The 288358-nt window shown below is 38.0% G+C and overlaps 2 protein-coding genes across 5 annotated transcripts; both read left to right on the forward strand.

The window, feature by feature from the left end:
• Nucleotides 1-863: 863 nt before the first annotated feature.
• On the forward strand, nucleotides 864-54125 carry LOC122688507 (WAS/WASL-interacting protein family member 1-like). Its single transcript, XM_043894528.1, has 5 exons — nucleotides 864-959; nucleotides 7262-7486; nucleotides 51904-52067; nucleotides 53406-53919; nucleotides 54025-54125. The coding sequence occupies exons 3-5, from the start codon at nucleotides 52062-52064 to the stop codon at nucleotides 54123-54125; spliced, it is 621 nt and encodes a 206-aa protein (XP_043750463.1). The 5' UTR covers nucleotides 864-959; nucleotides 7262-7486; nucleotides 51904-52061.
• On the forward strand, nucleotides 53618-177185 carry GRB14 (growth factor receptor bound protein 14). Of its 4 annotated transcripts, XM_043894103.1 has the most exons (14): nucleotides 53618-54341; nucleotides 55591-55723; nucleotides 127974-128130; nucleotides 147245-147366; nucleotides 149188-149262; nucleotides 153556-153693; nucleotides 158741-158851; nucleotides 159043-159138; nucleotides 165568-165648; nucleotides 172022-172138; nucleotides 172230-172302; nucleotides 172445-172532; nucleotides 174816-174909; nucleotides 176209-177185. In XM_043894103.1, exons 1-14 carry the CDS (start codon nucleotides 54151-54153, stop codon nucleotides 176353-176355), a joined length of 1623 nt encoding a protein of 540 aa, XP_043750038.1. In that variant the 5' UTR covers nucleotides 53618-54150; the 3' UTR covers nucleotides 176356-177185. The 4 variants fall into 4 exon arrangements, with proteins under 4 accessions (XP_043750038.1, XP_043750039.1, XP_043750040.1 ...); XM_043894104.1 differs by lacking the exons at nucleotides 174816-174909; nucleotides 176209-177185 and adding an exon at nucleotides 174422-174784 and having other exon boundaries at nucleotides 53990-54341; XM_043894106.1 differs by lacking the exons at nucleotides 53618-54341; nucleotides 55591-55723 and adding an exon at nucleotides 107931-108108 and having other exon boundaries at nucleotides 176209-176974.
• Nucleotides 177186-288358: the final 111173 nt, after the last annotated feature.

A 288358-nucleotide genomic window follows, 5' to 3' on the forward strand; every position in this document is an offset into this window, starting at 1 on the left:
GTGACATACCTACACATTTATGTTAATCTGCTGGATGCAGACAACCATAGAAATTCAGAAGTTAGCAATGGCATTCTGGTCCTGGAATCACAGCAGGAGCATCAGAAGGAACAAGAAACAGGGCTAAGTGTTGCTAGCATTCTTGGTGGAAACACAGAAGGCCAAAACAAAGGAAGACTGAAGGAGGAGGCCAAGAGTTAATTTCCCAGGATAGGTTTTTCGTCACAGAATTTGTGAAGCCAGAATTTTCAATGTCATCTTTTAAGGAGATGTGAAGAATTTTAACTTTCTGATGCTGTCTCTATAAGTGGCTAAATTTATGCTAAATAAACTGAATGGCCTTATTTCTTGGGCTCTTCCTAGTCCTACTGAATGGGAATTGAATTCAAAGGTAAAGTGACACCATAAATCACCAGTGAGTTTTAGCTACATCTGCTAGATCAGTTATATCTAGCTAGCTGATGCTATTATCCAAATTTGGGTGTTTTTTTGCATTTTTGTTTCTAAGTGAGAAGAGTACCATTAAAAGATATAAAGGGACTTCCCAGCTGAAAAACTGAAAGAAATCCTATTTCAAATAAGTTGTCGTTGCTTGAATGTCAATCGTCCTTAAATTTTGAACATACTTTCATAACCAAGATTTCTCTTAAATATTTAAATGGTATCCTATTTGCTACATTCAACAAAAAATAATATATCTTATTAATGAATCCAATCCTGTGGGTTGAGTTGTTAATCCCAGTACTCTATTTATACAACTTTTTTCAACTTTATTTCCTATTTTTATCTCGTCCTTCAACTGCAGTAATAGTTCAGGGTTGCCTATTTTTAGTCCACTCAAGTACCGCAGGGCAGAAATGCTTTAACACTTCACCGTATAACCTCAGCAGTCCTAGGCTGCACCTTCCCTCGTAGCAGGCGGCCTGTGCTTATGTCATCTGTGTCTTCCAACTTAAAGGGTGAGTCTAAATTTTCTTATTTGCCCAAAGAATACCTGTGTTGTGGCAAGAAGAAAAAAGAGCAAATAAAATATTTTGATGACCCTGTATTTGAGAGGAGACCTCAAAAATCTTGTCTAAAAATAAGACATTTAATAAAAGTGCCAAAGGTCAAGTAAATCATTTTTAGTAAACCTAGGACTTCTGATTGTGTCCAGGATTGATTTGGAGAATCCTTGTATAAGAATTGTTTTATTCTTTAGGGGAAAAAAAAATCAGAAAAAAAAGCCTGACTTCTTGCAGAATCTGACCATTTTCTTTTTTTAAACCCTTATGAGCAAGTCTGTGGAACAAGCTGACCTTCACTTAAACGAGTTTACATCTGCCTCAAATGTCTGGGTAGGGCCAAAATGCCAAGCGTACTTAGGGGTATCTGGTTAATATTAGTGCAGATTATCCAAATCAGCTCCCTCCTAGAAGGCTGAGACTTGATAGAGAAATGTGACTGTGTTGTGACATGGAGCTTTTGAGTGAGACGAGGACAGTTGGGTGATGGGGTTGTGTGTTTCCTCCTTGGCACTCAGGCTGTCCATGCCATTCCCTGCAGAAGAGAAGCAGCAGCTGGGCTCCTCCTCAACAAATTTTGCTGATGGGCTCTTCATTTTCTCTCAGAAGAACCTGTCTTTATTAGGACAAAGGTCTCTGGAGTATCACAGAGATTTATGCCTTAAGAAATGTAGCAAACCATTGGGAATTAGGATTGCTTTCTTGAAATTGTGTGCGTGTGTGTGTGTGTACATGCTAGTCTCTCAGTTGTGTCTGACTCTGTGACTCCATGGACTGTAGCTCCCCAGGCCCCTCTGTCCGTGGGATTCTGTAGCAACAATACCGCAGTGGGTAGCTATTCCCTTCTCCAGGCAATCTTCCTGACCCAGGGATTGAACCCAGGTTTCTCGAATTGCAGGCAGATTCTTTACTGTCTGAGCAACCCTTTTGAAACTTTAAATGGTCATAAAGCAATGAGAAGTGGGAAAATAAATTATTCTGAGGATGCCTGCCCAACACAATGGTCCTGATGTGAAATTTCATTTGCTACTCACTTGAAAGCATATGATTAATCCTAAAAATATCAAAGATTTTGAGACTCGGTCACCATGGAGGGTGTGGAACAGCAAAATGAAGTGTGGTTCTCTTGGTTGCAAACAAGACAATGACACATGAGCATTTGGAGAGATGTTATTTCCATATGATATTATTCATGTTGTACTTCCCTTAGCACTTAACAATTGTAGCTTAAAGTTATTTATCCAATTGCTTACTATTTTTCAATTACTAACTTGTTCTCCATGAGGGAAAAAAAAAATCATACCTGGTTTATCTTCCATCCATAGTCCATAACACATAATAAGAGCAGCAGTTAACATTTTGCCCTTATCATATGCTCTTCTAGATGCTTTGACATTAATCCTTTAATCTAACAATAGATATTTTTTACCTCCAATCTTACAAACAAGGACACTAAGGAACAAATTACCAAAAGACCACATCTAAACATTAAACCAGGTACTCTGACTTCAGAGTCCCCATTCTCCTATATTACCTGTCATATTATGCAAGCAATAAGTATTGGTTAAAAGCATGAATGAACAATTCAGTAAATGGCTTTTTAAAATCTTGGCTAAGTGAGAAATGGATCATTTGAATTTTTCTTCTTTTCTCTCATTAGAAATATTGATCCACGTCTCTACAAAGAAAACAATGTAAGAAAACAATGTAAGAAGAAACAAAGAAAATAATGTAAGAAAACAATGATAGCCAATTGTATTGATAGCTTAATAATGACAGAACCTAACTTCAATCTTGATACAACTATTGTAGAATTCCCTCAAATTCTAAAGAGACAGAAAATTTGGGTAATTTAGGTTAAATTTATTCAAAGCTGTCTTGATTGCCATTAAACTTTCTGCCAGAAATATATACAAATACCTTAGGAAGCACAGAAACCTTTCATAGTATTTGTAAAAGTGGCTTACAAACAGAATTTCTATAAATGAGTTTGTTTATTGATTTTTAAAATCCTCATCCCTACTCTCTAAAATATTGTAGCTCTAATCAAGTCACCACCTCTTTCAGGGCCTTTGATTATTCCCTCTATAGAGGACTCCAAATGGTCACTTTCTCCAGACTCCAATTCACTATGTATTTTACACTTGGCTTGATTACTACTTGACCCATTTTAAAAGGTTTTCCAGGGAAATGGATGAATTTCATTGTTTCAAAAAATTCTTCAAGTATAAGAAATAACTCAGTTGGTAAAGAATTTGCCTGCAATGTAGGAGACTCAGGTTTGGCCCCTGGATCAGGAAGAATCCCCTGGAGAAGGATATGGCAACCTAGTCTAGTATTCTTGCCTGGGAAATTCCATGGACAGAGGAGCCTGGCAGGCTACTGTTTATTGGGTTGCAAGAGCTGGATACAACTTAGCAACTAAATCACCACTGATGAATACATTTGAGAGTTTCAAAATTCTACTTAATGATAAGTATAGTAACATTTTACTGAGGAGAGATCTTACTGCTTTTGTTAAAATCAGTTTCATTCAGGAGTATGTAGGGCCTCAGGCCCTGGAGAAGGAAATGGCAACCCAGTCCAGTATTCTTGCCTGGAGAATCCCATGGAAAGAGCTTGATGGACTACAGTCCATGGGGTCGCATACCGTCGGACATGACTGAGCGACTAAATAGCAAATGGGGCCTCAGAAGGAAAGGAGGCTTGCATTCTGGACTGGGACACCAGAGAGCTGGACTCTAGGCCTGTAATGCTACTGACTTACCAGGAGACCTTACCCAGGTCATTTAATTTCTCAGAACCTCAGTTTCTTCATTAGTAAAACTAAAATTCTATGACACGACCCTTATCGCTTCCAGAGAACATATACTTTTAAAGTAAATTACAGAAGTACTATGAATACTAGAATGAATACTGTTACTAGAATAGTAACATTCTAAAGGAGTCATTTTTAAGGGGAAATAAAACACCATCCTTTTTTGAAATCTAGAGTCCACCTAAGTGATACTGTTTCTCTATGAAGAAACAGAATGAGCTATGGTGAGGTGACTTTTGCAAATGATCTCATTCAGGAGGTATCGAGGGGACAGAGACTTGTCATTGCCAAGTAAGTCACATTTAAATTCCCTCAAGCCTTGAGAAATAATGTGAGGGAAAGTGCAAAAATAGCACAGTCATTCCTCTGGACCAAGTCGACTCCGAGGCCTCCTGAGAGTGCCGCAGCTGTGTATTCATCTATATGCAAAGAGAAATGATAAGAATCCTCTATATTTGGCATATGGTGCTCCTCTATACACCAGTGTGCTTGTCTATCAGTGTATTTTATGCTGAGCCTTTCGGTAAGGGAAGATCCACCAGGCACCCTGCCTCACACATAGCCACATATATTGAAGATGCTTTATTTTTCCCTTGCAATACGGAAAGTTGCAAGAGCACACAGCCACACTGAACCAACCACAGTGAAACTAGAGGCCGCTGTATCTGATTGAAACTGCGGAGAGAATTGAGATTGACAGAGTTGCAGGGCTAGAAGGTTAATGAGTCCATAGTCCTGCCTCCAGGCAGAACTGTCCTGAACCATTCCAGGCAAATGACAGCTCAGCCTCTCAGAAAAAAAAAAAAAACAACTTCATAAGGCGCTTCGGTAACATATTCCATTGTCTAAAATGTCCTTATCCTCATAAAGTTCTGAAAGCAATATAGGTCCACACCTGTTTAAGCTCCCTGTTGACAGATATATAGAATAATAAAACTGACAGAAACATTGATGATGAGAGCCTTCGCGATGGGTCACAGAACTGGTTATATCTTCTCGGAGACCCCAGAAAAGGGAATAATTAGCACATCTGTGGACTCTGGTTCTAGTTACAGTAACATTATGGTTCCAACTATTTGTTTTCTATATATCAGATCTAGGATTTATCATACAAAAATAAATGAAATTTTGCCTTGCAATTCATACCAAGAATCATAAGGTTAGCAAACACTATCTAACCTGAAACATGTAACTGAGAAATAAGCTCTTACATAAAAAGGCAAAGGAAGTACAGACTGGTAGGCAAATAAACCCATATTTATTTACTAATGTTGTTATAGTATTCCAATTTATGGATCTGCTGTTATATATAATGCTTCTTATAGATTACTGCCTCGTATGTCTCTGGGCACTAGGAATGATGAACGTGATGGTGGCACTATATAAAGATTAGTGTAGGCCATTGGCAGATCAGCGTTCAAATCTCTAGTCTGCTGCCTGTCATCTGGGTGATTGAGTAAGCTTCTGAACCTGATCCTTACGGCCCCTACCTGTAAGAGGAATAATACCTATTTCACACTGGTCTTGGATGATAAAATTGGAAAACGCTGGTAAAAGCACATAGGACCTAACAGGCAGTAGAGTAAGTGTTAGTTGACACTAACCACAAATCTGATGTGCCACACACTGCCTTTCTTACCTCTTCTCCATTCGTTAAAAGTTCTGGGAGAGAAGTGATGGTGTGTGGGACACATCTGCCTCCTCTGAGTGTCACCAGGCTGTGTTTCTGCTTTGATTTGGCCTCTCTTCTGTTGCTGAGCTCCATGCAAATTCATCAGGGGATTTCCCTTAGGGACATTAGGGGTAAGAGCAAGGAGGCTTTACGATGCCAAGCTCAAGACTATGCTGGATGTTAACTGGATTTTAATAAAATCTGTGTATGTGATGTTTGCGCTAAGACCAAGTAGATGGAATTCAGATTCTAAAACACTATACTCATTTTTAGAAAGCTGTAACAGAACTGCTTTGTGTAAAAGATAAAAAGACTGATTCAAAGATAGACTTCCTTTTGGTTCACAGGAGTGAGCAATAAGAGGAACTATTATTCATTATGAAACAGAAATGCTAATATATACAGAATTTGAAATAGATTTAAATATGCAAAGTCTCATTATCAGAGAAATATGCTCTTACTACATAAAACAGAGAAATAGAGGCATTTTAAATCATCACTCCAACTTTATGATCCAGAAACCACTGATATTTGAGTACATTTTCTCTTTTTTCTGCACATAGTCTGACAGGCAGGACTGCTTTTAAGTTCTGCCACTTCCTAGCTAGCTGGTGTTGGGCATACCACTTAGTTTCTTTAAGCTTCTGTCACTGCATCTGAAAACTGGTATCCACTTCATAGTTATTGTGATGACTCATAAAATAAAGCATATGAAGCACTTAGCACTGTGTATGGTACATAATAAGCATACAGTCATGACAGCTATTGTAATTATTCTCTTTGTTGTGTATTATTTTAAATGAAAAAAATGACAATTGGAGAGGAAATGAAGGTCACTAGGAAGCTACTGTCTTGAGCTTGGAGCCAGCACAGTACAGAAAGATTTCTCGTGTAACAACATCAGAGACAATTTATTCAATGTTTCATTATGTACTTCTAGACACTAGGATATCATTAATATAACTGATTCAATCCTTGTATCAGTCCTGAGACAAGTGGTATCACTATTTTCATTTTACAAATGAGCAAAATGAATCAAAGACAGGTTAAGTAATATGCAAAATCTCATAGCTAAGTGACAAAGCTAGGGTTTGAATGTAACCCATCTAGTTCCAGAGTCCATTCTTATAAACTGCTGGGTGGCAAGCCTTGTGCTTGCCCAGCCTTAAGACTAAAGAAAAAGCCCAGAGTAAGTGACAGAGACATCAGTGGTTTAAGGGATAGAGGGATCTTATCCAAGGTTGTATACCCTACTGTGCAGAGACAGTGGGAGGGACAAGACAACAGTCTTCACTGCTCAGGGAAAAAGAGGCTACCATCAACAGGGGGAATTGAGGTCAGATTGGCTCCGTTACCAGAGAGGCCAGCACCTGGGGCAAGGGGCAAGCACACGGGCTGTTAATTGGGCCCTATAATAAGAGAAGTAGATAGTCACGTGAGAGAAGCAGGGCCTGGTTATGCAGAAAGCAAGAGAACAGCCATCTTGAGCGGCCTGACTATACACTCCATTCCGACACCCATGCATAACTCTTACAGTCTGTGTCCACCCATCTTCCCGGATACCCCTGGAGTCAGGCATGTAGAGGTACATGGAAACCATACACCACACATACAGAACTGACGAACTGTAGCTAAAGAGTATTGAGAGGCCAAGAGATGGACAATTTGGGGGTCACAAGCTTATCAAGTCAATTTTTCATGGAAGTCCAGAAGAGGACGACACAGTCATCTCACTTCAGCAACTCAGCAATCATACTTGTTTTGCAGTGAAGCCACCTGTTCATGAACAGATTCCCTCCGCTCAGACTAAGGATGAAATGCAAGATGTTTAACAGGCACAATACAGGGGAGATCACGACCACTGAGCAAAATGCAAGCAGTAACAGCCTTCTGAGACAACGTCACCCTGGCCTGCAGGACCATCTCGCCTGTCCACCCACAGTGCTGACAGCTGGTGCTGAATACTGGAGAAGCGATGTGACAGGCCCCATGGTAACGTAAGGGTGCCTTTCTCCGGTAGAGCGCCTGGAGTAGTTACTTTACTAGGTGGGGCCCGGCAGGAGACAGGTGAGATCTGTAGGCAGCAAACTGAAACCACCAAGTCCTTACCTGCCAGTCCCAGGGCCATTTTACAATGTGTTCCTCTGGGGCTAGAGCTTGTGGAAAGGGCAAGAGCAAGTGCAAGTTAGTGTCCTGATCAATAACCAGCAGTCATCCTTTGGTGGTCAGTAGTTGAACTCGGATTGCATGGACTCCCTGCTTCTGGGTTAACACGGCATCAGAACTGGGATGGGACCAACACATGGGGAGAGTGGGTTTCCCGTCTCAATAAATGTTTAAGTAGCCTGGCAGAAGTGGGGTTGTAAGGAAGGTGGAAATGCCAGTGTAGGTCATTTTTATTGGCCCATTCCTAAACTCATGGTCAAGAAAAGTGGATCCCTTTGTTCTTATCAATGTTTACAGTGGCAGGGGGAGGGAGTCTATCATGCATAGTTATTCTAGATCCCAAATAATCCTTTTTGGGTTGCTAGATAACTAGGATAGGCCTCCTTAATGTCTTCCACCTGTTATATGGTAGGCTACACTTAGCTGTTGTTTCATCACACTGCATCTCGCTCTGCCCTTTTGCATAGCTGGGACCTGAAGCCCAAGAACACTCTAATTATTTTGCTATTGTCACAGGCCCCTAACAAACCCTTCCAAGTAACCAGCCATTCCAATTTACAAACCTGTCCCTGAGTTAACACCCCAAAAGCCTGTGTCTGTAATTGCTTAAGGGTGGTGCGTTAGGGGTATGCTCAACATAGTTGGTAAAGAATCCACCAGTAATGCAGAACACCAGAGTTTGATCCCTGGGTCAGTAAGATCCCTTGGAGCAGGAAGTGGCAACTCCAGTATTCTTGCCTGGCAAATCCCATGGACAGAGAGCCTGGCGGGCTACAATCCATGGGGTCACAAGAGTCAGACATGACTTAGTGACTAAACCACCCCCTCCACCCAACTAGAAAACAGCCAGGTATATGATAACCCAGGTCCTGCATTTTGTCTGTATTCATCAGCCATTCCTGTGCACAAGCATGGGGCTGCTACTTTTCAACTAGCAAGAGCCTCTGAGGTTAACAGGATTTCATCGACATAATGGAATAAAAAGACACCTTTCATGGTAAACAGTGGCCACAGGGCTCCACATGCTGGGGGTGGGGGGACACCTTGCAATTTTCATTCCCAGTCCTTACTTCCCAACATCTTGACATTTACGGGAGTTTTCTCGGCCACCCGGCTGGCTCACCAATTGTTGGGCTGCAAGTGCTGTTCAGTTCAGTTCAGTCGCTCAGTCATGTCCGATTCTTTGCGATCCCATGGACTGCAGCATGCCAGGCTTCCCTGCTCATCACCAACTCCTGGAGTTTACTCAAACCCATGTCCATTGAGTCGGTGATGGCATCCAACCATCTCATCCTCTGTCATCCCCTTCTCCTCCCACCGTCAATCTTTCCCAGCATCAGGGTCTTTTCAAATAAGTCAGTTCTTCGCATCAGGTGGCCAAAGTATTGGAGTTTCAGCTTCAACATCAGTCCTTCCAATGAATATCCAGGACTGATTTCCTTTGGGATGGACTGGTTGGATCTCCTTGCAGTCCAAGGGACTCTCAAGAGTCTCCTCCAACACCACAGTTCAAAAGCATCAATTCTTCAGCGCTCAGCTTTCTTTATGGTCCAACTCTCACATCCATACATGACTACTGGAAAAACCATAGCTTTGACTAAGACGGACCTTTGTTGTACTTGCCCAGTTTTAAGACTGAAGAAATAGTCTGTAGTTATGACAGACACACCAATGGCTTAAGGGACAGATCTTGTCTGAAGCGAAGTCCCGGAGCAGCATCCCCCTGTGTGCTGTGTGAGGCAGCCAGCGAGCAGGAGATACCAGCAACCTTTGCTACCTGGGGGTGGGGCAGCAGGGCTGGAAGCCTCCGTTTATAGGAGAATTGATGTCAGGTTGGCCAGTTACCAGGGAGACCAACAGCTGAGGCAAGGGGCAAGCACGCAGGCAGTTAATTAGGTTCCATGATTAAGAGGATTAGATATTCATGTGAGAGAAGCAGAGCCTGGTTGAGCAGGGGGGCATCCAGAGAATAAGAGAAGAGCCATCTTGAATGGCCTGACCATACATAAACGGATATAGAAGAGTTTAATATTGAGCAGATATTTTTTGTTAATGTTGCAGTTTAAGTCAAACGTTCTAAAAAGACCATAAATTTTTTACAATTTAATTGCAATTAATTAGAAAAGGACCAGATAGATAACTACCAGGAAAAGAATTAGATAGATGCCCTATTCTTCATGAAAGAATGTTTTGCAATGTTCCCAAGTGACTTATTACACCCATCCAGAGAAGTTACAGGACCTCAGAGTTGATCCATCTCTTCTGAACTTTGTAGGTAGCTAGAAATGGTTAGGCAGCAAGCAGTGTTCTTGGAAAAATAGATTTGTATTACCCTTGGAAACAGACTGTGTTGCAAGAAAGTTTTTGGCATGAAAGGAGGCTGAGTATACACAGTTGTCTCTCAGATGGTGTGCGTTTGGAAACATAAGTGGACAAGCCAAACCCTTTTAAGTCTTCCTTTTCCTTTGAATTGAATTCCAGAATGTGGTTTTTATGTTACTATGTAGCATTTGTGTTTATCCTTATTTATTCCTGCATAATATTTCATTGAGTGGATGTAACAACAGCTATTGAATGAAAACAAGAACCCTCAGTCATTCCAAACTGACTAAGTTAAAAGTTCCATTCTTTTCAAGTTCATTTACTTATCCCTTTTGGACAGTGAGGAAAACATCCCAAAGCATGTGAGTGGTCAAATGATAAAGCAAAATTGCTGTCAACTTTTGGGGAAAACTGATATGTTCAGATACTGCTGATGAAAGTATAAATTGGTATATTCCTTTTAGAAAACAATTTGGCAACATTTACAAAGTGCACTATAAATGTTCATAATATTTGGCACAGTTCCTCCTATTCCCGGGAGTTTATCCTAAGGCAATAATTAAAAAAGAAAAAAACCATAAACAGAGAAAGAATTCAAATATAGTGTCAATTATAAATAAAACCTAAGGAGCATACTGATTGTTCAACAATAGATAAATAGAGAAGTAAACAACATGGAATACTTCATTCCCTCAAATAATGATAAATATAAACTGCATAATAACATAGAAAAACAAGATGTTAAAAATCAGGGCACTAAATGATCCGTTTACTTTGATTATACCATGTGATGTGAATAAACTAGAAAGTTTATTCTAGTTTATTCTGTTTCAATAACATTGAATAATGGAAGCAATCGTGTTAAAATAGGAATAAGGATTAGGTGATTTTTTTTTTCTTCTTCTTAAATTTCTTAAAATGTTGCTTGAGATATGCAAGAGAATTAACAAATAAATAAATGATGGAGTGTTTTCTTTGCCATTAGAAGAATAGATAGAGCTTTCTCTTCCCACCCCCAGTGACAGAAACCAACCAACCAAACACACCAAAACTGGAAAGAAAAAAACAAACATTTAAAAAACTTCTTGCCATTCACCTCTAAGGAAAGCTATTATGTTTAGAGCTTACACTTCTGAAATAGCCACTCTGGTGAGAAAAGAGACTGAGAACAATCTTCTGGAGCAGGGTCTTCAATTTGGAGTGAACTTTGAGATATCTTACTCTGGACTTCCCCGGTGGTCCAGTGGTTGAGAATCTGCCTGCCAGTGCAAGGGACATGGATTCAGTCTCTGGTCTAGGAAGTTCCCACAGGCCTTGGGGCAACTAACCCCATGCTCCACAACTACTGAGACCATGCTATAGGGTCTGTGTTCCCCAAGAGAAGACACCTCAACGAGAAGCCCGGGCTCTGCGGCTAGAGAGTGGCCCCCACTCAGAGGAACTAAAGAAAGCCGGTGAACGGCGACAAAGACCCAGCAGAGCCGGAAATAAATACATATACGGATACATACACAAATAAATAAAAAGAGATCATACTCTTCTTGCCTCCCCCTTTCCCTCCCTCCCTTTCTTCCTTCAACTACAGCAGATGTTTATATTGCTCCTTTCTTCTTTCCTCTTACAAATTTCTTTTCAACATGGCTTTAAGGCTCCCTTTTCAATACTTTTTAGTAAATTTTTTTTCTTTACCTTCCACCTTGATATAATTATTTTATCTTTTATTTCTATATGTTATTTTACAGTTAATTCACTAATGCACTTTTATTCTCACTCTATTTTGTGTGTGTGTGTGTGTGTGTGTTAAAGATATCCTGGCTGACTAGCTATAATTTCATTTTTAGTAATGGACATAAATAAAGGTAAATTCAACTCTAGCCCTTAAACAGTACTTCATGGTTAAGTGGTTATGGCTAAGTTTATGGTTATGGTTAACTTTCTCAGAAGAACTAAATGACAATGGCTTTGGGTCATTAAGAACATCTTCTAATTATTCCTGTCTTCTATTCAAATTCTGTTACAAACAGAGTAAACGCTATTAGGTTGGTGCAAAAGTAATTGCTGTTTTGCATTGCTGAACTTTGTTGTTTGACATGGGAATACATTCTTAAATAACTGTGGTTATGTTATACATCATTTTAATGCACATTTCTCACTTTATGTTTTTCTTCTAATGACATTACTTGCTGTGTATTTTATATTTATCTTAGACAAAAGAACTGATGTTAGGCAAAAAACAAATTTGAGTGATTTTTTTTTTTTAATTCGAGTTCAAAATGGGATGTAAAGCAGCAGAGACAACTCGCAACATCAACACATTTGGCCCAGGAACTGCTAATGAATGTACACTGCAGTGGTGGGTCAAGAAGTTTTGCCAAGGAGATGAGAGCCTTGAAGATGAGGAGTGCAGTGGCCAGCCATTGCAAGTTGACAGTGACTGATAGAGAGGATCACTGCAGCCAATCCTCTTACAACTACACAAGAAGTTGCCGAAGAACTCAGTGTTGACCATTCTTCAGTTGCTCAGCATTTGAAGCAAATTGGAGTGAAAAACCTCAATAAATGGGTGCCTCATGAGCTGCCCCCCAAAAAAAATCATTGTTTTGAAGTGTTGTCTTCTCTTCTTTTATGCAAAAACAATGAACCATTTCTCGATAGGATTGTTATATGCGAGGAAAAGTGGATTTTACAAGACAACCTGAGATGATCAGCTCAGTTGCTGGATCGAGAAGAAGCTCCAAAGCATGTCCCAAAGCCAAAGTGCACCAAAAAAAGGCCATGGTCACTGATTGGTGGTCTACTGCCGGCCTGATCCACTATAGTTTTCTGATCCCGGCAAAACCATGACATCTGAGAAGTATGCTCAGCAAATCGTTGAGATGCACCAGAAACTGCAACGCCTGTAGCTGGCTTTGGTCAACAGAATGGGCCCAATTCTTCTCTGCAACAACGCCTGACCACACATCCCACAACCAATGCTTCAAAAGTTGAATGAATTTGGCTACGAAGTTTTGCCTCATCTGCCACATTCACCTGATCTCTTGCCAACCAACTAACACTTCTTCAAGCATCTCAACAACTTTTTGCAGGGAAAATGCCTCCACAACCAGCAGGAGGCAGAAAATACTTTCCAAGAGTTCTTCAAATCCTAAAGCACAGATTTTTACGCTACAAGAATAAACAAATTTATTTCTCGTTGGCAAAAATGTGTTGATTGTAACGGTTCCTATTTTGATTATTAAAGATGTGCTTGAACCTAGTTATAATGATTTAAAATTCATGGTCTGAAACCACAATTGCTTTTGTATCAACCTAATATTTACATAGTAAAAATAAATGCTTTGTGGGAAAATTAAGTGTACTTTCCCACTTCTTTTTAAAATAGCTTTTGTCACTTAATGTACACAGTTTGTCATACAGTTGAATAGTATTTCTGGTCTTCATTGGTGTTGGAATAAGCTAGACAGGTATCTGTTGCTTGATCTGCAATATTGTATTTTCATTAGGTGTTGCTAATGATTTATTTTCTGACTTATTCATATTGAAACAGTTTCAGTCTAAGTGGATCAACTGCCCTAAAATACTCTTCAACTTACTAAATATAAGTAAAAATTAGACTTTTCATTTTGTTATGAAATCTTGATTATAAGCAAAGACTCTAATTTGACTGTTTTCTTTGACTTAGTTCTTTTAGCATTTGCAAATACCAGACAGTATTACAAAAACTTATGCTTCTCTAAATGAGAATGTAACACTGTTACATTTTCTGTTTCATTGCTTTTATAGATGACATATAAGTCATATTTCTCTGTTTTCATAAGAGTACCTCTGAAGCTTAATTATCATAGGTGAACACTTAAGCAATGTCATCATGAAATAATATTCAACTACCTCACCTTCATTAAACAAGCATCTGCCTGCAATGTGGAAGACCCAAGTTCAATCCCTGGGTCGGGGAAGATCCCCTGGAGAAGGAAGTGGCACCCCACTCCAGTACTCTTGCCTGGAAAATCCCATGGACAGAGAAGCCTGGTGGGCTACAATCCATGGAGTCACAAAGAGACGGACACAACTGAGTGACTTCACTTTCTTTCTTTCATTAAACATACTCACCAAGAACCTACTATGCATTAGCTTAGCGTGATGCCTAATGGAGAAGGAAATGGCAACCCACTCCAGTGTTCTTGCCTGGAGAATCCCAGGGACAGAGGAGCCTGGTGGGCTGCCGTCTATGGGGTCGCACAGAGTCGGACACGACTGAAGTGACTTAGCAGCAGCAGCAGCAGCGTGGTGCCTTGGAATACAACAGGAAGGAAAACATTCTTGGTACCCTGTGCTTCTCTCTTGCAAAATAGGAAACTGATAACTTCATAAAGCTCCCTTTAGGTGTAAACTAATTCATCTGATTGTTTTTATTTCAAGGATCATAAAAGATTACCCATTTTAGTAAATGCAAAGCTTTAAAAAAAAAAGGAAGATTTTTTTTTTTTTTTTTTATCAAACAAAATTTTTATTGCAGATTCTGTTGACAAAGAGTAAAACAAATCCCTTTGGTTTTACTCAAATTTCTTTCTTTTTTTTTTTTTTTTTTAATTTTTTTATTAGTTGGAGGCTAATTACTTCACAACATTTCAGTGGGTTTTGTCATACATTGATATGAATCAGCCATAGATTTACACTTATTCCCCATCCCGATCCCCCCTCCCATCTCCCTCTCCACCCGATTCCTCTGGGTCTTCCCAGTGCACCAGGCCCAAGCACTTGTCTCATGCATCCCACCTGGGCTGGTGATCTGTTTCACCATAGATAGTATACATGCTGTTCTTTTGAAACATCCCACCCTCACCTTCTCCCACAGAGTTCAAAAGTCTGTTCTGTATTTCTGACACATATATATGGAATTTAGAAAGATGGTAACGATAACCCTATATGCAAAACAGAAAAAGAGACACAGAAATAAAAAAAAAAGGAAGATATTTTAAGTGATACCTGGTTCAATATCTAGAGTTTACCATGGTAGGCTATAACTGGTGAATGTTAGAGTTATCTTTGAATACGACTAAAGATTTGTATTTTTCTATTTTCAAACATTGGATAATACATGTGTATTGTACAAAAGAATTTAAATTGTAGGTTGCCCTATGCACTCAGGAAATTGAACAAAAGCAATGAAACATGATAAATACAGCTGAACAAATACAAGTTAAAGGATTTTACATAGTCTAAACCTACTCCCGTCGGTGCATACATTAAATATTTCTACTACCATGATATTGAGATGAGAGGATGGCCTTTTGTTACATATCGACTCTTTGGAAAATCTAATATGAAAAATTCTAAGCACATGAGAGAAGTATGTATATTAGTTCCATGTTACACAAGGAGTCATTTTTTTGGTTTTCTTTAAAGGGATCATTTATGATCCTTCCATGAGTATATTTATAACATTATTTCATGTACAAAATTTTTGTTTCTGCACAGTTTATCAGTAATGATCTATTGTGTAAAGCATGGTTCACTTGTAATCTTCTTATACTGCACTAAGCTAGGCTGAGTAGCCTCAAGGTCATTCAGACCAGTTTTTGCTTCTGTGTAAAGACAGCCTCAAGCTATTTAAGGAATATCTGGCTGCTGGAGAGCTTGGAGCCAAATTTGCAGTTCAGTAGCAAGTGTAGGCTTTTTAGATATTAACCTTACTCCTGGCTCCATCTAACTTTTCCATTCTTATTTTTCCTTGTTTAAAAACACTTATTTAAAAGTTCAAAAAAATTTTTACATGTGAAATAAACTCTCAATCATCTACCCTAAATTGTTCTGGATGCTTATCTAGATATAAATAAAGATGGGCTAAATAATTTGTATGATTATTAGGAAACCCAAAGATCAGAATTATGAAATAGCCTACTGCTTTAATTATGTTTATGCTAGAATATCCAGAATGAACAGCCATAAAAAAGAATCACTTTTTAGCAGATAATAAGTCATGTATTGGGGTGTCCCAGGTGGCTCAGTGGTAAAGAATCTGCCTGCCAAAGTAAGAGATGCAAGAGACGGGGGTTCAATCCCAGATCTGGGAAGATCCCCTGGAGTAGGAAATGGCAACCCACTCTAGCATTCTTGCCTGGAAAACTCCATGGACAGAGGAGCCTGGCAGGCTACAGCCCATGGTGTCTCAAAGAGTCTGACACAAGTGAGCGACTGAGCACACACAAGTCATGTATTAGTAAACATGAAGAAATACTCACGGGTAAATGACTTATTTAAATACATAGTTTTACTTGAAGTAATCCTAATACCACTTATTTGTAAGTTCTAAACAGTATAAGAACCTGCATAAATGGACTATGACATTTTGAAAACTGCTTCAATCCTTAAAATGGTACATTAAAGTTGATTTACTGAAAATCTCGTGAAAATACCTATGACCTCTACATTAATACATGGTGAAAGGATAGTAATCAGTGAAACGTCTGTGATTTCCACATGAATCAACAGTGGTACATTGCTAACGTAACACTCAATTACATCATGTTTAATTTATGGGAAAATGTTTGGATATGCTTAAAATGTCTGTGGTAAATCATTTTGGGATCTTAATTGAACATTTTTCTGTGATAAATTACTCTGTAAACACTGAAATAATATTCTTACATAACTACTAATTTATTTTGAAAGACTCCAACAACCCCAAATCATTACGTTATTTTCTTTGTATGATCCAAAGCAGTACCCTGCAGGACTTAATTTTCTTTTCTGGTAGCAAATAATCTTAATATTTATGAAATTCTTATTTCCATTCCACAGCCTAGTTATCAGTTCTTAAACTCAAAATATCTATGTGAGTTTAATGTACTAAATATCATGGTATACTATGGTTTCTTCAATAATGAAAAATGCTTAGAATTAAAAATTTGACACTCTTTTCCCCAATAATAAGCTACTTAATTTAGTATACTAATGTAGTAATGCTCTATTTCCATACTCTATTACTTTATTATCAAGAATATTTAAGAAAAGCGTTCATTTTTATGGTGGAGACTAGTTGAAATGTCATTATTACAGAAAAGATTATTATTAAAATGTATTAATACATTATTAATACAGAAAAGATTTTATGTAAAGTTGAGAAATAAGTATTTTTAATCATAAAATACTATGACACTAAAAATTAATAATTTTCCATGTCACTACCATTCACTACTTGATGAAATGTTTAAGTCAAATAAATATTTAAATCAAATAAATCCTATTTTGAAAATGTATATGTCTGTCACTTGAAATACAATAATTCTTCCTAAATTATAATTAATTTAGATAATATAATTTAAAATTGATGCAAATTTATATTATTCCAATAGCTATAAACTTAAACTGGACTGTGATTTTTCTATCACTTTCCAGAAAAATGAGTTAAGAACAAATCTGGAGACTATACCAGTCCAAGTTCTTGGCTGCAAAAAGTAACACAAACAAAGCAAAGTGACATAGCAAAAGTAACCACAGCTTCTTCGGCTGAGGCCTTAATTGGATTCTGTGACTCCCTTTGTGCATTATACTTTCCTTTGCCTTTAGTTTGAATCTCAGTGGGTCATGACTTTTTACCCAACATGGTGAGGGAGCTGAGCCCCCAGGAACCTTGTTTAAGTCAGCTTGCAGTATACTGACATTTTCTTCCACCCACCACTGTGACAGTAAGTCTATTTTCCCTTAAGGGGAACAGACAAACATAGCAAGACAGCAACAGTCATCATCTTCTCTCTGCAGCGTTTTTGGTGGTTTTTCAAAGTATTTATTTACTCGGCTGCGTCGGGTCTTAGTTGTAGCACATGGGATCTTCATTGTGGTGCATGGGCTTCTCTAGTTAAAGCACAGGCTCTCTAGTTGCGGTACTCGAGCCTAGCTGCCCCACGGCATGTGGGATCTTAGTTTCCTGACCAGGGATGGAACACGCGTCCCCTGCACTGGAAGCTGAGTTTCCAACCACTGGACCACCAGGAAAGTCCTTCTCTGTAGGTTTCTGTTTTTTTCTCCAGTGGCTCAGTGGTAAAGAATCTGCCTGCAATGCAGGAGATATAGGACACATGGGTTCCATCCCTGGGTCGGGAAGATCCCCTGGAGAAGGAAATGGCAACTCACTCCAGTATTCTTGCCTGGGAAATCCTATGGGCAGAGGAGCCTGGCAGGCTACAGCCTATGGGGTTACAAAGAGGTGGACGTGACTGAGCATACACACACAAACACACATAGGGCATGAAGAACCCAATTTGATTAGGTGCAGCCTTACTTTTCAATTCAGTGGAATTCCAATCCTCATGTAACTATGCCATCAGAATCTAAAATCAAAAGGATAGAAAGAAAACAATTGGCATGAGAGTCAGTAAAATATAATCCCGAGAACCTCCATCCCAATTTCAAACCCTAGGGTTTCCGACTTGAATATTCTAAGTGGAAAAGGAACTCCATGGGGTAATCATTTATTCAAAGTGTATAACATGTCCTGCAGGACAACACATCAAACTGCCACACTGTTGACTCTCAGGTGAATTTACCTGAGTGACTAGGAATGGGGTATGCAAAAGGAACAGTGAATCCCTTGAACATTAACTCGTTGACTTCCTGTTTCTTTAAAAAATGACTTCCTTTAAACTGAAACTATTTAGTGTGGGGTACCAAAATCACTGCAGATGGTGATTGCAGCCATGAAATCAAAAGACACTTACTCCTTGGAAGGAAAGTTATGACCAACATAGATAGCATATTAAAAAGCAGAGACATTACTTTGCCAACAAAGATCCGTCTAGTCAAGGCTATGGTTTTTCCAGTGGTCATGTATGGATGTGAGAGTTGGACTGTGAAGAAAGCTGTGTGCCTAAAAATTGATGCTTTTGAACTATGGTGTTGGAGAAGACTCTTGAGAGTCCCTGGGACTGCAAGGAGATCCAACTAGTCCATCCTAAAGGAGATCAGTCCTGGGTGTTCATTGGAAGGACTGATGCTGAAGCTGAAACTCCATCCAATACTTTGGCCACCTCATGCAAAGAGTTGCCTCATTGGAAAAGACCCTGATGCTGGGAGGGATGGGGGGCAGGAGGAGAAGGGGATGACAGAGGATGAGATGGCTGGATGGCATCAAAGACTCGATGGACATGAGTTTGGGTAAACTCTGGGAGTTTGTGATGGACAGGGAGGCCTGGCGTGCTGCAATTCATGGGGTCGCAGAGTTGGACACAACTGAGTGACTGAACTGAACTGAACTGAACCATGTCTTTGCATAAGGCAACCGGTTAACCTACAGGTGGCATAATGACAGAGAAAAATGATAAGGGAAAGCAAAAGTAAATTCAGAATATCTGCTGCAATTTGGAAAAATTGCTGCTGTCTGCTCCCCATACCATAAAGATGACTGGTATTCTGTGTAAACAGTGAAAGTTGCTCAGTTGTGTCTGACTCTGCGACCCCATGGAATTCTCCAGGTCAGAATACTGGAGTGGGTAGCTGTTCTCTTCTCCAGGGGAATCTACACAACCCAGGGCTCAAACCCAGGTCTCCCGCATTGCAGGCGGATTCTTTACCAGCTGAGCCACCAGGGAAGTCCAAGAATCCTGGGGTGGGTAGCCTAACCCTTCTCCAGGGGATCTTCCCAACCCAGGAATCAAAGCCTGGATTGCAGGCAGATTCTTTACCAGCTGAGCTGTTTGACATTAAATTGTTCTTTGGTCTCTCCAGGTATAATGCTTTTTAGAAGCCTGTGATTAGTTACTGATACTAGGAAAAGGAGTGTTCCCTGTAGCTGGATGGCCACTGATGAGAACTCCATGTTGCTGAAACCAGGGATAATCTTCATTCCCTCTATGATAAATGTTTGGTTCATGAACCCACTGGCATTGCCAAGAAAGGAGATTAACCTATATTTATGGAGTGGGTCACATATGCACACTAGAGGCTTTGTGGTGAACATATAACCTCCCAAGAAAGGTACTCACATTATGAGAGCACAGATTTGTTCAACATACCCTTTCCCCAAACTCCTCCATCATCCTCCAATCCTACTCTTCCCAACTACCTGGCCATCTGACTAGTTTCATTAGCCACTGGATTGGTATAGGTTCTTGTTCTGATTATCTTTGCTGTTTATAAAACTAACCTAAAATTTATTGGCTTAGGGCTTCTCTGGTGGCTCAGACAGTAAGAATCTGCCTGCAATGCAGGAGACCAGGGTTCGATCCTTGAGTCGGGAAGATCCCTAGAGGAGGAAATGGCAACCCACTCCAGTATTCTTTTTTTTTTCCTTGCTTACTTTTTTTTTATTAATTGGAGGCTAATTACTTCACAACATTTCAGTGGGTTTTGTCATACATTGACATGAATCAGCCATCCACTCCAGTATTCTTGCCTGGAGAATTCCATGGACGGAGGAACCTTGTGGGTTACAGTCCATGGGTCACAAAGAACTGGACACCACTGAGTGACTAACACTTTCACTTTATTTTTTAGTGGCCTGAAGTAATCATTCTAATAGGATCATGAATTCTGTAGGTAAGGAATTCATGTGGAACCCTGGGGAAGGTTTTCCCCTGTCCTGTGATGTCTACAGCCTTAGTTAGGATATCCCGAGCTTGGGGATGACTCATTAACTATGGGCTGGAGCCATCTGAAGTCTCCTTCGCACATATCTGGTACCTAGATTGGACTGACTCAAGGACAAAGACTGATGACTGAAGTAATTACATAAGGCCTCTCTTGGCAACCGCAGACCATGATGGTCAGAGAGTGGTAGGATTTCATTCCCAGGGACCACAAGAAACAAGTTAATTAGCTGTTTCAGTTCTTCATACTAGAATCAGGCAGATCTATATTCTATCTCTAAAATGACTAGAATTTTCTATTCCTTCACCCTCAACAAAGCCAGATAAAAGCCCTGGATCCTGCCCAATTTCACTGAGGTTCTTTGCTGCACCTCACTTACTAGTAACAGTTTCTGTTTAAACTGGGGTCTTGCTTGCATAGCAGAAGCCTACTCCGATTCTACAAAGCAGACAAGGACTTCAGTGGAAGAAAAAAATGTTGGCTCAGACAGTCCATAAGAGAGCTAGAGAATCAAGCTGGGGAAAGGGGCCTGGGTTAGAGACTGGGAAGCAGAGAAGGTAGCTAAGTGTCTCGCTCGGGATCAGCCTGGACAGAATATCCCCATTAGCAGTGCTGCCACTGGATCCTGGCTGCTGCTGCTAGCATGAAGGCCTCGAACTGTGGTGACTTAACTGCTCAGTTGCCTCCAGAACAACCCTCATCTACCGCTGATTTTGTCACTTCCTAAAGATCCAACATTCTCGTAAAGAGCTTCCTGCTGACCAAACCTAAGAGACATGTCTGCATCTTAGCTCTCGGGGTGAGGGAATGAATGTTCCTTCTGGTTCCCCAAAGGTATTTCCATAACAAGATTCCTATCAGATAAAAAGGGGTCTTAGATTCTGAGCAGACAAAAATGAGGGACATACCCATTGAGCATGCCTAATCTATTATTTAATAATTAAAACAAATGAATGGGTGAAATAACAGTAAGATTTAATTAGTTTATGCAACTACTTTAATAAAAAGATCCCGAAGCTGCTAGCCTTAGTGTTGAAGTGTGACTGGGTAAATCATTTAACCTCTTGAGTTCTCTTGTCTTACATGTATAAAATGAGAGTTCGGCCTCTGATCTCGGATTTTCATTATGACTAACTCCTTTTTAAAAAATTATTGTCAGTGTAACTTGCAGAGGCTCATCCACATGGTGGAGCCATGTGCCTGGGACTTGGCAGTACCCACTGCCTCAGTTTTATAATATTAAAAAAACTCTTAGTAAACCAAGTTGGCTAATTTCTTTGAAGTTACAATGGATTGTTTTAACATGTGTATATTAGTGAAAGGTTATTGAACAAAGCTTGGTTAAACTTAATGGTTATCCATCCAATTTTCCATTGTGTGTGCAGAAATTGGGGAAATTTTTTTCCCCACAGAGCTTCGTTTTCTCAACTCCAACACAGTCTGGAGATAGCCAACAGATTTGAAAATGGCAAATTCAAGAAGTATCTTTCCCCAAAGAGTGTGGGTTCTTGGTACAGAAATCTTTTCATGAGAGACTTGGTTCCAAGGTTCTCCATAAGGAAATTTAGGGACTTTCCATCTAATTTGCCTCATGTCTCATCTGAGTCATTCCTTCAGTGGCCTAGATGTCACTTCTGAGGGATGATCCAACCTTTTCAAGATAACACGGAATCTTTACCCTCCCCTTTGGGAAAGATCACAAATATGCTTTGAAGGAAAAGATGATGACCCTCCAGACTGTCTGGCTTCCCCTTTCACAGTAATTCTATTAGGGAGTCTCTCAACCTTACAGGGAATCCCCCTTGGATCCATCTTTTGGCAGGCAATACTGAACCAAGACCAAATCTTCAAAGAAGACTTTACTTACAGTGACTCCCACAGTCCATCCCTCACAACAGAGCAATGTTTTGTAAATTCTGGGAAGTATGTTTGCATTTTAGACAAAAATATACTTGGTCAAAATTTTGCACAGTGTACTATAACATAGGATGGGTCCAAATTTCCCAACAGGGTTATGACAGGAAAATAAAACAATCAGAATAGGCATTCAGAAATGTCTGCTCATCCTAGCAACATGAAGTTCTCATACTTGGGGACTTTGGGTTTTATTTAGCTGACTTGAGTCATGTCTGTGTAGGGGAAATTCCTAGTGAGGTCCTGGATGTGACCGCTGGGTGTGCTCCAGTCTCCTCAAGCCAACACCAGCTCAAAACAGGACCTCATTCAAGGGAAGCTTAAAGTCAGACTGGCTTCCACAATCTTTCTGTGAGACTAGCTCCATGATTACAGGGATGTTCACACAGTGGGATTATGCATTCAGAAACTACTTTCTGACCAGCTATATTAAATGCCCATATTATGGCAGACAATGGCTATTATATTTTATTATATAGATGTAACTAAAGATCACTGGTTGGGTGAAGATTTAATATGAACAGACAATGGGTAGATTTCACAAGTGACACAGTGCTGTTTGGAACATTTTCATTTTCTCATTAACATTACAAAAAAAACAAAAACAAAAACAAAAACATGCAGCTGAAGGGGCCAGTAATAATGATCTACTTCATGAGCTGATGGCTTTCCCTGGTGGCTCAGATGGTAAAGAATCTGCCTGCAATGCAGGAGACCAGGGTTCAATCCTTGGGTTGTGAAGATCCCTTGGAGAAGTGGGTGGCAACCCACTCCAGTATTCTCGCCTAGAGAATCCCTATTGAGAGGAGCCTGGCAGGCTACAGTCCATGGGGTCACAAAGAGTTGGACATGACTAAATAACTAACACTTTCACTTTCATAAGCAGATAGAAAAATCAAGAAGATAGTAGATGTTCACACTTATACTATGCTAAAACTCTTCACATAGGGCCTGGCATAAAATAACCATAACAATGAACTAATATTTATGTTAACTTTACAACATGAACATATTATTACATCTAATTTTAGGGAGAAAAACTAAGGTACAAAAAAAAGTTAGTCACATTGCCTAAGTACATCCCGTTAGTTACAGATGGGTTAAGGTTTGAAGTCAGGTCTTTTCCTACCACAGCCCATGGACTTAGCCACACCACTTTGCCTGTGATGGATGCAAACTGAATAGATAAATTTTTTAAATAAATAAATACATTAAACACTGAAATTATGGAGGACAAAACTCCTCCTTGGATTATGAGTTTTTAGAACTCCTCTTCATTCCTACATAATTGTGTTAATTTATCTTATTATTGTCTCAAATTCAGTTTAGCAAAAATATTACTCCTAAACTTTAATAAAATCTGTTGGCTAATATTAACATAAACACCTTGCTTTGCATGGAATTGTGCTGACCTTTGATGTATATGCTGTATAGTTGTCTTAATTCCAAATTTAAGAATATGTAAACAAAAACAAAAGCTCTTGCATTTTTAAAAAGATTAAGTGAAGTTGTAGAGCACATTGATGACCTATGTAAATACAATGGATTTGCTCAAGGGACTGCTTCAGTGGCCTTTACATACCAAGGTCAAGTTCAATCTGACATGGCAAACTTGTTCCAAAAATACAAGTCATTTTTAGAGGCCACATTTATTTCCCAAAAGACATTTCTATATGCTATAAAAATGACAGTCATTTTATGTAGACCCCTTTATTCATTTGCCACTATTCTCTGTTTCTTTTTGGGATTTCTGAGGATTTTCATTTCCTATCGTATATTCAAACCAACCTCACTCTATCCCTTAGAACTTTCCAGAAAAATATCCAAGAGTTAATAAGCAAGCAAAAGAATATTTTAGAGAAGTTTTATAGACTGTTCAACTGTCACATATGCCAAAAAAATCATTGTTTTTATATAGTCTGGTAAATGACCTGATGATCTGTGTAGGAAATTAGTTGTTTTATTCACTTATATACTTATGCATTACGCCATTATATAGGCATCCACTGCTTTGGGGAATGAATACTTACAAAATATTTGAGTTCAAAGGCCTTTGTCAAATAAGATGAAACTTAGTTGCAAAATCAGGGGCTGGCAAACTTTTTTGTAAAGGATCAGATAATAAGTATTTCAGGCTTTCCTGGCCATACAGTCTTTGTTGAAGCTCCTCAACTCTGCCATTGTAATGCAAAAGCAGTCATACATGAACCAACAGTGTGACTTCATTCCCATAAAACTTTATGGACACTGAATTTTGAATTTAATTTTTATGCATCACAAACTATTATTCTTTGATTTTGTTCAACCATTTAAAAATGTGAAAATCATTCTTAGCTAGTGGGTCCTCTGGCTGTAGTTTACTAACCCCTGCAAAAAACAGTGAAGTCAGGTGTAAATAAAAATAACAAAAATCTGCCAATGAACTGATTTTTTTAAATGTCAATGATAAAGATGTAGAGATAGTGGCATTTTAATTAGTATATTTGTTTTTGCTTTTAATCTCTGCTGGGAATTTTCTTTTGTTACCTCTTTCAAATTTGCAGTGTTTTCCAAATCCACTATCTTTTTTTCTTTTTTTACTGTCCATCAACCATTTTACCCTTGATATCGTGTTCTTCAAAATGTGCACTGATTTTCTCTATTGTTATTATTTATAATAATTGATAAAAACTGAGATAATTGATAGCAAAGAATATATTGGCTTCTTTATCCTTGCTCTGATAAATGGTTGTTATTTTATGCTTTTAAGTTTCCATAAATGTAGTAAGTATTCCTCTGTCTTCTTAATAATATAAAATTCTCTTCTCTCACCTTTCTCTTTATGATAGATTATCTTTAAAATACGGCGATGTACTCTGATTTTGGCTATTCTAATAATGATGTAATCTAAAATGGGGATTAATAGCTATTAATAACATTGGGACTGAACTTTGGCCCTTGTGGAACTAGTAAGCATATGGAAGAGAAGAACCAAGTACAGGCAAGATTAAAAGTTGGGTGGAGACCTGAAATAGAAACACACAGGATAATTGCTTTAATGATAAGGAAGTGAAGATGTGATATTAAAGGGAGTTCAAGGCTTGGCCCTACATCCAATTAAAAAAAAAAAAGGATAGTTATATTATGAGAAAAAGTGACAAAAGTCCTAAAAGTTCAAAACTGTCTTTTTAGGTCAAAACTAAAGAATACTAATTAGTTGGCATTTTAATACAGATTGTGAATAAGATTAATAAACAACACAGTGCCTGAAAAAATTAGTTTTATCATATCATTATCAATATTACAAAAAAAAAAAAAACCTCAGAGGAGAACAGAAAAGATCACTATGTATGAACTGATGAGCTGATATACTGGTTTGGCAGCTGGTAATATGGATCCTGAACTAGAGAGGCCAGGGTTCAAGTGTATGTGAATGGCAGGCACTGCATGGTGAAAAACCCAAGCATAGAAATTGGCATATAAAAGTAGGGTAACTAGAGACAAGGCAGAAAGATGAATGGGATCAAGAAAGATATTCACAACCTGGAATCTGAGTCATCTACCAAGGATAGTTCAAAACTTGCAGGGAACAACCTGAATTTTGAGTTCCTGCCAGCATTGGGAGAATAGTCACAGATGAGGCTCTACTGCTGAGAAATTAAAACTGGCAGGAAAAAGAGAGAATGAGCGAGAGCTGTACTATAAACAACATAAGAATGATGTGACACCATAGTCAGATTACATTATTTATTATAAAATGAAACTAGGTCTTCCAATTAGTCATTTAAATTATGTCACTATTCAAATTAATTTACGTGTCATCAATTAGAGATTAGCTGATATTTATTTTAGTCATTCTAATGAAAAATGTGGTCATGGAAAATGCATATTTGACTGTTTACGCCCTAAAATCTGGAACTTACGCCTGTTTGGAGGAGTGCAGCTGGTCACATAGCTGGCCCCACACCTCACTGACCCATCACTATGTCGGTCCGAGTCCCCTGAACATCTCTCGAGGCCTCTACTTCTTTCCTCCTGGTTGCGTCAGTTTAGTTCAACTCTTTGGCTTATTTCACCTGGATTACTGAAATGTCTTCTTAAAGTCGCTCTTCACTCTTGAGTCAGAATGATCTTTACAAAACAAAAATTAATCATCCCCCTTCCCATCACCTTTAAAAGCCTAGCACCATTAACACCCAGCTGAACAACTTTGCTAAAGACTTTTAACTCTCTTTGCCTCAGTTTCATTATCTATAAAAGTAGGAGTAATAACAGCACCTAAAGCATATACCAGTTATGAAGACAAAATGAGATACATTTAGAACAATGTGGAGCCCATAATAAGCACTAGAAGTGCATTAGTTGTCACTCTTACTTTTTAGCATGACATCCAAAGTGCTTTGTAGGGCATCCAGCACCCCTCATAATGTTGCCATTACTTTCCTGTCTGGCATTAACCCTTTTCACTCTCTGTGATCTTTCCCTCCTTCACACCAGCAAAGCTCTGCTCTCACTATACTGAACTGCTTGCATCTATTTTGAACATTCCACTCTTCCTCTTGGACTTCCATGGTGGCTTAGCAGTAAAGAATCTGCCTGCAGTGCAGGAGACGCAGGAGACGTGGGTTCAATCCCTGTGTTGGGAAGACCCCCTGGAGGAGGGCATGGCAACAGACTCCAGTATCCTTGCCTGGAGAATCCCATGGATAGAAGACCTTGGAGGACTGAAGTTCATAGGGTCTCAAAGAGTCGGATATGACTGAAGCGACTCAGCACACACATTCTTTCTCTTGCATGTGTAGCTGTTATATCTGGCAAATCCCATTTCACATAATTTGCCTAATTAAATTCTATTCTTTTTTAGGACATAGCTTCATGGCCATCTTTTTTTTTTTAAGTTAATTATTTTAATTGGAGGCTAATTACTTTACAATATTGTAGTGGTTTTTGCCATACATTGACATGAATCAACCATGAGTGTACATGTGTTCCCCATCCTGAACCCCCCTCCCATCTCCCTCCCCATCCCATTCCTCAGGGTCATCCCAGTGCACCAGCCCTGAGCACCCTGTCTCATGCATCGAACCTGGACTGGCAATCTATTTCACATATGATAATATACAAGTTTCAATGCTATTCTCTCAAATCAACCCACCCTTGCCTTCTCCCACAGAGTCCAAAAGTCTTTACATGTGTGTCTCTTTTGCTGTCTCACACATAGGGTCATCGTTACCATCTTTCTAAATTCCATATATATCCGTTAATATACTATATTGGTGTTTTTCTTTCTGACTTACTTCACTCTGTATGATAGGCTCCAGTTTCATCCACCTCTTTGCAAAGACTTTTCTGGTCTCCCATGCCAGGACCATGTGCTCTTTCTGCCTAGATGCCCTGTAGGACTTGTGTTTTCACCTGCCTTCATGAAACTGCTTGCTTCTTTGGCTCTCTCCCCCATTAATCCATGACTCTTGGAGGCAGAATTTTCTGAGGCCAGAGCCTATGACAGTGCCTGAAATATAGTGCACATATAATAAATATTTGCTGCCCTCATGAATGAACAGGATGGCATAATACGATTATTATTTCAAAAGTGAAACAAAACAAAGCTTATTGGTGGCAATTATATAAATGTCCTATTTGTTCCCTTCCCAAAATATTTAAGCATGCTGGAAATACATAAGTAAATCTGGAATATAAACATGTCTTAAATGAAAGTTTGTAACCATTCTATATCAAACATTTTATAAATGTACTATAAAAATATACTTAATGTTACAAGCTAGAAATTATTGAACCACACAGGAAAAAAAATCAAACTGACAAACTGAGTGAGTAATTATGTTTCTATTTATTTCTTTATGTTTCAATTCGGGCTTTTCCTTTAACTTTGAAATAAACATGTTCAGGGAGCTTAGCTTACTGGACTGTAACCCAGGACTGACTGAATTGAAGCACACTGGGGGAATACAAATATATTTTTATCCATCATGGCAGATGCTCTTTGAAACTTGAATTGTGAGCACAGAAGTTCAATGAATGTGTTTTTCACTTGGTCTTCTGACAGATAGAGGCCAAATGACACAGTGGGAAGATCCTCAACCAAGTGTTAAGATAAAAACTTGTATTCTAGGGTCCTCATTGCCACTTAAAATAGCCTTGTGACTATAAGTGCATCATTCAACATCTCTAAGGCTTGGAAATGTAAAAGAAAGACATTTTGTAAGTGGCACAGCATGGGTGGTAGAAACGCTCTGATATGTACGTGCCTGAGGAGTCCTGTTTTTGCCACTGACACTCGGGTGACCACTGAACCATCTGTTTTCTATTTCTCTTTCACTCATTTACATACTGTAAGTGCTCGGCATACACTGACACTTTGTTAGGCATTCAGAAATAAAATATATGGTTCTTATCTAGAGGAGCTCAGAGTTCAGGGTAAAAGATAGAGATCCAAATCTCTGATAATATCATTTCTATTCACACATCCCAAACATTTATGTGCGTTAAGAATGACCTGCAGATTTCCTTAAAATGCAGATTGTGATTCAGCAGGTCTGGGGAAGAACCTGAGATTCTACATTTTTCACAAGTTCCCAGGCTGTGGAGACTGTGGACCAATGGACCAAAGTTTAGGAGCAAGTTCATTGGAATATAAACAGGGTGATGGTAAGAGAGCACAGAAGAAAGGAAACTAACTCAACATGGAGGGTTCCATAGAGGGAGATGGAGTTGAGGGATAAGCAATAGAAAGTGGAAAGGATTTGAGTGGGCTTCCCCAGTGGCTCAGCAGTAAAGAATCTGCTTGCAATGCAGGAGACCCAGGAGATGCAGGTTCAGTCCTGGGTTGGGACGACCCCCGAGGAGGACATAGCAACCCACTCCAGTCTTCTTGCTGGGAAAATCTCATGGACAGAGGACAGTCTCCTGGGCTACAGTCCATAGGCTCACAAAGAGTTGGACAGGACTGAGGTGGCTGAGCACGCGCGCAGGTATATGCATTTGAGTAGAGGCAGTATTTTATACAGGACACAGGATGTGCAAATGGCCATAGTCTGGGTGTAAAATAAAAGAACATTGGAGGAGGCAAGTGACAGGGACACCAATTTCCAGGAAGTGCAATAGTCCACAGGAGGGATGATGAGGACCTGCTTTGATGCATTCATCTGATTATTTATAGTTCCATTTTGCAGAGTGGGTACAGTGGAGGGGGCCTCATGAAGGTGGGGATAGTGAGGATGAAAAGGAAATAGATGTCTCCCTATATATTTATGAGGTAAAAAACGACAAGACCAGATTCATGACTGAATATGACTCAGAGTAAAGGGTGAGGCTGGGATGCTTGTGTCTCAGACAACTGGAAAACAGGGTTAGTTTTTAACTCAGGGAATTCAGCAGAGAGACACACTTGGATCAGGTTTGATATCAATAATTTAATGATTAGAGGATGGTGGTTCATGTCTATTTAGGTCTAACGATCTATTGTTGTTCTCTTTTGTTAAATCCACTGCCCATGAACGCTGCATAGAGTTATTTTTTCTATTTGAAAGAAAGTGTTAATTGCTTAGTCGTGTCCGACTCTTTGTGACCCCATGGAGTAGCTTGCCAGGCTCTCCTGTCCATGAAATTCTCTAGGCAAGAATACTTGAAAAAAAAAAAAAAAAGAATACTTGAGTAGGTAGCCATTCACTTCTCCAGGGTATCTTCCTGAACCAGGGATTGAACTGGGTCTCCTGCATTGCAGGCAGATTCTTTACCGTTTGGGCCAGGGAAGCCCACTTTCTATTTAGCAATACATAAAACAACTTTAAGAGACAATTAACATTTTACCCTCATCTCATGAGTCCCTTTAGGGATTTTCTTTTCTTACTTATAAATTCTCTTTGTGTATCCTTAAAAGTTGACTATTATGATTTTAAATAATGTTTTTTCCTGAATACATTTTTTTATCTTGCCCATGCATGCTTAATCACTCAGTCATGTCCAACTCTATACAATCCCATGGACTGTAGTCCGCCAGGCTCCTCTGTCCATGGGATTTCCCAGGCAAGGATACTGGAGTGGGTTGCCATTTCCTTCTCCAGGGGATCTTCCCAATTCAGTGATCAAACCCAGGTCTCCTGCATTGCAGGTGGACTCTACCATCTAAGACGTCAGGGAAGCCCTTATCTTGCCCATGGGTGGGTCATATGATACAATTCATTTTCCTGTGTCTCTTCCTTTTAATTATTGCTGCACTGTTTCAGCTGTTTTAGTGAAAAAGTGATTACTGACCTTATTTTCTCCTTTGACACTACCTTCTCATTTCTCATGGGCTCTACCTTATTATATTTCAGGCTTTTAAAATAAGTCATTCATTCTGAAATAACTTGTCCTGAATAAATTCATTTTGGTAGTCCTATATCTTAAAGCTTATACACTAAAGTTGGACTTTATTACTTAATATTTCTCCAATATATCATACATCTTGCCCCTTTACCTTTGCTGATATTGTGTTGCTGCACAACCTTGAAAACCCAGTTCTCTCTTTTAAGATCTTTTGAGTTTTCAAGAGAATTAGAGATCTAGATTTTTATTTGCAGTCTAATGATCTTACTGTTGACTCACATATTTAAAACAATGCTGTTCATAGTTGTTGCAGTTTGATCTGGCCTCTAAAAAGATGTGTTGAAGTCTACACTCTAGTGCCTGTGGATGTGACCTTATTTAACTTGTTCTTATCTTACTTGGCTGGGTAGGGTCTGAGTTGCAGCACTTGGGATCTTTGGCACGACATTTGGGATCTTTTCAGTGTGTCACATAGACGCTCTAGTTGTGGCACCTGGGCTTAATCTTAGGTCCCCGACCAAGGATTGAACTCGTGTCCCTTGCATTGCAAGGCAAATTCTTTACCACTAGGCCACCAGGGAAGTCCCGGACCTTATTTCAAAATAGGGTCTTTGTAAATGTAATCAAGTAAAGATAAGGTCACTAGGGTGGACCCTAATCTGACATGACTGGCGTCCTTATAAGAAAAGAAGCGAGAAGAAACACACACAAGGAAAAGGTCACGTGAGGAAGGCAGATGTTGTAATGATGCATCTACAAAAAGAATTGCTGGCTGTCACCAGAAGCCAGGAAGGGAGGCACGGGACAGATTTTCCCTCACAGCCCTCAGAAGGAACTGATCGTGTTGGCTTCTAGACTCCAGAACCATGAGACTGTAAAATTCTCTTGTTTTAAGCCACATAATTTGTGTTGCTCTGTTACTACAGCCCTAGGAAACTGATACAATTGTAAAAAAAAAGTTCACCTGTCAGTTTCATATATGGTTTACCACTCAGTAATATTAAGTAATTTTGTTAAATTTATTTTATTTTTTAGATAAAAACCCTAGGAATTTGTAAAAATAGGTATTTTTGGCTATGTTTTTCTGGAATATGGCAAGTTACTTCATACCATTACCAACATCTCCATTTTCATCTGATATTTCAGCTTAATTGTTTTTCAGTAGCTCAGTCATGTCTGACTCTTTGTGACCCCATGAACTGCAGCACGCCAGGTCTCCCTGTCCTTCACTATCTCCCAGGATTTACTCAAACTCATGTCCATTGAGTTGATGATGCCATCCAGCCATCTCATCCTCTGCTGACCCCTTCTCCTCTTGCTCTCAATCTTTCCCAGCATCAGGGTCTTTTCCAATGAGTCAGCTCTTTGCATCAGGTGGCCAAAGTATTGTAGCTTCAGCATCAGTCCTTCCAATGAATATTCAGGGTTGATTTCCTTTAGGATTGACTGGTTTGATTAAGGGACTTGCTGACCAAGGGACTCTCAAGAGTCTTCTCCAGCACCACAGTTCAAAAGCATCAATTCTCAGTGCTCAGCCTTCTTTATGGTCCAACTCTGACATCCATACATGACTACTGGAAAAGCCATAGCTTCGGCTATATGGACCTTTGTCAGCAAATAGATGACTAGAAAGTTAAGTTTTTGAATTTATTCCCTCAATAAATATCAGTATTAAACACCAGGTACCAGAAACTGAACTAGATACAATGGATACAACTATGAATAACCATTTTATTAAGAAATTGATCATTATCACAGTAGTTATACTACAATAATGGTGATGATGGAAAAGTAGTACAGATTACTATGGGAAGGCAGAGGAGGCACCTAATATGACCAAGAGATCAGGAAAATCATCCTACTGTGATATATATAATTTAATTCTACAGAAGTGACATATCAGCTGAACTGTCTAACAACTAAATATATAACAGAACTGAGATCCCGATCCAAGACCTCTGACCCAAATCTCTTTCTACAGCACTGCACCACTTTGCTTTTTGCATTTGCAAAATTGAGGATAATATTACTCCTTAAAGCTTTTGTAAAGATTCAATAAAACTTATGAAGCACTTTGGCCAGATGCATGGTCTTGACAGACCTTACTAGTGCCCACCAGAATCTGGTTCTTTTACCTGTCCTGCATCTTACTCTATCCTGACTAATACAATGATCCATAATACATGCTCCACAAATTTTCTTCTTTCCTTTGACAATAATTTAGTGCACGAGATGATAGGAATAAGCTTTAAATTAAAAAAATTAAAAATTAGGGCATGTATTGTCCACTTGGATATGATATATTCTTATTCCAGATTCTGAGACAAACCAAAAGCAGCTTAAGATAGTTGAGAAAGTCACCGTGTCCTAAGACCAGCTGAAATGAAAAATCTATTTGCTGTCAGGAAAAAAGTCACCTCTCATTAAGGATCATTTCTTTCATTCTTCCAAACCAAATTATTTAGGGTTAAAAATAGCAAAAAGAACCTTATGAAAAAACATATAAATGCTAAAAATCCCAGCTTGAGGTTTCGGCAACTATTCTTAACATACCTTCAGAGGGTTTTGACTGTCATTACTACAAATAGAAGACTTCCAGGAAGGAATTATTCAACAAAAAGAAGTCTTTTATTTTGTCCACAAATTTGGGACACGGAGAGAAAAATGAGAATAAATATAATTCCAAGTTTTCCGCTCAAACAAATCTAAATGCTTCTGCCTAACATTCAACGTCTTGATGATGTGTTCTCATTTGCTATCTAACCGCATTTCCCACTTTTTTTTTTTTAACATAGACACCATTTTAATCAAGTCTCCTCAAAGTCCACAAATAAGCCATTTCTTTATGCCTTTATCCATTTGCCTGAAATGCCTTCTCGCTTACTTGGGGAATGGGCTCTTGGTCCGCATCCTGTAACTGTATTTTGTCCTCAAAGATTCAATGCTTTTTAAAAAAAAATAATTTATTTGCTTTTAACGTTTAAAAAACTGAGATATAATTGAAATATAACATTAGTCTCAGGAGTACAATATATGTTTATTGCAAAATGATCAGAACAATAAGTTTAGTTAATATTCATTGATACTTTTTTATTCCTAGTAATTTTGTCTCTGGCTTCCCAAGTGGCTCAATGTAAAAGAATCCACCTGCCAATGTAGGAGATGTGAGTTTGATCCCTGGGTTGGGAAGATCCCCTGGAGAAGGAAATGGCAACCCACTCCAGTATTCTTGCCTGGAGAATCTCATGGACACAGAAGCCTGGTGGGGCTACAGTCCATGGGATTGCAAAAGAGTTGGACGTGATTTAGGGACTAAAGAACAACATTGTCTCTAATTCGGTCTATAAGTTCTCAAGAACAGGAATGCTTTTTACAACTCACCTCCGTCTCCTCAAAGCTCTGGCACAGTACTGAGCAAACCAGCAGTAAGCAAGTACTTCTGGGTTCATCGCTTTGTGAGTGCTTGTGGGGATGGCTGCATAACAGAGTATGAGGAAGAAGAACAGAACGTTGAAGATGTTCCAGCAGAAGAACTTGTGACTGAAGTCAAAATCAGTGTCTGGGAGTATGAGGGGGCCTTAAACATCACCCTCTGCAGTTTTTTAGAGCTATGTATTCACAATTAGTGAGCATTGGACAGTAGGCAGTAGTATGACTGCCTCACAGAAAATGAAACGGGTCATAAAGCACTTCAAAAACTTTCCTGCTTGGGAATAGATCTGGTGGCTAGAGAAAAGAGGCCCTGAAAACAACACTGTTGACCTTTTAAATATTAGACATTGCATTCTCTGCTATCGTCTTCACTTCTGTGAGGCAGCTACATGATCAGGAGGTATACTGCAAGTGCCATGTCATTTTACCCAGACTGTCATCCAAGTTATAGACGGAGCACAAAGATGTTTTATGTAACAACAGAGTGCCAGTTAGTTAATGATGTTGTGATACATACTCATGTGAAGTGTATTAACACCAGTGAACACTAACAAACATTTAAGATGTTTGGGTAGGTTTTTCTCAGCTGTCTAGCCGTACTGCACCACCCTGTATCCTCTTACTAAAGCACTTTTCAGATCAGTACGTTAAACTAGGTGTTGAACTACATTTGACATGCCTAAAAGGAAAGACCCCATGGTAGACAGAGCCATGGACTTCAGCAGAAGCAGAGGAAGGAAAGACTGAGGTAGCGGTTGCCTTGAGTTCAGGTTTTTCATTTATCACTTGAATGCCAGGCACGGCTACAGACTTTGAGAAGCTACCCGTGAACAAGACAGACATCCTCTGTAACCACGGTGCAGGTGTTCCATTTGGTGAGCTAGACAATCGATCAATGAATTAGTGATCAAGATTCAGACAGTGATCAATGCTATAAAGAAAAGGAATCAGGGTGTTCTAACAGAGTAGTGAGGGAAGCGGTGGCCAGGAAAGACTGTCTGGGGAGGTGACATGTAAGCAGAGGCCAAAATGACACACGGGAGCAGAGCTGCCCCAACGCAGGGAAAGAATGACCCAGCTAAGGCCTCTAGGCTGCAGGGAGCTCAACACATTCGTGAGGAATGGCAGGCAGGCCATTGTGATGGGGACCTGATGAAGGACACAGGAGTGAAGAGGGTGGGTCAGATGTGCGGGCCCACGGGAGGAGCTGGGCTTCAGTTTCATTAACGATTGGACCCTCACTGTGGTACTGATGCTGGTAGTACTGATGCTGCTCCTAGGCTGTAGTTTCAGGTCCAATTCTCTCCTCTCTCCTGTGCTCACTGCTGGTCTGGGACTCCATTATCTTTCAAAGAGAAGGACTTAATGTCTTTGCTGGATCATTTAGAGAAAACATATACCTTGTGTTTTGCATTAGTCCTTCCTTACTAAGTATACTTGGTCCTCATGTGTGGTCATTTTGTAACAAATGGTGTACTAGTTGTGGCACTGAAATCTGAACATGAGAAGCTGTATTTCATCTCTTATGGTGTTGGTGCCAAGGCCAACTTGTCCATGTGCTATGGTGCCTATGGCCCACAATATTTAAAATATGCAGATCAATTTATTTTAAAAATCAGAAGGAAAAAAATGAACTTTTAGGTTAGAGAATACAGGTAATATTGATATATTTATTTTCAGCCAATGCAGTTATAAAATATAACTTAATATAGTTTTATTAAAGAAAAGGGCCGTGAACGCTGTGTCTAGGGTCCTTGAAAGTCATAATAAAAGCAGCATGTGTTTATGCGATAACAGACACCAAGGGGCTGTATACTCTTCAGTATAGTTATTATTCTCACAGAAAAACATGTTATCATGTTCATTCTAGTTTAATGATTGAATAGACTCTAAACTATTTGAATGTGTGTATGCATGCATGTGTGCTAGGTCACTTTAGTTGGGTCCAACTCTTTGTGACTCCATGGACCGTAGCCCACCAGGCTCCTCTGTCCATGGGATTCTCCAGGCAAGAATACTGGAGTGGGTTGCCATGCCCTCCTCTAGGCAAATTCCTGACACAGGGATCAAACTCACATCTCTTGTGTCTCCAGCATTGGCAGGCAGGTTCTTCATCACTAGCACTACCTGGGAAGCCTGTGTGTACCCTGGAAGCTATAAATAAATAAATAATTATAATATATATATCTACCACTGTTCTATGATAGAGTATGAAATACAATATATACATAGTTATAAGTATATAAATGGAAGACTTTAAAGTTTAGACTAAAGATGAAATAATGTTTAAATAATTCTTAAGTTATTAATGACAAAGTCTTTGCTGTTAAAATTACTGATAATTATTTTTAGAGAAAACAATATAACCTCACATGTGAATTTCTATGAAAGTTTTATTTTAACATTTCGTGATCTGAAAGTGAAGTTAAAGGTTCAACTTTTTAAACTTGGTTTCAATGGCTAACATATCTGAAGAAGATACTTTACAAAAAATGTTATATTCTAATGAAATGAATACATAAAGGAAAATATTTAGGAAATCATGATACTACTCGTTTTGCAATTCCATCTACCAATTACCCAAATATTTTTTGAAATTCAGCAACTTGGCATTTTCTAGATTTTGACACCTAATCAGAAGTTGTTGCATTGTTATATTTTTAGCAATGAGTTCAAGATCCACTTAAATTTTCAGTTACAGGACTTTAAAACAGATTAAATAATGTTAGTTTATTTTTTAAAATAAGGAAGAGATATTTATAGATGTCATATTTACATCTGTTATTAAAATGCAGTAAAATCATATATTTTCAAAAATGCCTTGTCTAATTAATGAGTTGCAAAAGCAATTTGTGAATCACTCCTTGTTAAGCCACCTACTTTATCTTGATGGGTTGGAGGAAAACATATCTTTTTTCAAAAAATATCTATAAGGTGGCATTTTGTTGAGACCCACCTACCAGTGCAGAAAAGTCCAGCAAATGTGAAACCCTTATTTAATATATAAAATAAAAATGTATAACTCAATTTTTATTTCAACAATCACTTTAAGTACTTCAATGAAATAACTAGTGAATGTCTTTGTAAGACAAAACTTTTTAGATATTGTCTTTCTCATTACAAACTATTTAATGGTTATAATACTGAAATGATAAATTTAAAAATTCACTTAATGGGACAAGGAAATTGCAACACATGGCAAATGCTGAAAGGGAACCCAAGAGCGATGGAGCAGCGTTGGATGTCACAGCGGACCCTTGGTGCGCCTTGCCCTCACTGTGTGGTCCATGACCTCCTGACACACACAGCGAGCAAGGTGTCACTGTAAACATCTACATTAATGACTGGTACAACTGAATTTCTTTTCTATTTTTTAGGCACGGAATGAATATAAATAGGAGACTTGATGTTTTTGTCTTGCATGAAAGTGGATTATTTACTTTTAGAGAACATTCTGTTAAATTCCCATTGGGTATTTCTCATCTTTAAAAATTTTTTAATTCTAGCTATCTTTTGCTAATATATTTACTATGACATCAATTCCTTTTTAAAATTTTAGCCAATCAAAGTGTTCTTTTAAAAATAACCATAACAAATAAGTATAGAGATTATTGACACTTTCTAAACAGTCTGTGCATTTATTAACATTCTTTTTGGGGTTTCTCATATCAGTTGAAATTAATCATAGAGATCAACTGAAGAAAAAACTTTCTGCAATTAAAAAGCAATTTTCCAAAGTCTCCATTCATTATTCAAAGAGAACAAATCTACATTAGCAAAAAATATTCAGGCTATGAAATATGCATATTTTTATTAAGAGTGAACAAACCCAGGGAATATAGTCAATACTTTATAAAAACTATGCATAATCTATAAAAATACAGTCATATGTTGTACCTATGAAACTAGTATAATATTGTAAATGAAGTATACTTCAAAAGCAAAAAAAAGACTACACAAACAACTTTTGATGTTGAGCAATAGCTATTTTTTCACCTTTTTTTGTGTGTTTTATAAAATTATCACATAATCATATAATAGAAATATGCTGTGTGTTTATCAACCCCCACCAAAAATCCAAATATAGAATAGCATTTCTGTGACTTAAGCATTATTAAAGGTCAGAGAAGCAAATGTTACTTATGTCAAATTGGAATTTTTAAAAAGTAAAATGACATTATCTAACTTACCAGATTGGAAACCAGAGGGCAAAGAGGGATTAGCATTTCAGAGACAAAATATAGAAAAAGAAAAGAGTACATTAATAGCTAAGATAGTCGTTCAATTAATAGACTATTTTCAATTCAAAGTCAATTTATAACATCAGTCACTAGTAATTCAATTCATATTTGAATCAAGTTTAAAATTCAGCTTCAAGTCATATTCCTGAATGTTTTAAGAATTTACCAGGAATTGTTTATGCATTACTGCCTATTGCTTTTGTTCAAAATAGGGTGGGGAATGCTTGGGAAAATGAGCCAGTTTCGAAGTTGCATTGTAAAAAAAAAGTTTTAAAAGTAAATGGCTGCCAAAAAAAAATTCTATTCAGCTCATCAAATTTGCCTTGGCCTAATCCATATTTACCAACTTACTTCCTCCTAGCTATTTCCATCATTTTCTATCATTAAACTAAGACAGTAGTTCTCAGTCTTGAAACTAGCTGAAATAACCCCTGAGGGAAGTAATAACTACCTACCTCTTTGACCGCGCCTTCTGTGTCTACTTTGAGGCTTCTTCTTCCTCCTTCTGTCCCCTAAATGTTCCTGCCTGAGATTCGTTCAAGTCTTTACTTTCTGCTCTTCAGACTCTTGCCTCTGATAATCTCATTTAGCCTGTGATTTCAATGTTGCCTTCCTACAGAAGAATCCCAAATAGATGAGTCTAGTAGAAATTTCTCAAGCTATAGTCTCACATCCCAACCTCCTGCTGGTCTTCTTTGCTATGCTCTGTGATCAGCTGCATCCAACTCTTTGTGACCCCGTGGACTGTAGCCCGCTAGGCTCCTCTGTCCATGGGATTTTCCAGGCAAGAATACTGGAGTGGGTTGCCATTTCCTTCTCCAGGGATCTTCCTGGGCCTGGTATCGAACCCCCATCTCCTGCATTGGCAGGCAGATTCTATACTACTGAGCCACCTGGGAAGCGCTAGTTTTCTACATTTGGATAAAATAATTCCTCTTTTCTGTCAGTACTTCATTCTCCTATCTATGTTGCCTTGAGGCTCAGAGCTGTTTGAATTATATGCTTCCTTCCTTACTGTTCCACCTTTCCTATCATTACTTCCACTACTTTCAGTAACATCTTAACTAGTCTCCTTGCTTCCAACTGAGGAACATGTCAAGTTGAATCATCATTCTAAAGCAAGGCTTTAACCATGTTTCATATCGTCTTTAAAAATCTTCATTTGCTTCTGATTTATTTAGTTGGCCGCTCAGTCTTGTCCAACTCTTTGCGACCCCATGGGCTGTAAAGCCCACCAGGCTCCTCTATGCATGGGATTCTCCAGGCAAGAATACTGGAGTAGGCTGCCATTCCTTCTCCAGGGATCTTCCCAACCAGGGATCAAACCAGGGTCCCCTGCAATAGCGAATGGCTCCTGCATTTCAGGCAGATTCTTTACTGCCTGGGCCACCAGGGAAGCCCGATAAACATTTACTGCTATCTTTTTTAGTCTTTTTGTTGTATTCAATTGTGTCCAACTCTTTGTAACCCCATGGACTATAGGCTGCCAGGCTCCTCTGTCCATGGGATTTCCCAGGCAAGAAAATTAGTGTTGTGTTAGTTGCTTAGTTGTGTCCGACTCTTTGTGAACCCATGGACTGTAGCCCATCAGGCTCCTCTGTCCATGGGATTCTCCAGGCAGGAATACTGGAGTGGGTTGCTATTCCCTTCTCCAGGGGATCTTCCTGACCAGGAATCAAACCCAGATCTCCTGCATTGTAGACAGATTCTTTACCAAGAGAGCTATCAGGGAAGTCTAAGAATATTTATAAAGAATGTTCAAATTCCTCAGTCTGCTATTCAAGAATTTAATTATCTGTCATACTTTTCTTGATTCATTGTCTATCAACCTATAACTTATTTCTTATACACTGAATCTGAATTTTATTACCTAATATTTCCTCAATGTAACATGCAGTATCTTATCACTTCACCTTGGCTGATATCATGTTGCTGATATCATGAACACCTAGTTCAAATTAAACCTTTTCCAAGATGCCTTACCTGATAACTCTAGCTAGCTGAGATCTCCTGTTGATTTATTCCTAAAGACAACGTGAAGCAATGGAAAGGGCATGGGCTTTGGAATTCTTTACATCTAGGTTCCAAAGTCATTCTGTTAGTTTTGTGACAATAGGAAAGTCATTTAACTAAGTCTTTGTTTTTAAATATATAAAATGAGAATAATACAGCTTATCAAGAAGTTCAAAAGAAATCTTGTGTGGCATAATTGATGTCACCAGGAGAGAGTCCAATTCAGTAGCTAGAAGCGTCTCAATAAACCTGAGATGGTAAAATTTTTATTCATTAACATATATCAAACATCAACGGAGGACCAGGCACTTTAAATTACAGGGTGATTAGCAAGATAAACATAGTCCCTGCTTTCATGGAGCCAACAATCTGAATTCACCTCAGCCCAGAGTACATCCTTCACTTTAAAGACTCAGAAATGACCTGGGGAATTGATTAGGTTAATGCATATTATACTTGCTAACAGCACTCTTAACACAAATGTATAAAACCAGAATAAACAATTTCTTATTTATGCTGAAAGTCTTAACTGTCAAACACGCTGACCCCTCATCGTGATCTAACCAGGTAGCTGTATGGAATTAGGAGAAGGGGAAAAGATTCAGATATTTGACAAACTTAGGTTCTCACAGCCAGGTGGGCCAATCTCTAAAACGGGAAGAGAGGCTTCCTTTCTTAAGACAGGTGTGTATTAGGAGATGACACCTGGAAGGAATTCCCTGGTGGTCTAGTGGTGAGGACTCTGCACATCCACTGCACAGGGGCAAGACTTCGGTCCCTGATCAGGGAACTAAGATCCCGTCCCACAGCAGCCAAAAAACAGAAAAACAACAACAACAACAAAACCCCACAAGAGATGATACCTCAAATCCAAGAGATGCTACAGAATGATACACCTCTCCTATCTTCCTCATTTTCTAAAGAATTTACAGAAGAGGTTCACGAATATTCTTATGGATCTTAATGTTAGGGATGGAAATGCTTGCCACAGATCTGTGCAATTAAGTATTATCTTATAGCAAGGCTGGAGGCTATGCTGAGAGAAGTGGCTAGAACTCTCAACCAAATTCTGAGAACTTATGAATCCTCACAAGGCAAAGAGAAATTACTCAATTAAAAAAGGATGAACTCAACTGAGTATCTGATATTAGGCAAAACAGCAGCTCAGAATCAAAGATGAGATTCAAGCCAAAAGAAAATCATTATGGTAGTCCTATAAAATTATGTGTCTGGTAATATATTACCTGGGCTTCACCGGTGGCTCAGCAGCAAAGAATCTACCTGCCAACTCAGGAGATGGGGGTTTGATCCCTGGGTCAAGAAGATCCCCTGCAGAACGAAATGGCAACTCACTCCAATATTCTTGCCTGGAAAATCTCACAGACAGAGGAATCTCACAGGCTGCAAACCATGGGGTTGCAAAAAGTTGGACACCGCTTAGCAACTAAACCACCACAATATATTATCTAAATTTCTTGAAGGCTGATACAAGGCCTGGTTTGGCTTTCTATTAGAATACCATACCCAATAAATAATATGCTTTGCATCAATATTTAAGAAAGGGATAAATGATCCATCTTTATCTACACCTCAGGTAAACTGCTTATGAGAGACATCTTTGGTGACTGGAAGAGGACACTGAAGTAGGCTTTAGGTGGCATGAGACTTAAGTAGTATGACGCTGGCACCAGCAGGGAGGTTTAAATCTTATCCCTAACATCCTCCTATCCCTTTGATATTCAAGTGTCCATTAAAAGAGAGATTCCCCAAGACATATTGGCTGGGTGGACAGTAAACTGCCAGTCTCCTCTGTCCATAGGATTCTCCAGGCAAGAACACTGGAGTGGGTAGCCGTTCGCTTCTCCAGGGGATCTTCCTGACCCAAGGATCAAACCAGGGTCTCCCGCATTGCAGGCAGATTCTTTACTGTCTGAGTCAGCAGGGAAGCCCACTAAAATGGAAAATTAGTCAAAACAGCTTTAACAAAGAACACTTCTCTGAGCTTTGTCCATACCCACTCTGCAGGCCTTTTGGCCCCTCACAACACTGTGGAGTGCACAGTAACCATAATAAACTGTTACTTATTATTTATCTACTCATCACTAGGTTCATTCCAAAAACTATATGAGGTGGCCAGAACACACACAGCAAGACAACAATAAAAAGAACAGCAAAAACCAAAATATACAGAAGGAAGTCAAAGTCAATGCTGAACATAAGGAAAGGGAAATAAGCTCCAACCACAGGTAGTATTCATATAGAGAACGCAGGCTTTTGGAATCTCTACACTTGCTATAAATGGATAAGAGTGACACTGACCTTTCTTACATAGCATTTGAACTTTACAGGTAGAGCCTGATTTTCTTGGGAAATTTTAAGTTTCTTAGAATGTGAGCAAAAAGCATCTTTAGGGAAAGAAGCCTTTCTTTAGGGTATACTGTCAGATTTCCTTAGGCCTAAGCCCACAATACTTGGCTGGTTTAAAAACTGCTACCTGAGATTTCAATTTCTTTAGAATGCTCCTTAAGTGAATTTTCATTTTTACTTTATCTTTACACTATCTCAATCTTTTTTGCCCTTTCTTCCTTCCCTCTCTCCCTTCTACCTTCCTCCTTCAACAATCTAATCTTGATGCTCACTTAAGACAGTCGTTCAAAGGCTAGTCTTTGGCTTTTCTGGTATTGTTACTTAAATAGGATATACCCAATGTGCTTATAAGTGGCTCAGATGGTAAAGAATCTGCCTGCAATGCAGGAGAGCTGGATTCAATACCTGGGTCGGGAAGATCCCCTAGAGAAGGGCATGGCAACCCACTCCAGTATTCTTGCCTGGAGAATTTCATCGACAGAGGAGCCTGGTGGGCCACAGTCCATGGGTCACAAAGAGTTTGACGTGACTGAGCGACTAACACACACACACTGATTTGTTTATATTTTTAAAAAAATTAACATGAAAGGCCCAGGGCTGATTCATGTTGATGTATGGCAAAAACCATTACAATATTGTAAAGTAACTATCCTCCAGTTAAAATAAATTAGTTATTAAAAAAAAATTAACAAGAAGGGAACCCTACCAAAACACTGAAAGTAATAAAACTTGAAATATAAAATGTTTTACACAACTTTCATAGAAAAAGTTCGTGGCAGAATCTCTGTGAGCCATCTGGAGTCCAGGAGTTCGAGAGCATGCATATTTTGAGCTAATGAAGGCAGGCATGCACAGGTGCACTGGTAGGCACTCACTAAACGTCATGCTTCTAGGACTGGAGAATAAAGTACGCTCCCTGGAATACTGTAGTGGTTTTCTTTTTCACTTAAAAAATGATATCATATAGAATGTAGTTCATCAAAGTATCAGACTGGTAGCTCTGCAGCCCCATGTTTCTTCCTGCAAAGCAACAGCAACAGAGGCAGGGATATTACAAATGTGCTGAAACATTTTTAGTAATGGGACTTAATTGGGGCATTATAGGAACTTATAAGCATGTCAAAATTTTTACATATATCAGGTTGTTGTTGCATCTGAAGGCAGTGGTAGGAGATAAATGAATAAATTCACAAGAAGTGCAGGTAGTTTGGTATGTCAATTATGGCTCCTGGAAATTTCATTTTTAATAAGGCACAAAGATTACTTAAAATGGTTGTTCATGGCAGGGGCCTCCCCAGTAGCTCAGCTAGTAAAGAAACCAATGCAAGAGACCCGAGTTGGATTCCTGGGTCAGGAAGATCCCCTGGAGAAGGGACAGGCTGCCCACTCCAGTATTCTTGGACTTCCCTGGTAGCTCAGATGGTAAAGAATTTGCCTGCAATGCAGGAGACCTGGGTTCGATCCTAGGGCTGAGAAGATCCCCTGGAGGAGAGCATGGCAACCCACTCTAGTATTCTTGTCTGGAGAATCCCTATGGATAGAAGAGCCTGGAGGGCTACAGTCCATGGGCTTGCAAAGAGTTGGACATGACTGAGTCATTAAGCACAGCACACTCACGGGAGAGGGCCACATAACGGAAGATGACGGGATCTCCAACCGATGCGCTCCTGCAAAACAGGTTTCTGCACTGGCTGGTCATGGCACCACCCTTCTATCTTAGAAGAACTTAAATTGTTACTATTATTCTCCTATATTTTCTATTATTCAGGGGTAGACTTTATTTTCTAAAAGTCATGAATAAATGTATGTCTCCTAGATCACAGAGAAGATGCTTAAGCTTTTCCCACAATTATTAACTGCTTTGTTAGCACAGCTGGCTATAAGTGGGGGTGAAGGGTGGGGGTGGTCTACAATATTCCTGTTTTAAAGGAGTAAGATATATCATAGGTTAAGATTTGATGATGAAATTTCATTTGTCAGTTCTAGAGGATGGCTGAAAGGCTGAGCAATTTTTTTTTTTTAATAGTCTTGTGAGGGTTATGACAATAGAGCACTATTAAAGTAGAAAAAGGAATCCTGGAAACACCCCTTGATTTGGGATGGGTCACCAAAAGGATGTACTCTAGCAGTAATGGCAAATCAGAAGTAGTAAATCTTTAAAGGACTGGGAGCTCAACTTTGAGTCATCACCAGATGAGATAATTTCAGAGTGCTAGTGCTTTCAGAAGCAGGGAGAAGCAATTACAACCCTTTGGGAAGGAAGGCAGTGTCATCCTAGGCCTCCACTTATTTCTAAAAGTTATTTTGCAAATCAACGTCAGGTAAACAAAAATAAATAACCAAGAGTTTAAAGAGACAAAAAGACAGGAATCAAATATAATAATAGCAAATAGACACATGATGGGTTCAAAGACTGGCATTATCAGACACATTTAAATAACACCTACTACTTTCAAGGAGATAAGCAAGAAGACTGAATTTTAACAGGTATTTAGATACTAAAAATAGGATACTTTCACATGAATTTATGTATGAATGAATGGATTTATTAATATCTTGGACTCAGCTGAAGAAAGATATGTCAGGAAAAAAATACCTAGCAGAAAGTATGAAAAAATAAAAATTTGGTAATACATGAGAAACGTCAATAGGCAAGGAGGGCACAGTGATAAGGTCTAAGATATACATAATTAGAATACAAGAAAGGAGAGAAAGGGGAAGGAGCACTATTTGAAGAGATAATGGCTAAAAACATTTCTAAGATGATAAAAAATATTATGTAGCAGATTCAAGAGCACTTATAAACTGCAAGAAGAATAAAAAGAAATTCTCACCTAGGTGCAACACAATAAGATTGCTGCATATTAAAGGAAAGGGAAACCTTAAGAATAAGGGGGGTAAATAGGATTCAAATTACTTTCAAAATAAATGACAATTAGACTGAGTTGATTTCTCAATATAAACAATTAAGTCAGAGCAATGGAAGAATATATTCAAAGTGTTGAAAGAAAGTAGTGCCAAGTAGGAATTCTCTATGCAACAAAAAATTCTTCAAATAGCAAGCTGAGCAGAAAAGATCATTTAACAAAATCCTATACTTCTTCACAGTGAAACATTCGAAACTAGGAATATAAGTTTACTTTTTTAACTTGATAAAAGTCATCTATGAAAAAACATGGCTAACAGCATACTTAAGGCTGAAAGATTGAATTGTTCCCCCTATGATTAGAATCCAGACAAGGATATCTGTTCTTACCACTTCTATTCAATACTGTACTATAGGCTCTAGTCAGGGCAATTAGACAAAAAGAAAAAAAAGAATAAAGAAGGCAAAATAAAATAAAAGGTATCCAAATTAGAAATGAAGAACTAAGATTGTCTCTATTTGCAAATGACCTGATCTTGCATATGAAAAATCCTGAGGGGCGGAAAAAATGCATCCTCAAATCTATTAGAACTAATAAGTCAGTTCGACAAGGTTGCAGGATACAGAATCAATATACAATTTATCTAAACTAAAAATGAATAATCCAAAAATGAATTTAAGAAAATAATTCCATTTGCATTAGCACCAAAAAAGATAAAGTACTTAGTAATACATTTTTTAAAAGTAGTACAATGTTTATAATCTGAAAACCACAAAACATTAATGAAAGAAACTAAAGAAGACCTAAATAAAGGGAAAGATATCCCATGTTCATAGATTGGAAGACTTAATATTCTTAAGAGGACAATATTCTCCTCTTAACTGAACCAAAGTTTAAGTGGAATCCCTATCAAAATCTCAGTTGGTTCTTTGGCAGAAACTGACAAACTGACCTTAAAATTCAAGAGGAAATTAAGGGGCTACAGAAGAACTTAAACAAACTTTAAAGAAAGGACAAAGCTGGAGGATTCACAATTTCCAATTTCAAAACTCACTAAAAATTTACAATAATAAAAAGAGTATAACAGGCATAAGAAACATAGAGTTCAATGGAACAGAATTGGAAGTCAAGAAGTAAATCTTCATATTAGTGGTCAACTGATTTTTCACAATGATGCCAAAATAATGCAATGGAAACAAAAGTCTTTTCAATAAATATGCTAGGACAATTGAATATATACATGTAAAAAAATGAAGCTGAACTCTCTTTTCACATGATATATAAAAATGTATTATGGACTTAAACGTTAAGAGCTAAAACGCTAAAACTGATAGAAGAAAATATAGGAGTATATATTTATGACCTCAGCCTTCTTAGATATGATACCAATAGCATGTGCCAAAAAAATTGGACTTTATCTAAGCTTAAAACATTGTGATTTAAAAAATCATCGGAAGTGAAAAGAAAACCCATAATGGGACAAATGAACCAACTGAAAAAAAAAAAAAGACAAATGAACCAAGTGAAAAATGGGGAGGGGATCTGAACAGACATATCTCCAAAGAAGATATAAAAATGGTCAGTTGGTGCATGAAAAGATGTTCAACACTGTCAGCCATTTGCGAAGTGCAAATCAAAACCATAATGAGATACCACATGGCACCCACTGGAATGGTTATGCTCAAAAGACAGAAAATAACAAGTGTTAGTCAAAATGAGGAGAAACTGGAACCTTTGTATACTGCTGGTGTAGACACTTTGGAAAATATTCTGGCAGTTCCTTAAATGATTAAACATAGAGTTACCAAATAGCCTTGCAACTTCAAAGAGAATTGAAAACATATGTCCACACAAAAACTTGTAGGCAAATGTTCACTGTGGCACTATATGCAATAGCCAAAAAGTGGAAAAAAACCCAAATATCCATCAAGTGATGAATGGATAAACAAAATATATATATATACATGTATAAATGTATTTACACAATAGAACATTATTCCTCAATAAAAAGGAATGAAGCACTTATAAATGCTACAACATGTATGAACCTTGAAAATGTATGCTAAGTGAATGAAGCCAGTCATAAAAGACCATATACAACAACTATGTTGGGACTGCTGAATCCTTGCCACTAGACCACCAGGGACTGTCCAACTATGTTGCGATACAGGCCACATACCACACAATTCACCACTTAAAATGTACAGTTCAATAGCTATTAATATATGCACAGATTTGTACAACCAACATTACAATTAATTTTAAAACATTTTTATCACCCCCTGAAGAATCTCACACCCATTAGCAATTATTTTCCATTTTACTCCAACCCAAGCGGTCCTATGTAACCACTAATCTACCGTCTATCTCTACAGATTTGCTTATTCTGGACATTTCATATAAAAGTGTTTGATATCCTTGCATTGTTTGGAAAGATGGTTAAAATTAAATTATTATTTATTTATGCTGTAATCTCTGATACAACCACTAAAAGAATACTAAAAATGTGCATTATTCTCAAGTTAATAAAGCAGAAAACAGATGGCACATTCAAGCTGGGTAATTTGAAGAGAGTTTAATAAAGGAGCTCCTTATAAAGATGTGACCAAGTTTAAACAAGAGAAAACAAAATATAACAAAAGGAGCTAGTGCAGAACTCCACTGTGTCAAGATCTATCTGAGTTTTTACTCAGCTTGCAAGCTGACAAATTATCCTGCTATAGATTCAAGGATGCTGGCAGAAGACACAAAACTCCTGGGTCAGAGACAAAGGACAGTTTGTCACTCACAGCAATAGCAGTAGCCAAAGTATCAGCATTTGTGCAGTTTTCTGAGCTTGAAATTCCCATAGGATTACATAAAGAGGTCAGGTAACACTTATACATGCAGTGGATTGCATTGCAAGAGAGGAACCATGCCACCTGACAGGAGAAAATGGGAATAAACACCCCAATTTCATATTCTTCCCACTGTTCAATTTCTTACTGGTTTCTTCCACTGAACAAAACCAACCAGAAGTCAGAAAGTAAGGAAGCTCTTTGATGTCATCCATAAACGTGACCTTCCTTGGGACCCAGGGCAGGGTGGGGAAAGATAGAAAATGAATCAATCAGGTAGGACAAATGGATAAGCAGAAGGAAAAACATGAAGTAATACAAAATAATTCAAGAGAAGAAAGAAGGGGAAAAGAAACACAGAAATGGTTAGATAAGAAGACAGCTCTTATTAGGATAGACATTTAACAAAAAATATTCTTCAATTAAAAGCAATGATCATCTACTTGGATAAAAACAAATTAGCTAAGAGACCTAATCTATGACATAAAAGACACACAAAACATGGAGATAAAAAATGCTGACACAAAGTATGGAAAACAGATGTACCATAAAACATCAGCCAAACTGTATGAATATCAAAAGAAAGTTTGAAGGCAGAAAAGTTAATAGAAGTAAAGGAGAACAGCTCAAAATGTTCAATGTTTCAATTTATCAAAAAGACCTACTAATTCTAAATTTGTAAAATAATATACTAAAACTAACTTCTAAAAATTTAGCCTTAAAATGTATAAAGTAAAATAAAATAGAGTTTAAAAAAAATCCACAATCATAGTGGGAGATTTTAATATAACATCTCTCAGAATACGGTAGAATAAACAAATAAAAAATCACTATGAATACAGAGAATTTAAACAACATGGTTGACACCATGAAATGAAAATACCTTCTTTTCAATCATACACATACTATTATAAATGTTGACCATATGCTTGGCCAAAAAGCAACTTTCAAAGGACTGAAATCACATAGAGTATTGTCCGTGACAACAAAGAAATTCAATTATATTTTAAAAAAAAGAACAAAAGAAAAAGACAGCTAGAAAAAACTCTATCACAATGGAAAATACATTGAAATGAATAATAATCAAAATATAACTCATTGAAACTTGAGAGATACAGCTATGGTCATACTTGAGAGGAAACATATGTCTTTAAATGTGAATATTAGAAAATATGAAAAGCTAAATGTCAATGAGCTATAAGCATCCACATAAAAAATTTAGGGGAAACAAAGGAGGGCAAATAAACCCAAAGAAAGAAGAAGGGGGAAGAAAGAAAAGATTAGAATAGAAACAAACAAGACAACACAGACAATAAAGTAATTCCTGAAAAGCTTTAAAATTCATAAATTCTGGTGAATATCATCAAAAAGAAAAGTGAGAAAGCACAAATAGCTAATGTTAGGACTAAGGAATAGGCCAATACAATACACCCTTTAGGTATTAAAAAGTTAAGTAGAAAATATGAATAATTTTCTGCTAAAACATTTCCCTGATGGCTCAAGCAATAAAGAATTCACCTGCAATGAAGGAGAAGCAGGAGACGTGGGTTGGACCCTTGGGTCAGGAAGATCCCCTGGAGGACAAAATGGCAACCAATTCCAGTAATCTTACCTGGAAAATACCATGGACAGAGGACCCTGGAGCATGGGGTCACAAAGAGTCGGACATGACTGAGCAACTGAACATGCCAAACATTTAAAAATTTGGATGAAAGAGAAAAATTCTTATAAAATGCTACTTGTCAAAATTGACACTAGAAGAAATAAGAATATTAGATTAAGAATATTAGAGTAGTCCTGTAACTATTAAGAACAGTTTCTCAAAAAATATCAATGAGGTCTAAGATATAAGACAGAATGGGAGAATGGATTTACAAGACATTAAAAAAGAGCCCATAACTAGAATATAACTAGAATAAGAAAAAGACAGACAACTCATCATAAAACAGGCAGGAGAACTGGTACTTAGCAAAAGAGAATGTCCAAATAGCAAATAATCACGTGAACAAGTGTTCAACCTCATCAGTCATCAAGAGTTAAATTCCACCATGAGGTATTTCTGTACGTACACCAGAATGTCTATTGTACAAATTCTAATAATATTCCAAAGGTCAAGGACGTGAAGAACTGGGGAAACATGCATTGCTGGCCTGGTGAAAATTGGTAGAGTTAATTTGAGAAACTGGCAGTATCTACAGGAGATGAGCATAGACACACACGACCTCACAATGCCAGTTCTGTATACACGCTCTGCAGAAATGCATGCACACCACCAAGAGAAGGGTGTAAAATGTTCACTGCAACAGTACTAAGACAGTCCAAAGCTGGAAATAACCCAGATGCTTCTCAGTAGTAGATGAATACATATATTGTGGTATTTACATACAATAGAAGAGTTAGAAAAACTAGAGAAACGTGTAAAAGCAAGGAAGAATAAACAACATAAACAAAAGCATGGAAGCATATTGTAAACAATGGGTAAAGGGAACCATCTAGTCAAGCACAAAAGGGTCCTACTGCCTGATTTCATTTACATAAAGGTCCAAACCAGACAACCTACTCTGTTGTGAGTAGGGATGGATACTTACGGTTAAACTATGAATTTACTATGATTACGCGGAAAATCTGGATTGGAGGGCGGGGCTTTGGGATGACTGACAGTAGTGCATTTCATCATCTGACATCAGTGTTTGCCTTATGATAAATCATCACACAGTTCTATTTGTGACCTTCTTTTCCGTACATGGGCTATCTTTCCCAGTATAAAGGGTTAAGCAGTTTGATTGGCTGAGAAAGGGAGAGAAGAAAGCAGAGGCCACATTTTCCCTAGGGGTAGGAAGCCTAGGATCCCCGGAGAGAGAGACCCGGGGCAGAAAACGCTTACACTGGGGGAGGGGCCAGGAGACAGACTGCTTCCTTTGCCATTTTACAGGCTCAAGTCAAAAAAGAACAGCCGCTAGGGGAGGACTGACTCTGGTGACAAGGTATCTGCTTTACTGCTTCAGCTATCTTCATTAGTTATGGGAAGGAAAATCTCTTTTGAACTTCCCTTTTCACAGAAAAATGCCTCTGTATTCTCTTAGGCTGTACTAGGTCTCATAGTATTCTGCACCTTTTATATTGCATAGTTCTTTATTCAGAAACTTTTTTTTTTTTTGTAAATCTCTTGGATACAAAAGCTAGTTCTTTTGTTGGCTTGCTTCAAAAATGTGAATGAGGGAACTGTATCATTCTTGATATAGATCCTCAAGGTGTCTGGGAGTAAATTCAATATTTAACGTCAATCTACAAGACAAAACTATTTAAGTTCTCATTCCTCAGAGATTTGTTCTTTTCCTTTTTGCCCCCCATTACTACAGGTATAACAAGTTTTCCTCATGGGGGTTAGAGGAGGAATATAAAGTCTGCAAATGGATACTCCCTGGATTTCCACTAAATGAGAAAATGCCCAGAGAGGGGAGACACAATTGAGATCTCATTCCAACCAATGAATATTCTTTCCTGAGGTTAAAAATTTATGCTGGTAAGTGGAGCAATATACACTACTGGGAAATAGTATTTCCAGTGATTCCAAAGATATAGTTTCCACCTACTCTTTTCTCTGGCAAAAAAAGACAGCCTGCTTTCTTTCTCTGTATGAGACAGAGAGACAGAGAGTTGTTGAGTAGAGAGGGGACAAACCTCAGCCATTGATTCACTCTGTTAGAATGTTCAAACTATATCATTTTCAGATAGGAGCAATGGCTGCCTGCAGGACTTTTGGATGAAAATAGGAATGATTGGTGATGATGATGAAGAAAATATATTTATGTCTTTAGCTCAAGTTATCTGCAAATACATGCTTCTTTTTTATTTTCCTGGAAAGACTTCAACATATCGGTACGTTTTTACATTAAACTCTCTTGAAATCCACATAGAATCCAAACCATCCTTCAGGGAATAGGATGTGAATGAGGGCTTTGCCTGGCACACAGCACCAATGTGTTAGCTATCATCATGATTAGTATCACTAATCTTATCCCTCAGGGGAACTACCATTTGGTCTGGGCTTAGCCATTGCATTGCATAAAGTGTCCTGGAGACCACTCTTGATGTGTGACCCAGGTCAATATCGCTATTTATTGGGTTTTAATTTTGACGTGAGCAAAACTTGGATTCTGTAAGCTCTTTGACTCAAAATTTTGTGCCTCTATGAAGTACCACAGATTTCTCACAGGCTGGGGATTAGCAAACCCTGGGTGTGGCAGTGGATGGTGCCATGGTGTGTGTGTGTGTGTGTGTGTGTGTTGGGGTGAGGGGGGACACGCAGATATGGAGCAGGGGGCTTTGCCAGTTGCCTTAGGAGGCAGTGTTTGCCTTTCCCTGGGCAGAGGTTGTGAAGGTTAAGAAAACCTGGTTACCAGAAGTCAGGGACAGATGTTACCTAATTTGGTCAAAGAACAAAGTGTATAAAACATTTGGAAATCCCAAACAGTGCACTGGGATGGTGTACTTATTGGAAGAGCAGAAACAGATTTACCACCCAGAATTCAGAGTAGGGCGACTGCATCTCAGGTTGAGCGTAATGTAATTACCACCTCAAACAGTCTGGATTTGGGGCATGGAATCTTTCGGGTTGGAAGCTTCACTGCACTACTTCACTAGCCCTGTCTTGTACCAGGTACTCCATGACTTTGAGCCTCAATTCCCTTATTCTGGGTAAACATCTAATTTATGAGGCCGTTGTGAGGTAGAACGGGGCTAGGCAGAGTGGGGACTCATTAGATGAGAGCTGCTCTTATCAGAAGAAAATGAATAATCTTCCTAATTCCTAAGACGTCAGGTTCACTCATACCTTACTCAGAATTCTCAAACATCTCAGGAGTTTTCGGCACCGACTGTACTGCCTGTTCCCCGTCCACCCTTCTCCCTCGCCGGTGTCCTCAGCTGCGGAGTGGAAGCAAGAAGAGGCACGTGGGGGACAGACTGGGACAAACCTGGTCCCCCGCTCTCCTGGCCCGGTGGGCCTGTCATGGCGGCCCGGCGACAGCTCTCCGCTAGCAGAGCAAGAAGAATGAAAAGGTCTCGGGGGTCAGGGCTGCCCAGACCCCCGCCCCGCCTGCGCCCTGCCAGGCTCGCCCCGAGGGAGCGCCGGATCACATGGATCCCGCCTCCCGCGACGTGGATCCGCCCCGACCTCCGGCTCAGCCTCGCGCTCCGGCGCCCACCTGGGAAGCCGGCGGCCGGAGCCTCGGGAGCCGGCAGCCAGGCCCCCGCGCGGGCGGCGCGGGCCCCCAGCCAGCGCCCCCCGGCCCCCGGGCCGCGAGCGGGGCCCGCCCGGCGCCCTCCCCGCCCCCTCCGCGCCTCGCCCCGCCGCCCGCGGCCCCCACCCACCCGCCGCTCCTCCCTTCTCCCCACCCTCCTCCTCCGCCCCCTCCCCTCCCCCGCCGCCTCGCCTACCGCTCGGCCGAGCGTCTGAGCCGCCCGGGTCCAGAGCGCAGGCGGCGAGGCCACCGCACCTGCAGCGCGCTCGGGCTGCCGAACCGGCACCTCGCCTCCCGCCGCCCGGTCTCCTTCTCCCCCCGCGCCGGGTCTCCCATGACGCCCGAGCCCCACGGCCGGCGACAATGACCACTTCCCTGCAAGATGGGCAGAGCGCCGCGGGTCGGGCGGCTGCCCGGGACTCGCCGCTGGCCGCCCAGGTGTGCGGCGCTGCCCAGGGGAGGGGCGACGCCCGCGACCTGGCGCCGGCCCCCTGGCTGCACGCGCGGGCGCTCCTGCCCCCTCCGGACGCGACCCGCGGCTGTGCGGCAGACAGGTAGGCAGCCCTCGGAGGGCGCGGGGGAGTGTCCTGGGTTGGCAGCCGGCGAGGGGTGAGGAGGCGGTCCTAGGGGGTGAGCCATGTGCCCGGAGCTGGGCCAAGTTTGAGAAAGTCTCTGAAGACAATTCCCTTTGAGCTGGCTCCTACCGGATGGGCAGGACATTGCGATCTCCCAGCGCCTTATAAATAGCATCACCGTTTCATTGAGAGCTCCGGGTCGCTCTCGCCTCTGCCCATCGGTGTGAACTAGGAGGCCGAGCTCCAGGCTGACCACCCTCCTTCCTTCGTTACTGCGTTAAAAAACAAAAAACAAATCCCTTTTATGTATTATAAAAAATCAGAATAAATCAGTTCGCCTCCCACGTGGAGTCTTAGAGCGACCCTGGAGAGGCAAAGTACGGATTGACATTTGAGCATCTAGCTGATCAGCAGGAAAGAATAGAGGCTTTAAAGTGTTTCCCAATCTCCATAGCATTCAGCCCTAAGTGCCTGTAGAATTCTCAATTTCACACATACTTTAGGAAAGAGAAAGGCTGCAACAATACAAAAATCTATAGTCCTTTATATTCATACATTTAAATGGTGTCCTTTTTTTTCCCTTCAGATTTTCAAAGTGCTTCAACTTCACTGAAGTTAAAATTACTCTGCAGTGGACCAAAGTACATTAATACTAGCAAGTTCTATTCACTTACCTCCTCAAAACCACTGCCTTGCAGTTTAGTATCTATAAGCACTTGAAAAATCAACAGACTGTGTGTGGGCCACATTGTGAATGAAATTTGAAGTGAGATGAACCACAGCTATAATTAATAAACCATAACTTGCAAAAGTGATTAGTAGACTAGAATAGGGATGAATTCACTAAATGTTTATAGACTGTCAATTTAGTGGATGCAAAACAATGTCTAACTCCTCAGGATGATTTTTACTTCAATAATTCTGTAGTCTGTATGTCAGTTGCAGGAAAATTATCAGAAGTCCTGGAAATGGGGCTTCCAGGCCTGGTGATTTTTTTTTTTTTAGAGGCCAAAAGAAAAGGAAGAAAGGAATGCAAAAGGAGATCGATTTATATCAATTAACATGTTTTATTCTGACCCACAGATAGTACACCACAGACCTTTCCTGTATACTTTATATTAGTATTGTCACAGAGTGGGACATTCTGGCCTTAACTTTTTAATCCTGACAGCAATTATATTTTACATTCCGTTTTATGTAAATTACATCCTATGTTCTCTCGGTGTAGGAGAAAAAAGAAAGATCTTGATGTTCTGGAAATGCCGTCTATTCCAAACCCTTTTCCTGAGCTATGCTGCTCTCCATTTACATCTGTGTTGTCAGCAGGCCTGTTTCCCAAAGCAAATTCAAGGAAAAAACAGGTATGCATTTTAAAATGTTCTAATTAAAAAATCTTAGAAGTTCTATATCATATAATCTTAAAGGTATTCAATAACTTACAATATTAGCAAAAGATTAGCTTGGCCTATTTTAAATAACTGTTAACTGACATAATTCTTTGCCATTAGTTTCCTTTAGGGTCTCACTTTTCACATCTGTATAATGGGGACTTTAAAACATACCCGTCAGGCTTTTGGAATGGATTAAATTAAAGAATATAGGTGAAGTACAGAGCCTAGGAGCTATTATTATTCACATTGTAAGTGGAGAGGTATATATGATAACAACTGATCAATTTTAACTCAGAAATTGGGAGAGCGGGTAATGATTTAGAGTGAGAAGGGAATTGACTGGTTCCTTTAATACCTTCTTTAATCTTTCATATTTTCAACCCAAGCCAACCTTATTTACTAAAGGAAATTGATAATGGTGAATCTGTGGTGAAAGGTAAATGGAATTTTGGACTCTACAGGTTTTCTTTCATTTCAGTGAATTCCTCAGTTTGGAAGCTTCTGAGTGCAGAAGGCAGATGACTTGTAAGTGATGATTAGCGTATGAACTTAGTTTTTATGATTTTCTTTCAAGTTTCTAGTTTGGAGCTGACTTGAGCAATTAAACTTCAAGAACCAAGCAACTGTGGGGAGATGCATCACAATTATATATATATATTTTTTGGAAAAAAAAAGTGTTTCCTAGATTAATCCCATCTCTTCTGAATATACTTCATTCCAGTCTTGAATCAGCAGACAGAGAGAAGCTTCACTAGGTAAAATGTACCTTGTTCTTGCAAGGGTTGTTGTTTGTAGTCGCTAAGTCGTGTCCAACTCTTTGTGACCCCATGTACTACAAACAGCACACCAGGCTACCCTGTCTTTTACTATTTCCCAGGATTTGCTCAAACTCATGTCCACCGGGTGCTTCCCTGATGGCTCAGTTGGTAAAGAATCCATTAGCAATGCAAGAGACCCCAGTTCAATTCCTGGGTTGGGGAGATCCCCTGGAGAAGGGAACGGCTAGCCACTCCAGTATTCTGGTCTGGAGAATTTCACGGACCGTATAGTCCATGAGGTAGCAAAGACTCGGACACAACTGAGCGACTTTCACATAAATACACATACATGTCCATTGAATTGGTGATGCCATCCAACCATCTCATCCTCTGCTGCCCCCTTTTGCCTTCAATCTTTCCCAGCAACAGGGTGTTGTCCGGTGAGTCTGTTCTTTGCATCAGATGGCCAAAGTATTGGAGCTTCAGCTTCTGCATCAGTCCTTCCAATGAATATTCAGGGTTGATTTCCTTTAGGATCGACTAGTTTGATCTCCTTGCCATTCAAGTTACTCTCAAGAGCCTTCTCCAGCACCACAGTTTGAAAGTATCAATTCTTTGGCGTCTAGCCTTCTTTATGGTCCACCTCTCACATCCTGACATGATTACTGGAAGAACCATAGCTTTGACTATACAGACCTGTGTCAGCAAAGTGATGTCTCTGCTTTTTAATATGCTATCTAGGTTTGTCATAGCTTTTCTTCCAAGGGTAGAAGCAACAAATTTAAACAGTCAGGTGCTTGCCATAAGGAAAGGGTTAATGAAAAGAGAGAAGATGGTTGATTATTTTCCCCCAGCTATTGTTCTCTTTGCTTTTTCCTGCACTTTTACTATCTGTGATGGGTTCAATAATGTGTGTTTGGGTTAAGATGTAAGATGGGAATATGGATGATAGATTCTTTTGTGCATCATGGTGATGGAAAAATTGATTTTGAACTATCCCTGTGATCCAGGATGGGGAAAGGAAATGTCTGATGATGGCATAATAGTCCTTTGGGGAATTTAATACATCGTTTTCCCTATTTATGGATGGTCTGCTATGTTTCTTGCATCATCCTAGGCTCTGAGGCACAGAGCTAAGCAAAAATGCCATCCAAAGGGTGTTTATCAGGACTTCCCTGATGGTCCAGTGGTCAAAACTCCATTTTTCCAATGCAGGGGACACGAGTTCTATCTGACTGGGGAACTAAGATCCCACATACTGTGTAGTACTGCCACAAAGCAAAAGAAACAAATAATTAAAGAGGGTGTTTATCAAAAGGTAGGGCTAGGTTAAGCATTAGGAGATGAACAGAGGAAGGGAAGAAGAGGGAGAAAGGCCTGGGTTTACTCCAGCTTTAGATTCGTGAATGAACACTGGGAGAAAGTCTGTGTCTACCAGGTGAGTCGAAGGGGCAGGGTTTCTTTTGAATAAAGAGAGAATAAACATCTTATGATTAGGTTAATAGAGGAAGAAAAAAGAGAGAGTGGGTGTATGTGTCAGGGTCAAGTCAGAGTGTGGCCCAAGTGTGGGTAGTCACCGTCTAGAGTAGGACATCTGATTCTGAATGACAGTGTTTCTTCAGATCGGTTCAGCAGATTGGCAGAGTGGGAGAAGGGTGCTGCTGCGCTGTGCTTTCCTCCGGCCAGTCCCCTACTTGGGCCTTTGTGCCCTGTCCCACAGTGACCTTCAGCAAGAGCCCTGCACCCGAACGGACTGCTGTGGCCCGAGCCGAGTTCTGGCCTGAGTCCTAGGGACCAGTCCCAAGGGTACTCCCATCGGAGAAGCGCCCTCCCTCCTCATCTCTTCCTTGGTGCAAGGGTTGGGATTTCCATGAAGAGAAGGATGTCCTAGAGCTGGGCAAGAAGGCTCCTTTGTGCAATCTTTTATTTTGGCTGTGCCGGGTCTTTGTTGCAGCCTCTAGGATCTTTGTTGAGGAGCACTGGCTTTCTCTAGTTGCAGCACACAGGGGTTTCTCTTGTTGCAGCAGAGGGACTTCTCAGTGAGGTGCAGGGGGCCTCTCTTGTTGTGGGGCATGGGCTTTATTTTTATTTTTTATTTTTTTATTAGTTGGAGGCTAATTACTTCACAACATTTCAGTGGGTTTTGTCATACATTGATATGAATCAGCCATAGAGTTACACGTATTCCCCATCCCGATCCCCCCTCCCACCTCCCTCTCCACCCGATTCCTCTGGATCTTCCCAGGGGGCACGGGCTTTAGAGTGCTCAGGCTCAGAAGTTGTGGCTTGCGAGCTCTCTGGTTGTGGGATCTTAGTTCCCTGACCAGGGATCAAACCTATATCACCTGCATTGCAAAGTGGATTTTAACTACTGGACCACTAAGGCAGGATTTCCAGGTGGCACTACTGGTAAAGAACCTGCCTGCCAATGCAGGAGCCATAAGAGATGTGGGTTCGATCCCTGGGTTGGGAAGATTCCCTGGAGGAGGGCATGGCAGCTCACTCCAGTATTCTTGCCTGGAGAATCCCATGGCCAGAGGAGCCATGGAGTTGGATGAGTTGGATACAACTGAAGAACTAACACACGGGCTGCCAGGGAGATCTCTTGCATTCTTTTTGTTCTCTTTTCTGCACCTAGACTTTGCTTTTAGAACTGATCCTTTGTTTTATTCCTTTCTATACGCTTAGTTCTTCGGAATGAGGGAGGTTTTGGGGACAGATGGACTCTATGTCAGTAACTCCCCCAAGTTCAGTGTCTTTGTGACACAGATTACCCCTTTACAAGATGATATTTCAGGCCCAATTATCTCTGACCTTTGGTTGAGATGATGTCCTAGGTTTCTATTGACTATTATTTATGGCTGAAAACATTATAGGAGACGATGTCTCATTTCTTTATAGTCTCTCTTTGTTTTGTTTAACCATTCCAGTCATTTTAGCAATTCTTTTCCCCCCATAGAAAAAGTGAAGAATTGCACTTGTTACTTAGAAATAAATGACCAGAAAGTTTGAAAGAATCCAGACTGGCAATGTTAAATCTTGGCCTTTCAAAACCACAGTCAAAAACCATTTTACAGGCCATAGATACTTTTTTTGTTTTTTACAATTTGCGATGTCTACATAATACATGAGTGGTAAAATGAATTGATGCCACAAATAGAATATGCTTTCTCTCTTTGTGCAAATAAAATGTCTCAAAGTATACATTACTATATGCTTTCAATATTTTTACTTTAAAATAATAACTAGATTGGGATAGAATCTGGATTCTTTATCCCCCCCTCCCTTTTTAAAATAATTCTAACTGGGTATATTTCTTCAGCATATTTCTTTGTGTTTGCCAACAAAGCAGATTTAAAGTGTGCCCTCCATATACATGATCCAGAAAAGTTACTTGCAATTTAAATTTTATATGAAAAATAACTGAACTTATGAATTTAGGTATCTTTTTTTCTGTTTCTGATTAAAATTTACCAGGAAATCATACCTGAGCACTTATTATTTGAAGAAAGGGAAAGAATATCTTTAGCCTTTACAAAAGAATCAGTTCTTTTCTTGAGTTTGCCTACCCCCAGGTTATTTTTGTTCTTGGACTCAGTTTATGTAGTTGCTCTGGCTCATTGCTTTCCAGGACTGTGTAGGATAACTAATTCAAAATAAAGCCACTGAAGATTTTAAAGATAAAAAATCACCTGTGAGAAACAGTGTCATGGAAGTTTCAAGCTGGAAGAGATCTTTGAGATAAGCTGGTGAAACAGTCTTCTACAGATGAGTAAATTGAGGCAAAGAAATATTATGTAGCTGATGTTATCACAGCTAGAACCTGAAAATTGGATTTCTTGAAGCATAGACAGCCCTCTTTTAAGGAAGGTACAGTATCTGCAGAAACTGAGAACTGTAAGAATAGCAAAGTAATAAACCTGTAACAGTTGTTGTTAGTTATAACTCTCCCCTTAATATAAAAGGTGAGGCAGCAAATGCTGTTTGATGATCTCCACCTAAGGATCTGGATTCCTTTTTCTTTTTCCTTCCTTGACTATAGCAGTCTTTTTGTGTTTTCTTCCCCCTCTAGCTTTCTTCTCTGTCTTCTCCCTAAAACTGATAAGAAAAATCTATCAAATCATTGGTCTACATCAAGTAAGTTTTATCAGTGTTATTAATAAGTGGATTTCGTGTGTAGTTTACAGTCCACAGGCACACTGAGGCCAGGAAGTGTGTCTGTCATCCAGATCGTAAGATTTTTTTTAAAAAGTACAAAACTCAGAAGTGATTTGTCCATGCTTCCACAGTTTAGATAAAGGGAAATCGAAAAGTCATTTCTGTATGTGTTTGTCCCTCACTACACTATTTCTGGTCTATTTTATATTGAATTAAACCTTTTTGTATATCTCAGGAAAATAAAAACTATCTTCCAAATAATTAAAGAAATTCTTTTCCATATGCTCTGCCTTTGATTTTTGTTTTCTTCTCATATGTCCAGGACTATCAAACAATAAGTTTGTCTCTGTCCCCAATGAAAGGGTCTCTGATATCATTCTTTCATGATGTCAGTAGTGATTTTAATTTGTGCAGTGCTAAACCTGTATGTGTGGTTCTTATGTGGCTGCTGCATTATCCAAATTTACATACCCATTTCTCCAATATACATAGAAGAAGAAAGCAAAGAACTCTACTCCCCCTTCTCATTTTCCAGATTTAGCAGTTATCAAGATTTTGTCTCATTTATTTCATCTATTCCTTTTTGAAATTTGTATTGTATTTGTTGAAGCACAATAAATTACTTTAAAAAAAAGCAAATTCTGGACATCCTGTCATTGCATCCCTACGCAGTTTTGTATGCACTGCTGAAAACTACATTTTCTTATTTAATCAACAGGCCATTATTCCCTAACAAAAATAAAAATTCCTTGAAAGGTGAAAGTCATTCAGTCGTGTCTGACTCTTTGCGACCCCTTGGAATTCTCCAGGCCAGAATACTGACTGGAGTGGGTAGTTGTTCCCTTCTCCAGGGGATCTTCCCAACCCAGGGATTGAACCCAGGTCTCTCACATTGCAGGCAGATTCTTTACCAGCTGACGCACTAGGGAAGTCCAAGAATACTGGAGTGGGTAGCCTATCCCTTCTCCAGGGGATCTTCCCAACCCGGGAATCGAACCGGGGTCTCCTGCATTGCAGGCAGATTCTTTACCAGCTGAGCTGCATGTGAAAAATTCCTTGGTATCACTTAATATCTTTCATAATCAAATTTTCTAAGTTGGAATGATACATGAAATCCTCAAATTACAAACTGGCTATATTTCAGAATCTTTAAATTAGGTCTTTAGCTGTTTGAATTCACGGAAACAGCATTATACATTGTGTTTAGGCCCGCCAGGCTCTTTTACAAAATCCTATATTATGTAAAATGAAATGCAAATTTCATATATTTGCAGAAAGTACACAGAAACAATACTTGCTCCTATTGGGGTTTCAAACAAATACGTGTTTCCAGCAGCAGAGTGCTACTTTTGAATGTTGGCACTTGATGAATATAATTTTCCTTGAGAGAAATTTGAAAGTGCCCAGATCTTTGTAGCAATATTGAAGCAGGCTTTAGAACAGTACTTCTCACTGGACCACCTTCCTCAGAATCAGCAGGGATGCTTATTAAAAATATAGATACTGGGGCTTCTTGAATAATAATATCCTGGTGAAGGGCATGGGATTTGACTTCTTATTTTTCTTTAATATATATACAAAATTAAGGGTACTCATTCTCTGCTGCTTTTAGGCTCTGGAGCAATTTGACCTTTCAAGATTGAGAATTTTATTTAGCTGAGAAAAGGTAGAAATATTCCAACAGGACTTTAGTTGGTATTTTATCCAGGTATTGATTGTTTGGGGTGAATAGAGCCTCATGTGAACTAGTTTGAAAGGTTATGTTATAGTACCTGAAGGCCAAAAGTTCATTGATCTCATGAGAGACTGGAATTGGGAATCAGAAAGCCAGCAAAAATCAAGGCAGCCACTTTCTCCATTCTCTCTCTTTCTTTTCCCATAAACATAGCACATAGTCTCTGCTTCTTTTTCTAAATCCATATCATCCTCTGATATTTCTCTATGGTCTTGCTTGTCTTGATTGCATGTCACTGCATGTGGCCGCAAGTGGCCACCCTTATTGGAATAACTATTTCTTTCTGTTGCTGGTTTAGCGTGTGGTGACTGACTGGAGTCCATATTTGGAGAGAGCTATTAGCCCAGTGTGTCCAGCTCTTATTCAGTCAGCTGTGGCCACAGCTGACACAAGGGACCTGGACCGCTGCTCACTCAGCAAAGGTTATGAAACAAATTCTGTGAGTAGGAAGCGCAAGTTCAGTAGATATAATGTATGGAGGTGGGGAGGAAATGATGAACAACTAGCACCCTAAGGAAAAAAGCTCAAACAAAAAACAGTGGACACACAATTTCTTATAATATATGAATGATATATGGTAGCCCACCATAATTTGTCTGACATAACCTGCACAGTTCACAGGATCCAACTCCTTTACCTCAATTCACTTAATTCCCTTGAAGGGAGTTTACTTGACAGTGGTTTCAGTTGATGACACCCATCAGTGATGGTCATCTTCCTTATTCCTTGTTCTTTGTTTTAAGCCTGCCTCTTATTGAGGTCCCTTGGCTTCTGAGGACAGGAGCTGTCAACTCAGGATCCTCCCTGCTTCGTGCTAGATACCTTCGACTGTAATAGAAAACAGCTGTCTCTTCCTATTTTAAAACTTAAATCCCCTAGCAGATCTGCTTGTCAAGGTTTTATTTCCAGTTTGAAGTTTGCCTCTAATTTTTAGTTAATTTGCAGGATGCATTTGCAGTCCAACCTTTATCTGCAATATGACTTTTATTTTTTACTTCTTTGAAAGCTCAGCTTCTAGTTTGTTTTTCCCTAGGGGCGTATATTAAGTTCTTTCAAGAGGAGGAAAATTGGAGTCATTCATGGTTCAATATAAATGTGGATCTTAATTAATATAAAAAAGCTTTCTGTAGTCTTATGGAGTTGCTTTGAAACATGTCAGCTTATATGGAATAGTAATAAATTCCACTGTATAAGTATCTGAGCAAGGATAAGCAGACTTGGGAATTGTCCTTTCGGCACTCCTGGTAAGGGCTAGCTCAATGCAGAACTTAGGAAATGGCTACAAGCCTTTGCCGAAGAAAGGGAGCAGAAGGGAGACTTTCAGAATCAGTTTAGAAGTCTAATGGGAGAGCTGACATAGGAAAAGTATCTTTTACTTCTTGTCCTTCCCTTTGGTTCCACTTGTTGAGTAGTTTTCAAAGCCACAGAGAGAATAAACACAAATAGCAAGATTACCACTTTTAACTATTGGTAGTTTACAGATGTTTCCGTCTATTCTGAAAGATCGTTTATAAGTTGGCTATTTATTCACTTGTATTTTTTCCGTAGCTGTAATGTTAGATGGGGTTTCCCAGGTAGCGCAGTGGTATAGACTCTGTCTGCCAGTGAAGGAGACTCAGGAGACTTCTTCAATCCCTGGATTGGGAAGATCCTCTGGAGGAGGAAATGGCAACCTGCTCCAGTATTCTTGCCTGGAAAATTCCATGGACAGAGGTGACTGATAGGCTACATACAGTCCATGGGGTTGCAAAGAGTTGGATGCAACTGAGCACATACAATGCTAGATATGATTATTAGGTTATTAAGGAGCCAGTTAAAGTTTTTTAACCCACAGTCGTGCCTCCAAATGGTAGATTTACACCATCCTCTGCACCAGCTTTTAATACCATTTCCATAGAAAGATGTAGGGCCACATGATGTAATTGAAAGATACTGGACTGGGAATCTACAAACCTAGGTTTTAATAGGGTCCTGCTGCTGAGTGATGTGATATTAGCCTATTGCCCACACTTTCTGGGCCTCTAAGTGCTACAATTTTATTCTGTTCCTAAAGCAAGTGATTCTAATGGCTCTTGGAATGTTAATACTAATGACTGCATAGTAGACAGGTGTCTTAGGAGGCTTTTTTGATCCCATTGGCCCCAGCATTTCCCTTTCAATCTTAGATCTTCTCACGTGGTTACTACACCTCCTTTGATGAAGAAAACATTTGGGTGCTGTGGGACAAGTTGCACAGGAGCCAACTTTACAGAGATGATGGGGACAAGAAGGGCTTTTAAACTTGACATTGTGCATCATTGTGTCTAGATCCAAATAAGAGAAAGTCAGAAAGGTATCATATCTGGAAGGGGTCAGTTTGTGTGGTGAAATTGTTTTTAAACTTAGAAATAAGGCTATAAGATTCGATATGAACATTGAAGACTGGCCTTGGTTCAGTATGCACTTGGTTATGCTTGGCTTAAGGGGTTCGAGGGGCTTATAACTTCTGTGTCCTTTTCTAAACTCCGCTTGCTCAAGTCATTTGTTTGATCACTCAAGTCAAAAACCAAGGAGTCCTCTTTCTGGCCTTCTTTCAAGTACTGCTACATCTTTCATCCCAATAAACTTGAATCCATAACCTTCCCTCCATCTCTGCTGCTACCATCCCAACTTGAGCCTCTGTCTTCTGACATCTAGGAACATTTTAAATGGCCTCCTTTTGCTTCTGCTTTAGCCTGTTGTGGTCCATTTTCCATATACTTGCTAGAAATGAACTTTTAAAAATGTAGATCACATTATGTCACTCTCTGGTTGAAAACTTTTTGATAGATTACGAGAAAATTTAAAATTCTGCCTTGACCTACAGGTTCCTGAGCAGTTTGCTTTCTGTCCATGTCTTGAACCTCACCTGCATTCTACTCTTCATATTCTAACCATTGGAGAGGGACAGTCCTGCCTGAATGTGAACTTGGCAGGCTTTTTTTTCTACCTCAGAGTCTTGGGCTTCACTGTTTTCTCCATCTGGAACCTTTTTTTCCTGGTTATTTACAAAGCTGACTCCTCTTTATTCTTTAGATCCCAGTGTAAGATCATCTCATCAAGGAGGCCTTTTTTGACAAGTCTACCTAAAGTATCCCTCCACACTTTCATTCCCCATCCTATCACATTTCCTAGTACATTTTCCTTGGTCATAGTTACCATAATCTGAACTGTCTCATTTATTTATTTGCTCTAGTTATTGTTTTTCTCCCCAAATAAAATGCTGTGGTTTTATTGTTTTCGGATTCTCTTAAGAAAAGAATTAATGAGTAAATGGATTATTGAAGATAAATAGTTAAAACCAACTTAACAAACAATATTTTGGCATATTTATTCTAATTATTACCAGTCATCTTTTTCCTCTTCATCAAATTTTAAAACATTAAAACATATTTCTAATTTTATTAACAGATTCTATTTACAAAAAACGAATATACTAGGTTCGTAGACCTGTGGGATTTTAGCAGTACATATCTTTTTCTTTCATTATGCACATAGGAAATTTTGATCACGTGTAATGAAATTAGTGGACATATTTCTGATTTTAATCATTATTCTCATTTAATGGAATTATAAGTGAAAAGTACGTGGTGCGATTGTTACACTTCCAGTTTATTGTGTGTTTAAAATCTACACATTTAGAAAAAAAATTAAGTATAAATATGAGTTGGGTTTTTAATATGAGTCTCTCAGTGCAAGGGGTAGATGTCATTACAGTGTGCATGCATGCATGCTCAGTCACTTCAGTCATGTCTGACTTTTTGTGACCCCATGGACTGTAGCCTCTCAGGCTCCTCTGTTCATGGGGTTCTTTAAGCAAGCATACTGAAGTGGGTAGCCATGCTTTCCTCCAGGAGATTTTCCCGACCCAAGGATTGAACCCAGGTCTCTTGCATTGAAGGCAGATTCATTACCTTCTGAACCACCAGCATGTGCGTGCTAAGTTGCTTTGGTTGTGTCCGAATCTGTGTGACCCCATGGACTGTAGCCCATCAGACTCCTCTGTCCATGGGATTCACCAGGCAAGAATACTGGGGTGGGGTGCCATTTCCTCCTCCAGGGGATCTTCCCGACCCAGGGATCAAACCCTTGTCTTTTATGTCTCTTGTGTTGGCAAGCTGGTTCTTTACCAGTGGTGCTACTTGGGAAGCCCTGTTATTATAGCAAGTGTTTTAAATTATTATCTATTAATGTCCTCGATGAATGATTTAGGCCAGTGCTATGATGTTGAAATGGGGAGACATATACCCTGTGGATATATACAGAAAGACTTTCCGAGAGATTTACAAACTCAGAGATTTAAGATAACTAGTTTCCAGATCCTCATCCTCCATGTGTACTTCTTCCTAATAGCTACCTGTGTTCACAGTAACTGTCTCACTGCATCACCCTGGGGCATGAAAACCTCCAGGGCATCACACACAGGGAAAGCTTCCTTTAATGATTAATCAAAGTGCAACAAATCAGAAGGGGTTCTTATCTTTTTACGCCTTATATTTTTGTTCAGGGGCAACATGGTTAGAAATAAGGATTTTGACTGGTGTTGAAACATTCTGAATTCAGATATATGATGGGAATAATGACAATTTTAACTTTTTCTGTTTTTCAGTTTACATTTATTGACTTAATTCTTGCCTCTGCTGACTGTTGTCAAAGAATATATAACTTTTGAGGGAGAGTTTCCTAAGAACAAGGCAAATAGCGAGCACATCAGTGGGAAATACTGAATGCTGAAAATGGCCTTTTGTGATGTATTTAAATGTAATTTATATGTATTTTCCCACTTTTCTCAACACTTGAGACATATCCACAGCTGAAGGAAAATGCACCTACAAACACCTGATGTTATATATATTACTAAGTGGGTTCTGTGGGTGAGGGAAGTTCCTTGGGGAGCCGACTTGGAGCCTAGGTTTGCCTGCAGGAAGTGTGCTGGGGCTCAGGGCGCTTGGAAACCCTGTCTGTGGGATGAGCACAGGACAAGTTGGGCCGCAGTGCAGCCACAGCAGAAGCATCAGCTGATCTCATAGGAGCTGGAGCTGCAGAGGCCTATGGAATTGTTCAGAATGAGGGCACAGAGGCTGCTCAGCGGAGGCCTGAGCTTGAACATGGGGACTGTCCTCCCCTGAGAGCAGTGACAGGTGGGGAAGACTTGCATGCGTGTGTGTGCTCAGTCGCTCAGTCATGTCTGACCCTTTGCAACCCGATGGACTGTAGCCCGCAAGCTCCTCTGTCCATGGGATTTCTCAGGCAAGAATGCTAGTGTGGGTTGCCATTTCCTCCTTCAGGGGACCTTCTCAGCTCCTGCATTGGCAGGCGGATTCTTCACCACTCAGCCATCTGGGAAGCACGTGTCCTCAGCCGCTCAGTCGCGTCTGATATTTTGCCTGCCCCGCCCGCGACCCTTAGCTGGGTCTTAGTGGCTGACACTGTAACAGCGGGGAGAAGTAGTCCTTCAGTCCTGAAAAGGGCAGTCTTGGATTGTATGCCGCCGCGTCTCAAGGATATAATTTATACATAATTTCTTTCAGCTTTTATGTGTCTTACTTAGTATTGTGGTATTTTATCAAATTATATAGTGAACAATTCATTCCAGTCTATTCCCAACCTGTGTTATCATAAAATACATTAGAATTTTCCACTTGCTATTAATCAAATGGCCTCCCATGGGGGCTCAGTGGTAAAGAATCCTCCTGATGATCCAGGAGATCTGGGTTCAGTCCTTGGGTTGGAAAGGTCCCCAGGAGAAGGAAATGGCAACCCACTCCAGTATTCTTGCCTGGGAAATCTCATGGAAGGAAGAGACTGGTGGGCTACGGTCCATGAGATCCGAAAGAGTTGGACACAACCTAGGTGACTAAACAATGACAACATCATCAATAAAATACACTAGAGGCTAATTTTTAGAAGTATATACCGTTTGCTTTCATTAAAACCATAAGAAAACTTTATCATGATGAATACTATAATTAGTGAAACCATTTCTGATTTTATACTTAATTGTTAAAAATTACATCCAAAAGCTGAAAATCAGTGTATAAGTGTACATTCACACAATTATCAAAGGAATTCCATGGCCTTCCTAGCACTTCGTCATACTACTCAGAACTCTTAATTCTATATAATTTTAATTTTGAGTGCTTTCAGCTATTTCTTTAGAAATATGTTTGATAATTAATTATTAGTGGTTTTTAAAATATTTTTTCTCAGAATGCGTATTGATGCCTCCATTTGAACTGAAAAGTAAAGCTGGACTTTATTTGATAGAACATTAGTCTGATTTGTCTGATTGATTTGAGAGTAAGGACTAACTTTTCCAGTTATATGGTTGACATTTTTCTTAAATTGAATGCACTAAGTTTACAGTCTTAAACCTTTTTTATTATTTAATTTAGAAGAATTAAAATTTTCAGAATTGATTTATGGTTGATTTACAGTATTGTGTTAATTTCTGGTATACAGCAAAGTGATTCAGTTATATATATAATATATATATATATTCTTTTTCATATTTTTTTCCATGTGGTTTTATTACACAGTATTGAATATAGTTCCCTGTGCTATACAGTAGGACTTTTGTTGTTTATTTTATATATAGTAGTTTGTGTCTGCTTATCGCAAACTCCTAATTTATCCCTTTCCTATTCCATTTCCCTTTTGAGAACTGTAAGTTTGTTTCTATGTCTGTGAGTCTGTTTATGTTTTGTAAAAAAGTTCATAGTTTGTATCATAGTTTAGATTCCACATATCAGTGATATCATATAATACGTCTTTGTCTCTCTGGCTTACTTAGTATAGTAATCTCTAGGTCCACCCATGTTCCTGCAGACTTATTGGATGATTGATCATTAAAAATGAATTTTAGCTCAGATGGAATTCAGAGATTGATGTTGCTTTCTGTCACCTCTGCACTCTTTTCTCCATTATTCAGCTTAATTATTCTCTAGCACTTACTGTCAGCTGGCATATTATATGTTCATACATGTTTCTGTTTATTCTCCCAGTGCCTTTTTTCACTAGCGTATAAGCCCTGTGAGAGCAGGGACTTTGTTTTATATGCTGTTCAGTTTCCAGTAGATAGAGCATTGTCTGGCATTTAATAGGCCCTTACCCTGATGCTAGGAAGGTTTGAAGGCAGGAGGAGAAGGGGATGACAGGGGATGAGATGCTTGGATGGCATCATCGACTCAATGGACGTGAGTTTGAGCAAGCTCCGGAAGATGGTGGAAGACAGGGAAGCCTGGTGTTGTGCAGTCCACGGGGTCAAAAGAGTTGGACACAACTGAGCGACTAAACAACAACAGTACATTTTGCTGAATGAAAGAATAAATGAATGAATTAATGCATGGGAAAGGAGCAGAGGAAGTAGGTATTATTAAGAGAAGGAATGAGAGTATGTTTAAGAACGTACTGATAGTTTAATATAAATGGTAAAGAGTTTGGAAGAAAACTTAGGAAAGTAAAATTTAGTTATTGGGAAGGTTCTGATATTGTTAAATGTTAAGAGAGATCCTCGTCAGAATAAACTTTTGAGTATTGATTTACCACTATTAGCACATTCTAAATCTGAATTACCGTTGCTCAGAATAAGTGCTGCTCTTGTCTCTTTGGTCTCCTTGTAAGCATTTTCAGTCTTACCAGCCCATGTGTGCCAGTTAAAAAGCATGTATGCTTTATGGGACTAAGTCCAGTAAAAGCTTTTTAGTCAACCCACATTCACAGTAGAAGGTTACTTTCATTCTTGGGAAGGGTGACGAAGCCCAGTATTCAGATGAAAGGGGTACTTTGGTATTATTTAACTGGGTATTGGCAAGACTCAGGCCAGTATCTAGTTTCTCTTTAGAGACATTTTGCATTATATTACAGTACTCTTACTGTGCTGTGCCAGGGAAATTAAGATCACCTGGAACATTCTGTAGGTCACTGGCTTAGAATCTTAGGGCACTGGGAACTTGATGTTTTGTTTTAATGACCTCATTTAGACTGAACCTGTCTTGGTCCCGAAGGCAAAAGGACTTCTTTACCAAACCATGTCTATGCCTTGGGAAATAAATGGGAAAGGTTTAGGGAAAGGTGATTTGAAAGCATTGGATCAACCTCCATGTAAAGAACACTTGATAAATTAGGACTCTTCTGTCAAGAAAGATGAGGAAGTGGTATAATTAAAGTCCTTTCCACATGGATGTAGCCATTCAGTTCCATGAAACATATTTTGAAGGTTGAAGATAGTTTTAAGAAAAGTGAAAGGAAGAAAGGTTTATAGGTCATGTAGTAGTTCATGAGCCTTGTGCTCCAGCAGATCCTTCTGCAGAAATTTCCAGAGGAAATGAAGCATGCCCTCCATGTTTCTCAAAGTGGGAGGATATAGTGTGTATATGCATATGGTGTGTATGAGAATGGTGGGAAGGCCATATGGGACGTTGCACGATAAACATGGAACACCTTTCTGGAACAATAATTTTAATTGAAAATGAGAGGAAACACTTTTTTGTTAGAACAAACACTCCTGTTTTTATGAGTCAAATGCACAATTTACATGGATTTTAAAGAACAAATTGTATACCTTAGAGTTCTTGCCTACCCTGAGAAGACAAGTGCTGTGTAATGACTTTCTTTTGTATTCTTGATAGAAAAGAATTTTCTGGTAGAAAAATTTGAGAAACCCTGGTGTAGTTTTCAGGTCTGTGGAAAGGGGCCTTTTGTAATCCTCAAGAGGATCAGCTGTCATCTCTCTTTTCCTTCTCGGTTCTTTTCTAGCCAAAGTTCTTTCTCGCTGAAATGTCTCTGATTTTATTGGTACCTGTATCATTAATCTTGAGGGTATTGGGTTGTTAAACATTTGAAGTGTTTTTTTCCACTTGACTTTCCTGCAGCATGGCAGGAAATTGTTCTCACTAAAATCTCTAAAGACCACCATATTCCTGAAGACCTACTTCAGTGCTTATTTTGATACCTCGGCAGTTTGGGGCTTTTTTGACTACCCTTTCCTTTGTGAAACATTTTCTTGGCTTCTACCTCTTATAGACCTCTGTTGGAAGATCTTGATGTTGGTGTTCCTTAGGGTTTTATACTATAGCTTTTTGTTTTTATTTTATTTTCATTTTATTGTTGGGGCAATCTCATCTACTCCCGTGGCCTCTATATATAAGTCTAGACTCGGTTTTCCTGGGCTGCTTGCTAAGTATCTTCTTTTGTGCAGACCATAGGCATTGCACAGTCAGCATATTCCAAACCAAATTAATACTTCTGTTAAATTTGCTTCTTCTGTGTTGCCTTTCCTAGGGAATAGCATGCTTTCTGCTTATACTGGAAGAAGATCAGAAATCTTCCTTCTCTTTTGGCTCCTCAGGATTCTTCTGTCTCCTCATTCAGCTGGTTACAAACTTCTCTTGGAAAAACAACCGTTGAACTTATCAATTTTTTTTAATGCACTCTCTGCCATTGTCGTAGTTCAGGCCAAATCATCTCATAATTGAGGGTTTCCTCACTGATTATTCTATTTTTAGTCTTATTCTACTCCTAAAAGTGTAATGTGCTTAAAACACTTTTTTTAATTGAGGAGCTAAAATTCATATAATGTAAAATTAACCATTTTCAAGTATATAATTCAGTGGCATTTGGTACATTTACAGTGTTGTGCAATAATTACCTCTGTTGAATTCCATCACCCCAAATGGAAACCCTGTATCCATTAAGTCACTCCCCACCCCATGCCTTCCCCAAACCCCTGGCAACCAGTAATTTGCTTCCTGTCTCTATGCATTTAGCTCACTTTAGATATTTCATATAAATGAAATCATATAATGTATGACCTCTGTGTCTGGTTTCTTTCACTTAGCAAGTTTTTGAAGTTCATCTACTTTGTAACATGTAATAATATGCTTTTAACCATGAAATAATTCCAAACATGTGGAGAAGTACTTATTTTTTCTTTTGAGGAAACAGGAGGTTGTTCCTTCATGGTAGCTCCCTTTATTCTTTTGTTCTCCATCCTGTTCTGTCTCTCCTGTCTTCCTGTAGTGAGGGAGCCACTGTCCTGAAGTGGGTGAACATCCTTCCTTTCATATTTTTATACTTTGGCAATATACAGCACTGTACTTTGTTTTAGTGATTTATGTAAAAATATATATTGTATGAATATCTCTGCAACTTACAGTTTCATTCAACATTTTTGATTATTCCATGTCAGTAAATGTAGATCTAGTTTATTTTAATTTTATTTCACTGTATGTAGATATTACAATCTACTTATCCTTTCTCCATTGAAGAAAATTGAGAATCTTAATTTCTATCATTAAAAAACACACTGAAGTATACATTCTTATGCCCATGTGAAGGCATGCTCTGCTGTACGTATTCACAAGTGGGATTGTTTGGCTGCAAAGCAGGTACATAATCAATTTCACTAGATACTGCCAAATTGTTTCTCCAAAGTGGTTGTACCCACTAGTACTGTGGCTCCATTTCCACATTTTTTTATCAACAGCTGGTATTTTCAGATTTTAAAGTTTCTGCCAGTGTAATGAAATTAATTATGGCATTGATTTGCTTTAGATTGACTACATCTTTTCATTTGCTTCTGACCATTCATGTTTCTTCTTTGTGAATTATCTATATTTTTCTATTGTGTTTTTTATTGATTTGTAAGATTCCTTTATAGTTAGTATGAATACTAATCTTTTTGTAATTGTAAACATTGCTGTGATCTTTTCTCAGTAATTATGGCTTGTCATAACTTTTTTTAATAGTGTCATGATACAGAGTATTTTGTTTTAGTTTAGTTAAATCTAGTTTCATATTATTGTGCATCTTAATAAATCTTTTCCTCCTATTTCTTGAATATATTTTCATCTAGTCACTTCAACATTTTGCTTCTCATACTTGGGTCTTTAATATAAGCATGACTTATTTTTATACATGATAGGATTCTAATTTTTTTCCAAATGAGTATCTACTCATACAAATACCATTAGTTAACCACCTCTTCTTTCTCAAAGCATTTTAGCATGCTTTGATCATGTATCAAGTTCTCTTTTTTACAGAAAATTAATAGTTTTAAAGGGCCAATCAGATTATACATTCTTAAACCATTCCACAGTCCCCATCATTCTTTGAATACTGATTTTACTAGGGCTCTTGGGTACTGCATAGCTGAACCGCCTTTCTAATCCTGCCACCTGCCCTTTCCTCCTGTGTACTCTGTTCTTTAGTCACACTTATCTCCTTTCAGTTTTCTAGTACATCATTTTTATGCTTATCTGACCAGTGAGGATCAGGTTTTTTTTTTTTTTTTTCCATTTATTTTTATTATTTGGAGGCTAATTACTTTACAATATTGTAGTGGTTTTTGCCATACATTGACCTGAATCAGCCATGGATTTACATGTGGTCCGCATCCTAAACCCCCCTCCCACCTCCCTCCCCATCCCATCCCTCTGGGTCATCCCAGTGCACCAGCCCCGAGCCCTTTAAGCTGTGGTACATATACAGAATGGAATATTACTCAGCCATTAAAAAGAATACATTTGAATCAGTTCTAATGAGATGGATGAAACTGGAGCCCATTATACAGAGTGAAGTAAGCCAGAAAGATAAACACCAATACAATATACTACTGCATATATATGGAATTTAGAAAGATGGTAACGATAACCCTATATGTAAGACAGAAAAAGAGACACAGATGTATAGAACAGACTTTTGGACTCTATGGGAGAAGGCGAGGGTGGGATGATCTGAGAGAACAGCATTGAAACATGTATATTACCAAGTGTGAAACAGATCGCCAGTCCAGGCTGGATGCATGAGGATCAGGTCTTTACAGAAGACGTTTGACTTCCTGCATCTCTTTTCTCCTTGTGCTTAGTCGCTCAGTCATGTTCGACTCTTTGTGGCCCCATGGACTGCAGCCCACCAGGTTCCTCTGTCCATGGGATTCTCCAGGCAAGAGTACTGGAGTGGGTTGCCATGCCCTCCTCCAGGGGACCTTCTTGACCCTAGAATCGAACCCAGGTCTCCCCAGGCAGGTGGATTCTTTGCCATCTGAGCCACTAGGGAAGCCCAAGGTACAAAGCTAGCTTCCAATACCTCTCTCTGAACACTAGGCTGAGAGAGTTTTCTCTTTCTCTCCCAGCTCTGTGGTCGGTGCTCTGTTATTCGCTCAGTAGGTTGCATCATCCGTCTGTTTATATATCATTGCTCCACTATCCAGGAAGTTCTCTGGGGGCAGCAGGAACCAAGTTTGCCTCAGACGTCAGAGCATTTCCAGACCCCAGCCTTTTGCCTGGCATCTTGTAGACCCTCTATAAATACTTGCTGAATTGAACAGATGGTTCAGATAACAGGTTTTTTTTTTTTTTTTTTTTTACCTAAAGTAGGATTTGTCTCTGAAAAATATCTGATAGATGATCCATATAGTCTCCTTAAGCATTTTCAATGATGAGCTTAATTTTCCTGTGACCAAGAAAACCCTGGTACCAATGCTTTCTTATGAATTGCATATAAACCAAGATTGTGTATAATGGTTAGAAAATAAATTTAACTGTAATTGTTTGTAGTATTTTACCTTTCCCTATTTAAGTCTAAATTTTGATCCATTCCTCCAGTATGTCAGTATATTATTGAATTGTATTCTTTCATTGCAGTAATTGTCCCTCTCAGTTTTGCTTCATATGCACACAAATATAGATGACATTAGTGTCTTCAGTCAAGAGTGAAAAATGAAGCTTGTTAGTCTAGGCTGCTTCAAAGGTTTGCTAATGGATCATAAACACTTTTGTTTTTTTCTCAACATGTCGCCAGTCTGTTCAACCAGTATTTATTGAGTGTCTGCTTTGTACCTGTCATTGTATTTGGTATATGTACACTTATGTCATCATTTTGGTCTTATTTTCATTTTGCCTATCCAGAATGTCAGGAGATATTTCTCAGTTATTCTTTAGATATTTTAGTCCTGGATATTCCTTTGACCCATCAGTCTAGAAGCTTATTTAAAGGTAATAACTTAGTTATTACTGTTATCAGTAATATTTATTCAGTCCTTACAATGCACCAGATGTTGTGCTAAGAAGATGAGTTTTATAATATATCCTTTTCCCAATACCTCAGTGAAGTAGATGCTATCATCATATCCATCTTATAGAGGAAGATGTTCAGGTCTACGAAAGATTGTTATTTGATCAATTTTACACAGACGAGAAGTAACAGCGGCAGGATCCACATTCCGGCCAACTTGTATTAGTGACATTTGCACACTCCTGATGACCCTTCCCTTCTTCTTCCCTTCCTCTATTGTCCCCCCCCACCTTAAAATTTTTTTGAAAATAAAAAATGATTGTTTTTATTAATAGACCAGACCCCTACTATGAATTGTTTTGCATGGTAGAATTCTAGAGGTAAGCATTTCTGAGACATCTCTCATACACGATGTGACCAGTGTGCCTGATGGAACAGAGCCAGTGTGAGATTTACCCAGAGGTTCTTTTCATACAACATTAGCTTGAAGTTCATTAGTTTATCTCTGGATATATGAAATTTAGTAATTGCACAGAATTTAAATATAAAAATGCTTCTTTACTTCTTTGAGAAGAAGGGCTTTTCAAAACCAGTAAGACTGGCTCCTAGATTGTGGAGGTCCAGGCTGTTCAGAGCAGTATGACTTCTCATGCCAGTTTCTGAGGGTACGTGGAGCTTCCTGCCTGTGTTACTGATCGTACAGCTTGCAAGGTACTTTCAAATAGGTTATCGCTGTTATCCTTTTACTATCTGAAGGTAGTCTGTAGAAGAGTTAGTGTTTTCTCAGTTTTACATATGGAAAGAAGCTGAGTCAGAGATCGAGGGTTAAATCGTAGAGGCTTGCATAGCCAAAACTTGATCCAAGATTTTCAGATTTCAATTCCAGCCCTGAGTGCCTAACACTAAATTGATAGGTGGCATTCTACTTAAAAACTACATGCAAAAAAACAAAAACAAAAAAAAACCAAAAAACAACACATGCAGAATTCCTCCTTTTTGCTTTCAATATCACCGATTTTCATGTCATAGAACATAAATTGTGACAGTAATAGAGTTGTCCTTTGAACTGCACGTGAAACCTGACCTTACTGTATTCTGATCTCCCTCTATCTCCAGTGTTTTTCCAATGGTATTGGTATATTGCTTCCAGGAAATATATTAAACAAACCCTTTTTATTATAGTTTCAGAAAGTGTCAGAAATCTTTATTATTTTTTAATTTATAGGATTTCAAATGATTTTTGGAAACTACCCAGGAAATTGGATCCTTCTCAAGTCAGGATGTATTCTGACTGAAAGAGCTTAGCTGTGCTTTGGGGTGTTAAATTAATTTTTCACTGCCTGGGATTTAGTTGAGATTTAAGTTAGTGAAAATCCTGCCCTGTGACCTAGAGAACAACTGGGCAAAGTAGGTGAAGTGGAGAGCAGTGTGTTCTCTCAGCCTTTCTGTTGCATTGGATAGAACCCAGGTCATCCACAGAGAGGAAAGATTTGGTAGTGAATCTGTGCTGCCGTTGCACTGTCACCTGTAGCAAGTCCGATACCTGTCGTTAGACTAAATGTAAGGCTGTAAATGTCAGTGCAAAGAATCCTGGTCTTTGAAACATGGAATCAAAAATGATGCAAGTGTTCAGAGATCAAATTAAATTCCATTAAAAAAGCTTAGTGGGTTTCCCTGGTGACTCAGACACTAAGGAATCTCTCTGCAATGCAGGAGACCCCTGTTTGATACCTGGGTTGGGAAGACCACCTGGAGGAGGCATTGCAACAAACTCCTGTATTCTTGCCTGGAGAATTTCATGAACAGTGGAGCCTGGTGGGCTACAGTTCATGGGATTGCAAAGAGGCAGACACAGCTGAGCGATTAACACTTTTAACAGAAGTTAGTAATCCTTCATTTTTAAAAATTTTTTTAATACCAAAAACATTTTGTATTGAGGTATAGCCAATTATAACAATGTTGGGGTAGTTTTAGGTGAACAGCAAAGGGACTCAGCCATACATATGCATGTGTGATCCTTCATTTATTAATATGATTACCTTCCAGTCCCAGAAAAGTCCTTTTATATTTGTAATGTGTTAGGGTGGCAGTTCTCAAGCCTTACTGGGCATGTGTCACATACCTAGACTGTTTGATATCAGTACTGATTCCTGGGTCCTATTCCTGGGGAGTCTGTTTCCATAGGTCTGGAGTGGGGTCGAGGTATTAGAACATTTAACAAATGCTTCACAGGTGATTCATATGATGCTGGTGCAGGTTGTCTGTGGACCACTTTTGAGGACACCTTGGGATTGTTCTGATTGGGTTGGGTTGGAAAAACTGCATTTCTCTTGCAGAGAAAGAATTAGGCCACCATTATTGTGGAAGTGTTACTCCACATGTACATCCCCATGCTTTACATCCATTTGTGGTTCTGTATTTTCTGAACGATAGCACTTGTCTAAATATTTTTACTTTCTTTCCAAGCTGATCTGAAATTGCATTGCCTTTAAAAATAAAGCGTATTTGTTGCTTAATAAAGAACTTCTGTGGCAATGAGAATTGGCACAGCTGTGTGACTGCTCAAGTGGTTGCTGGTGTAGATCACACAGGAGGGCGCTGTTGGGATATGGTTTTGCCTGTAGTTAGTTCGGAAAACAGACAGCAGAGGGAGCGTGCTTTAAATGACCCAGAGAACCTGTGACCTAATTGTTTTAATATGAATTATTCGAGATTGCATCGTTAATTCATTTCATTTTGACCATTAGGAAAGTATTGAGACAAATGGTCTATTTAAGGAAGGACCACGTGATCAGATGTTTTAATCAGTTAATTGAGGAAAAATATTTTAATTATGTATTTAAATAATTCTGGTTTCTTTCCACATTTTCACATTATGTTACAAACACTGGTTGTAGCTAGCATCTCTTCCAGTTAGGGCTTTTTTTTTTTTTTTAAGTTGAAAGAATTAAGAGTCTGATAAGCTAAATGGTTAGTTGATTATGAAACTAGAATTGACAGATACTTCTTGCAGACTATTTGTTGAGTAAAGTTTTATAGTGTTTTGCCTAGGAATTGAAGATATGTATCATTTAGACTAAATTATATCACTAAGAAATTGGAAGTGAATTCCATATCCTAAAACTTTTTTTCTTTCCTTCTAGACCTAGTTTATAGGTAGACTCTGTTTATAATGTGGCATTTCCCCATACATGCTTTTATCAGTTATTAATGTTCTATTAGTAACAATAGAATAAATCAGCTTGAGTTAGGTTACTAAGCAGAAAAGGAATGCTTCCTTTGCCATTCTTTTTGTTGTGTTGAGAACTTTTTCAAAGCCAGGGACTGTTTGTCCTTTTTTATCTTTTTATTTTCTACTGTGAAATATTGGACAGAGTAATGGGTGTCACTGCAGGTGTCAATTCTTAGATACAGGCTATATGCTGGATTAAAAGTGCACGTTGATTCTTTCTACAGCCTACCCCTGCTGCCCACCCCCCCCCACCCCTCCGCCCAGTGAGAGGTAGCATTATATCTTGGTATTCTAGAATCTTTAATGGGCCTGATTACTTGACCAGTATAACACAGTGGAAGTGATTCTGTCTGGTCCAAGGCTTTGAAAGACTGGTGGTTTCCATTTACTGTTTCTTAGAATCCTCTCTTTGGAAGCCCCCAGCTTTCTTGTCTGAGTTCAGTCTGACTGTATTGGGATCACCATGTTGGAGAGGCCATATTTAGGCTCTCTGATTGATAGTCTCAGCCAAGCCCAGCTTTTTAGGCATCCCTGCCAAGGTGCTGGACACCAGAGTGACACAATCTTGAATCTTCCAGACCTGCCCATCCTCTGGCTGAATACCTATGACTTCTATTGACATCATGCCGAACTGAAGAAGTACTTAGCCAATTGACATCATGCAAAACTGAAGAAGTGCTTAGCCAAGTCATGTCGTGATCCACAAATTCCTGTGATACGATAAAAGCATTCGTGTTTTAAGTCACCATGTTTTGGGGCAGTTTGTTATGCAGCAATAGGATAAACAGAACACAAGCAAAGTTCCTGAGAGAAGAATAGATGGTGCTAACTGGAAGGAACTCTGGGGAACGTCTTACTTAACCACTCCCTTTTATAGGGAAAAGCTGCATTCCAGAGAAATGAAGTGACATGTTCTTTTCAAGTCATCCTGACAGTCATGGTCACAGTCAAACTCTAGTCTGACTGCTGCGTTTGCTGCTGGAATACCCTAGATCATTAATTTTCACTTTATACTGGTAAAGCCAAGACATGTAGATATAGCACAGAGACACCAAGGGAATAGACAGAAAGAACTTTTATACAACCTCAGAAAGGAGCCCCAAACAGTGTTGTTCCAGGATTACCCAACCCAGCCATTTCGTATGATTTAACTATCATTAAAAAGTTACATTCCAGTGTAAATGGATGTTTCACTTAATATTCAAGTATAGTAAGTGATGTTAGAAAAAGAAGCATACACACAAATAATGAATGCTTATTTTCTATATGGGTAATCTCAGCATATATGCAACTTGTATCCCAGGAAGTAAAATGTTAGTTGCTCAGGTGTGTCCAACCTTGCAACCCCATGGGTGATAGCCCACCAGGCCCCTCTGTCCATGGAATTCTCCAGGCAAGAATATTGGAGTGGGTTGCCAGGATCAAACCTGGGTCTCCTGCATTGCAGGTGGATTCTTTACTGTCTGAGCCACTGGGGAAGCCCTGTATTCCCAACTTCCTCGGTGAATTTGGTAACTTGCAATGCATTTCCCTGTGTAAACAGTGATAAGCAAATTTCAATTTAACACATAATATGCCTAATATATAGTACTTTAAATAATCACCATATTTATTGATTTTCTATGGGATGATGCTTTCCAAATTCCGGCTTGGTATCTGTGAACCCGTCAGTCTAGCCTCTCCCTTTGACTGTGGTAGAGGAACTGGGTTCTGTTCTTTCATGAGCAGTGGGAGTGAGCACCTCACCTCGCTCTTAGCATCAGCTGGGGGCAGACTTCTTATGCCTAGGGATGAAGGAGAGCAGGTTCTGGGGGCTCTGTGCAACTGGAAGTGTGCTCTCTTTGGGGATAAGGAGAAGAAAGGGAGCAATAGCAAGGTTCAGGATATCTTGCTGATAACATTTCTCAGTTCAGATCAACTCCTGGTGCTTTCCCCTCTTTCTTCTAAGAATCCTAGAGATTTGTTTACTTTCTTTCCTTTTCATCTTTCCCAATATCTTCCCCCATTCAAGGTATTAGTTCTTAAACTCACCAGAGATGGGATGAAGTCTTTTCATTTTTCTATATTTTTCTATTTCTCAAGATAGAAGAGAGATTTTCTTTTCTATCCTTCTCTCTCCTCCCTTCGTCCCCTCTTTCCTTCCTCCCTTTCCCTTATTTCTATTACAATCAATCTAATTTCTTTTATGCCTTGGGAATTGTTATCGGGTTATTGTTGTTCAGTTGCTCAGTTGTGTCCAGCTCTTTGTGATCCCATGGACTGCAGCATGCCAGGCTTCCCTGGTATCTGCTATAGTTAATTAAATACTTCAGTTTATTTTTAGATTTAGAGACGGTGAGTGGCACCTTTACTGCTTATATAACTAAGACAAATTATAGGTCTTTTACTCGATTATAAGCCCTTGATAGGAGAGACTACATCTAATTTTTCTCTGTAATCCCTTTCATATAATTTTGAAATACTTAGCAATATTTATTGTGCAGATGAATACAGATTACTATTATGACCTCTATAGTTATATGTCTGTAAAATGAAAGAGGGTGCAATGCCCTGACAGTTATTTTAAAATCCTGTGAATGCTGGTGTATTGCCCACATTCCTAGCCTGTATATTTAGTGCAAGTGTATGTGAAAATATAGTCAAATTTTGCTTTGGTTTTCCCTTTATTACTGCTTAACTTTCTTGTTACGATACCATCAAACGGTGAAACTGTGTAAAGTCATAAACGTGTGGCTAATTCACCAATAATAAGGGCAGTATCTACATTAAATACTTCTGTTCCTTAGGGTAAGTAAATAAATGAAGGTTTTGCGAGTTTACTTCAAGGATTAAAGACTACAACTAGGAAACTTTGTTCCCCCCACTTGTTTTTTGATGACAAGTGAACTCTGGTTCTTTTTTCAGAGTACTTTGCACTGTGACAGTTCTCTTTTCCTCAAGGATAAGAAAAAAAATTGTGCCGAAAAGTTCAAGGTAGTTTAGTGTTTTATGTTCCCTGGAGCCTGATTGGAAGTGTAAAAACAAGATGCCAGGAAGTCTCAAATTGAAGAACATACTATTCTACAAAATGTTATCTTTCATATATTTATCAGTTTTTTACCCTAGCCATTCTAAACCGTTTGCTTTTTTTTTTTTAATCTTCTTAGACCAAATGTCCTTTAAATAATTCTTCAAGTAATTGAAAACACAACTATGAGAGAATCCTAAATAGTAATTTTAAGAGAAACTTAGAATGATATGTAAGGAAACTTTTTATTAAAAATCTTGGTTAATTCTTCGTCCTTTTTTTTTTTAAAGAAAACTGACATTTTAATGACTTGAGTGGTATTAATTTCTACTTTTTATGTTAGGGTTCAGGATTCTTTAAACATCTATTAGAGCACTAATTCTTTAGACACTCAGTATTTCAAAAGAGAAACAGCTCTATTTGCTTGATTAAAACTTGACGATATTGTTATAGATTTTATGAAAATTCTTATGTCCCTTCCAACACTGACTTACTTATGTTTGGGTAAATTTATTTTAATTAATTTTTATTCATTAATTATACATGGAGTGAAATATTTTGTACATTAATTGTACATGGAGTGGAATACCTATAGTACTATTCCCAGGTACTAATTCCCAAGTACTAGTGCCTAAGTTGGAAGTTTATATGTAGGTACCAAGTATAGAATTCAGCTTTTTCCTAGTTTTTCCCTGAACATATCTTAATATGATGTGTGACGTTATTCTACATTATTGCAGTAATCTCCAGATGCCATCAAGTGGTCCCCCAGATACCTTTCTCTCTTTGGGTGTTGTACTTGAGTACTTCTTCTAAAAATCTAAATCTGAACATGATTTTCTTCTCTGTTAATCCTTGAGTAACTCTCCACTGGTGGAGATTGTTGTTGAGAGGCCCAGTTCACTCAAAATTTCAGTCTTTTGTGAATTGTTTGTTCTTTTTTGGAGACTTTTAGGATGGTCTTGTTATCAGAGATGTTCTAGAATTTCATGATGAAATGCCATGATGTGGGATTCTTTTTTTAATTATTGTGTAAGGCAGTTTGTAATTTAGAGATTAGTCCTTCTGTTTGACATTTTTTTCTGTAATATTTCTGTGGTATATTCCTTCTTCCTGTTTTCTCTTCTCTATTTTAGTTATACAAGTCAGATGTTGAGCCTGCTGATCTAATTTTTAAATCATTTCCTCCTTTTCATCCTTCTTTTGGACTTTTTGTTCTACTTCCTGGGTGATTTTTCTCCTTTTATGTTTCCATTTTGAAGCAACCATTTTTTTTTTTTCCAGTGATTGTATCTTTCATGTCTAAGAACCCTTTTCTTATTCTAAGTCTTCTTTTTTAAGTTTTATAGTATCTTGATGCAATTTATGCCATCTCTCTGTGGATATTATTTGTAGCTTCTTTGAAATTAACTTCTGTCTCAGTCATTGCGTCTGATTTTTTTCCTCTGTTTATTTGTTGTGCTTCTTTCTCCTGTGCTGGCGATACTCACCCAATGCCTGTTGAATTTTGGCTGCCCATTCATATTTTAAAATGAGGTCAGAAAATGATTGTTGGAGACTGTGTTTGTTGGCTGGCAGTTTTCATGGTAAAGCAGTATTAATCAAGCTTATTGGGAAACACACATGTCTATATAGGTCTTACATCTGAGGCCATCTAGGTCATCCAGACAGGGATTCGCCAATGTTTTGCTTGAGGATATAAGCCTGGCAGCCAGTGTGTAGGAGCAGGGTAAGAACAGTGTGCTTGGAGAGTGTGTGTCTGATTATTTGGGATATAGATTTTCACCCCTAGCCTCTTCTGACCCTAGAGCCTCTCCAGTTTCATTTCTCTTAAGACTCTGTCTCCCCTGAGACTTGGTAGAAGTAGTGGCCTGACTCTGCAGGGTGGAGAGGAAGGATGTAGGAGTGCAGAGACCCTTTATTCAAAATTTCAGGTCATAACCATTTTTTTTTAATATCTAGTAAGGGCGTGCTGCAGTCCATGGGGTCGCAAAGAGTCGGACATGACTGAGCGACTGAACTGAACTGAACTGAACTGAACTGAAGAGCACCTCTTCTGTACATACCTTATATTTCTAGTTTCTGAACATACCAGGGCTTTGCAGGACATAATGGATTGCTTCTCATTGCTTCAGCTCTTAGGTTTGACCTCCCTCCATTCTCCTAAGTCATCTACTATTGTAGCTATTTTATGTTTTCATGTATTACAGTTTGTAGTTAAATCTGCTCCTTGATCTCTTTGTAGCTGAAATGAATATTTTTGTTTATTGTTCTTGTTTGGGGGCATTTGTAAAGGAGGAAAAATGTATTACCCTATAGTCTTGAAACTTTAATTTTATTGAAAATGCATTCATGCATTTATTCATTTCATTTTTATTCTCTTGAGTAGCTATAACATACATATAGTTTGTGATATAAAATATATTAAAATTATTCATCAAGAGGTCTTGCTCTCAGTTTCAAATCCATTGGTTTAGGACATCTCCTCCATGTCCTGTAGGGATTCACTTTTATTAATATCTTTTTATATCCCAAATCACTGCAGACGGTGACCACAGCCACAAAATTAAAAGATGCTAGCTCCTTGTAAGAAAAGCTATGATAAACCTAAACAGTGTATTAAAAAGCAGAGACATCACTTTGCCAACAAAGGTCTGTATAGTCAAAATTATGGTTTTTCCAGTAGTCATGTATGGGTGTGAGAGTTGGATGATAAAAAAGGCTAAGTGCCAAAGAACTGATGCTTTTCAGTTGTGGTGCTGGAGAAGACTCTTGAGAGTCCCTTGGACAACAAGGAGATCAACCAGTCAGTCCTAAGGGAATCAACCTGAATATTTGTTGGAAGGACTGATGCTGAGGCTGAAGCTCCAATACTTTGGCCACCTGATGCGAAGAACCAACTCATTGGAAAAGACCCTGATGCTGGGAAAGACTGAAGGCAAAAGAAGGGGGCAGCAGAGGATGAGATGGTTGGATGGCATCATTGACGCAATGGACATGAGTTTGAGCAAACTCCAGGAGATAGTGAAAGACAGGGAAGCCTGGCATGCTACAGTTCGTCGGACATGACTGAGTGACTGAACAGCAACAATGCATCCCCTTGTTCTTATTTATGTAGATATTAATAGCTGTGAATATATATTTATTTTTAGGCATACCCTATTTACTTTGCTTTTTGGCTTAACACTTTCTCTTGATATCTTTACTTGAAAACACTTTAAGCAGTATAAACCCGTATATATTATAAAGTGATTTGTATTAATCTAGAGTTTATAATTAGTTCTTATACACTTTCAATCACATTTTTATGAAACTCAAGGATTTTCATGGGGATTGGGATTGTGCAGAAGATTGAGGTATAAAAGATAAAAGAGGCTGAGGCATAGAGACAGTTGAGATGCAGTGAGAGAAGCTCAGTGTTGAAAGGAAATTAGAAAAATGGAGGTGGGTATTTAGGCCGACTTTCATAAACTGAGGAGTATTTACACACGTGGAAAAAATAGTATAGATAGTATAGTGTTCAACTACATACAAAACACATACAAAGTAAGCATATGGTGCATGTCACCATATGCTTCCCGAAATATCTAGTAAATAGCAAAGCTTGCATCAGAAACTGTTGCCACTTCTAAAAGAGAACATGCATCTGTGCACATCTTGAAAAATTTGATAGACTTGAGACCATTAAATAATTTCTGGCTTATACATGCATATTCAGCAATACATCCACATTCAGTGATTCAAAATGAGGATGATGCCTTCAAGGAACTTATTTTCCGAGCATCTATATCAACATTGTGCTCAGTTGCTAAGTCATGTCCATAGCAACTTAGTCACAAAAGCAACTCTTCTGTGACCCCATGAATTGTAGTCCTCCAGGCTCCTCCGTTGATGGGACTTTCCAGGCAAGAATACTGGAATGGGTTGCCATTTCCTCCTCCTCCAGGGGATCTTCCTGACCCAGGGATTGAACCCATGTCTCCTGTTGTCTCCTGCACTGGCAGTGGATTCTTTACCACTGAGCCATCTGGGAAGCCCTGTATCAGCATTATACAAAAACAACTACTCAAAGACTTGGTTGGTTGTAATTCAGTTAGTAATGCTATATGCACACTTCCATCATGCTTTATGTATGTGTAAATGAGAAAGCTCTACTAAAATAGCTTCCTAGTCTACACAAAAAACAACTCAAAAAACATTTAATGATTGGGAAAAATCCTGCTTGACTGATCTTAACCATCAGTCTTTTCGTGAGAAGTTATATAATTTTGTTCTGTATTTTAAATTTAAAATAAATATTTAAATTTAATTAATTTAGATTATTAAATATTGTGGAAAACTATAAACACTATACAAACAAAAGATAAAATTAAGACCACTGAACAAAAATAAAAGTACTATCCCGTTGCTTAGAAATAATTCCTGCTAAAATTTTGGATTTTTTTAATCTTTCTCTACCCTTTAATGCATCTAGACTTCTCTGGTGGCTCAGATGGTAAAGCGTCTGCCTACAATATGGGAGACCCATTGGGAAGATCTCCTGGAGAAGGAAATGGCAACCCACTCCAGTATTCTTGCCTGGAAAATCCCAAGGATGGAGGAGCCTGGTAGGCTACAGTCCATGGGGTTGCAAAGAGTCGGACACAACTGAGCGACTTCACTTTCACTTAATGCATCTAAACATATAAAGTTTTTCAATCAAATACTCTGTATTGACCTAGAGTCATAAGCTTTTAGCAGGAAGGGTTCTATTAATGATTTTTTTCTTGTTTTACAAATTTAGAGACTGACCCAAGTGAATTAAATTACTTGCCAGTACTTGGCCGTGGTCATTTATCAAGTGAAGTGGTGGCAAGAGGAAACCTCAGGTTTTCTGATGATCTGGCTGCAGTGTCAGTGGATGTGAGTCACACTCTGATTTTCAGATTGTCAGCAGGTTGCCATGCACACCAAGGCCAGACTGTGGAGTCAGAGGCGGCATGCACACAGTGGGCCTGTTGGCTGATGCCAGCTGCCCGCTTGGATCCCAGCCTGGTGGTGCCCAAGAGTCAGGGCCTCCAAGTCAGAGCTGGCCTGTTCGGGGTAGGGTCCCAAAGGCCTTGCTAAGATTAGGAGCTTATAAAGCAGAGTCTCTGAGCCAGGCACACCAAATGTGTCTGCTCAGCTGCCCAGAACAATAGTTACTGCTTTGGAGAAGGCAGTGGGATCAGGAAATAGGTTCTGAGGATTCGTGGGGAATGATAGAAAAGTAACCTGCCCTGAAGCCTTGGGAAACCTTTCGTTTCCAGACCACCAGTCCAGAGGATTGGAGGTAACCAGGCCTTCCCATATCTGACCTCTGGTTCTCTGAAAATTAGCAAAGCAACAGCCTGGTATTTCAGGACTTAGCTGAACTTGGGCAGGATAAAGCCTTTTGTTTTTCTCTCTTTTATTGAAGAATGTAAGTACAGTTGAGGCACGGAGGACTCAAGCCTGTGGTAAACTCAAGCCTATTGATGGGGGGAGAGAGTGGGAAGGGGAAGGGAAGGAAGAGAGGAGAAGATTTTGTTTTAACTCTTGAAACATTCTAAGACTCTTTTCACTCAGTAGACATTTAAATGCAACGTTTTGATCAAAACTGCTTACTTAATGGTCTGGGATGGAAGGCACCTTAGAGAAATACAAATGAGGTGCATGCTGGTATAATCTTTTTCCATCCTTAGACTTGGAAAGTCTACATTCTATGTGGAAGAGTATTTTTAAGTGCCAATTTATTGTAGCAGTTGCTGAGTTTTAGAGGAACCCTCAATTAAATACACAGAAATTTCTGCGTATTATTTCTCCTCAGCTTAATATTAGAACTGAAAGCAATTTCCTAGGGCTGAGACAAATTCATTAGGTCAAATAATTTTACTGGGTTAACAAAATTATAAGTGATATATGATTATAGCCAAGTATTGTCCTGTTGTGTTTTTATTACGTATGTGTTGTAGCTTTTACAAAATAAATCAAGTGGCAGTTTTACAATATGAATTATAATATAACCAGTGAAGTTGTATATTTAGAGCACTTGTAATACCAAAACAATGGAGTTGATATTTTCTTTTCATAAAGAGTATGGTTGTCTTGTTTGTTTAAAAAAAGTGCAACTACTTTTGCAAAGCACTATAAAAGTAGTTTCAGTCATAGGTTCAGATGAAATGATCCTCTTGAAAAGACGTGGAGCCTTGTAGATTTCATCCAATGCCAGGGTGCTAGGTACTATATGCTGCTGCTGCTAAGTCGCTTCAGTCGTGTCCGACTCTGTGCGACCCCACAGACGGCAGCCCACCAGGCTCCTCTGCCCCTGGGATTCTCCAGGCAAGAACACTGGAGTGGGTTGCCATTTCCTTCTCCAACGCATGCATGCATGCTAAGTTGCTTCAGTTGTGTCTGACTCTGTGCGACCCTATGGACAGCAGCCCACCAGGCTCCTCTGTCCACGGTATTCTCTAGGCAAGAATACTGGAGTGAGTTGCTATTTCCTTCTCCAATGTACTATATAGAGAGCATAAATTAAATGTTAGTTTGCACTAGATTATAATCTAACTAATAGTTTTGTTGTTTATTTCCTCCTTCCAAGCTGGATTCATCTTCATTTGGATATGTGTTAAAGTCATGCAATTTATTTTATTCTAGAATCAATACATCTGAATAAATATACTCTCATTCAAGATAAACACTAGGAGATGACACTGATTCCAGTGATGGTGTTACTGCTCAAAAGTTTGTAACAACTGAGTTATTTTTAGAGATTGATAACAATCTTTTAAGCATTCTCATTGGTGACTGATCTTAATTCCTTGAAGCAGTCTCATTTTGAGAGTTAGCAAAAAGTTGTTTTGAGCCAATTCTGGAGAATGATGGGAATGCTCGAACCAGGACATATAGGAAGAAGGCTCTGCATTTCCTGCTTGACTCAGACACCTTGATATTCCTTAGGAAGTATATGAAAATTGCTTGTGGAAAAGAACATTGTTAGAATAAGGATATATAGGATGTCCAAAACTTTTTCTGTAACATTTTCTTTTGAACTGCAAATTAGAATATTTTAACTAGGATAGCATTTTTTTTTCAAAGGCAAGGTATTATTATAGTTTTAATTTGAACTAAATACATCCTAGAAGGACAGTATTGTGAAAGCAAAAACCATAAATCACTCTTAAGTAACAGGGGGATATAGTCTTATATTGCAGTGGCTATAAAATGTCTATAAATGTACACAGACTCCAGGAAAGACCTCTGTGTGCTGTAACGTGTGCATTCAACATACCGAAAGTGTAACTGTACCTCATCTGTTGTGCCGCTAGTATGTACCAATGAGTGCGTGTTGTGCTGTGTTGGGCTTAGTCTCTCAGTTTTGTCTTTGCAGTTCCACAGACTGTAGCCTGCCAGGGTCCTCTGTCCATGGGGATTTTCCAGGCAAGAATACTGGAATGGATTGCCATGCCTGCCTCCAGGGGATCTTCACAACCCAGGGATCAAACATAGGTCTTCCGCATTGTGGGCTGATTCTTTACCATCTGGGCCACCAGGGAAGCCCAAGAATACTGGAGTGGGTAGCCTATCCCTACTCTAGGGGATCTTCCCAAACTGGGAATTGAACCGGGATCTCCTGCATTGCAGGTGGATTCTTTACCAGCTGAGCTCCTGGGGCTATTCAGAAGAAACTTTTGGAATGGTTTATCTGAATTGGGAATTTTAATAAGCATGTCTAAGAGATTTCAATGGAAACCATCTTCTTCTCAAAATAGCGTGCCCTGCAGCAAACTGAACATTCAAAACTACTGCATTAACTTCAGATCCATGTTACTTCAGGATGAGCTTACAGCTCCTCCCCATTTATTCCAGAAAATAATGGTCTCTTCTCAATAGCCTGTTATGTGGATAAAGGTGGCTGAAAATAAAAATACAGGTTTATTTTGAAATGCAGCTCCAAATGATGAGATCTGCCTGAATAACTCCTGAGACAGTCACTCTTGAAGGAGTTCACTCATTTGCTGCATCTTTATGTTCTAGTATATTTGTTAAATCAGGATAATATCACATAGTCACACCTCATAAATATTTGAACTTGCAATCAAGAAACTGCATATTCTCCCACAGTTACTTAAAAGTTAAGAATACTTTTCTCTCTCCACCTACATACAACTCTATAATGATGTCCACATTTGCTTTCTCAAAGTTTCTGCTGTGACCACTGGCAGAAACAGCAGAGGAGACCAGATGGTCTGTTGATTTGAGTAGAGAAATTCTTTGGCCTTTATTTAACTCGGTAGTTCTACTCAATCTGCTCAGGAGAGTCTAATGAGAGAACATAAGGATGCTGCTGTTAAGATGGGGTACATTGGCACCATTTCTGCATTTCTTGCCTACCCTTGGCTGGGCATTGTCATTAGTTCTCTTATCTTTATAAAACCATTAAATGAATCATTTAAACAATAAAATCATTTTTACATGTGGCATAATATTTTAAAAGATGGCTCTATGTTTAAATCCTGCTACATATAGAAAGTTTGTGAGGACTGGAAATGGATTTATCTGTTAAAAGTTGATGAGAAGTTCACCATTTCCTTTGGCTTCAGAAATATTTTGGTGACTACTGTAGTTCTAATGCAGAAGGATTGCAGTGACTAAAAGTGACGCCCTAAACAAATGCACACACTATTTTTGGACCTGGTTGTTTATATCAGAAGTTTCCATGACAAACATCATCTCTGAAAAGATCCTTTGTGAACTCACCTCCTTCTGGAGTTGCCTGTGGTGAATCCATGGTACCCCCATCTTGTATGAGAAGAGTTTTATGTCAGTGCGTTTTCTTTACATTTGGTCCTATTGTCTGGAATGAAAGTTTGCTTTGGAAGATAATCCTAAATATCTGTTTAGTAAGATGAGTAGTCTCTGTTCATTAAGATTAGCAGTTGAGCAGTTTAGTAGTTCTTGTTCAGTAAGATTAGCAGACTCTGAATTGGAGAAAATAAAAATGAGTAAAGATTTGCCTTGAATTATTTGTTGGAATTTCAACTTACTGACTGCCTGAATGACTCCCTTCTTCCTTTTCTGTATTGTCAGTGATTATTTGTCAGTCTGTGGTATGAGAGTTGGTAGATGTAAACAATATTACATTATTGTGTCAATCCCAGTACTAAAAAAACACCTCATTTATAGAAATATTAGAATTAAGCCAGTTTGGGGAATACAGTGTTCCAATAAACTGAATTTTTTTTATTAACTGTAAGAAAACCCTTTTATATAGAAAAACTGTCTTGGACGAAGTAATTCACCTGAGCTAATGAATGCCTACTACCACATCTGAAGCAGAAAGGGTGGGTATGGTGCTAGGCATCCATTATCTCAGGTGAATTAATAGTGCTATTGATTAATCATCTGTAATTAAAAGTGCATAGAGCTCTGTTTTTAAGGATGTCTTCACTTGACCCTCATTCTTGTTCATTAATTTGGCTAGGTTTAGAATTCTAGGTTCAAAATTATTTTATCCCCAAAACTTTGTCTCAATTAATCCTTTGTCTCTGAGTGTTCAGTTTGGAAGATAAAAAGTGTGTTGTTAGCCTGAGTCCTGTTTATTTTGTAAGAGTTTTTGTTTTGATTTGTTTATTGGTTTTTATTCTCCTTTCTGGAAGCTTTGCAGTTTTTCTCTTATTGTTGGGGTTATGATATTTCACTAAAATATGTTTAACAATTGTCTTAAAAACCCTCCTATTCCTGCTCTGTACTTGGTAAACTCATTTAATCTCAAGCTCATAGTCTTTTCTTTAGCTAAGAGAACATTGTGTGTTTCATTATTTTCTCTCTTCTGTTTTTCCCTTCTGGGCCCAAATTGTGCCAAGCATTATGTCAGCCTTGTGGTTTTCAGCTAGTTAACCTCTAACATCTTTGATCATCAATTGCATTATTATAAAGTGGAAATAATAATCCCCAGGAGGCCAGTACCCAAAATGGTAATTATTCTTTCTCCTTCAGATGCCTTACTGCTCTAAGCTTATCGTTTTGATCAAGGCACTTGAAACTAAATATAGATTTCTGGCTCTTAAAGTGATGTCTGGGCTGTTTTTAGCATGAAGGTTATTGGACATGACTCTGGTCTTCCTCAAGGTAGCACTGGCTTATTTCCGAAGACTTCTTTGGATACTGTAGCTGTGTTATATGTCAACTACAGTGATCAGCACAGAGAAAAAAAGAGTCAAAGTATATGTGGAAATGGGAGAGTGTTAAACAAGGTGACCCAGTTTGTTACAAGGTAGAAGTCTATACAAGACAGCTGTGGGATCTACAATGTTTCCATATAGATTCAGCTGATGAATAGCTGCTGGATTAATCTTCCCAGAAGAGCTCCAGGCATGTCACCACTCTTTAAAAATCTTTATTGAATCTCCATTTCCTTACAGAGGTAACATCAGATTCTTGAACTTAATTTTCAAGTTGTCCAAAACACTGGCTCCAGTTAAACTTTCCAATCTTATATCCTACTGTTCTCTACATATTCATTCATTCTAATTAAAATATATTATTCTGTTTCCCAAATCTATCCCATGCTGTTCCCTTTGCCTGCAGTTCTCCCTGCCTTCTATTTTTTCTAGTGAAATCCTTTGCTTTTAAGTTTCAACCTCAGAGCTTCTTCCTTTACAAAGCCTCCGGCAGTCTCTGTAACTGTTTCTCTGTACGGCTCCAAAGCACAGGATTTGTACATGTCTTATAGCATCTAACGTACTGCACTGAAATGACCTAAGGAAGAAACTGTATCTTCATCTGTAATTTACTGAGGTCTAACAATGCCTATTTTGTAACCTGTGCTTGATAATTATGGTTGAATGCTTAAATGAGTGAATGCATTCCAGCCATGCTGCGTTGTAATGTTTTACATAGAGGAAAATAGACTTGGAGGTTTTTTTGTTTTTGATGAAACTGACTGGCGACCAAAATTGTGCCTTTTTGACTATTTTGATTAGCGGTTTCTTAAAATATTATTTATATGATCGCTTCTTGATTTTTATGAAAGCTATAAGCACTTTCTAATGACATAGGATGTGTCAAATTTTGGGATGTAGTTACTCAGCTTTCAGTTCTTCTCTTTTTAAAAGTCTTTATGAAGAAAAATGAAAATCAGATATAATACTGCTCGTGGCTGAAAAATACTGTGCATTTTAATGAAATTTCTTATACCATCTAATTTGTTTTACCTGTGAACATATTTGTTACTTGGGATTGACTGTGATAAATCTGCTGAGAGTTGAGTTCTGTTGCAAAATGCATTCTTTCTTCTAACTTCTTTTCCACTGATGAAACTGAAGATATGAAATGTCTTCTTTAAGTTGCAGCATTTCTGTAACTAAGTGCATGACTTTTATAAATGCACTAGAAGTTTCTTGATGGATACAAAGATGAGGAGTAGGGCAAGACATTACATGGCAATTTGTTATGTGTGACTTATAATATTTGGGAAAAGAACAGCTATAATTTTGTGTCTTCAGTCAGCAGAGTGGCATTGATTTGTGGCAAGTCAACATATTCCTGTGCAGTTTTGCAATGATGACAGTACTTAAGAGAAAAATCCTTACTTAAGTCTTCTGAAAAGAACTTTTAAATTGTAGGGGCTTACTTCTGATCATCTCCCCAGTATACAGATTTTTTTTCTTTCATAACATGAGTGTGTTTTCAAGTTTATATTAGTATTTTTTCCCCTTAAAAGTGAAAAAAATATTTAAAGACTGTTTTTTTTACCAACACCTCATTTCGCGGAGAAGGATAGATGCTCTGAGAGTTGGTAGAGGACCTGGGACCAAAATGATCAAGTCTTCCAACTTAATACTGACAATATTAACAACAAAATAACAACAGTAATAATAGCAACTAATATGTATAATGCATATATTTTCATATACTCTCACTATAAGGAAACTGAAGCATTGAAAAATTAAGTAGCTTGCTCAGGATCACACTATGAAGTGGTAGAGTTGGGGTTCAAAACTAGGCCGTCTTCTTTTGAATCTCTCAGTATAACCCAGAAATGTGGTTATCTGTGGCTTCACTTTTTAAATGAAACTCTTGAGTGAATTTAAGTGCTCTAAGAAAATAAGGATTAATCTTAAACCTAATATCACAACATTAGTATTAGCAATAGTTTTGTAAATGTCAGTTCATCTCATTACAGAGCATACCTGTCACAATTTATGGGCAGAAAAAAAGAATCTGCCTGCAGTGCAGGAGACCTGGGTTCAATCCCTGTGTTGGGAAGATCCCCTGGAGAAGAGAATGGCAACCTACTCCAGTGTTCTTGCCTGGAGAATTCTGTTGACAAGTCTATAGTCCCTGGAGTCACAGAGTCAGACACCGAGTGACTAACACTTTCACGTTTATTCCTAGGCTGACTAAAAATTTCTTATTTAAAATAAAAATATGATGGAAATTGAAACTGGGTTTAACCTTTCATAGTTTATAAGTTGAATTCAGTGTAATTCATTTTAGACTCTGGGTACTGATATTGAATTGATGATAATATGTAAGTGCATATGAGGTCAGCTAATCCTGTATATTCACAGGGAAACAAAACAAGTATGATTTTCAATAAAGAAGAAAACGTCCTCAAGTAAGAAAAGTTCCACTTTGTTGAACTTACTAGAATGTTTACAGACAGAAAATCTACTAAGAAATTATGTCAATTTTAATATAAAAATGAGTACAGTACCTACAGCTTCAGACCATTTATTGTTTACCCTTTTACTATTTGTCCCAATCATTTTATATTTCTTATTTTTTTTTTTTTTTGTTTTCTGCCTTCTTTTGGACTAATGAACTTAAATACTTTGAAAATTATTCAGCTATTTCACTGTATAAGCTGGTAGGTTTACACTATTTTACTATAAGTGATGAAGATAAGTGGATTGATTTTGGAGATGTTCACGAAGTACAAATAGCAAAATTGGTGATAGAATGGATATGAGGTGTGGATATGAGGCATATCCAGAATCACTCCCAAATTTCTGGCTGCTGAATGGATAGAAGATGAATTCGCTGAGCTAGAAACACTGGAAGAGGACCAGATTTGCATGTTGGATAGTGACATTAAGAGTTTGATTCAGAATTTTTGAGTTTGGGATGCGTTTGAGGCCTCCAAATGGAGATATCAAATAGCCAGTAATATCATGAGTCTTTTGCTGCACAGAGATATCTGAGCAAGAGACGTGAGTTTGTGAGCATCTGCTTATATGGTGGTAATTGAAGTCTTTGGACTGAGTGAGCTGGCCAAATGAAAGTCAACAGAGATATGCTAGCCAAGAATGTTCACATAATGAAGGGCAAATAGAAAGGAGGATGAAAAATGTTCATTTTACTTAGCTTCAAGGAGATCTTTGGTTAAAGGACTGAATTAGGTCTTTCAGAGTGGAAACCTTAGATTGTATTTGGAGAAAGTTTGTTGGTAAAAGAAAAAAAAATTATTTTAGCTAGAGAGAAATTTTAGTATTTTTGTTTTTAAATCTAGAGGCTTCAGTAATATGTTTAAAAGCCTAAGAGAAATCTGGTTGAGAAAAGTTTAAATACCCAGGAGAGAGAAAAGAGCATAAAGTAAGACTCCTAAGAAACTAGAGAGAAAGGGGGATGTATTAGTTTCCTATTGTTACACTAACAAACTATAACAACACACATTTATTATCTTACAGTTTCAGAAATCTGAAACCAACTCATTGAGCTAAAATCAAGGTAACAGCCTTTTTCCTTCTGGAGACTCCATGGAGTTGCCTTTACTAGCCTCTGGTTCTTGGTCCCACCTCACTGTGACCTCTGCTTCTGTTTTTACATCTTTCTTTCTCTGCTTCCATTAGCACATCGTTTTCTGACTTCATCCCTGCCTTCATCATAAAGGACCCTTGTGAATACTTTGAGACCACGTATATATTTCAGTATAATCTTCTCTTATCAAGATCTTTAAATTAATCACATCTGCAAAGCCCTTTTTACCATCTAAGCTAATATATTCACAGCTACAGATTCCAGGAATTAGGACATGGACTTTTTTTTTTTGATGGAGGCACATTATTCAGTTTTATCATTTCGCTTTTTTTCCAAGTTTTAATTTCTACTTTTATTTTTATTAAGTGTTTTTTCTTTCTATTTTGCTGAGATTTAACTTAATAATGTTTTCTAAATTTTGGATGCTAGTGAATTTATTTTCATTCTTGTTTGTTAATATATATTTAAGGCCATGAAGTATAGTATGAGAATTATTATAGCAGTATAAGATGTGACGTATAGTATTTTCATTAAATTCATTATTAATAGTAGTAGTAGTACTATATGGATATTCTTCAATTTCAATTTTTATTTTTTCTTTGGAGAGTTACCTGAAGAGTCTTAAAATTTTTCCTAATCCCACATTTTCTTTGTCATTTTTCATTTTATTATATTGTGGTCAGAAACTGTTGTCTGTCATCCTTCCACTACTAGAATTTATTGTGGTTTTATCTGTGACCTAAAATGTGACTGAGTATTTTTTTAACCATTTTCTTAAAGAGAAGTTATATTCTCAATTTAACCTTAGAATTCAATATGTAGCAGTTAAACCTATTTTATTATAGCAAACTATTTATAGCTTTCATATTTATATCTACTTTTTAATACACCTGTTCATCATGGTTTGAGAGGGTTGGATAATAGTCTGTTGATAGAGTGTTTCTGATGTTCCTTATGTCTCTTATATGGATGTGTATTATATGACACCTGCTGCTGCTGCTAAGTCGCTTCAGTCGTGTCCGACTCTGTGCGACGCCATAGACGGCAGCCCACCAGGCTGCCCCGTCCCTGGGATTCTCCAGGCAAGAACACTGGAGTGGGTTGCCATTTCCTTCTCCAGTGCATCAAAGTGAAAAGTGAAAGTGAAGTCGCTCAGTCGTGTCTGACTCTTAGTGACCCCATGGACTGCAGCCTACCAGGCTCCTCTGTCCATGGGATTTTTCAGGCAAGAGTACTGGAGTGGGGTGCCATTGCCTTCTCCGATTATATGATACCTAGACATTCATAATTAATATATATATTTTATTGTGAATCACATCTTTTAACGTTCAGGTTGTCTTCATTGCTTGTTTGATGCTTTTCTGTCCTGCTTGATATTGCCCACTGCGTTCTTTCCCTAACCCTCCTTCCCTCCTTTTTTCCCCTTTCTCACCCCCGTGCCACTCTCCCACATTGTTTTCAAACTTTCTTAGTCACTTGGTTATGGAAGTCTCTTTCCCACAGAATAGAGTGGAATCTGCTTTATGATTCAAATGGAAAGTTGGTTCCCTCTCAGTAGGTGAGTTTGGCTCTCTGACATTTATTGAGAGAACATAAAATTTTGGTGTTACTACTGTTATACTCCTGGAGAAGGCAATGGCAGCCCACTCCAGTGCTCTTGCCTGGAAAATCCCATGGTGGGCTGCAGTCCATGGGGTCGCAAAGAGTCGGACACGACTGAGCGACTTCACTTCACTTCACTGTTATACTATTTGTTATGTTTTAAAATAATAGGTTTTGAAGAAAATTTACTGTGGGTTCTGCCTTCTTAGCATTGCGTTCTTTTAATTAGAAAGGTTTACATTTCTGTTATCATTATGACTATATATGGAAACCCTTAAACCTCTTATTTCTTTAAGCATTATCTATTAATCCCCTCTAAGGAGCAATAATAAAATTAATATTTTTCTTTTTCCTCCTCCCTTTTCTACCCGCTGGCTTTAGCATTATAAAATAATTTAAATTATCCTGTGATTTATCAGTCTTAAATAATAGCTTTTGATCTCAGTAACATTTCCATGTTTTTCCTCCTTCAGCTTTTATCTTTCCATGTTTGTTTTATCGTTTCTGCATTTTTTAAGGTTTATATTACTTTTATTATAGCAACATAATTACATAGGGATTTAGTCCCATAATTAGTTTTGGTATTTATTACAGTCCTTTTCCTCTGAATTTTCCAGCTGTCTCTCAGATGATTGCAATTTATCTCCTAGTAAATTCTTCAAGAAGGTTCCATGGGAACAAGATTTTATGTGCTTTCATATGTTCAAAACTTTTGAATATTGTCTGTTGTCTTTATAATCAATGAGTTTCACTAGATTTAAAAATCTCGTTTCTGTTTTTCTTTCCCCAAGTATTTCATGGGCTTTACTTCATCCATTGGGGTAACTAGAAGGCCCTGAGGTCCAGTGAAACTTGTTTAATGTTATAGTGGAGAAATACCACAGTAGATGGATTTCCCCCTTACGAGCCACTAGGGCTTTTTTGCCTTGATGTCTGAAGCAGTCTTTAAATTTCAAGTCCAATAAAGTAGGATATTTTACTGTTGGCTATTAAAATGACTTTCTTAGTGGATATGTGCCCTTTGGTAGGTATTTTGTTTTTTAATCATTAAAATAGCATTTCAGCTTTATTAATAGTAAATTTGGAATAGGGAAATCAGTTTAGACCATAAGCAAAACTAGAACTTTTTATTCGTTTCCCAGCTACCCACTCACTATTCATACAAAATAAGCCTTTACTCCCACATCTAAGTGAAATGGGTCTGCAGAATCTTTTGGTGAGTGATGGGGTACCAGTGGCCAGCCTCAAACCTCGTCAGGTCTGAAAATAAGATTACTATAAGTTGGAAGTAACATTTCAGTCTTGTCTTGAGTGGTATAACCTAGGTTCAATTACAACTACATTTGTCATGTGAGGGTAAAGAGTTCAGTGTCTATTTATTGGTCAGAGTGGCAGGTGAGATGGAGCTGAATGTTTGAACTAAATTTATCTAGTTTTTTTTTTTAAACTCATTTGTTACCTTTTGGTAACTCACTCATTCTTATCTAGGGGAAAGAAAGACTTGCAGAAGAGAATGCTAAGATTCACTGAGTATAATAAAATACACATCCTTCAAAAGAAATACAAGGAATGAAGTGAAAATTGTCATCTTTTTCCTAGTCTTATTTGATATTTCTCTGCTGTTACATTGCAACCAAAGCTTTCACACCTCTCAATACAGACTTCTACACTCTGCATTTTATAGCTAGGAAATGCACTAATGAATTTTTACAAAATATCACATATATTCACTATTGTTCCAACTGTATTGCTAAATACCTATTAAACTATAAACAAATGGTCAATGAACATTACACAAAGTAGCTTCATTCTCCATGTTGAGGGAATAGACCAACCCATTGGACAATTTTATTCTTATTTTCAGACAATCGAGCTCTTATTATATTGGTTTTCCCTGAAGTATATTAAGATACTTTATCTTACAATCATATCTAAGCAGATGCTAGCATTTAGAAAGTATGAAGATGTCCCTCTCTCAACAGATACGGAACAAGCCTTTATTGGAATGTTGAACTCCAATTGAATGTTGAACTTTATTGAATGTTGAAATATGGCCATCAGAGTCTATTGAGAGGAAAATACTTAAATTCTTTCAGAAGTAAACTTTGTGTAGAATGTTTCTGATGTGCCCCTTTAATAAATCTTTTTTTTTAAATTGAAATGCAGTTGGTTTACAATGTTGTGTTAGTTTCAGGTGTATAGCAAAGTGATTCAGCTACACATAAATAAATATAAATATATATATCTATATATCTTTCAGATTTCACTATGTATTTTATTGTAAAATGTTTCTCATATTTTATTTTTATATATTTACTTGTTTCCAATATTTTGATTTTCTTCTGGGGAGATTGTGTAGATTTCCTTTACTTGTCTTTAGTTCTCTGTTTATTGGCTGTGCTGTTCTTAGTCGCTTCAGCTGTGTTTGACTCTTTGGGACGTGGACTTTGCGACCCCATGGACCATAGCCCGCCAGGCTCCTCTGTCCATGGGGATTCTCCAGGCAAGAAAACTGGAGTGGGTTGCCATGCCCTCCTCCAGGGGATCTTCCCAACCCAGGGATCCAATGCATGTCTCCTGCATTGCAGGAGCATTCTTTACTGTCTGAGCCTCTAGTGCTTCTTAAATTTAAAGCAGCTTTTTTTCTCTCTTTGGTTGCAGTTTTTGTATTTGTCATCTATTTATCCTGACTTTGATTTCACTATAGATGAGCTCTGTCAGCTGATGCTTCATCTCCTCTTATTGTCTTGGTATTTCTTCCTTATATTTTTAATTGTCTACTTTGTGTGCAAACAGATATGATTTTGCTTCATTAATTATTTTTTTATTTTTGGTTTAATGTGTGATCTTAAATTTTATCTGCTTTTTGCTAGTACTTTTCTTGCAAGTAGTCCACATCTGCCATTTGTTTTTCCTGTGCCTCTTCTTCTTTCTTCCCATTCATAGTATGTTTATACAGATTCGAGGATGGGTCTCTTTTAATATTCATCTACAAGCAGTGGGTTTTTGTTAGAACATATTTTTGGGAGGTTCATGAGGAAGACAGCCACAGTTTAAGTACTAAGTTAAAAAGACTTTTCCTTTTCTATGATTGAATATTTTTTTCAGTCTTTAATTCTTCTAAGCTAAGGGATTTGGGAATATGTGAAGTTTTTCTTAATATAATGACTGCCAACTGCTACAGAGGTATGGTGTTCCTGCAAAAATTGATTTCTTACCTCCTTTGGTTTCTGTTACTTTTTAAAGGGATTTTTGTGCCTATGTTCATGGGGGACATTGATGAGAAATTGGACAGTAGTATGATGCCAGTCCGATTTTCTTACATTGCAGGTAAACAAAAATTTCTCTCAGAAAGTGTTAGGGATTTTTTTTCTCTTTGAAGTTATCACATTTCCCACCGTTTGTTGAGCATGACTCCTTTTTCATTCATATTAGCCATCTGGGGCATTTTTATTTTTTATTTTTTTCATCTGGGGCACTTTTAGTTTAAAACTTATAACCTTATTCAGCTAAGGGAACTTCTCTTCTGCCTTTTCTTTCTTATTCCTCGTACTTTCTTTTTTAAAAACTCTTTCTGTAACATATTCTACGTGTGTTGATCTTTTTAGATTTTTCCTCTATGATTTCTTTTTCTTTGTATTTCTTTGACTTTTCTTCACATTATAGAAGACACTTTCTCAACTTTATCTTCTATATTGTTTTCTAGTTTTTAGCTTTTTTTGTTATAATAATGTTTGAGAGTTCTAGTTGCCTCATCTTCTGCATTCCTTTTCTCTTACTTTCTCTAAATATACTGTAAACCTAAGTTCTCTGGACCTGCCTTCACCATCTTTTCCCTTATACACAAGTTCTGGCTATAATTTCTTGTGTTCTTATTAGTCTAATCTCAATGACTTCTAGCTTTCAGAAATTCTTTTAATTTATGGTATATTGAAGGTACCTTTCTTGTATCCCAGCATGGTAAAAAATAGATGAAGTGACTTATTTTCTTTTAGCAAGGAAATTCTCTCTCGTTTTTCTTCTCTTCTTCCTTCTTGTCATTTTAAGGTTTTGGAGGCATGAAGAAAGTTAGTGTTTGTTTTCTGTCTACTTTCCTGATCCATTTTTCTTACGAGAACCTTAAAGTATATGAAATTTGAATAGTGTAGATAAGACATTTATCTTTTAATATTCTACACTTTTTAAAATTATAATTTATTTTGAAAGCTCATATACAGGGAAAATATAATTTTATTTATATTTGTTAATGTTTTTACTATTTAATCCTGTATTTCTCCTCCTTGTCATCTTTGAAATCTTGGTTTCTATGTTGATAATTTCCATTTCTCTCTGGGACTCATTTAGGACTAATTTCTCTCTTTCTCTTTTTCTTCCTTCTAGTCACTGTTTCACAGTTTGTCTTCCACACTAAGATAAAGGTCACATCTTATCAAATACTGCTACCTTTGAGGATGAAAGTCAGACTTCTCAGTGTGACATAGAATGACCATTCTTGGCTGGCCCATGCTTTTCCAGATTTATCTTTGTATATGTTTCCATCTTGAATATTTTGTCCACTTGGGGAACTTGTCTGCTTGCTCATGGTGAAATTAATGTCTTTCTCTTTTATGGTTCCAGAACTTTATGTATACTTGGTTAAAGAACTTAACACATTGTTGTAATTATTTTTATGTGTCCCTCTACCCTCCTGTAGACAGCACAGTACATTATGCCTCCTTGGTCAGCAGCCATAATGCTCCTAGAAAACCATCTCATCTGGAGAAAGAATACCTAGGCACTTTTAAAAATACTTGAATGACCTGTAGATTAGTAATATTTATCATCACTAGTCTCATAAGTCATTCAGTAATTTCTTTAAAAGAAGAAACTTTCTATCAGAGTTTTAATCAGTAAGAAAGTCCAGACATTTTTGATGGAAGGAAAGAGCTGTCAAGGTGGAGGAGGAAAAGTAAAATAGAGGAAGATCCGGATCAGATCCACCAAGTATAAAGGGTGATGCTGTGTCTATACCTAGGGAAGCAAAGGGTATTTGAGTAAGATGAACTGATAGGATTAGAAGTACTGAGTTTGTATCTAAAGATCTAGACTACTTATTGCAATTAACTGCTATAACGAAATATTTTAAGATTTTTCTGAATCCAGCGTTCTTAGGACAACAGTTAAATTTAGTGACAACACTGCTGACCACTGACAGAGCTATGCATGCTCAGTTGCTCAGTCATGTCCAGCTCTTTGCGACCCCGTGGACTGTAGCCCGTCAGGCTTCTCTGTCCGTGGAATTTTCCAGACAATACTGGAATGGGTTGCCTCCTTCAGGGGATTTCCTTCTCCAGGGGATCTTTCCAATCCTGGAATCGAACTCACTTCTCTCTTGCATCTCCTGCATTGGCAGGCAGATTCTTTACCACGAGCCACCTGGGAAGCCCAGAACTTTGTCGTTTAGCAAAAGAACATCCAAATGGTCCTGTGAAGAAGACTGTGTGCTTTTGTTCAGAATAAATCATAAGGCTCGCAATTGTTAAGACGAGAAAGGAAGCTTGTCCACCATGTGACCAGAGTGAGTCGTCATTCCACGTTGACTGTAACATAATGCCTACTATGCACAGAGAGGAGCAGCACAGGAAAGGAAATCCTGGGTCCCACCCTTAAGGATTATATTTTCCTTGGGCAAATAACTAAGGCCTAAAAAAGGATTTATTAGTTATCAAAGCAATTATTAGTATGTACAGAAAAAGGCATGAGAAATGGAAAAGTTTAAGCCCTAAAAAATGTATAGAACAAGAAATGATATAATTTAGATGCAGGGAATGACTTCTTGGAGGGGCCAATTTTGATCTGCATCTTTGAGGGAGTTAATGAATATGGAGGGGCAATTAGCTACCCCACTGGGTAGCATAATGGCACAATATTCAGGGACATGGTGAAGGGGCGAAACAAGTTTTGTTTTGTGTGAGACAGGAGATTGGTTGATGGGTCCCCTAAAGAAGTATTTGTAGGATTTAGTAAACAGGAAGCATTTATTACAGCATTTTCCCCCATGTATAAAGCCACTCGAGTAGAAAGAGTGCTGGTCAAAGGGAAGTTAGACATGTCCCTGGGACTTCACTTGTGGCTTGATGGTAAAGAATCTGTCTGCCAATGCAGGAGCCTCAGGAGATGTGAGTTTGATACCTGGGTCGGGAAGATCCCCTGGAGAAGAAAATGACAAACCACTCCAGTATTCTTGCCTGGAGAACCCCAGGGATAGATGAGCCTGGCGGGCTACAGTCCACTGGGACGCAAGGAGCAAAGAGTTAGGCATGTCTTAGCAGCTAAACAACAACAACAAAGACATGTCCCTATTTGCAAGGAGCCTACATTCTAAATAATATAGAATGTTAGGGAAAAAAAAAGAATGTTAGGAAACAGTAGCTGAAGCTTGACTAAACTAGGGTAAAGAGTCTGGAAAAGATGGATGTGGCTTGAATCTGTAAAATGGGAATAAATAATGCCTGCTTTATAAAGCATTATCTACCTCTCAATTCTAAGGTAACTTGTCCAAAAAAAAAAAAGAGAGAGAGATGCTTGAATGATGCATCCCCAGTAAAACTTTCAGAAGAGGTGGGACTGTTTTGAGGCCTTGAAAGGTTTTAGAGAGGCCTTGTGGGTTTTAGAGAGAGAGCATTATAATATAAAGAGGTAGAATTTGAATATGTTTAAGTGAGTTCCAAGAAGCTTTCATTGATGTTGAGTGGAAGGAGAGGCTTGAAAGGCAGACTTGGAACCTAGAGGCTGATCAGTGCTTATGCCACATCCCTTCTGCCTGGATCCCACCTTGCATCCTACTTTGCCCAGGTGTTTACCTGTTGCCAAGTGTCAGCTCCTCTGCTACACAGGTATCAGGGATGATCAACTCTGAACTCCCGAGAGCAAATAGCATCATACTTTATGCATACTAAAGCCCCGCCCCATGTGTATTTATTAAGTGAGTTAGTAAATGAATGCTTAGGTACATTAGAAAAAGAGTGGTATGAAGATGACATTTTATGCTAATTATACATCAAATTATATAGTTCAATGTGGGAGAGAATATTGTAGAGTAGAATAGTAGTGTCTTGGAGAGGGCCAGATGTAGTTTTCACCTTGACTGATGGACTTACGTACTTGGTGAATTTGGGTAAGTTTTTGCAATATATACTTATATCTGAGACCATTTTTAGCCATCTGCTCTTCTGTCTTTAGTTTCTTCATTGACTGAATAGCTAGTGCCTACTAGAGTGGGCGTCCCTGCTGACTCAGACAGTAGGGGATCTGCCTGCAGTGCAGGATCTCTGGGTCAATCTCTGGGTCAAGAAGATCCCTTGGAGGAAGTCACTCCAGTGACTTCCACTCCAGTATTCTTGCCTAGAGAATTCTATGGACAGAGGAGCCTGGCAGGCTACAGTCCATGCGGTTGCAAAGAGTCTCACACAGCTGAGTGACTAAGCTCACATGTGCACTTTATAAAGTTGTGAGAATTCAATGAAAACTAGCTAAATGCCTGGCTCATATTGGGTGCTCCCTTATATAATATTATCATCATAATGTTTACTATTATATATTATTTTTTATTAGTCTTAATTCACATTGAAACTTTGATATACATAATTTGAGTGACAAAATTCACTCTTGTTCTAACAAAGTACCGAGCAAAGAACAAAATAATATACAGTGCTATTCTATAGTATTTCATTGTATATCATACTATATTGTTTGCAACCCTGTTATATCAAAATTTAATTTTGGAAACCATGATCTGTGTGACACAGCCTAAGGAGAAGGTATCTTCGGCCTAGTTCTCTGCAGGAGCAGTTCAAGGAATATTTTGCAGCACCTGCCTTGGACTCTTCCAGATCCTACACAGAATTGATATCCTTGACCCTCATAGCAATCCCCAAATTGTTGGCCATAGCTTTATATTCCCATTTAGCAGCAACTGAAGAAATTAAGGCTCAGGTGACAAGGTTAGTGAGTATGCAAACCATTGATAATAGTGGTAGAAAGCATAGGCTAAAGTTAGGTTTTAAGTCAGTGTCTGCAATAACTGGGATGTAAGATAAAGGACAGTCACTAGGAACACTTGGAAAGGATCTCTGAGAAGTTTACTCCTCCTGTGTTATTAAGTGCAAGTGTCGTCTCATTAATCTTTTCAGCCTGTTGACTGTAAAAAATGTGAGCTTTTTTTTGAAAGATCTTTTTGGAAACAGAGTCACAAAACGCTACATTTCACTCTTCATTGTTTTCACTGAAAATTTGTAAACTTTAATTTTCAAGAGTTCCAAAGAGATGACCTATTGTACTTCAGCAGTTTATTGTCTCTTGAATGTTTTTAGAGAGCAGGTATGTTCCAGTGCAATGAATATAGAGCCTGGGTGATGTTTTGACTTGAAGGATTCATTTTACTGTTTAAAAAGTTTGTGTGATATAAAACAGCATCTCTGACTCTCCGTTCGCCAAGACTTCAAAACTTGCAGTCAGCTTTGAGACGCTCCCTCTGAGTCTCCATCAGTTATCAAGTTCTGCATATTCTTGTCTCCTAAACACTTTTCAGAGCAAACGTCATTTCCTCCTTGAAGCCTGTCATGATGGTGTACCCCTGGTGCTTGGCATTTAATCACAATGAGACTCAGTCCATTACCGAATGTAATTTTTTTTTTTTGGTTCACCTCTTTTTTAAAAATTTTTAAAGTATTTTTTTAAATTGCATTTTATTTTTTAAATTATGAAAATATGATGACACATTTACAGAGACTTGGAAAATACAGAACAAAGTTACATATGTGATTTTTCATTTAAAAAATCAGTGTCTATTCCACTACGAAGCAATGACCATACCTTACTTATCAGGATGTGCCTACCACCTAACTCACTGCCTAGCACATAGTAGGTACTTTGCCTCAAGATTTAGTGGAATGAATTACCTCGATTATGGTCGAAACGTTTTTTGAGACCAGAGATAACGCTTCTTTGTAATATTCAAAGACTAGATTGAGAAAAGAAGAAAGAAAAGTTATAGATAGTAATCTTGAAACTATGTAGTTACAGTAGGCTTTGTTATTGTGTGCCTGCCAAAAAAGTGACTCAAGGTTAAAGTGAAATCTTCCTTCACAAATGGTGACGTCCCTCTCAATATTAGTAGAATTTTTGTTGGTAGTTTTATTTTAAAAGACCACGATAGTGATGAACCTATTTGAAGGGAAGGAAAGGAGACGCAGATGTAGAGAATAGACCTGGGGACACAGTGGGAGAGCGGGAGAGTGGGACAAATGGAGAGAGCAGCATCAACACATATACACCGTTGGGTGTAAGATGGATAGATGGTGAGAAGCTGGTGTGTAACATAGGGAGCCCAGTGTGGCTCTTGCTGATGATCTGGAGGAAGGGGATTTGGGGAGGGGAGGGAGTCTCAGGAGAGAGGGGGTATATGTATAATTATGGCCGATGTGCCCTGTTGTATGGCAGAAACCAACTCAACCTCGTAAAATGTTTCTTAAAAAATTAAAGAAAAAAAAAAGACCATGATAAACCTAATAGGATAGGAATCAAGTGAATGCCCCCAAATTAGATGACTGTGACTTTTTTATTAAGTGAATTCCCCCTACCTCTAACTACCATTGTGAGCCATCTGTGTAGGATTTGAAATTCAAAGTAGGGAACCCTAGAGTTTGTAGTGTCTTTTTCTTTTGAGGAGTATGAGATCACCATGCATATAAAACACACCCATGTGAACCCTGCCCAGTAGCAGCTAGACAATGAAATGGAAAGTTTGTGCCTGAGTTGCTGAGAATCTTCCATTTTGCCTTGTTTCTACAACAACCACTTTGTGATCTAGTGATGAGGAGCGCCCCTGATGCTAAACACAGGGCCCCAACACCCTGTGTCCTGCTTGAAGGCCATTGAGTAGGTGCTTGTTAAGGAGTCAGTCCAGAGGAGATTTTATAATTATAAAAACTAGATTAGTTTTAATATTGTAATACTTTTTTTTTTGTCATTTTTGAGTGTTTCTCTTACTCTTCATTTAGACTTTATTGAAAATTTTCTCATTAACCAGAAATGGACCATTCTCCAACCCTCAAAAATACTGAAATACAGTTTTTAGTTATTATGAGACAAAAGTCAAAATGCTTGTTAAAATTTTGAGAATACTTTAATCATGATTATTGTTTAAATGCTTTGAATTAAGTGAAATATGCTCAGTTACACAGATCTGTGCTTTTAAAAAAATTAGCATATCCAACTCATATATTGTAGCTTAATGCCCCATTTATATTTAACATTGTTATTTAGGTTGATTCTTAAGATTGTATTTAACAGGAATATTTAAGTGTGTAACTTCAAGGGCAGCTGAAAGGTTCATAACAAAAAATTTTAGCTGCTTAGAAGATGAAATGCCTAAGTATATATTAAAATCCTTTTATTATAACTTGTAAATGAACACTTTTGGACTGATTCTAACTTCAGGATTATTTTTTTTTATGTGTGCCTCATATAACATGTTTCAATCGACCCATTAATCACTTTTATGAGTAGCATAAGTAAATTTAGTGCATCTGCATATTTATACACTTTAAATAGACCAATGTAAACAGTTTCTTATCTGCCATATGTTGAAATGTTTTAGTAAAGTAAAGACATAACTGCCTAGTCAACAAAGAATGGCATTGAATTGCACTGTTTTGGAAAAAAAAGTTAAGTGAACTAGATGGCTGTTAATCTGGTTCTTTAAATATCATAAACAAAAGTATCAGAATGTGTTTCCAAGGACAAAGGCGGAGTTTTCTGGGCTTTGATTGGTCGCTGCCTTGTCCTGTCCCACAGCCATCCTTAATTGGCTTTGGGTAGATTGGAATCACATAAGCAGAGTGACATTTATTACTTTCCTAGTTGTTTCTTTGCACTGAGCCCCGAGATTCCCAAGGAGAAACTATAAAAGATTTCTTTCATTTTGTCCATGATCTGCGGGAGGGGATCCCTCTGAGAACAGGCATGAGTTTGAGTGCAAGAAGAGTCACTCTGCCTGCAATAACGCCCATAGTTCTCCAGAAAAGGGTATGTGACTTCTGCTTTTTTCTTTTCTTCTTCTTGCTTTTTTTTTTCTTCCTGTAACTGTGTTTATTAGTGTGTTGGTCACTTTCGTTATCTATCCTGAGAGGGGCTAGAATTCATTGAGGCTGTAGGTGATTAAAGGACAGATTATTGAAATTAGACTAAGGGGAGAAAAAAAGCAGGGCCAGCACATCTCTGTTGTAAAAAAGCTCCATGTGAAAGCAGTTTGGTCTCAATTTCAGGGCCTTGTGATTTAGAGACTGTATTGAAGCTTTTTCTTACTTTTTTTCCCCTTCTACTGTAACTTCAGGCCGCTTGCTTTTAGTTCAATAGGCAATCTGCTAGCTATTATGTTTCATATTTGTTTACTAAGGAGCAGTTTCTTTGTTTCACTATAATTCATAATATATCCATCTTCATTGTTGAATGGACTGTGTAATTGTTTTACTACTTAAACATATGGCACCAGTTTATTAGCCTCCAGTTTTCTACCCATTTCTATTGAGTTTCTGCTTTCTTGCTTAAGAAAAACTTTCTATTGAAATACCCTGTGAAAAGGCTTTCTGTTAATTGTTAATGCAATCAATCCGTTGTGTGAAAATATTTTGTCTATTAGTTTCTTTGTAAAGTTTATTCCTATGTCTCACTCGCTGCATTGTACTTCATAAGGTAATAAACACACCACGTAATGTAGCATTTAAGTAAAGCTGAATATACTAAACTTCTCTTGTAAATGCACCAAATAAGAAGCATGTATTGAAATCCTTAAAGAATCAAATCTGTTGTATAAAAAAAGAAAGCACCAAAACACATTTTGGCACGTAATTTTTGAATGATTTTGGTGACTTTAGAAACTGTAATGTTATTTCCATACCTAACTTTTAATGGTTAACTGTCATGTATTTCATTAAGTCAGATGTTATGGTTTAATTTATTTGAAAATGACAAATCTTACAATTAGAGTTGTTTTTTTTTAAGAAGTGTCTCTTTTTATTGTTCTTAATTTATTTTCTTATCCGATTGGCTACTTATTCACCAGGGACGTTTTACTTGGCAGTGAAATAGTATATGATAATTTTGCCAACATTTGTTCTTATCTTTCTTGATGTCTTTCTCTCATCTTGAGCAAATTTAATTAAAAATATTTTGCTTTGAGCCGGAATCTTTATTTTGATTTAGAATTAGTAGTATATTAATAATGACTATATAGATTTCCTGAGTCACTGGGAATGTGAAAAGATATAATAGCATATATCACATCTGTGTCCTTATGTTTGGGTTCTTCTTTATCCAGTTAATTTTGCAGTTTGGAATAACCAAGAAACTTTCATCGTGTGGTATTTTTTGCATGACATGTTGGTGTGGTGGAAAGCATGCCACGTGGATTCTCCATTTCCTAGCTGTATGACCTTGGGCAAGTCACTTAAACTTGGTGTCATTACCTCCTCACCTGTAATTGTTGAGAGATTTTCATTAAATGCTCTCTTTAGTCTTATTTGTGTCTAGAATTTTGTGAATCAAGTATTTGGATTTTTATAACCATAATAAAATATTTAAACCATTTCTTATTTTCTTAGTGTATAAAATATTAGAAAAAGATGCTGTCATCTTCAAGTATTTGGAGCAGTTAGTCTAGGGGAAATTGGTGTGAGTAAATAACATTCAGCTCTGATTGGTAAGTAGCAAAACAAGATTACTGTGATTATAATTGCTATTAAGTCTGAGCTGCCGATAGATATATCATTGTGATTCCTCTTGGTCTTTTATAATAAGCTTCTAGCCAGATTTCTATTATAATAATTACATAAGTCAAAATTCCCTTTGCCCAAGTCCATGTTATTCCTTTCCTGTGAATACACATATTAGATTTTCATATAATTTAGCACATCATTTGCTGAAAATACGTAATACTATTTCTTTCTCCCAACATTTTAATCCCCAGAGGACCCATTGTCTGTAAGATTGTTCTGAAAATCTTAGTGTTAATCTTATTTTAGGAACTGGGTGTTTCTCTGACTAAAAAATATCCATCTGTTCTGGTCACACCATGCCTTTTTTCCCTAAGATAGGAAATTACTCTGTACTTGTAATTAACTTGTCGTTTTCTATATGCACCATAATTTAAGATGATACAAATTAATACAGCATTTCTCAAAGTATTTGGGGGGCAGCTCTTCCTTTTCCAAAGAACGTAGGTTTTTTTCCCACAGGTTTGGCATAGAATTTGCTCATCCTGAATGAGTGGTGCTTGTAAAATAATTTGCCAGCTGAAATCCTAATCATTTCAAAGGCTGAGGATATTTCTGAAAATGCCTAACAGTGCTAAGGAGTAAGTTTCTTATCAGCAAGTGCATATGATTTAACTGGGTATAAGATCTCCTGAGATGGATTGAGAACTTGAACTTTAACATGGCTCGTAACATGGTATGGGTCTTTTTTGTAGCAGATCAAATGTATTTTGATCTTTGAGGAATAGGGTATTTGTGTGGACTCTCTATGAAGTAAATTGGCAAGAGCATTTTACTTTCTCTAATTCTATTAGGATCTGATTTCCTTGATTCTAGTGAGTAGTTAATCAAGGTTCTAGTGAAGAAAGTTTCATCAGCTCTCTCAGAAATGATCACATCCTCATCAAATGTGCTGAGTGAATTCTTTGCCTCATAGCATTTTTCTCAGATCACTACTAGGTTATGCCATTTTTGTTCAGATGAGAAGACTGAGTCTCTTGAGTGTTGAGTAACTTATTAGGCAAGGTCACTCAGAAGGTCGATGGCAAAGCTAGAAATAGAATCTAGGTCTTGTGACTTCCAGGGTGCTTCTCTTATTAGATATGTGTTACCTCCTGAATTAATATGTTAATGAAATTGCCTTATGGTGTGTTTAATTGCCATTCAGCTTCTAATCTGAAATTAGCTCAGACAAATCCTTTCATCTTCCTCTGCACCTCCACCAACTCCCATATGCTCTAGTGTAGAAAACATTTTATTCAGAAAGCAATTGTGAGCAAAAAATGAGTGTGTGCGTGTGTGTGTGTGTGTGTGTGAAAGAAAGAAAGAAGGGGGGAGAGGAAAATGGAGAGAATGAGAGACAGAGAGATGGAAAGGCAATTGTACCCAGTGCTCTAATTGGGTTCATTACATCAAGAAACTATTTTAAGGTCCCAGAGAGTTAACAAAAGACTGAAGCATTATAAGGCTTACACTAAGTGCAATATAAAATTCACATTCTTTTTATAGAAAGACTGCAAGGTCAGAGGCCAGATGTTCATACTTTGATTCTGTGGGTAGGAAGGGTTCTACCTCAATCAAATTAAAATCGTTTTGCAAACTATGTTTCCAAGCATTTCTACATTCTTTATCCATACTACAATTACAAGAGACTTTCAGAGGCACACAAAATTCTAACATCTCTTCCAAAATCTCAGAGAAATAAGAGATACTTTTTAGAATATATTTTTCATAAGATTCAAATCATTTTGAAAATCCAAAATTCATGAGTATAATATGGAGCAAGGCCATTTACTGAACGATCCAGTTCCCGGATTATACAAGAGAAGAGTTTGTTATATTCATTTTCCTCCTCATACAATTAGAATTATTGCTATGAATTTCTAAAAACAATTTTGTAAAGAATGAAAGAGTATAGATCTTCATGTTACTATTTTGCCCAGAAACTTGTAAATACGTATGAAATCAGTCCAGGCCTATGTAGCATTCACTGTACTGCAGGACCTGGGTCCACAGGGGTCTCCCAGCTTCATGTGAAACTTCCACTCCAGCGCGTGGTTTTTCTCCTTTTGCTCCGAACAGGGTGTGCTGTTTGTCCCTCTGTACTTCTGCACCCTGACTTGTGCTCCATGGCCTATAGACACCTCCAGGATCCTGTTTGTTTTCCCAAAGGCTCAGGCTGTAGTGCCATCTGAAGCCTTCTAAGACTCATTCTCGTCACATCTGTCTTGATGATGTCTGGGCTCGGGTGTTAGTGGCTGTACCTTTGTTACTCATTCCTCAATTCAGTAATGCCTGCTGGGTGACATCAGTTTCGTAATTACCTCTTATGATATTTAAATCTTATTATCTTATCCTTAGGTATCTTACACTTTCTGACTTTTCATATTTGACTTTTAGTTTTCTTTGTGGACCTCATATATCTTTTATATATCTTGCTCTATTTGGTTTTCAAAATTTGGTGGATTTTGTTTTATAACTAGATTTTACACTTTTAAGGAAAAGACTCTTTAAATAAAGTGCTTTGTCAGTTGCAGGCTGAATTTAATTTCATGTAACCAGAAAACTCAAATGACAGTGTATTAAACAGGGGAGAGATTTATTTTTCTTTCTCTTTACAAGAAGAATTGGTCCAAAGCTAACCTAGCCTTACTGCAATGTCCTCAGGCAACCAAGCCCCTTGCTTTCTATTGTACCGTCCTTAGTGTGGGTCCCTTTTCCTTTTATGGAAAGACCATTGCAAATCGCTAGTCATCCTGCTCACATTCCTGGCATACAAAATGGGAGGAACCAAGGGTATTCAGGCTACTTCTGTCAGTTATTAACGGGCCACCAGGGAATAACCAGGAGCTTCTGCTGACTACTTACTGGCCAGGGTCATGTCATGCGGTCTGGATCCAAGGAAAGCCTGGCAATGTAGGCCTTGAACTCCACAAGCTGCCCTTCTCATCAGAGTCAGGAGATAGGGAGGATGGTTCTTTGTGGGCAACTAGCTGAGAAGTGCCTCCTACATATAAAGCATGCAAAAAATGTTTGTCCCTTAGATTTTGATTATTGTCATGCCGGCTACAAGATATGGTTATGCTTTTTGAACAAATATATTTTATTGCTTGATTGGAGACAGTAAATGTCTAGTAAGTGGGGAGAGAGCAGATTTCCTGAGAAGGGGAGGCTACTGGAGATCACAGATGGTAACTTGACTTTAGGTGGCTGACTTGCTTGAAAGGTGGTCTTGAAGTGGTAGTGAGTACTGTTTTTGCTTATTTGCCTGGAGTCCCCATTCCTGCTAAACCTTAATCTTTCTTCTGTCCTTTTAATTTTTATACAGGGTAACATAGTTGCATATTCACCCGCGAAGGGTACCACATAGATGAATGGATTTTGTGTTTTCACAGAATGTTTCTTTTCCCTAAAAGTGTGCTTTTAGGAAATGTAATAGAGTGGAGATTCTATTTTAGAGTCAGGAAACCCTGAGTTTGAACCCAGCTCTGTCAGTGATCAGTGTTGTGACTTTAGGTGTCTTCTTTTTAAACCTTTCTAACAGTCAGTTTCTCTGTCTTGGGAATGATGGTGCTTCCTTACAGAACAGTTGTGAGGATTAAATAGCATAAATATTTAGAAGTACTTGACATGTAGTAGAAGCTCAACAAATGTGAATTTCTTTTTTTTCCCCCTCATCTGGCATGTTTTACTAGTTTCATAAACAGTTTAAAATCTGCCTATTAAAAATGGTGGAGGGGGGGCTCTATCCTGTTAAGTAGGTGTCCAAAAATTTTCTTGTAACAAATGAATCAACCAAAAAGTAGTTGTCCTTGATACAGTGCAGCCAGGGAACAAAAGACAATATGTCTCTCAAATTCTTGTTGCCTCTGCTCACTTTCTGAATGAAGACTCTAATTTGAATTAAAAAAATTAATCCAACTATTATATGCTGATAAATATTTTTTTTAAACATCTGGAAATATAGATTTAAATATAATAAGATAGGTATTTAGATAACATCTCCTTTCACTCTCCTAGGGAATATCCGTCAGGAACTTCTGGGTTATATATAATATCTGAAAGAGGTACAGTTGTACCTAGTGTTAAGACATTGTCTCAGTAGACAGAGGGGACATTACTGGACTGTGAGCTATAGGCTGATAGGGGCTGTGTCATCTTTGATCATCACTAGACTCAAGTGCCCAGCACAGGGAATGTACAAAGCTGAGATATAATTCCTATTCATTGAATAAACACATTAAAAAAAAAAGTAAATGGGGCTTTTTTGATACTGACCTGTTATTGGCATTTCGTTCTTTGCATTTGTCTCTCTGTAGCACTCCTTTCCTTTTCCGTGTTCCATACCTTGTGGTGAGAAGCCACGCACCCAGGGCCCACTTTAGCTGGCCCACCCTGCTTTTACATGAGCTCTGTTTCACCCCACCCCCCACCCCCCAGCTTGTTGCCCTGGGCAGTTTTGAGCTCTCCCTGCCGTCCACATACCCCAGTAGAAATAAAGGCAGCTATACTGTGTTCAGCACTAATTACACGGTCTCTTTAATCCTCTTAAGAACCCTAAAGGATTGGTGGGCAAACCCAGTCTGGGATGAGAAAAGTGAGGCTTGGAGAAGTTACCCAGAGCACGGTGCGAGTGAAAGACGAGGCAGGACCGAGCCCGGGCGCGCCCTGCCGGCACAGGAGCGCCTGTCAGAATTGATCGGCGCGTGCAGGCTGCAGAGCGGGCTCCGCCCCGCGGCTGCCAAGCCCTTGCCTCTCACCTGTAGTCTGTGCTGTACTCTGCTTAGTCACTCCGTCGTGTCCAACTCTTTGCAACGCCATGGACTGTAGCCCGCCAGGTTCTTCTGTCCATGGGGATTCTCCAGGCAAGAATACTGGCGTGGGTTGCCATGCCCTCCTCCCGGAATTTTCCCAACCCAGGACTTGAACCCAGGTCTCCCGCATTGCGGGCAGATTCTTTACTGTCTGACAGGTGGATTCTTTGCCATCTGAGCCACCAAGGAAGTCCAGGAATACTGGAGTGCGTAGCCTATCCCTTCTCCCAGGATCTTCCCAACCCAGGAATCCAGCCAGGGTCTCCTGCCTTGCAGGTGGATTCTTTACCAGCAGAGCTGCCAGGGAAGCCCATCTGTAGTCTACTCATTGGACAAATCTCACCTTTTTTTTCTTTAACCACTCTATCTTTTGCCCTCCTAGTTATTTTTTCCTTGATGTGCACTCAGTCTTGCCTCAAAGATACAGTGATCAAACCATATGAGAGAGTTCATTGGACCTCAGTAGAAATCTCTTGGGACTTATTTTGCTTTCAAAAATGTATAATAATAGTCACTATTATGAATGGAATGCTATGAGTTTGCTGTCACTTTGCCCATTTTACAGGATGAGAAATCTAAGACTCATAGGTGATAAGCTGGTGGTCTAGGATCTGATCACAGAGCAGATTTTGGGAGTCCACCATGGCCTCAAGCACCTGGTCTGAACCTCTGCATGACTGAGGGCCATCCCTCGTATTAGTTTGCAAACTACAATGTCTGGTCCACTTTTGGCAATGAAAGGAGATTAAAAATAGCTGGGCTGATTAACAGTCTAAGACTCTTGCTCGGGCTGGTCTTAGGGCTGACTCTCTGGGCCATGCCTCAGTACCCTAAGCCAACTCTAGAAAAATAAGAATCTCTTTTTGGCAGAAAACAAGAAGTAAGACTTTTGGTTATTTCAGTTATTAAGCTCTCTGAAAGGATAAAGATTTTCTACTCCCATAGGATATTAAAAATGCTTGCTCTTAAGACAGCTTCAAAAGAGGGATTAAAAAACCATTTTGGCAAAACAGCATTGTCCTATGTTGTTTATAGCTTCATAATTGGACTTCATATTTGGATATACACATTCAGTTGTGTCTGTGAAGATACCAGGAGTTTTATTTTATGGTTTTAGAAGTCAAATTAGTTGGGGTAGTTTTATCAGGATTTGAAGAAAAATTTTGGCATGATCATTCCAAATGCCAAGGAGGATCTTCAGCTTGAGTTCCAGGAAAGGGGACTTTATATTATATACCACCTGAAGTGACATACATATATATGTATATGTATATATGTATATATATATAAATATACACACCACCCTCCACCCCATCCCTAACCCTACTTATTAAAGATTTAAAATTATTAAAATTATTAAATTTTTTATTAAAAATTTAAACAGTTATTTAAAATTATTAAATAACTTATTAAATTACTTATAAATTATTACTTATAAATTAAATAACTTATTAAAAATTTAAATAGTTCAGAATGTTTAAAAGTAGATTTAAATTTGTTAGAAGCTTGCAACTATTTTAAGCAGGACCTCTATAGGGTTAATAATAGTAAAAGTGAAAAAAGTAAAAGTGACTCAGCCGTGTCCAGCTCTTTGTGACCCCATGGGCTATACAGTCCATGGAATTCTCGACTAGAATACTGAAATGGGTAGCCTTTTCCTTCTCCAGGGTATCTTCCCAACACAGAGATTAAACCCAGACCTCCCACATTGCAGACAGATTCTTTACCAACTGAGCTACCAGGGAAGCCCAATAATAATAAAGCAATATTAAATATTAAAGGGCTAACAAAGCAACTTTCAAAGCATCCTGTTTTCTTTCTCTATTTGCACCGAGAAATAAAGACTCCCTCTGCTGGCTGTTTCTGAATATGCCTTTTTTTTTTTTTCCTGGCAAGTTGTGCTGAAAAAAGTGAAATACAAAGAATAACTTTTTTGACATTCAAAAAGCTGGGTGCTTTGAGCCATATTTGCATATAGTTGCATATTTGGGTTTTCAATTATCTAATGTGTTTATCCAAGATGTCTTGTCAAAACAGCAGTGTAAAGTTGGGTAAGCAGACTGGAAAGACCAGGTAGGAACCCGGAGACGTGTTCCCTGGTAGGTTCTGCCAGTGAGCAGATGGAGATCCCCTGGCAAGTCAGGCCCTCTTCAGTCTCAGCTTCTTCACTTGTAAAATAGAAGATTTCAGTGGGTGTTTCTAAGAGTCCTGGCAGCCTTACGTATTTTATAATTCTAACAGTATTGATGCCATTTTTTTTTATAGGAATGTGCTTGTACTTAGTCACTCACTTGTGTCCGACTCTTTGCAACCACATGGACCATAGCCACCCCAGGTTCCTCTGTCCATGGGATTCTCCAGGCAAGGACACTGGAGTGGGTTGCCATTTCCTTCTCCATGTTAAGGAAGTATACATGTTTTATACTGATACACATGCTTTGCACTGATAGAAAAGAAATATTTAGAAAAGTGAGAAAAAGGTAAAATTATAAAAAATGGATATAAATCAGTTTTCCCTAGTGCTATCACAATATGGGAATGTTAGGTCTAGAGTTATAGTTTGCATGCTGTTAACAGTTCATATAATAATACCCGCAGGGGTATCAGAAGACTGAATATTGCATATTTCACTGATTCTCTGGCACCTTACATCATAAAAAGTATCATTATCTTATATGCTTCCAATTAAACTATGCTGTAACCGTTGATGGTAAGTTACGCCTAAGGTTCAGAGAAGTTAAATGTGAGAAGATGTGCTTTTGAAAATCACTGAAACAGGTCCTAAAAGTGCTTTGGTTGATGCCAGGCAGCTCAAGAATTTACAACAAAAAGTCTGATGGGTCCTGGGCTCTAATAAATATTCTCTTTCCTGTCCTCATGTTTTCTCCTCTTTTCTAAACTCTTCTCCCCATGCCCCTCCCCTACTTGTCCTTCTTCCTCACTGTGTGAAACAGTTATTAGCTTTTTCGCTTAGGCATGTCTTATGGTTATTCTGGGAACAAACCACTGCTGAAAACCTGAAATGAGATACGGGAATAACATTGTGTCCAACATAAGCATGACCAGTGGTTTTCTGCTTTAAATATGAATAAGCATTAGCACTTGTGAAGGGGTTTTTTTTTTACTTCAAAGATGAATTAGTCAGCACTGGCATCTTCACAGGAATTACATGAGTTTTAAAAACACTGAGGCTTCAGAGAACACTCCTTTGATGAAGTTACTGGGAACATTAGAGTGGGATTTGTGCTTTGACCCTTTTTATTATTTGTGTTGGATTTAGGTCCTAAAATAACATGAATATATTCATATGTATATGTGTGTGTCCACGGTTTGGGATATTTTTAGACTTAATTTTAATGTTTACTTTCTTTTATAATGAAATTGGAGCTGTTTCTTTTGCCCTCTTTCCTACCACATAACAGAGCACAACGAAAGGGCTTCTGATATCTTGCTTTATAAAATTGGACGCTCGTTTGAGTTAGGGTCTTTCTTGCTATCCTTGAGGGAGAAAGAAAGTCCAAGGAATGAGCAATCTGCCTGGCTCTTGGCCTGAGAAGGAGAGCAGAAAGGATGAAGAATAGAGAAGAGCAAAGGGGCTTGAAGGAGAGTTTCTGGGCCCCTCTTTGCCTGCAGACACACTTTCTCCTCTTGGTTGGAAGCCTAGACATGGCATGATTCTCCGTGTCACCGATCCAGATTGTCAGGTGGGGCAGTGCTAAATCCCCTGCCATGCCAGGCCTGGGGCATTTCCAGTAGTGAGGCCACACTGGGCCTCAGGGCCTGATGCTAGACGGGAAATGAATTCATACAGCAAAAAGCTTCATCCTGGCTTTCTGAATTCATACGAAACTCCCAGAAGATCTGTATGGATCCCCAGCCACACAGACGCTTTAACTCTGAGTTAGTTCATCTCTTTATCCTGGCACAAACTCTAATATTCCTGCTAGAATGTGATAACCTCCAGATGTAACCAAGTTGAGGATTTTTACAAAGGTGGTGTGGGGATGATCCACCTTGTGACCTTGAGGGATTGTGAACTGATATTTAAAGAGCCTGGATCCATAGTTACTTGATGGAATGGCCTCTTCAGACCCTGAGCTGTCCACCTCTGGCTTCAAATGTAAGAAAAAGAAAAAAAATAAAAACTTTAATTTAGTTAATAAGCCATTGTCAAATAGATTTTTCTATTACTTGTAACTGAATTTGTTCCCAAATGATTAGATCGCCATGTGGTTATTTATTGTTCTCTTACCACTTGATAATCTTATTCTGGTAAAACTGTCTTTTTAAAACTTCATTATCTATTTCCAGCCATTGAAAAAAAGGTAGTTTGTTGTCTGTGTATATTAAAAAGGATCCCCTCTTGGGGTGCCCTCCTCGCTAGTTCGCATTGATGGAAACCAGTGTCCGGCAGTGCTGGGCCAGGATGCTGCTTCCACAGGCCTCCCAGTGCCCATGCTTCCTCACCTGGTCCTCAGAACTCAGTCTCTCTCATCTCAGCTGAGTCTTCCGTCTCCTGTTTTCATGCACAGTTTTCGCCTCTTCAGTCCAAGTATCTTTGCTCATGATATTTGTTCCACCCATATGGTCTTTATTTTTTTTTCAAACTCTCACAAAGTCCTAGAGATGTCATCTCATCCACCTTTGTTGAGTCTGCCGATTTCTTGGAAACTTTGCCTGTGTTTTCTCTTTGGTCTCATGCGGGCCCTTCCTCCCCTTGAAGTTTTTAAACGGTGAGGTTTCCAAGCTACTGTTTTGGAATCCCTAATATTGTCTCCTACAGAGCCGTTCATGATGGTATCAGTCGTCACTAAAGGACTGTTTACCCTGTGCTAGGCACTGTGCTGACTGCTGGGGGACACGGTGGGAATTGCATATTGAGGTCATCCCTGGTGTCATGTAGCATGCTGAGTAGTGGAAGCTGATGGATACTGATCACATAGTTGTATGTATGCATACATGAAACAAAGGGCTGGGACCTCAACTGGGAAGAGCATTGAAAACTTCCCCACAAAATGGAAGGTTTATCTGAGGAAGGAGAAGCAGAAAGTGGAGGGACAGTGTTTTAGGCAGTGGTAGTAGGAAGTGCAAAGACCCCATGTCAGGAAGGGTCATGACTGTTTGAAGAAACTGAGAAAAATAAGATCAGAGTTAGAGAGTAAGGGAAGGATCATAGGGAATAAAATTGAAAGGGGCCACTGGAGTATGAAATGGACCCTTTTATGTCAGTCACTTCTTGTAATTCTGATATTGGTGACAGTATCAATTTTGAGTTAATATCAGATAGCTAATTGAACATGTACTGCTCATGCTTAAATAAAATATGTTGTTGAATGTCTCGTCTAATGACAAGAATTTAAGTCCCTACTATCTGATTTCTCTAAACTATGTACTGTTTTGCTCTTAATAAATATTTGACAGCTAGCACAATATGAAGGGTAGCAATAAGGAAGCAACAGCTTTTCTTGAACTGTTAGGATCTTTTGGAACAGTCTTTGTTTTTAAATATAACATTTTGTTAGAGGTTTGGAAAAAGCAAGAATGAATATATTATTTGCCATTTCCTTCAAGGGAACACACTGAGTTGCTTAATTCAAAATATCTGTCTCTTCTTATCTTAGGACGTTGCATTCCTTATTTAGAAGAATGTAAAAATCCAGGGCTACTCTGACCTCTATATAAAAATATTTCACTGTTTTAGGTACATTGCCTATCTGTTAAAAATAATGGAGAAAAAAAATCTGAAGCATTAAAAGATATCTTTATAATCTGGCTGTACTTGGATGATAAAATTTTAGAGAAGTAGAAATAAGCTTTACTTTGGGACCTAGTTGAAATAATATTTCTATGGACTTTACCTTGTTCCTTATTTTCTATTAATTATATATAAACATCATATATAATTAATAGGTACAATAAATGCACTTATCTTTCTTTTGAAAAGTTGGGTAATTTTCATTCTAGTAAGATCTTGGTATTTAAATGATGATGTTTAACTTATATTTAATTAAATATTAAATGTGGTATTTAAGGGTACTTAATCTAAAAATCAAATTTAATTTTCTGCAAAATAGAAACTTTGATACAGAAAATGGCCATATCCAGTGGTCTTTTTCCTTCCCTTTTGCTTATTCTTTCTTCTTTTTTTTTTTTAAAAATGGTCTCTTGCTTCATCCTGTAGATTCTTGCTCATGTAGTTATGCTTAGTCTGTGCTTGCTTTTTACCTGCTGAATGATTATCACCTTTTCCTCTTTTCTCTGAAGAAACAAAGCAGTAAATGGGGGAAGGTTATCAAGTAGCTAGTTACTTACCAGTGGGTCCAGCGCCCTTTTTTGCTCTGTGGTTTCGCCAAATGACCAGATGATGATCCTGAGTATTTCCCCATATTCTAGGATGAATCCAGTTTGGAAAGGAACTAGCCATCCTGTTCCATCACTTTCTGGAGTCTTCGGGAAGGATGAGAAAGGCTGATTGCTTAGCTCCTGCCCAGGCCTTTCCTGAGACTTCCCACATAAGCTGCTCTGAGAATCAGAATTTCCGGGGAAAATAACAGATGACTACTGTGTGTGCTTTGAGGGCAAAGCAATACATATCAAATTGACTTTCAACTTCAGTCTCTAATTTTTGGCAGTAGCCTTTGTCTTATGTTTTAAGTCGTTCATCTCCTTTAGTCCCTAGGCTTTCAGATTTCTTTTCTGAAGTTAACCATTTCTTGCTGTCTTTGTATGTTTGAACATTGTTGTGTCTACTGCTGTCAAAATGAGTTATGTTAATTTTTTAATCTCTTGCCTCCACTTATTTTTTGATGAAAGGCCAGTCTAGGGGAGTTGGGGTGTAAAGTATATAAACTGCCTTGATAAGGATGTCAGCCAAAACAGAGATCTGCTCCATCCCCATGCTGGCATGTCCTCTTGCAGGGGCTACTGGGTCTTTATACTACATTTTCATTGCTGGATGCCACATGCTCCCAGAGCAGTTTAAACTGTAAACCACGCTAAAGGCCAAGGCTGCTCTGTCAGGATTATAGCGACACTTGAGGGCTTCCTCAACACAGCCTGTGTGTACATTGTTGACTATCCTCCGGAGCGCTCTCTGTTCATCCTGGTGGGATGTTATAGACAGATCTTATCAATGCTTGTCTTTCTTGCTAATCAAGTGTCTGCTCATTGATGAGACAAAGACAGTTCCTGTTCTTCTTTAGGGTTCTGGGAGGATTTCTTCTTGCTAAGATACACTGCAAATAATCTTGTGGATCAATTGATATGACTTCTTTTTACCCTATTTTTTTTAACTTTGTATAGAAAGTTGAGGATTTGGGCCACTGCATTGGAAATGTACAATATCCCTTTATTAAATAGCATGATTATATGATCTCCATATCTCTCTGTTTTTATCTTTCAGTATGTGGAGGAAATAGAATACCACTGTTTTGCTCTAATGATTCATAAGAGCAACCCTGCTATTTGGTTTTAGTATGCTCACAAAAGTTTGTACCTTAGTTTAAATTTGTAGTAATCATGTAGATTCACGTAAGACTTGACATTTTTCTTAAATAGGAAAGTTTAGTGTAGTAATAATATTGGCAAGGGGCATATTCAACCTACTAAAGAGTTAAGGGTTAGATTATCTTTCCCCTTTTCATAAATTTCAAGGAGAAAAAAGTAGAAACAGAAATGAGACATTTTAACAAAGCCTCTCCATGGGTAGTGTAAGGAGTTTTTCATAAGTACTGAATAGATCTGCGAGATGACAGGGACTGTGGAATATCAACCAAAAATGTAATTTTATCATTTGTTGATAAATGTGTATTTTGGACAAATGTCAGCATTAAATGGAACTTTTTTTTTTTTAAGAAGGATTTGAAATGGAGTTCAAACAAAAATATTGAGTTTTTCTCCTAACAAGTGTTATTTATTTAAAAAATGAGTACATGCACTTATTCCAGAAATTTAAATTAGCCTTGTCCTTCTAAATTTATGTGTCTCAATTCTTGGCAACTTTATTTTTTAAAAAATTTGTAGCAACGTCAACTGAAGAGATTAATGGCATTTCCTGGTTGGTTAGATGTCTTTTTCATTTTCCCCAAAGCTTACCTCTTGCTCTGTTCTGTTCTCTTCTTGGATTTGGCTTAGACTTTAAAATATCTCCAGATTTTCATTTTGTAGTTCGTCTGATATAAACAACAGAGCGTGAAAAATAAGAGGCATGCTTCCATTATCCTACATGATGGGAGTTTATTGTAAGAAAGCATGGGGGTAGTCAGGAAGTCCAGGGAACCTGTCCACTGGCCACCAGCTCATTCCCAACCCCTGGCGTGGAGAGGGCATTGGCCTCTGAGAGTACTGAAATGGAGGCTTATCACTGTTCCACATGAAGTCAGATCTAAGTCAGATCTTCTTGTCCTCTCGGGATTGGTCATCTGCATGTTGCTTTTGGCAAATGCTCCTGCCAGTGCTTGACCACAGCAGCATGGTGGATGGCATCTCTTAGCACCTCAGCAATTGTCTGGCACTGAGATTTGTCTGAAGGCAATCAGGACACAGGCGTAAGAACAATAGCCTTCCCAGCTGCAATCTCAGGAAACACTGAGATTCCAAACAGATCTTGGGATCTTAGTGAGCAACACATCTTAACCCTAAAGTAAAGGCATTGAATTGAGGGCTCAGACACTTCATCTCATTTTGGCAGTGTCTCCAGATTTTTATTTCTTAGTTTTTCTGATATAAAATGACCTTATAGCTGCCTCAGTGACTCCAAAACTCAGAACTGTCTGCTGATGGCAATATTGTCAGTTCTTTCCTAGGACTATTTATAAGAAAAATAGAACAATTTTAATTTCCTGAGCACTAGAATTTGATCAATTTATACTTTTGCAACAGGAATTTTTTTCCAAATTAAAATTTACAAATATGCATTGAGTATTATGTACAAAACATTTTGCATGGGTACAAAGTTCATTTGTTCCAAAGATCTTTATTAAGCCATACATTTACTTGGGTTCAGTCCCTCGGATATCATGTCAAATGGTGAGTAAATAGAGATTTTCCTTAAAGGAGCTTACTAGTACAGTTGAGGAGAAAGATATTCAAATAGAAAATTATAAACTAAGAGCATTGAAAGGGGCACATTACAAAGCCAAGGGCAGTCAGGAAGACTTTCTGGAGGAAGTGCTATTGAAATTGGAGCCAAATGATAAGTAGGTATTTGCCAAATAAAGCATGTTGTTGGTGGTTGGAGCAAAGGTTTCAAGTAGAGGATACCTCATGAGCAAATGGAAGGAGTAGCAAATGTATATCATATTTGTCTACGGTCAGAGTGACCTGTTCCATAGGCTGACTTGCTGGGGATACACATGCTGTGAGGGGCTTCCCAGGTGGCTTAGTGGTAAAGAATCTGCCTGCCAGTGCAGGAGATGCAGGTTTGATCCCTGGGTTGGAAAGATCCCCTGGAGAAGAAAATGGCAACCCACTCTAGTATTCTTTCCTGGAGAATTCCATGGACAGAGGAGCCTGGTGGGCTGCAGGCTGTGTGTGTGCTAGAGTGTGGGCTTCATTCCCTGGGGCCCCACTTTCCCTGGTTCTCTGTTTCACTTCATCTTTCAGACTTTTCTTGCCTCTAACTCACCATTAAATATGGGAATTTCTCAGGGTTCAGCCCTAGATTCTTTTTTCCCTCATGCTTCTTCCTTTTCTCCCTTGTCTGATATATCCATGTCCACAAGTTTGTTTACCACCTATAAGCTCAGTGATTCTTAAGTCAATTCTGAACTTAGAGTCTTACACCCCTCTTACGACCATCGTGTTTACGACTGTTTCCTTAGGACCATGCTCTCTGTTTGCTGATCCTGCTACCCCTGACTCTGTTAATCATTAGACCCTGCCAAGTTTCTTCTTGCCCCAGGGACTTTGCCTGACTTCACTTCCCTTATCCTGCAATGCTCTTACCCTCTTTTTGCCGAGCTACTGCCCACTCCTCCTTCAGGTCTTAGCCTGAATATCACTTTCCCAGGGATGTCTTTTGGGCTTCTCCTAACACCCGTTTGATGACTGAGTAACATACTGCATTTTTATGTCCTACTTTCTAATTATTGTTTTTAATATTGCTTTCCCCACTGTGCTTCAGCTCTCTGAGGGCAACAGCCAACTCTCTTGCTGACATACATGTGCATGCTCACTCAGTCGTGTCCAATTCTTTGTGACCCATGGACTGTAGCCAGCGAGGCTCCTCTGCCCATGGGATTTTCCAAGTGAGAATACTGGAGTGGGTTGTCATTTCCTTCTCCAGGGGATGTTCCTGACCCAGGAATTGAGCGCACATTTCCTGTGTCTTCTGCATTGACAGGCGGATTCTTTACCACTGAACCACCTAGGAAGCCAGCCTTATATTAAAACACTTAGCAGAGGATGGGCACTTTGCCTGGGGGCTTTGCACAATGAGCTGCTTGGGTTAGGACAATGAAGAGGCCCTGAAGAATTTTAGAATGACCTGATATGATCGGCTATTAGAAAGTTTATTCTTCTAGCAGTATGGAGGACTTAGAGAAGGTCTATGGCTAGAACAACGGAGATAAGTAGGTGGATATTACCACTAGAAGTGTACAGCCTCATAGCACACATATTATTAAAACACAAAGACTTCAAAAGTTCCTTGGTCCAAGGGCACAGGGTTATTCTCAGGACTCTTCATCTCTTGGTGTGATTTATTCCATGTGGGACCCTATTTTTCCACAGTCTTTCTCTTTGTGAACAGTAGCAGCCACACCTACCCCTGCCCAGTGGAAAAGAAGACCCACTTTATGATGTCCAGATTGGCCCTGATCAGCTCTGATTAGGTCATGCCCCCATCTCTGAAATAGTCATTGTTGCCAGGGAAACTCTGGGTGTTGATTGATCCATCTAGATAATATATTCGCTGTGGAGCTGAGGCAATCATGCAGTGGTAAACTGGCTCTAAAAATTTTTTCTTTAAAAAAGACCTATTTGTAGCATTTGCCAAATTCTTCAGTATACATTCTCCCACCATGGCTGATTTCAGGATGCCTGATTGGCCAAGTTCCTGAATGTTTAACAGTCAACTGCGACGAGCAAGTTCCAGCAGCTCCACTACTCTGTCGATGAGCTGAAGTTAGAGCCGCCAGCATCACAGAGACTGATGGTGAGGGAGGCAGTGGTTCTCTGAAAGCCAATCAGAACGCAGTTAGATGGGGAGTCAGTGCCCGGCAGCCAATCCAGCCAATAAGACTGTGCATAACTTATGCTTTGGTGTCCTTATTTTATTTTAAGCATTTGTTTTTAAAGTTCTTATGTCATTTTCTTGAATAACATTTTTAAGCACCTTATAATATTCCATTTTGTGAAAGTGCTATTGTTTACCATTCTTTTATTGTGGACTATTTAGGTTGATAGAACATATACAGTGCTTTGCAGGACATGTCTATGCCTAAATCTATTTTCCCCACATTTAGGACAGATTTACTGAGATAGTTTGCCTAAGTGAAATTACTAAGTTGAAGAAATAGCCTCTCTAATGCTTTTGATACTTTCCAATAGATGTAAAAAATAGTTTTACCAATTTATAACACTCTATCGTTGTAAGAGAGCAACTGTTTCATTCCAGTCATTTTATGTAATTAGAAAAATAATCAATAGGAGAGAATTGATACATCATTTTAATTTTCATTTCTTTGAATTGCTAAAAATGTTTAAACGTCAACATTTTTATAGCAAGAATATTTCTTACATTGAGTTTTTTTTATAACTTCTGGACATTTGTGTGTGTTGATCTTACTATACTACTTTCGTAGGTATTTCAGTCAGTTCAGTTCAGTTGCTCAGTCACGTCTGACTCTTTGCAACCCCGTGAATCGCAGCATGCCAGGCCTCCCTGTCCATCACCAACTCCCAGAGTTTACTCAAACCATGCCCATCGAGTCAGTGATGCCATCCAGCCATCTCATCCTCTGTCGTCCCCCTCTCCTCCTGCCCCCAATCCCTCCCAGCATCAGGGTCTTTTCCAATGAGTCAACTCTTCGCATGAGGTGGCCAAAGTACTGGAGTTTCAGCTTCAGCATCAGTCCTTCCAATGAACATCCAGGACTGATCTCCTTTAGGATGGACTGGTTGGTATTTAGTTCATCATAAAGTTGGATGCATGAGACAAGTGCTCGGGGCTGGTGCACTGGGATGACCCAGAGAGGTGGGTTGGGGAGGGAGGTGGGAGGGGGGTTCAGGATGGGGAACACATGTAAATCCATGGCTGATTCATGTCAATGTATGGCAAAAACCACTACAATATTGTAAAGTAATTAGCCTCCAACTAATAAAAATAATTGGGGACAAAAAAAAAAAAGCAAAAAAAGAAAAGTGCTCACTTTCTTAAAAACCAAAAAACAAAACAAAACATAATTTAATTTATATATGACATACCATAGTTAATAGTGGAAATTCTAGCAGGTAGCACAACGTGGTAAATGTTGAAGAGAGTGATGTATATGAAACTTTCTCTGATTCTGTATGTTTTGGGGGTGACATAAGCTGCTGTAATAGATAAATACAAAATCACAATAAGTTAGCAGTAAAAGTTAACTTCTTGCTCTTGTCAAAGTTCCTTGCAGGCATTCCTACTTGAGCACCTTTTGGTGGTCGTTCAGAGACAAAGCCTCCTTCTGTCCCATAGCTCTGCTGTCCTCTTTAGGTCTTTGTCATCATCTCCATTCAGTGATTAGGTGGTGTAAGAGAATGGAGGACAGTATGTGGGAGAGCTGTAGGGACTAGACCTGTAAGTACCACATTGCATGTACTTACATCCTATTGGCCAAATTTCAATCCTGTGGACACAACTACTTGCAAGGCAGAAGAGAAAAAAGGATTTTGTGACCATCTGGCCAGTCTTTGCCAAAGTTCCTATAAGCTGAAATAGAGAAATCTTTGCTGCTATTACGACTTGTGTATATCTGAGAATAAATCACCTGTGTTACTTAGATTATTTACAGATTAAAATATGGAATGGAAAATTTTAAATGTTGATAAGAGATGAATAGTTTTTTAGTAGATCAGAGTGGTGGAAAATGACATTGAATGGTCATTGAATGGCCTGAAGTTTACACACTTAACAGATTGGAAGTTGTCGGACAGAGTGACTTTGACATGTTATAAACAAGTCTTGAATGGGCAACCATTTGCTCCATGTATAAGAAAATTAGATGTAAAATAGACTATATGAGGAATTGGTAATTAGCTCAACCAATAAGTTTAATGACTTGTTAGAATGATATTTTTAACAGACTATTCTAGCTCTTTTTTTTTTTTTTAATTTCTACCTACACAGGTAATTAAAGTATACAGTGAAGATGAAACCAGCAGAGCTTTAGAGGTACCCAGTGACATAACTGCCCGAGATGTTTGCCAGCTGTTGATCTTGAAGAATCATTACATTGATGACCACAGCTGGACCCTTTTTGAGCACCTGCCTCATGTAGGTCTAGGTAAGGACACAAAATCATGGTCATATCATTGCTTTTCTGTCCTTTATAATTTTGATCATATGGCAAAGGTTTGCTTCACTTATGGAAAGACAGAGGACAGTTACAAATCATCCTTTTCTTTGTTTTTAATTTTTGTTGTGGTGATTGAGAGAAAAATGAAGTAGCATTAGAATAGAAATAAGGATAGAAATATTACAGATTTCCCACCTCTCATTGTTTCAATAATGATCTATGGAAATTTGGGAGCTAAACCATAGAGTCTAAGTTGATGGAAAGATACATTGCATAAAAATTTTTAGTAGCACAAAGAAAATTTTTGAGAGGTTAATAAAATATGCTGTAATGTGAGCTACATTTTACATTAATTATAGTACAGCCATGGGAAATACCCATAGTGGTGTTTAACTTTATGTGAGTGTATACCCTAAATTTTTCTTACAGAAATAAATAATTCCTTCACATTTGAAAGTCATAAACATAAAAAATAGTCTTATTTTCAGTTGGAAATGCACCTCTGTATTGTAAACTTGTAGAGGCTTTTCCTCTCAAACCTTTTAAAAACTTATAAACTGTTTCCATTCTCTTGCTAGAATGGGACAGACTTTAACAATAATTTTGTCTCCCTTTTCTTATTTTTACAGATATTGCTGTTAAAAACCATGTTCCCACAGTAGGTAGATGAGAAAGGAAGGAGTGTGTTAGGACAGTGCCATTTTAGCACTGTCCTTAGCGTTTTGCACTGATTTTAGCATTGATTCTTTTTAAGAATCATTTTAGCACTGGTTCTTAGCGTTTTATGTTAGTTTCCCTTGGCTACTGTGACAAATCAGCATGAACTCAGTGGCTTAAAACAACTGAAGTTTATTCCCTTAGCATTCTGGCGGCCAGAAGTCTGAAATCAGTATCAGTGGGTTAAATTCAAGGTATCTTCAGGGATAAACTTCTTCTGGAGGTTCACGAAGAGAATTCTGTCTTGTCTCTTCTAGCTTCTTGTGGCTGCTGGCAGGCCTTGGCTTATGGCTGCGTCACTCTGCTCTCTCCCTCCATGCTCACACTGTGTCCTCTTCTGTCCATGTGCAACCTCCCACTGTCACTGTCTTATCAGAACAGTAGCATTTAGGGTTTATGCAGCATAACCCAGGGTGCTCTCTTTACTTCAAGATCATTTAATCAATTATACGTGCAAAGCTTTGTTTTCTTTTGTTTTTTTATCATGTAAGGTAACGTTCACAGGTTCCAGGGATTAAGATGTAGGTATCTATCATTTAGCCTACCACCAACTCCTTTGCTTTATATATCAAACAACTTAGTAGTAAATCATCAAAATTATTTTAAATAATCTGTCAGTGACAGCACAGTTTGTTCCTTCAGTTTGTTTAAAGAACTGAAAATTTTATACCTAGCTATGAGAGTCATTCACTTTCTTGCATAGCTAGCTACTAGTCTTATAAACATGTTTCCTTTGTTTGATACATAGAAAAAAGGAAACATGTTTATGCCCCAGAGCAGTGTACCAAACATGTTTACGCCCCAGAGCAGTGTACCAAAGCAAGGCTCAGTTTGGATGAGAAGTTTGCCTTTGTCTTATGAAGTACAATGGAGATGATGTTGGCAGAAAAGTTATGTTCTTAGGAGGATCTGTTTTCAAAAAATTCTGGAAAGTGGTTGGTTCATTTAAAGTCCCTCGCATTCCCTAAACAATTCGGAAAGTGCCTGTAGTACTTCCCGTTTGAAGATTGCTGTCCTAAGATGTGTCAAGACCTTGGGAGAGGACAGAGGGAAACCTGCAGAAAAGAAGCTTGGACAGTCCCCACAGGGATTCTGAACCCCAGCCCACCCTCCCACCCTCTGTTTGAGAGTTAATGGGCCATAACATGTCAGCTGATCTCCGCACCTGAGCCTATACCTGCCAGGAAAACTCGAATCTTGCAGGTATGCTGTACTGGTCTGTGTGACTTGCTGTCTCACCTTTGTAGGCCAGAAAAAACCCAATGTATATTTTCTTCATTGCCATTTGTAACTAATTTAGCTTCTATTTATGACCATTAACCTCTTAGAAGTATGGTGGTTAACTCTCAAAAGGCACGTGCCATAATTCCAAACTATTTTGTTTACTTATGGCTTCTAGCAATATAACTCTTAATTAACATAATATCTAATAAATGTATTTTATACTCAACTTTTTCTCTTGGAGAGACTTTAAAAATCATTAAACATCTTTTGCAGTTATAGTCACTATGATTTATCCCTAACAAAGAGCTTGAAGTTCAGTAATAAAATCTACTCTCTAAATCAAGCAGCAGTGTTCATGGAGACCAACTGCAGGTTATATGAGGAATAAAAAGATTTGTGCAAGTCTTTTAATGTAGAAGCTTAAAATGGAACATTGAGAATTAATTTGAGCTACATACTAAATTTAAACTTTCAGGCACAGAATAGAAATATATTTCTCCATTACTGTATTTTCTGGAAACTGCTGAAATAAAATCAAAGATGTGAGAATATCGTTTCATGGTTTCATTAACCAAGCATTAGGCCGAAGCTTATGAGAAAGAAATTGAGTTCCAAAGCTTTCTTATGTTCTTTTTTTTCTCTTTGTTTTTACTCAGATAATATCTTTATACAGTAGAAAAATTGCAGACATTAATGCTACTGAATTACTAATGTGTATTAGATTTACCACCTTCCCTTCCTTTTTTAAAAAAAATCTACTGCTTTATTTCTGTGAGGATACACTGAGATGTTAGATGATAATAGTTAATGACTATCCAAATAAACTCCTTTTTATTTCTTCCACTTCTTTATCTAATAGTGTGACAAGAACAACTTTTATGGTGCTGTGGTCTTTCTCAGCATGAAGTATAAAACCAGTGTGTTTTTGAATTGTATTTGTGAGTATGTAGCTTATAAATTGGAGAAGGCAATGGCGACCCACTCCAGTGTTCTTGCCTGGAGAATCCCAGGGACTGGGGAGCCTGGTGGGCTGCCGTCTATGGGGTTGAACTAAGTTGGACGTGACTGAAGCGACTTAGCAGCAGCAGCAGCTTATAAATACTCTTGCAATATCTTTTCAGCCTAAGAGTGGTATTAAGCAACATTTTTGCTATTTGCATGTTAAAATGAAAACAAGTAGGATGGAGTGTTTCCCCCTTAAACATGCTGTGCAGATGACAATGTCCTTTGTCAATAAAGTGAGGCACTCACATACTGAACTGTAAATATTCTAAAGGACAAACCATTTGCTGAAACTTTGGTGACCAGCTAGTGAGCTCTGCATGTTGTTCAGGGGACATTGTTGACCTCTCTCTGATAGAAATACTGGGTTTTCAATGCATAGAATCCTAAAGGTGAAGGGATAGTCTGTTATTTTTTAAAAATATTTTTAGTACAAAAATAATTAGTCTCACTGACAATAACTTAGAAATAAAGATGTCAAGAAGTAAACAATGCTATCCACAATTTAACAACACTGAAATGTTTCTTTAGTTTCTCTATTTTGACATTATCTCTTGCCTGTGTGTTCACTTGGGTAAACTACCCTTCTATGTGTATGTGTACATTTTTAAAAAAAATCGTATTTTCAGTTTTTTTTTTCACTTTGCAGATTCCACAAAAACTAGGAGCTCCCTCTGCTCCTTCTGCCTTTCCCGATTGCTTTCTTCCAATAGCTTAACAAATGTCTATTGACTGTTTTGCACAAGCCTGTTTTGTATATGGATCCTGGGGGTACAGTAGGAACACAATAGACAAAAAGCAATGCCCTGATGAATTTGCATTCTGATGGGAAGAGAAAGACAAGAGACACGTGATTAAAATGTGTAATCTCTTAGGTAATGATTAGCACTGGGGAGAAAATGAAGGCAGAGAATGGGGTAGGGAGTGTAGGGCTGGCAGGGAAATCAGGGAAGGTGTCCCTGACAGTGTGATGTTTGGGTGGAGATTGAAGCAGATAGGAGCAGCTCTTTCACTTAAATGGAAGAAGATTGTTCAGCAAGGAGGGAACATAAAGGGGGAAGGCCTGGACTTGGCAACCAGCTTGTGTTCAGGAAGCAGCCCAGAGGTGGGCACTTAGGGAGTCAGGAAGGTCGTGGAAAGGCACTGCATGGAGCTTCTGTGGGGCCCTCAGGCCATGGAGGGGACTGAACTTTTACATTGAGTAAGGCAAAAAGTAACTGGACGTTTTTGCATCACAAAGCGGTAGGATCTGACTTAGTTTTAAAGTCTACTTCTGAGAAGAGCCAAATGCAAGTTTTAACCATTTGGAGGCTAAGCAAATTAATTTTGCGTTTACATTAAATTATCTGTGGTTTCCTCGCTTAGTCCTTGCCCATCTCTCATTTCTGCTAGTGATGCATGTCACATTGTACCATCTTCACGTCATGGTCTGCACGCATATGAGGCTTAGTGTTTGTGAGATCCTGAAACCTTGTAGGCAAGAACATTTTGACTTATGAGATCATGACAGCTGGGAGTTTTCTGCACTCCAGTTGACTTTAATGTCCCAGATAAGCTTAGGAAAGTTCCAGAGACATGCTGTGTTGTTAATAGATGTGCTGCTGTGGTTGCTTCTGATCCATTTTAGCACACCACAGATTACTGAGGTCAGGAGGAGGAGCACGTGACATTAAAAATATGATAGGGCTATCAAGTCCAAAGGACTTCCCTGGTGGCTCAGCAGTAAGTAATCTGCCTGCAATGCTGGAGATACAGGAGATGTGGGTTCAGTCCCTGGGTTGGGAAGATCCCCCGAGGAGAGCATGGCCACCTACTTCAGTATTGTTGCCTGGGAAATCCTATGGACAGAGGAGCCTAGAGGGCAACAGTCCAGAGGATCCCAAAAAGCTGGAGATGACTGAAGTGACTAAGCACACATGCATGCATCGAATCCAAAGTCTATTTTCAGAGTGACAGTTGGTGTGGCAAAGAAAACTCCTTTTTATTTTAATATGAATGTATATGTGTGATTCCCTGGGCTTCTCTGGTGGCTCAGAGGGTAGAGCGTCTGCCTGCAATGCAGGAGGCCTGGGTTCAATCCCTGGTTCAAGAAGATCCCCTGGAGAAGCAAATGGCAACCCACTACAGTACTCTTGCCTGGAAAATCCCATGGACCGAGAAGCCTGGTAGACTACAATCCATGGGATCGCAAAGAGTCGGGCATGACTGAGCGACTTCACTTTCTTTCTTTCTTTCTATAAGTGTGGTGCCTACTATTAATGTGCATCTTGTGTGTGCAGGGCCCTTACTTAGAGGCTTCACATTCATCTTGATAGACACTCAGTATTTAGCTTCATATTGATAGACACTCAGTATTTAGCTTCATAGCAACCCTGCAAGGTACATTAATTTCATCTCCATTTCACATATAAGAATACAAAGAATCGGTGATAAAATGCCTGACCCAGAGTTAAACCTTGCACAAATCTATATACCTGTCAGGTTCTCAAGTGTACATGTTTTCCTTGGAAAAAAGTTTGTTTTTTTTTCACCCCATTAGATCAGGCAAAATTTTGGGGGAGTCTGTAGTTGGTTTGTCTCCCTCAGTGTCCATCTCCATCTCTCATACATGCTATAAATACAAGATTGAAATTTTGAAACCTCAAGAACATTTTCATATAACCCTTCAGCCAGGTAGTACTGAAATTATTGGTATTCAACTGATCCAGCCTAGTCCACTTTATTGCAGGGCCAGTTATTTGTTTTGGCTGAGCAAGGGGCTCATTTTGGAAATGACTTGTTCTTGAATTTATACACATCATGAATGGTGATATGACCTTTGGAGCTTTGACTGCAGAATCATTATTTCATTACCTCTGTCCATAATTATTAATATATACTGCTGAGAATTTTCCCAGGCAGAGTAAATCATGGTGGGCAGCCCAACATCCTGCTTTTGTTACAGATCCCTGATTTGCCTGATTTGGGGTTGTGTTATTATGAGTTTCTAGATGTATACATAGCTTTATTGACGTTGGATTTCAAATATCAGTAAATCAACAAATATTCCCCCTTCTCTAATTATAAAACAAACCAAGTTTTGTAGCTGGTGTATTTTACTTCACAGCCACTGGATGTCACTGCAGTTCCCCAGATGGAGTCCCCTGCTTTTAGAATCGTGTAAGAGGAGGGTGGGGGAAAAAGAAACTTCAGTTTTAAGTCTTCTGGAACTTACTAGGATCCGTGTTGGCTTGGCTCCCGTTTTAATTCCTGGCATGAAGCAGCGGCAATTAACACAATACCTCAAGCGCATAGCTATAGACTCCTCGGGAAGTGGAATTAATTGTATTTTAGAGTCGTTGCTGGGGACAGCTGAGATTTCTATTCTGAATATCACTGTAGAGTGGCTTTAATAAGCAAAATGAATGACTGGAGACTTTTAATGAAACCACTTCTATGTGTGCGGCTCTCCCCACGTGGTCTGTTTAAGACTGAAGCAGTGTACAGCAGTGGGGAGGGAACCCTTCCCAACAGCCTGCTTTGAAGCTACTCCACTTTTTCTTTTGGCGAAAGAAGCACACGTGTGGATGTTTGACACTGATACTAATGTGTATTTGTACTTCCTGTGCTGTTTGGGACCCATCAGCCATCAGAGTTGTGACCACCCTGGTCACCAGCAGAAATAATTGTGAAGCTTTTAGGACATGTGTGCCTGCGTCTCTCCTAAGACCCTGACCCGAGGGGTAAGGCGACATGGTTCTGGTAGCACCCTAAGACAGGAGATGGAATGTTAAAGCAGCAGAGAGTGCTTATAATCAAATCTGCCTCTCATGGCCCAGCTGATTTTTCCTTTTCAGCGTTCTCATAGCCTGGGTTCAAGTCTCATCACTTCTCTTCTCAGGAATTCCTTTCTTCTCACAGCGGGCCCTTCCTGTTGCCTCAGATCATACCAGTTATCCATCTGAGCGCAGACATGATTTACCTTGTGTTTGGGGGCTTGTAGTTTGTGCGACTTGACTACCCTTCCTGTCTCCAGCCTTGCGTCCTGCTCCTCTCCTCTGAGTCCATACATGAGACAACTGCCTGTAGTCGCCTACATTTCTACTCCTCCGTCTCCTTACTCATGCTGTTAAGACTCTCAGGAAGCCCTTTCTCACCCATCTCTACCTGGCTAACTGCTATACATCTTCCAAGGCTTACTTGGAATAGTAGTTAAAATTGACAATAAAATATAACTGTATAATAACTCTCCCATAGTGCTCGTGGTGAAGAACTCACCTGCCAATGCAGGAGAGATGAGAGATGGGGGGTTCCATCCCTGGGTTGGGGAGATCCCCTGGAGAAGGAAATTGCAACCCATTCCAGTATTCCTGCCTGGGAAATCCCGTGGACAGAGGAACCTGGCAGGCTGCAATCCCTGGTGTCACAGAGATGAATGAGTGACTGGCACTTTCAAATGGTAACTGCTGGCTGTTTCCTAAAAATTCCTATAAAAACAAAAATGAAGCCCCTCAGCTGTCGAGGCTGACTGACAGCTAACCTGGTGCCATGGTCCAGGGAGAGGAAAGATGGGAAAGCAGTTGGAGGCATCCCACACTCTTCCTTATGAAGTGGAGTTGCCCTTTGCATTTGAGAGCAGGTAGGGGCACGCACCTGCCTCTCCCATATGCCTAGGTACAGCCTTTGGCTGCCCAGAAGCTAGTTGTTTTTTGAGACAGTCAGCATACTTGCTGGCACTAGTTTTTCTCATACATCTTTTAAGAAATTACAGACCTCCCCGCAGCCCCCAAAACAGAGTGATGCAAGAAGCGCTAGGAGTCAGTCAGTTCAGTCACTCAGTTGTGTTCGACTCTTTGTGACCCATGGACTGCAGCACGCCAGGCCTCCCTGTCCATCACCAACTCCTGGAGCCTACTCAAACTCATATCCATCACGTCGGTGATGCCATCCAACCATCTCATCCTCTGATGTCCCCTTCTTCTCCCACCTTCAATCTTTCCCAGCACCAGGGGCTTTTCCAAAGAGTCAGCTCTTCACATCAGGTGGCCAAAGTATTGGAGTTTCAGCTTCAGCATCAGTCCTTCCAATGAATATTCAGGACTGATTTCCTTTAGGATGGACTGGCTGGTTCTCTTTGCAGTCCAAGGGACTCTCAAGAGTCTTCTCCAACACCACAGTTCAAAAGCATCAATTCTTCAACTCTCAGTTTTCTTTATAATACAACTCTCACATTCTTGCAGGACTACTGGAAAAACCATAGCCTTGACTAGGTGGACCTTTGTTGGTAAAGTAATGTCTCTGCTTTTTAATATGCTGTCTAGGTTGGTCATAGCTTTTCTTCCAAGGAGCAAGTCATATCTGCAGTCAGCATCTGCAGTGATTTTGGAGCCCTAGAAAATAAAGTCTGTCACTGTTTCCATTGTTTCCCCATCTGTTTGCCATGAAGTGATGGGACCAGATGCCATGATCTTAGTTTTCTGAATGTTGAGTTTTAAGCCAACTTTTTCACTGTCTTCTTTCACTTTCATTAGTTCTTCTCCACTTTCTGCCATAAGGGTGGTGTCATCTGCGTATCTGAGGTTATTGTTATTTCTCCAGGCAATCTCGATTCCAGTTTGTGCTTCATCCAGCTTGGCAGTTTGTATGATGTACTCTGCATGTAAGTTAAATAAGCAGGATGACAATATATAGCCTTGACATACTCCTTTCCTGATTTAGAACCAGTCTGTTGTTCCATGTCCAGTTCTAACTGTTACTTCTTGACCTGCATACAGATTTCTCAGGAGGCAAATAAGGTGGTCTGGTACTCCCATCTCTTTAAGAATTTTCCACAGTTTGTTTATGATATACATAGGCAAGGCTTTGGTGTAGTCAATAAAGCAAAAGTAGATGTTTTTCTGGAACTCTCTTACTCTTTTGATGATCTAGCAGATGTTGGCAATTTGGTCTCTGGTTCCTCTGCCTTTTCTAAATCCAGTTTGAACATGTGGAAGTTCACAATTCACGTACTGTTAAAGCCTGGCTTGGAGAATTTTGATCATTACTTTGCTAGCGTGTGAGATGAGTGCAGTCGTGTGGTAGTTTGAATATTCTTTGGCATTGCATTTCCTTTGGATTGGAATGAAAACTGATTAGGAGTGATAGAAGTGAACTGGGTCTGGCAGGCGACTCTCCCACAAGTGCCAGATAGGTGGGTGCAGGGGGCAAGCAAATTTGGATAAGAAACAGACTTAAGGCTGTTTCAAGCAGGATTATTTACAGTATCAATTAATGAAAAAAGAAGCCTAATGCTATAATAATAGAGGGATGTTATAAATTATAGTACATTTATAGAATATGATGTTATGCAGCTTTTAATCATGTTTTCGCAGTTTTTCCATTGAAGACTAGTATGGACAAATGTGAGACTGTAACGATGATTTGAATAAAGTGTATACTTTTCACCGCATTTAGGAAATGTTGTATATATGTTTATAAATCTACATATACATTGTTTTCTAAATGTGAGAAACCTATACATATAAACTCACATGGTCCCAAAGAAAAAGACAAGAAGGGAATATAATGTAATGTTAAGTGCTTATTCCTAATGAACAGTTTTAAAGATGGATTGTGATTGTGAGTTGTCTGTTTTCAAATTTTCTGTAATGGAAATACATTATTTTAGTAATCTGGAAAAAAAATAAACACAAATTTTAAAACTTGTTAAGATATTTTTTTAAAGACTTAATTCAGAAAACTTCCTGAAGGTCCAAGTTGGATCAAGTACCAATCTTTTATGCTGCTGTAACATTTCCTGCTGCTGTCTTAATAGGGATTGTATTATTAAATCTAATCTGTAATTACATTAATTTTGGAACTGTGTATATGTGCATCTTTGTAACTTAGAGTCTAAAACAAATAAATGGCTTCTGAACTAAGATGTACTGAACAAGCAGTTCAAAGGATAGATTACAATGTGCATAGAAGGAAGAGATTTGAAAAAGGAGCTAAAGGAATCACGTGTCATGCCATGCCCAGATGGAAATTTACTCTGAGTCCTTAAAGGATGCATTGGATAACTTAGAATTTGTGAAAGTTGTTTCTAAACTCAAGTATTTGCAGTAAGCTCGAGATAATATATATGCAGACTTCTGGGGAAAAAATAAGGCTTTCTATGAATAATACAAGTTGTGATCATTGAATCTGAGTTAGTATGAGGACTGTAGAATTTGCTGTAACAAATTTATGCTTTGTTGAGGAATGATCCACAAGACCCTTATACCCATCAACTTAAGCATCAAGATTTTCTTATTATTGCTTTTGGGAAGCTGAATCTGGCAGTGATGATTTTCTGGGGGATCTTATTGGTATTAGGTAGTTTTCTTAGGTTAAGGAGCCTTTTAGAAATTGAGCCTTGCTTTATTGTTTGCTTCCCCAGTTACTGTTTTGCTTGCTCAGATGCTGTTCATTTTTATCTGAAAATAAGATTGACAAAATGTATGTAGTTTCTAGCTAGCACAGAGAAATACAAGGACCTTTTGTCTCCTGGAGTTTCCTGTAACAAAGGTATACAAAGAATTGTTTTCTGGGTGAATTAGAGCTAAAAGCCACTTTTGTTTCTTCTCTTATCTGGTGATGAGAAGAGTAGGGACTTCAGTTTCTATTTGATCCTCATGCTCTACTTTCAGTAGATTCAGCGAAGAAGTCCAGGCAGAAGGTCACAGGTGAACATTTTCCATTCTGGGAGGATTGAGGTTTTTTAAAAAGACTTTGAAGTTAAATAAACAGTTTCAGAAGAAACTTCTTTCTTTTCTTTCTTTTTAAAGAAAAATTTTCTGAAAATTAAATAGAAAACAGAATTATGTGTAGTTATCACTATTCAGTAATATTTCATGTATTACCATAAGACTTCACTGATTTATCAGAAGCAAAAATAAAACTTAGTGATGTGAAGCTTCTGTTTTTAAGACAGCTTTTTTTCCCATTCTTTCTGGAGGCTTTTTTTCCCTCCTTGTGGGTGCTGTTTTGAAGTGACTTAAGATGGCTTCTCTTCTATTTTTCTACCTACATAAGAGTGGAATTTTATCACTATAACATTCATTTTACAATGCCTGAAAAGTTCTTCGGAAAGTGTTTTAAATCGACTTGTATCTGTGAAGGTTTGTGGCATTTTTTTTTTTTTTTCTGCCATGCAGCGCCGGTTGCAGCCTCCTGGTTCCTGACCAGGGATGGAACCCGTGGCCTCTGCAGTGGAAGCATGGAGTCCTAACACTGGACCACCAGGGAAGTCCCTGTGAAGTTTTAATAATTTATCTTAATATAATAGTTTTGATGAATTTATAAAGTTTTAAAACTAAGGTTTTTTTAAAAATCACATTGAATTTATGTGGATTTTACCTGGAGTCATTTCTCAAATGATAACTCAACAAGTATCTGAGTTCATCCTGGATGATAGCTCGTAATACTGTGTTTTCAAACATTTACAGCAAAGAGCATCTAAATATAGAATTAATGCATTTCTTTTGCTATTTAAACAATATAAGTTATTTACTAGGATTGCTCAGTTGGTTAAAGTCTGCTTGGCTTTATAATGGGACTACAGAAGAAGAGTCAACCGAAAGTTTATTGGAAGCCATCTAGACAAGTCTTTGGTTTTGTTTTGCCTTTCTTGGGTGTTGGTGGTGATGTCTTACTTTATGAATAGGCCTTGGCAAAACAACGCTGGTCTTCGGCCACTTTTCACCTACCCTTTAAGTGTTTTTCTTTTCCTTTCAAAGTAATCCATTTAGGTATCTTGTATCCTCTTGAACTTCTCCCTATTAAATAGATCTGTAATTAGCTTGATTTCTGCATTTTTAAAAAACACTATTTTTCTGTAAGATGTGATTAGCTGATAATCACTTAGACCTTTTCGGGTTCTTTGGATTATTATAGCATTTATCTTTTAACATAATGAGCATCAGTTGGGAGATGGTATATATAATGGCACATCTAAATGGGGACTGTGATGTGTAAGTGTAAGCAAATTATTTAATATCATTTTAAGAAGCCAGATTCTATAATAAGTAAGTTTTGTCTCCATTACCAGAAGAGTATAAGAGGTAAAAACCTGTGGCTGCATTTGATACTCTGGCCTGTGTTTGCTTTTTATATGTTTTCTGAATTTTCAATAGAATAGTACCAGAAGTATGTTTCTGCTTTCCCACATACTCTAGTTTTTGTCTGCTTGATTTGAAAACATTTTTTTCTGCTTAAGATTCCAAGGCTATCTTCCTGATGCTAGTAATTGGCATTTGGTATTATCATTCTGTGAACTTTTCTGCAAATCATATATCCCTTAATTTTCCATTCTGGATTGGTATATTGGGCTTCATATGTGTGTAACCAACAAAACCCCAGCTAGACTATTGCTTTTTTGGTGACTACACATATTACACCAGTTTTTTTTGTGTGTGTGTGACATGTTTGTCATAGCTGTTCAAATGCAACTTGGTTTTTCCACTCTTTTTTGTTTTATTTTCTTTTTTGAAGAGAATCCAAATTCAAATAATTTACTTTACTTTTATGTGAGGTTAAGATTGATAATTTGAAATACTGCTTGTTAAATTATTTCCCTTATACCCAAACTGTGGTTGTTTGTTTTCAGTTAATTAGTAAATAGTTATTGAACACATATCAAAATAAAAGAATCTGAGGCAATGGAGTCTTGAGAACTGCCAGAACGTGAGAGAGATATGAGCTGATACAGAAAGAACAAGTAGGCTATAAACAGGGGATGCCCTTCCAGTGGGAACTGCAGTGAAGGCCAAGGCAGTGCTGTGCGGAGGAAGGAGGAGAAACCCGAGGTCAGATGTGTGGCTGCCGTTCAAATCCTGAGACGTTTGTTATTCTAAACACGAGACTCCTTATCTGCAAAATGGAAATAGAGCTTGCTCTTATAGATTATCCTCTTAGTTTCGTAAGGTTGCTGGAACAAATTTATGGTGGCTTCGTTGTTTGTTGTTCAGTCGCTCAGTTGTGTCTGACACTTTGCAACCCCATGGACTGCAGCATGCCAGGCTTCCGTGTTCTTCACCATCTCCCAGAGCTTGCTCAAACTCATGTCAAATATTGAGTCAGTGATGCCATTCAGCCATCTCATCCTCTGTCGTTGATGGTGGCTTAAACCAATAAAAATGTAATCTTTAAAGGTCTGGAGGTGAGAGGTCTTAAATTAATTTCGCTAGGCTGAAATCAAGGTGTTGGCAGGGCCACACTCTTCCCAGAGGCTTTATGGGGAAGCCGTTCCTTGCCTCTTTCAGCTTCTGGTAGCAACCATGATTCCTTGGCTTGTGATCACTTCACATCACTTGAGTCTGTGCCTCTGGGGTCACATTGTCCTTTCCTCTTCTTTCTCTGTGAGATCTCCTTCTGTCTCTCTCTTAAAAGGATACTTGTGTTTGGATTTAAGGCCCACCTGTATAGTCTTGGATAATCTCTTCTCGGGATCTTTCTGTTAAAGACATCTGCAGATCCTTTGCCATATAAGGTACTGTTAACAGGTTCCAGAGATCAGGACATGAAGTCTTTATTCAACTTACTGCAGAATAATGATATAATAATTAAATACAGCCATGATTTCTCAGGTTTAGACATGAAGAGATGTAACTAACTTTATTTCTATAGCTTGAATTAATTTCTGAGTGAGTCTCCTGACCTCTTAATGACAATTTAATCTTTTGTTATTGGCTTGCTTTATGGATTATTCTTAGTCTTTTTGTTGTAATAATCAGTTCAGGTTATATACATAAGTTTCATATAGGTTTAAGATCCTCGCAGTTGAAGGTTCGGAGAAGGCAATGGCAACCCACTCCAGTACTATTGCCTGGAAAATCCCATAGACGGAGGAGCCTGGTGGGCTGCAGTCCATGGGGTCGCTAGGAGTCGGACACGACTGAGCGACTTCACTTTCACTTTTCACTTTCATGCATTGGAGAAGGAAATGGCAACCCACTCCAGTGTTCTTGCCTGGAGAATCCCAGGGACGGGGGAGCCTGGTGGGCTGCCATCTCTGGGGTCACACAGAGTCAGACACGACTGAAGTGACTTAGCAGCAGCAGCAGCAGTTGAAGGTTAAGACCTACTTTCACTCTTCAAATACTCTGGTGGGGCATTTAAGTCCCAGGGTGTTTGTCTAACTGCTATCCAACTTTTCTCTTCATGTTTTAGAAACTCTTGTTACTCTCAAGCTTATTGCCTGTACCATAAAGTCCAATAAGTTCATGGTCTTCTCTTAGCCCTTCCCTACTCCTTTTGGGGAACTTGATTCTGCAGTGTTCTTTTCTCATTCTTGAATGTTATGGACTCATCTTCCTCAAGGTTGCACTTAGCTAATTGCTTTTCTGCCATGTTAGATGCAGGACTTCTACTTTAGGCTGTAAATCTCCCGAGGTTCTCTCTGGTTTGAACCACACACCACAGTAAACTTATATGGGGTTTTATCACCATCCACTCCTCACCCTGAAAGGGTCCTAGTTCTAGGAAGGGCAGAGTAGGGAGTCGCTGGGACCTAAGCCATCCACTTACTCTCCATCTCCCTCTCAGTCTCCACTCCACCCTTTCCTCCACTAACCCCTTAATCCAAGATAATTTCTCAGATGACAGAGGGTGCACCCCTGCCTGGGGCAGTAGAGGATCGGCTGGCCATTATTCTCCCTGAAAGTGAAAATGAAAGTCGCTCAGTCAGGTCCAACTCTTTGTGACCCCATGGACTATACAGTCCATGGAGTTCTCCCTGCCAGAATACTGGAGTGGGTAGCCTTTCCCTTCTTCAGGGGATCTTCCCGACCTAGGAGTAAAACTGGAGTCTCCTGCGTTGCAGGTGGATTCTTAACCAACTGAATTATCAGGGAAGCCAATTATTCTCCCTAAGTGATCATATTTGTCAAAGATTGATAAAGTCTGATTTGAAAGTCAAAAGTAAAGAAAGTGCATCTTTGTCATTTTTCTTGTCTGCATAGTTTATCTTCAGGGCAGATCGTGTGCTGTTTTCTTAGTGGTAGGGATAGGTGATGAGTACAATTAAACACAGGTTGATAAAACAAATAGGCAGACCTCTTGCTTAATACCTTGCACTTTTCTCCCACTGTAGTTGCAGTGAATACAGATCCAGCGCTTAGCACATAGTATGTTTAATAATGTGAACCTGTGCTTCATAAGACTGAAAAAAATCAGCTGGGGTTGTGTGAGAACTAGACACAAGTAAGGCTAATAAAGATTATTAGAGGTGCAACTTCTCACTCGATATCTGAGTGACTGCTGGATCTCCCCTCAAAATGCTTCTCTTACAGTCTTCCTAGCTCTGTGGTGGCAGTCCTTCCAAATGCCTAAGTCGAGAATCCTTGTATCTTCCTTAACTGCCCCCTCTCTTTCACTCCCCATCCAATTTGTCAGTAGATCCTATTGGCTCTGCCTTCAGAACACATCCAGATCCTGCCTGCTTCTTACATGTCTTCTTACTGCTGCCCACTCATCGAAGCCACATCATCTCTCCCCTTGTTAATTGCAGTATTCTACCAGATGGGCTTCCTGCTTGCACCCTTAAGCCTTGTGAAATCAGTTCTCCACTGAGCATCTAGTGTCATCCAGTGAAAACAGGGGTCAGCTTGTAGTATTCCTGTTCAAAATGACTTCTTATCTAACTCAGAGGAAAAGCCAGATCCTTATTCTGACCTGCATGTCTTTATCCAGTGGCCCCAGCTCATCACTTTTACATCCCTGACCTCTCCTCCTGGTACTCCCCTCCCCTTCGCTCACTCGGCTTTAGCTACCTTAGCCTCCTTGCCCTACTTCAAACATGCCAGCCTTGGTTTTTGCCTCAAGGGGTCTCCTCTTGTTCTTCCTTTCGGTAGCTGCTTGGCTCATGCCTTCTTCTCTTTTGGATTTTTGCTTAAACATTACCTTCTCGACATGGCCTTCCTTGGTAATCTTTATTATTTAAATTTTTTTTTTACTTATTTATTTTTGGCTCTGCTGGGTCTTTGTTGCTGCGTGGACTTTCTCTAATTGCAGCGAGTGGAGGCTACTTGCTCATTGCAGTGCTCAGGCTTCTCATTGCCGTGGCTTTTCTTGTTGAGACGCTCGGGCTCTAGGCGCGTAGCAGTAGTTGAGGTGCACTGGCGTAGTTGCTCAGTGACATGTGGAATCTTGCTGGATCAGGGATCAAACCCGTGTGCACTGCATTGGCAGGTGGATTCTTAACCGCTCTACCACCAGGGAAGTCCCTTGGCAAGCTTTAGAAAATGAATTTCTTTCCTCTGTTCCCTCCTCTCTCCCTCTTCCCCAGTCCATTTTTCTCTATAGCGTTTATTGCCACCTTTTAAGATTTACATTAGATTTTTTTCCCATGTCTTCACATTAGAGTGGGAGTCCCACAAGGCAATGCTTTCTTACTTACTGTCTTGTTGACCACAAAATTCCTAGCTCCAAGATGAGTGTCTGACACATGGTAGGCCTTCAGTAAATATTTGTTGAATGGATAGATGAATGAACAAGGGAAAACTGCCAGATTATATGGATTTATCTCATAACAAGTAGAAAGTAGATGAGTTTTTGAACAGTGGTCACGTTGATGCAAATGTATTATGAGGCTTCTTATGATATAAGGGTCCAGGTTGTATTGGAAGAATGAGAAAACAGCGGTTTGGAGATTAGTTAGGAAAAGGCGAAGGTCTAAATTGGAATAGTAACAGTGGGGGTGAGGAGTTGGTTGTGTGAGAAACTCAGAGGAAGAGTCTAATGTCTGGGGTAACAACAGTGGAGAATATCGGAGAGGACATGGGGTTGTAAGAGACATAGCAGAATTTAAGAAAAAGCACTTTGAGAGAGAAAAAGTAAGATACTCTTAGTTTTTTAATTTTTTCAGCAACTTTTGGGAAAATGTGTGTAACATAAAATTTATCATTTTACCCATTTTACTGTTCACTGGAATTATATACATTTATATTGTTGTGCAGCCATTATCCCTGTCCATCTCTAGAACACTTTGATCTTCCCATAATGAAACCCTGAACCCATTAAACAATAACTCCTCATTCCTCCCCCACCCTGGTCCTTGGCAACCACCGTTCTACTTTCTTTCTCAGTGAATTTGTCTGTTCTAGGTACTGCATGTAAATGGAATCATATAGTGTCTATTTTTTTGTGTCTGTCTTATTTTATGTAGCATAATGTCTTTAAGGTTCATCCATGTTGTACCATGTGTAAGGATTTCATTCTTTTTAAGGCTAAATATTCCACTGTATGTCTTTACTACACTTTGTTTGTCCCCTTCGTTTGTTGATGGACGTGAGGATGTTTTTACTTTCTGGCTACTGTGACTGATGTTACAATGAACACTGATGTATGAGTACCAGTGTCAGTCCTTGTTTTCACTTCTTTTGGTTATGTGCTCAGAAGTGGAATTGCTGGGATTGTGTAATATTTTGAGGAACCACCCCTCGGAACTTTGGTTTTAGACAGACTATGTTTGAAGTGGTTGGAAAGGCTAGCAGTTAGGATTGAAGCGCCAGTGAAAGCAACTGCAGTGGAGATTTCAATTCAAGGAACTTGACAGACAGACTTAATAGCTGAAGAGGAGGGAGAGTGAATTAGTTGAGAGAAGGGAAAGAAAAGAGTCGAGCCAAGGACTGCATCTTAGGAGAGAAGGAGCTACCAGAGCTAGTCAATGAGACAGAAAAAGAACGATCGGAGTTAGGAACAGAACCCAGAGTACTGATATACACCTAACTCCAACTCATCCATATTCATTGAGCGCTCTTACAAGAACTTCCGAACTTCCTTTCAGAAGAATAAGCTTCTGTTTAAGTATGACATTACTTTCAAGGGTTTGGGTGTCGTAGGTCACAGATCATTCCTGAGTATTGAATTTCTGAGACAGATTCTTTTCAAAAAGGTCCATGAAACACCCAAAAAAAAGCAGAGGATTTCTGCATTTCTTATTTGACTCTTCTCCATTTTGCATTAATAATTTCATAGTCACTTTTCTTTCCCCTTTTATCGAAGTGTGACATACCTTACCGTAAGGGGACAAATGTAGATAACTTGATGGATTCTCAGATATTGTATTATATACCTGAGTATCTAACACCCGGATTAAGAAACAGAATATCTGCTTCACCTAGTGTTTCCCTCACAGCCCTGCACCCTCACCCACTGTACCCATTATCTTGATTTCTAACACCGTAGACCTATTGCATTTGTGTCGAACTTATGAAAGCAGACTATTACTCTTTGTGTCTGACTTCTTTCATTTACTGTTATGTTTGTGGAATTTATCCATGCAGTTGTGTGTTGTGTAGTGTGTATTCCGCTGGTCCTTTACACAATTTACTTATTCATTCTCACATTAATAGGCATTTAGATAACTTCCAGTTTGGGGCTATTATGAATAGTACCACTGTGAACATCACAGTTTCTTTTTAAAACAGGAATTTTGCATGTTATGTTCACCTCTTTAAAGATGCCATTGCTTTTTTCATTTAAGTTTCTTTCCTCCTAAGTGCCTTCCCACCCTGCCTAATTATCTTCTTGGTTAATACAAACTGCCTGAACATTAGTATTGAAAATAAAAAGTACCACAAGAAATTAAGTTTCTTAAAAAGTGTATGTCCTTGCATTAAAAGTTTCTTTTTTAAAGCATTTATTTTAAATTTTCTTAACTATCCAGATTATGAGTCTTAAATGCATACTGAACCTGTCAAAATTTTTCATCTCTTAATGGGATGAATTGTTCAACCTTGAGGCAAATATTTTAATTTTTGGCACCATGATGAGTTAGAGAAAAATAATAGCTCTCATATCCTTAATTCAGGTTTGTTGCAAACATAATTTACATATCAGCAAAAGGAGATCAAGAATTAGTGAAAAGTGCATTGTGATATTTTGTGTCATTTTTCTCTTTGGGTTACAAACTGCTTTGGTGTAAAATCAACATTGCAAATTCAAAATTGATGAAAATTTTATCATTCTGGCTATTTCAGAGTTGAGTTTAAATTGGCTGTGTTTAATAAAGATACATACATTATATATTTTATATATTTGTATGGATATATATATGTCCATATATATATTTGTTTACCTATCTGTCCATCTTTCTGTCTGTTCATCCATCCATCCATCCATCTATCTGTTGACATGCTCACTGGAACATTCTTTACAGAAAGAACAATAGAAGACCACGAGCTGGTGATTGAAGTGCTATCTAACTGGGGAATGGAAGAAGAAAATAAGCTATACCTTAGAAAAAATTATGCCAAATATGAATTCTTTAAAAACCCAATGGTAAGTGAAATCCCAATTAATAGTTATGGAAAATAAATGAGTTTAGTTAAATTTTATTTTATTTTATGTGAGGAAAAAGTACACTATAGATAAAGTACAATTATGTACTTGGTAAATTGTAGGTAAGAATTCTAGTCCTTTAAACTTATAGTTGACATGCTCACAGAAGTTCATATACGTAGTTTTGGGGAACTGTTGCTTTTTTTTCTTGCCGTTTAAGAAAAAAAACTACATTTGATTTGGGGAATGAATTATTAGATACCTCCCAGGCAGGTTCCAAAATACTATGGTTTAAGTCTTTTTGCAGAACTTAGGAAATTAAGAAAAATTCTAAAGGAAGATCAGATTGATGTTTGTTGGGAGTGTTGAAACTTAACCAGAAGTTTAGATTGACAAGCATCTTGCTGTTCCAAATTATTTTGTTTTCAGTGCAATAATTACTGAGCTAAGAAGAAATGAGATAAATACCAGTCCATTATCTAGTAAATACTACTTTCATTATAGTTCTTTTTAAAAGAAAATAAATGTATGTCACATACTAGTGAAGACTAGTGATCTAGAGAAGTCAGAATAGCCTCTGGGCTCATTACTTTAAATTGTTTTTGTCTCTGCAGCTGTAGCGTATTTTTGTACTAAGTTTTGGATAATTGGATTGAAATGATATACTTAATGAAAAATATATGATACACACCATAATAGAATATTTTCAAACCCAGAAAGGCCTCTTACATTCTCTTTTATTTGAACCTATTAATAGAAACATAATGGGATGATCTTTGACGAATAAAATAAGAGTCCTAATAAAAATTAAATAGAATTTAAAAGGAAACTGTTTTCTTGTTGTGAATCTTTATTAAAAGCAAGAAATTTAAAAGTCATCATTAAAGACATATGATTTAGTGCTCATTTTTGGTTTATCTACTTTTCTTTTATTTAAACAAGGCTATAGATTCATTTTGTAGACTTGGAGTAGTGGTTCTCAATGAGAGTGATTGATAATAATGTCTGGAGACCTTTTTGGTTTTCATACTGAGGGGACGGGGGGCTGCTAGTGGTGGAGGCCAGGGATGCTCTAAACGCCCTGCAATGCACAGAGCAGTCCCCCCAGCACAGTGTTATTAGACGATGTTAATAGAGCTACTGTTCAAAAACCCTGTCCTAGAGGAAGTATAGTGGCATGTAATTTTCCAAACTTGCCTGGTCATGAAAGTTTCCTGGGGGAGGAGCTAGTGCTTATTAAAAATACAGGATCCAGATCTACCCTGACCTACTGAATCAGACACTCCAGGATTGAGGCCTGGGAATTCCTATTTTAAACAGCTTTTCTGGGTGAGTTTTATGATTAAACAGGTTTGGGAAAACAGTAGGTAGACAAAACTGTCCTTTGAGCAACCTGACCCTCTGGTCAAGTCCTGGCTCCTTCATACTGTGGCTGTGACCTTGGGTAGATACGTTACTTCTGTGAGCCTTGAGTTTGTAAAATAGCCCTTCCGTACCTGCTGGAGTGGTTGCAGGACCCTGGGACAGGCGCGGGAGCTCACACACGAGCAGCCCGAGGGCGGTGTGTTGTAACTGGAGGTGCGTGGATCTTCCTGTGTCGGCACCCCCGAGGGTGTCTGCCCGGCGTTTGGGCTGTGCCCCTATCTTCTCATTAACGTACCTGTGTATTGGTTAGAGTCAGGGACTGGCGTTTTAAAAAGTGCTTGGGTGAATTTTCAAAACACTGATTTAAGAGCTTTTGCTTTAGAGTACTCTGTTGGTCATAGTTCCCTCTTTTCTGGCACGGCTTCTGGGAGAATGTAACATATATCTTTTCGTTAGTATTTTTTTCCAGAGCATATGGTGTCTTTTGCAACTGAAACCAATGGTGAAATATCCCCTACACAGATTTTGCAGGTAAAATATATTTTCAATAAGATATGTAAGTAATAAATAATAAAGGGAAACTATAAGGTCCATATTTATTTAAATAAATAAATAAATATCTAATTATAATTATAAATATCTAATTTTATAAGTAGATATACTCATCTTACATTTCAGTGCCCTTTTGTTTTACTTTCTGAGACTAAAAATGTTCTGTTTTTATTGAAGTATAGTTGATTTACAGTGTTCTGCTAGTTTCAGATGTACAGCAAAGTGATTCAGTTATACATCCATATGTATCTATTTTTTCAGATTCTTTTATAGGCTATTACAAAATATTGAGTATAGGTTCCTGTAGGTCTTTATTAGTTATCTGTTTTATATATAGTAGTATGTATATGTTGTTTCCAAACTTTTAATTTATCCTCTGCTTTCCCCTTTGGTAACTGTAAGTGTCTTTTCTATGTCTGTGGATCTGTTTCTGTTTTGTATATAAGTTCATTTATATCATTTTTTTTTTAGGATTGTACATATAAGCAATATCATATGTTATTCATCTTTCTCTGTCTGACTTACTTCACTTTATAGTATGAAAATCTCTAGGTCCGTTCATGTTGCTTAAAATGACATTATTTCATTCTTTTTTATGGCTGAGTAATATTCCATATTCCATTATGTAAATATATCACATCTTTATTCATTCGTCTGTCAATGGACATTTAGGTTGCTTCCGTGTCTTGGCTGTTGTAAATAGTGCATCCATGAACATTGGGAGGCATGTATCTTTTCCACTTATGGTTTTCTGTGGATATATGCCTAAGAATGGGCTTACGAGATCATATTTTTAGTTCTATTTTTAGATGTATTTTTAGTTTTTTTTTTTTTTTTATGTTTATAGTAATTTTTTTTTTTTTTTCTTATCAGCCATAGATTTACACGTATTCCCCATCCCGATCCCCCCTCCCACCTCCCTCTCCACCCGATTCCTCTGGGTCTTCCCAGTGCACCAGGCCCGAGCACTTGTCTCATGCATCCCACCTGGGCTGGTGATCTGTTTCACCATAGATAGTATACATGCTGTTCTTTTGAAATATCCCACCCTCACATTCTCCCACAGAGTTCAAAAGTCTGTTCTGTATTTCTGTGTCTCTTTTTCTGTTTTGCATATAGGGTTATCGTTACCATCTTTCTAAATTCCATATATATGTGTTAGTATGCTGTAATGTTCTTTATCTTTCTGGCTTACTTCACTCTGTATAATGGGCTCCAGTTTCATCCATCTCATTAGGACTGATTCAAATGAATTCTTTTTAACGGCTGAGTAATATTCCATGGTGTATATGTACCACAGCTTCCTTATCCATTCATCTGCTGATGGGCATCTAGGTTGCTAAGGAATCTTCATACTGTTCTCCATAATGGCTGTACCAATTTGCATTCCTACTAACAGTGTAGGAGGGTCCGCTTTTCTCCACACACTCTCCAGCATTTATTATTTGTATACTTTTTAATGATGGCCATTCTGACCAGTGTGAGGTGATACCTCATTGTCGATTTGATTCACATTTCTCTAATAATAAGCGATGCTGAGTATCTTTTCATGTGCCATCTGTATGTCTTCTTTGGAGAAGTGACTGTTCAGTCAGATCCATATTTATACATGTCCAGATTTTGGATGTTATGTCTTGAATTATTAATTTTTGATGGAGATAAAGTTGGAAAAGAATAGAAAAAAACAAAATCTAGATAAAGAGTTCCCTAAGTCAATAAAACCCCATCACTATATTATTCTTTCCAGTTTTGGACAATTGTCAAAGGATTTTAAGTGTATCACAAAAGGAAATTTGCAGAATTTTGCTCTGTGACATATTTAAAGAATATGTTAGTCTTTGAAAAAGTCAAAATTTCCAGTAAATTGTAGACCCTTTACAAACAGATATTTATTATTAACTTTTATAATAAATGCCCTCAATCCTGTTTGTGATAAAATATTTAGCAATTCAATGAAATACTATCTATGATGGAAATACCTGATTGAAAAATGAAATAGCTGAATTAAAAATACTAAGTATTTAACATTTCCTTAGTTTTGCATCTGTTGGGCATTTTTCCCAAACTGGCTATGGCTTTAGGTGACCATTTTCCCAAGACATTTGCATTACAATAAAAGGTTTTAGGTATTTTATGTTTGATACTATACTTGTTAACAGGTTAATGGTAAACAGGGTCTTTATAATGGTTGCTGTCTGAGCTAAATAGCAGGCATCCTCGAATCCACTCAATATTCTCTCATCTTTAATGATGAAAACTTTTAATAGTTCCAGTATAGATATTGCTTAAATGTATTGATATTTGAATATATTGGTAAATACACTGAGGATCACAGATTTCTTTTCTGTGGGCTTTTTATTTTTAATAGGTTGTATTTCATTTTTTGCTTCAAAATATTTTAGAGATATGATTGGTCTCGTGATTTCTCCAAAAGCTACTTATATGCTAGTGGGTTTTCACAGACACCCCATGGAATGTTCCAGTGAATTGCAGCGGAGGTGGTGCCCCAGGAGCCCCGCTCTCATGCCTCTTAATACTTTGCATTTGGGTTATGAGAGAGTGGTGGATTGGAGTTCTTCTTCTGCCTCCTTTCCCAAATTCGCCTATAATTTAGTTATACTGCTTTAATGTTAGAGTATAAAAACAAGAAAAATCATAACTTTGGAATCAGATAGTCCTGTATGTGCCCCTGACCTCTTCTCTCCACTGAGGCAATGTTTCCACTTTTTAAAACGTTCCTTCTTTTTCTAGTGTGACCTCTGTGACTCCCTTTTTAAAATTTAATTGGTTTGGTTTAATAACTTGGAAAGCACTCAAACTAAAAAACCTACTTCCCTGTTTTGCATGTCAATTAATTAATATCTGTGGCTCATTAAATTAAAAGTTTTTTTTTTTTAATTTACTTAAAAAACATTATCTACTCTCGGCATTTCCCTGAATAGCCGTTTAAAAATATGTCACGTTGTTTTAGCTAATACTTTCTCTTAGTTTCAGTTTTTCTATTTTGCATTAGTTTATTCATAGAGGTTTCTATTTTCTTCTTTTAATGAGACACTAATGCATTTCCACTGTCTTAACTAAGGATGCTGAGCACAGCTACTCAGAGCTAGTCCTTTTCATTCTCCATTTCCTGACCGACACGCGCCCTCTGTCTCAGTTACTTTTCACTGGGTAGTAAACTAGTCCAAACCTTAATGGCTTAAGTACCCACTCACATTTTGTCAGCAGTTTTGTAGGTCAGGATTAGGAAAGGGCTTAGCTGGATGGTTTTCTGAGGCAGATCGACTCCCAGAGGGGTTATGGACCCACTTCTTCTAAGATGGCTTTTCACTGTATGTGCCTGGTATTGCTTGGCGCCTCTCCCTCTCTCTTCCTCACCTCTCCCCCACCCTACATGGTGTCTCATCCTCTAGGGCTGTTCCAGTTGCATTGTGCTTCTCACTATACAGCCATCTCAGGGTGGTCCAGTTTCTTACATGACAGCTAGCTTCCAAGAGTTAATGAGTAAAAGGCTAGTTAAGGGACATCAGGCTAGTTAAGGGACAGAGGGTTAGAATCAGCAGTGTGCCCCTCCCACCACATCCTATTGGTCAGAACAGTCACAAGCCTTGCCCAGATTCAAGGGGGTGGAGAAACTTCATTTCTTGTTTCAGTGGCAGGGTAACATTTGCACAAGAGCTACTGTTACAGTTCTCTTTGGAAAACACAATCTGCCATACCCACCCACAACTGAGAACCATAGAGGACAAAGAAGAGATTATTTGCTTTACCTTCATCGAGGAGATGAATTTGGCCCAATTTCTTTACTCACTGAATAATGGAAGTCTGAATCATGGTCTGTCTTAGACTGTAATGAAGTTGAAGTTGATAGGTCAATCTATAATCTCAAGGAAAATCACCAAAAGGGATGAAAAGATACTCTGGTTTCTCTTCAGATCTTATGAATCTTTCACCTTTTATTAAAGAAAGAGATGTAAAGTATCAAGACGAAGTTGACTTTTCAAATGGACGTTGAAATAGCATATAATTTCTGTAGTACTGATTTCTAAGTACTGATCACTTAGAATATATATTTTGTGAGCATATTTACATTTGGAACTTGCCTCAGGGTTTCAGAAGACTGATTTATTTTCTGTGTATATATATCCCAATTTCCATAGTGGTGTATAAGTGGCATCTGTGTTGTTTGAAGGTGCACATTTCTGTTTGAAATATAAAGCTACAGTATCATTGATTCAGAAACTGTATGAGAGGGTCTAATTTTTCTTCCAGATGTTTCTAAGTTCAAGCACATATCCTGAAATCCATGGCTTCTTACATTCAAAAGAACAGGGAAAGAAGTCCTGGAAAAAGATTTACTTCCTTTTAAGAAGATCCGGTTTATATTTTTCTACTAAAGGGACATCAAAGGTAAATGGTAATATCAATGATATATTATGAATTATATGGAAGTTGTAAGTTAAAGTGGACTTTACTTTGTTTTATTTATTATTTTATTACATGGTATTGATGTATATTTTTTTTTAAGATTCCAAACATTTGCCATAACCTGTTTAAAAACTAATTATTCAGCTTTGTTTTCCACTAGTTTCAATAAACATCCTTTGATGGAATTTGGATGCTCTTGTTTCAGTATCACATTCCCTGCCCATTTTCCCCCACTCTGAATCTACCTTCATTCTCCTTATCAAGGCTGGGGTTTTGAAGCCCAGCAGAGTTCACATCTTTTCTTTTTACCGAGGTTCATATTACTGACCTTCTGTTGATGTTGAGCAGTTAATAACACTTAGCTGAGTCTGTAACCACTTATTAATTCCTTTGTGTGTGTCAGTTTTGCCTCCTTACCTAGACTGTAAATTCCTAGAGGAAGTCATCATGTTCTGATCAGGTGGATGTATGTGTTTGTGTGTTTGTGTATGCATACCTGTCTATGTATACAGTTACTTAGACATGGCTGTGCTGATGTTCCTACACACATACAGAATCACATATGCGTATAATTCCCTTAGTGCTAATACTAGTTAGTCTGTTTCTATGTAGTCTAGTTGTTGCCGACTATGCCATATTCCTGCATTTTGTGTCTTGATATTTTATGCAATGCATAGATTTCTTTTAAGTAAAACTACTTTTGAGAGTTTTCATGAGAGTTTAATTCTATGTTCATGCATCTGTTTTGTCACTGACAACATTGTTGCTTTTTTATGGGTAATCTGTCATTTTTCTCTGGCTCTTTTTCAAATTTTATTATCATCTTTGATATTTAGTCATTTCCTGGCATATTTCTTGGTATGTTCAAATATATTCTGCTAAACCTGGCTTGATTCTCAACATACACATTCAGAATGCAAATTCATGTTTTTTCTTATATGCTGAAGATGTTTATTATTTATCTCTCATTTTCAATATTTGATCCTTTACATTGTAGTACTATTTTCTGTCTTGGCTAGTCGTGGCTCTAGGTGTCCCTTTGTTTGTGGCTACCTTTGATCTCTGCCTCTCTCTTCACACAGTCTTCTCCTTTTTCTGTGTGTCTCTGATAAGGACACTTGTGATGGATTTAGAGCCCACCCAGATAATCTAGGAAGATCTCATCTCTAGATCCTTAACTTAATTACATCTGCAAAGACCCCTTTGCGCAAAAAAAAAAAAAAAAAAGGTCACATTCGCAGTTTCTCCAGGTTAGGACAGGGACAGATCTTTTAATTTTGGGTGGAGAGTGAAATGATCAGCTTGTAAGAAGATTAGTATGGCCATAGGAAGCTTAAAAAATCAACTAGAGAGACAGAAAAATTAAGAGGGAAAGGGAGCAGGGGAGATGGCGGGTAGTGAGCAGGGAAGGGAGAAAGACTGATTGAGTTGAGGCACCGATGCTGATTAGTGCTAATTAGATGATCATTTCATTAATCAAGGATGGAGGTGATGAAATATAACCTAGGAGGAGCAGTGGAGAGAGGAGTGGATGTAAGATTAAATGGCAAATGGCCAGGCTTTGTTGACAGTTGATATGAAAGAAGAGGAAGCACTTAATGTTCTTAGAGAAGGACATGAAAGGAAAATAAATAGAAAATGATGAAATAAACAGGAATAGGAGATTTGTTTCAAGGTCACCATCTTAGAAGAAAGATAATGATCTTAGTTCAAGATATATTGCGTTGATGATAAAGCATCAAATGGAAATGCCCAGAACACAGCTAATGATGGAGACTAGATATTTGAGCAGTGGTCCTAACAGGAGTTCAGAGTTGCAAAGGAGTAATGATAACCATATTTTCCCCAGCTTTTCTTGCATGGTTTCCTGGTTTCCGTGATACAAAGTTTTCCTTTGTTGCTATTCACACACTTGTGCACAAAGACTTGCAGGTGTTTGTGCGTGTACCTGTGTTTCTTTAAGGTTTAAGTGGTAGAATATTTCATGGAATAGGGCTCTACTTAGGAACCCATTCCTTCACAGAAATCTTTTATGTTTATTTTTAAGTATATATAGTTTGACTACTAGTATTCTGAGCCACCAGGGAAGCCCCATTCTATCTTATAGATGCATTTAACTTTTCTTGAGGATCTAAACCTAGTTCTCAAATTTTTATATTGTAGATAATGTGAGAATGAATAATTACCCATTTTTGTAATTAAGATTTTAGATTTTTCCTTAACCTTGGTAATGAACTTTCTCTTTTCCCAGTGTTCTTAATGTATGAAGTAATATATGAAGTTAGTTTTAAACAGATGTGTGTTGGATCATCTTTATAGTTTTAACACGGGAGAAAAGTAGATTCTAAATCCAGTAACTGTGTTTCTTTCACTGTCTGTCCAGTGATTCTTCTCTGGAAGATATGATAGTATCTCCTCAATTCCTGAATTCTAACTGGTTTCTCATGAAAATCCACACTGCCCATTATCTTTTTCCTTCACCCGGCTCCTTTCTTTTCCTACCTATTACATAATAAGACAGCTCTTATTCCATCTGTTGGAGCCATGCCCTTATCCTCGCCATGATTCCCCCTTGGCTGGGTGGCATTACAAGTATCAAACCTCTATTCTCAGGTCATACTTTAGCTCTCCTCAGCGTGGTGTCTGACTTTGCTAGGCATCATACATGATAGCCTTCTTTCTGTTGTTTATTAGCTAAGTCGTGTCCGACTCTTGAAGAAGGAAATGGCAACCCACTCCAGTATTCTTGCCTGGAGAATGGACAGAGGAGCCTGGGAAGGCTGTAGTCCATGCGGTCGCAAACAGTCGGACGCAACTGAAGTGACTCAGCACACAGCATGCACGTCCAACTGTTTGAGACCCCGTGGACTGTAGCCCGCCAGGCTCTTCTGACTATGGGATTTCCTAGGCAAGATTACTGAAGTGGGTTGCCATTTCCTCCTCTAAGGGATCTTCTCAACCCAGGGATCGAACCTGCATTTCCTGCATTGCAGCAGATTCTTTACCTGTGAACCACCAGGGAAGCCCAGTCTTCTCTCTAGCCTGTGCTTAATGAGCATGTGTTCCATTGTTTATACATGAAAATGATTTTACCTTCTCCCTCAAAAAAGGAATTCCATATATTAGATAACCCCAAGGATTATGATCTTGATACAAATCATGTAGGTTGTCTAATATGGCATACCTGCCTGGCAAAGTGACCATTTCCTTCCCTTTTTCTATGAGAAGGGTCTTATTTATTTTACTTTGTGAAGATGTAGGCTGCATGGGAGTTGGATAAACACTTTTGCAAGCCTTGGAGGTATAGCTGTGACTTACATTTACAGAGAAATACCTAAGTACCCTGCTGTCCACCTCCCCCCATTATGTACCCGTGTGCATGCATAGCTTCGCTAACCATGCCAGCTCAGCCTGCAGTCTTACAGTGTGGTAAGCCTTAATATGTCTGCACTTCAGTTCCGTTCAGTTCAGTCTGAGTCATGTCCAACTCTTTGTGACCCCATGGACTGCAGCATGCCAGGCCTCCCTGTCCATCACCAGCTCCCAGAGCTTACTCACACTCATGTCCATTGAGTTGGTGATGCCATCCAAACTAGTGGAACAAAACTCAAGAGAAGAAGCTGATCATGCCTCTCATGGCCTTCCAGTATTTCTTGAATTGCCTTTTTCTTACATCCAAATGACTCAGCTACACTGACTTCTACACTATCAGTGGGCAGGAATGGTTTTATTCCATCTTCATAGAAATCAGACATTTTTATGAGCAAAGTTTCTATCAAGGAATAAAGTTTTAAAGGCCATGCCAGTGAGAGTACCTTTCTCCCTCCTCCTCCTCCCTTCTCCCAGGACCCTAGGCTGGGTCTCTTTAACAATTTTCTTTTCTGCTTCATTGTTTCATGGAGTTGGGATATTCATTCATTGGGTTAAAGTGCCTAAAGAACAGTGACACGCAGAGAAACAGTTGCATACAACAGAAACTCTTGATGGGATAGCCAGTCTACTGTCCAGTGACTGAATTTTTTTGGATTTGGATTTGAATGGGTTGCTCAAATTGCTGAATGTTCTTCTTTGTCTTTTTGTTTTAAGAATACTACTGCTTCTAAAATTTAAGTGCATACAATCACTTGGGTTCTTGTTAAAATGTAGATTTTGGTTTTGAATCAGCAGACCTGGGGTGGGCCCTGAGATTTTTCATTTTTAATAAACTCCCAGGTGCTGCTGATACTGCAGGTCTGAGATTGCTAGTAGCAAGATTTTAAAGAACAAATGCATTTTGCTCAGTTTTGATTATACATTCAACCCCAGAATTAAGCATTTCTCCAAGTTATTAACCTATCACAGAAGAGTATGACCCAGATTTCCCATGACCAACTCTAAATCTCATGGCTTTCCCAGAGGAAAAATAGCCCTTCATGATTCCATTTTGCCTTGAAAATCATACACATTCCATTGCCAGGTAATTTCCCTGCATTTATCTGTACAGGTTCCCTTGCTTTTGTAAAAGAAGGTAGTCGTGTTGCCTCTTTCATTGCTTGATGTGGTGTGTGAGGCAGTACACAAACATGAGGAATGATCATTTCTCAGTGAAGCAGGGATCATCATCTGTTTCTTTGTTTTTTCTTTTACTGCTGCAGAAGCTTAAACCACCCTTTTTCCCTTTGAGGAACTACCATTATTTGAAAGCCAGATAAAGAAAACATTTTCAAAAGCTGATCTTTGCTATCTTTCTTCTTTCCCTCAAATTCCTTGAAGGGGTGGTTAAAGCGAGTCATTTTAAATATGGAGATACATTTTTTGGTATATTGGAAGTTAAATTGTAAACAGGTCGCCTCTTCTTAAATTAAATAATCTCATATCCAGCTCCTGGTTATCTAAGGATATGGTGACTTAGTTTTCCTCTCCTTTTGTTTCTATGACATTATTTGGGATAATGTTTACCAAGGTATAAATTATGTAGTATAATAGAAATACAAAAGGCAGTGTAAAATATATGTGCCCATGTCAACACACACATGTATATTTTTTTAAGGAACCACGGCATTTGCAGTTTTTCAGCGAATTTGGCAATAGTGATATTTATGTGTCACTGGCAGGCAAAAAAAAACACGGAGCACCGACGAACTATGGATTCTGCTTTAAGGTACAGGCTTAATATTTTGCTAGATGAATAAAGCAAGCCTCAGCCTTTTAGGTAAGCTTGAGTTTCTTTTAATTTCTTTTAAGAAGAGACAGCTTTCTCTTATATATAGGAGAATTTTAGTGGCTTTTATTTCAACAGGTGTTACCTTCAAGATATGCATTAACGATAAACAATGTGCTGTGGCCTTCTAGCCTAACCAAGCGGGAGGGCCCCGGGACCTGAGAGTGCTCTGCGCGGAAGAAGAGCAGAGCAGGATGTGCTGGGTGACCGCGCTTAGATTGCTTAAGGTAATCTCGCTGCAGGCGGGACTTTCCGTTAAATGCTGGGGGTACCATCAAAGTTTGAAAATGGCTGGATTTCAAAGCTCAGAAGACTCACTCTGATTTCATGTGGTTATGTGAGGAAAAAGAAAAATAACCACCACTACATGCATGTATTTTATTTTTTATCTAAAAGATAAACTTTTCCAGAGTAGAACCTAATGCATTTATCTTGTGTGTGTGTGGAGTCTTCCATTTTTAGAAATGTTCTGATTTTTATTGTTTGGTAAGAGTGTTACATATATAGCCAGTAAAACGGACTGGAATTTCTCCTGTCTGTTACTAAGTCTGCATTTTAAAAACATTGTCATCAATTCGAAGTAAAGTGTATTTTAAAATGTGCCCACCTGGATATGCTTACTGTAGTTGTTTTATGTTTTATTGAAGTATTGTGTGAATTGCTTTTTAGTCTAATGTAAATTATTTTATAAATTTTACTGTAGCTCTATTATTCAAATATTCACCTTTGTGCTAAGTAAGAATTATAGCTTCCATAAGCAGAATTTATTGGCAAGCATTTTGACAAGGAATAAGAATGTTCTGAAAGTAGGTACGGAAGAGAGACACAGCTGATACCTTCCTGGATGTATAGAAAGCACATGTATTTTCAAAACTTGTATGCTAGTAAATTTAGCACAACTTTAAATTTATAATTATAAAACTTTACCCATTTCATTTTAAGAAGGGCAGAATAATCAGGATCAGAATTAGTAGTTGTCATACCAGGCTTGGAGGAAAGTTTTATGTTCTGTCCTTTTCCTTTTTTTTTTTTTCATTGAGGTAAAATACATGTAACATAAAATTAACCAAATCAGCTCTTTTTAATATGAACAAATTAGGGGCATTGAGTACATTCAAAATATTATGCAACTGCCACCTCTGTCTAATTCCTAAACATTTTCTTCACTCAAAATGAAACTCTGTGCCCAGTAAGCAGTTACTCCCAGCCTCTGGCAACCATCTTTTGCCTCTATGGATTTACCAATTTGGATATTTCATACAAATAAAAGTGCCCAGCTATCTCAGTCAGTAGAGCATGCGACTGTTAATCTCAGGGTCATGGGTTCAGGCCCCACATTGGGTGGCACATGTTTTTGGGCATCCCCAGTAGCTCAGTCAGTATAGAATCTGCCTGCAGTGCGGGAGACCTGGGTTTGATCCCTGGGTTGGGAAGATCCCTGGAGAAGGAAATGGCAACCCACTCCAATATTCTTGCTTGAAGAGTCCCATGTACAGAGGAGCCTGGGGGGCTACAGTCCATGGAGTCACAAAGAATTGGACATGACTTAGCAACTAAACCACCATACAAACAAAATCATGCAATATGTGACATTTTGGATCTGGCTTCTTCACTTAGCATAATTTGTGGTTCATCCATGTTGTAGCAGCTTGTATCTGTACGTTGTTCTTTTTATGGCTGAGTAATATTCCATTGTATGTGCATTGTTTAACATACACATATATGTTAAATAAACAATTTGTTTATCCATTTATCCATTGATGGGTATTTGGATTGTTTCTACCTTTTACTGTTGTGAATAGTGCTGTTTTGAACATGTCTATACACATATTTATTTGAGTAACAGTTTTTATTTTTTTATATATATGTATATACCTAAAACGGAGGAGGTAATGGCACCCCACTCCAGTACTCTTGCCTGGAAAATCCCATGGACAGAGGAGCCTGGTAGGCTGTGGTCCATGAGGTCGCCAAGAGTCAGACACGACTGAGTGACTTCACTTTCACTTTTCACTTTCATGCACTGGAGAAGGAAATGGCAACCCACTCCAGTGTTCCCACGTGGAGAATCCCAGGGACGGGGGAGCCTGGTGGGCTGCCGTCTATGGGGTCGCACAGAGTCGGACACGACTGAAGTGACTTAGCAGCATATACCTAAAAATGGAATTGCTGGGCATATGGTAATTCTATGTTTAACTTTTTGATTAATTGCCAAAATGTTTTCCTCAGAGGCTAAACCACTTTATATTCCCACCAGGAATGTATAAGAATTCCAACTTCTCCATACCTCACAAACATGTATTATTTTCCATTTTTTTTTAAAAAAGATAGTCATCCTAGTGGGTGTGAAGTGGTAAGAAGCAAGTGTTTAAAAGTAATTTAAAGCTTGGATTAACTGTGAAATTTTCTTCCTTTTGTGTTATGGCAGAAAGTCACTATGGTTACCTTTTTATTAGAGATTTGTTTGTTTCTCAAATAAGTCTATTGTCAAAATGGCTGTCATGATTTTGATTTCTGCAAATCTTATAATTACTAATTCTTTGAAATCCTCATGATAAGTAGTCCCTAGTCACTTCTATGTTGCTCTCATTGTCATAAAATGTAAAACAAACAAAATGAAAAAGAGAGAAGTACTTTAGGGTGTCTTGGAAACCAACCAGTCAAGGCAGTAGTAACTTGGTAACCAGAGACATGCATTGGAATCATAGGAGGTGCTTTCTGAAGCTCCGTGGCCCAGCTGCAGCCTCGGGGATCCTGAGTTCGTGATTGAGTTCCAAGTGTCTACCTGATTAAGAACCACTGACTTCATCCCGTCCCCTCCTTTCACAGATAAAGAAGCTGGCACTGTTTGAAAGACTTTATTCCATCACAGTTATGGTAGAGAAAATATCTTAAGGTCTCTGATTTTCTCTCCCCTTCCATCAGAACTCTGGAAGCCTAGCTAGGTTGACTGAGGAGATACCTTCCAACCTTGTTTAGCAAAACTTTCTCCCTTCTTATGGACTCAGATTCAAATACCCAACACAGAAGCAGGTGGTAAACCCACTTCCTTTAAATAGTCCTTCAGTGACTCTAACATGCCATTGATCTTACTAGGATGCTCCATTATTTTTATGGAACTAGAAAGATAAGAATTATGCCAATAAAATTATGTGAGGTTTCACATCACTTATGATTTTTATTTTCATTTGAGTATTTAGATTTATTTAGGCCTGTAGACCTACTTCTCATTTTTGTTGAAATTATCAATTTTGTGTATATACATGTATATATATATGAAATAAATTAGTTAAGGTATTCATGAAACTTCTTCATATTCTAAATCTGACTTTCTGAATAGTTTCCATCTCAGAGTCATGGATACTTATATTTTCCCCAGATTGTCCAGCTCTGTGCCTTCAAGAGCTTAGGGGAGGCAGATGAGTGCTCTGCCGTGGTCTGTGAGTTTCTTTCTAGCCACTGGCAATCCCTTTGCAAGGTTTGATGCTAATGACTTTTTAATCCCATCAATTTCAGGCAATGGCAAGTTGCTTGGTCCACAGTGAATATAAGATGCCATAGGTTATAATATACAGATTATTAGTCTAAAAACAGATGTCTGTCTGAGAAATGATGAAATATACTGAAAGTTTTGTTCTTTTTGTATCGAGAATGCTCAGTTTTTGGAAGATTGTATCTCCTTATTGTTTGACTCTTCTCAGTCTCTTTCAAGTCCCAGCTGCCCAGTTTAAAGAGGCTGTGTTGTATCAGTTTTCCATAGCTGCTGTAACACATTACTGCCAGTGTAGTGGCTTAAAACACAAAATTATCATCCTTCACCTCTGTCATTCAGACATCTGAAGTGGGTCTATTGGCCTAAAAAGAAGGTGTCAACAGGGCTCCATTCTCCTTTGGAGGCTTTAAGGGAGGACCTGTTTTCTTGTGCTTTCCAGCCTTTAGAGACTGCTCATGACACCTTCCTCCATCCTTAAAGTCAGCAATATCCTGCTGAGTCCATGCTCCCTTTTTTCTGATTCTCTCTTCTGGTTCTGGATAAGGACCCTTGTGATTACACTGGATCCACAAGGATCATCTAAGACAATCATGTCATTCCAAAGTCAGCTGATCAACACCCTTCATCGTATCTGCAACCTTATTTCCCCTTTGCCAGCTATCCTAGCAACCCACACGAGTATCTTTGCTTGGAGAATTCCATGGACAGAGGAGCCTGGTGGGCTACAGTCCATGGGGTCGCAGAGTCGGACACGACTGAGCGACTTAACACACACACAGCTAGCCTGGTGTATTATATTCACAGGTTCCAGGATGTGGACATATATGGCCCATTATTCTGCTACCACATCCATGTTCCCTGTTTGTTTCAATTATGGCAACGCTTTTCCAGATGAGGCTGGAAATACAGGCCAGCATCAGTGAAGTCCTTTAGCATGGAGCCAATGAGAAACCACCATGGAATCAAACAGGAAATTGATATGATCTGTTTTACAGTTTAAAATAATCAGTTACAGGAAGTCTGAGCCTGCCAGCACAGACACATTTGAGACTCTCTAACAGGGGACTGGCAGCTTGTTAATGAGCTGCTGATTTGATCCCCATGGCTGGTGCAGCTGGGCTCACCTGGGCTTAGAGGTAGCTTTTGATCATCTCCTTTGGTTGTCTGTTGTGTTATTTCCACAGTTTATCAGCAAGGAGCAGGGGAAGACTAGTCTATGTTATGTTGGCTCAACCAGACGTACCCTTCTTATTTCCATTATATGCTGTTTATTAGATGTAGTCTCCCCCAAGAATTTTGGCCTCTTGTTTTATTTTCCTTTCTTTTTCATATATACATGTAAATTCTTCATGTAGTAACAAACAGAAATATTCCCATTCTCTTTGAAGAAATTCCATTTCAATGTAGAATCAGAAAAAAATCAGAGACTTAGAAAAGGGGAGATTTGTTCATGTAGAGTGTCCCAGGTACATGGTGTCTTTTCCCCTTACCTTCAGTTAGAACTCTTTACCATATTTTGGTCCCTTATCTGCCCCTCCACAGGACAGGGAAATATTAAGGTGATCCATGCCCTACCTCTTGGACAGAGTTAACTGCCTACTAAAGACTTCAGCAGCACAGAAGCAACTTCCCAAAGCCAGGGGGTATTGGGGATAGAACATCTTTGAAGAAAACAGTCTTATTAGTAGATGGCAGACTTTTCACTACAGGTGAATACAAGGTGTCCAGGCAGCACGTACTTGTGAAAGTGTTGGTTGGAGTCTTATATATTCTTCAAAATGAACTTGACTAGAAATTAAGCTCCTCTGTCTTCTTTTTAAAGTCATTGTAGGCTTAGAGTTGATTTAAAATAAATTTCATTAGATCCTATTAATGTCAATCAAACCTTAAATTAAAAAATAACTTTTAGAAGTTGGGAAATAATTGGATAAAGAAGTCAACACAGAGAATTTTAAATGACTCTAGGTTTGTATTCATATTAAAAGCAAAATCTTGAAGACAGTGACTTCCCTCGCCCCCCTCTGACTTTCTGCCTAATTACCAAATATATCCACATTGCTGAAATTGCTTTCATGAAAATAGTTTTTAGTAGAGAAATAGCTCTGTTGGAATGTTTAAATGGAATTCATCCTAAGGGTAATATTTGTTTCCATGGTGTCTTTTCAAAGTCTTTTATATAGGACCTACTTTTAAGTTCATAATGGCTCCATGAAATGGAGAGAATTATAGAGGGTAGCAGAAAAAAAGATAAGCCTATCTGTTCCATTGGTTTCTTCCTTCCTTCCTTCCTTTCTTTTTTTCTTTTTTTAAGGGAGTAACTTAAATCTAAGGGGGTTATCTTCCAGTTTTAGATGGGGGCTCCTGTAAGATGTTTGGTCATGGTAGTTGACATTCTTAGTGTTTCTCAAACTAATAATCCAATTATAATCCAGACCCACTTTCTTATCCTAGCCTGGCAGTCTGGTTCTTATGATGCTACCTCTTGAAAGTAGATTGTATAGTTCTGATCTATTGTTCTTTACATTGTATGCCATGACCCTTTGCCTGAAATCAACCTGATGCCCTACCATTTTGATTCCCAGAATTTAAAGTCAAAAATTAAACAATAGCCTAAGAGTATTGTTACCAGAGGGATGGTACAGTGCCAGGAATCTCCAAAATAGGATCAAGTTTGTGGATTACAAAAAAAAAGTGCAATTCATCAATCAGTCATTGAAGAGTTATAGTAAATTTGTCATTGAAGAGTTATGGTAAATTTTACCCAATTCTGCTTAGGATGTGTGTCAGATTCTCAGAGTCTTTGTACCATAAACCCAGGAAGACTTCCCAAGTGAGCTCTCTCATCACTAGGTGATATACCACGCCACATAGTTTTGGTGCTATTGACACTAAGAATAACGAGTAGGAATGTCAATTCCAGATCTTTGTATTGTGAGCTAGAACTTAAGTGTGGGTCCCAATAAAAACCACTCTTTTAAACTGTCCCATTTAGAACATCAAATTTTGTCTTTCAAACTTTTGGTTGCTTTACTTATTTGTTTTAATGAAAGCTTGTAATTTTTATTTTTTTATATTGATGTATAATGAATGAAAGTATTGATTTTCATAAGTTATGTATGTGGTAAAAGTGGTGGGACTGTGTTTTTATTTATTTGTTCTGCAGTATGGCATGCAGCTATACCAGAATTACATGCATCCATATCAAGGCAGAAGTGGCTACAGTTCTCAGAGTATATCTCCCATGGTAAGGACCAAGTTTTTGAACCTACATCTTATTTTATATTTACATTACATTAATTTGCAATCATGTTACATTATAAATGTACATTACAATACATTTCCTGTTGTTTTTTTTTTTTTGTCAAGTAAAGTAACTTTTGAACAGCTTCTTACCATCATGTTATATTAAACTATTTACATTTGGCTTTTGTGTGATTGCAGCCTATGTGATAAAATCACGTAGTGGGGCGTACGTTAAGTAGTCACTTAAAATAATGTTTTATGTTAAAGAAAAATTTTAAATATTTGAAAGAATTATGAGAGTCATTGTGTGTCATTACATTGAGGATTAGATCTTAATAAGATATTTGATAGAACACTGTCCTTGAGAATGTAGATATTTCTTAATTATTGACTTGATTGTAGGTTTATTTATTTAAATATTAATTCTGGGATTATCATAGCCTGTGACTTCTTTTGCATTCTGACTTTCTAACAACAATATTTTTAAAGTTTCAGGTCCTTGAAAAACATACCGCTCTCCAGGAAACCCAAAAGATGCAAGCCAAAATATTGGTTGTGCATTACATTAAGACTAGCACCGCTTCACAAGTTTATCCTAAATGGCACTTGGATATTTATACACAGATACATCTTTCCCCGTCTTTGGGACCTAATTTTAATTTCCTGTGCATTAACAAGAAATTTATTTTTGAACTTAAAGTTTATGTTCTGCTGTTTTTGCTTGTGCTCTTTACTATTGAGTATATTGGAAATTTGGACATATGAGCTTGTATGACAAATTGGCTAACATGCTGCATTTACACTTAGGTTAAAACATGCTTTTCATGGCTGTGACCAAGGGAGGTGCATTTTTGCACGTGGTAACATAGCAGATAAAACGCTTAGTTCTAGGAATGAGGCATGAAATAATGTCAATTATGTATCCTGATAGACTAATATGGAAAAAGAATTCCAATTCTGTAGTTATGGTGCTTTAAGTTAAGGAAGAGTAACTTTTCATTTTTATATCGATTACTTTTTAGCTCCAAAATAAGAAAGTAAGGAATGTAATGAATTTTTATAAAAGCAGTAGCTTTAAGGTGAGAATTTTTATAATTTGTCAGCTTACCCTAATCTTTTAATTCATGTATATATGAATAATGAATTTTATTATCTTAATCCTTTTCTAAATCCTTCTAAATTTCTTTCAGAGTCTAAAGTTATTAGGATGAGCATGTTAATAGCAGCCATGATTTGGAGGCAATTATTATTTAGTATCCTCTTAATCACAGGGAAAAAATGCTATAAAATAAGTCCTTTCCAGTCTCATCATTGTCATTAATATACAAGTATAGTATTATTCTTGCTTCTTTCCACTGAAACTGATCCTACTGTTGATCATTATATCTATGACAGTTCAGTTAATGTAGCTTTATTTTTTTGGCACCTTGTATAAGAAAAGACACTCCTTGAGTCTTGAATTTGGCTGTAAACAGGGGTTCAAGGACAAGAGGTTTAAACCTCTGTGATGAGGACAAGGATCTAGTCCTGTATGGCAGTTGACATGATCAGACAAAATGGCATCTCAGCTCTTCTTAATTTTCACGAAGGAAACCTAGAAGACTGGGGAGGCATTTTTGTTTACTTTGATATCTATACAGAATCCCAGGATAATTTCTAGATGAGAAAATCAGTGACCTCACCTGCCTCCGTGGGTTTTCATCAAGGTACCATGTTCAAGGAGCAACAGGAAAAGCTTCCTAATTTTGTTATAGTTTTAAGGGACAATATTTTCTTCTCCAGGGATTCATTTTGAGAAGGGAAATGAGAAAAAAAATGATCATACCATAATGAACATCTTAACTATATATAGCACACAGTAGCTACCCCATCAACCTTTGAAAGGAGAATCATCAGCAGATATTTCAAGAAGCAGATATTTGGTCTTTTTTTAGGACAAAAAAAGGAATTCGTTTAAAGGAACATCTGTTCATTAGACCCTGGCCAGAATGAGGGGATGGGAGAAGCAAATCAACTGAAGTTCTTATTTATTGTTTCTCATATTTGACCTTGAGCTAGACATTCCAAATTGCCATTTTCTCCCCTGTACCTCCCATCCCGTGGTACAGAAAAGAACCTTAGAGAGGGCCTGTCACTATTTTCACCAAGAGTGTGACTTTGGTTGAGTCACTGCTGTCCTGAAGTATAAAATAAGGGAGGGTGGTTGTGTGATCTGTGGAAATGATTACCCCTCTGATGTCCCGTGGCTCTGTACGATACTGATGAGGGGATGGCCTGCACTGCATGTTAATGCGAAAGTCAGTTGCTCAGTCGTGTCTGACTCTTTGCGACCCTGTGGACTGTAACCCGCCAGGCTTCTCTGTCCATGGAATTCTGCAGGCAAGAATACTGGGGTCGGTTGCCATTCCCTTCTCCAGGGGATCTTTCTGACCCAGGGATTGAACCTGGGTCTCCTACATTGCAGGCAGATTCTTTACCATCTCAGCCACCAGGGAAGCCCTGGAGTGGCAGAGACTGAGTAGTTAACTAGTTGCTGCTTAGCTAAGCTGCCTGAAAAACATTTCAGGCCCCAGCCTCACTCAAAAGTGTTTGGATCTGATCTCAAGGATGATCCGGATAATGGAGGGTGTACTCAGGCTCCTTCTTTCTTAAAGAGAGGCAAGCTGTTAAAATCACGGACTTTTATTTTTCGGGCTTGCCCTGTTTATCCACCACATGGAAGAGCTAGAAAAAGGGACAAATAGTTGAGAAATACATTGATTCTGAATGTTAACAATGTCGCTTTCTATGTGAAAGAAATTGAGTTGAAAATGACCTTTTGGTTCAAGTCAGATTTTTCTTCACTTCCATTTCTTTGTCCACCAAAGGTAAACTATTAATTTTTCATCTACCACCTGCCATTCAGTAGAAACATTTGCTCTATTTCTGTGTGTTCCCTAGCCTAGTAATGTAGCAAATGAAAATACTTATTTGTATTGTAGACTCCCTACTTAAGGTCAAGTAATTATGGAACATGGGATCTTGTTTTACATTTCAGCCTGTCATACTATAAGGGGGAAAATGAGAAATGAATTAAGAACAACTGCTTATGTTTATTTTTCTTTCCTAACGGTATTTTTATGTTGTCAGAGTCTTGTGATTACAGAGGCCATCTTGGCATGTGAAGGCAGAGATGTTATATGGATAAAGCTATCATTATGATTGAGATTAGTTACTCTGTGGCTTGGGCAGGTGGAAGCTTTTCATTAATGTCGGCAAAGCAAAAGTATATCTGACTGGTCCACAGCCCAGCACAGGAGATCATGGGGTGAGAAGGGCAAAGTAAGGTGTGACAGCAAATAGAGATTACAGAGACAGCATCTGTCTGGAAAGAGCAGCTGTCAGTTACAAAAACTCCTGTAACAAATGAAAAATTGCACGCCGGATCTCCACAAATAAAGATGAACTGTAATAAGATTGTGGACCACTAGAGCAAGGTTTTGAGAGGAAATAATAAATGCTAACAAAGTGGGATGTGTAACACAGAGATAAATGATCCCCCCTCCCATTTTTGTATGAACCAAGTTTTGTTTCGAGCAGACATTTGACTAGAGTCTGTTAGACAAAGCAGGATATGCCAGAAACCATGTGGAGAGAGAGGCAAAATGACCTTAAGCCAGGAGTCTCCAGGTGTATGTTGGCTCATCCTTACTATGAAAACTCCTTTTTTTGTGTGGTGTGTGTGTGCGAGCACATGCCCAGTCATGTTCGGTTCTTTGCAACCCCAGGGACTGTAGTCCGTCAGGCTTCTCTGTCCATGGAATTTTCCAGGCGGGAATACCAGAGCGGGTTGCCATTTCCTTTGGGGGATCTTCCTGACCCGAGAATTGAACTGCATCTCTTTTGTGTCTCCTGTATTGGCAGGTGGATTCTTTAGCACTGGCTCCATCTGGGAAACCCATTTTTTGTGTGTGTTGCTCGTCTATTAATGACCAGTGGGGAAAAACTATTAAACATTGCCCATGCTGGTTTATGGGGTTCCTACTTGGCACTATGGTAAGGAACCCACCTGCCAATGCAGGAGATTTAAGAGACATAGATTTGATCCCTGGGTAGGGAAGATCCTCTGGGGGAGGAAATGGCAACCCACTCAGTATACTTGCCAGGAGAATCCCATGGACAGAGGAGTCTGGTGGATTATGGTCTCACTTATTCAGTTCAGTTCAGTCACTCAGTCGTGTCCAACTCTTTGTGACCCATGGACTGCAGTATGCCAGGCTTCCCTGTCCATCACCAACTCCTGGAGCTTACTCAAATTTATTTCAGTGGAGTTGGTGATGCCATCCAACCATCTCATCCACTGTCATCCCTTTCCACTCCTGCCTTCAGTCTTCCCAGCGTCAGAGTCTTTTCCAAAGAGTCAGTTCTTTGCATCAGGTAGCCAAAGTATTGGAGTTTCAGCTTCATCAGTCCTTCTAATGAATATTCAGACTGATTTCCTTTAGGATGGACTGGTTGGATCTCCTTGCAGTCCAAGGGACTCTCAAGAGTCTCCTCCAACACCACAGTTCAAAAGCATCAATTCTTCGGCGCTCAGCTTTCTTATAGTCCGACTCTCACATCCATACATGGCTACTGGAAAAACCAAAGCTTTGACTAAACGGACCTTTGTTGGCAAAGTAATGTCTCTGCTTTTTAATATGCTGTCTAGGTTAGTCATAACTTTTCTTCCAAGGAGCAAGCATCTTTTTATTTCATGGCTGCAGTCACCATCTGTAGTGATTTTGGAGCTCCAAAAAATAAAGTCTGTCACTGTTTCCATTGTTTCCCTATCTATTTGCCATGAAGTGATGGGATCAGATGCCATGATCTTAGTTTTCTGAATGTTGAGTTTTAAGCCAACTTTTTCACTCTCCTCTTTTACTTTCCTCAAGAGGCTCTTTAGTTCCCCTTTGCTTTCTGCCATAAGGGTGGTGTCATCTGCATATCTGAGGTTACTGATATTTCTCTCGGCAATCTTGATTCCAGCTTGTGCTTCATCCAGTCCAGCATTTCTCATGATGTCCTCTGCATATACGTTAAATAAGCAGAGTGATAATATACAGCCTTGATGTGCTCCTTTCCTGATTATAAACCAGTCTGTTGTTACGTGTCCAGTTCTAACTGTTGCTTCTTGACTGGCATAAAGATTTCTTAGGAGGCAGGTCAGGTGGTCCGGTATTCCTTTTTCTTTCAGAATTTTCCACAGTTTGTTGTTACCCACACAGTCAAAGGTTTTGGCATAGTCAATATAGCAGAAATAGATGTTTTTCTGGAACTCACTCACTTTTTCGATAATCCAACAGACTGTGATCTATAGGGTCATAAAGAGATGGACACAACTGAAGTGACTTAACATGCATGCACATGCTGGTTTTGGATATTTTGTCTTTTGATTTCTGTAAACCGAGTGACACTTGTAATTAGAGAGTTATCAACTTTTTTTTTTTTTAGGATACGTTATTTAAGATGACACATTTTTAAGAAAGATGGTTGTGAATTAGAGTCCTAAACAAAGAAAAAATAAATAAGGTCCATGTTTTGGATGTTTCATTTTCACAGTCAGAGAATATGAATAAAAAAAGTAATTGGCAAAGATGACTTTCTTACTTGTTTAAAATTATTTAAAGATGTCTTCCTTTTGTATTGGTTCTTTTGTCTTTCAGACTAATTTTTGCAACTCTCATTTTGCCATGTTTATGCCTACAAGATGAAAAAACATTCGCATACTAAGTCATAGAAATTTTAGTATTATGGAGTTATCTGAATTATTTCATTAAATTTCATTTTCTAAGATAGAGGAAAGTTGACGTGATAAACTTTTAAAATACATGTTATTGGTTTATTATAAAATATGAGTACTGTTTCTTTCTAAAGAAGTAATGTAAGTCAGTCTGTTATAGCTTTAGTGTGTCTTGAATCTTAATAAAAGCTGTTTTATAAGTAGGTAGATTTAACATTTAAATAATCATTGATGAATTTCAAAGCATAACAGAGGGATGAATTTGGAAGTGATGGATATTTTTAGCCACATGAAGGGTTATTTTTTTGTAAATTGGTATTTTTCTGCTTAAATGAATACAAAGATATAGGGTTGCTTTAGGAGAAAGACATACTTACCTTGAAAGCTATTAATCTCTCTTAATTCAGTGACCTTAACAAATAACTGTGTAACCTACTTAAATAGATTATTTTATAGCATCATTTCCTATTCAATATGTATTGTTAACTTTTTAATTTCCTGCTAGTTACCTTTGGAACCATATCCTAAAATGGAAATGTATTGCCAGCAAAAGACTGAAAGGTAACTTCAAAGGTATTTTCGAGGTAAAAAAAAAAAATGTGCTTTTTTCCAGAGAAGTATATCAGAGAATTCCCTGGTAGCAATGGACTTCTCAGGCCAGAAAACCAGAGTTATAGAAAATCCCACTGAAGCCCTTTCCGTTGCAGTTGAAGAAGGACTAGCTTGGAGGGTACAGATTAGCTTCCTGTTCTTCAAAATGTTTATGATTTGAATTTGTTTCACCCTGAAAGTTGAAATTTGTTTCCCACTTCCTTATGCAGAAAAAAGGATGTTTACGCCTGGGCAGTCACGGGAGCCCCACCGCGTCTTCACAGAGCTCTGCCACAAACATGGGTATGTCTGTGCAGTCACCGCGGCCAGCTGGGCGGGAAGGTTGCATTTAGACGTAGTCACCGAGGGGCGAGGGTCAGAGTACATGTAACTAGACTGTGATCGTTGCAAACAAATCTTGTATTACCCCACTTTATTTCTTCAGCTATCCACCGGTCCCAACCATGGTTTCACCACAAAATTTCTAGAGAGGAAGCTCAGCGATTAATTATTCAGCAAGGTCTAGTGGATGGGTAAGTTAGATTTTGAATAGCACTGATTTTTGATTTCTCCTGTAATCAGCAATTACTTATTCAACACACAGAGAGAGTTTTGATTTCAGCTCAATGAAGTGACTTTGTGCTGTAAGGATGGTTGCCACTGAATCCTAGCAATACCTAGACAATACCTGTTACATAGTGGTTGCATAGTCTTTGTCCATAAAGAAAAGAGTTGAATAGGATTCTCTGGTCTTAAACAGTGATAGTTAATATTTTGCCATTCTGTGCATCTCAGATATTAATTGATGGGGCAAAAGCTGAACACGTTTTGGCGTGTCAACATTTTGATTTGAATTGATTAGTACAGTGGCAAAGTATGGTTTGTGTCATGACAGAACCACATCTTACAAAACCATGAACCACATCTTACATGTTACACATTTTTTAAGTTTGATGGAGGGTGTGTTAAAGTAAAATATAAAAGTAAAGTAAAAAGCTGTTTCTTATGTACTTAGATTATGCCATGTTTTTCTGTTTACATCCCATTTCTTTCCTCTAAATTTTAACAGTTTCAAGTAATATAAACCTATGAAAATAGTACTTTTTGATTCTTCTCATGTTATCTTTTAGTGGGAGACCATAGAAGACACAGGAGAAGCAGAAAATTTATTATGCAAGATTTATAGTCTAAAAAATTTTATTCTTCTCAAATTACTCAGTGTTACAGATACTTCCTATAAAATAATATTAGCTGAATTTTATTCCTAAATGCAGCACAAATGAAGGAGGTTGTATTGAGGTTTGGATGGGAAATAAAACCAGCATCAATTTAAACAAGTGGTAATGGGTGGGCTGCTCTCTATAGGGTCACATAGAGTTGGACATGACTGCAGTGACTTAGCAGCAGCAGCAGCAATGGGATCTTACATCTTCAAGGGTTGGATTAAGATGATGGCAAGATTTCAAGGTGATTTAATATAGACATTTGGACAAAAATGCATTTTCATGTAGAAGATTATTAATAGCAAGTCAGCATTTCAGTAGACTCTAAATAAGAAAAGATTTCAATATACTCTGCATGGAACTAGATCTTTTTAGATTAAATCTGAACAATCAGCGGAATTACCATCTGATAAGACCAATAAAAGAAATAAATCACAAAGAATTGTCAAAATATTTTGGAGGATTATAATTTTCCTTATTTCTGAGCCCAGTTTTTTTAATTGAATGACATAACTGCATGAAGAATGAGAGTATCGTTATGTTTTACGTTTTTTAATTTTTAAAAAATGGTTTTTGGTATTCCTTTTGGAAAGATGTGATGCTGTCAGGCAGTCCACTAGGGGGTAGTGTTGATCCACTCAGGAATCAGGAATGGGGCAAGACTTAGAGCTTGACTGACCAGGGAAACTCCCTTTTGTCCCATCTCCCAGAGATGTAATGTCAGAATCACACAGCACAGATGCAATGGATAATCTTGTCAGACGTCTGTGACGGCTCACATTTGGCTCTCTTTCCCCAGCAGAGTGAGATTAGTGTTGGAGTCACCAGTGGGGACTGGTGGCACAGTCTGTTTGCCAGCCATCATTACAAAGATGGTGATGCACTGAGTTGCCAGTTAATAAGAATCAGCCTGGCCACGTTTTTCTTAGGCCGTTAGGGCGTGTCTTGTTTTTCTGCTTGTTATAGAGACTTTATGCTACCCTTTTCAAGGTTGAAGTAAATGTTGTTTGGGTGTTTCTTTTACTAAAAATATTTTGCTCAAACATTTAATAAATGATTTCACGATTGATTTTTTAGAATATATTCACTTCTCAGTTTCAGTTGTATGTAATAGTAGGAACCAGAATAAAAAAAAAAAAGTATCCAGTATAGAAGAGTGGGTTTAAAATTTTTTAATTCTAAAAATTTTCTTTCTGCAGGACCTTACATGACCCAGAAGAAACAATATGCTAATGATTCATTCTCTGTACCAAAGAGTTGCATATGATTACCCAACTTCCCACTGGAAAAAGGACTTGGCAATAATTGTTGATGCCAGCATAGCTTTATATTGGTTATTGTGAGGAAAAAATCTGACAAATGACTGTGTATTTATCCTATTCAAATTAAATTAGTTCCAATGATAGTTTTTTAGTATTAGAGTATATCATACCATATTGTTTACCATGTTGCATAATCCTATCATTGAATACACAGTAAAGGAAAACCCTGGCTACATTTAGGAATGTACTTCCTGGATTTGGTATAGGCTATATTTCTATGAAATCCATGAATAAATAAAGAAAAATATTGAAATTCCTTCTCTCTCTTTAGAGTTTTCTTGGTACGGGATAGTCAGAGTAACCCCAAAACTTTTGTACTGTCAATGAGTCATGGACAAAAAATAAAGCACTTTCAAATTATACCAGTAAGTATTTGTGATTTCTTATTCGTGTATTAGAGATGATCTTAATGCATAAGCTTTTGGAGACTTTAGTTTTCTTTGGTTCTTTTATTAAATATAATATGGGAGCTTGTGCTTTGACTAGAGTTAACTATGGCAGAAATGGTTTTATGAGTCTGAATTAATATAAGAAATACAGGAATTGTAAAAATTAAATTTCCCTTTTCTCATGAAATATGATTTGGTAATATTGTATAGACCCCATGCCACCTATTATTAAAAGGCCACTGAAAATTCTTTCTCCTGAAATCTACTAGTGGTTGTTTAAAAACCATTATCTTAAAGCCCGTTCTCCTCTCTTGTCCCAAAAATGTTTTTTTGTAGTTTTGTTTATAATCATCATTATGGATATGTAAGCAGGTGTTGTAGCACTGGAGATCATTATTTAAACTATTCTGAACACCTTTTAAAAATGTAATTCTGCTTCCAGGTGGCACAGCTTGCTTTGATATTTTTTGTTGTTGTTGTTATTATTGCTTCTGCTGTGTGTGTGTATGTGTGTATACACATGCATGCATGTATGTATGCATGTGATCTGTGTATTAGAACCAGATTGTGTGGAACAGAGATCCAGTCTACTTTTAAGAAAGTATTAACATGAAATTGCTAAGTTGCTAGTGTTTTCTTTTTTCAAATGAACTCTTTTTGAAATTATCCAATCCATATGAAGTTTCTTCCTGACTACATTTGATTATGTGAGTGACATCCCTGGCAAGTTATGAATTGCTTAATGCCCGAAGATCTCAATGCAAAGGGGAAAAAAAACCCAAACCAACCTGTCATTCCATTAACATAATGTTTGACTGACTGCTCCAGAATCAATTTACTGATACAAATTCTGGTGGATATTCATGTTTAAATATACAAAGTGAGGGTTTAGGTAGACAGCAATTAGAAATGGAAATTATTTTCTGAGGGTAGGCATAACAAAATTTTTTGTTTACTCTTACACTAAATAGTGCAGATTTCTCACTGTGTACTGTATTGATTCAGACTTGTCCTACTATTCTAACTACAGAACGTTAAGAGAATTAAAGATACAGGAAGTAGAGCCACACCTTACTTGGGATCAGATGATATTTCCTTTAGATGCAAGTAAAGTTACAAAAAAGAAGTGGGTGTGCCAAAATCTTCTTTTCACTGTCCTTTAGTATTATAAATGTGTCAGTTCTGGCATTTGAACATGCAGTGTGCAATAAAACATGATTGACTTTCTGAGTAGTTTTTTCCCTTCTTACTGGTTTGTTGGTTTTCCTGTTTCAGGTGGAAGATGATGGTGAGATGTTCCACACTCTTGATGATGGACATACAAGATTTACGGATCTAATCCAGTTGGTGGAGTTCTATCAACTCAATAAGGGCGTTCTTCCTTGCAAGCTGAAACATTATTGTGCTAGGATTGCACTTTAGCCAAACCAGAAGTGACTTCTTAAACTGTTGAGGAAAAATAACTCAAGAAAAAGACCATAAATAAGGGTGAAGGCATTGCCATGGTGAAAATAATCTATTTCACCTACAATTATAAAAAATAGTTTGTACATTACAAATAATTCAAGATTTGGATTGACATTACCTTCATCATTTAAAAATTCATTAGTTAAAATTAAACCTCAGAAAAAAATGATTTGGTGTGTTCTTGTGTGATTTTACATTATTAAAATATTTTCTTCAAATATGCATAATTTAGACATCTTTCTGTCCTTATTTACTATAGCAGCATTAGAATTCTCAACCACAAAATGTGAAAAAAATTTGAGGCTCAGAATGAATTATTTGTGGACTGAATTTCAATTATACCACTGTTTTTATAACTTAAGAAGTATGACAAAAATTCAAGTTATCAATTAAAAGAAGCTACTCGCAACCTGTTAATAAAACTAAAAACTATTTTGAATTGTATATTTTCTGAGTTTATTATAACCTTAAGATCAAATCATATTTTGAAATAACAGCTGAAATTTTTTTGAAATATATTGATTTTTCAGAATGACTTTTATTACATATTAAATTATTAATTATACCATAATTTTTACACTGGTATTGTACCTATCAGTGACATTATTTATTGCATTTTTTTCATTTATTTAAGGATTGACTGTGACTATCTACCTGTTTTTAAGAAAATGATCAAAATGTAGAGGGGATTTAGATAATTTGCACATGCTTTCTCATGGCATATAAATTTATGACAGTGTAACATTTTCACAGTAATATTTCCCATTTGCCCCATGCTGTAACTTTCAGAAGGTTCTTTAGATCCTTATACAGCTAGATCATTAACCTGATCAAAATGTTAAAATCAAAGATATAAAAATCTATTAAGATTCAAATAGGTAAATCCAAGCTATTCTCTTTTCATACCCCCTTTTCTGTTTCTTACCTTGGCAACATCAGTATGAAAGACAAAGGTTTCGGAAAGTTGTGACACCAGCCTCCCTTATCACCTCCCTGAGACCATATAGAAAGCTTTTGTTGGGATTCTATCTCTATTTTTCCTACTTTTTGTGAGAAGGGTATTCAGTGTTCTAAAAAAGGATGAGAAGTTAAACAGCAAAAAAAATTAACATAATACACAATGTTGCCCATCTGCTCTGATCCTTGTAAAACATTGTGGGAAAGTTAAGATTTTTTTAAGAATAATATTTCAAAAATGCATACTTTAATTTTAAATAAAAGCTATACATTTTTAGTAATAGAGCATCTGAAACATTCACAAAATGCTAATAAAATCAGCTGTTACTAGAAAAGAATTATTGACAGAATTTAAAAGTAGTCAATTTATTTTTAGCCAGTTCAAACCTAATTCTTAAAACACCGAAACTTAGAGCACAAATCTGATGTTATCAAAGATTGATCTGTCCATATATAGATATACCTATGGCTGATTCATGTTGATATTTGGCAGAAGCCAATAAAATTCTGTAAAGCAATTATTCTTCAATCAAAAAATAAATAAAAATCTTAAAAACACCAAAAAAAAGAGATAGATTTGGTGTCTTACAAAGGCTTGGATGATACACAGGATCTCTAAATAGTAGAGTAAGAGGTAAGCACACTTGACTCTTTCAACCTTGTAGGATATCTCGGATTATTTCTGATTTATAAAAATACTTTATTTTGAATTGATATGCATTTTCTTGTTTTGCAGCAGGGTCAAATTGACAGTATCAGAAAATGTCCTGTTTTAAATGCTAGACTCTCATAAATTGACCAATTTGCTCTTGTCTTCGCTATTGTGTCTCTAACTTCATTCATTATCTAAATTTATTATTGTGGAGCCCAGATTTTGTACATAATTGTCATTTTGATCTTAAAGCATGAACCAAGAAAAATTATGGAGGAAAGGTTGACATTATCCTTTCTGATTCTATCTGGTAAAGAATTTTGAACAGGTGTTAATTAGTATATATACCTTATAGGAAATTAAATCTGAGAGTATCAGATACATCCAGAGTTAGTACAGTATTAAAATGAATTTCCAAGAAAAATAGAAATTACTTTTGGGTTACTTTTCATTTTTGTTTAGCCAAATTCTTCTTGTTGTTCAGTTGATAAATCGTGTCTGACTCTTTGTGACCCCATGGACTGCAGCACGCCAGGCTTCCCTGTCCTTTACCATCTCCCAGAGCTGGCTCAAACTCATGTCCAATAAGTCAGGGATGTCATCCAACCATCTTATCTTCTGTTGTCCCCTTCTCCTCCTGCCTTCAATCTTTCCCAGCATCGGGGTCTTTTCCAAAGAGTTCTTAACATCAAGTGGCCAAAGAATGGGAGTTTCAGCTTAAGCATCAGTCCTCCCAATGATTATTCAGGGTTGATTTCCTTAAGACTGACTGGTTTGATCTCCTTGCTGCTATCACACCATTTTTGGATTAGGATTAGGACAGATTAGCTGTGTTTTCTTCTTTTTTTGCTATTCATATGTTAGAGGTAGTGTACAGTACTAGAAAGAATGAAAGAAAAAGCTGATCTGGTACATCCACATTGTTCTGTTTCATTTTTTTTATATGGGAGAATTATTTATTTTGAAACATTCAGGAGACCTATTTAGACAAGATCAAAATTACTAGGAGTGTTTAGTAATTTTTCTGAATTATCAGTTGGAGATTTTTGTCTTAGCTCTATTTTAGGGTGGTCAACATCAGTTAAGCAAGAGAATTCCAGAAAAACATCTGCTTCATTGACTATGCTAAAGCCTTTGACTGTGTGGATCACAACAAACTGTGGAAAATTCTTAAAGAGACGGGAATACCAGTCAACCTTACCTGCCTCCTGAGAAAACTGTATGCAGGTCAAGAAGCAACAGAACTGGACATGGGACAACAGACTGGTTCTAAATCAGGAAAGGAGTACCTCAAGGCTGTATATTGTTACCTTGCCTTTTTAACTTATACACAGACTACATCATGTGACATACTGGGCTGGATGAGGCTGAAGCTGGAATCAAGATTGCTGGGAGAAATACCAATAACCTCAGATATGCAGATGACACCACCCTTATGGCAGAAAGCCATAAGAACTAAAGAGTCTCTTGATAAAGGTGAAAGAGGAGAGTGAAAAAGTTGGCTTAAAACTCAACATTCAGAAAACTAAGATCATGGCATCCAGTACCATCAGTTCAGTTCAATTCAGTCGCTCAGTCGTGTCCAACTCTGCGACCCCAGGTACTGCAGCACATCAGGCCTCCCTGTCCATCGCCAACTCCTGAAGTTTACTCAAACTCATGTCCACTGAGTTGGTGATGCCATCCAACCATCTCATCCTCTGTCATCCCCTTCTCTTCCTGCCTTCAATCTTTCCCAACATCAGGTCTTTTCAAATGAGTCAGCTCTTCGCATCAGGTGGCCAAAGTATTGGAGTATGAGCTTTGGCATCAGTCCTTCCAGTGAACACCCAGGACTGATCTGCTTTAGGATGGACTGATTGGATCTCCCTGCAGTCCAAGGGACTCTAAAGGGTCTTCTCCAACATCACAGTTCAAAAGCATCAATTCTTCGGTGCTCAGCTTTCTTTATAGTCCAACTAGCACATCCATACATGACTACTGAAAAACTATAGCCTTGACTAGACAGACCTTTGTTGGCAAAGTAATGTCTCTGCTTTTCAATATACTGTCTAGGTTGGTCATAACTTTCCTTCCAAGGAGCAAGCACCTTTTAATTTCATGGCTGCAGTCACCATCTGCAGTGATTTTGGAGCCCCCCAAAATAAAGTCTGCCACTGTTTCCCCATCTATTTGCCATGAAGTGATGAGACCAGATGCTATGATCTTAGTTTTCTAAATGTTGAGTTATAAGCCAACTTTTTCACTCTCCTCTTTCATTTTCATCAAGAGGCTCTTTAGTTCTTCTTCACTTTCTGGCATAAGGGTGATGTCATCTGCATATCTGAGGTTATTGATATTTCTCCCAGCAATCTTGATTCCAGCTGGTACTTCATCCAGCCCAGTATTTTCCATGATGTACTCTGCATATAAGTTAAATAATAAGCAGGGTGACAATATGCAGCCTTGATGTACTCCTTTTCCTATTTGGAACCAATCTGTTGTTCCATGTCCAGTTCTAACTGTTGCTTCCTGACCTGCATACAGGTTTCTCAGGTGGTCTGGTACTCCTATCTCTTTCAAAATTTTCCACAGTTTATTGTGATCCATACAGTCAAAGGCTTTGGCATAGTCAATAAAGCAGAAATAGATGTTTTTCTGGAATTCTCTTGTTCTTCGATGATCCAGTGGATGTTGGCAATTTGATCTCTGGTTCCTCTGCCTTTTCTAAAACCAGCTTGAACATCTGGAAGTTCACGGTTCATGTATTGCTGAAGCCGGGCTTGGAGAATTTTGAGCATTATTTTACTAGCGTGTGAGATGAGTGCAGTTGTGCAGTAGTTAGAGCATTCTTTGGCATTGCCTTTCCTTGGGATTGGAATGAAAACTGACTTTTTCCAGCCCTGTGGCCACTGCTGAGTTTTCCAAATTTGCTGGCGTATTACGTGCAGCACTTTCACCACATCATCTTTTAGGATTTGAAATAATTCAACGGGAATTTCATCACCCCCACTAGCTTTGTTCGTAGTGATGCTTCCTAAGGCCCACTTGACTTCACATTCCAGGATGTCTGGCTCTAGGTGAGTGATCACACCATCCTGATTATCTGGGTCATCAAGATCTTTTTTGTACAGTTCTGTGTATTCTTGCCACCTCTTAATATCTCCTGCTTCTGCTAGGTCCATAGCATTTCTGTCCTTTATGGTGCCCATCTTTGCATGAAATGTTCCCTTGGTATCTAATTTTTTTGAAGAGATCTCTAGTCTTTCCCATTATATTGTTTTCCTCTATTTCTTTGCATTGATTGCTGAGGAAGTCTTTCTTATCTCTTCTTGCTATTCTTTGGAACTCTGCATTCAAATGGGTATATCTTTCCTTTTCTCCTTTGCTTTTCACTTCTCTTCTTTTCTCAGCTATTTGTAAGGCCCCCTCAGACAGCCATTTTCCTTTTTTGCATTTCTTTTTATTGGGGCTGGTCTTGATCCCTGTCTCCTGTACAATGTCAGGAACCTCCGTCCATAGTTCATCAGGCATTCTGTCTATCAGATCTAGTCCCTTATATCTATTTCTCACTTCCACTGTATAATCATAAGGGATTTTGATTTAGGTCATATCTGAATGGTCTAGTGGTTTTCCCCACTTTCTTCAATTTAAATCTGAATTTGGCAATAAGGAGTTCATGATCTGAGCCACAGTCAGCTCCCAGTCTTGTTTTTGTTGACTGTATAGAGCTTCTCCATCTTTGGCTGCAAAGAATATAATCAATCTGATTTCAGTGTTGACCATCTGGTGATGTCCATGTGTAGAGTCTTCTCTTGTGTTGTTGGAAGAGGGTGTTTCCTATGACCAGTGTGTTCTCTTGGCACAACTCTATTAGACTTTGCCCTCCTTCATTCTGTACTCCAAGGCCAAATTTGCTTGTTACTCCAGGTGTTTCTTGACTTCCTACTTTTGCATTCTAGTCCCCTATAATTAAAGGGACATCTTTTTACTTCATGGCAAAAAGATGGGGAAACAATGGAAACAGTGAGAGACTATATTTTCTTGGGCTCCAAAATCACTGCAGATGGTGACTGCAGCCATGAAGTTAAAAGACACTTGCTCCTTGGAAGAAAAGCTATATGACCAACCAAGACAGCATGTTAAAAAGCAGAGACATTACTTTGCCAGCAAAGATCCATCTAGTCAAAGTTATGGCTTTTCCAGTAGTCATGTATGGATGTGAGAGTTGGACTATAAAGAAAGCTGAGCGCCAAAGAATGGATGCTTTTGCACTGTGGTGCTGGAGAAGACTCTTGAGAGTCCCTTGGACTGCAAGGAGATCAAAGCAGTCCATCCTAAAGGAAATCAGTCTTGATTATTCACTGGAAGGACTGATGCTAAAGCTGAAACTCCAGTACTTTGGCCACCTGATATGAGAAACTGATTCTTTGGAAAAGACCTGATGCTGAGAAAGATTGAAGTCAGGAAAAGGAACTGACAGAGTATGAGAAAGTTGGATGGCATCACCGACTTACTGGACCTGAATTTGAACAAGTTCCGGGAGTTGGTGAAGGACAGGGAAGCCCTGCGTACTGCAGTCCATGGCGGTAGCAAAGAGTCAGATACGACTGAGCTATTGAACTGAGCATCAATTAGTCAGAGCCCCATGTGGTCTCTGGCTTCTGATCACCAAGAGTGCTATCTCTACATATGGTAGCTATGTTACGTTACTGCTATCAGACTGCCACCTGAATTATGATTTCTCTGAGAGGAAAGATTACCATTGGTAATGGTTATAAGTCAGTGTTTCAAGCTGGCTCCACTATTTAAAAACTCTTCTCCCTATTGCCAGGCATTCTTAAACTTTTCTGTGCCTTGGATCCATCTCTCAGTTCTGGTGAAATATATAAACTCCCTTCACAGAATATCTTTAAATGCATAAAATAAAACAGAATTTCAAAACAAAGTAATAACAGAATTCTAACAGTGTGATTATATATGTAGACGGACCCTGGGTGGAAACGTGCGGTAGTGTGACCTGCTGTGTCTCTGGGCTGTGTTGACTCTTGCTCATATAAAGCCTCCAGTTTTCTGTGTCATCCTCTAGGGAATACAAGGCTAATGCTCAGTCAGTGTTACCACACCATGGGGCACAGAGTAGTTTGCTTGAGATGCAGGTTTCTAGTAACTTATTGAACTCTCAACCAAACCTTCATACTTGCCTCTTGTGGGATATATCAATTCCTGCCAGCCCTGACTCCCACACTTTTACCACTTAACAGTTAGGGATGCTCATAACCAGGGCACTGCTTATAATGTCTCTAGTTGCATATATCTCAGGCCACAAATTATAGATGTGAACAAGAGAAAGGCTAGCCTTTGGACTGAGCACATAACTATATTAACCCAAAACGTCATTGCAGAGATTTCCCCAACAGAGAAAGGCATCCAAGTGAATTTTTAACCAGCATAAATATTTGTTTCTACAGTTAGAGTCAAGGCTATGGTTTTTCCAGTGGTCATGTATGGATGTGAGAGTTGGACTGTGAAGAAAGTTGAGCACCAAAAAATTGATGCTTTTGAGCTGTGGTGTTGGAGAAGACTCTTGAGAGTCCCTTGGACTGCAAGGAGATCCAACCAGTCCATCCTAAAGCAGATCAGTCCTGGGTGTTCACTGGAAGGACTTATGCTGAATCTGAAACTCCAATACTTTGGCCACCTCATGCGAAGAGTTGACTCATTGGAAAAGACCCTGATGCTGGGAGGGATTGGGGACAGGAGGAGAGGGGGACGACAGAGGATGAGATGGCTGGATGGCATCACTGACTTGATGGACATGAGTTTGAGTAAACTCCGAGAGTTGGTGATGGACAGGGAGGCCTGGCGTGCTGCAATTCATGGGGTCGCAAAGAGTCAGAGACAACTGTGTGACTGAACTGAACTGAATAGTTAGAGAATTAGGTGACTAGTCCTTTACCACACTAGTTTCCCTGTAATTATAAAAAATTTACTGCTTCCTAATTCAATTCCTCATGACACCCCAGGCATTAGGAACTAAACTTAAGATTGTAGCTCTGAAGTCATACTTTGCAGATTTGGATGCCAGCCTTTGCATAGTAGCTATGAAGCCTTGGCCAATCATAGTTTCTTCTCTCCTATGAAGGGGATTACCATCATCACTATCCGCATCATCACTACTTCTTCAGCTGGGTGGGGAAATGAAATTCATGTAAAGTGCTTAGCACACAATCTAGAATCTTAACTGATGTATTTTTAAAAAATCATATTAGTGATTGTGTATTTAGGTACTCTACCTCCCTGGAACATTGCCCTCTCTACCACTGAGTATCTGCCATGTCACCACTTGTGTGCCCTTCCTGCCAAGAATAGCACAATATACATCATATATTGTGCCTCAGCCCTGGTTTCAGTCCTTCCTGTAAGACTGCTTTTATGGAAGTAGCCACAGTTGCAGTATAGTTGGGGGTGCCTAACCCTCCCCTCCCCGCCCCCCTGAAGAGACGATGTGGACAGCTGTCCCTACCTGCACCAAATCCTGCAGACTCCCATGCTTCCTTCCACTTGATTAATACAAAGTGTTAATTGAGATTCTCATACTTTCCATCTCCATTCCCCCAAATAACGTTGATAAAGTGGGAAATGTAGAAGACTGAAAACCTGATCCAGAGACACCCTGCCCTCCACCTAGACAACACAGGAATTGAGCTAATACATGACTGAGTGGAAGAAGAAAAAAGGACTGCTAAATTAAATATTACAGTATTGGATATACAAAGGTGTCCCAGAAGCCAAGATGAATAAGATTATAAATACAATGGGAGAGAGACATTGGTTACACTTGCTGAATGATGGAAGGAATGAGATGGGTCCTAGAAGGCCTGTGGGGATTACCTTTATAAAGTCAAACTTTGGAGAAAGAGCCGAGAGTGTCATCAAAGGGAGAGTGGCGATGCCAGCCAGGCTGGAAAGGGCACAGGTTCAATTTAAGAGTCTTCCAGCAAATGATAGCTTCATTGTAACTGAAGTGTGCAGGGCATGTGATGGGGAAAGGTCATGGCTAAGGGAACTGGAAAGGCAAGCTTTCGTTTAAAAGGGAAGGCATTTTAGTTCAGGAAGGTCATAGCCAGGGACCTGAGGGTGCCACCCCATTTCATTTTTACCTTGTTGAAATCAGAAATGAGCTTTGTGTTTTCATCTCCCCTCTGCATATTAGAAATTCTCAGAAATATCTATTGAGTCAATGAGTATAATAATTAGAGGATAAAAGTACTCTGATGATATCTGGATTAGAAGGGTAACTCTGTATTAGATGGCTAAGGAGGAGAGGGGAACCAAAGGAGGATAGCCCATCATGAAGCCATTGCAGTAATCTGGGCAATAATTAGGAGAGCCTGCTCTCCAGTCATGGGCATGAAAAAATGATTTTATGGAGGAGGAAATCATCAGTGTTATCACCAGACATTGGATGAGAGACATGAAGGAGTAAAGGGAGGAGCTGGAAATTATCAGTAGGTTTAGGGCCAAAGAAACTAGTGTTAGTCACTCAATCGTGGCTGACTCTTTGTGAACCCCTGGACTGTACCCTGCCAGGCTCCTCTGTCCACGGAATTCTCTAGGCAAGAATACTGGAGTGGGTTACCATGTCCTTCTCCAGGTGATCTTTCTGATCCAGGGATCGAACCCAGGTCTCCTGCACCGCAGGCAGATTCTTCACCATTTGAGCTACCCATGAAGTCAAAAAACTAGGAAGATTGTAATAATTATGATGGTGACACAGTTACAATTTTAACAGATGTCATTGGAATTCTCAGAAAAATAATTATCTTTTTTAGCACCTCTTTATGTAGGAAGATGAATCTGAAACTTGATGCTGAAAAAAATTAGTTAAGTATAGAGAACTTCATTTTGCATGGGAAGATAAGAACTTGGGCATGGAAGTAGACAGGGGAGGCAGCAAGAGAATGAATGAAGTGGTCTAATGAGAGAGTGGGAGGCTGGAAGCTGAGGTGAAAGATGGCTATTGGCAAATTCCGGAGACCAAAGACTCTTTAGAATATGGACATTGAGGATGTATTTCCTAGGATGTTTGCTATGTTCTTCTACAGTTTAATAATGCTTCATCTTCCCAAACCTGACGTGAAATCTCCACACAGACAAGGGGCTTGGAAGAGTGTTGTGGTAGAAAGTCAAGGGAAGAGACCATACTCCATATCAAGGTTTAGGAGGAACACAGGCAACTAAAATTTCAGCAGAGGTAGGAAACAGAAAATTCAAGTTTCAGCCTAATGTCAGAAATTCTGAGTTGGTCATTGCCCTTCCAAGTAGATGCAGCTTGTTTTGCAAAAAAACCAAAAAGTAATCTGCCCTCAGCTAAGATGTAATTTTCACTTTTTGTAATCATTAAAAAACATCACCCTTTGGTTGCCTTAGTAACAACTCTAATGCTTCTCCCTGCCCTCCTCCTTTATAAAGTACCTGCTTGCACATTACCTTTTCTTCACTTGCTGTGACTCACAATCGCTGACATTCCCCCACCTCCTTGAAACTGTGAGACCACACATAAAAGGAAACATTTCAGATCTTTTGTACCTGCTCTTTCAACAACTTCAGTGCTTCTAACCAGTCTCTCCTTCTTGAAACATTCCTTTCTTTTGGTTTCCATGAAAACAAAATTATATTCTTCCAGTCCTGGATACCACCTCTTGGTCTTCTTTACAAATCCATTTCCCTTTTTGCTCATTCCTTAAATCTTGCTCTGCTTAGCTAGGCCATAAGATCAATTTCCCTCCCTCCTTATTTTACTCCGTCCCTTTATTCTCATGGCTTCACATACAGTCTAAGTGGCTTTCAAGCTTGCTCCTCCTTTCTGAACTTCAGATCCAATTATTTGGCTACTTGTTCAACGTCTCCATTTGTGTATCTTATAGTTACATCAAACTACATTTCCATGGATCTCTTTATCTTTCCTCCAGACCTGATCTCCAGAGCTTCACAGCTCAGTAATGTGCTACCACCAACTTCCCAAACAACAATCTAGGAATACCAAGTGCTGTATAATGCTGGTTATATCTGTGTACTTCTCCTCACTTCCATTGCCATTACACAGATCTGGGCCACTTGCTTTCCTAGACAACTACAGCAGGCTCTTGGCTGGCCTTTCTTTTTCTGATCTTTCTCTATGCTTACCCTCCCTTCTCAAGTTTATTCCATACTCTATACTCAGAGTGGTCTCACAAAAAATATTTGATCATACCACTCCTCTACTTAAAAACTTCAATGGCTTCCTACTGGCTTTGGATAAAGCTTTTTTAACAGGGCTATGAGGCTTTCATGATTTGGCCTTTGTGTTTCCAGCATTATCTTTAGTCACTTCTCCTTGTGTTCTATTTTCCAGCTAGCTGATGCCCTGGAATAGACTCTATTCTGACATATTCTTTTTAGCTTTGGCCCTTCCCTTTATCTCAAACACATTACTGTTTTCTCCAACCCAGGTAACACATTCCCGCTTTTAGGGCTTATGTAATATACTATTTCTTCAGGAAAATGTTCTTGATTACAGATTAGGTAGGTTATCAGTAATATGTTCCTCCTATTTTTTTGTTATAATGCTTGTCGCACTTTACTGAATTACTCATTAATTTTTGTTTTCTCTATAAGTCTAAAGTGAAAGTGAAAGTGTTAGTCACTCAGTTGTGTCCAACTCTTTGCAACCCCATGGACTATAGCCCACCAAGTTCCTCTGTCCATGGGATTCTCCAGGCAAGAATACCAGAGTGGGTTGCCATTCCCTTTTCTAAGGGATCTTACCAACCCAGGGATTGAACCTGGGTCTCCCACATTGATTGATCAGATTACCATCTGAGCCACCAGGGAAGCGTGTAAGTGTAAGTTCCTGGCAAGAAAGAACTTTGTTCATGGCTGTAACCTCAGAACTTAGCGAAGTATCTAAGGCAGATATTAAGTGCTCAATAGAGATTTGTTGAATGAATCAATAGGATGAGGAGGAGGAACAGAATATGAGATCAGTTTTGGAACTCCTAAATCTAGAATTCCTATGCAACATGCATGAGGAAATGGTTTCAGACATTATAAGATAAAAACCAGAATTCAGGTATACCCTGTGATCATTTACCTAATCATGAGAATGATGATATTTTGGTTTTCCTCTATCCTTATTTATCCTCCTTAATTGAAATTTTATACTCATTAAAAATTGCTTTTACATTGAATCCAGTTGAGAATAGCTAAAATCCCCCTCATGTTTTTCTGGGCTGGTGGCATAATATCTCTCCTATTCTGTTTTGAAAAGTTGCTAGAGTCTTAGTACTCAACAAACCTGTAAACCCTCATCAAGATTCTACTGGATCCTCCCCCGCCCCATGGTGTAAATATTCTAACTTTGTTCAGAAAAATTAACATATTTTTAAAAATTAACATATTAACATAGCAAACAGTATGTGGAAAATGGTGAGATATTGCTATAACATTAAAATCTATGTAAAGTAAAAGTGATAAAAAATAATTTCCAAATAGACTAATGTGATTATTGTATAACTGAGTTACTTTGATTTTGGTTGTTGTTGCTGAGGACTCATTAGAGAAGGAAGCTACTCCTTCTCCTATCCTTACTTTAGAAAGCAGAGACAAACATCGTGATTGTAAACATCTGAGCTACACTCACACCTGAAGAGAGGTGATACAACTTTGTCTTTTAGAACTACTGAATGGTGGTGAAATCTAGAGTATTCAAAGAGGAGAAAGGGGATTTGTATGTTGCAAAAAGCGGAAATGTCCTAACCAAAGGAGAGGTAATATAGTTTAGTTGAAATTGAGAAGCAGATGGTGGTTTGGAATTTTACTTGAGGAGCAGAAATCTGTGTCCCTTTTATCCGCAGCTCTGTGGATGGGTGGATGATTGGAGAATGCCTGGGAGATGAGACTATTTTATCTTCAAGAAGAGAGACAAAATCTTCTATGGCAGAAGCTGGAGTCCGTAGTAGACTGCGCAGAGCACCAAGGGTAACCTGATGGCAGAGGATCCATATGACACAACATATTTTAGCAAAAGTATCAAATGGTGCTGATCGCCAAAAAGGAAGATCAAGTCACAGCATTTGGTGCCTGGGACCGTGCCTTGGATTTCTATAAAGGTAAAGTTTGTTGCACTCAAGTGTCATTGAACAAATTCATATTTCTTTAAAATGGAAAAAAGAGAAGCCAGGAAAAGAATAAGTAATGTTCCTGGGATTAGACTCAATGAGGAAACAGTTGAGGTTTTAGGTTTGATGGGACAACTAGTATTTCAAAACTCCCTACTTTATTCTTTATGCAATAATAAATTTCGTGTAGTTCAAAACCCTAAACAAAAAATATGAAATCATAAAGAACTGGAAAAATGATAGAGGAATATTTCTACAAATTATTTTTAAAACAGTGCTACCAAGTTTTTTTTTTTTTTTTAAAAGCCTAGTATTTTTCCTTTAAAAAAGAAACAACAACAACAAAAAAAAGAGATTGATCTTATCCACAGAATTAACTCTGAAATTACAAATGAATGTGACTGAAAAAATATCACATAAGAGTGATTATCTTAATAGAGCATTAAAAAATTCTGCTTAGAGATGTCTTACAAGAGACATTAAAAATGAAATTAAATATATGAATATAAAAAAAAAATTGTGGCTGTATTTAAATATTAAAGCCAGAAATAAAAGAAGCACTGAAATATACAAAGTTAAAATTTGTACAAAAGAGGACTATTGCCATAAATAAGGCTTAATTACAAAAGAAAATTTTGATAAACTATTTGTGACATTATTAATGAAAAATAAGATTAGTATTCCTATTGTGCAAAATGCGTTTATATAACAGTAAACAAGGAAGGCATATGAGAGAAAAAAGACAAAGAAATGCCAATTAAAACAAAGATCACCAACATACATATAAAAAGAAGCCCAGCTTTATTGACATTCAGGAGCTAAAATTTAAATTTGATCCATTATTTCATTTCCTAGTAGATTGGTATTAAGTGTTGTCAGAGATGTGGAGGGGAAAAAATATCCCCATTAAGTTATTAGTGAGAATTTCAAGTGTTCCATACTTTTAGTAGAATAGCTAGGTAATATTTGGTTTACTATTTTAAAACTTGAAATATAACTGACATACAGCATTTTATTGATGTTAGATGTACTCAAATACATAATATAATTGGATATATGTATGTGTTGTAAAATGTCTACCACAATAAGTTCATCCACCACCACCATATTTATAATTGTTTTTTTTTTTGTGAAGAGAACTTTCAAGATCTACTCTTTTAGCAACTTTTAAATATATAACACATTATTGTTAACTCTAATCACTACACTATATGTTACATTACATTGCCAGGACTTATAACTGAAAATTTGTTCCTTTTAACCACCTTCACCCATTTCATCCACCCCACTCCCCACATCTGGCAACCACGAATCTTTACTCCATCTCTGTATGACTTCAGTTATTTTTAGATTCCATATATAAGTGAGATCACTCAGTATTTTTCTTTCTCTGCTTGACTTCTTTTAGTTCATATAATGCCCTCAAGGACCATCCATATTGTTGAAAAAGGCTGAATAATATTTGGTAATATGTATATAAAATTAAAAAAAAATAATTTCACTTTATTTAGAAACTCTATGTCTAGAAATTTATCCTAAGAAGAAAACTGGTTAAATAGTGTATCAAGATGTACTCATTGATTCATCTGTTCACTTATTCATTCACGCAACAGATATATTGTTAATGCCCACCAAATGCTTGACTATGAACCATTGATGTACATAAAAGACAATCACTGATCTTGTGGAGCTTGTGCTGGTTAAGGATACAGACAGAAAAGGGGAAATAAAATTAAAAACAGATTCAAACAACTTATAAGGAACTACTAACAAAAATGAGAATAATGGGTAATGTACATTAGATAAAGTGGCCAGAGAAAACCTCTCTGGGGAAGTGTCATTTAAGGGGCGACAAAAAAAAAGTAAGGACAGCTATATGAGTGTCCTATGATTGAAGAGTTTTCCAACCAGTGAAAAGAACACATGCAAAAGCCCATGGCAAAACATTACAATGTGTACTTGAGGAACAGAATGATTGGACATGATGTGTAAGGACGGAGTAGTGCAGATGATAGTAGAGACGGGTGACATTCAGATCACAAAGGCCCTTCCAGGTCATGGAGAGGAGTCTGGGTTCTATTCTAAGGGAGATGGAAAACCATTGGTGGCTTTTAAACAAACAAATGAAAAAACATAAAATAGGATTTATATTTGGACAAGATCACTCTTAAAGCTTTGTGGATAATGAATTGGAAGTGGGCAAGAGTAGATGTTCAGTGCAGCATAATTTACAATTGTAAAAAAGGTGGAAACAGACAATACCTAGGGTACCAGTCATAATCGTAATGGATGTTTATATATGTAACTCACTGACAGCGAAAAATTTTCACAATTTTTGAGAAAAAGTATATGCATGAGTCTGTGTGCAATGCTAACAATGCGATGCTCACAAAAAAGAGGGTAGAATTAGTGGACCCTGCTCTGCCTACGATATAAAATTAGTGGTATTCTTGGCTGACTTTCTATTTGGCTTTGTATTGTTCCTTTATTGCTTTTGATGAATGGGTAGTTTTTATATTCAGAAAAATCAATCTCTCTTCATTTTCAAGAAAAAGAGACTAATCAACACAGGGAAATTTTTATTTAAGTGATTTTATACTCTCTACTTTTCTAATACAATTGTCATTTCTTAATGTGAACTAGCATTCTTGTAAAACATGCATGTGGATTATTGGGTGTCTTACCCATCCAAGCTAGTGTTTCGATCTGAGCATCTTACTCTTCAAAACAGGTGGATTAGTTATTTCCCATTAATTCGCAATGGACAATGAACCTACACCTTGGCCGCTGTTTGACAGTTCCTTAAGGAAAGAAGAAAAGTCTAAATTTAGGCTCTCTCCCCAGGCTGTGGTTTTGTAACTCAAAGGAACTAGAGAATTTTCATTAAAAGAGACCTGTTTTTATCTTCTGAGGCTGGGGAGCTTTTGGCTTTTATCCTGAGAGACTAGTAAAGATTACAAAGTGGCTACAGCATCAAACTCCCCAGTTCTCTTCCAGCAACATTATCCCAGACAGACAAGAATCCTACACAGGTCCTTGGGAGCCTGAAGGTGGTTTGAGCATGTTCTCTGAAAAGACGTTGCTTTTTTTGTTACTGTACTTTGTAACACTGTGACATTTTATTACAGCTAAAAGAAGTAACCTACTTGGACTTGCAATCTACCTCGTTAATTTTTAATCTTTAATCTCTCCAAAAAATTGAAAATAGTTTCACGCCCTCTAAGTTCTAGTTGCTGTCCCTCCTGCCTTTACTGTTTTATAACCCCATCTCTGTAGCACCTTTTACTTGGGTTCTCATAGAAAATAGCTTAGGCCTTGCGCTCTCTTTCCTTTATGTCCTCTACCTTGTCGGGTCTTCTCAAATTTGTTCTTCACTCCAAGTCACAATTATTCATTTAAATTATGAAATCATAGTTTCTGAGTAAATACCCAAACTCTTTATGCAGTGATTCAATTCTTAAAGGCACCCAGGAAGCTTCTGGTTGATTGAAGGCTGTTTAGGGGAATGATGATGATAACAATGATAAGGATGATTGGTTAAATATTGTTGGTTAAATATTATCAACGCACCATTGAGTCCTCCCTGAACAACTGTGGTTTCCCCAGAACCTGTAGGGTGGGTATGTTTAGCTAAACTTACAAAATAAACAAACACATCCTAATTGCAAAAAACTCAGACATATGTAGCAAAAAAAATTTACTTGTGATTTTACCACCTACAAATAACACAATACTGCTAACACATTGATACGTATAGTGAGAATAAATGACATATTGCCTTTGAGTGTTTGACACTCATTACTCTTCACCTATTTAATTTCATTCCTTTCTCGGAATCTGATTTCCATTTATAAACAATCATAAATTATTTCTGTCTTATACGTACTGCCTGGAAGATTTGAAAAAAAAATTTTAAATACTTTTGAAAGATCTGATGATCAAATTACTGGAAGTGTGGGTGTGCTCAGTCTCTCAGTCATGTCCAAGTCTTTTGTGACCCCTTGCACTGTAACCCACCAGGCTCCTCTGTCCATGAAATTTTTCAGGCAAGATACTGGAGTGGGTTGCCGTTTCCTCTTCCAGGGGATGATCAAATTACTGGAAGTGATATAATGCAAAAGAAGTCATTTAAATAAGTTGTTCCACTGGTAAAGTTGACCTTCTCCCCTCTGTTTCCCCCAGTTGGGCATCCAAAACAGTATGTTCTGCGTTCTGTGTCTAATTCCGTGTTTGGAGTACAGAGGATAAGAAATTTTATTCCTCAAAGTGTGGTTCGTGAGCCAATTACATTAGAAACTTTCCTCAGAGATTCTGATAGAGCTTTGCAATGAAGCCCCCAAATCTGTAGCTATAATAAGCAATCCACATAGTTCTGCTGTTTACTAAATTTTGAGAGCTACTAATCTTAGTGCACTTGACCATTGCTACACAGTGCTCGTCTTTCCCAAATGCTTCACTGTTTCCAAAATGACAGCAGCAAGGCATTTCCCCACACCCCATTAGCATAACACTGCAATACTGATTTTCACTGATTGTATGCAAAGTGAAGATGTTTTCTCTTCTCACTGTGTCTCTGTTTGTCTTCTCTCAAACTGATGGCCAGGAGCGTCACTGGAATCTCTCTAACTCAGAATACACAGAATGATTCACATATATTATTGAATTTCAAGCTCTTCTTTGGACACATGATCCACTCAATGTAATGGGTGTACAGGTTAATCCAACTAACCGAGCATTAAAGAAAGGCATAAATATGTAAGATCTGCTATTTTTTTTTTTTTAAAACAACTTACACTAAAAATTCAAAGATTCTGAACAATGCCAAAGAACTGCCAGTGGATGTCACCGGTGCACCATAGATTAGTAGAAACAAGTACTATTTTTGCTGGTACCTCTCAGAAACAACTGTGACTGATGGTCTTTTACCTTTGTAACATCCAATATTTTTTCTTCTTACCTTATAAATTATTGACTAATTCTGTACCAATTAGTTCTACCAGTTGGTAGGTTTGTTATCACGTTAAGCTTCAAGACAAGAACCTGGACTCAAATGATTAAAAATTTAGAGGCAGTTGATTAAATATGCAGATAGTCTGTGAATCCACTTCTTGAAACAATTATATTGCCTTTTAATACTAATGATTTGTATAATTAATAAAAAAACAAGCTTAGAAGCATTAAAAAAGAAGTGAGACATTAAAGAGAATTGGGTTAAATGCCAAGAAGTAAGAATATAATTTGATCAGGACATGTTTACCCTTTAAGTCAGATCTAGCTGTTTTAATAATATGGTTTCCTTTTTAGCAAAGATGATGTATTAAATTGTACAACTGTTTTGGAAATTATGTGTTGGATCAGTGAGTGGTCTGAGGGCTAATTAAATACATTTTGCAAATTGTATACTTTTTCTTCCAATTAAAAATCTTAATTACTCCAGTGAATTTTCTAATTTGAAGGTTTGTTGTGAAGTATAAGCAGTGAAGCGTAGATGTCCAGATCAAATGGGAACGGCTGTTGAGATCGCTGGGCTTAAAATAAGGCTATTTTTAGTTAATTATAAAATTATGAAATTTCCCTATCAACTCTGACCTCCAAATAAGTTTTTAAGATGCTTTTTTTCTCCAGGTCATGGATTCTTCTCTGCTATGAACAGAAATTTTGTGTCAGTTCAGGTCTTTCCATTGTGTGATAGCAGAAAAGAAATTTAAACTCTTTATGCATCTATTTTCTTAGCTGTATTATAGGGCCAATTAAACAATACCAGGAGTAGTTATTATTTTGAAGGGCCAAGTTTCAGGCACTATCACAGGCTCTTTGCGTGGTTTACCTCATTTAATCATTGATAAAAGCCCAGACAGGAAGTTGTGCTATTTTGGTATCAGAGAAGGGAAAACAGAAAAGTAAGCATTGTAGCTTGCTTTCAAATCATGAGTGCCTGACTCAAAGGCCTAAGATCTTTTCCCAAAGGACTCTCTTTTCAGTAGAGAAGGCTGTTGCTATGCTTCCTAAGGTCCAGGTATTGCCCAGGCATTGAAGTGAATATGTTCCATGGCTTGACGAAGGGGCTGGCAGTGTGAGTGCCAATGACGTCAAAGAACAGTGCTCCTTCCTGAACAGAAAGGATCGGCCAACCTCTTCCAGGGCTCTTTGAACAAGGATCTGTCTATGCCTTTCCATAGGATTGAATCTAGTTATTTGCTCTTTGGAGCCTTTGTAATCAGAGTCATTGTAGAATAGTAACCTTTACTGTTTTAAGTTTAGTGCCTTATTGTCAAAGGCAGGAAAATGAAGAAGAGATTTTCAGTCTTAATTTACAAATGGAAAAATCATGGTGAATACAAACAGTAGCCTCAAGGCCATCCCATGAATCTGGATTTAACTCTGCGATTGGCCAGTTCTTCTCATGTTGGACCCTGGACACCACTTGTTTGAGGCTGATTATAGAGATGTTTTTCTGAAGATTACTTTTGTAACTCCGGTTTTCACTAGGTTATCATTAACTATGTAGTCTAACTTTATCCCAACCTCAGCATGATACAATTATATCTGTGGATAAACATTATGGGTGAATAAAAATAGCAATTGTAAAATGATTTAAAATAGGTTAAATGATTAAGAAACTGAGGTTCTGGGCTTGTGGGGGTAGGTATGGACATTTAAGGATGTCGACGGTATAATTTTTTTTTCTATTTCTTGATACATCAGGGTTTTTGTTTGTCCAAGATTTTGATAACACTAATCTATTTTTGCAGTTGCTTATGTGTGCTGCTTTTCAACTGCTATTTAATGGTCAAATCTCTATCTCTATCTAGCTATCCAACTATGTATATATGTCTTTCATCATTTAAAACCAGAGTACAAGACCTTTGTGTAAAAGATCCATCACGGTGTGTTTTGGTTAAAAGGCACATTCTGGAGGCAGTATGTACATGGGGACAAGGGGATGGGAGGGAAATGTGTTTTTGTTACAGAAAGACAGTGGGTTCAAATCTACTTAACAACTCTGTGATTTTAGCACAAATAACTTCTCTGCACTTCACTTTCCTTATACAAAAGGAATTATCATACAGACTGAGAGATAATATATATCAAACATGAGGACTAGGGCCTGGAACAAAATAACAATAAATGCTATCTTAAAAATAATTTCCTTTCTCCTTTTTCTATGTGAACATAGTTATTTAATAAATTTTGGTTGAGAGGATAAATAACTGCTATGCATGGATAACTTTTAAGCCTACTTATTATAATGTCCATCTTTACCCTAATCTTTCCATGCCTACCTTCCAAATGGTTGTAGATGTGAGCGTGTTGTCTCCCAAATCTCTCTGGGTTCTACTTTTGCTGACTACTTCATTTGTTTTTGGTGGGTTCTCGTGCCATCTAATATGCACTCCCCTAAAAGTAGACTTTTTTTTATTTGTCACCCAAGGCTTCTTCACTTATTCACCATCTTGTTGTACTTCAAAGCACAACTTGACATGTACCTTTTTGATGAAATCTTCCAAGAGAAAAACATTAGATTCACACAGCACGCAGTTCTCTCAAAACTTTACATTTCTGAGAACATGTTGAAGGGGCTTTGTAAAATCAGCATGTGTTTGAAACAGACTACTTGGTCGTCATGAGCAGAGAAAGCATTGCATATATTACTGTCTATTTTCTTGATGCTCCCTAGGCATTCAAAGGAAGGCACTCAGCACTCAAATATTTGCTGATTTGAACAACAGAACACATTTCCAACCAAACCGTATGAGAAAGAAAGGGTATAAAATAATTCTTCTTTGGAATTTTAGAAAAAAACTGGTCATTTTCTTCTGCCTTCTTCTTCACCTCTCCTTTGGAGAAATAGGAAAATAATTTTAAGCCCATCCGCCTGTAAGGAAAATATCTGAGTTGTTTTTTGATTATGATTATTTTATGTATTCCCAATTAATCTATTTAGCACTTTTGATCATCTCCTGTATCTTAGATACTGTTCTCAGTGCCAAAGAAATGTGACATAAAAAGAAAACAGGCTCCTGTCCTCAAAGAACTCATGAAAAATTACTAGGACAAACCCAGTACAAAAATATGGTTATATAATACATAACTGCAAAAGACACATGTAACCCAGTGTTCACTGCAGCATTGTTTACAATAGCCAGGACATGGAAGCAACCTAGATGTCTACCAATAGATGAATGAATAAAATAGTGGTATGTATTTCAAATCTTAAAAGATGATGCTGTGAACGTGCTGCACTTAATATGCCAGCAAATTTGGAAAACTCAGCAATGGCCACAGGACTGGAAAAGGTCAGTTTTCATTCCAATCCCAAAGAAAGGCAATGCCAAAGAATGTTCAAATGACCGCACAATTGCACTCATCTCACATGCTAGGAAACTAATGCTCAAAATTCTCCAAGCCAGGCTTCAACTGTTACGTGAATCGTGAAATTCCAGATGTTCAAGCTGGATTTAGAAAAGGCAGAGGAACCAGAAATCAAATTGCCAACATCCGCTGGATCATCAAAAAAGCAAGAGAGTTCTAGAAAAGCATCTATTTCTGCTTTACTGACTATGCCAAAGCCTTTGACTGTGTGGATCACAATAAACTGAAAAATTCTTAAAGAGATCAGGATATCAGACCACCTGACCTGCCTCCTGAGAAATCTGTATGCGGGTCAAGAAGCAACAGTTAGAACTGGACGTGGGACAAGAGACTGGTTTCAAATCGGGAAAGGAGTACATCAAGGCTGTATATTGTCACCCTGATTATTTAGCTTATATGCAGAGTGCATCATGCAAAATGATGGACTGGATGAAGCACAAACTGGAATCAAGATTTCTGGGAGAAAAATCAATAACCGCAGATATGCAGATGACACCACCCTTATGGCAGAAAGCAAAGGGGGACTAAAGAGTCTCTTGATGGAAGTCGAAGAGGAGAGTGAAAAAGTTGCCCTAAAACTCAGCATTCAGAAAACTAAGATCATGTCATCTGGCTCCATCACTTCATGGCAAATAGATGGGAAACAATGGAAACAGTGGCAGATTTTATTTTCTTGGGCTTCAAAATCATTGCAGATGGTGACTGTAGCCATGAAATTAAAAGACACTTGCTCCTTGGAAGAAAAGCTATGACCAACTAGACAGCATAATAAAAAGCAGAGACATTACTTTGCCAAGAAAGGTCCATCTAGTCAAAGCGATGTTTTTTCCAGTAGTTATGTATGGATGTGAGAGTTGAACTATAAAGAAAGCTGAGTGCTGAAGAATTGATGAACTATGGTGTTGGAGAAGACTCTTGACAGTCCCTCGGACTGCAAGGAGATCCAACCAATCCATCCTAAAGGAAATCAGTCCTGAATATTCATTGGAAGGACTAATGTTGAAGCTGAAACTCCAATACTTTGGCCACCTGATGCAAAGAACTGACTCTTTGGAAAAGACCCTGATGCTGGGAAAGACTGAAGGTGATAGGAGAAGGCGACAACAGGATGAGATGGTTTGATGGCATCACTGACTTGATGGACATGGGTTTGATCAAGCTCTGGGAGTTGGTGATGGACAGGGAAGCCTGGCATGCTACAGTCCATGGGGTGGCAAAGAGTCAGATGTGACTGAGTGACTGAACTGAGCTGATATATAGTGGAATATTACTCAGCCCTAAAAAGGAATGAATTTGAGTCAGTTCTAGTGAAGTGGATGAAACTAGAGCCTGTTATACAGAGTGAAGTAAGTCAGAAAGAGAAAAATGAATATTTTATATTAACATATAAATATATAATCTAGAAAAATGGTACTGATGAACTATTTGCAGGTCAGGAATAGAGGCTCAGACATAGAGAACAGACTTATGGGCACAGCGAGTGAAGGAAAGGGTGGAATGAATAGAGTGAGTAACATTGAAATATATACATTACCATGTGTAAGATATTAATAGACAGCTAATGGGAAGTTGCTGTATAGTGCAGGGAGCTCAGCCTGGTGCTCTGTGATGACCTCGAGGGGTGGGATGGGGTGGGAGGTGGAAGGGACGTTCAGAAGGGCAGGAACATGTGTACACCTATGGCTGATTCATGCTGATGTATGGCAGAAACCAACACAACATTGTAAAGCAATGATCCTCCAATTAAAGTAAATAAATTATTTTAAAAATATGGTTATACTATGGAAGATTCTTTGGGCACAAAAAGGAATGAAATTGCATCATTTTCAGTGATGCAGATGAACCTAGAGTCTGTCATACAGAGTGAAGTAAGTCAGAAAGAGAAAAACAAATAAATATTAACACACATATGGAATCTAGGAAAATGGAACTGATGAACCTATTTGCAGGGCAGGAATAGAAACACAGACATAGAGAACAAACTCATGGACACAGTGGGGAAGGAGAGAGTGGGATGGATTGAGAGAGTAGCATTGATTTATATACAGGATTATATGCTAGTGGGAGATCAGCTTGGTGCTCTGTGATGACCTAGGAGAGTGGGGTGGGAAGGAGGTCCAAGAAGGAGGGGTTATATGTATACACGTAGTTGATTCACTTTATTGTATAGCAGAAACTAATACAACATTGTAAAGCAATCATATTTCAATAAAAAAATTTTAAAAAAAGAGTCAGAATTTAAAAAATACTTTGTGCTTATTCAATAAAAAGCATTTGTGTGGCATAAAAAATATGGTTGGTCCAGTGCTAGAACTCAGAAGTATAATGAGGGCACCCCAAATGGACAAGTTTAACCTAATTTTGGCTGCCAAAGGTGTGTTCTGGGATATTCTTATTCCACAGCTTACCTGTGATGATTTTGATTCAGTGGGCCCATATCCTTTCTCTTATCACGAGTTCTTTTTCCTACTGAATTGACTCCATAAAACCAGGACACTTGTATATTCCATTTGGAAATTATCTATTTATCTATCCTATTCATAAGCCTTGTCTATGCTATACATGAAATTACTATCATGGCAATAGCAATAATACAGTTTTTCTCTTATGGCAATAGTGATAATATATAATATACTCCTATTCTTTTATTACACTATAAAATCATCAAGAATTTAGACAAGGTCTATTCTCACTGTCAACATCTGTAAAGATAAAAGCATGTTACATTTCTATATCATTTGATACTTTTCCAGGCATTTCTATGGAGGCCTGTGCCTTGGAAGTAACATTCCTCAGGAAAGATATGCCGTGTTTACAATAGAATATAATGGGCAGACTCTTTGGCAAATGCCATATGTGGCAATTCTTCCCACACAAAAGCAGTCCAAAATGTGTAAGTAATTCTTGTCATGTCAGAAAGTGCAAATGTTCTTCAGGTATGGTTGGTTGATTTTATAAATGAGTTTTTCCACTTTCCATAGTTACGTCAACAGACATTTCATTAAATTATATTTAAAGATTTGACAAGACAGGTCCTGTGGAAAGCATGTTAGCTTGAATTTCACCATCTCATCACATCACACTGTGACTGGTTTAAGTGTGGTAGAGCCTGAAAGGGTGGGCTTAATCAGCATGAACATTTGCTGAAAGTAATGAAATTTAATAATAAATAATTCCAAGAGGCCTCGTTAAGCTGGAGCATTATTATCAAACCGAATATACATGTTGACAGCTATGCCAATAAATTTGAGAGCTGTGAACATTTACCACATAAAATAATGAAAGTCCTTTAAAAGGTTCTGCTGTTCTTGTTCTAGGAAAAGGATTACTCCCTGACTTTGTTTTCTTTCTTTGTCAAAAAGAGAAAAATGAAGGGGAAAAAAAATCTTCTGGGCTTGCTGTCAGAGACATGCTTGCAAGGAAATGCAGTAGGTTTAAAAGAACTGTAAGAAAAAAAAATTCTAAAGAAGTTATTATATTATCTCTGCTATCAAAATTAAGACTACAGATCTAGTGACCACAGCAATTTCCTTGAGGTTTTACATCTTATCAAATTGATATAATGCTTTTGGATTTTCGTTATGAATAGGAATATAAGAAGATTACTTAATCCCTAGATCTTGATTCTGAATGCAGAATTGAACACAAACTCATTATAGTTGCTGCATTGAATTTAATAAAATTATGAGCCAATAATTAAATACTATGCTTCAGAACAGATTATGTTATTTTGCAATTACCAATAGTTTTTACAAAAGATAAAGGAAGCTGACAAGCTCTGTTAGATTTGTTTAGAATCCCTTGTTACAGAACATGGATACATTTTGACATTAAATTGTCTTGGATATAAAAATACCTAGTATGAAACTTCACATAGAGACCTGCCAGCATAGGTGATTACAATTTAGCTACAGCTGGAAGAGAATCAAATATATTGCAGAAAATATTGTATAGTAAATGAATTTGGTCCAAATGATATTATTTTAGGCATAATTGCACAAACCTTAACATCATTGAAGATATATAATCCCCTTAAAAGATTTTTTTTCAAAAAATATCTGCACAAAGTGTTTCTGGGAGTTTCACAAATTTTCATTTTACTCTACTAGATCTCATAAACAGAAGAGAAAGAATGAGAATGAATGACCTTTCTTTGATTTTTTTGTTTTTCCACAAGCACATTAGATTATGGAAGACCTAAGCACCTATTTTCCAATTGTAGTCCTCAGCAAAATGAAAGAAACCTGGCTTGAATTCTCTGAAAAACAATTATTGAAAATGCCTGTCCTGTGTTTCTGATTCAGAAGATCTTGTAACCACTGCAGGGAAGTTCTACGCTAAAAGCCATAGACTAAAGCTATTTTCTCCTGGTTTTGTATGACAATCAGATGTCTGAATCTGAGGGCTACATTCAGGCAAAGATGGGGAAGTCTGCTCCTTGTGTACACTCTTAGCCCTTTTTTCAACCTTCCATTGACTGTCCCCTCCTGATGTCCTATCTAGCTACCCACTTCCAACTTTGGTAGACGTTAGCACCAACATATAATATTTTCCCTTTCTAGGCACATGGAAGACCAACTTCTAGGGTGAGTGGACCCTGTAACTTTTTCTGGTCAAAGAATATGTGGTGGTGAAGAACTTGTGTGCCTTTCTCCCTCGATCTTGATTCACAAATGGTACTAAGAAAATGACATCTTCCAAATATCACAGTTATGAACTGGCAAAGCCTCTATTGCTTGGGTTTCCTCAGTAGAAAAGAGATCTCCATCAATCTGCTTTGCCCATATAACATGAATAAGACAGATATTTTTATGTTAAACCAGTTAGAGTTTTGGGGGTGCTTTGGAGTTGTCCTCCACTAAGCCAGGCTAAGCCCAGTCTTTTAATAAATTCTATGACCCAGGTTGTTTCCTACTGCTCTTCTTCCTGTTGCAAAAGAATCAGTCACCACGGAGCAACCGAACAACATTCTTCCTTTCAAAACTTTCTTCATTTCAGCTAGCTGTTTCATTAGATTAGAAAGGTTAAAAAAATCTCATGTGTCTGGAAAATATTAATAGCTACTTCTAATAAGAAAGAAGGTAGTGAGCAACAGTAGGCAGGAAAGAAGACCAGGGTGATCAGATGTAACAATTCTGTTATCCAAAGAAATAACTCGTGGTAGAACAGCAGAGCTTTAAGACTGACTAGTAAGGGAGAATTCAAAGGGACAGAGGGCTTTTCCTTATTTCTGTCTGTGCATGCTCAGTTGTGACGATGTGTCCGACTCTCTGCGACCCTGAGGACTGTTGCCCGCCAGGCTCCTCTGTCCATGGGATTCTCCAGGCAAGAATACTGGAGTGGGTTGCCATGCCCTCCTCCAGAGGATCTTCCCAACCCAGGGATCAAACCCACATCTCCTGTGTCTCCTGCATTGGCAGGCAGATTCTTTACCACTGTGCCACCTAGGAAGGCCCCTATTTCTGCCTGGGGTTCTGATAAAAATGCTAGTGCTTCCTGGATACCTAAATCTTCCATACCAGTTTATGTCTGTGTAAGCTCAGGGGTCAGTTGCTTCTGAAGTGGTAGATATTTTGAGTTGTTTAAAGTAAAATTTATTCAAGTATTAAGGTGAAAAATAACCATAACTTAAGTTCAGGAAGGTAAAGCTTGTGGGAAATGAGATCTGACAATAATTCCTTGAGTGTGTAAGAAGTAGAAATATTTCATACCCCTTCCCTGAAGCTTTAATTTCCATGGCAGACAACAACTCCCCCAACCCCTGGAATTATAAATAACATTTGGTCATATTTTCTTCATGCTATATTTTGAAGAAATAAATTTGGTCATATTTGCTTCATGCTATTTTTTGAAGAAATAAAACACTTTAGCTTCCCCTTTGTTCTCCCCTAAAATAAAATTCACAAATTTTATGTGTATTTTTAATACTTTTACTACTATGTAACTATCCATTAACGAGATATATTTTATTTTCATGTGTTTGAAAACTTACATAATGCTATCATCCTATACATATTGTTCTACAACTTGCTTTTAAAAAGTAAATAAACATTAAATTTTGAGATCTATTTGTGTTGATTTACTTATTGTTCTATTATTCTGTCTAGCTGTGTATGCATTTAACTTTTAGTGTTTTTTACAATTATACCAAAATCTATCAATTTCTGTATATGTTATTTTGGGGGATTCTTTCAAAGTTTTCATCATTGCAAACAACACTACAAAAAATTCTAAATTATGTGTTCTTATAAGAGTTTTGTTTGTGTTGTTAATGTTCTTGTCAGAGTATATACCTAGGGGTTGAATTGATAGATTTCAGATTTTGTAACTTTTCTACATTAAAAAATACTTTGAAAATGCTTTCATAATTGGTTCGAATGATTTATACCCCTATTGTAATGAACCAAAGCTACCTAATCCTCATTAACACTAGGTGTTATAATTTTTTTGCCAGTCTGGTATGAAATAGTATTTTGAAAATATTAATGTGTGTGGATATCTTCCCACAGGATTGTGTTAACTGACAATGGAAATTTACTTTTCTGGTATTTGTTCAAATCCTTTCCATATTTTACTATATTATTATGTTTTTATCACATATAAGAGTTTAAAAATTTTTTTTGATTCAGTTTCCTTGTGATATGTGTTTCAAATGTCTTCTTCCAGTGTGGGTCTTGTCCTTATATTTTGTTTTTGATATCCCTTATGAACAGAGATTTAAATTTTGATCCAGACAAATTAATCCATCTATTCCTTTATAATTCTTATTTTTTTTGCCATCCTAAGTCCACAAATGTTTCCTATTTTTATTCTTTATTTGTAAGTTTTAATATCCTTGGAATTATGTCTGTGTATATTGTTTGGCTAACAGTCTGATTTTATTTTTATTATTATTATTTAATATATGAAGCTAATGTCCAAATTCTCATTTTGGAATAGTTTGTTCTTTGATGATGCGTTTTAATACCCTGTTTACAATTACCAAGTTCATCTATATTTATACTTCTGTAGTTCATCTATATTTATACTTCTGTTTCTGGGATTCCTATTCAGTTCTATTGATTAAAATGTCTTTTTCTACTCTATAAACATATTGTATTCATTACCATGGCTTTATATAAAAACATTTATTTCTGGTGGAGAAAGACCTCTCTGTACTGTGATTTTTTTCCCCCAAATATATTTGGCTAGCCTCAGAGCTTTATTTCTCTATATGGATTTAAGAATCAGTTTGTTAAGGCATAGGAAAAATCCTATTATGCTTTTGATTGGAATTGCATTGAATTTATAATGCCCAAGGAGTTTTTGATTTTGTCTACATAATACTAACATATTCAGATAAAGAGTTGATGCTGTACTCCAGACTTTAATGCCAAGACACAAATAGAATATATGCATCACTTCCAAATCTAACTCAAGAGATGTGAACCTGTATTGGAGGTACTTTAGAAAGAAGAGCAGGTGGTTTTTAAAATGGGAAAGAATTTGGAGAGGATCCAATTGTAAAAACAGAAATAGAAAATGAGCAAAAAAATATAACCATGGCAGGGAATGAAATGACATCTTATCAGGTATGAGGATGGGACCAAGAGGATACACAGAGAGAGTCGCACAAGAATGCTACTTCCAGTGTTTGATTCTTCAATGCCCTGAAATTGGAAGCTTGTCGAATGTGTTTCAAAGTGGTAACCATTTCCCGCAAATAACAAATAAATTAGTTTCAAAAAACCACTGCCAAGTTCAAGCTCTAGAATCTGCCAGTTTAAATGGTCTGTGCCAATGCATTCTTGTATACCCCACTTCCCTCTGCCAGCTTCATTGCTGATTGGATACTGATGGATGGCACTTCTCTGTTCCAAAGCAGCACTTTATAAATAACAATGCTGTGATCTACAGCACAATGGCAATGCCTATTTTTGCAGCGATTGGACTGGCTGGAAACAAATGATTTCCCTAACAGCAGGACTTTGAATGGATTCTGGTCTCTGGACCCATCTTTAATAAATGTGTTGACAAGGTATTAAAACAAGATGTATATGTTTTTATGAATGAGAACATTTTTAGGCCCAAAGCAAATTTACTATTTAAATGCACTTGTGCTAGTGTAAGTAAAAAAAAAAAACAAAAAACTAAACTAAATAAAACAAATTGGTATTGGTATCAGGGGAAATGTCAGGCACACAGCACATATTTGTTAGATAAACATTACCATGTGATGTTAACTATTGTCAGTACTTTATGTCCCTAGTGTTTCTCTTTATTATTTTATCTGAAGAATGCATTTTTTCATAGACTTGTTTAAAAAAGATGCCTTGATAAGATTGACTACTTGGGTGAGAAAAGCTTAACTGTCAAAAATATGACCAAAATATAAAAGTTACCATAATTTTAAGATTGTCTATTTATAAGGATATGGTCATTACTAAATATGATGACATTAAATATAAGCCAAGAATTTACATTAGCTAATTAATAATTCTATAATAAGAAAGCCAGGTGGCTAGCTAGATTAAAAAGACTCAAGAAATAAATTCTACGAGAATTTTATAATGGATATTGTTAAGAATTGTAGACTAAGGTAATTACTAGAACTGCAAGGGGTTACATTATCATTTTGTCAAATTCTTCCAGTTTACCCATGAGAACCCCAAGTACCAGTTATTCTTTAATTCAAAAATTACAGGCAAGATCATTTTGGTGTCATGGTGCACAATTCCCTCTCCTGTCATGAGTGAGACTTCCTTTCTGTACTCGTGGAGGCCCTAAACTCCACCCTACCGAACGATACAGCTTATGTGTGGAATCTGTAAAGAGGCTACAATGAACTTATTTGTATTTACCAAACAGAAGTAGAGTCACAGATGTAGAAAATAAACTTATGGTTACCCTGGAGTAGGAGGGATAAATTGGGAGATTGGGATTGACATAAATATACTGCTACATATAAAATAGATAACTAATAAAGACCTACTGTATAGCCGAGAGTGCTCTACCCGATATCCTGTAACCACCCATGTGGAAAAAGAATCTTTAAAAAAGAGTGGATATATGTATAACTGATTCACTTTGCTGTATACCTAAAACCAACAAAACATTGTAAATCAACTATATTCCCATAAAAATTTAAAAAAATAAAATGAAAAAAAAATGCTTTGACTGTGTCAAACTCTCTCTCTGCAGGCTTTTGAAAATATTCCTTTACTTTGGAATGCCATTTCCTCTACCATCTAATTCATGTTGATAACCTCCTACTTTTACTTTGATAAAAATAGGAATTAGTAACATTTATGACATGCCTGCTAAGTCACTTCAGCCGTGTCCAACTCTGTGTGACCCCATCCCTGGGATTCTCCAGGCAAGAACACTGGAGTGGGTTGCCATTTCCTTCTCCAGTGCATAAAAGTGAAAAGTGAAAGTGAAGTATGACATGCTTACTATATGCCAAATTTCTAAACACATGACATCACTTCACTCATAAACCCCCATATTGACCTATTGAAGCATATAAATTATCATCCCCATTTGATAGATGGGGAAACTAAGAAACTGAAAACTTAAATATTAATAACTTGAACAAGAACACAAAGTCAGTTTACCAGATTAAAGCTCAGGCAATATACCTCCAAGACAGTAAATTGTAATCTATGTTACATTAGCACCACAGATTCAGCTCATACTTAACCTTCTCTTCAAGACTCTTCTGTCCAGGAAATATCTCTTCTGAGCTCCCACAGGGACCGCCATACATAGCAACTTCCAAGGTACATACAAGTAAATTTTGCTTTTGCTCTTCCACTGTGGGGGCTTCCCTGGTGGCTCAGAAGGTAAAGAATCTGTCTGCAATGCAGGAAACCCGGGTTCAATCCTTGGGTCAGGATGATCCCCTGGAGAAGAGAATGGCAATCCACTCCAGTATCCTTGCCTGGAGAATTCCATGAACAGAGAAGCCTGGCAGGCTACAGTTCATGAGGTCACAAAGAGTTGGACTCTACGGAGCCACTAACACTGTATGATCTTCTTGAAGACAATGAACAGCATTTTATAGTACTAAGAGTTTAGACCTGGAATTAGACAGACCTGGATTTGATCCCATGTCTGTCACTTCAAATGTAAACTTGGCAAATTCCTTAATCTACTGGAGCTTGGTTTTTATCATCTATAAATTGGGGATAATAATAATTGCTTCATCATAACATTATACTAGAAAGATTAAGTACATTCAGCACATCATTGCTTAACATAGATTGTTAATAATTATTTCCTGTATCCTCTAAGTTTATTATCATAATTGTAGATGCAGATTTGTTGCATAAATTGGGCTATGAGGGGCACAGATGAATCAGATTGTATTCCGAATTTACTGACTAGTGATACCCTTGTTTTTTGAACTGTGGAGCTTAACCTTCAATATAGAGACAATATCCCTCCCTTAGCTATGTTATCTTCAGCTTAGGGTCCTCCTGGTAATGCATTTGTCGTCTTAGTTGATATATCAACTCAGGCTACCTAGGATATTATTTAGGTCACAGGAAATAGATATGTTTTTTTAATGCACTGATGTTTTCTGAACTGAAGGAAGGCTGGACATGGAGAGAATTGAGTCCTTTAAATAGCTCCTTGAAGCAGGGGGAAGGAGCTATTGTAGAGGGGCGATCTGAGCCACTGAGATGTTACATGACCTTCAAGGTATTATTCTACTTTTGCCCTAGAAAAAAGGAAAACAAAACTACAAAACTTTTGGTTCCCTTCATCCATCGCCCCTAGTGTGACTGTGTGTGTGTCTGTATGTGTTGAGATGTGCCCACGTATCACCTTTGTCAAATAAGGTTTGGGGGAGCCAGCTTAGCACTGCGGTGGGAGGTAAGAGTCAGTTCTGAAGTTTTTGCCTTTAAAAATATGGTCTTTTAGTGATAAAACTGGAACTTATATAAACAAACTTGTGAGAAAGCAAGCCAAAAAGGAATGCTTGCGTGTGTGCTCAATCATGTCTGACTCTCTTCTTAAAAGAATGAAGCTGTTAATGAGAAAACCCATTACGAGTCCAGTGTCAAAGTGCAAGGTACTCACCAGCATCCTCGGCATCAGGGCCCCAGTGTACTTCTGAAGGTGTGATGAATTCCATGGTGTGATTAGGTACCTAGAAAACTGAGGCACCTCCAGTGGGGTTTTCTGAGTGTATCGGATGAGGTTCCATTAGTTAGGAAAAGATTTTGTCAGATTAAAATATGTTAGCTTGTTGAAGGAGTGGCACTTATAAATCTGCACGACTGATGTACAGTAGTCCCCCATTATCCGTGGTTTTGCTGTCTGTGTTTTTCAGTTACCCAAGATCAACCCTGATTCAAAAATATTAAATGGAAAATTCTAGAAATTAGCAATTGGTAAATTTTAAAGGGAGCCACATTCTGAGTAGCTCCTGTGCCAAAATCTGGCGATGATCCCTCAAGGTCCTGCCCCAAACGTGAATCATCCCTTTGGCAAAAATAACTCAGCTGGTTATCAGAGCGACCAAGGGAGTGTCACAGTGCTTGCTGCAAGTAACGCTTGTTTTACTTAATAATGGCCCCAAAACACAAGAGGAGTGATGCTGGCCATTTGTATACACCAAAGACAAGTCAGAAAGTGCCTCCTTTAAGTGAGATGGGCAAGTTCTCGACTTAATAAGGAAAGAAAAACATTGTATGCTGAGGTTGCTAAGACTTACAGTAAGAATGAATCTTCTATCTGTGAAATTATAAAGAAGGAAATAGAAATCTAGTTTTCTTGTTGCACTTTAAACTGCAAAACTTACAGCCACTGTGTGTGATGAATGCTTAGTTAAGATGTGAAAAGACGTTACATTTGTACAGTAAGATATTTTGAAAGAGAGAGGGAGGCCATATTCACACAACTATCGTTAGTCTCTTGTTAAAATTGTTATATGTTGTTTAATTTATTAGTTATTATTGTTAATCTCTTACTGCGCCTGGTTTACAAAATAAGCTTTATCATAAGTATATATGTACACAGAAAAGACCAGGATACCGGTATATACAGGCTCAGTACTATCCACGGTTTTAGGCATCCACTGGGGGGTTAGGAATATAACCCCTGCCTTCTCCACTTATCCCCCAGAATAACCTTTTAAAATGGGAATATAGCCTATCATGCTTTTGTTTGGACCTCTTCAAGGGCTTTTTGTTGTTTCTTGCACTATGAATACACTAGAAAGCCAGGCTATGTCCTTCAAGGTCCTCAGTGATCCAGACTGTGCTTTCCTTTGCAGGGTCACTCACTCCTCCTCTATGTATCTTCCAGGCCCAGGGGCCTCTTACATTTCCTGAGGGCACCCAGTTTTCCCATATTAGGGCTGCCACGCACTCTGTTCCCTCCCCTCTTTAAGGAATCCTTTTAAATGGCATCTCAGAGAGGTCTTCCCTAACTACCTTTTCATTCTACAGCCTATTCTGTATCATTTGCCCTATACATATCTTCATAAAACAGTTCATAATTTGAATTATGGGTTTTTGTTAGTTTGTCTGTTCTTGTGTGGGCTTCCCTGGTTCACTCAGTGGTAAATAATTCACTTGCAATGCAAGAGTTGCATGTTTGATTCCTGGGTTGGGAAGATCCTCTGGAGGAGGGCATGGTAACCCACTCCAGTATTCTTGCCTGGAGAATCCCATGGAAGGAGGCGCCTGGTGGGATACAGTCCATAGGGTCACAAACAGACACGACAGCAGCTTAGCATGTAACCTATACTTGTATATGGTTTTTCTTCTCTATTCAACTATAAGCTCCAAGAGGGACATTTATCTGCCTGTTTATCACTGAATAGCCAACACAGCTTATTATATAGAATATATTGTGTTGGTAGGTATTCAGTAGCATTTACTGAGTGAAGAATGAGTGAATAATTAGTTGCAGTCTCATTTCATGGAGGTCTATTAGATGATCACCGTTTTCTCCTTGCTCCGGCGAGTGCCTGAAGTCAGTTTTGAGGAGGACTCCAAGTAGCAGTATGTCTGAATTCTGGTGAAGTTAGAGACTAGTAGAGTGGCTAATATGTATTTGTCATGTGCATGGCACTCTGGGGGATGCAGAGTTGAACTAGATGTGATCTGATTCCTGTCACATGTCACAATTTAGGGTATGGGCATGTTCCTCTGAATATATGAGTCTAGTGTGAGTGGGGCAGACCGGTCAGCACCATGTGTTAAGTGCAATTGTGCTACTGTGTTCTAAGTGCCATGGGGCAATGTAGGTAATACTTGGATTTTTAAAATAACACTTTGAAGGCAGTGAGTCTATAGTCTTTCTAATTTAAACTGATCTGTATAAGCAATGGGCTTTCTGCATCTTTAGGTCTATATGCCATTACAAAAATCGAGTGGGACTGGTAAACTCATCTGTATGTCATTCCCTTATTAAGTCAGAAAATATTCTTTGATCTCCCACACAGGAACAGTCACTGTGCCTGGTGTGTTAGGCACCGGGGACATTGCTGTGAATAAAAGGGATTAACTCCCTGCTCTCACAATGCCCTTTCATTTGTGCATGAAACACAGATGCTAAATAACTATAATGTCAGATTTTGAAAAGTATAATGACAGAGGAGAGTGATGAGATGCAGAACCACTGGGGGAACTAGGGGTGAGCCACTTTAGGTAGGCTGATAAGGAGAGGCCTCCCTAAACACGTGGCATTTGACCCGAGGCTTGAGGGATGAGAAGGAGCTGCTCCTAGGAGAGCTTAGAGGAAGAGCCTTCGGTTCAGAGGGGGGCAGAATTAAGACCCCTGAGGTGGGACAGGGCTATGTGTGAAGAACAAGAAAGCCAGCATAGCTGAGCCTAGTAGGGAGGAGAGTGAGAGGGGTCACAAAGATAGAGCATGTAAGATCATTTGGACTATGCACAAGAGTTAGAATTTGATTCTAAGAACGAACAAGGGGAAGTCATCGAGGTTCTGTAAGTACAAGATTGACAGAATCCGATTTATATTTTCAAAGGATCATTGCTATAAAAAGAAGGGGTTTTAAAGGAAGTATGAGTAAAATAAATAACTTAATGATCTTTGAGATCACTACTACACATGCATTTCCATTTATGATAACACAGTTCAGCAGACGTGTGTTGAGTAACCTCTATGTGCCAAGCACGGTGCAGAAGTAAAAACTTGGTGCTGTTGGACTGCATCAACAGTATTACTGACATTTTCTACAGGGACGTGATGGCCATATTTTTCAAAATTGATTTCTTCATTCATTTTCAATTTCCTTTTCATGATTAGCTAAATCCAAAGCAAATGTTTGGGGTCCTTTTAACCTACTCACCTCAAACCCTCTTTCTCTTTCTGAGCAGACCTGTAATTTCCCAAAGTAGTGCGTGGCTCTGGCATACAGTACTTATCCTGAAGAAGCAGGTTCTGCTGGGGGTTCATGCTTGAGTCCATTTTTCTTATCTTCCTCAAATGGCCGAAGTTAACTGATTTGAAAGGGCCTCATTTTAAATTACATTCATTCAGTGAAAACAGAAATTAACACTTAGAGACATCTATATGCTAATGATTGTAGCTCAGGGAATTCACTTCTAACCTTTTCAAAAGGCACTGGTAAAGAGCCATTTCACTTGAAAGCAACTTAGTAAAACTGGTAGATTAATTAAATACCATAAAATTTCTTTAAAAATCTTTATTTCATTTATCATTTATGCTATTTTTTTCTTTTTTAAGTGAGTTACCTTGGCTCAGATTGTGCCTTCTAGAACATATTATTTAGCAGATTATTTGACATGAACAATGCAAAATCCAGAGCGATAATGCAATGCCATGAGTTTGGAAGATAGTAAAAGAACAAAAGACAAACAAAGGAAATCTGTTCATCAAGACCACTGTTAGCTTTGAGCAAAATTTTTCATTTAAAGTGCCGTTTATTTTGTCAGTGAAGCCCTGAGTGAGGGCACAAGCCCAGTCTTGGTGGGTGAAGTTGGGGTGCAAAGCTTCACTTGCCCCTTCAGTGCCACGCACTTGCACAGTGAGCAGATTGAACAGATTATAGTACATCCTTTAGGGCTCTATGTCTCATCTCTGCACCTTACTTATTTGTATTTACTTAGCTTTATCTGTGATTTCAGGTCTTTATGTTATCAGGGACATACAGGCTTTTCCCTAGTCTACCTACATCCTGAAGAGTAAAATCTGCTCAGGATTACGGAGTAGGATGAATTTTGTTGAACTGCATGAAGGAAGATCTTATACCTAAGCAGGGAAGCCCTTTCAAGGGGATAGATTAAGTCAAAGTGATGTGTTATTTTCACACCCAGCATTTTTTTTCTATCTTCTGAATAAGTAGCAATAGTTTAGAACATGGGTTGTAAAGTCAGATTTGCTTGTGAATCTGTTTCACCTGTCATTTACGGGTTGTACAATGTTGAGCATGTTACTAAACTCTTGGAAATTCAATTTTCTCATCCGTAAATTAGGAACAATAATACCTACTGGGAGAATTAAATGAGGAAATACAAGCCAAGTGCTTGGTAAAATGCTAGGCACAGCGTAAGTGCTCAGTAGAGGGTACTGTTTGAAGTGCTAAGGATGAATTTAAAAAAGAAACAAGTGGAAATTTTGCTGCTTTTAGAAAATTGCTGCTCTAGAAAATGATCCCCAAATTAAGCTGAAATAAGTGCACTCAGATACCTAAGTCGGCAATGTCGTATGAAAGCGTTAGTCACTCAGTTGTGTCTGACTCTTTATGACCCCATGAACTGTGGCCTGCCAATTCTCCAGGCAGGAATACTGGAGTGGGTTGCCATTTCCTTCTCCAGGGGATCTTCTTGAACAAGGGATTGAACCTAGGTCTCCTGCACTGCAGGCAGATTTTTTACTGTCTCAGCCACCAGGGAAGCCCCTATGTTGTAGGACTCTTTGGTTAAATATTCTTTTGTCATGTTCATCTCATACTTTGTTTTTCCTTGACCCATGTCCTCAAAAGTAGCTTCTATAATCATCAAAAGGGATCATATCAGTAAATTAGTCCATGGTATGTTTATAACCCCTCTAGTTTTAAACTGTGAAATTGATTATGCTTTGACCTATATTTATACCCATGAAACCTTCAGCACAATCAAAATAATAAATATATCAATTACCCTTCAAAGTTTCATTGTGCGTTTCTGCAATCTCTCTAGTTTACCCTCCTATCCTCACCCCGACCAAGCCCTTTCCCATCCCCAGACAGCCAGTGATATGCTTTCTTTCACTATAGATTAGTTTGCATTTTCTAGAATTTTATATAAATGAAATCACATAGCACGTGCTCTTTCTTTTTTCTGGTGTTTTGTTCTGGCTTCTTTCATTGAGCATAATTATTTTGAATTTTATTTTCGAGGTAAGCATTTTTACCTCAGCAAAGGCATTTTTCTATCCAAACAGCATTCTTGTTGTTGCATCTATTAATAATTTATTCCTTCTTTTTGCCAAGTAGTACTTTATTCTATATTTATACCATAATTTACTTATCCATTCAATAATAAATGTTGATAAGCATTTGGATCATTTCCAGGTTTCAACTGTTACAACTAAATTTGCTATGAAGATTCAAATACAAGTCTCTGTATGGACATATGCTTCCCTTTTTCTGGTAGAAATATGTAGGAGTGGAATGACTAGATCATACAGTAAGTGTATGTTTAATTTTTTTCGTTCTGTTTCCAAAGCGGTTGTACCATTTCATACTCTATCAGCATAAAGTTGCAGCTGCGCCATTCCTTTACCAATAGTGAGTCAGCTTGGCCTTTTTCATTTTAGTCACTTAAAGAGTGATACAGTGGCATCTTATTGTGATTTTAATTTACTTAATGACTATCAGGTGCCTTTTTGACATCCTTTATCCTCTTTGGTGAAGTGATATTCAAATATTTTGCTCCACTCTTAAATTGAATTATTAATGATTTTGACAATTATTTATATATTTTGGATACAAATCCTGTAACAGAAATGTGATTTGCAAATATTTTTTCCTGCTGTATCTGCCTTTTCATGCCATTTGTGATCTTTGAAGGGACATTTAATTTTGATGAAGTTTAATTTATCATTTATCAATTTATCACACATGATTCATGGATCTTTGCTTAAGTCGAAGTAACAAAATTTTTCTATTCTTCTCTCTAGAAGTTTTATGGATTTCAGTTCAGTTCAGTCGCTCCGTTGTGTCTGACTCTTTGCAACCCCATGAACTGCAGCATGCCAGGCCTCACTGTCCATCACCAACTCCCGGAGTTTACCCAAACTCACGCCCATCGAGTCGGTGATGCCATCTAACCATCTCATCCTCTGTCATCCCCTTCTCGTCCTGCCTTCAATCTTTCCCAACATCAGAGTCTTTTCAAATGAGTCAGCTCTTTGCATCAGGTGGCCAAAATATTGGAGTTTCAGCTTCAACATCAGTCCTTCCAATGAACACCCAGGACTGATTACATTTAGGATGGACTGGTTGGATCTCCTTGCAGTCCAAGGGACTCTCAAGAGTCTTCTCCAATACCACAGTTCAAAAGCATCAATTTTTCTGCACTTAGCTTCCTTTGTAGTCCAACTCTCAAATTCATACATAACCACTGGAAAAATCATAGCCTTCAGTAGATAGACCTTTGTTGACAAATGTCTCTGAATTTTAATATGCTGTCTAGGTTGGTCATAACTTTCCTTCCAAGGAGTAAGCATCCTTTAACTTCATGGCTGCAATTACCATCTGCAGTGATTTTGGAGCCCCCCAAAATAAAGTCAGCCACTGTTTCCCCATCTATTTGCCATGAAGTGATGGGACTGTATGCCATGATCTTAGTTTCCTGAATGTTGAGTTTTCAGCCAACTTTTTCACTCTCCTCTTTCACTTTCATCAAGAGGCTCTTTAGTTCCTCTTCACTTTCTGCCATAAGGGTGGTGTCATTTGCATATCTGAGGTTATTGATATTTCTCCCAGCAATCTTGATTCCAACTTGTGCTTCTTCCAGCCCAGCATTTCTCATGATGTACTCTGCATATAAGTTAAATAAGCAGGGTGACAATATACAGCCTTGACGTACTCCTTTTCCTATTTGGAACCAGTCTGTTGTTCAATGTCCAGTTCTAACTGTTGCTTCCAGACCTGCATATAGATTTCTCAGGAGGCAAGTCAGGTGGTCTGGTATTCCCATCTCTTTCAGAATTTTCCACACTTTATTGTGATCCACACAGTCAAAGGCTTTGGCATAGTCAACAAAGCAGAAATAGATGTTTTTCTGGAAGTCTCTTGTTTTTTCAATGATCCAGCGAATGTTGGCAATTTGATCTCTTCTTCCTCTGCCTTTTCTAAAACCAGCTTGAACATCTGGAAGTTCACAGTTCACATACTGCTGAAGCCTGGCTTGGAGAATTTTGAGCATTACTTTACTAGCGTGTGAGATGAGTGCAATTGTGCGGTAGTTTGAACATTCTTTGGCATTGCCTTTCTTTGGGATTGGAATGAACACTGACCTTTTCTAGCCCTGTGGCCACTGCTGAGTTTTCCAAATTTCCTGACATATTGAGTGCTGCATTTTCACAGCATCATGTTTTTGAATTTGAAATACCTCAACTGGAATTCCATCACCTCCACTAGCTTTGTTCGTAGTTATGCTTCCTAAGGCCCACTTGACTTCACATTCCAGGATGTCTGGCTCTAGGTGAGTGATCACACCATCCTGATTATCTGGGTCATGTAGATCTTTTTTGTAAAGTTCTTTTGTGTATTCTTGCCACCTCTTAATATCTTCTGCTTCCATTAGGTCTATACCATTTCTGTCCTTTATTGAGCCCATCTTTGCATGACATGTTCCCTTGGTATGTCTAATTTTCTTGAAGAGATCTCTAGTCTTTCCTATTCTATTGTTTTCGTCTATTTCTTTGCACTGATCACTGAGGAGGGCTTTCTTATTTCTCCTTACTATTCTTTGGAACTCTGCATTCAAATTGGTATCTTTCCATTTCTCCTTTGTTTTTTGCTTTTCTTCTCACAGCTATTTGTAAGGCCTACTCAGACAACCATTTTGCTTTTTTGCATTTCTTTTTCTTGGGGATGATCTTGATCCCTGTCTCCTGTACAATGTCACGAACCTCCATCCATAGTTCATCAGGCACTGTGTCTATCAGATCTGTCCCTTAAATCTATTTCTCACTTCCATTTAGGTTTTACATTTTGGTGTATGATACATTTTGAGTAAAAATGTTCATTTGCTGAGACATCAATGCTCATCTTTTTTGGATATGAATATTCAATTGTCACTGTACCTTTTGTTGAGAAGATTATTCTTTTTGCACCTGATTGCCTTTGTATCTTTGTCAAAAATCAGTTGATCATATATGGATGGATCTACTTCTGGACTCTCCATCTTGCTCCATTTATCTATTTTTAAGGCTGTGTTATTTTATGTAACCTTTTAATTCTCAAAGCAGTTTGCTGAGTTCCGTTCTATCAGTCTCTTCCTCTATCTCTGTAGCTCAACTAGAAAATTCAGCTTAACTTCCTCTTTTAGTGAAATTTATTCAGGGTGAATTTAGCCAGTGATTTTAAATGGATCTAAGTACTCTCTCTATCCTTTGACAGTTTTGCCTCATTTTAATTTTTATGTTGTTTGTGTTTTTGGTGGTGGGGGGGAGGTTGTGTGATGAAAATACCTTGACAAATTGTTTTATATTGCATACAAACCTATAGAAATTAGCATGAATCATCAAATCGCACAAGATGGGGTGGGGAGTCACAGTGGAAGAATCAAATGAAGAACCTAAAGTAAATGCTAAACCCTTTCTAAAGGATTCCTGCTAATGAATGTGTCCATTCCTAAATTATAGCTCATTTTCCTCCATCCTCTGCAATACACAGAGAAGGAAAATGTTCACTTTTGCTTTAGACATTCTCAAAAGCAGAGGCAGACCAGAAATCCCAGGACAAGATCCAGCTGAGCCTGCTTGAGAGCAGAGCTTTCTCAGGTAGGATTCCACTTGTAAATCCCAGCTGTCAAGCTGTGAAGGATAGTCTCAGAAGAGGAAAGAGCCAGTCTAAGGGAGGAGTCAGGAGAGTGTGTGTTGCTAAGGCCACCGAAGGCGGTTATCAGCCCTTTAATAGGTCCAAGCTGATTGGCGAGCTCCCTGTTGATGCTAATGAGGCTATTTTTATACTGATAGCTATATTATTCCCAGCAATTGTCATGGTTACATGGACAAAAGGAGAAGGCGAATGGTAAACTTTCTGAATAAAGGAGATGGCATGAAATTGGAATCATTTAATCATTTATTCTAACAACAAAAACAGATCCTTTCTAAGGTGAGTTAATGAACTCTGGTTTACCCTGGAGGCTGTAATCCTCCGCTGACACCAGTCTCCTCATCTGTTCAAATGAGAGGGTTGGACTAGATGGTCTCTAAGGTCCCTTCCACACTGAAAGTTCTATGAATCTGTGATTACTTAATGTTTTTCTTAGTGGCTGGAGGTTTTGCATTCCTCTATGTAGGAACAAAGGGGACTTTTAACTTGGAAAATTTGAATTTTGTTTGCATCACAAGCTGTATTTCAAAAGAAAGAAAAAAATGGAGATGTTTGAGTAAAAGAAATTGGTCTCTAATATACTTTAGACCACGTATAATAACCTATTACTGTACCATAACCTGTAGTAAGCTTATTCAGTGACAGGTCGTGGGGACTGGGAACGGAAGCATGAAAAGCCTTCTGTGTGTGTGCTAAGGTGCTCAGTCGTGTCCGACTCTCTGTGACCCTGTGGACCGTAGCTCACCAGGCTCCTCTGTCCTTGGGATTCTCCAGGCAAGAATACTGGAGAGGGTTGCCATGCTCTCCTCCAGGGGATCTTCCCAACCCAGAGATCAATCCTGCATCTCTCATGTCTCCTGCATTCGCAGGCTGGTTCTTTACCACTAGCGCCACCTGGGAAGCCTCCCAAATCCTGCTGCTGCTGCTGCTGCTGCTAAGTCGCTTCAGTCGTGTCCGACTCTGTGCGGCCCCATAGAAGGCAGCCCACCGGGCTCTGTCGTCCCTGGGACTCTCCAAGCAAGAAGACTGCGGTGGGTTGCCATTTCCTTCTCCAGTGCATGAAAGTGAAGTCGCTCACTCGTGTCCGACTCGCAGCGACCCGATGGACTTCAGCCTACCAGGCTCCTCCGTCCATGGGATTTTCCAGGCAAGAGGACTGCAGTGGGGTGCCATTGCCTTCTCCGCCCAAATCCTGCTAGTTCTGGTTAAAGGTGCAATTTCAAATTTATGATAGATGACTTCTCTCAAGTATAGTATGATATCTGTGCTAATTCTACTCCTTTTTCAAAATGGCTCTCAAGCATAATTTGGTGGCATGCCTGAAACTAATAGGTAGATGTGTTCTTTTCTTACCAAATCAGGGTGCCAGACCAAATCAGGGTGCTCATCTCCCAACTTGAGCAAACCCTATGGAGACATTAAAATAATGCATCAGAATACTCTCAGACAGGAATCTGCAAGAATGTTATTGAGGTTGTTATATATCTGGGCCAAAAATGGGTAGGATTTTATTCTATCATGTTTGTATATCATAGAATCAATAGAGAATGATCATAATGCTAAAAATCAACTACCTGAAACTGTTTGCAGATATTCTCCTATTTCTATTTATAGACTCACCTACATTTCTTCCAGTCTACTTACTAGTTTAGGGAAAAGGACCCAAAGTTTAGAGTCTATGCATACAATTTTAGCCTTAGCATAGAGTTCTTTGGTAGCCCTGTCCTCCAGGAACTTACAGTCTACTTGGAGAGAGGAGACCTGATTAGCAGTACATGATAATAAGTGTCCTGAGGGGGTGGAGATTGGGATCGGAGGAGAGGACATGTTCATACTTTAGGCTCTTGGTGCCACCTTATCTCAAGTACTGGGCATAACATGGGATTCCCAGGTGGTGCTGGTGGTAAACCATCTGCCAGTGCAGGAAACATAAGAGATGCAGGTTCGATCCCTGGGTCAGGAAGATCCTCTGGAGGAGGGCATGGCAACCCACTCCAGTATTCTTGCCTGGAGAATCCCATGAACAGAGGAGCCTGGCAGGCTACAGTCCATGGGGTCACAAAGAATTGAAAATGACCATAGTAACTTAGCATGCATGCACAGGCATAACACACACCGTGAAAAAAGATCATATCATTTCTATTCTATGGATTAAAAAACTGAGTCTCGGGGATTAAGAAAAGAAACACAAAAGCTGTGGTTGCATATCTACTGAACATTTTTATCTGGGGTTTGAATCCTGGTTCATCTGATGCCAAGGCTTGGCCTATTTCCTCAGCACATAGCAAACAGGTTTCACCTGCCAGTACTAAGTGACGGGACCACCGGGAGGATTGATTGAGAAAGTTTGTGTGTGTGTATCTAAGACCAGAGGGAAGTGCCTTGGTCTTTTGTACTGTGATGGAGCATGGCTTCTTGAAATTTCCCATTCTTGCCCTGGCATCTGCTGGCCAAATGAGTAACACACACCTCAATTACTGAAGAATGAAAAGAAGGCTTTTTAGCAGAGTTTGCATGTCCAGGGAAGTTTTCTTTAAAAAGCTGGAAGATAAGCCAGCCTTGCTAAATGGATAGAAGAATTTGGACAGTGGGCTGAAAACAAATAAGTACTCCAAGAGTTTGAGAAGTGGAGCAAAAGCAAGTAGACCTTTAAGGCAAAGAATGTGTAGTTTCTACGAAGCTGAGACACTTGCCTTCATGCCTGTGTTAACCGTGGGGCGATGAAATAAAGGCAGATTATTTAAACGAGTTCAAAGCCCTTTCGCATTTACACTGCTTGAATAATTTTTGTATGTTTCATTAGTTGCCAATAAGTTATCCCTTTGTTTCTGTGTTTGGTTTTATGGATTCTATTGTTGGGATGATGAGAGCACAGGGAAACCATGTAATGACAGGGGGAAGCACTTGCTGGAGGAAAGAAAAAGCACTTTGAAGCACTGGGGCTCCCAGGCTCCATCTGGGCACAATGCCAGCTTTTCTCTAGCAGAAGAACTTACCACAGAAACAGCTGGCGGTGGCTACATTTAACCTGTAATAAAGACGACTCAGCACACTAATCAATGATTTAATAATTGTATCAGTGAAACAGATTATTGGATTGGTTTCGGGGGATTCAAGCCTCCCTCTGCAGTTAGATGCTGGCTTTCAGAATGGCCTCCCCTTCTTCAATAGACTCACACATTTCCCTCCAGTGTTTTTATTTTAAGACTCTCCTGGTTACAACTATTTTACCAAAATATATTGGAACATCATATAACCCTTAGACGGGTGTTTATTGACACTTACAGAAGCTCTAGGAAATTCCAGTGAGTGAATAGAGCCTCTCCCCACTCTGTCCATCTAGGTTTGTAGAATCTGTCTCTGGCGGGCAGGACTGTCCCCTTGGGGGTCGTAGAATATCTTTTCCTCAAAAGAGTTGAGCTACTGTTTCCCAGGGTGCGTCATAGTTTGTCTGGTTGAGGGGGTTTTGTTTGAGTACAGATTAGGTTCCATTGCATTTTGGGTTTTCTTTACTCTCTCCTTCTTTCTCTTGTGAGGTATTCTCAAACTCAGTCCAGGTTTTTTTCAGTCATGAGTAGAGTTTTCTATAGAGGCTCTGGATGACTTTTTTTCTCTCCATTTACCAGTGGTCAAATGAATAGATGCAAAAAATGTAGGGAGACTCGTCCTTCGCTTGTCCCGATGTGCAGAGCAGGCTCCAGGCACGCAGTGTAGTGTGGAGTGGCTGGTTCCAGACACTTATGATCATGTTCCATGTTCTTATGATCACACTGCTGCCAGTCCCTCGTCAAGCAGTTCTCATAGCACTTTTTTTTTTTTTTTTTACCTTATCTTCTTCATCTCACGCAAAATGATCTAATGGTCTATCATCTAGTCTCTCCCACGTGAGTTCAACCTCACAGATGTTAGGAATCTAAGCATTAATGATATTAGATCAGTTAGAATGAGGTCTTCCTTGGTGGCAAGCCTATCATGACATTTGGGTTTTAGGAGGCAAACTGTAAGTGGTAAACGTCACTGTGTACCCAGTTCTATTTGTGGGTAGATATGAGTCAGACAAGGACTCAGATATTAAAAAAAAAGAATCACGACCTTGCACCCACCAGCAAATATTATAAAAAGGCTTAAAATTTTATGAAAGATATGCTCTGGGTCCCCTTCCCAAAACCAGGTTCCAGTGATTTGTTAAATATACCACACTCCTGCAGTCCTGGGATCAGCCTGCCTGGCCTCAATTGCTGGTGATTCCCTTTATAATTTGAGCATTTTTTTTTTTTTTTGGTCTGTTATGTTCAACTGTGGATCCTAATGCCCAAATAGGAAAGTCCCCCTCCACATTCTGATATGTATAATGGCCCCAGGCATATTTTCCATATCTGGAAGTATATTTGTGTTCTATTATTTTTAAAACACACTCTGCTATCATTCTCCTCATCCTTGGTTTATCCTGGGTCCCACTAATTAAGGGCCTAATCTGCAAGAAGATTGTGTCACTTTTGAGAGTATATGCATTTTAATAGGTTTGCTTAAGGCCTGAAACAGATTCAAGACACAGAGGATTGAGTCGATAATGGTGGGATTTCAGGCAGTTTGACAGGTATTGAGGGATATACTTTTGGCCAGAGGCCCTGCCTCACTCCATTCAAATTTCACAAAATAGGCAGTTGTCTACTCCGTAAGCAAATGGGCAGTATCCTTTTCTTCTTTTTTTTCCTTCATAATTTTGACATAAGCTGTGCAGTAGAAAGAAGGTACTGACTGGTAGTATCCATTATGTATAGGGACCAATTTTATTAAGGATCTAGAAAATCCCTCCCTTGGTGGCATATTTAGAAAGTACTATTGGCATCCTGTCCCTCTGTGTTACCAGTGAATGACATGTCAATGTCTTGATGCCTGATCTTAATTATTCACTCTCTGCCATTTCCAGAGCCCTGAGATGACTTTTGTCTGTGCTGACACATGGAATATAGCAAAGAGCATTAGTGGATTCCAAATGTGACTAGGAAAATAAAGAACAGAAATTATATGTGTATTTATAAAAAATATACATGTATACACACATACCTACATGCATATATGTACACAAATATATATGTATATACATATGTGTATATATGCATGTTATAGGTTGATCATAAAATCAGTTTAGTAGCATCCAACATATATAGGAAGAGCATCATACTGTTCATACATGTAAGAAACCACAGTGACTTTTCTTTCCTGACCATCTCCCAGAGAGCAAACTGGAGTATGTAAAAGTTATCTATTAAATATTCATGACATGTTTTCTATTACATAATTTGTAGAGCATTCTTTTGAGGGTAAACTAAGGTGATAGAAAATATTTTGAAGATGATAAATTGTAAAATGAAAAATATATGTCATTATAATGACAACTATGATGATTTTCATGTCATCTATTTGGTCTCAAGTTTTAGATTGCAACTTTCTAGGCAGCAGGGCTAATGTAGTTGTATTTTCATTGTGAGTACCAAAGTGGCACAATGATGAAAAAAGCTCAAAGACAGTGAAGCCTAGAGAACAATGAATGCCAAAGAGCTTGTGTGTTATTCCCAACTCTCTGCTAACAAATTATGCCTTGAGCAAATTGTTTAATATCACTAAGACTTTGTATCTTTATCCTTAAAATGAAGGAGTGGATCAACCAGTATTCCATCTAGATCAGATTTTAAGGGATCCTTGAAAGAACTTTAAAAAAAAATATATGAAGCTGATCAGGAGAAAATGCTACTACAAAGTCTTTCAACCTGACAAAGTTTTCAAATTGGCATATATTTTTCAGTTTACAATTTATCATCTTCAAAATATTTTCTAATCTATCACATTACTTTATCCTCAAGAGAATGCCCTATAAATTATGTAAAAATTTAGCCTTGGTCCAGGTCCCATAACATGATAGGCTGCAAAAATATAACAAAGCTGAAATGTTTTCCAGAAATTGTTTTAATGCCAAGAGGCTGTTATCAGTTGAATTGCTGCCAAGACATTATAATATGTGAGAAGATCCAGAATAAAATAAGAACACAAACAAAAACAAAAGCTTGGAGGGAAATCTTTTGCTGCTCAGTGAGTTTTTGTTGTTAGTATGATTTATCTGACTATAAGACAGTAGTAAATAAGTTTTTTCCTTCTTTAAATTTTTGCCTTTCCCTTCTTACCTTCCCTCCAAAGCCCTATTCCTGGTAGGAAAAATGGAGTCAATAAAATCAATGTTCAAAGGTAATTTGGAGTGGTAGAAACCATTTCAGGTAGTTGTCAAAAGCCTTCTGAGAACTTTTTTTTAGGCATTCTCACCACTTGTGGAAGTTGAAAGGAAAACAACAGAAAGAAACTCGAGTGGGAAATGCATTTTCAGCAGCCTCCTACTAAGAAGCCATAGCTGTTCCACACTGTGTGCCCATGTTATTTATCAAACTATGTCCGTGTTTGGATTTTCCCTGGATATGGTGGCATTCTGTAAGCCATGTACAACTTTTATGTTTTCTCCATTTTAAAACTGTCTTGCTAAATTAACTGGATTAAATTAGTTGTAGAATAAACATATTCCTACATCTCTAAAGGTCTTAATAAAGGTCTAAAGGTGATGTTTGAACCTCTCCTCCCATCTATGTTGGTGAAAAGCAATCCAAACTGAGGGAGGAGCGTGTGCAAAGGCCCAGAGGCATCTCTTGAGGCAGGTGAGTGCCTGGTTGGAGGAAGTGCAAGAAGGCCAGAATAACTGGGGACAGTGAGAGACAGGTGGGGTAGTAGAGGATGATGAGGAAGATGAGAAGGGGTAGGGGGGTCTTGTAGGAATCTTTAGGCCATTGTGATGAAACTGGAGGTACTAGAGGATTTGGGCAGAGGAATGACTTCAACCATGTGATATTGTAATGGGGTATTTCTGGCAGTAAATAGAGAGGGACCTTAGGAGCCAGATAGAGTAATCTTAGGGAGTGGATAATGGTACCTTGGTAGTAGTGGAAGTGGTGAGAAATGGTCTGGATCTATTTTGACAGAGAGCTTACAAAAATCTGTTGGTGGATAGGATCAAGGGGTATGAGAAAAAGAGGTAAGTCCAAGAAGATTCAGATATCATGGCCTGAGATGATGAAACTATGAAGTTTTCATCAACTGAGATAGGAAGAACAAGAATTTGTGGGTGCAAGTTTTTGACTCCCATATAAGAAAGAAATGTTTTGTAAACACTATATCAGTACAGTTGTGTTGGATAGCAATTTTCCTTCTATTTAAATTTAAGAAAGGAGATTGAGAAAAGGGGAAAAAATGTAGGACTAGCCCATTCTATTGATTTCATCTATTCATTCATTCATTCTTTCAATTAATATGCACTGTAAACTCTTATGCATTTAAAGCTAGATGCCAGGTGCTGATAGATGTAGCTGCTGCTGCTAAGTCACTTTAGTTGTGTCTGACTCTGTGCGACCCCATAGACGGCAGCCCCCCAGGCTCCCCCATCCCTGGGATTCTCCAGGCAAGAACACTGGAGTGGGTTGCCATTTCCTTCTCCAATGCAGGAAAGTGAAAAGTGAAAGTGAAGTCACTCAGTCGTGTCCTACTCCTAGCGACCCCATGGACTGCAGCCTACCAGGCTCCTCCGTCCATGGGATTTTCCAGACAAGAGTACTGGAGTGGGTTGCCATTGCCTTCTCTGGAGAGAGGTAGAAAGGTATTCAAATGTGAATTATGCTATCAGAATGCATATAATTTTCTATTTAACCTGATAAAGGGTGGAAATGTGTGTCACTAACACAAGTAAGGTGTCCTGGTGTTTGGGTATACATGAATGATTATGAGAGATAACATGTGAGATAGCCTTATAAATTGGTTAGAACTTTATATTCCAGGAGGAAAGTTGTTACATCAATAGAGCCAGAAAGCCCATAGGAGAGGGAAATAATTAAAAAAGAAATTATTAATGACTTTCTGAGATTGTTAAAAGTAATCTGAAAAAACAGTCCAAATCAACCTTTTTCAAGATGTTCTGCATATTAAGACCTAATGTTCATTTCTTGTAATGAATTTATTTATCTCATATGCATCTAGCATGCAACTAGCCTCCTTGGGAGTATTAAGTCAATTGTTCCATGGTTGAAGAAGGCTGAGCTAGTCTGTACGGGTTCTAAATTCAAGGTTATATTTAATTAGTACAAAATATCTCAGCTTCTTGTCAAACTTTCACATCTAACTCAGAAAGCAAATAAGATGGGTGGTGGACCTGATGTCTGGCTGAGTTTGATAGCAGGTAAGAGGCTATGTAGGTAAGTGAAAATAGCAAAAGAAATAAAAGACATTTCTCTTACTCTTGAGGATCCTATAATCTAATTGGGAGGATAACTACAAGGACAAGTAAATGAGAATAGCTTTACAGCATCATCTAAATGTGGTCCAGTGATATCATAGTCTGAGTGTGGACAAAGGGGAGGGTAGTGATTTGCATTAAAGAATAATCGAGGCTGTCTGGGTGAAAGCAGAGAGGATATCCTTGAGGATCTGAATCTTAAGAGAATATTGGCAAGTCATTGATTAATCCATTTTAAAAAATTGATGTTTGAGTGGGGATTTTATGAGCTAAATAATTGAGACTCTATAGAAATGCTGATATTCAGAGGGCTTTCCTTGATTTTCAGAATATACCTTCACGTACAAAAATTTGTGCTTCTCAAGTCTGCTGGACTTTCCTCTCCCAAAGGCTGACATCTGTCTAATACTCGGGTTGTGAAAAATGTCTCCTCTGGTAGGCTCTTTTCATTGACAGTTGTAAAATTTCCTTTTGGAAATCACTGAGTACTATCTTCCTAAAAGGAATGCTCTAATATGATGAAAACATCTAAGGAAGTGCAAGCTCCCATCAAGACAAATTCCCCACCCCTAGTGTGTGGATAAATGACTGATAACCCCTTTTCTCTCCAAATGGGGGACTTGGCAAGGGATTTTGAGGTACTACTGTCTGGACTCAGCAGGGCGCTTGAACCTCGGTGCTCTCCAAGCCAGTCTAGACACATCATAAACACATCCAGAGAGTAGGAAATCACACTGTATTTTTCCAGCACCCCTTTGTGGAATATGCTGCCAAAACCCACAGTTTGTACTGTAACATCTCTAGGTGAAATGCGAAAGGGCAGGAGCTGGTGCAGGTTGTGACGCTTTCCGAAGGCACATGGAGGGAGGCTGGACTAATGTGACAGCACCCGTGTTACCTGAGCACGGCACGGTGAAATATTACATAAGTGATGCCAAGCATTTAATGAGTCGGGACTGAAAACTTAAATTAGCTTGTAAGGCTTATTATTTTATTTTTTGTTCATTATATTTTCTGCTCAGTCTCTGTGGATGTTCTGCATTTTCATCATCAAATGACTGTCTGGTTATTTTTGTCAAACAAGAAGCCTGAAACCATCAAGTCTGAGTGCAGAGACAGTCTGCCCGCTCTGTCAACAGGATGAAAGTGAGTCTCGGGCTTTTTTAATTACAAGGATAACATGTTCGCTCATCTAATAATGAAGATGGTTAGCAATTTTAAATTTTAATAATCAATTACTGAAAGTAATTCTCCATTAAACCACAAGAGAGCCATTAAATCTCAAAAGATGGAACATGCTGTATGTAACAGTAGCAAATTTTCTATTTTTAAATATCATTAGGGAATATCTGATTGTTTCATTTCTCTGCATTTCTTTTACCTTTTTCCTCATGCAGACCATCTCATTTTCCACAGGAAGACAGCACATGATCTTATAAATAATAAAAGAAAACCCTTGCAAGACTTTATCCAGGGGTGTGAAATATGTGCTAAGAATGTAATTTATTTCAGTCTGGCATATTTTGACTGAATAATAAGGAAGGTGACTAATTAATATTATACTATGCTGTGGGCAAGGCAGCACAGTGGGCTAAATTCATGCTCCTTTCACCTCTGGAGACTGGCATGCCAGCCTTAGAGGAGGCATAACTGCTGAGCATGGTTTGGGGGAGGGGAAGAGATGGCATAAGACGTCTTTTCGTGGCTGTGGAGACCCCTGTCCATATTCTAAAACCACCCTGAGCATCAGCTTCTTCTCTGCAGAGATGGGGGAAAAGACAAATGATTGCTACTTGACTATGGCAATTTGGCTGACTTCTGTGTCAAGGGGAGATAACTCCCTGACAGCTCCAGCTGTCCTGCTCTAGCCAAGTTCAGCCAGCTTGCTTTCATCTGCTTAAATATTTGGAAATAAATGGAATAAAAGAAAAGGTGTGTGTGTGTGTATGTGTGTGTGTGTGTGTGAGAGAGAGAGAGAGAGAATGTTTTTAGGTAGAAGATTGGATAAGGGTGGGAGCACCATAATGAGATGACCAGAAACAGTGAATTATTTAGAATTAAATTAGCCTAGGTCTCCACTTGGTGCAGTTGATTCCATTTTTGCAGTATCCAGAGCTCACAGAGTAGAAAGGTACTGGGCTTTATTTCTAAGGCATTTGATTAGCTTTCAGATAATGGGAAGATCACTTTGAATCTAACCAGTGGTTCTACACTGGGCACTACGCCCACCATATGGTCTGTGGGTTTGAAAGAACATGAGTACCATAAGCAACAAAGCCAGAGATGAGGTTTCTATCATCTTGATTGTTTTCCTAGTGGGAAATGTGCCTGTGTTATGAACTGTACTAGCCTTTCCAGGGAGCAGTCTCTTGCTTCCCTCGGAAGGATTAAAGCAGAAACCCTGCCAAGCCAGGTGGCTGGGGATGGGTAAGGTTTCACTGCACTGATAATTAAGCTGTAGTTCCTTTGCATTTGTTCATAGAAAACTTTAAGTTTCTGAATATTAGAGGGTTTCTGTCTCTCTCTCATCCGACTACTTGGACTTGGATCATTGTTAGCACAATGGCCAGGGAGATGTTGGTTTGGTGGCGATAAGAGAATGCTGACTCTCAATATAAATTTTACTCTCAGGTAAAATTGGAAGCTGACCCCAACACATTGAAGAAAAAGAATGACCACCCCAGACTGGTGGGTGGCAGTTTCAGTAAGCTAGGAAACTTACATCTGAGGTTTGTCTTGATTGACTGCAAGATAAGTAGGTCTCTGCATCCACCTGCTGGAATCCTAGGAATTTATAGAGAGGCCTGAATGGGCTTCAGTCTCTCCCTCAGGCCAGGGAGTCTCAGGAACACCTTGCTTTCCCAAAGCTGTGTCCTCCTCAGAGTGGCTCTGAGTACAGGAATGGTGGGCAGAATGTACATTCCAAGGATAAGGGCAGGAGTAAGGAGTTTCAATTGCTGGGGACCAGTTCTGGGATCAACTTGTGGTCATGTCCTCTTTGTTGAACTCCACAAAGAAATATAGTCCACACTGGATAATTTTGACCTTTGTAAACACATCTAAGAGGTGACTTAGGAAGATAAGAAGAAACTATTTGTTGAAGTTCAGGTCCTCATGTAAATTCCAATTATCTAGCTATGATGACTACTCTGTGTTCTACCTGTTTACTATTACTATGTGTAACTGGGTGTCAGAATGGTATATTTTTTAAAATTTCAAACATTTATTTAATTTCCCAGATTATTATCCAATCATGGATTATTATGAGTGAACTATGCCAAAGCTTTTGACTGTGTGGATCACGACAAACTGTGGAAAATTCTGAAAGAGATGGGAATACCAGACCACCCCACCTGCCTCTTGAGAAATCTGTATGCAAGTCAAGAAGCAACAATTAGAATGGGACATGGAACAAGAGACTGGTTCCAAATAAGGAAAGAAGTACATCAAGGCTGTATATTGTCACCCTGGTCATTTAACTTATATGCAGAGTACATCATGAGAAATGCTGGGCTGGATGAAACACAAGTTGGAATCAAGATTGCTGGAAGAAATATCAATAACCCCAGATATGCAGATAACACCACCTTTATGGCAGAAAGTAAAGAAGAACTAAGAAGCCTCTTGATGAAAGTGAAAGAGGACAGTGAAAAAGTAGGCTTAAAACTCAACATTCAGCAAACTAAGATCATGGCATCTGGTCCCATCACTTCTTGGCAAACAGATGGGGAAACAATGGAAACAGTGACTGACTTTATTTTTGGGGGGCTCCAAAATCACTGCAGATGGTGACTGTAGCTATGAAATTAAAAGACGCTTGCTCCTTGGAAGAAAAGCTATGACCAACCTAGATAGCATATTAAAAAGCAGAGACATTACTTTGCCAACAAAGGTCCATCTAGTCAAAGCTATGGTTTTTCCAGTGGTCATGTATAGATGTGAGAATTGACGCTTTTGAACTGTGGTGTTGGAGAAGACTCTTGAGAGTCCCTTGGACTGCAAGGAGATCCAACCAGTCCATCCTAAAGGAGATCAGTCCTGGGTGTTCATTGGAAAGACTGATGTTGAAGCTGAAACTCCAATACTTTGGCCACCTGATGCGAGGAACCGACTCATTTGAAAGGACCCTGATGCTGGGAAATATTGAAGGCAGGAGGAGAAGGGGATGACAGAGGATGAGTTGGTTGGATGACATCACTGACTCAATAGACATGAGTTTGAGTAAACTACGGGAGTTGGTGATGGACAGGGAGGCCTGGCATGCTGCAGTTCATGGGGTCGCAAAGAGTCGGACACAACTGAGCGACTGAACTGAACTGACATCTTATATCTCCTCATAAAAACTTAACATTATTGAGTGAATATAGCATTTTATGAAAAATTGCAAGGTTATAGAGTTAAGAGCTCCTACTTCTGAAGCCTCATGAGCCCTCTTGAAAAGACCTATTATTTTCTAACTGAGGCAGAAAACCCCATCACCACTGTATGACATAGGCAAGTTTCAAGAACTAGAAATACTCTGACAATCACGTCTGTAAATACTGTTGAAAGAAATCCACATTAGTGGGCTAAGTTCTGCTTGATATCATACTGTGTTCCTGCGTGTTCTTTCATATCCTATTTTCTGTACACACAAATCTGATCCTTCAAAAGGACATATAATAGGAAATATTGTGTCTTTTATTTTAAATTTATATTTAGAGACAAATTACAGCTCCTGATGCTGTGCGTTAGTGAAGCTGCTGTACCAGGAGCATGTATTTACTTCTGTAATGGGTGTAAAAATAAGGTGACCCAACGGCATAAATCATCTAGCTTCGTATTGTTTGCTAGCTTTGTCTGGGATATTTTAGATTGGTACTTGGGGTGCATGCAGGTAACTGAGCACCCTACACTGGGTCCTCGGATATTTGGTTTGGAGGTCAGGCTGTAGATTCCCTCCCCTAGGAGTCTTGACTGCTTTGAAGTGGGAGAGAATCAACTTTTAGTGGTTTCCCTGAGGAATATCTGATACTCCATAGATAGCTGGAGGGAAAGGACAATGCCAAATCCCCCTTACCTCCCTGGGGGTATTTGGATTGTTCTCTAGAGGTGGATCATTGAAAATGCGAGAGTTCCAGAAAAACATCTACTTCTGCTTTATTGACTATGCCAAAGCCTTTGTGTGGATCACAACAAACTGTGGAAAATTCTAAAAGAGATGGGAATACCAGACCACCTGACCTGCCTCCTGAGAACACTGTATGTAGGTCACGAAGCAACAGTTAGAACTGGACATGAAATAACGGACTGGTTCCAAATCAGGAAAGGAGTATGGCAAGGCTTTATATTGTCACCCTGCTTGTTTAACTTATATGCAGAGTGAAGTGAAGTGAAGTTGCTCAATCATGTCCGACACTTTGCGACCCCATAGACTGTAGCCTACCAGGCTCCTCTGTCTATGGGATTTTCCAGGCAATAGTACTGGAGTGGATTGCCATTTCCTTCTCCAGGGGATCTTCCTAACCCAGGGCTTGAACCCGGGTCTCCCACACTATAGACAGATGCTTTACCATCTGAGCCACCTGGGAAGTCCATGATACAGAGTACATCATGCAAAATGCTGGGCTGGATGAAGCACAAGCTGAAATCAAGTTTGCCAGGAGAAATAACAATATCCTCAGATATGACATCACCCTTATGGCAGAAAGCAAAGAAGAACTAATGAAAGTGAAAGAGGAGAGTGAAAAAGTTGGCTTAAAACTCAACATTCAGATAACTAAGATCATGGCATCTGGTCCCATCACGTTATGGCAAATGATGGGGAAACAATGGAAACAGTGAGAGACTTTATTTTCTTGGGCTCCAAAATCACTGCAGATAGTGACTGTAGCTATGAAATTAAAAGACGCTTGCTCCTTGGAAGAAAAGTTATGACCAACCTAGACAGCATATTAAGAAGCAAAGACATTACTTTGTCAACAAAGGTCCATCTAGTCAAAGCTCTGGTTTTTCCAGTAGTCATGTGTAGATGTGAGAGTTGGACCATAAAGAAAGCTGAGTGCTGAAGAGTTGATGCTTTTGAAATGTGGTATTGGAGAAGACTTTTGAGAATCGCTTGGACTGCAAAGAGATCCAACCAGTCCATCCTAAAAGAGATCAGTCCTGAATATCTATTGGAAGCACTGATGCTGAAGATGAAGCTCCAATACTTTGGCCACCTGATGCAAGGAACTGACTCATTTGAAAAGACCCTGATGCTGGGAAATATTGAAGGCAGGAAAGAAGGGGACGACAGAGGATGACATGGTTGGATGGTATCACTGATTCAATGGACATGAGTTTGAGCAAGCTCCAGGTGTTAGTGATGGACAGGGAGGACACCAGGCCTCCCTGTCCATGAGGTCACCAAGAGTCAAACACGACTGAGCAACTGAACTGAACTGAACTAGAGGTCAAAAAAAGTCATCGGTGGCATTGCTGAAGGCAGAATTGTATTCAACAGAGACAGTGGCAGAGTCAGCAGGGGGCCACTCTAGGGAATCCTCCAATGCTGTCTGGGAAGCAGAGAACAGAATAAGGTTGAAACCTAAGGGAGGTCCACTCTAACACCCCATGGAGGGATGCAGAGGCAATCAGGTAAACTTGCTAGAAAGCTCGGGGCTAGAATCATAGCCAGCTGGAGGAAACATTTAAGAAAGATCTAGCTGGAGGCCCCCAGATTACTGATATTAACTGGATGACTCCTGAAGATCAAACAGGTGGAGAGCGGCCCTACTTATACCAAATCCTAGGACCTCTGACTCAAAGCACTAAGTCTGCTGCATTATGAGATCGTGTACAGGGAGACAAATTATTTTCCAACGAGGTGCAGTGCAGCAAGAATGTGACATGGTGGAGAGGCTGTGGCATCTGGAGTACAAAACACGCAGGGTTTGAGGTCCACCTCAGCCACTTATTCGCTCTCTTACCTTGAGCAGTATTTATTTACTTAGTATTTATTTAAAACACCTTGTATTTATTTAATCTCTTTCAGCTTAATTTTCTTTTTATCTGTTAAGTGAAGATAAAAGTAGGGCAAGGCTTTTTAACCTTTGCATGATTGCCATGTTGGACTGGATAATTTTTTGTTGCAGAAGCTGCTATTTGCATTGAAGGATATTTAGCAGGATCCCTGGCCTCTATCCCTTATACACCAATGGTACAGACCCTCTGTTCTATGTTCTGACAACCAAATATGACTCCAGATATTGCCAAATGTTCCATGGGGTCAAAAAGTCCCATTTGAGAACCACTGCAATATTGTACTAGTGAGAATAATGAGGTTCCATGCAAAGCACTTGGTATAGTATCTGGCATGTAATTATTGTTCCATATATATTAGATATTTTTGTTATTGCTGTTTAGTTGCTAAGTTGTGTCTGCCTCTTTTGCGACCCCACAGGCTATAGGCCACCAGGCTCCTCTGTCCAAGGGATTTCCCAGGCAAGCATACTAGGTGGGTTGCCATTTCCTTCTCCAAGAGATCTTCCTGACCCAGGGACTGAACCCATGTCTCCTGCATTGGCAGGTGGGTTCTTTACTACTGAGCCAACTGGGACATCCCATGAGATATTTTTATTTATTGATAAAAATGTGAGCAATATTTTTATTAGTATTGAACAAAACCAGTTATTAGGAGAAACCATTCACTCCCAGGCCGTATGTGAATACTTAGTTCAGTTTTAACTAGCCCTGTTGTCTTTTACTTCGCGCAAGGGAAAGCAGGTTAAAAACAGGCATTTTTTTCTGTGTTCATGTTCTTAGTTCATGTACACTATGCAGATACACTCACAGCTTACTGTTTGCAGAACAGTAACTGCATGATTAATTGATTAAAGCTGCAGTGTTCATAACATTCTGGGAGAACAATTACAACTTTCCCAATGTAATATATGTCTTGAGTAGCTGCCCTCAATATTCTTATTTAGAAAGATATTCATGATAGTTATATGTGGGCTTCCATTAAAAATGTGTTTATGTTGCTTTCAAACTATAGAATATTCAGTTGCTCTGTTGATAAAATCTAAAGAGGAAGGAAGATACTTATTTCTGTTTATCGTGCACATTAATGTCCCATCTTATTTGGTTAGTATTTGATATCATGTACAATCACATAATCATTCAAAATGCAATTCTAGCTTCTACTTGAATTTAGTGATTAAAAACAAGCCATTCAACATGATCCACTGAGTCCTGGCTCATGTCAAGCTTCTACCTCTTCTGCAGCACAAGCAAACTTCAAGCTGTTAATAGGAACAGGCATGACTAACCAAGGTAATTTCTTCCTGCATTAATCTTAAACTCTTTAGGAGTCATCAAGGTTTTCTTTCTCTAGCTCAAGATGGAACTGCTGAATTTTGCAGAAAGTATTAAAAATTTACACAAATGAGATTAAATGAAAACAAAAGACACAATTGTCATTAAGACTACATTAAAGCAGGGTGGAAGAAAATCTAAAGTATATAAGTATGTATATTTCTAAAAGAAAACTTAGGGCTAAAAATGAACCTTTCAGCTTGCATTGGCAATATTTGGATTTGGTTCTCTCATTTGATTTGTTTAGATTGTAACACATAGACTAACTTATAGAACACTGATTTGATAGATACTTTAGACAGTTTGGGGCAACAGTACATTAGAATTAGAAATTTTGTCTTCCAAATTGCAAAAGGAACTTGAAGAAGCAAATCAAAATAAGGTTGTTTATTCATATAATCTGTGTTGTATGATCTTTGAGGTTATCTGTCAATTGCCCTGTCTCAAGTTCCCAGCTCTTATTTCTTCTACAACTTTATTAGCCCAAATATACATTTTGGGCTTCCCTGGTGGCTCAGGTGGTAAAGAATCTGCTTGCAATTCGGGAGACCCAGGTTTGATCCCTGGGTTGGAAAAATCCCATGCAGAAGGACATGGCAATCCACTCCAGTATTCTTGCCTGGAGAATTCCATGGACAAGGGAGCCTGTTGGGCTACAGTCCATGGGGTCACAAAGAGTTGGACACAACTGAGCGACCAACACAACACAACACAATACATTCTCATGTTTTCTTACCTTTTCCCTTTGGATGTCCATCTTCATTACTTTCATGATGTTCTGGGTCAAAACCCATCTTTTCAACTATCTTTTCTAACTATACCTATGCACACTGATTATGCTTTTATTCAATATCTCCATTATTTAGGTGATCGCTTTTACTATATTATTTTCTCTGGCCTGTATATTGCTTAGTAATTATGTGTTGGCTACGTGCATTTCTTATTTTTCCAAGTAGATTGATATATCATGGAAAGCATAGAATGTCTTTGACATTGTTTTTTCTCAAAGCATCCACCAAGCTCTTTTCAATGTATAACATGTATATGTTGTATGAATAAAGGAAAGCTATACTGAACTATTTTAAAGAGAGTTTTTATGAAGGGCTTCTTATTTAAATGTTTAAAATTATCTGATGAATCTGTATAACAACCAGTTACCACATCAGAAATACCACTTAAAGTGGTGTACTAGTGCAATCTAATCTAATTCTCATTTTGCAGATGGAAAATCTGCATAGATAAATGACTCACTTGGTCAAAAACTTAATGACCAGCCCAGAAGGATAACTGGATACCCCCACTCAAAGTCTCCAGTTTTCATCTCTTAGTGTCACCTCTCCCATTATTTAAATATTGCCAGTGAAAAGATATGCTGATCTAAAGTAAATATAAAGATCAGTCCAGTTCAGTTCAGTCGCTCAGTAGTGTCCGACTCTTTGTGACCCTGTGAATCACAGCACACCAGGCCTCCCTGTCCATCACCAACTCCTGGAGTTTACTCAAACTCATGCCCATCGAGTCGGTGATGCCATCCAGCCATCTCATCCTCTGTCATCCCCTACTCCTCCTGCCCCCAATTCCTGCCAGCATCAGGGTCTTTTCCAATGAGTCAACTGTTCGCATGAGGTGGCCAAAGTATTGGAGTTTCAGCTTCAGCATCAGTCCTTCCAATGAACACCCAGGACTAATCGCCTTTAGGATGGACTGGTTGGATCTCCTTGCAGTCCAAGAGACTCTCAAGAGTCTTCTCCAACACCACAGTTCAAAAGCATCAATTCTTCGGCGCTCAGCTTTCTTCACAGTCCAACTCTCACATCCATACATGACCACTGGAAAAACCATAGCCTTGACCAGACGGACCTTTGTTGGTAAAGTAATGTCTCTGCTTTTTAATATGCTATCTAGGTTGGACATAACTTTCCTTCCAAGGAGTAAGCGTCTTTTAATTTCATGGCTGCAGTCACCATCCGCAGTGATTTTGGAGCCCCAAAAAATGAAGTCTGACACTGTTTCCACTGTCTCCCCATCTATTTCCCATGAGATGATGGGACCAGATGCCAAGATCTTAGTTTTCTGAATGTTAAGCTTTAAGCCAACTGTTTCACTGTCCTCTTTCACTTTCATCAAGAGGCTTTTTAGTCCCTCTTCATTCTCTGCCATTAGGGTCGTGTCATCTGCATATGTGAGGTTATTGATATTTCTCCCAGCAATCTTGATTCCAGCTTGTGCTTCTTCCAGCCCAGCATTTCTCATGATGTACTCTGCGTATAAGTTAAGTAAGCAGGGTGACAATATACAGCCTTGACGTACTCCTTTTCCTATTTGGAACCAGTCTGTTGTTACATGTCTAGTTTTAACTGTTGCTTCCTGACCTGCGTACAGGTTTCTCAAGAGGCAGGTCAGGTGGTCTGGTATTCCCATCTCTTGAAGAATTTTCCACACTTTATTGTGATCCACACAGTCAAAGGCTTTGGCATAGTCAATAAAGCAGAAAAAGATGTTTTTCTGGAACTCTCTTGCTTTTTCAATGATCCAGCAGATACTGGCAATTTGATCTCTGGTTCCTCGGCCTTTTCTAAAACCAGCTTGTACATCTGGAAGTTCTCGGTTCACATATTGCTGAAGCCTGGCTTGGAGAATTTTGAGCATTACTTTACTAGTGTGTAAGATGAGTGCAATTGTGTGGTAGTTTGAGCATTCTTTGGGATTGCCTTTCTTAGGGGTTGGAATGAAAACTGACCTTTTCCAGTCCTTTGGCCACTGCTGAGTTTTGCAAATTTGCTGGCATATTGAGTGCAGCACTTTCACAGCATCATCTTTCAGGATTTGAAATAGTTCAACTGGAATTCCATCACCTCCACTAGCTTTGTTCGTAGTGATGCTTTCTAAGGCCCACTTGACTTCACATTCCAGGATGTCTGGCTCTAGGTGAGTGATCACACCATTGTGATTATCTGGCTTGTGAAGATCTTTTTTGTACAGTTCTTCTGTGTTATCAAGTCACTTTTTACTTTGCTGAAGGGGCAATACAGAGCATTCTGGAGTCAAGCTCATGCTCAAAAGACACACAGATTGGAGATAAAGGTCTGGCTTTGCCACTCCTTAGCCTGAGAACTCAGATGAGCAACTCCACACTTTGTTTATTCATTAGGAAAAGGAAACTAATAACTGTATTTAAATCAAAGTACCTAAAATATCTGATATATTTTGTGTGGCATATAAAAAGCTGTTAGTAAATGTTCCCTATACTTATTAACACTCTAAGGCTTTACAGTTTGACAAAAATTTCTAATTCTATTAATACAGTTGTTTTATAGGTACTGAATATGGATTCTAATCCATATATTTTATAGTATACTTTAAGAAATGTGTTTCTTTATACCCTGTCAGAGTTCCCAGGAAAATTTATTTAGAAATAGTTTTTTTTTTTCTAAATTAGCTAGAGAAAAAAATTCTTCTTTTGAATGTTTCATTTAGATAATTTTGATGTTATAGAGAGTTTTGTTTTCATTTTCAGGAGAACTCTCCTGATCCTCATTTTAAAAAGTAGCTGTCAACATCTTTAAAAATTACTTTATAGTTTTAGGCTATGTATCTCCTTGGAGAATTACCTTTTTCTTTCAAAAAGTGAAGTGATTAAAAATGCTGAGATTAAATTATTTGTTTTATTCTTATATACCACAATACTTTACAGTTACTATCATACTTTTGAAATCATGGGTTGAATATAAAATTTATACAAGGACATAACTATGGATTTCCTTGATCAATTTCATATCTTACCTTGTTTTAATTTCAACCCACACTTCTTTTCTTAGATGACTGGAAAAAGGAACTTTCGGAAAATGAGTTACATAACATTAAGTTTTAAAACATCTGCTATTTGCTATTATCTAAGATCATACTAGCACAAATGCCTTTTCTTGGTCACAAGTAGGTTTGAAGTATGGCTGTACCAGGGCAAACTCCAAGTACCTACTCTACATAAATTAATTTCCCAAAGGAAAATGCATTATGCTTATAATTGAAGTTATCATTTCTAATACCACCATTAATGCTGATTGAATCTTAAATTTGTGTTGGGATCATTTATTTGAAGACACTATATCTCTTAAAAATTCATGTCAAGTACACCCTATAAAGGTTAATCTATAGTCTTGAAGCTATTTCTTAGGCTTTGGCAACCTGGAGAAGGTCAGATTATCAATCTACGCAAAAATAAGAGCCTATTTTTTTTAATGGGTTAAGAGCAATATCTATTTTACAAAAAGATAGGGACAGACAATTTAGCTTAAGGATTTTATTTTTAAAATATAGAAAATTTATAGATCTATTCATAATATCATCCTTTCTTTAAGCTCATTTTTTATTTTGTTAAATTATTAATAGTGTTTTGATTTTAAACCATTTCCTGTACTCTTGGAATACGGAGTTCTGGGAATATGTCAACTCCTTCAATCAGCCCATTTCTCTGTCTCTTTCTTTCTGTTTCTTTCACTTGTTTTCATATTTAGATGGGTACCCTCACTATCTACCCAGATGCTATTTTTGGAAACTTTGAGGAGGGTCCCTCTTTATGTCTTTTTTTCTTTCTTTTTGCTATATCCAATCAATCTTCAAATCTATGCCTGCTCAAAAATAGCTACAGATGATTTGGAAAGCATCTATATATTTCCATTCTCCCATCATGGCTTTAGTGCAGGCAGCAGCTGCCTAATCAGTAGACTGAACCTTTATGAAATTGGCATCTTTGTTAGACAAAAAATATTAATATATTCACAATTCAACCAAAATACTTTTCTTTTTGCCCTAATCCATGTTTCACATTAGTAAGAGAGATATTTCAAAACTACAAATCTGATGAGATTTCACCCTTGTTAACCCCCTTCAACTGTTTTCCACTGTCCTTATAATAATATCTGAATTCCTTTCCATGACCTGCAAGGGCCTACATGAGCTGGTCTCTGTTGATGTCTTTAGCATCATTTTTTGAAACTTTATACCTTTGAGATTTTGTTCATCTTATCTCTGGTCTTTTGAATGTATTTTCTACACGGCCTGTCTCCATTACCTATGCTTTGCCGAATCCAATTCATCTTTTAGATTTCAGTGTATCTAGCACCATCTTTAATTCCTCAGGTCTATGTTAGAAGCTGTCTTAGGTGCTTAGTGACTGTAACACTCATCACACTGTGTTTTATTACATATTTACTCTTTTATCTCCTTTACTAAGTATGTTCCATAGAGGAAAGGGCCATTTCCTCTGGTTGAGCCCTGGGCTTCTAGTGCTAATGCATTACAGGTATCCAGTACATCCTTGGGTAAATTATTTATTCTCTCAGGCTAGCCTCAGTTTCCACATAACAAAGGTGGGATAACTTCATTGGGAGATGGTGAAGACTGAATAATAGGACTTTTTTTGGCAGGCTATTCTTATTATAGGACTTCCATAGTGGCTCAGACAGTAAATCGTCTGCCTACATTGCGGGAGACCTGGATTCAGTCCCTGGGTTGCGAAGATCCCCTGGAGAAGGAAATGGCAACCCACTCCAATACTCTTGCCTGGAAAATCCCATGGATGGAGGAGCCTGGTAGGCTACAGTCTATGGGGTCGCAAAGAGTCGGACACGACTGAGTGACTTCAATTTATTCTTGTTTTAGATCTTTGTACTTCCCTTCCCCATTCATTTCCTTAATATTTTTTTGTTTGTTTGCTTCCTTTCATTTGGGAGATTTATTTTCTCACTGGTGAAGGAGAGATTCGGTGCATTATGTAGGAAGGATCGAGGAGGATGGGAAATAAAATGGAGTCAATTTTCCTTCCTGCTGGCAACTCACATCCCTGGAACTTGGTTTCTACAACCATGGAGAGAGGCAGCAGTGGTCAGATTCTTTAGGGCTGCACTGTACTTAAGCGATAGAGTGGGCACAGAGTTTGGAAGGAGACCTTTATGCCCTTGTGCATAGGGTCCAGTATTTTGTGACTCTCAGAGGACTGGGACCTTAAGTTTGCCAGGCTCAGGTTATAGGGATTTATTGTGAGACTATACCTGCCAGTAAGGAAGGCAGCATTTGTCTCGTGGGAATAAAGAACAGTAAACATAGCATGCCACCCTTTGCAGAGACTGGAACTAGATTCAAGAATCTCTGAGGGATTTTTGTTTTATGTATTTTCATTTTTGTGTGCTCCTGTTAATGGCCCTCGAAGCATCCCCAGGGTTGTTTGGGTTTTGTCTGTCCACTTCTTTTTCCTCTTCCTGCTAGCTCTTTCATACATCTTCATTACACCTTGAAAGAGAAGACTAAATAGGAAGTCAGCTCATCATTTGACTTTGAACTTGATTTCTAATTCTGTGCCTCTGCAAGCATTACTGTTTTTACTTATTCATTCATTCAACAGATATTCACTTGAGTGCCTTCCTCCTTTTTGGCACACTTCTTGATACTGGTAATAATACCTAGATCTTATACACAAAAACAATCCTGTGTTCAAGATACTCATATTCTAGCAACATTCAAACTATTGAAAAAGAAGCTGAGACTTGAGTAGAATTATAGTAGTTACTAGTATGATATCATTTTGAAAGTGATCAGAAAAATAGCAGATGAGAACATTGTGTCTATTTCTAAGGCTCCTTGAGACAGATCCATGCTTTCATTGATCATTTGTAAGTATACGTAAGATACCTTATTCATTTTCTCCCATCACACTTCTCCCTCCTGTATCCTACTGCCCTACAGAACCACTCTATTTCCATAGGTCATAGGTAAATTATCTATGAAGTCAATTTATGGGCTGAGGTGTGCTCATGGATTAATGCTTATGATGTCCAGGTATTGTTTGTATTTCAGCAGGGAGTGTCCCTCATCTTAACTCACCAACTACAAAGCATCTTTGTGGATAGTTTTAGAACTTTTTTCTAAAAAGGCTAATAGGGAAGCAATTTGGACAACAGACGAACTTTTGATTGCTTCTCAAATCTTCCCATCTATCTGGCTAATTGGTAAATACTCTCTAAAAGCCCAAATAAGAAATAAGCTAGAATCATTTCTGTTTTTCTGTCAACTGTTGTATATGTCCTACAGTCTTTTTGTAAAAAAACACCATGAGTCAAAATATGATGAGATTGTTCCCACATTATGCTCATTCATGACAAAATATAGATCTTTCTTGTGCTTGACATTATAAAGAAGCAGTCCTGGGTTAGATCTTTAAGTGAGTTAGAACAAGCCATCATCAGTGAATAGCTCTTTAAGTAGACTTGCAACCCAATAACAGTGCTACATTACTTATCAGGCTGTTATGACCATTCCTTTAAGCATTCTTTTACCTTAAATATATTAGTGCAATGAACCCCAAGATTCACCATCCTGGGAGTTACTGGCTGCTTTGTGGGCAAAGCCAGCTTTCAGAAGCAATAGAAGCCTTAGATCTTACAGCTTCCCAGCTGTCATTCTCCTGCCAAGGCCCTTTTAAAAAGGGTTTGGGGTTCGCCTTTGCATTACATATGCATAACTTCCATTAGTGTTAATCACATGCTCCATTTTAGAGCTGTTTTGGCCCCTCCGGTTAAATGGGCGTTTAAACAGTTTTTAATGCATTATATGTACTTATTTTTTAAACGAGTATTATATGCCCAATTGACTGGAATTAATACAAAGTCCATCAGGTGAATACAGATTTATAATTGTTTTTAAAGCATGTATTATTTACTCGACCAACCATGACAGCCCTTTTGGAGTCATTCCAGCTGAGAGGGGAACTACATGTGTATGTCAATACTGAATAAGCCTTTATGGAATCTTTTAGTGAGGTTCTCTCAGTTAAGCTTAAAGCTTATCCAGCTAATTGTTTCCTCTCACTTTCTCTCTCTCTTTTCACAAACAAATTCTCAAAATATTGTTCACTATTTTTAGCTTGCATCATCAGCATCAGTGAACTAGGTAAAAGCTATGCAAAGGCCCATTTGGTTCAAATTCAACAAATTCAACAAGATATACAGTGTCTACAAGGCATTAGGTCCACATACCGAAAAAGGAAAGATATACTCAGTTCTCAAGTCACATATAATTGACCTTCATCAAGAGTAAAGTTCAATAGATTATTTCATTTTGCAAATTATCCAATCTGTCTAAAAATTACTATAACCAAGCAATTGAAAAGAAATTAAATAGCTCCTTGTTCTCTTCTCGGACATACAGTTAAACTCCAATCCAGTCTTCTTTTATAGCATTAAGCATGTTATGTATCTTTTCCCCCCTTCCTTGGGTTAGTAAGATTATTCCAAAATTGTTTTCCAAATTTTAGCATAGTTTTATTTTTATAGCATCATCAAATTTTTTGCTGTAATAGTGATTGAATAATTAGTAGGACACTGGAATTCATTTCTATTAGCTTTTAAAACTCAAAACAGATACGTCATGCAATTTTAGGAATGTATTCAGACCCTATGCCAGATGAAAGATGATTGCTTTAGACTATAATATAACCTTGTCTTATGGTTGGTCGAATTGAAATCCATATTATTTGTGAGAAGGAAATGCACTGCTTATTACCAAAAAAGAGCAGTACATAGACTTTCAGTTTCTGACAATGAAATTTAAGACTTTAAAAATTTCAATAGTACTTTAGGGAGACCCTGACATTCTTTATAGGTCAAAAATGAATGCACAAGAAAGACTGCATTTACTGAAGCAACCAAGAGTAATTCTTTCCTTACTATATACATGTGAAGATTGTTCGTGGGGTGAGCACTGTGGCCTCTCTTCCAGAAACTGACCGTGTTTGCAACTTCCCCTCCGACTGGAGATCAGTCTGAGACTCTTGCTGGTAGCGGTTTCCTAGGTAGCAGGGCTCTGAATGCAGGTGTGGCTGCTGCTGTTGTCCAGAGGGGACTGTTTATTGGTGGTTCATAAGAACACCTTTGGGTGTTCTTGTATGGCTTTCACAAAGGGAAATTTAGTTTTGACAATGTGGTTCAGAAACTAGACAGCAGTGGATGGAATATGTTCTCATTATTTGAAAAAACAAAACAAAACAAAACATAAACTCATCTTCACAAAATGTGTCCTTGGAGAATGATAATGAAGTAAGGTGAGCTTACATAATAAAAAAACATGTTGAAATTCTCAAGCATAGATAAATAATAAGTCCAGCAACCATATTTATATCCATATGACTTATAGATTAATGATTTTCCTTGTCTGATAGCAAAGGCTGCTAAACTTAATATTGTTACATATTTTATACATCCCTTTTCTTTGGGGTTTTCTTGTTATTTAGCTTTCTTGTTCAAGCCTGTCCATCTTTCCTTTTCTCCTGTTCTTTCTTTCTTTCCATTCTCTTCTTCCACAAATACTGACTGTAAATTTGCTACGTGAATTAGGCTCTGAATGAAATATGGTTCAGTCTTTAAATACTTCATAGTTTAATAAGAATTATATGCATATGAAAAAGATAATAATTCAACAGGATAAGTGTATAAGTATAGTTAAGTATCAGCAGGATGATGTTAGCTGGGATTTGTTGGTGGCTTGAATATATTTTTTATTTGTTTGATATGGGCTTCTATACATTGGTCAACTTTTAGCAGATTCTTTCTTAAATTTAAAAAAGACATTTTCCTAGAAGGATCAAAATGATTATATTAAAAATTATGGAAAAGTTCCCCAAATGCCTCTGAGTGTGTATCTTGGTAATAGATATGCATTTTCAAGAATATAAAACATGTAGTTGACAAATTCTATACAGTAAAAGTATTATATATATATATAAATACCTATATATATATGTATGTAATAGCTTGACCTTAAGTTGGGAAGTATTATCATTACCAAGCCTAACCCACCAAAAGTATAATTTACAAAAAGTAAAATAAAACTTTGTATGATATTGTAAGAAGACGGTAAAAAATATTTACTCTGCATTTCCTCCCCACCTAAAGAAAAAGCCTTTTGAAATTGGTCATAACTTAGGGGAAATATATCTGGAGAAGAGAAATCTTTTTTAAAATCTCTCACATTGTCAGCATTTTTTGTCACTATTTTATAAGCAACTGAGTTCCATTTCTATACCCTTGTCTTACGGTGCAAAGTCCTTTGTGAACGGGCCACATTCTTCTCACACATACAGGTCCCCACAGCATAATCACGTTGATTAACTGACCTGGATCAGTAATTGTTACACTTGAAGAACTCTATAAACTTGAACAGAGAAGTGACTGGTAATGTGACATTGGCCACAGAGATTGACATTTTCTTTTTTTGTTGTTGTTTGCTTGCTTGTATTTTAAAATTTTTTTACAGTCTCTAGTCATTTCCCACTTGAAAGAAATGTTACTAAAATGTTTTATTAAAATAAACTGTTTTCACATTCAGCATTAGCTGGAATAAACTCAGAGATCATACTGAATTCTTATATTAGGTAGGCAACAAAGTGATCATTTCTTCTACAGGCCTTCTCTGCTGAGTTTAAGTAAAAATAGTTCAGTAAATAAAAGCATCAGCATCAAAGCAGTGCTGCTGTTGCATGTTAGAAAAGGAATTTAGATGAAATTGTGATTATTTTTATTTATTGATATCAATACTTTGTACATCTCTTCCCTCTCTTATGCAGATAGCGGCTTCCATGAAAGCTTTGCTGGTTATAGAATGGAACAAAACACATAGAACCTAGCCAACCAGAAGTATATTTTACAAAAGAATAAAATAAGACTTAGCATCTATATGGCTATAAAAAGTATTTCCACTTCGTTTTCTCACCACCTTTTTTTAAATCCAGGTGTTAAAGTGTATACATTTCTATAAAGATTTTTTTCTGAAAATATATAACTTTGAACATCTTACTCTATTTTTAAACATTTCTAAATGTTTGTCAAATTATTAACAGCTACCAAGCTGATTTGAACAAAAAGAAATACGTTGGATATGATTAGATATGTCCTCCAAAAGTCGTTTCCTTGAGAAATAAGAAAACACATTCAGGGTTTCAGAGAACAGAAACAGCAAATACATTTTAAGGAGATGAAGTATTTTCTTTCTCTTTCTCTCTCTCTCGGAAGCCCCTGAAGTCGGCTCTGCAGCTGAGCTGGATTCATGTTAGAAAGCTGTCCTAAATACGCACTGACAGAGGGGCCGTGAGGATGGACACAGAGCTGTCTGCTGTCTCACACATGCCACCACACACGCTCTCAGGTTCTGAATTGTTTAAGAACACTGAGCAAGGAGTCTTCAAGCCTGTTCTTAAAATACAGTCTAGTTAAGATGAATGTAGATGCCTATGCCTAGACGAATGTATATCCGGAGTCTGAAAACAGTTTACCTGATATTTAGGTGATGCATATTAGAAAACTATGGAATCACTGCTAGCATCTTTGTTGGTTAAACAAACATTCTGGTGAATAATGTGATTGACCCAGGGGAAAAAAATATTGGTACAAAAAGGGAGCAGATACGCTTTAATTTGGTATGATTGCCCTGGAAGGTGCTTTGTTAATTTCTTTGCATGATGCAATGAAGCGCTAAGAATCTACAGCGATACAAAGAAACAGAGTTCCTATATATCTTTATTGAATGTAACACAATATAATCAAAGAATGCACATAATTAAGTGCTTAAGCTCAAAGCATCTTTAAAGCAGGAATTCTGCTGATTTTTTATTTTATGTGATTGCTTACGGATTAGTTCTCTATTTGCTCCTAAAGAATATACTTAAACACTCAATCAATGAATAACCTACAGCAGTTTGTTGTAGATTCAATAATGGGGAATGGTGCATTGTACCAGGATAGTCAGATATACCCAAAGGGAGTGTCAGTGGTCAAAATGCTTCCATTGCCAGAAGGTAGTCTGAAAATGGTCTGGAAATTCAATACAGCATTGACCCTACATTGTATACATGATCCACAGTCAGTTTCTCAAGCATACTTGTAGTTTTAAAAAAGAACCATTGACCAAAAATAAGCTGGAACTTAAAAAAAAACCAAAAACCTATTTTAAGTGAGTTGTTTTTTGTGAATAGTTGATTTAAAATGTATTTGTCCAAATGAGCTAAACAGAAAAATCCTTTTTATTTCAGGTTAAATGCGCCTAAAATTATTTTATTTTCTTTAAAAATAATATAATATTATAAAGTTTTAAAAATAACTTAAAATTTTCAAGTTATGTACTGATATTTCTATTTGTGAGAGTATAGTTAAATGCTCATCTATTCCATCCTCATAAAGCCTCCTATTTATCAAACAGTAGCCATACATGAATATATACCTTGTGATATTGATCTAATTTCTATTAGTTTTTTTCTTTATTTTATCAGTGGATTAAGAAAAAGTGGCAAGTTTTCTAACAAAATAGATTAGAGCCATTTACCAAATCTCATATGGCCGTGTTTGCTTTTTCCTTCCTTCTGAGAATTGTCAGTATATTTCATTAAACATTAACAACTTTACATCCTGTAATTAATTATTTGAGGTTTTATTTTCTGTAGTTATTTAAAATTGCTTTGAATGACAACTTTTTATTGGAATTGGAATAAGATAAGAAATTATGATTACCACTAGTAGAAAAAAATTAATTATTTTGGAATATGCTTAATTTGGGAATACAGTATTTTCTTGTTATCCTCGTACACTTAGAGTTCCTTTTCAGTTTTAATAGATTGAAGGTGTACATTAAAATGACGTCACATCAGTTAAATCCTAGTTTTTGTAACTTTTATGATCCTTTCTCATTCTCAAAATTATAAGGATAGTCACATTTGGGTTTTAAGAACCGCAAGTATAGCTATATGTATAATAGTAAATATTATGTATAGTTATATAATGTCTGTCCTTTTTGAAACTGCACCCAAGTACTACATTTCAGACTCTTTTGTTGACTATGAGGGCTACTCCATTTCTTCTATGGGATTCTTGCCCACAGTAGTAAGGTAATGTAATGGTCATCTGAGTTAAATTCACCCACTCTCGTCAATTTTAGTTCAATGATTCATAAGATGTTGATGTTTTCTCTTGCCAGCTCCTGCTTGACCATTTACCTTGATTCATGGACCTAACATTCCAGGTTCTTATGCAATATTGTTCTTTATAGGCTTGGACTTTACTTTCCCCACCAAACACATCCACAGCTGGACATCATTTCTGCTTTGCCCAGCCTCTTCATTCTTTCTGGAGCTCTTAGTAATTGTCCTCCGTTCTTCCCCAGTAGCATATTAGACGCCTTCCAATCTGGGGGCGGGAGGGCTCATCTTTCAGTGTCGTATCTTTTTGCCTTCTTGTATTGTTAATGGGGTTCTTGTAGCAAAAATACTGGAGTGGTTTGCCATTCCTTGCTCCAATGGGCCACGTTTTGTCAGAACTCTCTACTATGACCTGTCCATCTTGCATGGCCCTGCTCATAGCTTCACCAAGGGGCACAAGCCCCTTTGCCACGGCAAGGCAGTGTCTGTGTAAACATATATGTTTAATAAGCATATGCTTCATTATTTCACCTGGAGGATAATAATTGTGTACATGAGATGGAAATTCAATATAATTTGGGAGTTGGTACTAAAATCTTAGTTTGGCATTTATGGCTATTTGATCAAATGGCACATCAAAAGGGCACAGATGAATCATACAATCATCCTATGATGTTGATGAAAATAAAATTCCTTATTACACTTTAGACAGCATACTGATTTTTGTCATGTAGATTTCATATATTAGATTTCAACAAGCTAGATGATAATAATTTGAAGATTAATTTTTTCCACATTGATTGACAGATTTACTTTTTTGCATTAGATCTTATAGCTCATAAATTGATATAGTTCATTAAGACCCCTTTACAAAATCTGTGTAAGAAAGGTACTATTTATGGAATTACTGATGGAGAAACAGTGGTATAATAAAGTTAATCATTCCACACACTGAAATAAGTTAATTTTAATGATTCATTGGTTTTTCTATTTGACTTTTTTCTATTTTTAAGATAAAAGCTATCCTTATCTATAAAATGATTTAGCTGATCTTAATCTGCCTTTGAAAGATGTGAATGTGATAAAAATATGCAAAGTGCCTGGAACTGGGCTAGGCACATAGTTAGACATGTAACAAATGCTAACTCTCTTTCGCTATTTATCGTAAGAATTCTAGTGTTTTGTGCCTTTTTGTGAGAAAAGACTAGGTTTTGTAGCTTGGACAAACCATCTGGCATATTACAATGTCCGTTGAAAATTACACAGGCTATGGTACAAAATTTGCAGGCGGGTTAAGAACTTAAAGTATCAGAAAATCTTCACTTTTACCTTAACTCCTAACCATAACTTGATAATAATCTGTTTTTTTCTAGTTCTAATAATCCTGAATCTGTTTTTTTCTAGTTCTAAACAAAATTATAGTTTCCAAGAGGGCAGGGATGTGAATGTGTCCTGTTCACAGTTGTTTATCCAGTTCCAAGCATACAGTAGGTACTTAATAAATATCAGTTACATGAATGAGCAAAAACACTATAATTTTTCTTTATTTTCCATCTTTATAAAGTCATGTAAATTAAATTAAAATTTGTTTACTAATCTTGTGATATTTTTAAAATAATTAAAACATTCTATTTCAATACTGACTAATTTCTCCAGTTTCTGTTTTCCCTAAGAGTGAAACTAAATTTTCTATGGTCATGATTCAGGCTCTTTATTCTAAGGAATCTCTAACCTCCATTTCTTATTTTCTGCTCACCCCACTGAATGGTATTATACCTAGCACAATATTCCTACCTCAACTGCTGGACTTGTAAGAGCTTAATGATGTTAATTTATGCATCATCATTTTTTAAATAACTCTTTTTAAAACAAAGACCTTGTCATCAGTGTTTGCAGATAGGACCTTCCAAATGGTTCTTCATGTACCTAGAAATTAGTGTCTGCTCTACTTTCACTGATGCAAATATTTACTAAGAGGAGAGAGAAAGAAAATAACCTTTTGCCCTTTTTTTTTCCTTTTCTGAAACCTAAAAGCATTTTGTTTTCTAGAGCTCTATAAAAGTTCAACGCATAAAAGGTTAGGAGCCTGACTTTTTTCTGTCGTGTATATCTTTGAAAAATTGGTTTACGAAGAGTCATACATCATGTAGCCAGACATATGGGAATAGTTAAAGATTAAGGTAAATAGACAAATTGAACTGCTTTAAATCATTTTCCTCGTTTCAGTTTTATGAAGGAGCTTATGAACAAAAGCTGACGTTAAGCAATCACAATGGGCTCTTCTCTATGTTTTAGACAGTGGTAAAGACTTTAGTGTCAAAGAGTGTTGCATCACCAATAGTTACATCAATTTGATTGGTGTCCAGATTTCAAAAATGTTACCTTGTCAAACCATAACCTTTTCCAAGTCTTTCATTTGTCATGGTTTTGTAGATTATATCATTTGTTTTATATTACCTGTATCAGAAAGCATGGATCATGGATTATAAGATTTTTTTATTATATATTGGTTGTTTTTGTTTTTTAAATAAAATTAATACCATAGGCATTTGTGTTCAAAAGAGACTAATCAAATATTTTGGAAGGAAGTTTGATTTCATGCAACAAACATTACAGTAACTCTGCCTAAGGAGACCTTTGGTTCCTTTTCACTAAAAAAAAGTATTTTCAGAACCATTAGGTTAACATTTTTAATAAATTGAATAAATATACTGAACTTTTCCAAGGTACCTAATACACTAATATCCTGTGGAGAGAAGCTGGCTGTTGGACTTTAAGGTAAGTTGCAGGAATTTGCCTAGTGGCATGGTGACAAGCCCCTACTCTTATGAAAAGTGCTATGGGATCTTTAATGTCCACGCAGGGGAGTAGGATTTAAGATTTTGTGGTCTCATTTGAAAGACCCCTACATAGTAAACTGCATGGAACTCAATTTATCTACCTAGAAAGGAAAGAAGGCTTTGTAGCCCCTGTACCTATAAATCTAAGAAATGCTGTGAATATATGCCTTCATATTCATGCAGCACCAATCCCCTTCTTAAAAAATAATAAAAATAACAAGGTCTGTGATCATCAGGTTGATATAGATAAAAATCCATTAACTTTTCATCATTATCACAGCTCTTATATCAAAGTGCAGACATTCATGGGGCTAGCTCACCTCCCTTGGTAGCTGTGCAAAGAGCCGGATGAAGATCTTTTACATACTTCTTTGACGGTTTGCCTTTTAAAGTGTATGTGGTCGATTTAGGAACTGCTGATGGTCAAAATGTAATTTAAGAAGACTACAAATATTTGCACAGGAATGTGAGCCCAGCTTATAAGACATCCAGCTAATAAGGTTTCTCATGTCCTTAAGTAACGTGTATGATAGGAAAAAGAATAACTTCTACAAAATGTTGACCAAGTTTATTGCCTAGCTTGGTGTGATTCTCCATGGGATAACACATATGTTTATGCCTAGTCTGGAGACTAACATATATATTAGGCATTGCAGAAATGTTAGGTTTTTTCCTTTTGGAATATTCCAGTTGCCAAAAAAATATATATAAGAAACAGCCTCGCAAAGCTTGCTGAGATATCTCCGGATGTAAACATAGGAACTGTTTCTCAATAAGAAATTTGATGTAAAGGAGAAAAACACCATCATGTGTGTTTGATAAAACAGCATTTTTGTGGTGGAGACTCTTTCTGGGATTGCATACTTCTAGCAATTTTGTCCTTAGTCTCTCTTTGTCATATCTGCAAACTTCTAGCAATTTTGTCCTTAGTCTCTCTTTGTCATATCTGCAAGCGCGCACACACACACACACACACACACACACACATTGAGGGTGTATGGGTTTTCTTTTTTTTTTTAAGATTTTTTTTGAAGTAGACCATTTTTTTTAAAAGTCATTATTGAATTTGTTCTAATATTGCTTCTGTTTTATATTTTAGTTTGTTGGACCTGAGGCATGTGGGATCTTAGCTCCCTGACCAGGGATCCAAACCCTCTGCATTGGAAGGGGAAGTCTTAACCACTGGCTTGCCAAGACACACACACACACACACGCTCACACATGTGTGTGCATGCACATACACACAGTTTTGATTCACTTAAAGGATGAGATATTTGTGTGTTTGTTTTTTAGGTCAGATGAGCTAAGTGACTTCTTTATATGATACAGTTTATGCCAGCATAACATATGACAATAAACCCATGATTTCTGATTTCTCTACTACACATTCCACACATCAACCCAGAAAGATATATCCATTATCTAAAGTTGAATACACGTCTTCTCTGTAGCTGTTCCTTATGACCATGAAATTCTATTTCAAAAAATAAGTAAAACCAGTATTTTACAGAATTTCTTTCATTTTTCCACCAGACCCATTCTGGTCCAAAGTACTCATGACTATAATGGGATTTATTGGTGAAATGTGAGTTGAAGCTAAGAGAAAACAAAAATGCTTATTACTTATTTGATGGGATCTTTATTGCTCACCTTTAAAATTAGTTGTTTTTAAAGACAAGTCAGATTCACCAAAATTCCCACTGTTAATGAAAACAACGTAAGTTCAGTATTTCATTGTACATTATGGTATTGAGCATAAACCACCTTTCTTTTTAAGGTGTGGTCATTAGTTAAGTTTTTCTCAACTATCCCAGCAATTTAAACTATTAAAACATATCCTGAAATACCATAAAGTTGGACAACGTATCACTGAAGCAATAGTCTGATAACATTAATGCACTATTTTACCTGTAAAAACCTTAGATCATTGTACATTTCTCGGGTATGCTTGATCACAGAATGATATTCAAAGATTTTTAAGTTTAAGAGCACATTTACGTCATTTGCAATGATGACTCTACTTTTAAAAGTTTCGTAATATTGGCTGTAAAGCAAGTGTCAATGGGCTTGCATGTATACAAATGGCTTTTCCGCCTTCCACAAAGTGTTTCGGGGCAGTGTGCACTAGAGGGTGCTGTTGGAGCTGATACTAACCGTAACACACATGAACTTGGGCTTTCAAAATCAGTCCTACCCAGATCCAAAAATATTTCTCATGAAATGCTATATTACTATTAGTCTTTAACATTGGGTTCTGTGAATGTCATCAGCATAACTTCCAAAACAAGTTACAAGGCAGTAATGAAAGCAAAAGCTCTCCATAACTTGGCAATTATTTGTTGTTGTTGAAAGGAAATCAGGGTTCTCCTCTCCTGCCTTTATAATACCCTTCCAGGTTTTCTTCAGGATGTGTATATAAGCTGGTGATACATTTTTATAAATGGCAAGAAAAATAGGCTTGTCAGGCAATTAACATTTTCTCTGGACTTTAAACATGCATGGCCACCAAAGATCGTTTCTTAAAAGAAATGTGTCAAGAGGCTGCCGGTCTAACTTTTCTCCTGGTGTTTGTGAGAAATCGCGGGCATTCAAAAGAGGCAGGCACTAGAGAATACACAAGCCTTATGTCAAAAATGTTGCTTTATATCAAAAGGGAAGAATTATCTCCTCTCTCTGCCCCCACCCCCCTGGTAGTTATTTATAAAGGCGTTACTGTAGTTGCCTTTCTTAGACCTTCCCTGAAGGCATGATCAGACTCAAGCAGGCAGCTATTTCCCTTTAATTTTCCACAGCAAACCAGTAATGCTTATGATTATTGTGAAGTCAGGAAAAGTTTAGTTTCATCAAGTGACATGTAGTGATACAATTAGTTACTTAAGCACTTCTCAAAAATGTTCCACCGTGGAACCTAGTTTGTCAGATGCAGCTAAATATTAGCATCTCATATTAAACACAAGAGTAGAGCTGCCTCGTGGAAAGCACAGCTGACAGCTCTCAACATGAGCTGAATGATCACTCTCAATTGTAATCGATTCTGTAAGTACTAAACACAAACCCCCAGGCAATTGAAGAAAATAGGATGATGAAGGACTGCAAACTAATATGTTACACATCTTCATTGATTAGACATTGATTAACCATTATTTTCCTGAATGACAAACAGCTAGTGGTAAAGTAACTGAGGCTTGTGATTTATTTACATCTTAGACAGAGATGACTTCTTTATTCAACTGATTGTGAGCTGGTGCTAAACCTGGAGACAGTGAGAATTTGACAATCCGAGCTGATATTTTCTTCCTTTTTTCTCTCTTCTCTCCTTTCTTTACTCCCTCCCTCCATCCCTTCCTTCCTTCTCTCTCTCTCCCTATTTCTTTCTTTCCTTCATTCTTTCCTTCCTTCCATTTTATTATCCTCTCTGGTGGTCTTAAATTTCTGGCATGTTTCCATTTGAAACAAATTTAACTAGACTTAACTGAATTCCAAAATATAGACCATGTACCTGTGGTTTAAATACATTTAAAGAGAAGATCATTTTATAGACTTGGTATTTACAAGCATATTGATCAGTGTTTATTGAATTTTTAATTTACTTCTCTTTTTCAATGCCTTATTGGCAGTTATACACAATTTTAGAATGAGTGGAATAGGAGTTTGTTGGTATCTATTGCTTATTTTTCTTCTGGGAAGTATTTTGCTTTAGAACTGTGTGATTCATACAAGGAGGCAAATATTTTGTTTAAATGACTTTTGGTTCATCTAAAACTGATATATTTATTATGGACAAACTTGGATTTATGTAGAAAAATCCTGTGGCAGTATAGTCAAAAATTTTAAATCTATTTCAATAGCTGTTAAACACAATGGAAAATTTTGCTCCTAAGTTTTCAGGCAATCTCTTTTCTGTTATAAAGTAGTAAAGAGAGCAAGATAGCCATTGAAATGAACTGCACTATTAGTAAGTTAAAACTAAATTATAGTAAGGCTAACATTATTATTATTATTATTGCTTTCTAGAGCATTCATGTGCATTTTGAAGGTTTGTGGGAGACATTATTTATAAGCAGAAGTAATTAAGATGGTCTGGCATTCTTCATCATAATGGTCATAATAAAGACTTTTGATGTTCAAGAAAGCATAATTTGCTTCTCCATTGGAATTCGATTGTAAATTAGCACTAATTAATGTTCACTTAAGTGTTACAGATGTGTGATATATCTAGTTAGTTACCAAAGGGGTAACAGTAGAAAATTTGTTCTATAAAAGTATATGAGTTTAGAATAATGATTAGATTGTCACTTAAAACAATAAGAGAAATTCATTATAATTTCTAGTGTTACAAGTCAATTTTAGCACTTGCATAACTTAGGGAAAAATTAGTAAACCGTATCACTTCAATTAATATAGAGATGCATTCAACACCACCCTTATTAGTTACTGAATTATTAGACATGTAATTATGGAATTTCATTGTCATTTTCCCTTTAATGTAGTTCTATCTCTAGGTTAATAAATCAAATGTTCTTTATGGACATTACCCTCTTTATCATAATATAACTATGTGGATATGCTTTTCCCTGAACAAGTTCTGCTAGCTTCATCTAAGACACGGGGTCTTTGTACACAGGTATATTAACAGGTCTTTTAAAGATTTGTTTTACAGTTTCAGAATTTTAATCATGGGGTAAAGAGAAAAATATGTGACCTTTGCATCTGTATCTTTAAAGTTAACAATTGGAAGCCTGGTCTAATTGTTAAAGATATCCAGCTGTATTTCAAGGAAAACAGTCTTAAGTTTTTAAAAGAGGAAAACTATCAGTTGGGAAATACGTGGTGCTTAAACTTTTACAAAGTTTGAGGATGAGCTTGACTCATCAGTTGCCCTTCGTTAAAATACATCAGTGGACCCACGCGAATTATGAGTCAACTCCTTAGTTTTATTTTTGAGGCTACGTTCCCTTTTAGCTTTATACAGTGCTCAGAGCATAAGGAAGGGAAATAGTTGATTGGCTAGTGGAGCATGAAGAAAGAACAAATGAAAAACCATCCAACAGCCATATCCCAGAGGGAGCTCGGAACCCTAGAAAGAAGTCTAATAGTGTGTTGTTTCCTTGTCCATCTGTGTGCAGGTGACAGCATCACTGCAGGGGTCTGTGTGTAAATGTAAAAATCAGAAACCTGAAATTTCATAGAAGCAACCACGGTGTGATGTTTGCACAGCAACTCCCTTTTGGAAAAATAAAAAGTGCCTTCTTGGGTGTTGGCTGTCTTTTCTTGTGTGTGTGTGTGTCTGCATGTGCATGCACACACAGAGGCTTCTGTGGAGCTGAGTGTGCTTCAGCTTCCTCAAGCATATTTAATATCTTTAAAATTTTAAATGAAAATGTAGCTGTCAATTTTAAACTAATTTGGATGGACAGCAATAAAATGCAAACCTCACTTCAAATTAGAATTTTCAGTGAGGATTTCTAATGGAAAGTAATTGCTGACAATAGGAAATGACAAATTACTAATTACTTAGTTCAATTAGACTTTTGTGCCTTTGGTCCTAAGTGGCAAGCATACAGCAAATCTTGCACTTTTCTAACAATTAATGACACTAAAACTATTTAAACTGCCAACAGATGTGAGTAAGAAGACATGAATTGAAACTTACTTAATTTACATACTATCCCTATTTTATATCAAGTAAATGGTGTTTAATTTTTATGCTACAATTAAATATTACTGGTACAGTGCAATTTTCACAGAACTTCATAGGCCAAAATATCACTGCTCAAAAGCTGGTCAGTGCTAATGCTTCCTTTTCTCTTATCACAGCAGTATTTCTTTTTAAAAGATTCTTGGAGTATAAGTTTCTATGTGGTATTCGTGGCTACACATCAGTGTTAATTAAATAGCATCTTCACTTTTTTGCTTTTCTTCTCTTTATTTTTTTTGTCTATTCTGTTCACCTTTAATATCCTAATGATTTATGTAGAATCCATTTATTTTTCATTCTGTATCTTACCCTGAAGACTAACTCAGGTGTGATTTTGGGAGAGAATTTTTCTTTAAAAGTAAACTCCCTTAACTGCCTCTGGACTGTTAACTTCTGACGGTAGCTTACAGGGAACTTAACTTGGTATTTGTAGTGCTCTCATCTTTGATCATTTTGATTTTGCAAATATAGGATTGTTTTTAATGTTCCCAGTTATAATCAGAAAGATTTTTTTCTCTGTAGGTCAGCAGCTCAGTAAACCTATTGAAGATATATGTGGAGAGTAAAGAAAAAAAAGGCAAGGGATCCAGTTATGTTTATAATGATTCATTTCCTTATTAAGACCTAAAATATATTCTTTATTCAAAGCATGTATAAAAATATTTGCTTGCGAAATGAAAATAAAAATGCTGATCACTATTGAGGCAAATTCACCTAACGTTTTGAGCTTACAGAGGAAGGGCAATAATTTTAGGCAACCAAACTAGCCATAAAAGTAAACAAAACAGGATGCTATAGAAAAACAAGACACATAACAACACTGGTCAAATTAAAGGCTTTAAAACTCACTGCATAACTAAGCAAAGAAGTGAATCAAGTATAGAAGCCCAATCTGGCTGTTAAATTCCATAATTCTCCTCTGGGAATTCCTTTAGCCCATAAGATTCTCTGGATGTCACTAAGAACTCAGACATCAGTTACCCAATTGCCTTCCCCTGTGTTCTGAGTAAGACTGCAAATGTCCTAGTCAAATTAGTTATATCTTATATTTATCTCTTAAAGATTAAGATGACATGTATTTTGTATCTTATTAGTATTGCACCTTTAGTTCATTAATTGAATGAACAGAATCTCTTATGATTTATTTCTCCTGTAAATAAAGAAAAATGTAAATAGATTTTGTTTTATCATATTGATGCAAGGATAAGGCAAATTGGAGGGGCCTGAGTCTTGAGAACAGACATATAACAAATGCTTTTTCCAAGGCTTCTGCTTGATTTTTGCAGCTTTTTTTTTCTCTGACATTCCTGCAATTAAGCTATTGTTTGGAGGCAACACTGTAAATTAGATCCAAATAACCAAGGGTAGTTTTTGGACAAACCTCTGTTGTTTCACCACAGCTGTAGTTTTCTTTTCTCATGAGCCCTGTGAACTTTAAGGGCTAGAAATATAACAGAGAGCATAGTAGATAATAGAGGAAAAAGGAAAAGCTTAGGCAGGGGGTAGGAGGCCTGGGCAGGGACAGAGGAAAGAAAGACTTTTTACAAATCATAAGAAAAATGGCACTGGCATTGTGCCTAAAAAAAGATAACTTGGAGAAGAGGCAACAGCAGCGATAGACTTAGCAAGTATATTTAGAGCAAGAATGATAGGAAGAAAGAAGTGGCCTAATTAGAAAAGAGGGAAAGGGGGAGAGAGGGAGAGGGAGAGGGAGCAAGAGTGCAAAGGAAGTGTCAGAAATACCCAGAAAGTAATGAACCTAGGGAAATTAGCAAAATGTATGTGGAGCTTGAGGGTGTATCCTCACTCACGCCACAATGCATCGTGAGAATAGACTGTTTCGGTTGATTTAAACATCCAAGGAATGCATTGTTTCTTTTCTAGTTTCCAGCATCATTATTGAGACACAGACAACATATAAATGTCACTTTAGTAATCTAGATTCCTTTTTTGTAGCCAAGTGAGAAACTGAAAGGTATGAAATATCCACATATTATGTTTTATGAATTATATGAAAGTGCCATATACTTAATTCTGTAGTAAGTACAGATCATCCTGGGCTTCCTGGGTGGCGCTAGCAGTAACGAACTCACGTGGCAATGCAGGAGACATAAGAGATGCGGGTTTGATCCCTGGGTGAGGAAGATCCCCTGGGGTAGGCAATGGCAACTCACTCCAATATTCTTGCCTGGAGAATCCCATGGACAGAGAAGTCTGGAGGGCTACAGTCCACAGGGTCACAAGTTGGACATGACTGAAGTGACAGCATGCACATGCACAGATCATCCTAGACTTAAGATGATAAATCTATCATAAGTTGAAAAATTAACAAGCTGAAAATGCATTTAATACACCTAACCTGCTGAACATCATTGCTTAGCCTGGCCTACCTTAAATGTACTGAAAGCACTAGTATTAGTCTACAGTTTGGCAAATATCATCTAACACAAAGCCTATTTTATAATAGTGTTGAAAATCTCATGTGATTTATTGAATGTGATACTGAAAGTGAAAAACAGTATGCTTGTATGGGTACAGAATGTTTGTAAGTGTATCAGTTGTTAACCTTCATGGTGGGAGTTGCTGAGTGGGAGCTGCTGCCCGCCACCCCACCCAGCATCAAGAGGGAGGACTGTACCGCATAGGACTAACCCGGGAAGAGATCACAACTCAAAATTTGAACTGCAGTTTCCACTGAATGTGTATCACTTTCTCACCATGGCTAAAGTTGAAAAAATCATAAATTGAACCAAGTCAAGTCAGGGACAGTCTGTACATGGTTCACCCACATTCTATGCTTGGTGAAAATTTTGAAAAAGTTTTGAAGCTTCAAAACATTTGAACTCTTAATTACATTTTTAAAATATGGAAGCATGTTGCATTTTCCAGAAGGTTTTGAGAGAATTGTCTAGTTTTTCTAAGATTGATATTTTAATGAATATATATGTATATACATGTAAACTTATAGGAAGAAAATTTTCTTAAGTTGCATTTTCCACATGAAGACCTTACTTAGATAATTATGCTTTCTGTTTTGTTATTAATTGTATTTCAGTTTAGGAATGCTAAAGCTGGATTCTGGTCAGTTGTATGATCTTTCTAAACAGACACCCAGAAGCTGAGAAGATTGTTGTCAGTCATTTCCTTCCTCCTTTCTTCCATTGCGCTTCCTTCTCTCTCTGCCACCTTTCCCTTATTTCTGTATGCACTGGGCCTGTTTGCATGACTTGCCCACTGAAGAGGTTGGATGTTATTCTAAATATGTTTTTGTACCTTCATGGAATGAATGGATAAGGGCAAGATTTCCTTGAAATGATCTTTGGGAGGTGCTATAGAATGTTCATTAAATTGTGTCATTAAAGCAGCTCTAGCCATGTAGATGTTGGTCAGTGGTAGACTTGTTCTTGATATGTCTGCTTCAGGTTTAGGGTCAGGAAGGCTTTGAACAGTTGGGACAATGTCCTGGCAATTTCTGTAATATGCAGTAACTTGACTTGTCCCATGGATGGTTGATTCACTTAGAAAGCTGGCTGGACACTGATTGCAACTGGTGAATTTCTTACTGGAAAGTTGTCCAATGTGAACACACATTTTGATGGACATCTATTTCTGTATCTCTCAGAGGCTGAGGGTTAACATAGCAAGTATTAAGATGCTTACCGATTGGTTAAGTATCTTATCATCTATCATTTTTGTTTTCTTGGAAACTAGGATTTGCCTTCTTTAGAGTTTTCCTTTTTTGGGGGTATTATATAGAACTGAAACAAAGGAAAAACAGAGATATCATATATACGTTCTAGACAGCGCACAGTTTTTACTGTTGAGAATTGTATACATATATGTGTGTTTGTGTGTCTAGCTGTCTATTTATCTACTTATTCTAGCAGAACAAATTTTCTAGTCCACTTTTAAATATTCTTGCAAAACCATTGAGGCTATTTCAAATTTCCTATATTAATTTCCTCAATTGTTTGCATACCTTGGAAAATTTTGATTACTTGAATTAAAATACATACAGACTTCAGGTTCAAAATCCTCATTTTCACTTTATTTCTACTGTGAAATTAGTGAAAAATCTATTGTTAGTGTCATGCAAATATTTTAGTAGGAAAATGTATGGATTTATCATAAGCATAGAAAAAGGAATGTGAAACAATAAGAATTACTTTGAAGGAACATTCTCTTCATTTTTACAGGTTCCTGAACTTCACAATTGATCCCTCAGAAAAGAGTTGTACTCTTAACTTATAGTCATGCATATTTTTATCAATTTCTTGCTAATAGTGACTGACAGAGAATAACTGGGCTTATTTTATATTAAAATAAGACATCAAACTTTTGCATAACAAAGAGCAGGAAAAGATTTAGCCAACAAACTCTATGTGGGTTTTTAACTTGGATGATTTTAAGTTATATTAAATTGCTTTAAAATCAAGAACAGAAAAGGTCTCCTACCAGATGGGAATTCACATGTGAAGACTGCATTCTAGAGATTAAGGTCAAAGTGAGAGAAACTTGAAAGAAAAAAAATGTTAGTGGGTTACTGCAATTCAAATACTAAATAGTATATTTACCTGAGGACTTCTTCTGGCTTTGGGGATAACTAGTAAATTAAAAATTTTAATTTCAAGAAGTATTAAAAATATTTTCTTTGCTTAGTTTAGGAAAACAAAAGCAAATTTACTTCTTAAATAAGTCAAAGGAAATTCTTAAAAATTTTCTCTCCATTAGTAGACTCTGGAAGTTAGATATGTAGGTTTGAAATGTAGTGAACTCTGGGCTAAAATCAGGAGAAAATTCTACTTCTCAATCTGCCATAACTTGCTATGTAATCTTTCACAAATCACTGAAATCTTTCTGTACTAGACCACTCATTATAGAATGAAAAAATTCTATTTTTTCTAGGTTTGGTATTTTCTTTTGCAATAAAGTAAGACAATGTAACTACTTGTAAAATGTGTTGCATGATAACAGTATCAGTAGAAGCAAAATTTTTGTATTTTTTATAATCATTAAGGTTTCAAAATCACTTATATTGAAATAAAGCTGTTACTCTTGAAACATTAACACAATAATAAATACACCTTTTATAAAAAAATAAAATTCAGTATTAAAATATGCTTCTAAATTCCAAACATCTTAAAATCATAAAAAATTGCACAAAACAACTATACAAGTAAAGAAATTATTTAACTTAAAATGATAAAAGGAGTGGGAAAGGAGATAAAACAATGGTTAAGCAGTAACGGGGGGGGGAGGGGTGGGGGGAGCCAAGATGGCGGAGGAGTAGGACCGGGAGACCACTTTCTCTCCTACAAATTCATCAAAAGAATAACCGAATGCAGAGCAAACTTCACAAAACAACTTCTGATCGCTAGCTGAGGTCATCAGGCGCCCAGAAAAGCAGACCATTTTCTTCGAAAGGAGGTAGGACAAAATATAAAAGATAAAAAGTGAGACAAAAGAGCTAAGGACGGAGACCCGTCCCGGGAAGGGAGTCTTAGGCGGCCTTGCTTGGGCTAGGGTCCGGGCCTGAGTGCCCTGAGGACAATCGGGGGGAGCTTCTGTGAGGTGCCAACTTGAACTGTGGGAGACCAAAGGAGAGAGAGAAAATTGACCGGCCGGAACACACTGCCGGCCATTCGCAGAACAAAGGGACGGGGAAAGTCCCGAGAAGAGCTCGCAGGCTGCGGACCGGCCCAGCCCCGCCGGAGGCAGGAGGCAGGGGGGAGGGGAAGGTCGCGGCGAGACACAGGGCACAGGCACCCGACCGGCGCGGGCGGGGACTGGGGCTGGGGACGCGGAGGGCGGAAGGCGCGCGCACCCGCCTGGCGCCAGCGGAAACTGAGACTGGGTCCGCGGAAGGGAGTGGGTGCGCCACACCTGGGGATAGCGCGCCCACCAAGCCCCTGGCTGCCTGGACCGCTCTGACGGGGAAGGCACAGAGAGCAGGCGCAGCTTTTCCTTCCGCGCTTTTGTGTAACACCCGAGGGCTGGAACCTCGCGCAGCGCGGGGCGCGCTCCATATAGAACAGCCGGGAGCCTGAGCAGCGCAGACGGAGAAAGCAGCGTCAGCCCCTTCCGGCAGCGCCAGCCCGCCCCCGCAGGGCCAGCCCCTCCCCGCAGCGTCAGCCCCGCCCCCGCAGGGCCAGCCCCTCCCCGCAGCGTCAGCCCCGCCCCGCAGCGCCAGCCCCGCCCCGCAGCGTCAGCCCCTCCCAGCAGCGCAACGGAACTAGCTACCTGAATAAGAGTCCGCCTCCGGCCGCCTGTGTCAGGGCGGAAATGAGCCTCTGAAGAGACCGGCAAACAGAAGCCAAATAAACAAAGGGAACCGCTTCAGAAGGGACTGGTGCAACAGATTAAAATCCCTGAAGAAAACACCGACTTCACCGGAAGGGCCCTGTAGATATCGAGAAGTGCAAGCTGGAACGAGGAGCTATCTGAAACTGAGCCGAACCCACACTGACCGCAACAGCTCCAGAGAAATTCCTAGACATATTTTTACTTTTTTTTTTATTTTTCTGTTTTTTCTAAGTAAGGAAAAAAAAAAAAAATTTTTTTTCTTTTTATATTTTTCTTTTTTATTTTTTCTCTTTTATTTTCCTTTAAAATTCCCTATTACTCCCCCATTACTCCTTAACTTTCATTTTCATAGATTTTTATGATTTTTTTAATTAGGGGAAAAAAAAATTTTTTTTTTTCTTTCTTTTTTTTTTTTTCTTTTTCTTTTTTTTTCTTCTCCTTTTTCTTCTTTTTTTTTTTTCTTTCCTTTTTCTCTTCTATTTTCTATTTTTCTTTTTCTCTTATTTCTTTTAAAGTCCTCTAGTACTCCTCTACTACTCTTCATTTTCATCTTCACTACACTATAACCTTACAAAAAAAAAAAAAAAAGAGAAGCCCTATCTTAAAACCGAAGATTAGTCCCTCCCAATCTTGACTCTCTGTTTTCTACCTCAGAACACCTCTATTTCCTCTTTTCCCCTTCTCTTCCCCATCCAATTCTGTGAATCCTTGTAGGTGTCTGAGATACGAGAACACTCTGGGAACAGACAGCTGCGTAGATCTGTCTCTCTCCTCTTGAGTCCCCCTTTTTCTCCTCCTACTCATCTCTATCTCCCTCCTCCCTTTTCTCCTGTTCATGTAACTCTGTGAACCTCTCTGGGTGTCCCTAACGGGGGAGAATCTTTTCGCCATTAACCTAGAAGTTTAATTATCAGAGCTGTATAGTTGGAGAAGTCCTGAGACTACAGGAAGAATAAAACTGAAATCCAGAGGCAGGAAACTTAAGCCCAAAACCTGAGAACACCAGAAAACTCCTGACTACATGGAACTTTAAGTGATAAGTGACCGTCCAAAAGCCTCCATACCTACACTGAAACCAACCACCACCCAAGAGCCAATAAGTTTTAGAGCAAGACATACCACGCAAATTCTCCAGCAACACAGGAACATAGCCCTGAATGTCAACATACAGGCTACCCAAGGTCACACCTAACACATAGACCCAACTCAAAACTCATTACTGGGCACTCCATTGCTCTCCAAAGAGAAGAAATCAAGTTCCACGCACCAGTACACTGACGCAAGCTTCCCTAACCAGGAAACCTTGACAAGCCAAACGTCCAACCCCACCCACTGGGTAAATCCTCCACAATAAAAAGGAACCACAGACCTCCAGAATACAGAAAGTCCACTCCAGACACAGCAATCTAAACAAGATGAAAAGGCAAAGAAATACCCAACAGGTAAAGGAACAAGAAAAATGCCCACCAAGTCAAACAAAAGAGGAGGAGATAGGGAATCTACCTGAAAAAGAATTTAGAATAATGATAATAAAAATGATCCAAAATCTTGAAAACAAAATGGAGTTACAGATAAATAGCTTGGAAACAAAGATTGAAAAGATACAAGAATTGTTTAATAAAGACCTAGAAGAAATAAAAAAGAGTCAATTAAAAATGAATAATGCAATGAATGAGATCAAAAACACTTTGGAGGGAACCAAGAGTAGAATAACGGAGGCAGAAGATAGGATAAGTGAGATAGAAGATAAAATGGTGGAAATAAATGAAGCAGAGAGGAAAAAAGAAAAAAGGATCAAAAGAAATGAGGACAACCTCAGGGACCTCTGGGACAATGTGAAACGCCCCAACATTCGAATCATAGGAGTTCCAGAAGAAGAAGACAAAAAGAAAGGCCATGAGAAAATACTCGAGGAGATAATAGCTGAAAACTTCCCTAAAATGGGGAAGGAAATAGCCACCCAAGTCCAAGAAACCCAGAGAGTTCCAAACAGGATAAACCCAAGGCGAAACACCCCAAGACACATATTAATCAAACTAACAAAGATCAAACACAAAGAACAAATATTAAAAGCAGCAAGGGAAAAACAACAAATAACACACAAAGGGATTCCCATAAGGATAACAGCTGATCTATCAATAGAAACCCTCCAGGCCAGAAGGGAATGGCAGGACGTCCTGAAAGTAATGAAAGAGAATAACCTACAACGTAGATTACTGTATCCAGCAAGGATCTCATTCAGATATGAAGGAGAACTCAAAAGCTTTACAGATAAGCAAAAGCTGAGAGAATTCAGCACTACCAAACCAGCTCTTCAACAAATGCTAAAGGATCTTCTCTAGACAGGAAATGCAGAAAGGTTGTATAAACGTGAACCCAAAACAACAAAGTAAATGGCAACGGGACCACACCTATCAATAATTACCTTAAATGTAAATGGGTTGAATGCCCCAACCAAAAGACAAAGATTGGCTGAATGGATACAAAAACAAGACCCCTATATATGCTGTCTACAAGAGACCCACCTCAAAACAAGAGACACATACAGACTGAAAGTGAAGGGCTGGAAAAAAATATTTCATGCAAACGGAGACCAAAAGAAAGCAGGAGTCGCAATACTCATATCAGATAAAATAGACTTTCAAATAAAAGCTGTGAAAAGAGACAAAGAAGGACACTACATAATGATCAAAGGATCAATCCAAGAAGAAGATATAACAATTATAAATATATATGCACCCAACATAGGAGCACCGCAATATGTACGGCAAACACTAACGAGTATGAAAGAGGAAATTAATAGTAACACAATAATAGTGGGAGACTTTAATACCCCACTCACAACTATGGATAGATCAACTACACAGAAAATTAACAAGGAAACACAAACTTTAAATGACACAATGGACCAGCTAGACCTAATTGATATCTATAGGACATTTCACCCCAAAACAATCAACTTCACCTTTTTCTCAAGTGCACACGGAACCTTCTCCAGAATAGATCACATCCTGGGCCATAAATCTGGTCTTGGAAAATTCAAAAAAATTGAAATCATTCCAGTCATCTTTTCTGACCACAGTGCAGTAAGATTAGATCTCAATTACAGGAAAAAAATTGTTAAAAATTCAAACACATGGAGGCTAAATAACACACTTCTGAATAACCAACAAATCATAGAAGAAATCAAAAAAGAAATCAAAATATGTATAGAAATGAATGAAAATGAAAACACAACAACCCAAAACCTATGGGACACTGTAAAAGCAGTGCTAAGGGGAAAGTTCATAGCATTACAGGCTTACATCAAGAAACAAGAAAAAAGCCAAATAAATAACCTAACTCTACACCTAAAGCAATTAGAGAAGGAAGAAATGAAGAACCCCAGGGTTAGCAGAAGGAAAGAAATCTTAAAAATCAGGGCAGAAATAAATGCAAAAGAAACTAAAGAGACCATAGCAAAAATCAACAAAGCTAAAAGCTGGTTTTTTGAAAAAATAAACAAAATTGACAAACCATTAGCAAGACTCATCAAGAAACAAAGAGAGAAGAACCAAATTAACAAAATTAGAAATGAAAATGGAGAGATCACAACAGACAACACTGAAATACAAAGGATCATAAGAGACTACTACCAGCAGCTCTATGCCAATAAAATGGACAACTTGGATGAAATGGACAAATTCTTAGAAAAGTATAACTTTCCAAAACTGAACCAGGAAGAAATAGAAGATCTTAACAGACCCATCACAGGCAAGGAAATCGAAAGTGTAATAAAAAATCTTCCAGCAAACAAAAGCCCAGGACCAGATGGCTTCACAGCTGAATTCTACCAAAAATTTAGAGAAGAGCTAACACCTACCTTACTCAAACTCTTCCAGAAAATTGCAGAAGAAGGTAAACTTCCAAACTCATTCTATGAGGCCACCATCACCCTAATTCCAAAACCAGACAAAGATGCCACAAAAAAAGAAAACTACAGGCCAATATCACTGATGAACATAGATGCAAAAATCCTTAACAAAATTCTAGCAAACAGAATCCAACAACATATTAAAAAAATCATACACCACGACCAAGTGGGCTTTATCTCAGGAATGCAAGGATTCTTCAATATCCGCAAATCAATCAACGTAATACACCACATTAACAAATTGAAAGATAAAAACCATATGATTATCTCAATAGATGCAGAGAAAGCCTTTGACAAAATTCAACACTCATTTATGATTAAAACTCTCCAAAAAGCAGGAATAGAAGGAACATACCTCAACATTATAAAAGCCATATATGACAAACCCACAGCAAGCATCACCCTCAATGGTGAAAAATTGAAAGCATTCCCCCTGAAATCAGGAACAAGACAAGGGTGCCCACTGTCACCACTACTGTTCAACATAGTGTTGGAAGTTTTGGCCACAGCAATCAGAGCAGAAAAAGAAGTAAAAGGAATCCAGATAGGAAAAGAAGAAGTGAAACTCTCACTGTTTGCAGATGACATGATCCTCTACATAGAAAACCCTAAAGACTCTACCAGAAAATTACTAGAACTAATCAATGAATATAGTAAAGTTGCAGGATATAAAATTAACACACAGAAATCCCTTGCATTCCTATATACTAACAATGAAAAAACAGAAAGAGAAATTAAGGAAACAATACCATTCACCATTGCAACAAAAAGAATAAAATACTTAGGAGTATATCTACCTAAAGAAACAAAAGACCTATACATAGAAAACTATAAAACACTGATGAAAGAAATCAAAGAGGACACAAACAGATGGAGAAACATACCGTGTTCATGGATTGGAAGAATCAATATTGTCAAAATGGCTATTCTACCCAAAGCAATCTATAGATTCAATGCAATCCCTATGAAGCTACCAACGGTATTTTTCACAGAACTAGACCAAAGAATTTCACAATTTGTATGGAAATACAAAAAACCTCGAATAGCCAAAGTAATCTTGAGAAAGAAGAATGGAACTGGAGGAATCAACCTGCCTGACTTCAGACTCTACTACAAAGCCACAGTCATCAAGACAGTATGGTACTGGCACAAAGACAGAAATATAGATCAATGGAACAGAATAGAAAGCCCAGAGATAAATCCACGAACCTATGGACACCTTATCTTTGACAAAGGAGGCAAGGATATACAATGGAAAAAAGACAACCTCTTTAACAAGTGGTGCTGGGAAAACTGGTCAACCACTTTGTAAAAGAATGAAACTAGAACACTTTCTAACACCATACACAAAAATAAACTCAAAATGGATTAAAGATCTAAATGTAAGATCAGAAACTATAAAACTCCTAGAGGAGAACATAGGCAAAACACTCTCTGACATAAATCACAGCAAGATCCTCTATGACCCACCTCCCAGAATATTGGAAATAAAAGCAAAACTAAACAAATGGGATCTAATGAAACTTAAAAGCTTTTGCACTACAAAGGAAACTATAAGTAAGGTGAAAAGACAGCCGTCAGATTGGGAGAAAATAATAGCAAATGAAGAAACAGACAAAGGATTAATCTCAAAAATATACAAGCAACTCCTGAAGCTCAATTCCAGAAAAATAAATGACCCAATCAAAAAATGGGCCAAAGAACTAAACAGACATTTCTCCAAAGAAGACATACAGATGGCTAACAAACACATGAAAAGGTGCTCAACATCACTCATTATTAGAGAAATGCAAATCAAAACCACAATGAGGTACCATTACACGCCAGTCAGGATGGCTGCTATCCAAAAGACTACAAGCAATAAATGCTGGAGAGGGTGTGGAGAAAAGGGAACCCTCTTACACTGTTGGTGGGAATGCAAACTAGTACAGCCACTATGGAAAACAGTGTGGAGATTCCTTAAAAAACTGGAAATAGAACTGCCATATGACCCAGCAATCCCACTTTTGGGCATACACACTGAGGAAACCAGATCTGAAAGAGACACGTGCACCCCAATGTTCATCGCAGCACTGTTTATAATAGCCAGGACATGGAAGCAACCTAGATGCCCATCAGCAGATGAATGGATAAGGAAGCTGTGGTACATATACACCATGGAATATTACTCAGCTGTCAAAAAGGATTCATTTGAATCAGTCCTAATGAGATGGATGAAACTGGAGCCCATTATACAGAGTGAAGTAAGCCAGAAAGATAAAGAACATTACAGCATACTAACACATATATATGGAATTTAGAAAGATGGTAATGATAACCCTATATGCAAAACAGAAAAAGAGACACAGAAATACAGAACAGACTTTTGAACTCTGTGGGAGAATGTGAGGGTGGGATGTTTCAAAAGAACAGCATGTATACTATCTATGGTGAAACAGATCACCAGCCCAGGTGGGATGCATGAGACAAGTGCTCGGGCCTGGTGCACTGGGAAGACCCAGAGGAGTCGGGTGAAGAGGGAGGTGGGAGGGGGGATCGGGATGGGGAATAAGTGTAAATCTATGGCTGATTCATATCAATGTATGACAAAACCCACTGAAATGTTGTGAAGTAATTAGCCTCCAACTAATAAAAAAATTAAAAAAAAAAAAAAAAAGAAGTAATGGAAAAATATCACTAGTAATAACATTTTAGAATTGTAAATGTTTTTGTTATTTCAAAGGTCAGCTTATTAATATAAAAAGTGTATACAAATAGATTGAGATCTTAAAATTAAAAATATATTTTGACTATAAAGTCACTCAGATTACATAAGCAAATGTGTTCACTACAGATTTATAGTTGACTTTGCATTTAATCCTTAAATTTTACTCAAATTGTACTAAATTAGAACAATACAAAGACTGCCATAAATTGCAGAAAAGAAAAGGAAAAATAGAGAATGAGGGAATACATTTTTTCAGATCCTGAGGGTTCTTCTAGTCTAACTTCCCATGTAGTTCAAGCATCTTTTAAGAGTCCCTGAGCATTGATTATCCAGGCTCTGCCCAAATGCCCCCGCTAATGGGAGGCTCATACTTGTCTGTGACTGTGTTTTTGGCACAATATTTGAGATCTGCTTTCCATAATCTGGATAACGAACACCAATGACAATTTTGGCTCACACTAAAGCTTTGAGAAGGTTAGATCCTTCTAGATTTTTTTTTTAAATATAGATTCAATTACATTTGAAAACCAGTTGTATAACATAGACACGGGGGTGTCAAATACAGCAAATCATTGACATGAATCTTAATATTCAGAAACTCATAGCTTATAAGAAGAAAGACTCAAAACAAATAATTGCAACCTGGTGTAATAGGGACAATGATAGAAGTATGAACATACTACAGAGGTGCATAAGAGAGGTTTTAACAGATTTAAAGACTCATAACACATGAGTCTTCATTGAGCCACTGAGATGAATGGTGATAGAGATGGAAATGGAAGGTAGAAAAAGCACATACAAAGGCACTGAAGTCCAGATTACATAACTTACATGTGGGAAATTGCAAGAGAGAAGTCAAATTAGGTCCCTCCTCCTTTATTTTTATAATTGGCTTTCTTAAGAGTTTTATTGAAGTATATTTGATATATAAAAAATCATACCTATTTGTTGTTTGCAATTTGTTGTGTTTGGATATATATATATATATATATATATATATACACATCTATCTATCTATCTATCTATCTATGAGGGCTTCCCAGGTGGTTCAGATGGTAAAGAATCTGCCTGCAATGCAGGAGACCTGGGTTCAGTCCCTGGGTTGGGAAGATCCCCTGGAGAAGGGAATGGCTTCTTCCTCCACTTCTTTCAAGTGGCTGAAGTGAAATTAGCAAAGAAGAGACTCGGATGAGATCAGAAAGAAAAACTGGCTTTGTATGTCACTGCAGGAAATTTGAGCTTTAGTTTGGAAAGCCCCTGAATTTTGAGTGGAGGAACGACAGGAGAGACTTTTACATTATAATAGATTATTTTGGCTGCCGAATTGAAAATAGACCAGAGCTGGCCAAGGGAAAAGAAAGGCTAGGTTTGTTTCGTTCTGTTGTGTTTTGAGGGAGGGGAGATTGCTGTTGCAGGTATTCGTGGCTTGGATTAGAATGGTAGCGGTGGCTGTGGCTAAAGTCAGTTCTCTTCTGGATAATTTTGAAGGTAGAATTAGCTGAAGGATTGGATATAGAATATGATAGGAAGTCATGGAATACTTTATAACTTTTGGCCTGGAATAGCAGAGTTGAAATTTACCTAAATGGAGAAGAGGAGCAAGTGAGTCTAGATGACATGGCTGTGAATAGTTTAGGTGTAGTCATCTACATTCAGGTATAGGTTTAAATGTAGAAGGTGTATGTTCATCCAGGAAAGCCAGGGAGAGGCGAGAGCTAAGAGCCTTTACAGAGAATGGTTGCAGTGGCTGAATCACGGAATTTAAACTCGCTGAGGAGAGTAGCGGGGCTTCCCTGGTGGCTCAGCTGGTAAAGAATCTGCCTGCAATGCAGGAGATGCAGGTTCGATCCCTGGGTTGGGAAGAGACTCTAGAGAAGGGAAAGGCCATCCACTCCAGTATTCCTGCCTGGAGAATCCCGTGGGCAGAGGAGCCTGGTGAGGCACAGTCCATGGGATTGCAAATAGCTGGATACAAGTGAGCAACACACAGACGCAAGGGGAGTAGTGAGGGCATCAGAGAGAGAGTGGAGGGTCGGTGAAAGGTGATGGGAATAATGACTGTAGAGCTCATTCTGAGGACATTAGAAGACTTTAGATTGTGGTACTGCCAGGAAGTGAACTGGAAAGATTATTCTGGTTATGTATGACAGTATGTGTCAGCTAAATTCTACTAAATTATTATTCACATCTTGATTTTTTTAACTGCTTTGTTCAAGACAGTAGTGTTTACCCCATTCTCTTAATGTCAGTGTGGCATTATTAAAAAAGACAAATCAAGTCAGTTGTGCAAGTTATTTTTACAAAAGTCATTTTGCTTTCTAATGATTATTATATGCTTTTCATTATATCAATATTTCTTTTCAAATGTTCACAAAATACATTGATTCTAGAAATTCTGGTTTAACTTGGTATCTGTAATGAGGGAAATATTAAAGAACAGAGCTCTGTATTTTACTGTGAGATTCTAAGATCTAGAAAAAAAGAATAATTAGTCTCTGGTCTTACATTTAGATCTTTAATCCATTTTGAGTTTATTATTTTACATGTTTGATGCCTTCATTTTAAAGAATAAAAGTCTTTTGACTTTTAAATTTAAAAAAGTGTTCCTGTTTATTGATATTAGCCTCATAGATCTACTTGTAGAATTTATATTCTCTCCATCAATGCTTTCAAATTTTTCTTTAAGTGTTTGGAAACTTAAACAAATTTTTAAAATTTATTTGTTTATGGCTATGATGGGTTTTCTTTGCTGCATGCAGGCTTTCTTTAGTTGTGGTATGCAGGCTTCTTGTTGTGGCTCTCATTTTTCTTGTTGTGGAGCACAGATTCTAGGCATATGGGCTTCAGTTGCAGCATGTGGGTTCAGTAGTGGTGGCTCTCAGGCTCCAGAGTTATGGCTTAGTAGTTGTGACTCACAGGCTTAGCTGTCCTGTAACATGTGGATCTTTCCAGACCAAGGATGGAACCCAAGTCTCCTGCATTGGCAGGTGGATTCTTTACAACTGTACCACCACGAAAACCCTCAAATGTTTTTGATAGTGTGCCCCTTTCAGTAAAATATATCTATGGATTTGTATCCCAACATATGTTTATGTATAAATTATGTTCTTCAAATATAATCAAATACAAATATGATACATACATTATAAAACTTGGCCAGTTATAGGAACTGAATAGAGTGAAGTTGAATGCAATGTTGTTTATTTTATTTTTTAGCCTAAACACTTTTCTCATTTAGTTAAGTAATTATAGTTGATATTACTACTAGCAGTATTTTAGTAATAGTGACATGGTTGTATTAGATCTGATAATTTTATCATTGTCATTGACTTTTCACTCATAAATATTTGATAGGAAATATGCCCAAAGGGGAAGAGGACTCTTAGCACTACCATTTTCTAATTGTTCAGCTGTACTTGTGATAAGAGAATTGCCTTTGATGACTCCTTTGCAAGAGACTTTTTGAATTTCTTGTTCATTTTGTGAGGGCAAATTTCATTAAGACTGGACAATGTAATCTGTAAATCTGCTTAACTGGTACACTTAAATTGGAAAAGTTTAAATATGAGCAAAGTCACCTGTCTTAATGAACTCCTACTGTTCCATTAGAATGTTTCCATAAACTAGTACAGCATGTATAATGGTCTCATATTTGGGCTCAGTGAGGATGGTCTTGCCAATCTGTATTTTAAATATTAGAAGAGCTTCATATCCTGACATCCTTCTTGTAGGCACTAGCTTTCCATCACAGGAAAAAAAATTTAACAAAAAGAGCATGTGGTAAATACTTATTCAGTGAAGTACATGGAAGCTGAAATTCCTCATGCACCTAAAACTTCACTCTTTAGCATGTGTCCATCACTTCATTCATTTTTGCCAAAGAGGTAAGGAATCTCTTGGTATAACTCCCTTACTTGCTTCACTGTGGTTTTTACCTCCACTCCTATGATACCTACAGACATCTTTGGGGTGCTTTTAAAAATCATTGAGGTAACATTGGTTTTGTAACAGTATATAAGATTTATGTGTACAACATTATATTTCTACTTCTGTAGGGGACTTCCCTAGTGGCTCAGTGTTGAAGAATCTGCCTGCTAATGCAGGAAACTTGGATTCGATCATAGAGTTGGGAAGATCCCCTGGAGAAGGAAAAGGCAACCCATTCCAGTACTCTTGCCTGGAGAATCCCATGGACAGAGGAGCCTGGTGGGCTACAGTCCATGGGGTCATAAAGAGTCAGACATGACTGACTGAGCATGCACACACATACAGTAAGATTCTCCCTTCTTAGTGTACAGATTTATGAGATTTGTCGAACACCTGCAGTCATGTAGCTACCATTGTGATCAATAATAGAACAATTCTGTCATTCCAAGAATTACCCTCGGACACCACTTCATCTGCTCCTCCTTCACCCCCAGACCCTAAGCCACAACTCGTCTGCTTTACTCCTTATAGTTTTGCTTCTCCAGAATATTACATACTTGGAATCAGACAGTATGCATTCTTTTGAATCTGGCTTTTTCCATTTAGCATATTGCAGTTGAGATTCATCCATGTTTCTATGTGTATCAGTGAGTTTGTTTCTTTTTTCAGTTGACTAGTATTCCATTGTATGGATGAATCATTCAGTGATCAGCTGAAGGACATTTTAGTTTTTCCCAAGTTTTAATAATCAGAAATAAAGCTGCTATAATAATTAGTACACAGTTTTTTTGAGTGAACATAATGTCATTTCTCTTGGATAAATACAGAGAAGATAGTGCTGCTACTTAATGAGCAATAATTTATGTATAGGTATGAATATTGTATAAATATAAGTGTATTATTAAATAGACTTTCACTAGAACCCAGAAACACTATTATGATGTCTAAAAGTAACTTTCAAATTCTTTAAGCCAGCTCATTTCTCAACACTAAATTTCAGGTTAAAACCATTGTCCTTTCTTCACTGAAAAAGGTGTTGGGTTGGCCAAAAAGTTTGTTAGGGTTTTTCATAAGATATTACAGAAAACCCCAAATGAACTTTTTGGCAAACCTAGTAGAAATGAACATATGCAAAATCTATCATTTTCCCACCACATCTAAAACCCCTTTTACCTCTGTGCCTATTTCCTCCTCATAAAAAAGGGAGAAATTCCCACTGTCTTCATGAAACAGTGTATTATGAGGCTGTTTTAATTTCTCTAATACATATTTACAACCCCCTCTACTTAAATTTTGTTTCCACTCTCAATACCCAATCAAAAATACTTTCAACAAAACCACTGATGTCCTTGATGTTGCTAAATTCAATGAATTTTTGTTCTTGGTCTCTAACCTCTTGTGTATTTGTCATTGATTATTACTTTTGTTCTATTTTAAAGCCTTTTGTTTCTAAAGCTGAAATACTTAATAGAGTCAAATTTAATTATTTTGAGACATTTGGAGCAGTCCTAGAGTATGATGCAGTGTTTTTCTTTTTCAGTTTTAATTTGACTCTATTTTTATATTCTCCTGCAAGCTTAAATTTAAAATTTCCAAACTGAAAGAAATCTTTTAGGAATAGTGAAAAGGACATCCATATATTTGTCTTTGATTCTTCAACTGTTAGCATTTTGCCAAGTTTGATCTGTCTCTCTAAGTCCATTTTTCTCTATAAAGAGAGATCAATATCAATCTATATTTTAATACACATCCAAGCAAAACATTTTTCTGTATTATACCTTACAAATGAAATAATTTGATCTTGTATATTTAGGTCTATGATTTATTTAAAGTTAATTCTTGTGTGAAATGCAAAGTAACGGTTGGGGTTCTTTTTTTTCTAAGTTTTTGGTTTTGTAAGAAATAGACTTTATTTGTTAAGAGCTATTTTAGGTTCATAGCAAAATTGAGAAGAAGGTACAGAGATTTCCCATATATACCTTGTCCCCATGCATGCATAGCCTCCCGTATTATCAACATTCCTCACCAGAGTTATGCATTTGCTATAATTGAGAATCTACACTGCTACATCATTATTCCAAAGACTATAGTTTACATTGGGATTTACTTTTGGTGTTGTATATTTTATGGATACAATGATATGTATCCACCATTATAGTATCATAGAGAGTATTTTCACTTCCTTAAAAATCCTGTGCTTTTTCTTCCTTTCTTCCCCTCTAAACACTGGGAACTGCTGATCTTTATACTGTCTCTATACTTTTGCCTTTTCCAAAATGTCAGATGCTTAGAATCATTGAGTATTTCAGATTGGCTTTTTTATCCTTGTAATTTGCACTTAAGATTCCTCCATTTTTTTTTGGGGGGGGTGGCTTGATAGCTCATTTCTTTTTAGAGCTGAATAAAATTCCATTTTATTGATGTACCAGTATGTATTCATTTTCCTACTGAAGGATACCTTGGTTCCCTCCGAGTTTTGGCAATTATGAATAAAGCTGCTATATACCACTGTGTGGTAGGCTTACCTGGTGGCTTGGTGGTAAAGAATCTGCCTGCCAACACAGGAGACATGGGTTTAATCCCTGGGTCAGGAAGATCCCCTGGAGGAGTGCAAGGCGACCCACTCCAAGTTTTTCCTTGGAAATCCTGGTGGACAGAGAAGCCTGGTAGATTACAGTCCATGGGGTTGCAAAAGAGTTGTACATGACTCAGTGACTAAATAACAACAACAAATACATCTATGTACAGGTTTCTGTGTTGACATAAATTTATACTCCTTTGGGTAAATACTAAGAAATGTGATTGCTGGATCATATGATGAGAATATGTTCAGTTTTGTAAGAAGCTACCAATCTTCCAAAGTGGCTGCATCATTTGCATTCATGCTAGTAATGCATGAGAATTCCTGTTGCTCTACATTCTCCCAGCATTTGGTGTTGTCATTGTTCTGGATTTCAATCATTCTACTAGGTGAGTAAGGGTATCTTGTTGTTTCAAGTTGCATTTCCCTGAGACAAATGATGTGGAGCATATTTTCATATTCTTACTTGCCATCTGTATATCTTTGATGAGGTATCTCTTAAGGTCTTTGGCCCATTTTCAAATGGGTTTATTTGTTTTTTAGCATTAAGTTTTATAAGTTCTTTGTATATTTAGCATAACATAATTTTATCAGTTGTGTCCTCTGCAAATATTTTCTCTGAGTCTGCGGTTTGTATCTTTATTCATTTGACAATGTCCTTTTCACAGCAGAAATTTTAAATTTTAATGAAATATCCAGCTTATCAAGTCCTTCTTTAATGGATTGTGCCTTTGGTGTCCTATCCAAAAAGTGAAAAGTGAAAGTGAAGTCACTCAGTCATCTTTGTGAGCCCCCGGACTGTAGCCTGCCAGGCTCTTCCATCCATGGGTTCTCCAGGCAAGAATACTAGAGTGGGTTGACATTTCCTTCTCCAGATAGGAGATCCCTGGGTCAGGAAGATCCCTTGGAAAAGGGATAGGCTACCCACTACAGTATTTTTGGGCTTCGCTTGTGGCTCAGCTGGTAAAGAATCTTCCTGCAATGTGTGAGACCTGGGTTTGATCCCCTGGAGAGGATAAAGGATACCCACTCCAGTATTCTGGCCTAGAGAATTCCATGGATTGAACCTGGGTTTCCTGCATTGCAGACGGAGTCTTTATCACTGAGCCATCAGGGAAGCGCTCCCCAATGCACAACCTTATATACAAGTATGGTGGCTAAAAAAGTGATGCCTAAACCAAAAGTTCAGACTTTATTTTTTGGGGATCCAAAATCACTGCAGATGGTGACTGCAGCCATGAAATTAAAAGACGCTTGCTCCTTGGAAGGAAAGTTATGTCCAACCTAGATAGCATATTAAAAAGCAGAGACATTACTTTGCCAACAAAGGTCCGTCTAGTCAAGGCTATGGTGTTTTCAGTGGTCATGTATGTATGTGAGAGTTGGACTGTGAAGAAAGCTGAGCACTGAAAAATTGATGCTTTTGAACTGTGGTGTTGGAGAAGACTCTTGAGAGTCCCTTGGACTGCAAGGAGATCCAACCAGTCCATCCTAAAGGAAATCAGTCCTGGGTGTTCATTGGAAGGGCTGATGCTGAAGCTGAAACTCCAATACTTTGGCCACCTCATGCGAACAGTTGACTCATTGGAAAAGACCTTGATGCTTGGAGGTATTGGGGGCAGGAGGAGGAGGGGACGACAGAGGATGAGATGGCTGGATGGCAACACCGACTTGATGGGCATGAGTTTGAGTAAACTCTGGGAGTTGGTAATGGACAGGGAGGCCTGACGTGCTGCAATTCATGGGGTCTCAAAGAATCGGACAAGACTGAGCGACTGAACTGAACTGAACTAAACCAAAAGTTATCTAGATTTTCCCCCATATCTTTTCTTTTAGGAGTTTTATAATTTTATGTTTCACGTTTAGGTCCATGATCCATTTCTGAATAATTTTTGTGAAAGTTGTAAAATTTGTGTTTAGATATATATTTTATGTGTGTGTATATGTATATATATGCATATATGTATAAGGGGCTTCCCTGATGGCTCACCAGTAAATAACCTGCCTATAATGCACGAGATGCAGGAGATGTGGGTTTGAGCCCTAGGTTGGGAAGATTCCCTTGAGGAGGAAATGGTAACCCACTCCAGTATTCTTGCCTGGGAAATCCATTGACAGAGAGGACTGGTGGGCCACAGTCCATAGGGTCACAAAGAGTTGGATATGACCAAGCACGGGAGTGTACCTATATATGTATATCTGTATGCATAGATATACATATACATATATATATATATATATATATATATATCTTTTTTGTATGTGGATATCATGCTATTCCAGCACAGATAGTGTCAGTCCTCCAACTTTGTTCTTCTTTTTCAATAGCATGTTAGCTATTCTGAGTCTTTTGCTTGTCCATATGACCTTTAAAACCAACTTGTTGATATCCAAAAATTAACTTCCCATGTTTTTACTTTTACTGGAATTGTGTTGAATTTATAGATCATTTTGGAACTCACATCTTTTTTTTTTAATTATTTTTTTGAACTCACAATTTGATAATATTGAATGTTCCTATCCATCAATATCTCTCCTTTTGTTTGGCTATTCTATGATTCCATTAATCAGAATTTTGTATTTTTCCTTATAGAGATATTGTACATATTTTGTTAGATACATACCTAAGTATTTCTTTCCTTATTTGGTGCTAATAAAAGTGAATTGTGATTTTAATTTCAAATTCCACTTGTTTATTGCTGTCATATAGGAGAGTAACTGACCTTTGTATATTAATCTTGTATTCCGCACCCTTGCTATAATCACTTATTAGTTCCAGGGTTGTCCTTGTTTCTTTTGAATTGGCTACATAGAAGATCCCCATTCCAGTATTCTTGCCTGGAGAATTCTGTAGGCAGAGGAGCCTGGCTGGCAACAGTCCACAGGGTCACAAAAAGTCAGACATGACTGAGCAACTGAGCGTGCATACACACACACACAGAAGATCATGTCATCTATAAAAAAAGTTTCATTTTCCCTTTCAAATTTTTATATATTTTATTTCCTTTCCTTGTCTTATTGCATTTGCTGGAACTTCTACTATAGTGTTGAAAAGGAGTGGTGAGAGGAGACATTCATGCCTTGATCCTGATCTTAGTAGGAAATCTTTGAGTTTCTCACCATTAAATATTATGTTAGTTACAGGGTTTTTTAGATATTCTATATCAAATTGAGAGAGTTCCTTCTATTAATACATTCCTGAGAGTTTTTATTATGAATGGGTTTTGGATTTTGCCAAATGCTTTTTTAAATTTTTTCCATCTATTGATAATGATCATGTCATTTTTCTTCTTTAGCCAATTAATGTGATGAAGTAAGTGAAAGTCACTCGGTCATGTCTGACTCTATACAGTCCATGGAATTCTTCAGGCCAGAAAACTGGATTGGGTAGCCTTTCCCTTCTCCAGGAGATCTTCACAACCCAGGGATCAAACCCAGGTTTCCCACATTTGAGGCAGATTCTTTACCAGCTGAGCCACAAGGGAAGCCCAAGAATGCTGGTGTGAGTAGCCTAACCCTTCCCCAGGGGATCTTCCTGGCCCAGGGATTGAACCAGGCTCTCCTGCATTGCAGGCGGATTCTTTAGGAACTGAGCTATGAGGGAAGCCTTAATTAATGGGATGTATTATACCAATTGATTTTTGAATGTTGAACAAGTCTTGCATATCTAAAACAATCCCACTTGGCTGTAGTGTAATCTTTTGTACATTATTAGATTTGGTTTTGGAGAAAGCAATGGCACCCCACTCCAGTACTCTTGCCTGGAAAATCCCATGGATGGAGGAGCCTGATGGGCTGCAGTCCATGGGGTCGCTAAGAGTCGGACATGACTGAGCAACTTCAATTTCACTTTTCACTTTCATGCATTGGAGGAGGAAATGGCAGCCTGCTCCAGTGTTCTTGCCTGGAGAATCCCAGGGACGGGGGAGCCTAGAGGGCTGCTGTCTATGTGGTCGCATAGAGTCAGACATGACTGAAGTGACTTAGCAGCAGCAGCAGCAGCTAAGTATTAGCAGTTTGCTAATATCTTGTTGAGGATTTTTACATCAATACTCATAAGAGATGTGTTTTTATTTTCTTGTAATGTCTTTGTCTAGTTTAGGTATCTGGGTAATGCTGGCCTCATAGAATTAGTTATGAAGTATTCCCTATGCTCCTACCTGCTGAAAGAAGCTGTAAAGATTTGGTGTAACTTTTTCCTTAAATGTTCAGTAGAATTCACCAGTAAACCCATCTGGGTCCAATGCTTTCTTTTTTAAAAGTTTTTTTATTATTGACTCATTGTGTTTTATAGATATAGGCCTATTCAGATTATGTTTTTCTTCTTGTGTGAATTTTGGCAGGGTGTGTCTTTCAAAGAATTGGTCCACTTTATCTTGGTTATCAAGTTTGTGGACAATGAGATATTCATAGTATTCCTTTACTATCCATTCAATGTCTATAAGATCTGCAGTGATGTACCCTCTTTCATTTTTGGTGTTAATAATTGTGTCCTTTCTTTTCCTTCTTCAAAGAACCATCTTTTCATTTCATTGATTTTCTCTATTGATTTCCTATTTTCAATTTTATTGACTTCTGCTCTAATTTTTATTATATCTTCTCTTTTGCTTACTTTGGATTTGCTCTCTTGTTCTTTTTTCTTGTTTCTTCAAGTGAAAGCTTAGATTATTAGTTTTTCTTCTTTTCTAATCAAAGCATTCACTGCTATAAGTTCCCTTTAAGCACTGTTTTTATTGTATCAGACTAATTTTGATTAGCTGTGTTTTCATTTTCATTGAACTGAAAATATTTTAAAATTTCTTCTGATTTCTTCTTTGACTCATGTGTTCAAGTTTCATTTTTGTGCATATGGATATACAATTTTTCCCTCACTGTTTATTGAAAGACTATTTTTTTCATTGAATTTCCTGATCACCATTCTTGAAAATCAGTTGGTCATATTAGTGAGAATATATTTGTGAATTCTCTTTTTTGTTTCATTGTTCTATTTATCTGTCTTAATGCTAATACCATGCTGCCTTTATTAATATACCTTTATAGTATTATAAAGGCATCTAATACTATATACCTTTATCTGAGTATTATAAGTAATCTGAGTATTATAAGTTTTCTAAACTTGCTCTTTTTTGGGATGAACTTCATTTTAAAGCAGTTTTAAATTTATACAAATTTTGAAAAGATAGCGTTCCTATATATTCCACACTCAGTTTCTTCTATTATTAATATATGACACTAGTATAGAATTTTATCACAGTTCATGTGATAATGTTGAAACATAATGTTTATACTTTATTCAGATTTCCTAAGTTTTGTTAATGTCTTTCTTCTGTCCTTTCTATAGGATATCACTCAGGATACCACATTATATTTAGTAATCATGTATCCTTAGGCTTTTCCTAGCTGTGACAGTTTTATCAGAGTTTTCTTTTTATGATTAACTTGGCAGGACTGTAGAGTAAGACTCTACCTATCTGGCTGTTCAATTTTATATTTATATCAGCAATTCATAAGTGTCCCTATTGGTCTGCATCCTAACCAGCAGTTGGTGTCCATTCTATTAGGCATGTAGTGGTGTTTGTATTTTCCTAAGGATGAATCATGTTGAGCATCTTTTCATATGCTTATTGACATCTGTATATCTTTGGTGTAGTATCAGTTAATATCTCTTGTTAATTTTTAAATTGCATTGCTTTTTCTTTTATTGTTGAATTTTATGAGCTCTTTGAATATTTTGATATAATTCCCTTATCAGATATGTGTTTTGCAGATATTTTCTCCCAGTCTGTGACTTGTCTGCTAACATTGTCTTTCTCAGAGCAGAAGTCTTAATTTTAATGTTTAATTTATCATTTTTAAAATTTTATGGATCATCATTTTAACATTGTATCTAAGAACTCATCACCAAACCCAAGGTCACATAGATTTTCTGCTATGCTTTCTTCAAATAGTTTATTGTTGTCGTTGCATTGTTAGCTTTTCATATTATACTTAGGTCTATAGTCTGTTATGAATTAATTTAGTAAAAGGTATAATTATATATTTTTATAAAATCTATATTTATTTTATTTTCATATGAATGTCTAATTAATTCAGCACTATTTGTTAAAAAGTCTATCATTTCTTCATTGAATTGCCTTTGAAACTTTGTGAAAAATGAATTAACTATATGTGTGAGGATCTATTTCCAGGTCTTTTATTCTGATATATTATTCTATATATCTATTTTTTGCCAATACCATGCTGCATTAGTTACTTTATATTTATTATGTCTTTGAATAAATTCCTGTTATTGCTTTTTAAAGAAATATTTTATTGACCATTCCAAGTCTTTTGCCTTCCCATATCAAATTTATAATCTGTTCTTTGATATCAATAGTTCAGCTTCCTGGTCTTTTCATGGAGATTTCATTGAACTTATAAATTAAGTTAGGGATAATTGACATCTTAACAATATTGAGTCTTCTGATATATAAACATGGGACACCATTCCATTAAAAAAAGAAAAACTTTCATTTCTTCCATCGGTGCTTTTTGTTCTCCACATATAAACCCTATACATAGTATTTTCATTTGTATCTAAGTATTGCATTGTTTTAGGCTATTGTAAATGGTGTTGTTTTATAACTTCAAATTCCACTTGTTCCTTGTTGGTATATATGAATATAATTGATCTGTGTGTTGCCCTTATATTCTATGAACTTGCAATCATTATTTTCAGGGTTTTTTTTTTTTTGTGTGTGTGTGTATGTGTGGTTTTCTACCTAAGTCATGCTATCATTTTAATTCTTTTTAAAAAATCTATTTATTTTTTAATTGAAGGATGATTGCTTTATAGAATTTTGTTGTTTTCTGTCAAACCTCAACATGAATCAGCCATAGGTATACATATGTCCCCTCCCTCTTGATCATCCCTCCCATCTTCCTCCCCATCCACCCTTCTATGTTGATACAGAGCCCTCTGTTTGAATTTCCTCAGACATACAGCAAATTCCCATTGGCTATCTATTTTACATATGGTAATATAATTTTCCATGTTACTCTCTTCATACATCTCACCCTCCCCTCCCTTTTCCCTGTGTCCATAAGTCTGTTCTCTATGTCTGTCTCTCTATTGCTGCCCTATTGCTGCAAATAAATTCTTTGGTACCATCTTTTCAGATTCCATATATATGTGTTAGTATACAATATTTATCTTTCTTTTTCTGACTTAACATTGCTCTGTATAATAGGCTCTAGGTTCATCTACCTCATTAGAACTGACTCAAACATGTTCCTTTTTATGACTGAATAATATTCCATTGTGTATATGTACCATGACTTACTCATTTATCTGTCAATGGACATCTAGATTGCTTCCATGTTCTAGTTATTGTAAACAGTGCTGCAATGAACATTGGGGGTACATGGGTCTTTTTCAAATTTTGTTTCCTCAGGGTATATGCCTGGGAGTGGGACTGTGGGGTCATATGGTTGCTTTATGCCTAATTTTTAAAGGACTCTCCATACCATCTTCCATAATGGCTGTATCAATTTACATGACTAGAAGATCATGCCATCCGGTGCCATCACTTCATGGCAAATAGATGGGGAAACAATGGAAACAGTGACAGACTTTATTTTTTTTGGGCTCCAAAATCACTGCAGATGGTGACTGCAGCCATAAAATTAAAAGATGTTTGCTACTTTGAAGAAAAGCTATGGCCAACCTAGACAGCATATTAAAAAGCAGAGACCTTAGTTTGCCAACAAAGGTCCATCTAGTCAAAGCTATGGTTTTTCCAGTGGTCATGTATGGATGTGAGAGTTGGACTGTGAAGAAAGCTGAGCACTGAAGAATTGATGCTTTTGAACTGTGGTGTTGGAGAAGACGCTTGAGAGTCCCTTGGACTGCAAGGAGATCCAACCAGTCCATCCTAAAAGAGATCAGTCCTGGGTGTTCATTGTAAGGACTGATGCTGAAGCTGAAACTCCAATACTTTGGCCACCTGATGCAAAGAATTGACTCATTGGAAAATACCTTGATGCTGAGAAAGATTGAATGTGGGAGGAGAAGGGGACAACAGAGAATGAGATGGTTGGTTTGCATCACTGATGCAATGGACATGAATTTGGGTAGGCTCTGGGAGTTGGTGATGGACAGGGAGACCTGATGTGCTGCAGTCCATGGGGTCGCAAAGAGTTGGACACTACTGAACGACTGAACGGAACTGAACTGAATCTTTACTATTGTTTCTTTCATTTCTTTCTGCTCTGATCTTTATGATTTCTTTCCTTCTGCTAATTTTGAGGGTTTTTTGTTCTTTTCCCAGTTGTTTTAGGTGTTTTAGGTTGTTATTTGATGTTTTTCTTGTTTCTTGAGGTAGGATTGTATTGCTATAAACTTCCTCTTAGAACTGCTTTTGCTACATCCCATAGAATTTGAGCTGTTGTATTTTCACTGTCATTTGTTTTTAGGAATTATTTGATTTCCCTTTTGATTTCTTCAGTAACCTGTTCATTATTTAGAAACATTGTTTAATCTCCATGTGTTTATGTTTTTTAGTTTTTTCTTGTAATTGATATCTAGTTTCACAGCATTGTGGTCAGAAAAGATGTTTGGTATGATTTCAATTTTCTTAAATTTACTGAGGTTTGATTTGTGATGCAAGATGTGGTCTATTCTGGAGAATATTCCATGTGCACTTGAGAAGGTGTATTCTTCTGCATTTGGATGGAATGTCCTGAAGCTATCAGTGAGATCCATCTCATCTAATATCATTTAAGACTTGTGTTTCCTTATTAATTTTCATTTGATGATCTGTCCATTGATGTAAGTGGGGTGTTAGTATCCTATTATTATTGCATTACTGTCAATTTCCCCTTTTATGTCCATTAGTATTTGTTTTATGTATTGAGGTGCTCCTATGTTTGGTGCATATATATTTACAATTGCTATGTTGTCTTCCTCTTGGATTGATCCCTTGATCATTAGGTAGTGTTCTTTCTTATCTCTTTTAATATTTTTTATTTTAAGGTCCATTTTGTCTGATATGAGGATTGCTACTCCAGCTTTCTTTTGCTTTCCATTTGCATGGAATATATGTTTCCATCAACTCACTTTCAGTCTATATGTGTCTTTAGATCTGAAGTGTGTTTCTTGTAGACAGCATATATATGGGTCTTGATTTGTATCCATTCAGCCAGTCTATGTCTTTTGTTGGAAAATTTAATCCATTCACATTTAAAGTAGTTATTGATATATATGTTCCTACTGCCATTTTCTTAATTGTTTGGGGTTTGTTTCTGAAGATCTTTTTCTTCTCTTCTATTTCCTGACTATATAAGTCCCTTTAACATTTGTTGTAAAGCTAGTTTGGTGATACTGAATTCTTTTAACTTTTGCTTGTCTGTAAAACTTTTGATTTCTCCATCAGTTTTGAATGAGATCCTTGCAGGGTAATCTTGGTTGCAGATTTTTCCCTTTCAGTACTTTAATATATACTGCCATTCCCTTCTTACCTGAAGAGTTTCTGCTGAAAGATCAACTATTAAACATATGGCGCTTCTCTTGTATGTTACTTGTTGCTTTTTCCTTGCTGCTTTTAATATACTTTCTTTGTATTTAATCTTTGCTAGTTTGATTAGTATGTGTCTTGGTGTGTTTCTCTTTGGGTTTATCCTGTGTAGGACTCTTTGTGCCTCTTGGACTTAAATAACTATTTCCTTTTCCATGTTGGGGAAGTTTTCAACTATAATTTCTTCAAAATTTTCCTCGTGCTCTTTCTTTTTTTCTTCTTCTCCTGAGACTGCTATAATTTGAATGTTGGTGCATTTAGTATTGACCCCGAGGTCTATGAGACAGTCGTCAGTTCTTTTCATTCTTTTTAGTTTATTCTACTCTTGAGCAGCTATTCCCATCATTTAATCTTCCAACTCACTGATCCATTCTTCTGCTTCAGATAATTATGCTATTGATTCCTTCTAGAGTATTTTTAATTTCAGTAATTGTGTTTGTCTCTGTATGCTTATTCTTTAATTCTTCTAGGTCTTTGTTAATTGATTCTTGCACTTTCTCCATTCTGTTTTCAAGGTTTTTGATCATCTTCACTATCACTATTCTGAATTCCTTTTCAATGTATATGCCTTTTGTTTCTTTTTTCTTATCTTATTATAATAATTAAAATTTTCAATATAATTTTGAATAGAAGTGTTAAGAAAGGACATTGTTACTTTGTTCCCAATCTTAGAAAATGTTTAGTCATTTCCCATTAAGTTAGATGCTGGCTGTGGGCTGGTAGGCTGTTTTAAATGTTCTTTATTGATTTGAAGACATTTGCTGAGTTGAAGGTGGGATAGTGTTACTTCTGCTGAATTATATAAATTGAAGAGCTAATAGAACTCACTTAATTAGAAAAGAAAAATTATAGACCAACTCTTAATGAAAAGAATTTCAAAGAATATGCAGTCATTTTAAATTCATCATGGTCTGCCCTGAACCACAAATTGTTTATATTTCTGTTAAGTATAAACTCACTGTGTTTATAAAAAAAAGTGAAAATAAACTCTCTCAAAATCCCACAAATTCTTGTCCTATTGCAATATTATTTCAGATTCCAAGACCTCATGCTCAAAATCAAGTATATGCAGTTGCAAAATCATGTGCATGCAGTTCTTTGTGCATGGTTTCTCTTTATCTTAACCTTTGTATAAGATATGAGTTACATATTTCCCATAACCAACATACACTGATGAGTTAGGCACAAGATACTGGCAATAGGCACTCTTTTCAAAAAGGCACTCCTTCAGACAGAAGGTATATGGCAATCTCTGGTCCACAGCAATTCTTAAATTCAGTCAGCCATGTGTTGTCATTTATATATATATATATATATATATATATATATATATATAACTGCTCCATAGAAATAATTCTCCATGCCTATTGGCTTCTCCCTTTTAGCTCTTGGTTTCAACATTAGATTCACACTTCCTTCCTATATGAAATAATCGATGTTTCTAGCTGAGTAGTTTTCTCAGCCATCTTTTTGTCTGAGAAAATTAGGAACCCTAATGCCTTTTTAATTCTGTAATATCTCTTTTCCAGTTTAAGTTGTATAATTCTTTCAAAAACTCTGTAGACTTCATGTGTATCAATTTACTATCCATTTCAACAGACAACACTACACCCATAAATATCTTCAGAATAAGCTCTTCTATATATTGGACACTGCTTGAGTCAATGCCCTGAAGATTCTTAGAAGCCCAAAATTTTAAAAGAGATAGATTGTAAGACTTTCCTAAGAAGGTTTTTCTCCTTAAAAGGCCTTTTTTTCTAGCTGAAAGGGTCTACAAAACACCATCTTAAGTCTCTGTGAGGTCTTAAAAATAGTTTTATACTTTGACCTTTGACTTCATTTTTACTCTTAGACTATGCTTTACTAAACAGGGAACTGAATTAGATCTTTTCTCTGAGGTGATTTCTTTTTGTAGTTTTGGTTTTTTTTGTTTCATTTTTGTTTTGTTTGTTGGTTTTGGCTTGGAAAGACTGTCCTGAGCTTTTAGTGTGTTATGTTCTCTGACTGTGTTAGAAAGCTTAAAGATTTCTTTCTTAGTTTGTCTCCCTCAGCTTTCATTTTGTTATGCGTGGCTAGAAAAACTTTTGCCAGCAAATGTCTTTAGCAAGATATCTGAGATCATTAGGTTGCTTTTCTATTTTCCATATTGCTTCAGGCAACAGTTTTGCTAAGTGTTCTGTCTGTATATAACACAGCTGACCTTTTCACTGGCCTCCAAAAGCATGTTTCTCTTTTTCCTTGAAGCCCTAATGGTCTTCCTAAGGCCATTTATACAGCACCAATGATAAAACATCTGGGTAGCTTGCTTTCTCCCCTTTTGATTCCCCCTCTTCTCCTCCTGGTCACCTCTATCTCCCACCTCCCTCTTCTCTTCTCCATGTAACTCTGTGTACCTCTCCGGGTGTCCCTCACTGTGGAGAAACTTTTCATCATAAATCTAGATGTTTTATCATCGGTGCTGTATAGATGGAGAAGTCTTGAGGCTACTGTAAGAATAAGACTGAAAAGCAGAGGCAGGAGGCTTAAGTCCAAAACCTGAGAACACCAGAGAACTCCTGACTCCAGGGAACATTAATCGATAGGGGCTCATCAAAAGCCTCCATACCTACACTGAAACCAAGCACCACCCAAGGGCCAACAAGCTCCAGAGCAAGACATACCACTCAAATTCTCCAGCAACACAGGAACATAGCTCTGAGCTTCAATATACAGGCTGCCCAAAGTCACACCAAACCCACTGACATCTCAAAACTCACTACTGGACACTTCATTGCACCCCAGAGAGAAGAAATCCAGCTCCATCCACCAGAACACCAACACAAGCTTCCCTAACCAGGAAACCTTGACAAACCACCCGTCCAACCCCAACCACAGTGAGGAACTTCCACAATAAAGAGGAACCACAAACTGCCAGAATATGGAAAGGCCACCCCAAACACAGCAATGTAAACAAGATGAAAAGGCAGAGAAATACCCAGCAGATAAAGGAACAGGATAAATGCCTACCAAGCCAAACAAAAGAGGAAGAGATAAGGAATCTATCTGATAAAGAATTCCAAATAATGATAGTGAAAATGATCCAAAATCTTGAAAACAAAATAGAGTTACAGGTAAATAGCCTGGAGACAAGGATTGAGAAGATGCAAGAAATGTTTAACAAGGACCTAGAAGAAGTAAAAAAGAGTCACTATATAATGAATAATGCAATAAGTGAGATCAAAAACACTCTGGAGAGAACCAACAGTAGAATAATGGAGGCAGAAGATAGGATAAGTGAAGTAGAAGATAGAATGGTAAAAATAAATGAAACAGAGGAAAAAAAGAAAAAAGAATTAAAAGAAATGAGGACAACCTCAGAGACCTCTGGGACAATGTTAAACACCCCAACATTTGAATCATAGGAGTCCCAGAGGAAGAAGACAAAAAGAAATGCCATGAGAAAATACTTGAGGAGATAATAGTTGAAAACTTCCCTAAAATGGGGAAGGAAATAGTCACCCAAGTCCAAGAAACCCAGAGAGTCCCAAACAGGAAAAACCCAAGGCAAAACACCCCAAGACACATATTAATCAAATTAACAAAGATCAAACACAAAGAACAAATGTTAAAAGCAGCAAGGGAAAAGCAACAAATAACACACAAGGGGATTCCCATAATGATAA

The sequence above is a fragment of the Cervus elaphus genome, chromosome 33 (assembly GCF_910594005.1).
Source record: "Cervus elaphus chromosome 33, mCerEla1.1, whole genome shotgun sequence".
In the NCBI taxonomy this organism is placed as follows: domain Eukaryota; kingdom Metazoa; phylum Chordata; class Mammalia; order Artiodactyla; family Cervidae; genus Cervus; species Cervus elaphus.

Coding starts and splice junctions, on each gene's coding strand:
- LOC122688507 (XM_043894528.1), top strand. Junction 53,920..54,024: donor CCCGCGGCCCCCACCCACCC/GCCGCTCCTCCC, acceptor TCCAGAGCGCAG/GCGGCGAGGCCACCGCACCT.
- GRB14 (XM_043894103.1), top strand. CDS start 54,151: ATGACCACTTCCCTGCAAGATGGGCAGAGCGCCGCGGGTCGGGCGGCT. Junction 54,342..55,590: donor CGCGGCTGTGCGGCAGACAG/GTAGGCAGCCCT, acceptor CTCTCGGTGTAG/GAGAAAAAAGAAAGATCTTG. Junction 158,852..159,042: donor ACTATGGATTCTGCTTTAAG/GTACAGGCTTAA, acceptor GTGGCCTTCTAG/CCTAACCAAGCGGGAGGGCC.